General features: G+C 49.4%; 11 protein-coding genes and 2 long non-coding RNA genes across 17 annotated transcripts; 6 read left to right on the plus strand and 7 right to left on the minus strand.

Annotated features, from left to right (window-relative positions):
• The first annotated feature begins 20,149 nt into the window (after positions 1-20,149).
• On the plus strand, positions 20,150-41,184 carry LOC122388424 (mucin-2-like). Of its 3 annotated transcripts, none has more exons than XM_043379493.1 (4): positions 20,150-20,284; positions 37,358-38,050; positions 39,456-39,581; positions 39,931-41,184. In XM_043379493.1, exons 2-4 carry the CDS (start codon positions 37,369-37,371, stop codon positions 40,089-40,091), a joined length of 969 nt encoding a protein of 322 aa, XP_043235428.1. In that variant the 5' UTR covers positions 20,150-20,284; positions 37,358-37,368; the 3' UTR covers positions 40,092-41,184. The 3 variants fall into 3 exon arrangements, with proteins under 3 accessions (XP_043235428.1, XP_043235426.1, XP_043235427.1); XM_043379491.1 differs by lacking the exon at positions 20,150-20,284 and adding an exon at positions 32,038-32,459; XM_043379492.1 differs by lacking the exon at positions 20,150-20,284 and adding an exon at positions 32,038-32,284.
• Positions 41,185-41,369: 185 nt separating this feature from the next.
• LOC122388423 (DNA repair protein RAD51 homolog 3-like) lies at positions 41,370-73,557 on the minus strand. The gene is made up of 3 exons (XM_043379490.1): positions 73,201-73,557; positions 72,450-72,720; positions 41,370-42,763 (listed from the first exon to the last, which is right to left on the minus strand). The coding sequence occupies exons 1-3, from the start codon at positions 73,257-73,259 to the stop codon at positions 41,828-41,830; spliced, it is 1,266 nt and encodes a 421-aa protein (XP_043235425.1). The 5' UTR covers positions 73,260-73,557; the 3' UTR covers positions 41,370-41,827.
• Positions 43,320-56,605, plus strand: LOC122388422 (DNA ligase 1-like). Its single transcript, XM_043379488.1, has 2 exons — positions 43,320-43,447; positions 53,711-56,605. Exon 2 carries the CDS (start codon positions 53,719-53,721, stop codon positions 55,900-55,902), a length of 2,184 nt encoding a protein of 727 aa, XP_043235423.1. The 5' UTR covers positions 43,320-43,447; positions 53,711-53,718; the 3' UTR covers positions 55,903-56,605.
• Positions 73,558-75,747: 2,190 nt separating the features above from the next.
• Positions 75,748-81,161, plus strand: LOC122388413 (60S ribosomal protein L38-like). The gene is made up of 4 exons (XM_043379469.1): positions 75,748-75,782; positions 76,134-76,206; positions 77,906-78,089; positions 81,133-81,161. Exons 1-4 carry the CDS (start codon positions 75,748-75,750, stop codon positions 81,159-81,161), a joined length of 321 nt encoding a protein of 106 aa, XP_043235404.1.
• Positions 81,162-81,281: 120 nt separating this feature from the next.
• LOC122388426 (calcium-binding protein E63-1-like) lies at positions 81,282-150,977 on the minus strand. Of its 2 annotated transcripts, XM_043379496.1 has the most exons (7): positions 150,888-150,977; positions 110,347-110,553; positions 107,321-107,357; positions 104,864-105,010; positions 103,410-103,558; positions 102,980-103,091; positions 81,282-82,434 (listed from the first exon to the last, which is right to left on the minus strand). In XM_043379496.1, exons 2-7 carry the CDS (start codon positions 110,434-110,436, stop codon positions 82,412-82,414), a joined length of 558 nt encoding a protein of 185 aa, XP_043235431.1. In that variant the 5' UTR covers positions 110,437-110,553; positions 150,888-150,977; the 3' UTR covers positions 81,282-82,411. The 2 variants fall into 2 exon arrangements, with proteins under 2 accessions (XP_043235431.1, XP_043235432.1); XM_043379497.1 differs by lacking the exon at positions 107,321-107,357.
• LOC122388425 (probable malonyl-CoA-acyl carrier protein transacylase, mitochondrial) lies at positions 82,822-86,611 on the minus strand. 2 transcript variants are annotated; one of them, XM_043379494.1, is made up of 2 exons: positions 86,395-86,611; positions 82,822-84,428 (listed from the first exon to the last, which is right to left on the minus strand). In XM_043379494.1, the coding sequence occupies exon 2, from the start codon at positions 84,203-84,205 to the stop codon at positions 83,030-83,032; it is 1,176 nt and encodes a 391-aa protein (XP_043235429.1). In that variant the 5' UTR covers positions 84,206-84,428; positions 86,395-86,611; the 3' UTR covers positions 82,822-83,029. The 2 variants fall into 2 exon arrangements, with proteins under 2 accessions (XP_043235429.1, XP_043235430.1); XM_043379495.1 differs by having other exon boundaries at positions 86,516-86,594.
• Positions 115,399-120,167, plus strand: LOC122388427. Its single transcript, XR_006257787.1, has 2 exons — positions 115,399-115,677; positions 119,307-120,167. It is a non-coding gene; the product is annotated as an uncharacterized LOC122388427 (long non-coding RNA).
• A 7,159-nt stretch (positions 150,978-158,136) lies between the features above and the next one.
• LOC122388414 (dentin sialophosphoprotein-like) lies at positions 158,137-166,982 on the minus strand. Its single transcript, XM_043379470.1, has 3 exons — positions 166,960-166,982; positions 161,112-162,030; positions 158,137-160,604 (listed from the first exon to the last, which is right to left on the minus strand). Exons 1-3 carry the CDS (start codon positions 166,975-166,977, stop codon positions 158,137-158,139), a joined length of 3,405 nt encoding a protein of 1,134 aa, XP_043235405.1. The 5' UTR covers positions 166,978-166,982.
• Positions 166,983-174,211: 7,229 nt separating this feature from the next.
• LOC122388429 (dentin sialophosphoprotein-like) lies at positions 174,212-180,912 on the minus strand. The gene is made up of 2 exons (XM_043379498.1): positions 180,898-180,912; positions 174,212-178,352 (listed from the first exon to the last, which is right to left on the minus strand). Exons 1-2 carry the CDS (start codon positions 180,904-180,906, stop codon positions 174,369-174,371), a joined length of 3,993 nt encoding a protein of 1,330 aa, XP_043235433.1. The 5' UTR covers positions 180,907-180,912; the 3' UTR covers positions 174,212-174,368.
• A 22,224-nt stretch (positions 180,913-203,136) lies between these two features.
• Positions 203,137-205,600, minus strand: LOC122388430. The gene is made up of 2 exons (XR_006257788.1): positions 204,861-205,600; positions 203,137-203,641 (listed from the first exon to the last, which is right to left on the minus strand). It is a non-coding gene; the product is annotated as an uncharacterized LOC122388430 (long non-coding RNA).
• A 7,296-nt stretch (positions 205,601-212,896) lies between these two features.
• Positions 212,897-214,421, plus strand: LOC122388431 (cilia- and flagella-associated protein 36-like). The gene has a single exon (XM_043379499.1). The coding sequence runs from the start codon at positions 213,236-213,238 to the stop codon at positions 214,175-214,177; it is 942 nt and encodes a 313-aa protein (XP_043235434.1). The 5' UTR covers positions 212,897-213,235; the 3' UTR covers positions 214,178-214,421.
• Positions 214,422-234,461: 20,040 nt separating this feature from the next.
• On the plus strand, positions 234,462-244,519 carry LOC122388432 (uncharacterized protein K02A2.6-like). The gene is made up of 2 exons (XM_043379500.1): positions 234,462-237,225; positions 242,893-244,519. Exons 1-2 carry the CDS (start codon positions 234,603-234,605, stop codon positions 244,398-244,400), a joined length of 4,131 nt encoding a protein of 1,376 aa, XP_043235435.1. The 5' UTR covers positions 234,462-234,602; the 3' UTR covers positions 244,401-244,519.
• An 8,129-nt stretch (positions 244,520-252,648) lies between these two features.
• LOC122388433 (protein RFT1 homolog) lies at positions 252,649-259,127 on the minus strand. The gene is made up of 9 exons (XM_043379501.1): positions 259,106-259,127; positions 258,303-258,388; positions 257,860-257,976; positions 257,188-257,377; positions 256,637-256,864; positions 255,721-255,971; positions 255,343-255,471; positions 254,694-254,830; positions 252,649-253,492 (listed from the first exon to the last, which is right to left on the minus strand). The coding sequence occupies exons 4-9, from the start codon at positions 257,257-257,259 to the stop codon at positions 253,356-253,358; spliced, it is 954 nt and encodes a 317-aa protein (XP_043235436.1). The 5' UTR covers positions 257,260-257,377; positions 257,860-257,976; positions 258,303-258,388; positions 259,106-259,127; the 3' UTR covers positions 252,649-253,355.
• Positions 259,128-278,574: the final 19,447 nt, after the last annotated feature.

A 278,574-nucleotide genomic window follows, 5' to 3' on the forward strand; every position in this document is an offset into this window, starting at 1 on the left:
GCGTCTGTTCCCAGTTCCCATCGATTATTATTGACGCGCGAATCATAATAGCCATGTGTTCATGGAGGATTGCAAGATGTTAATACATACATCATACAAAGCCAGTGGGGCGTAGAGAAATGGCCGTAGAGAAATGGGGCAGCTAAGTGGGCCGGAGGCCAGGCCCCCATAGGTCATAGGGGCCAAATCGATGGGCCCAAATGTCCCGTCGGTTGTGTTTTCATTTTTAAACTAATCTATATAATCCATGATAAAAAGAAGTGTGCCAACTGCCAACATAAACTGTGCAAAAGGGCTTTTTGAGGACGCTATGGGCCCTGGAAGGTCACTGTGAGTCCTTAGGGGCTAGGGCCTGCTCGTGGAAATTGGAGGTCGATTTCCCCATTTGATCGATTTTCAGTTGCTCAGATAGGACTTTAAACCATGAGCACAATCGTCTTGGTCCCAACGTAGAGCTCTTATGCCTGAGTTTGTCCTTAGATGTCTGCGTGCCCGCAGGACTCATCTGAGACCGGGATGGTGTCCTTAGAAGTCTTGAGTGCCCCCACTCAAAACCCACACGGCTCAGGTCTAAGAGGGCCCTCCGAAGTTTGTTTGGGACAATCAGAGGACGACATGGAATGGAGCCCTCATGCCAACGTTGAAACCCCATTAAAGCCATTTTGAATGCTGCGAGACCGCATAGGTCCTCATGGAGCCCAATCTGATCATGTGCCGTACTTTTTTATATTTCCGGATTTGGTAGGTACCACGTAGCTACATCGTGTACTGTACATGTACAGTGTACCTATACCGTACAATGTACAGTGATACCAGTGATGGTAACTATACGTTTCCGACTTCGTATCCGCTTGGTCCGCTATTGGGACTCATCCCACGGTGGTAAAGGTAGCAAAGCGATTTGAATACGGGTCATTGAAAGTGATCGGGTGAGCACTGAGCTGAATATGGAGCATGGACGGCGGGAGGCCCCCGCTTGCTCTGTGCACAACTGCACGCCACACGGGAAAAGATTGGAGTAGATAGGTATAGTTTAAAAAAAAAAATCGCGGCGCCGCGGTTTTTTCCCCTAGTACCTAATACCTAGAAATATCCAGGGACGGATATCGGTCCCTCCAAGAGTGTGCCGGTTAAAACCATTGAACCAATGATGCTTACCCGTAAATTTAGTCTCGGAAAATAGGAAATACTGAACTCAAACCACTCACTGGCACTCGGGTCCGGGGTCAGGCTGTGATGCTATGGTGCTGTGCTACGTTGCAGTCTCCGACTCGAGCGCTGGTGTTGCCGCTCTGTGTACAGTTCCAGTCAGCGGAGCTCGTTGGTTCAGATGCAATGTGCCTGATCTTAGATCTATATGCAATGACGTGCCATATATAGTTGCATAGCTATTTTCGGCGCTCATTTGAGGTATTTCAGCATTCAATTTGGTTTGACAGTGACAATTTACTTTGACTTTGGCAGTGACAGTGTAAATTTGCTTTGACCAAGCGCAACCAGCCGCTGATACTCAATGCGTCTATCGGCATCTTATAAACATGCATAATAAAGTGTTTTATTAAAGCTTCCTAACATTTTTTATCTTTTAACCCGCGCACCGACGGGGGTCTACGCCAACTTTGCACCGACGGGGGGGGGCGAATGACCGCCCCCCCCCTGAGATCTCGAGAACGAAGCATGATAGCGACAAACGGTAAACGGCATCGGATACGCACGGACAAGGTCTACAATTTTTACTAAGGTCATTTTCAGGTCAGGTCAAAGATGACGTCACAGGGGGTCGAAAAAGTCAAAATGGCGGCGCTAGATATGGAGAGAGTTTTTCTCGAATAACTTTCGAATTAGTCAAGATAGGAACAAAGTAAGGGCATCATCGTGATTCTCTCGTCGATCCGCATCGAATGATATATATATATTGACCTTGAAAGGTCAAGGTCAAAGGTTGACCTCAGGTCACGTGACCTCGAGGTCATCATGTATATCATTCGATGCGTCTTGACGAGCTGAACACAATGAGACCATCCGCGCGGCTGTATCTTGTTCCTGTACGGAGTTATTGGCAAAAAACCTTTGGTGACCTTTGATGACGTCACATGACCTTACAGTTGCCCAACAGCAAAACAGACCTCAAGGTAGTGAAGGTTGATCGTATATGAAGTCATGTATGGTATATGGGGCCATTCCGACCCGTTTTAGTGGTAAAAACAGGGAGTTGATTTTTCCCCCATTGACTTATAATGGGGAGGTCGCGAAATTGACCTGACCTTAGGTCACCGACATCAAAATTCCGAGATAAACAAATTGTAGCTACTAATGACCTAATAACATCCTGCGACTTTCAAAGGTCTCCGACATCTACTGTAGCTCTGGCACGGTGACAAAGTTGCAAAAAAGTGACTTGAGGTTGGGTCATTCAAAGTGACCTGGTGACCTGACCTTAAAAGTTAGGAGGTTCAAACTTGCACACCATGTGTAAAATTAATGAGAGAATAGTCGTACCAAATTTCGCGGCGCTACGCGCCGCGGTTTTCTCGCTATCCGCGAAAAACCTCAGGGGGGGGGGGCGGATATCCGCCCCCCCGTCGGTGCGCGGGTTAATAGCGAGAATCTACAGAGTAACCAATGAGAGCTCATGCGGCTGGTAAAAAAGAGCATAGGCGCGGGAGCCGGGGGGGGGGCAGTGGGGGGCAGCTTGCCCCCCCCCCCAACTCTGGGGCCGTGGGGGCGGTGCCCCCACAGCTTTGAGACGGAATACCACACTTTTTTGCAAATGTTTTCTTTTTTATTAGGTATGCTATTAGGTTTTCTTTTTTGTTGAAAAAGCCGAGGGGTGAAAAATAAGTGACCTAAAACCGGTGAGAAAACTAGATTTGGGGGTAGGGTAGACCGGGGCAAGTCGCCCCGCCGAGGTAAAACGCCTCACCGATATTTCTCGGAACTGGCAAGGTTCTGGAGAAACACATCTCTTCTATAAAACGTGCACTATATGATCATTATATGAGCAGACTGGAAAGAAATTGTGATGACTCTTTAGGAAGATATAGCCAAAAATGTGTTTTTGGAGTGATTTTTATGTTTTGTTGTCAGGTTATGCATCATGGCGTTCTTTTATGGTCCACATCAGGTTAACGACTTTTATGTATTTTGAACAACTTTATCTAACGCTTATAATGCCTGCTTGGTTCGTGTTAAATTATGCCTTGCTGGAGTGCAAGGCGTTGTTCTCTGACCGAACTACGTGATGGGGTAAAACGCCCCAGTAGGTCGCGGGGCAAAACGCCCCATGGGGCGTTTTACCTCATGTGTTGTTCGGACTACCCACTTCCTAATGTTCGGTAGCTGGCTAACAGTAAGTTTCTATGCATTTATATGTACTTTTCTCAGCAACTGGATGGCAAAGGAAGTATTTTGTTAACATTTCCGTTGCAATAATTTATTATTTGGCCTTATGAGGCAGGTGAACAACCTGCTCATACAATAGTGTTTTAGCTGAACACCTGATAGGGTGGAAGGAGCTAACTTCAGTGCCGTGCTTCCCAAGAGCAGCGATTGGGTTTTATTGCATTGTTTGCTTGTTCAAGTTCAGATCAGCTAGCGATTGTACAATATCAAGCTTTTACGGCCAAACATCATAATTCAAGGAACAATATTTCGGCTGCTATAATAGTCGTTGATTGTTTTCGTTTCGAAACGAAAATTCGAAACGAAAACAATAAACGAATAGCAACCGAAAAAACGTACCTTCACTTAGTACTTGTAATTTGTAGATATGTGTATGGTATAACGTAGGTATGTGTAGGTGTATTACACTGCAAATTTAACGTTGGAGATGCTCTCAGGGAATGATAATCGGAAACTCTGCCAGACCTCACCGCTTTTAATCACTGCGCACACGAGTGGCGCGGCGCGCACGCATCCCCTTTCCTGTTGACGATGAAGGTCGCATTGAGCACGGCTCACGGGGAACAGAGAATCACGGCGACGTCAAGCTGCCGGTGCAATGTTTACCTATCTTTAGCAGGTGTTTGTAACCGTCACTCTGTTGTTATCCACGAAATATGCTCTTTAACCCGCGAGTTGCTGGGGGGGGGGGGGCGTTAAACGCACCAACTTTTTTCGCCGGGCCATAGCATAAAAACGGCGCAGGCGCGCCAAATTTTGGGTACCTGTAAGAAATTGATTAAAGTTTATTGTGACAAAGTTTAAAAAATCGGTCGGAAAATTCTTTGAGATATCGAGGTTTAAGTGACGTCATGATTTCTGAGTTTTCGACCAAAAACGGCATATGTTCAAAAAAGCATATAAAATAACAGAATAGACATACAGACATGCCGTAAACGTCATTAGACTGCCAATACCATGAAAAATGAAATGGCAATCTCCGATTATTGATTATCGTTCCGCATTTTCCAAAATCTTGAACTGAATCTTGGCAATTTCTTGTGACTACTTCACGACCATGATACATGCATTTCTTAAATTGAACTTTTTGAGCCAAACACGTACGTCGTACACATATGATAAAATGAATGTCACCATCGTGTTCTACGCCCCAAATTACCCATAAAACATGTGTCACAGGCTGCGAATATCAGTTTTGATTTTCGGGGATATGTGCCTACCCGGTTGACCTGACCTTGACCCTGACCTATGCTTGACTGACCCCTACATGGAGCTGACACTCTTGTAGGCCTTATATGATGGATTGTGCACCGTTTTGACAGAGTTTATGACGAGAGGCGCCCATTGCGAAGTCCTGAAGTCCATGCTACTGAAAGCCCGATTTCAGGTGTTTGACCTGACCTTGACCCGACCTGTGACCTCAAAATTCAACTTTAAAGTACTCATCTGAAGCGTCTCGTCGCGTTCTTTCGTTTGCCGCCTCGTGCGTTTCGCTGCGCCTATTGGTTCTTGAGTTATCGGCTGGGGGCGTTTAACGCCCCCTCCCCCCCCCCCAGCAAACGGTGGATGGCGAAATACCCCAGCAACTGCCGGGTTAATAAGCGTGACTCAACTAAAGCTCAGGATCTTTCAAGCCATCGTACTTCTAGAAACAATAATATGAACACCATAAAGCGGGCGCTAAACTGCTCAATGCAGTACAATTTTATTCGTTTATTTTTTTTTTACAAACAAATGCATATTTGTCGAGCCGCGATTCTAAATGTGACATTTGCATTCATATGTTTAATGTTGTTGAGCGCTTGTGCGAGGAACATTAGTAAAAACAGTTTTAGTATCATATGACCTTTCCTCGTAAAATATAAATTAGCAAAAAGGATATATTTATATTGATATTTCGATCACAGGTCTTCGTCGGAATTGTTAACAAAAGACATAATAAAAATATATTTCCTGTATTCCTGAAGGTCTGTGATCGAAATATCAATATCAATATATCCTTTTTGCTAATTTATATTTTACGAGGAAAGGTCATATGATACTAAAACCACTTGCATTCATAGCTTTCCCAAGCAAACACATGCGTAATCCTTCTACGACGCGATGGAAAACCGCGACTGCTGTTCATCGCCAAGTTCTTGGTATTTACACGTGCGGATAATTGTTGTATCAAACGCAGTTTGACTTATACATATGCTGACCCAGAGTGTCCTGAATTGATACATTTTCAGTTGCGCATTTTATCTAGTAACTACAAAGGCGGATACATTTCAAGTACGGCCGATTGCGACAGTCACACTTCTTTTGTGTGACCATACGAGCAAATGCAGCATTGTGGTTTCGTTGGGACAAACTATGACGCACTTATGCCTCCTATGACGGTAATAAGAGGAAGTTGTTACATAAAGCGCTGAAACTCTTTTAACATACTTTACCACTGGCCTTAGGTAGCGCAGTGAGCGCAGCACAGCCTGCATCCGAGCATCTACTGAGAAAGTGATGAGCGGCACCCCTACTCTACCCGAGCGAGGGTGGTCACTTGGCCAGTCATGTGCAGAAAAAGATATCAACACTTCAAGCGGAGGTCTAAGCAAAACTACATATTTTGCTGCTACTTTCCTCGTTGTTTAGCGAAATCCACGAATGTAGATGCATTGGATTGGTTTGTAAAATCCATTCAACCACTGTGAAAGTCGCCGTCTTGCTTGTCCGGGCAGACGCCAACTCTGACACATGTTGGCCTGTTTTTACATAGAATGTAGTGCACTGGGTCAAGGATACGATTTGAGTGGTGTGATTTTTCAATAGAGCTTCCATGACAGGCTAGATGTACTCCGGTGACGACCGCAGACGCCAAGACCGACATATACTTTTATAGGTAGGTTAAGTTGACTTGTACAATGTACATAGTACCGCTAACTATAACAAGTTGCCAATTAGGTATTATTCCCAGTCCACTGTTTCCGACTTTATGTTCAGTCCAAATACGTTCAGAGGTAAGCGGAGCGATGCAACAGATGCAAGTAATTATTTGTTTCAGACATTTATTTTTTAAACATTTGGACTTTTACAACTGGATCAGAAATGCAACATTTGCAGTGTTCCATGTAGACGAGCCATTGCTGCCGTCGCCATTTTAATGACGCCACCATTAGTGACGTCAGAATACCGCCGTCGCGACACAACCACCAATAGTGTCACAGCGCGGCCCCCGGTGACGTCAAACCCCAACCACCAATGACATCACGGCGCGGCCATCAGTGACGTCACGCGGCGACGGCCGCCTGGCAGACGAACTGCTCCTGGCAGCGGTCGAAGCAGCACTTGAAGCCGAACCGGCAGCTGGCGTCACTGGCGCAGTTGGGCAGCCGGTTCACCGCGGACCCCGTCTGGCACACGTCCGGCACCCGCGGGCACTGGCCGCCTGAGGGGGAGATGGGGGGGGGGGGCGTCAGCGGACCCCGTCTGGCACAGTCCGGCACCCGCGGGCACTGGCCACCTGAGGGGGAGATGGGAGGGGGGAGGGCGTCAGCGGACCCCGTCTGGCACACGTCCGGCACCCGCGGGCACTGGCCGCCTGAGGGGGGAGACGGGGGCGTCAGTGGGCACTGGCCACCTGAGGGGTAGATGGGGATGTTAGTGAGCACTGGCCACGTGCGGGGAAAAGGGGCGTCAGACCCCTGCGGGGGAGAACGGGGCGTCAGTTGCAGATCCGGCAAGAAGGGAAGCAACGAGAGGGGGAATATGTTTTCTAATGCGAGTAAATTAGTGGCAGGTAGCTCCTCTGTAAATACACTACACAGACGGAGAGATTATCATAGAAAAGCGAATGAACCGCCACATATGAGCTTTTAGGGGTGACAAACAAAAACAAGACCATCAACTAAATGAGAAATGCTCATTTCTGCTTACATTTCATTGACTCACTCCAATTCATGAAAGCATGCAGTGCGTTCGAGGAGGTTGACGCTCTCGGAAATTTTACGGAGGTAAGTGACGCAATATACATCGGTATTCCAATTCAACCCGACGTTTTGCGACCTCTAGTTTACGAAACACATCGCTGAGCGACATTGCCGGCCGCAGTTCCGCTGAAGTCGGGAGGAAGGGCCGTACCGGCGGGGGAGGTATAGGTATATTGGCACGGTGAAAAATGTACCCATTATCTGTTCAGCGATTCCCGGCGGTGGCGCCGGGCCAGGGAAGGCCGGCGGCCGCGGAGGTCGCCGCTCCTCCTCCGTCGAGGACCGGGGACGGCCGGTAAACAACGCCGTTTTCCGAACGCCGACCGTTTCCCTCGTTCTCAGCCCGCGGTTATCCTCGTCGGGCCTGGGAACGATCGGCTGCCTGTCGCGACCAGGCTCAGGGTTCGGCTGAGATTTCACTCAGGCATGAACGAGCTGCATGTTGACAAATAGTCTTAATTAGGCGTGCTTAGTAACTGGACTTGTCGAACCACAGAGTTGGTGACTGATTAGGCGAGATTTCCGCGCTGGTCATGTTGCGACTGTGAAGCACAGTGCTGTTTACTGGCAACGGGCTGTTGCAGGGATGTTGCTATAGCTTTACACTGAGCACGTTCTACCGCCGCGCCAGCTAACTATGCCCACTGGACCGGAGACTGTAACTGCTCATGGAACACATTTTCCTCTCCTATATCACAGATCACCACATGCCGAACGGCTGACGCCAAACGGAGACGGAACGCGTCACGAAGAAAGTGGGATACTGCAGCAACAATAGCAGTGCACAGGGAGAGAGCAAATAAGTAGCTATGTACTACACGTCAGCGATGTTGCTACACCAATACACATGCACATTGCACGTCGAAGGAAAGACACACTGTGTAATTGTACAGACATTGTTAGCTGCCCCACTGACATACATACATCCGTTAAATGCTGAACGTGATCTGGAACGACAGCCTGGCTGTTCTGTAGGTAAACCTGCAACGATCCGGTGCAAATGTGGGACGGCGGTGAAAAATACCTACCTTTCCCTCCAGAGCAGTAGAATAAGTCCGTGTAACGGCATCATGGCTCGTCAGCAGCCTCTATAACGGCAACAGAAGCACCCAGCTCTATATAACGGCTACCTTTGTGACGACTTCAATGGCATCCTTCTCTATAACGGCTGCCTCTTTAGTCTATAAACATTAAACACTACAACAGCTACCACCTCCACACAGCAACAGAAACAGCTACCCACCTGTGTATCGGCAGCAGAAGTAGTTGCCGGTCGGGTCTAGACACCAGTTGAGGCAGACCACTGCCGGAGGCGACAAGTGCGCCCCGCTGTACCCCACCTGCAGTCCGACCAGCGGCGCCGACAGCTGAACGAAGCTGCCCTGTGGGCTGTGGAAGCTGCCCTGCGGGCCGTGGAAGCCGCCCTGAGCGCTGTGGAAGCCGCCTTGAGGGCCGTGGAAGCTGCCCACGCTGGAGAACGAGCCCACGCTGACGCCGCCGGAGACTGGCAGAGAGCTGAAGAAGGAGGTGCGCCGGCCGGCCTCCTGGGCGCGGACCGGTACCGGCGCCGGCGCGGGGAGGAACGGCGGCGGCCGCCCGGCGCCCTGGGACAGACCCGCTGGGGAGAGCGGGATCAGTCCAGTGGCGGAGACCGTCGGAGGGCCGGAGGGGATGATCTGAGGGGCGGGAGGGTTAATTTCAGCGTCCTCAGAGATTATCTCAGGGTCTGACGGGTTGATGCCGGGGTCTTCAGGAGTGAACTCAGTAGCTGCAGGGTTGACCTCGGCGGCAGCCAGGTCGGCCGATAGGGTCGGCAGCAGACAGCCGCTGAGACGGCCTGCGGACGTCAGGCCGAGACAGAGCGCTAGCACCAGCAGCATCTGGGGGCCGCGGGGGGGGGGGGAGGGAGCCGTCAAACACTAACCAGCAGCAGCATCAGGGGCCGGGAGGCCGAGGTCAAACACTGACCGGCACGCCAGCAGCAGTAGCTGCAGAAAGAAGCGCATCAACATCTGAGGACTGGGGTCGACCCCTCAAATACTGGCCGGTACGCGAGAGAGGCCGACAACGGAGCTCCTCCGCCGTATCAGTTAGTTACACTGCACCGTCCTTAGATCTCAATTCTTATCATTATACTATAGACACGACAAGGTGTCAAGGCATATCAGCAATAGGTACGAAGCCTATCCCTATCAGGAATAATCTATCTTCCTGGGTATTGCACTTGATCCATAATTCATGATCGGGACATTTATCCTTGAAAGAATTAGACGATAAGTTTTTTCATGCATACGCTTTTGCGTCAATTTGAGGAAACAAAACTCGGTGCGATTAGAAAAGATGTAAATCTCTCCTGATCGGTCACTTACCTCTGTGCTGATCTAATATCCTGCCGTCTGGGAGTGTTTCCAATGCTCCTCCTCGCCGCGAACTGCTCTGAATGCTGCCGCGCCTGCACCTCCACACAAAACTCCGTACCACCGCCGAGCCCTGGCTATTTATCTGGGCCGTGGGGCATCCTCGGGGCCCTGGGGCCCTCTGCGGGACACGGGAGGGACGCAGGTCCGACCCTAGCCGCGGGCACGGGACGGGCACAACACAGAGAGGTGAGTGACCCGTGGGATAGTACGCAGAGCCGGACGATACATCGACAGCCCTCGGGCGAGAGGACAAATCAACACGGACTGTACACCGTTCAACTGGACTTCCCGAAACCCTGGCGAGGGCGGCAGACTTTAGAGGCAGAACAACGGCTCAATAGAACGGGTGTGAATCTCGTTCATCGGGTATTTGTGTAGCATTGTATTTTTTAAGCAAAAAAGCTTATAAATGCATCGCAACAAACGGTTGTAAATGATATTTATTTACCCATATTCACCACCATCGTGGGCTTCGACTTTCGAGGTGGTCGGTGCGACTGCTGTTTCCCGCGCAAGTGGCTTACGTGGAGAAGAGCAGTGCCAAACCTACTGAAAAGTGTCATTTTTATATCTATCTCAGGTAATATACGAATACTGCATGGGGGAGCGGGCAATAGCAAAAAATATTGCCCGATGTGACGTCACTGTCGCCCGAGGGTGAAGACCGAAACAAGTGCTATTGCCCGAGGCGAAGCCGAGGGCAATAGCACTTGTGGAGGCCTTCACCCGAGGGCGACAGTGACGTTACAGAGGGCAATATTTTTGCTATTGCCCGCTCCCCCATGCAGTAGGGGAAGTTGGGGGAACGCCGAATACTTTTTTTCTGACGCCCGTAGCACGCAAGGTAGACAACATAAGCTATTCTTGTTGGCGTCATTCGAGAGGCCAGTCTTTTGCCTTTCAAACATACCAGGCGCATTTGATGAATTCGCATACCGTTAAGCGCACAAACTAAAAATATCAAAGAAGTGACTTTTTCGGCGTTGCCCCGGACTGCGGGGAAAGCCGAAAATGGGAGAAATGATCTACGGGGAATGCCGACATTGATGTTTTGCCACTTTATCTCAAACTTTATCCAGAATTTATCAAAGCTGACACACGTTTTAAGAGCTTGAGGACGCTTGGTGCACACTGGAAGTTATAATTGTGTGATATAATAAGAAAATGCCAGGTAAATAATTCCTTATAGGTAACAGGCCGTTGTGTCGGTTGAAAGTGTAATTTGTGTGACTAGAAATTCGCGTTGCTATTCTACAGCAGTAAAGTCCACGTAGCGTGCTTTAACGTGCGTAATTGCACCTTTTCGGCATTACCCCAGCCAGCCATACTTTCATTTGCAGGCCCATAACTTTTCAACGTGCCGTATAAATTTCCAATAGGCAGCACACTTATGCAAAGACATGCTGAAGATTACTTGACCGAATTGGCCAGACAAACGGTAGCATAATGAGTAAGAAATGCAGCTTCAAAGGCGCATGTAGTACAAGGAACGCGTACCTTGAAAACGCTCTTGTCGCCCTCACAGCCGAAGTATTCCGAATGACGACTCGTAACAAACATGCGATAATTGTAGTCACTTAAGCTTCAGAGCATCACTGACAGGTGGCATCCATGTCTTACGGTTTTCGAAATATCTCGAATTTCGGCTTTGCCCCAACTCCGGCATTGCCCCAACTTCCCCTATTCGTTTTATTACATGGCCAACTCTCGAAATCTTTACTTAGTACCTACTCATTCATCCCGTAATAAAAAATATCCAAACACAAATATCATGGTACAATTGAATGTATTGGATATACAATCATAGCCACGTCACATGTCTACGGCACACACTTAGTTGTTTTCTGTTTTCTGTTTCACGCCGTAGGTACTTGAGAGTGTGGAGACTCTTCGATTTGTAGCGTTCGCCGTCCTTGCGTTTTACAGTAATGAAGAACTCCTTCACAGCGTTGTCCAGGACATCGTTGCTGTGCATGCAGCTTTCAACAGATATGCCTTTTACTTGTAAGAACTCAATGAAGACGTCTTCTGCTGATTTAATCACCTTTTTAGTGCCCTGAGCCCTGCGCGATGAAAATAGCTCATCCAATTCATGCGGCTCCAACAAATTAAATCGGGGCATTTGAACGGACATGTTCAAATGACGGCCCAGTTCTAGATGACTTGACTAGCCAATCACGAAATCAAACTGAACAGTCTGAGAAAACGACGATAAAATTACGACATTTGAATTTTTGTTCAAACACCACTGCGCGAGCAACTTACTATTGACCGTTGACATGGCAACCGCTTCTCACCTTCAGAAAGGTCAGTAACCTGACACTGAAAGGTCAGTAACCTGATGCCGGGCAATAGTAAAAATATCTCATGCCAAATTAACCCTATTTGTGGCAGGGGGGGGGGTTGTTTTTATCCACCCCTCAGGTTTTTCGGGAATATCTCCGAAACCGCTGAAGCTACGATGCTGAAATTTTCTGACTTTTCCTAAAACTAAATTGGGCACATTCCCTGAAAATTTCAAGTTCATAACTTTACCAGGGGCGGCTCCAGAGCACTGGGAATTGGGGGGTCCTATTCGTGAAGCGAGTCATTTGGGCGAAGATCACGATGCTGCACCAGTTTTACGAACAGTGAATGAAAGGTATCATGTGATAACATATACAAAGTTATTGTGCATCCTCTTTTGACACGTTTTTGCTATAATAGGCGGATCCAGGCGTCCAAAAAGGGGGGGGGGTTATTTTTACCTCCCAACATAGGTGCCCTGACACCGCCTATGCATGACCAATACAATTTTAGTCGTTCTCTCATAAGAAAATTGTAACATAACAAGACCATTGCCACCCTTCTTAGAAACAGTACCAACAAAAACCTTATTTACTATACTTTTTGTGTACCCCTAATCTCAATGATCTGTATCCGCCTATGATTTTTGAAAATGCATATTTTTAGGATCCATGTGAATTCCTGGTTCATTCTCTATCGATCGGCAAAAGTTGCGTTAAGATTGGTTCAGAAACCTGGCCGTGATAAACAGTCTAAAATGTATCTGCAATTTGCCCGTTTTTACCCCCCTCTACCCCCTATTGACATTTTTAATTTTATTTTTTTAGAAATGTAGATCTCGTTGAGCGAAATCGAATGCCGTTTGAATTTTGAAAATCGGCCGGTTAGATCTCGAGATATCAAGGGGGGGGGGTGTCGTAAACAGCCCCCCCCCCCCGCCACTAATATGGGGTAGCCAGGAGCCTGCCACTAATAGGGTTAACACAGGAGCCATGTAATAAATCATCATGTTTTGCTTTAGTTTCGGGCTACACTGAGGCAAAAATTATTGCAAAACATGGCTGCCCCACGGGATTTTTGCCACCCGTCCCGTGGGGCAAAAATTATTGAAAAACATGGTTATTTGATTTTTGCCTCACTGTAGCCCGTAACTAAAACGAAACATAACAAAACTAACGGCAACAAAATGAATCCACCATGGTTAACCCAGCATCTTGAAGAAGAGCGGGAGCTTCCTTTATTTTCTCAGTTCCTTCTTTTCTCTTCTCATACCTACCGAGACAATCATCCAAGTGCATCAAAATCTGCTGAATTACTGATTGAAACGATTGAACTACCTGATGTAGAAAATCACTTATCGATCGGTCCCCCAGTTGACGACAAAAAAGCTTTGAAAAGCGTCACGGAGCCGCTTTGGGTTGGGCGATCATGAACGAGTATTTTACTTCAATCCACAGATAGGTACACAGACACTCACTCGTTTGCTGTAGTCGGCCCCTTGTTTATCAAAGCCTTTCTCCTTTCCAATTTATATGACATCATTTCAGCATAGTTAAAGCGCGATAAAAATTCTTATTAAAAATAATTAACAATTCAGCATCATGAGACCATATGTCCTGACTTTAAAGGGACCCTCCCACCTTCAAAAAAGTTTATGAATTGGCAAGAAAGTGATGTCGCTCGGTTCAGAAAGAGCGAAAACGAATATCTAGCAAATTTCACCGAAAAATATTCACCGGTTTTCAAGATATTAGACTTTTACTTTTGTTTACTTTTTTGGGATCTCCGCTGTTTCTAGCGACTTCATTTTGAAAGTGCGGCGTTTGCGGCAGATGTTACGCGCAAATAGCATATACCACCGCGTGCTACAAAACGTTTTAATCAAACATTTAAAAATCGCTAGATATCTGCGCTGACGTCACACATTCAGAGGGGTATTCCTATGCATTAGCCCCTCTGAATCAAAATGCTGCAATTTTGAAATTCAATATTTCGGATTTAAGGCATTTCTCGATGTTGTGAGTGCCGAAAACGGTAATTGTGAGCCAGGGACCCCATTTTGGCTATCTCAACTCAAATCTAATGTTAAGGTGGGAGGGTCCCTTTAAAAGATCGTGAGAGCCAAAGAACATTGTAAATCATCCGCATTGCACCTTGTGTTGCCTGTTGGTGAATGTTTTCACAGACAGTAATAGATTGGAGTCATTATGCGAAGACGCCATGCACATTGCGCAGCTTTCTATGAGTGTCTTGTCACTGGCTCAGCCTCTAGACTAGTCTTTCGCGGCAAACAATGGACACCGTTCATTTCTACAAACACAATAAAACATTTTTCGCTTTATCAAGATAGCATGTTAGCAGTTTTGCTTGTAATGATGTTCAAATGTTAACATATAGGAGACCAAATAATGACAAAATTACGTCGTTCTGTCCAAACACGAGCCTTCGCTTTAGTCCTCTGCACGAGATTCTCTATTTTTCAAAGTTTAACATCATCGGCAACAATGGAGCACACGGAAAGGCGTGCTCCAGGCGAAAGGCGTTCCGTGTGCTGGGCACACGGAAAGGCGCCCACAGTTGGCGAGTCGCTGACACAGTCACTCAAGGTCGGCACGCCTCTGCTCCATCCATCATCGAGTCAGCGCAGATATGGTTACTTAGTCACCAATTAGCTCAGCTAATCACAGACAGCGCAACGTTCAGCCTGGCACGAACACAAGGAAGATGCGCATGGATAAACAAAGCAATCTGGTTCGCTTGTGTGTTCAACTTGTATTCAATTATTGTCCTATGTGTCGAACTAATGAGATTAGCTCTACATACATTCGATAAAGCTGGCTGAAGTGGGCAGCATAAATGCAAATGCATCCATGTTTGCGACCAATGTTTTTATCATTGATAGGGACACCGGACATGTGCCTAAATCATAAATGTCATTTAGTTTCACTGCACGAGAACCATTAAATCGCCTGCTTTATAGCAATTTCTCTTTCATGAAGCGAGGTAGTGTGGACCAATTTGTGGACAATAGACCCACCAACAGAGGTGTGCCACTGTTAACCATTCATTACTACCCATATGTGTCCCTGCGCCTTATAAGGTCCCACGAATGTACCGTCATTGTGCTTGTACTCAGCAAACAACCCAGTTTGATATCAATAGTACTGCTCCTAGGAAATGCTGCGAGGTCGCGGTTCAGCACAGTCGACAGTTCTGGCGAATTATGCAGCCCGTATACCTACGCTTGGTCCTGTGCAATGTGCTGTGGAGGTAGGTTTAACAGTATCGATGGTAATCTAAGTGGCGATTTAATGTTGTAATTTTCACAAAAACGTTCTGGGCTTACCTAACGCGAGCTACTGTACATCACCCTTATTTTTCAGCCCGTTGTTATTTTGTATGAGGGCCAACAGTAGCGAAAAGGCAACTTTTTTGGATGTATAATTAAAAAAAAACATAATCTAGTTACGGGCAGAAGCTGATTAAAATATACGTAGCTTTAATCACTTGTCGAGTGCTGAAAAACATGCAGGTAGATAAGTATATTACAAACCGAAGCCACCGTACGCACTAGTCGCCTATTGGCAATGTTGTCGAATTCACTTTCGGTGTTTTGGCGAACATTAAATAATAATATTTTAGCAGCTATATAACGTTAAAACAATAAACCGTGGTCACCTTGGGCGGTCATCGTCTCTGTCAGAAAACAAAGCATGTAACTCACTATGTCACTTCCACCATACTTTGCGTTGCATTTCTTATTTTGATAGATGATAATTGTATTTAACAAGTAAATGTTTCCTCCTGCCTGGAACACAAAGCAGTGTCATAAATGGCGACACTGTCCATCTAATAAGGCACGTGCCGTCAGTCTGCCCTGCGATTACCGTTACCCGAACCTGTTCGCCGTCATCCGTTGAATACAGCCTTCGTCGGTAGCGCTGGGGCCAAAACGACAAGTCACCCAAGAATGGCTGTCGATTTTTTACGTCCGACCTTCTGTGTCATTATCGCGTCTCTGTTCAGGATTCGGTGAGATTTTCCCTGGTTCGGGAGGCGCTGCTTGCCTCACGAGCGTTGGTGACCTGAGAACAGTGGCGGCGCCACGAATTTTCGCCAGTGGGGGCAAGCTTCAGGTGACCCGACTGTTGTCTGATAACCCGATCTGCAAAATCCATGAGCTCCTTGCCACTAGATGTTGCCAATTAGAAATTATCATGGTTTCAGGTTTCATGCATACGTATTGAGCTTAAGCATTAACCCTCCCGGTCCCGGAACGGGGGGGGGGGGGGCGTTTTTCGCCTCCCCTGGCGAATATTTGCGATACCACATGAACGCTTAGGAGTCGACAGTAATCAGTAATCAATACCTAGTTCTCTTTTTTTACCGTAGTGCGAATATATGCGATTCTCTCACACACGATTGATACCAGAATAAGCCCTATTATAGGGCGACCCATATACATTTCCAGATAACCCGGATATACATACCTACCTATCACATTTTGTCATACCTCCCTGAGCTCAGTCTCAGTCTAAGGATTCCCAAAAGAGGGTGAACTCTTCTCTGGCCGATTTTGACAAGCTGCCTCTCAACCTCCTCGAGGTCAAGCTCGAGGGCAGCCTTCTGGTGAATGAAAATGAGTAGGAAAATGAGTGGGAGTAGGAGATATGCGACAGACGGTCTGAGAACGAACGTTCTGCTGATGCACTTGATACGGGAATCGTCAAAAACAGGCGTACTATTATAACCGCCTATCATGAATATTGCACCGGTCTTCTGTTCCCATTTCAACATCAGCCAAATTTTGTGGGGGCAAAAACATAGTCTTGCCCCCACGGCCTCCTGCCAGTGGGGGCAGTCTGCCCCCACTGCCCCCACGGTGGCGCCGCCCTTGCCTGAGAAGGATGACCGGGCGGCGTATGGCAGCGTCGCCTCCTCAGCCGAATGTGCTCTGGACTGCGTCAACTCTGCTCAGGCCTGTCTGGCCACGCTGCTCTGCCTTACTGACTTAACTCGAAATGGAGCTGGTTTAGTGAAGGCTAAAATAATGCATGGTGATGATGATGATAATGATGATGATAATTACGAAATCATGTCATGTGAGAAAAATACGTTATTACCCTAATGGGGTGTGATGAGATGAGGTAGAAAAAATGAATGAAGATTCCAAATGACGACGGCGATACTACGTCACAATTTCCCGCGACTGACCCTGAGCCTGAGACCGAATGCGTCCAGCTATCCGCCTTAGTCATCACTTTCCCTCCCAAATTATCGCAGCTCGACGAACCGTTTACCTTACGATCGGCCGGACAGAGACGTTCTCCAAACTCGGCTGTGCGCCCAGCGCAGAATTCGACCACAGCCTATCACCTCTAATAAAGCGACCATTTGCCACCAAAATCACCGTGGGAACTCTGAAATTGTCCTAACCGCAGCCACTTACCTTCACGCATAGTGCCGCTCATGAGGCTCAGTTGGTTCCCCGGTGATGGGTTAAGCACTGCGGCATATACGATCACTTAGGCCTGAACACCACTAGCTGGAACTCTCACGCGGCGTTCAAAGCGACAAAGCTGCCTCGTCTTCCCTTATGCCAAGTCTCGGAATCAAGCTGGCTCGAGGATGGTCAGGCCAAAAGTCAAAGAACTCACCCCTGAGCCAGACCGCCCCGGAGGCCACTCCTCCAGCGCGATTCAAAATCAACTAAAAATGTATGACATTGCACACAATCAATATATATCAAATACAAATTCGTTGAGACTCAAAATATCAAACTCGCTTTACTTTCCAACAATGTCATGAACGTCAAAGTAACAAAGGTTACGATTCGAACCTCAAAGTCGCGAAGTTGTTTACTCATGATTGCTCAAGCAAATCAATTATCAAATATCTTAGATCGACTGTACTCATGCTCGGTATCGTGTCTATTGGTTCCAACTAAGCCAATGTTCCCAAAACGGAATGCTCAGAACGTTTTATGATTGATGTAAGATTGGACTAGATATGAACTTTTGCGCACAACATGCAAATCATTATTCTGATAGGTCGTGCTATAAAACGTCCCACACAGAGCAGCTAACCAATTACTACAACTTTTGGTACCCACACTTCTGAATTTCGTAATCGCTACAACCACGCGACTCGACTCACGGCGCAGGGCTGCTCCCCTGTCGGTCTCCCAATCAGGGTCAATTACTGAGTCTCGGTATCAGGCTTCTGAGCCAGCCTCTGAGTCTGTCCACAGAGGTTGGTGAATGAACGGCGAAACAATCAGCAAACGCTGACCCGGGCGGTCCGTGATTACCCTCCCGTCCGTCCAATAAACCATTGTTTGGTTGGCGCGGTTTGTCAGGATGGTCAGAGGAGGATCATCACAATATCACATTTACGTCATGGTCCGGTAGTGATTTGGATCAGAATCAGAGGAGCACGAAAATCAGTGGAGGCAGTTCAGCGCAGAGACACATTTCTGTACTTACATCAGGGAAAACAGCTTCATAAATCGACATAACTATGCAAAAAAAAAAAGACCACAAACATATATCCAGAATGGAAAAGGTGTTACTTTGGCTCGGCAAATGCCTATCTGCGAGAACCGCCGCAGCTGCATGGCAGAGTTCAGAGGAGCAGAGTAAAGAGCACTAGGGCAGAGGAGCGTTCAGAGGGACACACCCGCCCTCCTGAGCTACAGAGCACAGAGCCCTTATATCTATTATTGAAACAACGTAGAAGCTAAAGGTAAAAATTGCAGACACGCAATGCGCAAGAATTTCAATCGTATCAGCAAGACGATATTAGTTATGAACCACCAAGTACTCAGCGAAGAGAGCACTAGCGCTTCTGCTGTGATGCCGCTACCACAGGTCACCTTTAGTATCATCATGAGAACGAGGGTAGTTTGGGCACGAGTCCCCATGTCACGGCACGAACCCCCTGTAACCTCGCCATGAGTCCCCTGTCACGGGAGAACCCCTGTCACGGCAGCAGCCCCTGTCCGCTCGCCACGAGTCCCCCTGTCACGGCACGAGCCCCTGTCACGGCACCACCAGCGCAGTGAAGTCGCCTGCGGGCAGTGAGTAACACCGCCTCCGCAGTGCACCGCCCCGGTCCAAACGGGTCAGGGACAACCCTCACAGGGTGACACACTGAGGTGCACAACTAACTCCAATTTATCAGCGTTATACCAAACTGAGTCGTGTCGTGATTTAGGGGCTCACCGTGCTTAATGATCTGGTCAGGATAAGCAGTTGTTTTGCAACAGTAGTTCATATTTAGAAAGTATAAGTCGCGTAGGATGTTGTTATGCAAATTAAACTGGGATAAAGACATCTATTAACACACGTCACAGCACTCTGTTGCGACAATATTCACCAGCATCATCTTATACCGTGTCATGTCGAGACGAAAAAAAAAAACAGATACCTATGCTTGCAGCGCTCTTCAACTAAAAAAAGGTATCCACCATAATATGAGTAAGTCGGTAAAGAAGACTAAGAAATGCATAGTCTCTGCCCCAGAGGAAGTCCCAGTCTCCTCTCGGAGTGGATGAATGTAGCCAAATATTGCTGCCTAGTGCCTCTCCTGCCTGTCCTGCCCGCGCCCGTAGCCGTCGGGAGCAGCTCGGAACTGGGCTCTCTGCAATCCTCCCCTACCAGTGTTATCTGCGCACTGAATCTCCGCCCCAGATCGATCACAAACGACCGTCTTGTCCCGGCGCCCCATACCACAGACGTGCGTTGGCCACCAATAACCGCCACTTGTCCGGGACACAGCCTCCCGGATCCGGATCCGGATCTCGGACCCCGCCCCGGGCCACGCCCGAGGCAACACGTGAAATGGAGCACTTCCGAGACAGGCATTCCGCTCCACACAGGACCTGGGGCACGCAGCGTGAGGTCATCACACATTAGATGACGTCACACCAGTCTGAACCCCATGGCGGGTGTGACGTCACCGAGGTCAATTTGACGTCACCGAGGAAGCCGCGGCGGCGGCAGCGGCGGCGGCGGGGGGCGGGCAGCGGCTGCGGCGGGTCTATAAGAGGAAGCGGCGCCGCGCCGGCCCGGGTATTGCCGTGTCAGTGCCCACGTGTCGTGTCGGTGTCAGTCGGTGCAGCGCGCGGTGACACTCGGCCGACACCAGGCGGAGCGCGCAGTGAGGTACAGCGACACTCAGCACTCACCGCAGCTACAGGAGCACTCTCCGGTGAGTGTCGGCGTACGGAGACACCGCGAGAGTCCCGGAGACTTTGTTCAGCTTTGTGTAGATCCCAATAATCCCTATTTTTTAGGGAAGCATGTTTCACGGATTCACTTCGTCAGCGTCTACAATTGCATTCTACAAATCCATCCATCATTTGTTATGTAAGGTCATGCAAGGTCATTCGAGGTCACTTATGAATAACCTGAACGTTTTCAAACAATAATTCATCATCTCATGTCTCTGAAGACACAATGGTTATGTTGTGGTGTGGGACCATTTTCCGAGACAATTCGTCAAAGAACAAAGCACGATTTCTGTGAAATCGGCATGACATCAAAGTTCATCTATTTTACTGGAACTTTTACATTTGGAACTATTGGATTCCAATCCTGGAAAACACACATGTTTTTGTTTGTTAAATTACAGCTCAACTAGAGTTCAAACCCGAAAGTGTCGTCTCAACCCCTTGTGACGTTAAATGATGCAGAGAGGCAAGTATGTAGGTATTGGTGATGCTGGGAATTAATCAAAAAGATAAAAAGAGAAACACTATGGTTTTGCCAATGCTACAAAATTGGTAATATTTTTGTTTTCTTGTCCAAGGCTTGCTTCCCCTGTCCATTTAGGTATGTGATGACATGAGCATGTAATTGCCGTTTGTTTTGACGGAATTGCTCAAGATGTGAAAATAAAGGAAAAATAAATTTTCCTTTGACGCCATCAAAACATGAAACACGTTTCTAACAATATTTAACCTTAGCTGAACTCACGAAATCACCACCAATGCGACCATTGCTGAGTAACCCTTGTAGTTTTCTTTTCTTTTCTTTTTAGCTAGACGTTGCAATAAAATTACTTCAGTTACCTATACCTGTTATTTTTCAAATACCTAAGGAAGACGATCGAGATCTGAAATAATGCAGCTTTGATACAAATGTCGATGTTTAATTTTTCTATAGAAAAATAGCTGAGCTAAAAATAGCTGAGAAAAATAGCTGAAATAGCTGAGCTAACCCGAAAGATGACACATGTCGACATCAATTTCGAAAATATCCACACACAAACCCACAACGCCCTTTAGCAAAACACGACACCGCTTTCCAAAAGCACACTCGTAGCGAATCGCGATCTCCAACTAAAGCTACTCGCGAAACGAGTCCAAACGGCTGTGTCAAAGTTATGATTACGTAGTGTCGCATCGGTTACTGGCGCGTGGCAGGGTTTGACGCGCGGCGGGCAGTGGCTTCCGGTGATCTCCGCGGCAGGAGAGTCACCGAACAGTCACCTTACATTGTCACCAGACTGTCAGCGGACTGCCATATTGCCCTGCTACCAAACAGTCACCTCACATTGTCACCATACTGCCACCGGACAATCAACTAACCCTGTCACCGGACGCATCGTCCAGTCACCGACCCGCCAACTCTGCCCCGATTCCTAAAATAACCGACTCACGGCCCGACATGAGGTAACGCGCGCCACAGTGAGCGGCTGAGGAGCTGTCACAAAGTCGGCTGAACAGCGGCGAACGGTGACGCGGCGCTCGTGGGACAGCACCCCCGGCAGAGTGGCGCCGCCGTGACTGGGACTGACGCAGGATGGGGGGACATTTCGGACGGTCACTGGCAGCACAGCAGAAGACATTGCAATCTAGTAAAGCTGCGTATCCGCGTTAGACAGCCGACACTGGAAAGTACGGTATGAAGTATTGTACAATGAATGATTTTGAATGATAATGACAAGTTTTATTGAGCCTTATACCCAGCAAGACCGACGAAATATCTAAGATCAAAAATCAAATCCAAGCTCCAAGATAGAAAAAAAAAAAATAGTCACTTCAGCACGTTTCAGCTGCTTGTGATTGTTCACCCATGAGTAGGTGGGATTCAGCTAGGACCATAGCTTATCTCCAAGAGGATTGAGCTCTATAAAATTCCACTTCACATGCCACCCTCGCATCTAGCGCAATACATATGGCACGGTTGGCCACGTTCAGGGACAATCGTGCAGCACTCTTTATCAGGGGCGAATAAACTGATACAAAAAGCAGGCCACAACGGTAACGACCTAAACATGATTTCCTTTCTGTCCTCGGGAGGGGGTGGATTTCGTGTTCGTGAGTCATGAGTTTGACCCGTGACCTCGGACCCCCCCCCCACACACACACACCGACACCACACACCATGGGCGTTAATAAACCGAGTCGGGCCCCGCATGCAGAAGCCTCCCACTCCACGGCCGGGCCTGGCGCCTGAGAGACCAAGTTAGACCGAAAACTCCGAGCTTTCAAAGAATATCGGACTTCTCCCTCTTTCCCTCACGTTAGGTACTCTGGATACATTTAAGAACTAACAAAAATGGTTAAGTATGGAATGTAGTATAACAGTCACTTTGCACGTGTTGGTGACTCGTTTGGCATTACGAGTATTTGGTAATTTTTGCTGGTGTAACTAATCCTTTCCGTTGCTCGTCTCTTCATCTTGTACAATTCGCAGTGACTGTGTATGGGAAAATATTGTCGCAGCGGTAAATTTGAGAGGCCGAACGGTCCAACTAACGGTCTGTCTGCCGAAGAAGTCCATATGTCTGGGATATGGTCCGCCAAGTTAAAAATACATCCGTCTCAACTCGGCAGTCTCGTATAACTATTCTATTTTCCCTCCTAAAAATGAGCGGTTCGCAGCGGGCAGATTCCTGCCAGGGCCGCTATCCATCCGCCTAGCCACGGAGCGGAGCGCAGTGGTCGCTTCTGCTCCAGAGCGGGCGTTTTCCCCAAGGAACCGCGCGTCGTTCCCATCACAAGGGACACTTTCCCGTGACGTGAGTGGACGCCGCGACAACACTTGAGCGGTGCCGATGGATCCTCGACGGGCGCCGAGTGAGAGGAACTCGGGCGATAGGGATCAGACCGGAGTCTCAGATAATAATGTGACGAGCCGCTCACCCAAACGTGGCTTATCATCAGATGAGTCATGTTCGACTTTCGCATATGGTTAAAGGCTACAGCGCATGTGAGACGAAGATAGCGCGAAATGCAAGCACTCTGCACGAATGAGGACATTTTTGAGGGCCGACATCAAAGCGCACTTTAATACACGATTCGTAAGTCACCGCAGCCTTCATTCGATGAAAATTAGACTAAAACGTCAGGTGATATCTCCAAAGCAAGATCAAAGATAACTGATTATTCAAAATTTGTGGTGTTCTCTCGACCGATAAGCTCAACATCACTGTCAGATGAAAGAAAAGCAGAGATGATATCACTGAAAAAATAATCAATACAAAAGAAAAGCAGGCACGAACAAGTCATCTGAAATATCGACAATAAAAATTGAGCTAAGCAAAGCAAGAGAGCAGGATGTGCGATGGAAATCTTGTGACACATCGGCTATCATGTGACACATGTTCGGCCACGAGAAGATTATAAAAGCGCTGTGACGTAGAAAAGGGACGGAGCGATAGAATGATTTCAAGAATGCATGGCTGATATTCCATGTCAGGGACTTATTTAGATGGTTAACATTATATCATTAGTGACATGATATCAGCTTAACATTAACGATTAGCTAAAAAGTATGTCATGGTGCACGTCTAGAGGATATGCGATACCGAAACGAATTCCATTGGCTTGCCTTTGTTTTTCTCACGCGTCCACACTTCAAATCAAGCTCTTAAAAGTCAATCTAATAGAATGACATTCGTCTGGGCGTTTGCTGTTTTCCTAGCCCATTGTCAAACGTTAAATATAAAATTGAAACAAACTTATTGTATATCAGCAGAAGCTGATACCATCTGATACTCTTTAGTGGCATCACTTTGCTGATACGTATCTATGTTATTTAGTGTGTCATATTGCAACATCTCCAAAATACCTCTCACACGACATGCCCAACATCTCACGAAATACCGTTAGGAAATGCCGCATTACAACGGCACATCACCTGACAGGTAAACGAGAGCGGTGACTGCAGAACACATAAAGGACAGTCTGTGGTACTGACGGACGAGACCCGTTATACCCGCTCATCAGTCACCACAGAGGAAACTGAGGCGTTTCTCCCTCCCCCTCGTTTCCCCGCCTGTCCATGGCCAAGGTCGTCTACACCGCTTCAGCTGCGCCTATATGGATATTTTCCGCACATAAACGGGATGTGAACCAATTAAAATAAGCGAGGCTGCATCGAAAATCGGAATTCAAACGCTTTCACCATAGGCAAGGTTTCGAAATTTAGGCACCTGGCCTGTGATGTATTGGACATTCATTCCAAACAAACTCAGTTCAGACAGTTCCTAGCCATCATAATTTCACGCACGTCTTGCCATTCTCCCGCGCAGCTATGATGCAGGAATGTGAACACGGGCCTGCAATGAACACCAAAGGCCTACCGATCTGGACCATGGTGTAGTTCGCCTCGACATGGTTCGCCGAGCATCCCAGGCGTCCACTTTAACTGGTGATGACCATGTATCAAGTGCAGCGTTCAATACACGGTGGGCGAAATGCGACCGGCCGTACCGTCCAATAAAAACTGCACCGGCATCCACCAGCTCCAGAGCGGTAGTGTAGAGGCGTTTTTGTGCGAATCGCTCGGAAAACTGCGCATATATCGGACACAGTGATGACAGATTGCTGTTGCGGATAGCGGAATCGAGCTAAAACAATGGACCAAAAATGCACAGAAGAACAGAACACACCGAACAATTTACATGTGGTTACAGAGACCTGCATCAGCTAAGTAGCAACTCGTGGGAAAATCACAGTGCAGAGCAGGCTAACCGCTGAAGATGATGTGAAATATGCCTGAAACAAATATTGATCGTATGGTTATGAGTTAGCAGTTTTTCTGCGTGTTGACAACTCACTAACCGATACGAGAACCGGGAACGGTGCCAAAGGTCTCACGTCTCAAAGCCTGGACATTTTTTTAGGGAGTGGGAGGCAATATCCATGCCTAACAGCTCCGGCTCAACTGTTTATAAACGGGTAAGGGGATCTGTTTTGCTGTCCTACCTGTCTTCCTAAAAAATAGCTTTATGTCACAGTTTGTCTGCTCGGTCGATTGGTGCCACATGTGGAACTGTCTGGACGATCCCTTGTCTGCTCCGTAGTCTAGCCTTCTCAGTGCTGTCTGGAACTGTCTGCTACTGTCTGGAACTGTTCGGTTATTCCGCGCTGTCTGGTCGCGGTCGACCGTTGACGACTGCCACCGGCCGCTGCGTAAGCTAGATTAGATTGATGGTGGAGAGAGGGTACGCGGGATGACAGGTTGATGACCGAGAAGGGATGGACGCCTCAGACAATGTGCTCCCTGGCGCAGGAAGTGGAAGTGGATGGGACTATCGCCATGGTCCGATGTGCCAGTCATGGACCGCTCTGTAACGCCACCGTCAATCACGCGTCCTCCTGATGTCGGCTACTTAGCGGTAGTTTCAAACACGCTCATGTTTTGCTGTGGGGATGGAGATGTGACAGCTCATTTAACGTCATTCCAAACTAGGCGTCGGCTTCTGTGTTACAACAGTTTCGTGATGTTCTTAAATCAAACGTCGCTCATCCTTGGCGCAGAGCTAGCCCAACAATTTTTTCGACCTTCAACCCACAACTTCCCTCTTTTCCATCTTCACTGCAAGTTGAGCCCACCTTAGTCCATGAGAGCAGGGGATTGGTGTGCTCTCACCAGTCACCCACGGGCCACGACCCAGCCCAGCGAGGACACGGTCCGCTCCCTGCAGAGCAGCGCTCCTCCTCTCCCCTCCACCCATCCTGGGCAGGTATTTCACAACTGGTGCCAGGTGCACCACCCCGGCTGAGGGCCTAAGGACCGCGCGGCTGTCCGCAATCACTGCTCTCCCACTGATCCAGTGCACGGCGCTAAATGCAGCCGGGTTGGCCAACCCTCGGCCAGTCCGCTGAGAAATAGGACGGTCAACTCAACCGAGGGGAGTCCCCGACTGTGCTGTAGGTATAATTACCGAACTGCCGCATGGCGTAGTCCGATGGTACGAGTCTTCAGACACCGCTTACTTGGTGTCTGTACCTACCATTTGGCTATACCGAAAGGCAGAACTTTGGCGAGAAACGCCTAAGTATATCCAGGGGTTGAGAATCGTTTTAAGTCATTCGCCGTGGCCTATGAGACCAGATTATTGGGCTACGAAACAGAACGTGCATATGGAAATTGATCACACTAATGGCACGCTGCACAGTTTTTAGATCATGTAATATCAGTTATTGATCGGTGCTGCGCCATTAGTACGGCACCTATCCTTTGAAGTATAAACGCAATTATCTCATTCACGCTCGCGAGTCTGATGTTGTGTTTGATGGTGTTAACTCATTATCATTCACGGTATCGTACGAACCTGCCAGTTAGCAGAACGTTATCACTCCATTGGCGCTAGGTGGAATATGTTGGGCTGGGCCCCCACTCCCGATATGATAAAACTCTTACATGCACTGTCCGTCTCTGGGTATGCCGTGCATAGCATGCCCATTGCTCACATAGGTATCCATCTCATCGCTGATAATTCAGTCGTGGGCCAGTAATACCATCGGAGTGACGGGCTTTGCGCTGTTTCGTGATTCGTAATGACTAGGCATTTTCCTTTTCATGTCCGTGCTTTGTAGTCGTGGAGCGTTAACTATTTGGTCAAGCCAAAAGATAATTTCTGCGATTTTCAAATGAGTTTCATTGGTCCGACGTTGATAAATGGATGCCGGAAATACTTCCGGAAGTAAAAATTGTGCACTGATAACGGTTACAGCGCGAACCGCCCTTCTGCCTAGGAAGTTTCCTGCTGTGTTTCATGCTGGTATATCCGTACCGTGATCTCAAACTTCGGTGTAAAATACGACAAAGTCGAGCTTGATGGCTACTGTTTGCGATAGCGCGGCGAGAATAAAGGCCTTTGAGCCATTGTTACACAGACGAAAGTGGGCGGTGTGCCGTCTGAGAGAAACATGGAATTAGGTGGCTTCTGTGCCAGCCAGCAGTGTAAAACATGGTAGTTACTAGTAATTGTTGCAATGCAAGCCTTTCTGACAGCGCCAGTGGCGCAGTGGTTTCACTAATTGAATCAGACAATCAGACAATCAGACAGGTTATCGGGGCATCTCCGCTCAGCTGAAAGGAGCCTGTTACAGCTGCGCCACTCGACTGCAGCTTCCCAAATCCCACCGCCGGGTCCTCTCACAACCGGACAAGGTTATCAGCATTTTGTCGGGGCACAAACAGTGTTTACCTGAGCGAGCCGTCAGCTGCCAGTAAACAAAGGCCATCCCCGCCTGCGGAGGGCCCGGCAGTCTGATGGTGGGACGGGTGGTGTGGTCAAAACACAAAACTCTGCCTCCCCTCCTCCCATAAGTAAATCCCCTCCCTTCCCTCCTGCTCTCCAACTCATCTCCCTCTCTTCCTCTTCTCTGCCAGTCGCGGCTCTGCAGATTAGTTTGCTAGAATGGGTAGAGTAGCAGCTGATTCGCCGTGCACATGCTCGGGTCTCGACGGGTTGGTCGGTATTTCACAAATCCCCGCCATCGGCCACCGGCACGGGACACGTGACGTGTTTTGTCGGTGACTTGGGCGGAGACCCCCTCATGGTGTGGACAGGGCAGTGCCGAAGCTGTGGTGACTGGACACCAAAGAGAGGCGTCCCGTGGCAAAACCGCGTCACCGGCAGCGCACGGCTAATGGTGAAAGTTCAGACGCGTCCTTGTCCACTCCCCCACTGAGCCTGCACTTTATGACGACGTATCTTTATGAAGTGTCTCGTCCTAATGTGTCCTATAAATAGTGTCAGGTTTGCGATCAATCTGTGCGCGCACCCGCATATCACAGGTGCTCTACCGGCTAATTGGTGTCTTAAATCAGAGCTTTCCTCAGCATGACACCAGATCACACAACTGAGCGCCTCCCGGCATTACGATAAGAGGCACATTCGCAATGGCTCCCTATCGGAGTTCCCCACACGAGTGGGTGACATATGAAGTGATTTGCGAGTCCCACGGGTTTCCAGCTCACCTTCTCACCAAATGAGCACATCGGACACCCCCGAATCTGCGGGTCACACCTCGGCTTGTGACCGCGACGCGCGCCACTTTCGCGCGCCATTTTACGTCACAGCGCGCCGCCGGCGTCACCCCATTCAGCGCGGCTCATTAGAGTCCACGGTGGCCCTGTATAACCTGTGAGCGACGATGAAGTCAGCACGGTGAATGTAACCCATCAAAGGGGCTTATGCTAAATCATGAAGCAGAGTAGCACCTTGCCGGATTATCATAATTCATCACGACTTCCGTAACTCTGGAAAGTTTCGGGTGATTGTGACGCAAGTGACGTGGGAAGTTTCTGTTGTGATCTGACGTGTTCAACCTGAATGACTGTTTAAGTGGTGCGAAGTTGGAGTGGCACAGGGCCGCATTTAACACCAAGTCGTGACAAGTCGACCACTCAGTGTGATCAATGAGCTCAGGCGACCTTCCTGCAGCCCAGTGCAGGCGGGAGAGGTGGCCAGTAGGGGTACCCATTTTTGGGTCAATTTTCCAAATTTTAGGTGGGGGTGGATTTTCCCATTATATGGTCTATTCTGATTCCATCTGTGCCAAAAATAGCGAAATCAAACGATTTCTAGGGGTCGCGAATTCAAAATGAAAATGCCAATTTTAGCGAAAAATTGACCAAAATAATGTTATTTTATTTTGAAGCAAGGTAGCCATGCGAACAGGTTGGGGTCAATTTTCCCATTATTTGGTCTATTCTGATTCCATCTGTGCCAAAAATAACGAAACCAAACGATTTCTAGGGGTCACGAATTCAAAATGAAAATGTCAATTTTAGCGGAAAATCGACCAAATTAGCATTATTTTATGTTGGAACAAGGTTACCATGTCAACAGTTTGGGGTCGATGTTATCATTTTTTGCTCCGTTCTGGATCTAGCAGTGACAGAATTAACGATATCAGACTACTTTTAGGGGTCGCGAGCTTGCATTGGAAGTTTTAATTTTACTTGGAAAAATGACTTCATTTTAACGACTATAAATATGCAAAGCCAATGTATTGCAGTGGTATTGATGACTGTTGGACACCGTGCAACACTACCTCAGTTGTATATTTGACGTGCAGCGGTAAAAGAAAGCACCAAATATATCATTCTGGTCAATGAACAGCATATGCTCATTGCTCATTTACACTCACTGTGGCTTAGACCGTCATTAGTACCTACCGACACAAGACCCGAGACCGTAACTCTTAGAAAGACTGGCTATGTAGTTAGAGGGCTAAAATTGCAGTGATCGAAACTTTCTCATTAGGGCCATTTAGTTTTCAATGAGTCGTCTTATTCAGCAAAAGAAATGACTGATCCCCAGGACATGGACAATGAACATTGACCTATCGATACAATCTGAGTGGGAGGGGCAATAAAAGCCGTTACGGATGTAACGATATAACTCGCATGCCGTATTTTAACCATGAAGTAGATAAGGGAGTTGCTAATGGCCTATTTATATCTACAAAAACATAAAACAGCACTAAGCTATGCCGGTATGCAATATGCATGACCTTTGCCAATTCGCTAGCCGACCTCCCCGAGGCCCGGAGTTGCAGAGACGGCAGAGGGAGGGGCGCAAGCTTTACACCACCGCGCCGTTGGGTGACCGCTGTGCTTGAGTGTAGCCTTGCCCCTCCCCCACAAACACCCACAACCATACACAGAATGCGACTGTGCATATGGAAAGACAGCTGGCGGAGAACATCACAGGAGGAGAGGAACAATGAACTTCATCCTCACCCCATTATGAAAGCAATATGTTTGCAATCTTGCTGATGACGGACAGCACTGGCCTGGCCGAACGCATGCACGACTGCTCGTGGCTCCAGTTCTGGGCATGTGCCACTACAAGCAGCTGTTAAAATGAGACGGGTGCAGATATCATGCCATGGAACTAGTGCCTGGTGATGGCCGCTGCCAGAAGTATCCTTGCAAGATAAAGTAACGGATCTTACGCTGCACTCTATGTACAGGCCCAGTCCAAACCCTCAGATGGTTCTGAACTGAAGTCGAATGGCATTGCCTAAAGCTGAGAATTAGGAAGGTGCCAAGTCTAAACGACTCAGCCAACTCCGAGGCAGAACCGTTTACTGACTCTTGGCATTGCCTGGGGGCCGACACAGTGGGTGGGCCACGAACCTTATGGTGGCGGACCTGATTCTTCTCTTCAGCCTTTGCACGCACACTCCTTTATATGATGCGTCCTGGTGCCACCATACGGCCCATGCAGGATGAAAATCTTCTGCTACATTAGGTTCTTCAGATTCAGACGCCAATTACCTGAGATCACAAGTGATCTGTGCCAGAAGCTGTGAAAGTTCTTCGTCACATACCTATCAACCGTGCACGTATCAGCGCATGGCTTAGTCCCCCCATGTCCAATAATTAATATGAACTCGTAAATGGTCGGATTGTATCGGAAACTCATGAACGCCAGAAATAAAATGGTACATGATTGGTGGGCATGGAAAGAATCGACTCTTTGGGATCAGAAGTTGATTTTTTTTTTGTAGAACACCCAATTTTATCCTACCCTGTCTATACCTATATTACATCGTAGCCGTGAGCGAACAGGACGGCGTTTCTTGTGGAAGTATAAGGTCGAAATGGTTTGATCGTTTTTGCATTACATGGTTTGAAATACATTCGGAGCCATGATCCGTCAGATGTATCCTGAGCTAATTTGCACAAACTTTAATTGTATGGACACAAAGAGCCTGTCGTGAACTGAGATATGGCAACTGAAACTTCACATTTTAGTGTGACCTCAAAGGTCATCAAAGGTCACTAATGCAACACAAAAAGAAAATATCAAAAATGATTGCACGCTGACCAGAATGACACCAGCAACAGGAGCAAAACATCCCGGCGCTTTTCACCAAATGTTCAATATCGACATTGTAATGATCGCTAGTAAAGCATTTAACCGTAACCACGTGATGGAGCACATCGATCTGGATGAAAAAGGAGCGTTCAATGACCCCTCTACCCGACTCTCGAAACAAAAAGTTTGCCTTCGTCATGGATGAGATAATAATGGATTGGTGTCTTCGCAGTTTTTGGCGACATTGAGCTCAGGCCTGCCATCTAGCGGGAGAATTATCGTAAGTTAGGAGCAAGCCGAGAGAACGCCGCTGATTAGCATTGTGACACACGGGAGTGTGGTGTAGTAGCAGGCTTGTTTTGCAATTTTTCAAAAGGTAATGTCTTTATATATGTCAGCAAAAGCGAAGAAATTAATAGATTTATGTGCAGGGTCAGTAATAAGATAAGCAGTTCCATGTTATTTCCTCATTAAATCGTGAAACAGGGAGTTATTGGAGACTTCGCCAGCACGTGTCGTTTTCGCTATTTTTCACATGAGTCTTTACTTGGCCTAAATCAAACAAATTGTCCGATCAAAGCACAAAACGAACGTAAGTACTATCTATAAGTCTAATGAAAAAGTTATAAACGGAATTGCTAACGTCATTGCCGCTCAATATGCCATTCAAGACGCTCTATGAAAAGGACCCAACCAGTGCTGCGTAGTCGATGAAATTTCAGTGACTTTGGCTCCAACTCCGATTCCTGTATCCAAATATCGACTCCGACTCCTTCGGGCAGAACTGTCGATTCAAACAGACAGAGGTAAAAAAAACTTCCTACTCGCTTACATTGTAGGCGACAGAAGCTGACAGGCACCAGACACATTTGGTGACAAAGTCACGAAAATGGTGAACACACTGCATCGCATTTGTTGACGGCGTTTTCGCACACTGCTAGCGAACAGACTAACCAGCCAATCCGCGGCGAGAATAACCCTGAGCGAACCAATCGGATGCTGGTGACACGAGGGGACAACGCTGAGCTGACGCCCCAGCCGCCAGGGAGCCTTCACTGTGGATTTTGTAGGCCCCAGGAGCCAACGCATCAAAGATTTTGAGCGGGCCTTTTCGGCGCACGTCTATGAGAGGTATGCTGTGATCATGAACACGTAGCAAAACAGGAGTGGACTCTCGCGAGTAGCGCGTGCTTGTCCAATTTTCAAACAAGTTTGAATGCTTTCAAGAAAGGGACTGGCGCCGTGATGAAAGCTGAGTTGTTGTATTGTGGTTATGAAAGGCAGGAAAATGGAAATAACACTGGAGGTAAGGAATCTTGGGGTGTCTAATTTTGCTGGTTTAGGTACTTGTAAGTTGGATCAACAACGCTAGCCCGGTGGGGATCAAAAGCAAGGCTGTGTGGATTTGTTGCCTGATTTTGAAACACTTGCCAAAGTTGTCAATGAATAGATGTTTTTACTGTTAATGTTGATACAAATTTCATTTAGATTTTAATCTTTTCAGCCCTAGAAGAGCAGGAATTTCAATTTTCATTAGCTGGTAAAAGTAGGTATACCAGTCCAAGGACTCCGAAAAAATGTCGTAGGTTGGTATGTAGGTTGTAAGCTGGGAGGTTGTAGGCTGGTAGGTTTTCTGTTTTGTGTTGGTATGTTGTAGGTAGGTTGTAGGTTAGTAGTTATGTAAGTTTGGTTCAGGCTGAATTGTTTTTCCTTCATTCCGACTTCTACTCTTTTACTCTTGCATAAAGTGTTTAAGAACTCTGAATGAAAGAAAAACATCATTACCTAACCTACTCTTACTTTCTACCCTACCACCATACCACCTATTACCTACCAGCCTACAGCCTTCTACCTTCTACCTACCTGTACCTACAAGCTACAACTTCCCTACCTTAAACCTGCCAACCGACAAGCTCCGAAGCATACAACCCACCTACCTAGCAACTACACCTATTTTATTTTGACTTATTGTATACTATTAACAAAAATCTTATGATTAGAATTTTGGTTCAACAATATTAGTGGCCTTGATGTGGAAAAGGAACGTTTTGCAACATGTTGCATAGGTAGGTATATTGTATTATACATAGGTAGGCACCTATTATTTGTTATGTCATAACAGGTGTGAAATCTCACCATATAGAACACAAATCTAAATGTATTATGGAAAAATGTAAAATAGAATGTAAGCAATTCTTAAATGCATCTGCACAAGATTAGTTACACATGTATTCAGTGTCCCAAAGTTGAGTTTTGGCTGGGGTGTCAGAGGGGCATATTATCCACCAAAAAGGGGTAGAAGGTGGAAACTGCTGGTTAGAATAGATACAAAAAGAGTGAGATAAGATCAATAGCCTTTATTTTTATCCATGAGTATCTATTATGATCATAAACCAACTCCAAGTATCCACACAACTCAGTCCACCACACCTGTCCACCTGTTTAAGTCCACCACACCTGAACTGCCTTTTGAGGTAACAAGGTGTTCTTGGCTGAGAGTGGTTAATTGCTCTTAGAAATTGGTGGTGAGAGTGGCAAATGAATCTCAGTATTTCCCACCCAAATCAACAAATTTTGGGACACTGTAATAATACATTATCCAGGTTTAGGACCACACTAACATTGGCGACACTAACATTAACACTGGCCTGATGAAGCCTAGATTTTTTCCCAATTTTATCACCCTTATAGTGCAACACTTATCCGGCCTCTGGGGGCAGGGGACACAAAGGGGGTTATAAAATTTTGTAGGTGACACAAAATAAGTTTTTTTGACCTCTGCAAACAGACTCCGACTCTGCAGCCCTGGTAAGTCTGTGGAGTCGATGACTTTTCGGTGACGTTCGACTCATACTCCGACTACAGCTTTTAAAAATCAACCGATTCCGAGTCGGAACAGAACCGCTGGCTCTGACTACAACTCCGCAGTCCTGGCCCAAGATAGCCGCCTAAAACAACTTTGATGTGTGATCTTCTTCGTACATTGTTAATGTTATTTTAAAGAAGGAGTGGAAAAGGGAGACGAAGCCTTCACAAACAAGGATCTCCTGTTGCGGATCAATCAGCTGCTGGAACAGAAAGGCATGAACACCACGCATCTCATTTCATCGTTTTCCTAACGACTCCAATGTAAGCACTGATCAATGCAGTGCGAGCATCGATTTGACATTTGTGTACCAAGTTTGAGTGTTTTCCGCCCAGCCCTTCTTGAGATATGGAAGCGGCACCCCGCACGTGCGCACGTGCAGTAGCACCCCCATAGTGACACATGGAAATGCATTGGCCACTGGGTGCTTAACTATTGACGAAATTTTACTCTAATGGGCCCAGCCATTGCGGAGTTACTTCATGTGGAACAATTTCGACACCCCTAAGTTGGCACGTGACACGTGCCGTAACATTAACTAAGATGAAGAAAATCGGGCGAAATTCGGAGAAGAAGGAATAAGCCTACCAAATATGTATGACAAATTGTCAAACTGCTGTACCATTGTGAGTAAATGGCCATATAAAAGCTCGTACAAGCCAATGGGACTGGGCGTTTCAATACACACTGTCTTACGCAGTTTATTTTCGTTATTACCTAAAGGCTGCTTGACGTTTTTGGCTTTCAAACATTTAAGACATTTTTTGTCGTCTCAGGTCCAGTTAGATTACCTCCAACTCGTGGGAATATGCACTTCGAGCCAACTAACACACCACACCCACGTGTGTCATAATGCTGAGAGATGGCGTTCACTCGGCTTGCTCCTAACTTACGATAATTCTCTCGCTAGATGGCAGGCCTGATCCCAATGTCGCGGATCCCAATGTTAATTTCCACGAGACACCAATCCAGTGTTATATCATCCATGCCTTCGTTGCGATTTACTATCAGCGTAAAATAAGCATATTTCTAGGTAAATACGCAAATTTCAATCTCAATTCGCGACCCCTAAACCACCTTTGATTTCAATATTTTTGGCACCATTGGAATCAGGAGCCGCGAAATAATGGGAAAAACCACCCCCACCCACAAATTTCCAAAATCGGGAAAAATGGGTACCCCTAGTGGCCAGGTTAAAGGCATATCTGGGATAGTGCGATTAACCAGCAGGCAGATTTATCTACCATCCCACAACAAAGGTGAATAGCTTATAAGTTATAAGTACACGGCACACCATGGGCGAAATGCACGTCTGGACTACTCAGTATCAGTCATGATTGATCATTCGCATAATGTAGAACGAAACAGTCACGATACTAAGCGATCGTCTATGGGCGGTACGTGAGCGATTGCACATGTGATGCATTTAGCTGTCAGTCCATTCAATGTTTCGGTTTAATCCCGTCTGTACTCGACAGTTATACGGATGAACAGCCGTGAGAAAGGTGACATAAAGCGATTTGTTTGCTCAACTGTTAGTGCCAGTGATCTTACACAGTGCCGGCAAAAGGAGGAGAACTCCTACTGCAACTGACCATGTTTGATCGAGTCCGAGATACCGTCAGCCTCTACCATCAGACTCGGCTCTGGGACATTCCAAACCGGTGACGAAACGTCATCTCGTGAGATTTATCTCTAATATCTTGCAAAACCAACACTTATATGCACATTGGAGGAATTATATCTAACCTTTGTCTCCGACCAGCAAAAAGTAGTTCCAGGAAGCCGCCCCGAGAATAGATTCCAAAGATTCCGGTGAGCGGCTGCCCACCCTACCCTCAGTAGACAGAGCGCTGCTCGAGCCCGGTCACCCTGGCCAGGCGGGCCCCGCCGGTGAGCGCCTGCTCAGATCACTGGAGCGCGGCGGGTGACCGGAGGGAGGCTCACATCGGGTCCATCGCAGGACCATCCGTCCGCCACACCCGAGGGAGAGGGCGGGGGATTAGATTGCACAACCGACCTGGCAATGCAATCGCTGCATGGACTGTGTCAGGAAGCTGTTTGGCAATAGATATGTATGTAACAGACGTTCAACATGACTTACGGGACACATATGAATTATTATTGGTCACTCATGTCGCGATTCAATGAATAGCAGCATGTAAAGTCGTAGACTGTAGACTTAAGCTGCAGTAGGGACTACCCAAGCAAACATCTCTCGGCCGCTGATCATGGACACCGGCTAGGGGTAACTTCGCAGAGGCTCGGCATCGCCGTCTGTCCCGGAAAGAACACCTCACCAGCAGCTCACACATGAGCCCGCCCGGAAATCTCAGCGGCGCCGCGGCCCAATCAGGAATGTTCCCTCCATTGTGTCTTTGTCCCTGGGCGGCAAACAACGGCCAACGACGGGCGTCACGCTCAGCGGTATCGAGCGGCTCAGACCAATCTCGGGCCAGCCTCTGAGGGGACGTCTGAACCGACACATGGATGGCAGCTGAAGGTCGGGGATGCTGAAACGCAGCGAGAGTCACGATATTGTTGAGTGCACCATTTGTTTTTAGTCTCATTGTTATCATCTTAGTTGATAACTGATGACATGATGCATCGACCTTTATCAGTTGCTGATCAGGGGCGGAGCTTTCAGCTTCCTATACAGTTCGTGGGGCGGCTGCCCTACCAACTTGATATTTTGCCCCACCAATAAGCGTTTTGCTTCACCAACTTTAACTGATTTCTAAGACTTAGTTGCTATGCAAATTAATCTTTTTCGCATTGAAGAGCTTTGAAATGTCTGTTTAATGCAAAACATTATATCTGTGATGATAGGAATTGATTTAGTACGACGTTTTATTCAACTTCATAATCGGACATTGTGGGTTTGACGACATTTTGCCCCACCAACTTCCTTGGGAAAGCTCCACCCACGTTGCTGATGCATTATTAAGAACTAGGAGCTAAGCAGTACGCTGATATCTTTTCGAAATGAAAACAGTTTTCCTGATGCTGAGGATGAAGCAAAGTATACCTAGACTATGGCTAAATGTCTTAGCTATACAAATACAATTACAAGTAACAGTTAAAAAGACGAAGAAAATCAATATTGCCGCGTGGCCGCAGGCACTTATTGCCAGCAAGATCACCAATTCACCACACAGTAACATATTCCGTTATGAAGGTCAACATGATCATTCGGTGTCAGAACGATGTTTTAGGGCCTTGCTCAGAATCTCTAATAAGGTCTTGGTCAGTGCATGGTACTGTGCTCTGTTCTGACAGCGGTGCAGTGTCATCCCACGCAGTAGGGTGTTCAGTTCTGACGGGCGCCTCTGTTCCAGCTCGCCCTGCCATGCGCCTGCTCTCCTGTTTATCGGTCTGTGTGCTGGCGCTGGTCGCCGCCGGGCCGGCGCTCGCGCTCACCCAGGGGAGCGGGTTCCGCTGGTTCTGGCGCGGCTCCTCGGGCGGCAGCACCACCCACAAGTTCTCCATCTCGTCGGGCACCGGCAGCACCACGGGCACCCACTCGATGGTGGTGGTCCGCGTCAAGGACAGCACCGGGCGCACCGTGGTGCTGGACCCGGCCAACCCGCACACCTCGCGCCGTGTGGTGCACGGCTTCTCCGGCAAGGGCGCCAACAAGGCCACCTTCACCGTCACCAAGACCATCGGCGGCATCTCCTCCAACGGCGAGATCGTCAAGCCGTCCAAGTACATGCAGCCGCCGCCGGTGACGCCGGTGGAGGCGCCGGCGGCGGCCCCGGAGCCGGCACGCTGGTTCCGGCCGCCCTCGGTGGACGCCACGCCGGCGCCCACCGAGCCGCCCACCACCACGACCACGGCGCGGCCGACACGGCTGGCGCAGCTGAGCCGGCTGATCGTGGGGCCGCCCACCGAGGAGCCGCCCACCGGCGGCTACCTGCCGCCCTCGGCGCCGCTGACCGAGGCGCCCTCCGCTGAGGGCTTCGTCCCCGAGCTGACCGGCGCGTCGGCCCCGGCGCCCACGCCCACGCCCGCCTCGCACGTCGCCAAAGGTGAGAGAAAGCGCAGCGTCGGACACGACTGAGATGCGCACCTCTCTAGATTTGATTAGAGGTATATTTTGGCAACACTTGTACGTGAGGAAACACTTTCTTCGGCCCAAATAGCAAACACGAATGTGATAACACACCAAACACCGAAATCAAGTTCGGATTTCTTTTCTTCTAAAATGTCTCGAAGCTGTAAAATCTGCCCAGCTATTGTTTAATCTAGATAAAGCCTCATTCTTTAGCACGACACCCAATTTAGCTTTACTCGTCCCAAAGTGTGAGAACATGGGACTGGCTTCTAATTTTGCCCTTCACATCGACAAGGGTCGGGATTTACCAAGGCTTCATCCCTGCTCCAACTTTGTATTTCACTAACAATATGGCATACATTGCCGTTAGTTGACAATTACCCCAACAACCCCGGCGTGGCTGGACTATGAAGGTCAGAATTTTCCCCTTTCTTACTTTATCTGGTTCCATTTTTGAAGGGAGAGATAATCTTCTCCAATTCCAAAGCAGCAGTTCATACCAGCACGTCGCAATAGGTGATAATATGCTTGCCCAGCGTTGCATATCGATATAAATTAGATCCTGTCAGACTAGTTCTTGCTAGGTCAGGTTCAAACTACATACATACATAATTCCACCTGTCAGTCTCTTGGTATATACCCTAGGACGTATCCGGTATTACCCCGGGTCGTGGGTAGCCCCCGGGATATACGTATGTCAGTCACCCGAGCATTGTTTACACATTGTGGCTCGTGCCTCGTCAGAGCTCGTCGAACCAGTAGTGCAGCGCGCGCCGGCGCAGCGCCTCAGGCTAGTCGACTAATTAGACACCTACCTGCCTGCCAGCGCGGCTTTCCTCTCCGAACCGGACACTTTTCACACTGGCAAACAATGGCGGGTAAAGCGGCGGCGCAGTTGATTAGAGAATGTCTCAGAGGTGGCTCATCGTCCAGGAAACAGGAAAACACCGGCTCGGTTCCCGGTGCTCGCTCCAGGCGGCGCCGGCCAGCCCGCTCACGCGAGGCGAACCCAGCGTCAGCGAAAACACCTCCGGACCAATCCCACGGCGCATCGGCCAGGAGCCAGCGGGCCAGAGCCGCTGGTAGCCAGCTAATTATCCGGACATACAGGAAAACTTTGAGGCAGATGAGCGGCTCGCAGCGGAAAATGACTGGAACAGTAAATTAAGGGCTTAAGAGCTAATCACAGATCGGTTGGATCTTCTTCCTCTCCAGATATTCCCGTATATTCTGAAACTGTGGGTACGCGGATATTCCCATAGACCACGTTGGTAAAATACCTAATGTAAAAAGTCACTCGGCAGCCCATGAATGTTGTCGAAAACCTGTGGGGCTGGAGATCCAGCACGTGACGACTGACCTCCCCTCCTCTCCGGCAGATATCCGCCGTAACCTGAGCGGGCGCGTGGACGGCAGCGTGTTCTTCGGCATCCTTCCGGTCATCAACGACCTGCAGCGGACACCGCAGGCCAAGACCGAGCCACCGCCCAAGGTCATCATATCACGTGAGTACGGCATAGTGGCAGCCAGTGGCAACAAGCTGCATTACGCTACAGCAGTGACGAGACGTTGAAGTTCGGTTGTAAGATTTTGTTGACACATTGGATAAATGGCATTGGCATTTCATCAATGCACTTATATTATTTCATCTTGGAAAGGGAGAGGAGTTTTTATCATAAATCACAGCATGCCTACATTGCCAGCTCATAGTCATCCTATGTCTAAGATCTTGCTGAAAAGTATCCCCAAAACTCATCACCTCTCCAGTCTCCACTAGCCCACGTCTCTCCGTTCGACATAGGTATTGGCCCGGAAAGTGTCTCCCCACTAATACCTAAACCCTCCATTCGGCAGGTCGGCCCGGCAAGTGCCCGTTCATCAACATGATGCGGTGTCCGGCGCCGTCGGTGCCGCAGTCGGGCCGCTGCAGTAACGACAGCCAGTGTCCGACGGAGCAGCGCTGCTGCTACAACCCGTGCGCCGCCAGCAGCCAGTGCCTGACGGCCGTGCTGTGACCGCGGCCCGGTCAGCGCGCATGCGCCGCGCCGCGCGCCAGGCAGTGGCGCTCGACACTGGCCGCCGAGGTTTGAGGACCCCAGCGGCTGAAGCCGGCCCGCGCCGCGCCGGCTGGGCTGCCGGGGACGCCGAAGGACCTGCTCTGGAAGGAGGTGGGGACGGAGGGGCCGGCCGGGCTGGGGAGGGGAACGCGTGATACCACAGCCCCGCCTCAGCGTCCCGCGTCACGGTGTCAGTTTGAGGTGTTACGGTGGTGTTGAACTTGCAGCCAGTGATAGGAAAGCGGCGCCGAGGACTCGAACTGAGGAGAAGCGGAGGGAGAGGTCCGGCGGTGATAGTCGAGAAGGGCAGCTGGCGCGGCCGTGCCTCTTCAGTGAGCGCGGGATAAACATGTGAAGGGCTACCCTGAGACCCAAAGCTCCTTCGGAACGGGCAGGATCCTTCCTCGGGTGCGCGAAATGTCTCGAAGAGAAGTACTTTGGAGTGAACCGCCTGCTGCCAACATCGTTGATTGCCATGTTAGGACCGCTGGCGGTGTGGCGGAGCGCTGGACTTATACTGCTGGAATAGAGTTCCCGAGAGTGGCTTGAAGCGACGAGCGTGGCCTTTCGTCCGGTGCGATCAATCCTTAGAGACATGTCGACATAGATATCTAATATATAAAATATATTAGATCTCTATGCATGTCGACTGCAGAATCGCTCCCAAATCAAAATTGTTGTGTAACGAAACCCCATGTTTGGGTTGAAGTCGGACTCGTGTTTAATGTCCACGTTTTTACGCTTGGAAGTTTTGCATTGAAGGTCGGAATGATATTTACTCTGATATCGGACAAATATCGTTCGCCCACGCACAAGACTAGTGTGCTGACGTCACTGCTTTAGCCCCGCCCGGATTTGTTGGGTCAATAATGTATCTACGAGCGCAACTCTTCGGCCCGCAGAGGGCCGAGTCAAACTGCCAATACACAGTGACCAATGATATGTTGTGCTTTTCATTCAGCTGTCAGTTGTAAGGTGCCTTTAGCGTTTTATCCTTGTTTACCTATATTTGTAGGAATATTGAATGTGTAGAATACATTGTGAAATGCGTTTCGACTTTATCTCTGGAGCGCCCCGAAGCTGGCGAACGGAACTTCAGTCGCCATCGAAGATGCCAGTGTTTAACGACCACGGCAAGATTATTGCACTAAACGAACACAAAATTTGCTTACAGAACACAGTTTTCGGGACATCACTCACAGCTACCATCATCATCACTGATCAGAGACGGAAGAGTACATTAAAAGTGTATATTTCCATCTAAACAAACGCACCAGAGGTAAGAAAAGCAGTCTGGGACTGCATGCGAAAGCGTGCCCGGGTCACAGCCCAGGTTACCTTAACTTCAAAAGAGTACGTACAACTGCACCGTGCACAACCCTTTCAATGAATGCAGGACGACATAAGTGCGGGTAAGAAACGATGTCCATTGTCCGTTAAAACTCGTTCGGTAAGAAAATGAGGAATTTAAAGGAGAAAAGTTAAAACGATGCTTACAACGAGACGCACACGAACATCGTGAGGTTATAAATACCGCTGCTACGGCAAAGACTAACATACGCTAAGGATTAAAACAGAAGACAAATACATAAAACAAAAAACCGCATGAAACCACCAGAAACGACTCACAAACTACCACAGCCTGAATCGGCCTATAGCTGTTACATACAAACCAGCTAACGGCATATTACGAATCAAATGAGCCTTTGGCGCTTACTAGCAGTACAGTCTGAAACGTCACCAGTCCTTGGCGTGACGTCAGTCGCCGTCACGTCACTCACTCGCTCCGTCACATGTCCCCCGACAGCATGACCCTCCTCTTCCACATGGCCTGTGCCCTCGCCCTGCGACTTGGCCTCGCTCTCAGCACCGCCGGCGCCGTCCTCTTCCTGCCCGGTGCCGGGGCCGTCCCCGTCCCCTCCGCTGGGGCCCTCTCCCTCTCCCTCCTGCTCGCTGTCCTCGCTCTGTCCGGCCGGCTCGTCGAAGTCGCCGCAGACGTCCCGCACGCCCACAGCGAGCACCTGGAAGGGCGCCGTGCCGTCAGCTCGCTCGGGGTGTTTGGTGAGCCGCGCCAGCCGGATGTCCCCGCAGGGCTCCAGCCAGAGCCGGAGGGCGGCGCAGTGGCGCCAGCCGGGCCCCAGCGCCGGCACCAGGCAGGCCGCTCCCCCACCGGCCGGCAGATGCGTGGTCGCCTGGTTGGTCAGCACCACGGCCAGGCCGCGGCGGGCGGCCAGCCGGCGCAGCTGGGCGGCCAGCCACTGCAGCTCCTGCGCGCGCCGCGGCACCGGCTCCCCGTACCGCCACGGCGCCGCCACAGAGTCGACGCAGACGAGCCGCAGCGGCCGGCGCTCCAGCAGCTCCGTCAGCACCGCGGGCAGCAGCAGCAGCTCGGCGGCGCTGCTCAGGCGCAGCACGTGCACGCGCCGCAGCGCCGACTCGGCGCTGAAGTCGGCGGCGGCGCGGCACGCGGCCGGGTCGGCGGCGGCGCTCCCGGCGCAGCGCACGTGGTCGGCGGCGGCGGCGGCCAGGCTGTGCAGTCGCTCCGTCACCGGGGAGTCCTCCGTGTCCACCAGCAGGGAGTCGGCGGAGAGGCCGCCCAGCTCAGCCGGCAGGGCGGCGTCCACACAGGCCTGCCGCGGCAAACACACTACAGATAGGGCCGGCGGGGAGAAATATGCACTACAGACAGGAGCGAAAGAGCCGGTAAACACTACACACCGGGCCGGGAGGGCGGGGAATACACCACAGCGTCCACACAGGCCTGCCGAAGGGAAATGCACTACATATAGGGGCTGAGAGAGCGGGGCGGGGGGGGGGGGGGGCGCAGCACTACAGATGGGGCCGGCAGAGAGGGGAAAACATTACAGAATATGCCGGGAAAACACTATTACATACTTACCACACTACTACACTACAGGCATGGCCGGGAGAGCAAGGAAACACTACAGACCGGACCGGGAGAGTGGAATCCGAATACACTACAGAAATTGCCTGTAGGGAGGCCTTCCGCGGGGAAAACACTGCAGACTAGGGCGGCAACACACTACAAACAAAGACAAAGGGGAGGGAAAATACACGACAGACCAGCCGGTGACACGGACATCGACAGTGCGATACGCAATCTGACCGGCCGAGTGCAAAGATCAGCAGATCTGTCGTTGATTTCTGATTCATGCCCTGTACGCTGTCATCAAAGATAGTCACTGATACAAAGACACGACATCTCTGCTCTCTGGGGCGGCATCAGGTGACTGGGCGCCGGTGACCCGGTCTGACCGATCCACGACACTCCGGCTGAGCACGACACAAAAACAGTGAGTACCTAGACGTAACTGAGCTGCTAGTTGCTGCAGAGCTGCACAATGTTCTCGCTATAGTTAGTGTAAATGTACGGAAACGCAAAAAGTGGTGCGTATTCTGAAAAAAAAATGGTGTGAGACCAATGACTGAGTGATCAAAATGATATAGATCAGAGAGGGCGAATGTCATTGGAAAACGGTCTAAGGTTGTTGTTGTTTTATTGGGGTTTGAGGCAACAACAACCTTATTGTAAAATAGGCGAGATATGAGAATTTTTCGCTTTACAGCATAATCAGTTTGAATCTGATGATACTGTAAAGCGAAAGCTTATTTTCATATTTGGCCTATTTTACAATAACAGTTTTAACCCGCGCCCTGCTGGGGGGGTGTTTGAACACCCCCCTTGTGGTTTTTCGGGAATATCTCAAAAACGGCGGCGCGGAGCGCCGCCGTTTTTGGTACACCTTATCATACATCAATTCTACACATGTTGTGAAAATTTCAGACCAAGGTCATTCAAGGTCAGGTCACCAGGTCACTTGAAGTGAACTCACCTCATAAAAAGTTTCAATGTCTGTCATAGCTACACCGAGTGACCGATCGCTTTGAAACTTTCAGCGATTGCTAAGAGCAATAGCATGTACAAAATGTATATCTCAGAATTTTGATATCGATGACCTAAGGTCAGGTCAATTTTGCGACCTCCCCATTATAAGTCAATGGGAGAAAATTGAAATGCACCTCTTTTGGACGAAAGACATTATAAACACTCCCAAACACCGAAGTACAAGTGGTTTAGACACACTGAACATGAAAATGGTGTCCGTGACCCTTGTTTGTGCCCTGAGGTCATCTTAGGTCACGAATGGTATCTAACAGTTTTTCGCAAAAAACTTTTGATAGAGGCATGCTAGAGCGATGAAAACGCCTTATATGTGTTCAGCTCGACTATACGGATCGACTGATATGCAACATGACCCTTTCCGGTCAGGTCATGACCTTGACCTGAGGTCAAATTTTCAAGTTGACCTTTCAAGGTCAAGTTATAGTTCGTTCGATGCGTCTTGACGAGAGGAACACGATGCCGGTAAAAGTAAGCTCGTAAAAGGCTTGGGTCAAAAGTTATTGCAGAAAAACTGTTTCCGAAAAAATCGGCTATTTTTGCAGTTTTTGCCTCCTGCAGGCAAAACCGTTGACGTTAGTGTGCCGGCTGCTTAGATGTAGGCAGCCGGATAAGTGTCACGTGAATATGTCACGTTCTGTGTTATTTGTGTTGTGTGTGATAGTGAGTGAAAAATACGATTAGCATCACGCCACATGGTGTCAGAAGTGGGATATCTTATTTGTAAATATTTTGTATTTTTTCACATAGACCTGAAATGATTAACTTTCGATTGGAACAAAATATCTGATATACTTTCATGCAATCACTGCTATGGCCAACTTGCCTCTGCCAGGTCCGTTAAAACTGAGACAAAACCACGATAATTTAGACACAACATGGAAGCTGTGGCATCGACAGTGGAAAAACTACTCCATTGCCACAGGTTTACAAGAGAAGCCAGATGAGGTACAGGTTGCCACATTCCTGACGTGCATCGGTCCGGAGGCTCTGCTGATATTGGATGGTCTGTGCACAAGTGAAGAAGAACAGGCATCCGTGTCTTCGGTCGTAGCAAAGTTCCAAGCCTACTGCGTGGTCAAACCAAACGAAACGTACGAACGGTACAAGTTTAACATACGAAAGCAAGAAAACCAGGAGAAGGTGGACGAATACGTTACAAGCCTGAGACAACTAGCAAAAACATGCAACTTTGGATCCCTGGAGGAAAGTCTAATCCGAGACCGGGTGATTATCGGTATACAAGACGACAACGTCAGACGAAGGCTTCTACAAGAAAATGAGTTGACATTGAACCAAGCGATGCAGACCATAAGAGCTCATGAGACAGCATCTGATCAGATGAAAGCGATGACTCAGAAGACTCAGCAAGAGACACAACCTTGCTTCACACCAAGTGCCGACCTTCATGCAGTACATGGTAGAGGAAGAGGTCAACAACGGAGAATAACTCCAACCATTGGATGGTGCAAATACTGTGGCACAAAACACACGTTCAAAAAAGAACAGTGCCCAGCCTGGGGAAAGACCTGTCAGATCTGTGGTCGCCTGAACCATGTCGCCGCAAAGTGTAGACGAGCCCGTGTAGAGATGTTGGACATGGCTGACTCATACGTACCGAATGGTATGGAGTGCGATGAACCAAGCTCTGCACAAGAAACACACCTTAACTCATTTGGTGTCGAGATTCAAACAGCAACTCAACAGGGAGAGCAAACTAATCTGTTAGAAGAGACGAGTCACATTCTGCATGTGAGCACCGGTGCAATGTCACAGCCACGGAGCGGCAAGATACATGCTCACTTGATGATAGGCAACAATCATATTGAGCGGTTTCAGCTCGACACTGGAGCCGGTGTCAATGTGATACCCCAGCACGTCTACAAGAAGGCATGCGATGACCCCCTCCTAAAGAAGCTTCAGCCATGTCAGATGTCGCTTGTCATGTACAATGGATCGACCAGTGCGGTGAAGGGGCGATGCAAACTGACGGTGACGAACCCCATGACGATGAAGGAGTATCAGGTGGAATTCTTTGTAGTACCACAAGACTATACTCCATTATTAGGGGTCAGTGCTGTACAGGACTTGGAACTCATCAATGTCAACCACGCCAACATCATGACCGTGCATCAAGCCAATAACGTGACCACGGGAGGAACCGCCGGAGAAAAAGAGGCACTCGTCGCCGAATACAAGGATGTTTTCACCGGGACAGGCCGATTCCGAGAGAAACTGAAGCTTGAAGTAGTTCCAGAGGCTAAACAGCATCAGGCGGCGACGAGGTCAGTTCCAGTGGCACTGGAAGACAGCCTCAAACAGGAGCTGGATCGTCTTACCAGTGAAGGCATCATCACACCTGTGGAAGTGCCCACTGACTGGGTGTCTGCCTTAGTCGTAGTGAAGAAGCCGAATGGCAGCCTTCGACTCTGCTTGGATTCCAAACCGCTGAACAAAGAGCTGAAAAGAAACAAGTATCCGATTCCGACAGTTGATGACCTGACGTGCCGACTGGAGAAGGCAAAGGTGTTCACTGTTTGCGACGCAAAAAACGGATATTGGCACGTCGAACTCGAAGAAGAAAGTAGCTTCTTGACTACATTTGGAACACCCTGGGGACGGTATAGATGGAACCGCCTACCATTTGGTATAGCCGTGGCATCAGAAGAATTTCAAAGAAGGCTAAACCAAGAGCTAGAAGGTCTAGATGGCATAAAGGCTATTGCCGACGACATTCTGATCTACGGGGAAGGCGACACATACGAAGAGGCTGTCACAGATCATGACAGGAAACTGAAAGCTCTACTAGAAAGATGTAGAGAAAGAGGTATAAGATTGAACATGAACAAGATGAAGCTGAAACAAAAACAAGTAGCCTACATGGGTCACCTATTCACGGATCGAGGTCTACAAGTTGACCCAGAGAAGACGCGTGCTATCCAATCCATGCCAGCCCCAAAAGATAAGAAAGGTGTGCAGAGGCTGCTGGGAATGGTCAACTATCTTCAAAAGTTTTCCCCAAACCTGTCGACAGTAGCAGCACCACTCCGTCAGCTTCTGAAGGATGATGCACCTTTCCTTTTTGACGACTGCATCCACGGCGAGGCTCTACGAGCCATAAAGAAGCTGATCGTCGAGGCACCTGTTCTGAAATACTTCAGTACCAAAGACGAGACTAGTCTCCAGGTGGACGCGTCTCAAGAGGGGCTTGGTGCGTGTCTAATGCAATGCGGTCAGCCAGTCGCCTATGCCTCTCGAACGCTCACCAACGCTGAGAGACACTATGCCCAAATCGAAAAAGAAATGCTCGCGATTGTCTACGGACTGAACAAGTTCGAACGGTACACCTTGGGAAGAGAGGTGACAATACAGTCGGACCACAAGCCATTGGAACAGATCCAGCTCAAAAGCCTCGCTGAAACACCGAAACGCTTGCAACGGATGATGCTAGCGGTGCAGAAATTCGACTTCCATATAGAGTACAAAAGGGGAGTTGACATGCATCTAGCCGATACACTTAGCAGAGCTCAGCTCCCGGATACGAACACGGAACATCTGGATGAAATATACTATGCTTCACTTGGAAGATGCCAAGAAGAAGCTAACATAGAACAACTGGAGATAGAAGACTACCTGCCGATATCTGACAAAACGGCTATTTTCCTGAGAACAGAGTCAGAAAACGACATGGAAGCATGCACACTCGCAGAACTCATCAGCAAAGGATGGCCAAAACATAAAAGTGATGTACCGATGGAAGCACGCAGGTATTTCGATCTCAGGAGCACGTTATCTGTCAACAAGGGAGTAATATTTAAAGGTGATCGAATTTTCGTACCTGTCAGCGCAAGGCGCTACATGCTGGAACGCGTGCACTTGTCGCATGCTGGAGTGCAAACGTGCATGCGTAGAGCAAGAGAAGCCCTGTACTGGCCAAACATGAACGAAGACATAAAAGACTATGTCTCCAAATGTACAGCATGTGCGGCTTATCAGCCAGCCCAACAGAAAGAGACACTCATATCCTACAAAGTACCAGCAAGACCATGGGAGAGGATCGGCTGTGACCTCATGGAGTTTGCAGGCTGGTCATATCTAGTCACTGTAGATTACTATTCCGACTTCATAGAATGCGACAGAGTGCACAACAAGACCACGAAAGAAATCATCAGACTGCTAAAAGGACATATGGCACGCTATGGTATTCCAATGGAGCTCGTCAGCGACAATGGCCCTCCCTTCAACTCAAGGGATTTCAGGGAGTTCGCTGAGATGTACGAATTCAAACACACGACGAGTTCTCCCGGATATCCACAGTCTAACGGAAAGGCTGAAAACGCGGTGAAGCAAATGAAGAGAATGATGACAAGAACATGCGAGACAAAATCAGATCCATATCTAGCATTGCTAGAAATGCGAAACCTACCGTCAGAAAATGTCGGCAGTTCCCCGGCGCAACGACTCATGGGACGGCGTACTCGAACTATGCTACCCATCCATGGAAAACTGCTCAATCCCGAAGTACCGCTTGGTGCAGAAAGGCGCCTTCAGGAAAGAAAAGAAAAGCAGCAGAAATATTATAACAGAACTGCAAAAGATCTCCCTCCCATGCAGACCAGCACGCCGGTGCTGATGGCACCGAGACCCGGCCAGCAAAAATGGAGACCCGCCGTAGTTGTAAGTCGAGACAGCAACCGATCCTATGCAGTCAAAACAGAGGATGGACGAGTGTACCGAAGAAATCGACGTCATCTGCGGAAGTACAGTCCCTGTCAGAACACAACGGACTCGACAAAGAGAAGAGAAACCAGCGACGGAAGCTTGTACCTAAGAGTGCCACCACGCCAAGAGGCAGCAGCACCACCTCAGGTTTCCCGGAGAGGACCGGAACCTCAGATCATTGGGAACCAGAGATCTCGGTCACCGTATATGCTGAGGAGTAGGTCACATCAGAAATGAAAAACGGAGGATGTGCCGGCTGCTTAGATGTAGGCAGCCGGATAAGTGTCACGTGAATATGTCACGTTCTGTGTTATTTGTGTTGTGTGTGATAGTGAGTGAAAAATACGATTAGCATCACGCCACAGTTAGGTCAAATCTGAGAGAATTACTCAGAAAGGGCGTTAATAGGGCTATCGAATGCACTTTTCCGCGGCGCTGTAGCTCTATTGGTTCCCGAGTTATGCGTTAGCTTCTTGGAAATTTTCGACATTCGACCTGAAAATCGGCGAAATTTTGCCTTCAATGATCTCTGGTGACCTGACCTTTGACCTGACCAAAAAATTGACCGAAGTGATTTCGTCATTATTTTTGACGCTCTTTCGAACGCCGCCTTCCGCGTATCGCTACGTGGCCCAGGAGCCGAGTTACAAGGGGGGGTGTTCAAACACCCCCCCCCCAGCAGGGCGTGGAAATCCAGGACCCCCAGCCGGGCGCGGGTTAAAAACGGAACAAATAGTGCATGGACGCGTTTCGATTATTAAATCTTCATCAGCATGACATAATCACAGATCTTGTTTTCTCTTGATCTTGTTTGTTTTCTTGTTTGATCTTTGTCTTTCTTGTTTGATTTCTTGTCAACAGATCTTGTTTTCTGTTGACATATCTTGTTTTCTCTGTGATTATGTCATGCTGATGAAGATTTAATAATCGAAACGCGTCCATGCACTATTTGTTCCGTGTTTTTCTACTTGTCTCTATCAATATACAATAACAGTTTTATATTTCTGCCATGCTATTGATTATTTTGGTAAATTCATATCTATTCATCATGGCAAAAAGCACCATCTCACATATTACCTTTGACCGTTTGTCAATGACATTTCCCGTTTCTGATATCTGCGAGAATCATTTCCTTAGCACGAAGAACTATAGCGATAGACGAGTCCTCGATAGACGAGAATTCTTAGTAGAAGTAATTGCCATCCCCATGCCGGTATTTAGTACTTCCACAAGGATGGCTCCGGCTCATATGATTTCATCCAACGAGAAACATGTCTCCCTACGACACCTGCAGAAGAACTCGCGGTCCCAAAAGTCCCCTTTCAGATCTTTGAGTTGTACACATACATTTTTCCTTAGCCAATGCTTTGCTTCTCCTTTCCATCCTGTCACCCATCCCTAACACCCAGTCCTTTGACACCGGTCGTCTCAGAGCGCTGCCCCTGGCGGCGGCGCCTTTACTTCTATTGGGAGCGGTCTGCGCGGTGGCGGGCAGCGGAGGCTGTGGGCGGCACCCAGCGCAATTGTACAGGGTGTCTCAAAAGTTCGCTTACAGGTACCAGCCATGCTTTTTTGTCAATAATTCTGAATCAACATGAAATTAACAGTCGAAATTTTGCATGGGCATTGGTAACAACCTTCCTCAAGCAGCTTCATTGTTTTCAAGCGCATTCGACCCTTCATGAGCTCACAAAAAGGGTTCACCTCTGACCATGGATCAGGCATGAAAATGGAGGTCGCATACTCGGGTCGGCTGAGAAACTCTCTGCTTCACGAGTAATGGGAATGGTTAGGTCGGAAATGACACATGGCAAAGTGTCGGCGAGGATGAGTACAACATGATGGTCATCTAATAAAAACGGTGGCTAAAATTTTTGAAGGACAAAACCATGCGAGACTAACAGCGCTTTGAACTACCCTTGTACCGCAGCAGACTCGTGCTCCGGAAAGCAGCTGAAAATGCAGTCCTAACTATTAAAAACTGACTAGAAGCTCACAGACAGAGGTTACCCAGTTTCAAAAATTGCAGGTCATCATAAAATAAAGACAAAATATCATTTAAAATTGTTTATAATATCTGGGGCATTCCACGTCAAATCAAACACCGAAATCCGTCATCCCCTTCGATTTTTCTGAAAATTTGTAGGCAGACTGGGCATGGTTCAAAACTGAGTTACGTATAATATTTTCGAAATTTAATAACGTATCGCCGAGATATAGGTCATCGAATATAGCCAAAAATGCCACACATCATTTTTTTAAATGCTTATAACTCTGCTTCCTTTTCTGGTATCAAAATGATATTAACAGGGTCTTGTAGGCAATTGATAAGGCTTTGATTTTTAATTATAAAATTAAATTGAAGTGACCTTGAAATGCATTTGACCTTGAATTAAAACAGAAAAATTTAAATAGGAAAAAACACGCCACCTTCGATTTGAGTAATTTTTACATATTATGTCCGTCACAATGTTCCTAACCATCTGTGAAAAAATTGGAGTGGGCCATTTATAACTTTCGCGGCAAACGCCGTTTTCATGCATCAACATCACGCAACCGCGCGTGACCTTGAAAGACAGAGTCAAGACATGCTTGCTTGTGTACACTTTCTGAAATGAATGATTGCTGATTAGTGATATCCCAAACTCTGCGAGAATGGAAATGCATAGTCATCGTAGTCAAGCATTCACGTTCCATTGTAAAAGTGTCTCAGGCAAACGGTATTTTGCGGTGAATTTTGAGCCGTGTGGAAATGCATCATGAAATAAATTCAACGAAAACATTATCACGCAACGATATCTTCACGTCCTTTGATCTTCACTATAAGAAAGAACATACATTTTTGAGTATGTATGGATTTCTATGTATGAATTTCTAGTCAATCCGATAATAAATATGGCAGTTAGAGTCCTGCTAAGAGTAACATGTCGCCGGCTGAGGCGGGATCGGCCGAAGCGGGAAACGCAGCAGTCACAATTTTGTGTTTACACGTTCATATTTCAATTGTTTACCAACCTATTTTCAGAATTCTTTCACCATAAGATTTCCTGTACATTTCTTAGTCTTCTCACAAAATTTGACGCGAATCGAACGTAATCAGCGGTAAGGAGCGCGATGTAAAGACGGAACCGTTCCGTTCCGTCCCGGCACAGTCTACAATTCAGGCGGCGCGTAGCGGTCGGCGCCGGCTGCCGAGTCGCCGCGTCGCCGCGGCGACAGGATGTTCACTTTACACCGCTATTACTAGAACAGTTGTGAACCGATTTTCTTATTGCTTGCACGATGAGATGTGCAATTCAATTCTGGCCAGGTAGCCATAAGTAATTTCGCATCAATATTATGAGATATTGGCGAAAAACAGGAGGGGTGGGGCGAAATTCACTCTTCCCCCTCCACTGCGCGTGCTAACATACGTTTGCATATGTGCCATTTTCTTCAAAACTTATGAATGGCCCACTCTAATTTTTTCACAGGTTGTTAAGAATATGGTAGGCAATAAAATATATGAAAATGAGCCAAATCGAAGGTGGCGTGTTTTTTGCTATTTCAATTTTTGTGCTTAAGAACAGAGTTAAGCAAATTTCAAGGTCATATATTTAAGTCGATGCAATTCTAAACAAATGCTTAAGAAATTACCTAAACAGTAAAGTTTATTTCATTCAAATCAAACAAGTACAACCAAAGTTATGGTCGTTCAAAAATATAAAGATGCAACATTTTGTAAAAATTTGATGCCCTATATTTAGAAGACCTGTGGTCAGAAAGTGCAAAAAACATCAATGTAATGTCCGGGGCGACACAGGAACTCGCTCACAAATTTATAATGAAATCGCTGATGGTAAGGGGCAAAACAGCCGATTTTTGTTCGATTTGACGTGGAATGCCCCATCTATAACGCTAAATTTTGAGGGAAAATAATGCGAAAATCGTCAATGCCGAGGACAAGTGACCCTCCAAAAGTGTCAATTAATGTAAAGTTTTATATAACGAAGTTTCAAGAGGCAGATCTGGAGCAAATAGCTTTCTTTTACACACAAAATTCGGACAAAACCGCACGATGGACAGGTTTTGGCCGTTTACAAAGCAGAACCTCTCCTGAGGAAAACACTCCGGAACTCAGCGAAGGTCTTGGCATTGGGAATGACGAGCGTTCGGGATTTGCAAATTTTGCAAAATGTGTCTAAGAAACAGATGGCCGACACATTCTGCTACGATATGCTGCGAAAAATTTGCCCCTGGCACTTCCCATTTGTTCAGGAATGGGGTTCTTTTGAAAAGGAAAATGGTGCTTGGGAGGTCGGCGCCAGTCATTCATGAAGGAGTTAGCGCCAGAGAAGACCTACAAAATACTCACGGATGGTGTCGATGCAAGCTATCGGCTTTCAGGGAGAAGCGGATGTTGCCGGGGAGCTCGTCAAACCTAAATCCGACGCAGAAACTGCGGGGGATTCCCCTACAAGAGCTTGAAAGCTGGTAACCTTTTATCAGCCTCCGGCAGCTGACGGAGTGACGAAAATCGGTATGGGCAAATATTTTTGGAGATACAGCAAAGGGTTTGGTTTCCAACCTTCCGAATCAGTTGTCAAAGCATGCATATTTGTCTAGTGTACACACGGACACCAAAACCTTATATTTTTGGCCGGTTCTTATATGCTTTATTGACATTGGAAATGTGTAAACGAGCTTTTGAGACACCCTGTACATACGGACTCGAGAGGCGCCCCGAGTGCTCCAGCACTTTTGCGCCAATCGAGGTGACACTGATTGTTTGTTTTGAATGAATGTGTTCAATATGTGAGTTGAGATGAGATGCTTTCCAATTTGCATAGTCCGAACTCCGAATGCAATCTACTGGCCACCGTAGCAGACGGTCAGCAGGCGTCGGCTGGCGAACGAAGGACAGATTTTACAATGTCGCTCCTGTGTATTACAGGCATCACGATGAGCTTCCCACCACCTGAAAGACTGCGGAATGGACAGCAGAAGGCGCCCAGACGCCTCCCTAACATGTGCAACGACTACAACCACAGGGGAGGGTGTAGCCGCTCCAATTGCCATGAGCTGCACTTGTGCACACATTTCCTTCAAAACAGATGCACAGCCGAGCGATGCAACAAGGCTCACGCCCTGGGGACGCCCAGAAACACCCTGCTGCTGGAGAGTGAGGGGTGGACAGGTCCGGGGGACCTGGAGTTGGCGCTGGACATCCTCCGCCGACTGGCTCGAGAACAGGCGGTCAGCATCTGCTTCAATTACAACCTGGGCAGCTGCTCTGTCCCCAACTGTGACCGGCTGCACGTCTACTACCGCCGCGTAGTGAATACCTGTCCGCTGGACGACTGCGGCCTCAGTCACGACCTGTACGACAAGCAAAACGCCGCCCTTCTGGCCAGTGCCGGTCTGACCGATACTCCTGTGCCAGAGCTCCTCAGGCGACTGCAGGAGCAGGTGCGCCACCCACCTCCCCAGCCGGGGCTCTGCGGAGCCTACGGCAAACAGGGCTGCCAGGGACACTGCCTGCAACTGCACTACTGCGAGGCGTTCCTCCACAGTCGCTGCAGGTTCGGAGACAGGTGCTCATGGAGTCACAGCCTGAAGGACCGGCACAACCAGCGGGTGCTGGCATTCTTTGGCTGGACAGAAGAGCAAGTGCTGGAGGAGCTGAGGAAGGATAGAAGCGGCAGATCAGCTTCTCGGCCAGCCGGAGCTCGAACTCCTACGGGACAAGAGGACCAGGAAAGGTCCGACCGACAGGGCCTCTGCGAGGGACCGCAGCAGGACCCCAGTGCCGAAACCCGCATCAAAAGGGTCGACACCGCTGGGAAGGATGTAAGCCATGTGAACGATTTACTTGAAAAATCGGGCAAACAACTACAGAGACATTACAAGATGTGTGAGCAGACAGCCAGAGTGCGCCCGCATGCAAAAGAAGACAACCTCTCGAGCCAGCAGTTGGAGGCGGAGAGACAGCAGTTGGAGGCGGAGAGACAGCAGTGGGGGCGAAAAGAGACGGAATGGAAGGAAAAGGAGAGAGAATGGAAGGAAAGGGAGATAGAATGGAAAAACAAGGAAGCGGAATGGAAAAACATGAAGGCAGACTGGCGCCAAAAGGAACACGAGTGTCTAGAAAAGGAAATAAAGACAATACGGGAGCGACAGCAGTGGCAGCAAAAGGTGACGGAGTGGGAGGAAAAGGAGACGGAATGGGAGGAAAAGGTGACGGAATGGGAGGAAAAGGTGACAGAGTGGGAGGAAAAGGAGAAGGAGTGGAAAAACAAGGATATCGAATGGCAGAACAAGGAGGCAGAATGGCAGCAAAAGGAAAACGATTGGCTAGAAAAGGAAAGAAGGGAAAAAGAAACACGCGAGACAGAGGAACGAGCGCGGAAAGAACCCGAAGACAAACTAAGAGACGAAAGTGAACGTGAGAGGCAAAAATATGGTCAGGAAAAGGGAGGTGACTTGAGAGCAACTATAGAAAAAGAATCGCGAGAAACAGAGTTAATGCAGAGTTATGCAAAACTTATTATCGATCATGAATGCAGCAAGAAGACCATGTATTCTCTTCAGCAAATGAACGCTGATTATGAACGGCAGATCGCCAGTATGCAGACTCTGGTGAAAGAGCTGAAGGATAAAGATGAAGAGCGAGCGATCAAAATAAAAACAGAAGAGGAAGACAAGAAAAAGAACATTGAAGAACTGACAAAACTCCGAGAACTTTTCCAGAGACAGAAAGGATACGTGGAATGCAGCGTCTGCCTTGGCACCTTCGTCGAGCCAGTAACCATGGAGTGTGCCCACACATTTTGTAAAACCTGCATAGAAAACACGCCGAGACCCGCCGGAGAAACGCTTGGTATCCCGCGCCCTCTAAATCCAAATGAAAATCGCCAGTGTCCGCTCTGCCGTACGGTGACAAACGTTCAGGTCCCCACTCTGGCTCTCAAAAACATCTCCAGCACCTTCTCTGGCGATCAGCAGCGGGGAGCGATGAGGAGGGATCAGCAGCGAAGAGCCGCCAGGGGGACCAGCGGGAGCCGCAGAAGGCGCCGGCGTCATGATGATCATCAACCCGCTCAGGGGGTCACCAGTAGCAGCGAGGTTCGTCCGAGGGCCAGGTGATCCAGAAGAAATAAAATGCATATAACACTCAAAAGCTGACGGTGACCTGACTTCAATCATGTATTTTGTTATCGAAATCGTTTGATAACATTCAGGGGGGTGTTACTTTTGCTTTTGAGATGGGGTGCACTTGGTGGTGGGGGCGACATTCAATGTGGATAGGGGTGTCTCCAACCTCCATAGATGGTACCTATCTCTCAATTTTGATAAAAATGCTTTGTTGGTATATTTCAGAATTCAGACTTGAGACTGATCACCATTTTTGTTCCTCTGACTTGGTTTGAACACAGTCTGATGTTGCAAGCTGGCTTTTGAAGCTAATTTATATAGGTATCGTTGTAAACGACTGACAAAACTTCCCTGCCAGCTTTAGCATCGGCGTCCAATCATTTTTTTTTCTGACAGTAGGTACGCAGAGCAATTAGCATGCTGCCGCGAACGCATTCACCTCACCTGTCGTCTCATCGAGCTCGGTAGAACACGATCCACAATCACAACTCAGTGAAAAATGGACCTCTTCGCAGTTGAAACCAATAGTCTGTCTTTATCACATTTCAACGTGCGTGATTACTTGACGTATGTGGGAATGAGTTCAGCCTTGTTTTAGTTTACAACATTGATAGCACAACACCGGAATAGCCAATGACGTATTTTCCAATATCAGACATATGCTCTATTTCTGAAATAAACATGAATATTTTTTGTATGTGCATTGTTAACCCGCGCCCCGTTGGGCTCTGCCGAGCAACGCGCCCTGTTGGGGGTGGGGCAATTTGCCCCCCCCCCCTAAGATCTCGAGAACCACGCAACCTAGCGACAAGCGGCAAACGGTGTTGGATAGCCCAATATCAGGGAACTACCTTGTGACCCAATTTTATTGGCCTAGGTCAAACCGATGACGTCCCAGGTCAGGTCAAAGGTCGAATTTTCACCGTTTACAGGCATTTCAAGAAATGCGTTGTGAAATCGAGTAAAATGCATTTCATTGAAAATCATCGATGGGGAAATGTTCTTCAAACACATATTTTGCTATTTGAGGTCACTGATACCAGGTCAGGTCACAGAGGTCAGGTCACTGAGGGTCACAATATGAAAATATCATGTGATGCATGTATTATGGTCCAATTTATATGTCAAATACGATTATGTGGGTCAGGCAGCCTTTCGGTCAGTTTAGATTATGCTCTGGTGAAGGTCAGGTCAAGGTCAGGTCAAGGTCAGGTCAAATTAGGTCAAATTTCAAAGTTAATATTTTTGCATAAAATGGGCATCGATTCGATGCAGCTCGTCACGAGGAGTTCAATGGTGGTCTTTGTGTTGCCCTACGTGTTCTAGAATCGCTAAAAATTGAGTTAAAAAAATTGACGTCATCATTTTTGAACCGTTTTTTTTTCGCTATAACTTGGCCAAAAAACGAGATATCGATCTGAAATTTGGAATGTATATAGAAGAGCGCAGGGACTATCACATATATTCCGGTTTTTCGAAATTCGGGAATTTTTTGGATTTTTTAGCTATTCTAAAAAAAATCAATCTTTTGAATTTTGGGGGGTCAAAAACCCAAAATTTTGAAAATCCGAGACAGCAATTTTGTAGCGCCGCTTTTTGTCTACTAGACCATATCAAGAACTTTGAAATTGCTTGGTAGCTGTAGATTTGGTGAGCGTTTCAAGATTGCATGTTTTTTTGCTCATTTTTGCTCGAACATGACCTCAGTTTGACCTCAATAGCTCCTGACCTAAGGTGACCTAAGACTTGAAATTTGGTGTGAAGGTGTCAAATTGATGCCCGGGAAGGTACTGAAAATTTGGCGGCGCAGCGCCGCCGTTTTCTTGCTATTCAGGAAAAACCACAGGGGAGGCCAAATTGCCCCCCCCCCCCAACGGGGCGAGGGTTAATTGTATGAACACTCAACAGCCCATATATTCCAATAGCACAGAGAAAGGTATTTACGAAATGACATTTAAATTTGTTTTCACGAATATCAGTCAATTGAATTTATAGCTACCTTGCATTTTACTTTTTATTCCCTTCTCTTAGTCGGGGTGCCCTTTTTATGCTCGGCGAGAAATACTTTTACTGGAATTTCCTTGTTTGCTGGGCGCCCTTCTACTGCTGGGGGCGCCCCTCTTCTGCTGGGGCATCCCTTTTCTGCTTGGGGCACCATCTTCTGCTGGGTCGCCTCTCTACTCCGCCCCTTGTTTTGATCGCTCGCGAGCGTCAGTGACCTGTGCCCGAGGCCCGTGCCAGCGACCGTGCGGATCGTGTCCGAGTGAGCCGTGGCCGTGGCAGCGCGGGCGTGGCAGGAACAGAGTGTCGTGGACGATTAGTAGCGATGGCTCCATCCGCCTCTGAGCTTACCGAGGCTATAGTCGAGGCCCTACAGAGCCCACAGATCAGAGAGGGGCTACTGGACGCGGTAATTAGGCCGGCCGTCGACGAGGCAGTGAAGAGAGCCGTCGCCGCAAACAACGAAGAAATAGCGCGGCTCGTCCAGCAGCAAGCCGAGCAGCAGGCCAAGATAGACGGCCTGGAGGCACAGGTGACGAAGCTGACGGCGCTCGTCACCGAGCAGGCCCAGTGCCTCAACGAGCTGGACCAGTACGGGCGGAAAGGATGCGTCATCGTGTCCGGCCTGCCGGAGCAAGCGAATGAGTCGGTCGGCGAAAAGATCGAGGAGCTCGGTCGCGTCGTGGGCGTTGGCCCTCACGGAGAGATCGACGTGGCTCACCGACTCGGCCGGCTGGCTCCCGGCCGGGCCCGCCCCATCATCGTACGGCTTCGCAGCTTCGAAAAGCGACAGGAGTTGTACGCAGCTAGACGCAAGCTGAGGTCGACGGGGCTGGTCCCAAGCGCTCTAATTACCAGCGCAGTGGCGTCTAAGATCTTCATCTCAGACAGCCTGACCAAAACCAACCCTTCATCTCAGACAGCCTGACCAAAACCAACCAGGACATCCTCTACCGGGGACGACAACTGAAAAAGGACGGCCGTCTCTGGGCCGTCTGGTCCGACGCCGGGAAACTCAAGGCAAAGGCACGTGACGGCGATCCCACCACCGTCATCCGCTCCTTCGCCGACCTGGCTCGTCTCGTGGGCGACGACCCTGTGCCGCCCCCTTCGTCGGCGGCCGCGGCCGCTGCGGCGGGAGGCTCTGGCAGCGGCGGCGCCGCGGCCGTCGGTGGGCGAGAGGATGCCGACGACGGCTTCACACTGGTAGACGCCGGTTCGAGGAGGCCCCGACGCGAAGCTTCAGTCCGTAAACGCGGGGGCGCCGCGCGCTAGAAGTGTTCTCGCGATGAACACTGGGCGGCGGCGGTGGCGCCCCCCCCCCCCATTCGCGGCTCCTGGGTGCGCCGCTGAGACGCTGCGGCCGCTCGGGTCATGTCGGGTCACTCCGGTCAGTCCCGCCGTGGCGACCGGGGTGTCGTGTTGCGTGCGTGTGCTGTGCGAGCGGCGACGAACTAACTGACCGTGGGCTGTCGCTGGATGGAAGTGATGCCGCGAAGGGTGACTCGAGTTGCTGACGAGGCTGTTACGCGTCTGGTGCGACCGCGGATGTGGTGACTGGGCGCTTCGCCGGCGCCCAGCTCTAGTTGCGTCTCGAACATGACCTCGGTCTAAGGACGGACACACGAGCGACTGAGGCGACTAGACGCACCTGAACTGAGGTAAACCCAGCGCCCTGATACTGCGCAGAGACAGTCCTGCGGCGCTAGGGGGGAAGGGAGGGGGGGGAGTCCGGCAGGGGAATCCGGTTAGGGTGTCCGGAGGGGGGGGGGAGAAGGACGCTAAGTGTGTAATGCATGTGTGTGCAACTCATGCATGTGTGTGCAACTCAGAACTGTGTGCAAACTAGCTAACTTAAGCCACTAATTGAATTAACAACAGACAACTGAACTCACCACGATGTTTCGTCATTATAATGCACAACGAGTTACCACTCAGTCCCGCCGCTGGTCCGCCGGCCGTCGTGCCGTCGGGTCGTCCCCTCGCTAGCGACACGTAGCCCACAGCAGCGCGCCCCCACAAACCCCTGCGGGCCCTGAGCTGTCTGTTGGGACGCAGCCATGCCGGCTTCGCCTCCTTCCCTGGGAGGTTTCAACCTACTGCCTGCTTGTGTTATGTATATAAATGCCTAACCTTTTATAAAATTGCTCTTATTTGCTCTACTTGCTTATGGTTAGCATCTAATACACAACAGTTTATGTTCACTGTTTATGTTCACAGTATTGTAGACTGTTTTGTTCACTGCTTATGTTCAGTCTCTCACCCACAACTGTTTACGTTCACTGTTCATGTTCACTGTTTTGTAGACCCTGTCACGTTCGGCTGCCGCGGCTTGTTTTTGACTTTTCACTTTCAATAATGGTCGACCAGTGCTTGGCGGGTCGGTGCCGGTCCGGCGAGCGCCGCGCTGACCCCTATACCTACCCTTCACAGTCCTTCAGCTTGCGCACACACAATCACACATTCTACTGTCCTTCAGCTGTACAGAACAACACACAAATCCTGACATCCCCAGAACACACACCTTACACTACAAAGACATCCTTAGCACATCCTTCTCAACACATCACAATTAAACAATGGGAGTTGCTTGCACTGTGCCCCATAACAAAACTACTTCTAATCATCAGCGGTATCGAGACAAATCCAGGACCAAACATCAAACAATTAAATTTATGTCACGTGAACATCAACAGTACGCCATCAAAAATAGACGAACTGTCGGCTTTTGTCAACCACAACAGCATCGACATTTTAATGACAAGTGAAACAAAACTAGACGACTCCGTGCATCCTAGTCTTTATGAATTACCCGATTTTCACACGCTTACCTGCACAATAGAAATAGAGACGGTGGAGGAACGGCGATATATGTGCGGGCAAACCTGGCTGTCAAGAGACTAGCAAATTTAGAGCTAGAAGAGGAGGACTGGGTCTGGGCAAAGGTTTCACTGAACGGAACATCCATAGTAGTTTGTAGTGTATATCTTCCACCAGGTCTCTCAGCCGAAAGACTGGACGAATTCAATTGTAGGTTCATCGAAAGTGTTTCTCTGGCCAATTCGCTTTCACCACTAGCAATATTTATACTCGGAGACTTTAACACTGGAAATATATTTTTAGAAAACAGTAGCCATTTAATCCGTCACAGTGGAATCACCTCTTTTGATACTAAGTTAAGTCACACACTAGATACGCTAGAACTCACTCAACTTATCTCATCACCAACAAGACGCACAGAAACAGTCGCAAACCTGAGAGACCTAGCAATAACCAACAACAAAGATATCGTTACAAGCTCTGGGATTCTGTCCTCATTTGGCAACATGGACCACTTCCCCATTTACCTGTCAACTAGCCTCACATCATCCACTTCACCTACACAATCTAGGACGATCTGGGACTACAGCAAACTCGACGCAGACAAATTGACCAGACTCATACAGACCACAGACTGGGACGAGTTACTTAACAATGACATAGACACCGCCACCAAAAAATTCACACAAGCAATCTTGGAAGCCGCCCGTGAGACAATTCCTATAAAAATTATTCACGTTAAACCCGGCGATAAACCCTGGATAACAAGACATTTGAAACATCACATGAAAAAACGAGACAAACTTTTTAAAATCGCAAAAGGAACGAACTCGAGCTGTGACTGGGAAGCCTGGCGACTTCAGAGAAATTTTGTTACCAAACTGAACAAAGACTGCAAAGACATACACACCAAACGACAAGTGAATCAGCTCCTCACACAAAAACACAATCCACACCAGTACCACAAAATTCTTAAACAAGCTATTCGACCAAGGCCAAGCACACAAATACCTCCACTAGAGACACACAATGGACAAGTAGCGACAGATGATGGCGAAAAAGCCACCATCCTTAATAGACACTTTGTCGCACAGACACAACTACACAACACACCTACGCTTCCACCTCCAAACACGAGAACCAGGCCTGTACCCGAACTAAACGAAATAACCGTAACCGAACAAGAGGTACTGTCAGCATTAAATTCTCTCGACCCACACAAATCTACTGGCCCTGATCAACTCCCCACGAAAATATTAAAAATGATAGCAATTCTCATAGCAGAACCATTAGCTAAATTATTTAATATGTCTCTCAGAACTTCAAAATTTCCTAATCTTTGGAAGGAAGCCAATGTCACACCAATTTTCAAACGTAAAGGATCGGCAGCTGACCCACAGAATTACAGACCCATTAGCCTTCTATGTTGCTGCTCTAAAATTCTAGAAAAAATCATATTCAAACATATTTACGACCACCTCATTGAAAATTCGCTTCTTTCTGACAATCAAAGCGGGTACAGGCCTCACCACAGCACGCAACTACAACTAGCCTACATGATTGACAGTCTCTACAAATCACTGGACAAAGGACGTCACAAGACTTTACTGCTGTTTACTTAGACGTGACAAAATATTTCGACAAGATTTGGCATAAAGGTCTCCTGTTCAAGTGCGAAAACGACTTCTCTATCACTGGCTCTCTTCTCGACTGGCTGAAATCATACCTAACTGACCGAAGACAGAAAGTAAGAATAGGGAACTCATACTCAACGACAATGACTTTAAACTCCGGATGCCCGCAAGGCTCAATTTTAGGTCCACTTCTTGCCCTCCTGTACCTTGACGGACTCCCTGGACAGCTGAAAAACACCGCCCTATTTTACGCTGACGACATATCATTATACGCATCATACACACCCGACAACATGACACAAGCACAACTTTCACTTCAAGAAGACCTTAACACAATTGAGCAGTACGCACAGCAATGGGCCATTACTTTTAGTTCATCAAAAACCATAACTCAGACATTCAGCACAAGAAATAACTATACTTCACCTCAACTTCAATTCAATGGGCAACTAATATCAAAAACGGACACTCATAAGCATCTGGGATTAACTCTATCAGAAGACCTGCGTTTCAAGACCCACGTTACCACAATCATTCAAAAAATAAACATCGCCCTCAGCCCCCTCTACCCAATTGCGAAATTCCTTCCACGACAGACACTAAACACCATATACAAGACCTACGTGCGACCATACTTCGACTATTGTGATTTGTGACTGCATTTACGACGGACACATCACTGCACACGACGAATTAAGACTGGAAAGACTACAAAACAGATCCGCTAGACTCGTGACGAACACACTACATCGGACATCCACAGACAAACTTAGAGACGAACTCGGTTGGGACAGTTTGAAGACGAGACGAAAAATCCACAGGCTTTTTCTATACAAAAAGATCATAGACAATACACCTCGCATACCAAACTACATTACAAACATGATCCCAGAGGAGAGAGGGCGCACGGCAGGACGAAATCTCAGAAATCAAAACCACCACACAGTCCCGCGAACTACAAAATCCTGCTACCAGAGATCCTTAATTCCCAAAACATCCCTGCACTGGAACCAATTGCCTACGCACATACGAAACTGCCAAGAGATGAAAAAATTCAAACAAAGCATTAAACTACTACTCGGCACACCACAGCCCCCACACTACAACGCACTAGGAACTAAGGTTGGGAACACTTTGCACACACAAATCAGACTGGGGATGTCCAAGTTAAACGCACACCAGTACTCTATACAAAAAGTAACAAGCCCCGAGTGCGCCTGTGGCTACACACAAGAAAACACAAAACACTTCATCCTTCACTGCCCACACTACGCACTGACGAGGTCCACACTATTTGCACAAGTATCCACACACCTCAACATTGATTTCAACAACCAATCAGACACCATGAAATTAGACACACTTCTACACGGACACAACACGACAAAGCAAAACGCACCTCAGGTTCTCCTTGCCTTTCAATCCTTCCTCAAAAACACCTCCAGACTGACATAGCCCCGTCTCGGTGGACTGGCGCCGGCCCGCTATCACCGCTTATCAATGTCAACTGTCGCGGCGGCCGACCTGACTCTCCGCGGCCCTGGATTGTACCATATTCATTTATTCTGTTTACGTTGCCAGGTGGTGGTGCCTCGATTTAAGCATCAGCTTTTGCACCACCACCTGGACTATTCGCCTATTTCCATTTTATGTCTAATAAATGTGTTTTGTTGTTGTTGTTGTTGTACTGCTGAAACGCCCGTCTTCTGCGGGGGCGCCCCTCTTCTGCAGGGGCATCCCTCCTTTGCTGGGGCGCCCCTCTTCTACTGGAGTCGACATTCTTCTGCTAGTGTCATACTTCTGTCGAGGGCGCTGGGCGCGACTCCTCTACTGGGGATGCTTCTCCTCTGCTAGAGCTTCCTTCTTCTGCTAGGGCGCTCCTCTTCTGCTGTAGGCGCCCCTTTTCTACGGGGCGCCCCTCTTCTGATGGGGCGGCGCCTTTTTTCTACTTAGACGCCTCTCTCCTGCTGAGATCACTTCTCTTCTGCTGGCGTCGTCCCTCTTTTGCTCGGCAAGACTTACTTATGCTGGGCGCTCCTCCTCTGCTCGTTGTCCTTTTTCTGCTGGAGTAACCATTCTCTTGCTGGATATATGTATGCCTTACTTTTGCTAGGGTAACCTCCTCTGCTCGTTGTCCCTTTTCTGCTGGAGTAACCATTCCCTTGCTGGATATATGCCCTACTTTTGCTAGGGTAGTCCCTCCTCTGCCGGGCGAGCCCAACTTTTGCTCAAGGAACTCGATCTTTTCTACTGAGGACGCCATCCTTGTGCTCGGCGAGCCCAAGTCCCAATTTCTGCTTGAGGTGTCCTATTTTTACTGGTTACGCTCCCCCCTTCTGCTGGTGGCATCCCTTTTTCGGGGGTTGTCCATCTTCCGCTGGAAGCGCTCATCTTCTGGTGGGGGACCCCTCTTCTGCTAGGGCGCCTCTCTTCTATTTGGAGAGCCCAACTTCTGCTCAAGGTGCCCGGCCATGTCTGTTGTGGGCATTCCTCTTTTGCAAGGGCCTGTGGATCCCCTTTTCTGCTGGGGGAGCCCATCTGCTGCTGGGGGCGCCCCTATTCTACCTTCACCCTCTTCTGCTAATGTCGTTCCTCTACTGCGCGAGCCAAATGTCTGCGGTCATGTCTATTAGGGACGCCCTTTCCTACTGGGGTCACCAACTTCTGCTGGGGCGCCCCTTTTATGCTCGGGTCGCCCTACTTCTGTTGAGGGGGCCCTACTGCTGCTTGACGGGCCCAGTTTTTGCTTAAGGTGCCACAATTATGTTGGGCCACCCTCGTCTTCTGGAGGCATCATGCTTTTGGTGGGGCGTCCCTCTTCTGCTGGGGGACGCCCCTATTCTGTGTGACACCCCTTTTCTGGTGGGACACCCCAATTTCTGTGGAGTCGCCCCTGTTCTATGTACTGGGGGCGCCCTTCTTCTACTGGGCGAGCCAAAGTTCTGCTCGAGGCGCCGCATTTCTACTGCAGGGGCGCCTCTCCTCTGCTAGGGCGCCAGTATTATGCTTAAAGGGACCCTCCCACCTTCAAAATAGTTAATGAATTGGCATGAAAGTGGTGTCGCTCGATTCAGAAAGAGCAAAAACGAATATCTACCAAATTTCACCGAAAAATATTCACCGGTTTTCAAGATATTCGACTTTTACTTTTGTTTACTTTTTTTGGATCTCCGCTGTTCCTAGCGACTTCATTTTGGAAGTGCGGCGTTCGCGGCAGATGTTGCGCGCAAATAGCATATACCACCACTGCTTTACAAAGATGTTAGTATACGGTTTTAAAATCGTTAGATCACCGCTGACGTCACAAATTCTAAGGGGGCATCTCAATGCATTAGCCCCTTAGAATCCGAAAACTGCAAGTTTGTTATTCCATATCTCCGAATTGAAGCATTTTTCGATGTTGTGAGTGCCCAAACCGCTATTTGCAGGCCATGGCCACCAATTTGGCTATCTCAAATCAAACTAATGTTAACCCTCGCCCGTAAACGGTGTTTTGCCACCTTCGCCCATGCAGGGGGGGGGGGGTTGGTGCGACCCCCCCCCTGGCGTTTGAAAACGGAGCGTCGTAGAGGTTAGCGGAAAAGACCAACGGATTGCTCGCAACGAGATCTCGCGATTGGTGGTATATTTTTTGGTCCTAGGTCAACATTTGACCTACTTATGACAGGTCAAAGGTCAAATTTTCGGAAAAATCTAACTTTTCAGATTTCCGCGCCGATTGCGGCAAAACGGTTAAGAGATATCGACTTGAAACCTTCACTATCGTGATCCTTGATCAATTCTCTATCGTTTGGTGTATATTTCGATGTCATAACTCTAAAAATGATGCGTTGGGAAAATCTGAAGTCTGCAAGGTCATTTGTGCATTGGGTCACGTCAGGCATGTGACGTCACTGACCTGACCCTGACCCAAAATGAACTACAAGAAACAACCGACGATGCCTGAAATGGATAGCAAATTCGAATTCAGGGCATCAAAATACCCCGAAAAGGCATACAAGTGCAAGAAGTCATTACAGGTCAACCGAGGTCACTGACCTTACCTTGACCTTTAGTAACCTTCAAAATGTCAACGGACATTGTGCCAATGTCAAATCAGCCAGTTGTGATTCTAAAACAATCCATCAGTGTGTCAGGTCAGTCGGCATTTATACCAATTTGAAGCAATCTCCAATTTAGCGTAAATCTGGCCGGAGGTTGTTCCCTTTATGACGTCATAACTCCGTGACCTGACATGACCTTGACAAAAAAAATCACCAAAAGTTGCGCAAAGGATGCCCCAAAGGGTACTGAAAATTTGAGCAGGCTATCTGAAACGGTTCGGCGTGTAGCTAAGAAAAACCTCAGGGGGGGTTGCACCCCCCCCCCCCTACATGGGCGAGGGTTAAGGTGGGATGATCACTTAAACGATCCTCACTTATTATGCTGGAACTTGGAGGTGCCCCACTTCAGCCTTGGGCGCTCCTCTTCTGCTAAGTACCGTTTTTTTTTTCGCTGGGGTGCCCCACTCAACCATTTGGGAGGAGGGGGCGGGGGGGGGGGGGAGCAGACGATACGACTGGGCGCTTCCCAAGCCCGTAAGCATCACGACGCCTGTCACGAGACGGAATGTAGCTGGGAAATCATCCTCGTCATCTGCTCAAGAGCTTACCCGTGTCGGGCAGCATGTGGGGCAACGCTTAGCCTATGGGGTGTACCTACTCGTATGTACTTTTCGGGTGCACGTCAGAATAGCTAGTGACATTTGAGCTAGTGACTTTTGAGCTAGTAGGTACAAAAGAGCTAGTGCCTTAAAACAGCTAGTAACAAAATCGCTAGCGTCAAAGTAGCTAGTGAAGCAAAGCAGGGCTGCGGAGTCGGAGTCGGAGTCGGTCGGAGTCGACAGTTTTGGCCGGAGTCGGAGTCGGAGTCGGAGTCGATATTGGAAACCCCAGCCGGAGTCGGAGTCGGAGTCACCGAAAATCTGTCGACTCCGCAGCCCTGCCAGGTGTGCGGAGTCGGAGTCGGGAGTTGGAGTCGATCGGAGTCGACATTTCTGCCCGGAGTCGGAGTTGGTTTTTGAAAGCCGGAGTCGGAGTCGGAGTCGGAGTCGCCGTAAATCCATCGACTCCGCAGCCCTGAAGCAAAGTAGCTAGTGCTTCAAAATGGCTATTGACTAAATCGCTAGCGTCGAAATAGCTAGTGAAGCAAAATAGCTAGTGATTCTCAAAATAGCTATTGGCAGGAAAACTTGAGTCAAATGAAAAAAAACATCCCTCTACTGAGACGTTAGGGAAGAAATCGCGGACGGCCCTATTGGCCGAAAAGTCAATTATACACGTACGGGGCCGTTAATGCCTTTAAAATTTCGAAGAATTTTAGGTATACTGTAAAAGTTTTGTCCAGGAGAATTGCATCAACGTATGGGAAAACATGACCAGAGACACCTACAACCATGTGAATATTGTATACCTAATTGGAATCTTGGATAATTGACTAAGAAGTGTTAGGTTGTGAAATTTTGAAAGTTCCGTAGAGCACCCATGAATCATTCGGTGCCAATTCGTCGCAAAAAAACTATGATTCGGTCGATACGTCGTTTGTCATAATTTGCTTCGTTTTCGGCAAAAATGGGGTAAGACTATTACATCCCCAGTAAGACAAAAATGAAGTAGCAGCTGAACTACGGCGCACCTCAGCTGATGTAATGTAGGTTGGCTCAAGCATGAATCACATACTCAGCTACCGCATCAGCACATAACGCGACACCAAAGACGTCTCAAAATGCTCCACGATAGCATCCGCCATTCATACACTAATTGCAGCAGTCATTTCTCATTTCGCCAGGTGCTAGCGCAGATTCAGAAAGTCCGTCGCATTCACTTCTGACCGCAAAACAGGCGGTATCACACCTCAAGCCGAACCATATGGACAGGTGTACTGGAATCGGGCACGTTCCAAATAGCTGACACTTTCTGCAGGTGTCTGCTGCTCCCTGTGGGAGCACAACAGTGCATTGTGTGAGCAGAGCACAGCTGCTATAAACAACAGCAGGGGCGTTCCACGACAAATCGACAAATAAAAAATTAAATTTGCACCCTCATATTTTATTCTTCGTTGAAAACTGGTGTAAGGGGTTGTGATGGGCGGGGAAGCCAGCTGTGGCAAGGATTTTTTTTCTTCGAACAACGGTTTCCGAGATAAAGCCTCGGGCAATTCCTGGATTTCGCGCTGCCGCCCTATGTTTGGCGGCCTATAACTCAGAAACTATTGGTTTTTTACGATAAAAACTTTATACGGTTCAACTCACAATCAACCAACAAACATTTTGGCTATCTCGGATTTTCAATTTTTGAAAATTTTGATCACGTGACCTTTTGTCCTATTTTTCGAATAGTGACCTTGATATTTTCCCCACTGAAAGTTGCAATTTTGTCTGATGACGATTAAAGCCTTATTGATTGTCATTCATATGCGATAATAAAAAAAGTGGTTATCGCCCTGCGTTGACCTCAGGTCAGGTCACTTTTATGACCTGTCCATTATTACGAGCGGGAGCGACAGCGAGATCTCGAGAATAAAGCAAGATAGCGACAAGCGGTAAACGGTAAAGGGTACACACGGATAAGGTCTATAATTTTTACTGAGGTCATTTTCAGGTCAGGTCAAAGATGACGTCACAGGAGCTAAAAGGAAGTCAAAATAGCGGCACTATACATATACCTATATGAAGTTTTTCTCAAATAACTTTCAAGGTATCCCAGCTAGGAACAAACTAATAGCACCATCGTGATCCTCTCGTCGATCCGCATCGAAACATATGTATGTTGACCTCGAAAGGTCGAAAGGTCAAAAGTTGACCTTAGATCACGTGACCTAAGGTCAACTTTTGACCTTTCGACCTTTCGAGGTCAACAAACATATCTTTCGATGCGGATCGACGAGAGGATCACGATGGTGCTATTAGTTTGTTCCTAGCTGGGATACCTTGAAAGTTATTCGAGAAAAACTTCATATATATGTATAGAGCCGCTATTTTGACTTTCTTTTAGCTCCTGTGACGTCATCTTTGACCTGACCTGAAAATGACCTCAGTAAAAACTATAGACCTAATCCGTGTGTACCCTTTACCGTTTACCGCCTGTCGCTATCTTGCTTTATTCTCGAGATCTCGCTGTCGCTCCCGCTCGTAATAATGGACAGGTCATAAAAATGATCTGACCTGAGGTCAACGCAGGGCGATAACCACTTTTTTATTATCGCATATGAATGACAATTGATAAGGCTTTAATCGTCATCAGACAAAATTGCAACTTTCAGTGGGGAAAATATCAAGGTCACTCTTCGAAAAATAGGACAAAAGGTCACGTAATCAAAATTTTCAAAAATTAAAAATCCGAGATAGCCAAAATGTTTGTTATTTGATTGTGAGTTGAACCATATAAAGTTTTTATCGTAAAAAGCCAATAGTTTCTGAGTTATAGGCCACCAAACATAGGGCTGCAGCGCGAACTCCAAGAATTGCCCGAGGCTATATCTCGGAAACCGTTATTCGAAGAAAAAAATCCTTGCCACAGCTGGCTTCCCCGCCCATCACAACCCATTAGACCAATTTTAAGCAAAAAATAAAATATGAGGGTGCAGGGCACTTGTCGATTTGTCGTGGAACGCCCCAGCAGTAACTTTGCGCGGTGTCCGTACACCGGCATTATGTGACTTTTTGGCGAAATGCTTGTGAATGGGCGAAAATACATGAGTGAGTACGAGACAAGTTTAACTCTTTATCACGAAAGCCTCCCTGTTTTACAGTTACAGTAAAAAAGTATAAAAACGTACGTAGAAAAAGAGAACGAACAAGGCAAAACATGTAAAATGTGCGGCATTTCCCAACTCTCACGCAGACATCGGCGCAACTCCGAAGTCCGTGGAAATTTTCACTTTTACCATAACTTCCTAATTCCTATGAGAACCAGGTCCTCCGATACGGGCCACAAAAGACAGATGTTTACTTCGTATAGTGTGTGTGTGTTTTTTTTTAAATAAATTTAGCTCGAATGTTTGAATGGACGGATTGACAGAGCCGGAGCCCACGCTAAGCAGAGCTTGTTGCGTACACCCCGACCCCTACCGTCCGATCGCGCAATTCCGGGTAACGGAGAATTTAGATGCCAAATTGTAACGTGCCCTTCAAAGCCGGACACGACCTGTCCCACTCAACTGACTTCAACTGGCTGCGGCTGCTTCCACCAACCGCAGACCATCCCCGTCAGGAGTCTCAAATATCGAGCGCCGGAGCGTCTCTAACCCGGGATCTCACTAACGGGACAGGCAACACAACAGACAAGCTTGGCAAGCTTTAATACACTTTAACATGCTGCTTTAACACACAGAAAAGCTTGCTGCTTCAAATGGGTCGAGCCAGGACATACGAAGCAAACACAACAGCTCAGCTTGATGCATACGAGTAGAGCGGGGCTGATCACTGTAGACTGTAGAGCCGCCTGCCTGTTACCTTGTAATTGTTTACATATCAAATACTAGTTAACGTGCTTGCATGGGACGCAATATCGGTAAGCGCAAACTGTTAAGCCGTAGACTGAATTCTGCGGGTAGGATAAGACGAGCTGAACAGCGAAACACACCTAACTAGGTAAACGGGTCCCACGACTTGTCACCCAGCCACCAATACAGCTATAATAATAACATAACAAGTGTCATAGGGAAAATAGCAAATGAGCTACGCAAATTAATTTGTAACCCATTTGTAGCAAAGCGCTGTCCATGTTGTAAAATGTTCATAATATTAAGATATGAGCATTTTACCGTCAGTGACCTCAGACCTGTCATCGCAACGCATTGTCAAGAAAATAGAACAAAGACGTAAGTTATTAGCAAGATACTACATCAGAGTCAGACACAGCGAGTCCACACTCCGGTCGGTGACGTCTCCCGTCGTCCCGCACCGCGGCGGCGACGGTCTTCCCGCCGCACCTCAGGTCTTCGTCGATACCCAAACACCGCCGCTTTTGGAAAAGCTCAGTATGTAGGTATGTCCCCTTTTTAGCACATGTATTCATGTTGTGCTATTCATGTTATTCACATGTTATTCATATGACAATTTCAGTCGCAGGCCAATCAAGGTCCGATTACAAGGCGAGGAAAAAACCACTGCAAGAAAGAGGTAAACGCTCGCTCTGGCTTCGCCGGCTGATCAATTATTTTGACACTGAGCGGTTGATGAGGGTGATCAGACGTAAAAAAAAAAAACGTTCGGATCGTGTTTCTAGTCATTCGTAAACTAAGGTCAGGTGAATTTGGTGACCTCTCCAAAGAGTGATATCAGGAAATGAAACTGCGCCTGTTTGAGACACTACATACAAAACAGACAAAATAGACCCACCGTTCCCTGTTTTCTATCCTGAGAGTTAGGACAGACAAATCCTTCTCCTCCACGCCTCTTTTCCCTGCTGCGGGCTGGACGGACCACTTCATCCTAAACGGGTAACTCAACCCCAGGAGTAGGCCCGTAGCCGGGTGCGGTGAGTGTCAGGGGATTGGTTGGCCTGTTAAAGTGATGGGCTCAGGCCTCAGCCCCGACAACTCTCCAGGGAGCCCACCCAGACCAATGTCTCCCCCTAATTCTTATGATCCTTCCGGCTCTGAAATGGTCTCGGGCTCTCGTTAGACCGAAAGGGCGCCCTAACCCACCACTCCAAAAAGGTCTTCTCAGAAGGCATTCTCCCGATGGATGCCAAATCGTAGACCTTAGATCAATTCGATAGCTTCAAAAGAGCTAAGCACCGAGTACCGAGCACTTTGGCGAGATGTGCCCTTTTTATTTGTTCACAAGTGATGTGTCGATGTGACCAGAATGTGACCAACACTATCAAAATTGGGAAAAATGGTATTTTATGTCTTCCAGTGACTGTGTTTTGACCTGAAATATGAAATGACCCGAAAGTCCTTTCTGCTAGTGTTTTATTACGAACTCTAGACCACCACTCACCGCAGGAAGCCGCATGACCGACTCGATAGTCGATGGGCCAGTCGAGTCGCTGCAGTCACTACTCACTCACAGTGCAAAGTGCCACCTACACCACTCACCTGCAAGCAGAGTTGCGTTTTTCCGCCGCCTGGCGGCGCCACCAGTTCAGTGATCCGTCCGAGCGGCAGACCGCCTCCGAGCAGCGCATCCAGCCGGCGGCTGAAGGTGACCACGTGACCGGCGGGTGGGCGGGGCCGGCCCTGGGTCAGGGCGGGCCGCCGGCCGGCTCTCTGCTGCAGGCCGGCCGCCTCAGAGGGGCTGAGGTGCGCCTCGGCAGCCAGCTGATCCGGGGTGAGTCGGAGAACGTCCCGCACCTGCACCAGACCTGCCCTGGGGGGGGGGGGGGGGGCGTCAGGGGACAGACTGAGGGCGGAGAGGGGTCAGGAGATAGCTGGGGCAGAAGGCAGACAAGGCTTGTATATACAGTGTGCAGGGGTCCTGGGCAGGAGGGGGGATATCACGATAGTCTGAGGGCCTGATGAGGAGTGAGGGACAGGTGCCGGTCTGTAAGGAGAAAAGTGAGATGAGATTCATCCGGTAAGGGTAATTCTGATGGTTTGAACCTAGACTTACTTCACTGTGACTTGCTATACCAATATGAATGACATGCCACCATCCATACAATGTTCAACAATTTAAGTTTCAGCATAAAATTGAAATATCCTATTCCAAAGAGCCACATTTGAAAAGCTATATCAGAATCAGGAATAGTCACGATTACAATTGAATTAATTTGGCTAGCAAAATCTCCCTTCATTTGGCAACTACATAAATTATTGCACACTGGGAGTTGGGACACATTTTACCAACCTGTGTAATTTCTGAATGGTGGAGTCAGGCTCTTGAAGGGTGTATATTTGGCGAGCCATCTATTAAACTCTTTGAGTTTAATCCTATCACAGCTACAAATCACCGCACATTAATTGAACCTCGGCTGAGAAGAATCGTTACCGAACTTCCATGACCCTCAATGCATGCCCTGTATCAGTATTATCGGTATTCATTTATTGTATTAGCGGAAAATAGGGCCTTGTATGCCTTAGGTATTATCCAGGGGGGTTCGCTCCCGCGCCTTCAGCACGGGAGCGAGGTTTATATAGCCTTGGTATTATCAATCACCGCACCGCCGCGTCGTCCACTCTCTTGTTCTTGTTGTTTACTTTTGCTTGCTTTTGGCGCCCGTGCGTTGAATTTGTAACTCGCGCGCAATCGAATTTACTTATATTTATATGTGATTTATATAAGCTTATGCTGAAAAATTGCTTATGACTTTTTGAATTGAACTATTTTCTATGATTCGAGACAGTGTTTAAGAATCAGCAAATATGTACGAAAAAGATTTACATTAAAAAAATATTTTCCAAGAATATTTGGCAACGGTGTAGCATCGTCCTTTCCCCGGTGTCGCTTTATTGTGGCGCATTGCAGGTCAGTGTTTACGTAATTATTTCAATGGTTATCTGTATATTTTTGTTGTCATTCCTAAGTTCTGTGAAGTTGTTAGCTGAACCTTTTCTTTAAATCATCATTAGGTATATTCTTCTATTCTACATTGGGTTTACGTCAACCTGTCCATTGTTTCCTGCGCCAGTTTAGTAACACAAGAGCACTTGTTATTGATGTGCCGAGTAAAACGCCTGCACGTCTGCAGTTGATGTTCAAGTAATGTTCATTTATTGGCGTGAGCATCACAACTTACCTGAAGTAAAATTATTTGTTGCACAATCCTAATTCTTTTCTGTCCTGATAAATTTTAGGTTGCTTGTACTGTGTTTAGTGAGAGATCTCTGAGGGGTGTTCACGGGCACCGCACACTGCTGCATGCGCTGTGTGCGGTGATCCAGCAGGCGTGGGGGTAGGGGATGGGTAGGCGGTTCTGACGTCACGGCTGCGTGTGGTGGACGGTCCGCTGTGGCCGGTCCCGACCGGCCACAGCGATCGCTGTGTGCGGTGACGGAAGGCTGACGGCTGAGGCTGTGTGCGGTCCGACCGCACACAGGGCCCGTGAACAGCCCTCTGGTTTATCTTGCTTACACTAGTGCTGTGTCATCAATGTCATTACTGTTAATTTGCCTCTTCATGCAATTTCTTCTGCATTTCAGGTGATACCTGTACAGCAGCAACAAAATGGTGAGTCTTTTTAGTGAGCTCTTTTTAATTGCTTTAGGATGGGTTCATTACATGCTTGCCTGTTTTGTCTGACTTGGTTGATTTATCATTGGATTGCATTTAATTTTAAACCAGCTTCATTCCTGTATTATTACCAAAATGTGTTCTTTTTATTACATTTTTTGGCGTTGATAATTTTGAAGGTAGTCATAAAGTAGTCCCACTAAGTAGGCCTGTCCCGTAGCTCAGTTGGTAGAGCATTGGACTCCCGGTTGTGAGAGCCCGGGTTTGAGACGCTCCGGCGCTCAATATTTGAGACTCCTGACGGGGATGGTCTGCGGTTGGTGGGAGCAGCCGCAGCCAGTTGAAGTCAGTTGAGTGGGACAGGCCATGTCCGGCTTTGAATGGCTTGTTAAACTGTGGCGTCTAAATCCTCCCATGACCCGGAATTGAGCAATTGGAATGTAGGGGTGGGGTTCTACGCAACAAGCTCTGCTTAGTGTGGGCTCGGTTTCTGTCAGTCCGACCATTCAAACTTTCGAGCTAAGTTTATAAAAAGTGGACTTCACACTAGATTTTGTAACCAAGGAGAGGTGCTAAACCTAGAGATGATTCTTTCTAACCAGAACAAATTGAATCTAACCTATTCTTACTGGACCAATTCAAACCTAACCTAACCTACAACCTATAACCTTAAACCTTTAAACCTACAAACCCACAACCTATAACCTTAAACATTTAAACCGACAAACCCACAACCTACATCTCTGGGTGTAGCACCTCTCCTTGGTTGCAAAAACAAGTGTGATGCCTGCTAATTGACTACCTGATTGATTAGGCTATCTAATCTAATGAAAAAATGGTGTGTGAACCACATGTGTAAGGTTCACATGGTTATAAATGTGCAAACAATCATCATGGCACTTGAATGCCAAATACTGCTTAAAAAAGGAACTTTGAAACAAATGTCAGTACTGATAGTCCTCACCAAGCCTACAGAGACATTGATTTTGTTGACTATGACTTGCCAATGACTTGGTGACTACAGTGTCCCAAAATGTGTTGATTTGGGTGGGAAACTACATCCAAATCCAAATCATTTTTCACTCTCATCTCTAATTTTTAAGATCAATTTTCCACTCCCAAGCACTCCCATCACTAAACAAAGTATACGCCTTGTGTGGCAACAAAATGCAAAAGTCTGTTTTGGGGGCAAAGATAAACTTTTGGGTTTTGTTGCCGAACGAGATGGATAATGAATACGGCAATGATGCCAACCCAAGGTGCGGAGTCTCGCGCGTCTTGCTGTTACGATTTGCAAATGACCGATAGCAGAGTATTCGCATTGTTCTCGTTTTTGTCGGAAAAAAAATACTTAGTTTGCAGAGGGCTGTACCTACCGATTTTTCTGAATATCCGATAATACGCAATAGGCGTATGATTTCATGGAGGATCACGCATAGTCAGGAGTAGCCTGAATGGTAGTGCAGACTTCACTCAAAGTACAATGTGTCCACAAAGATGTCTGGCAACGCTTCGTGTGATGCCTGCGCTGTTCCGATCGCCGCCACTTGACTGACCGTACGGTCGCCAGCCTGACCCCACCATCACCGGCCTAACCCGACTGTCACCAGGACCAGCCTGATCCCACTGTCACCCGCCGTCACCGGCCGCCTGACCCGCCCGTCTCCCGCCGTCACCCCACCAGTGCTGGAAATGAGGCCGCTTTCTGGTCCCGGCGTTTTATTCTCCTCGCGGGTTAACCCGCGCCCGGCTGGGGGTCCTGGATTTCCACGCCCTGCTGGGGGGGGGGGGGGGTGTTTGAACACCCCCCCTTCTAACTCGGCTCCTGGGCCACGTAGCGATATGCGGAAGGCGGCGTTCGAAAGAGCGTCAAAAATAATGAGGAAATTACTTCGGTCAATTTTTTGGTCGGGTCAAAGGTCAGGTCACCAGAGGTCATTGAAGGCAAAATTTCGCCGATTTCCGGGTCGAATGTCGAAAATTTCCAAGAAGCCAACGCATAACTCGGGAACCAATAGAGCTACAGCGCCGCGGAAAAGCGCATTCGATAGCCCTATTAACGCCCTTTTTGGAAATTTTCTCAGATTTGACCTAACGTCAACGGTTTTGCCTGCAGGGGGCAAAAACTGCAAAAATAGCCGATTTTTTCGAAAACAGTTTTTCTGCAATAACTTTTGACCCAAGCCTTGTACGAGCTTACTTTTACCGGCATCGTGTTCCTCTCGTCAAGACGCATCGAATGAACTATAACTTGACCTTGAAAGGTCAACTTGAAAATTTGACCTCAGGTCAAGGTCATGACCTGACCGGAAATGGTCATGTTGCATATCAGTCGATCCGTATCGTCGAGGTGAACACATCTAAGGCGTTTTCATCGCTCTAGCATGCCTCTATCAAAAGTTATGTGCGAAAAACTGTTAGATACCATTCGTGACCTAAGTTGACCTCAGGGCATAAACAGGGGTCACGGACACCATTTTCATGTTCAGTGTGTCTAAACCACTTGTAATTCAGTGTTTGGAAGTGTTTATAATGTCTTTCGTCCAAAAGAGGCGCATTTCAATTTTCTCCCATTGACTTATAATGGGGAGGTCGCAAAATTGACCTGACCTTAGGTCATCGATATCAAAATTCTGAGATATACATTTTGTACATGCTATTGCTCTAAGCAATCGCTGAAAGTTTCAAAGCGATCGGTCACTCGGTGTAGCTATGACAGACATTGCAACTTTTTATGAGGTGAGGTCACTTCAAGTGACCTGGTGACCTGACCTTGAATGACCTTGGTCTGAAATTTTCACAACATGTGTAGAATTGATGTATGATAAGGTGTACCAAAAACGGCGGCGCTCCGCGCCGCCGTTTTTGAGATATTCGCGAAAAACCACAAGGGGGGTGTTCAAACACCCCCCCCCCCCCAGCAGGGCGCGGGTTAATCCCGTCCAGCGTTTAGCCTTTCGGGACCCACTCAAGGTCGCGGTTGTTTTCGCCGCTCGCCCCAGTCGAGATGCAAAGTTAATAGTCACACGAAGCTTATTTAGGGCCAGCCAAACCAGTCTAGTCTGGAGCTACTGCTAAATGTATGCATATAGATGAAAGAAAAAGGTTTTGTAGAATCAATTAATTTCGAAGTCGTATATTCAGAAGCCCCAAATAAACTTCGCGCGACTATCAACTTTGCATCTCGAATGGGCCGAGCGGCGAAAACAACCGCGGCTCTGAGAGGGTCCCGAAAGGCTAAGCGCTAGACGGGGCTAACTCACCCGGAGAATAAAACGCCGGGACCAGAAAGCGGCCTCATTTCCAGCACTGCGCCCCACTGACCCGCCCGTCTCCCGCCGTCACCCCACTGACCCGCCCGTCTCCCGCCGCTCGCCCGCAGCCGCGTCAAATTAAGGAGATCAAGGACTTCCTGCTGACGTGCCGGCGGCCCGACGCCAAGTCGGTGCGCATCAAGAAGAACTCTGAGAATACCAAGTTCAAAGTGCGCTGCAGCCGCTTCCTCTACACGCTGGTCATCACCGACAAGGAGAAGGCCGAGAAGCTGAAGCAGAGCCTGCCGCCCGGTGAGTGACGCCGGCGGCTGGTGGTGCGTGCCCGAGAGGCCCTGTTTCAGCGTATGACACTACCTGACGCTAGTGGTATCGTGGTATTGGGTTTCTACTTTCTGCGGAAATATAAACAATCTCGGAGGCTGTAACATGGGAGTGTCCGAGTGGGTTGATGCGTACATGGACACCCGATACTACGATACCGGACCGGTAGCGTCATGCAGTGAAACAGGGCCTGATTGGCGCAGGTTTACGGGATCGCGGTAGAGCTGGTGTGCTGGCTGCTGAGCGTGCATTATCAACCTGATGTAAGAGCGTGTTTTATACTACATTGCATGCTTCGGTGGCAGTGAATGAGTGATCGTAGAGTCTTGGCTCATTTTTAGTTTGATAAAGAGTTTGTATAACTTTACTTGTGATGGCAGGTTCAGCTGCTAGTCTTTTTATGTTTGTTTACGATAAACCTGCTAGGTTCCTCGCGGCTAGTTCGTCCTCGCCCGCTAAAACGCTTCGCTTGACATTTTGCGTAGGTAAATAATGACATTCGTTATCGATGTTATAAATTGACGACAAGAAAACACCATGGAAATGGTGCTAATCTCATTCAAATGTGCAAGACGCTGGCCACGTGGTACTTTCGCCTTCGGACAAAATATTCAAAACCTAGTGAGCAGCAGCGGTATGCTGAAGGCTCTCTTAAAGTCTTAAAGTTTGAAGGCTCACTTAACCCGCGCCGGGCCGGGGGGGGGGGGGGGTGTTTGAACACCCCCCTTGCGGTTTTTCGCAGATATCTCAAAAACGGCGGCGCGTAGCGCCGCCGTTTTTGGCACACCTGTTCGTGCATCTTTTCCGCACATGTTGTGAAAATTTCAGACCCAGGTCACCTTAGGTCAGGTCACCAGGTCACGCCAAGTGACCTCACCTCAGAAAAAATAAGAATGTTCGTCATAGCTACACCGACTGAACGATTGCCTTGAAACTTTCAGCGATTGATTAGAGCAACACTATCTATAAAATGTATATCTCGGAATTTTGATATCGTTGACCTAAGGTCAGGTCAATTTTGCGGCCTCTCCATTATAAGTCAATGGGAGAAAATTGAAAAGCGCCTGTTTTGCACGAACGCTATTCTAGACACTCTCAAACATCGAGATGTAGGTAAAATAGACACACTGAACCAGAAAATGGCAACTGTGACCCCTCGTTATGTCCCCGAGGTCATCTCAGGTCACGAACAGAATCTAACAGTTTTTCGATGATAACTTCTGATAGAGGCGTGCTAGAGCGCTGAAAACGCCTTAGATGTGTTCGGCTCGACGTTGCGGATCGACTGATATGCAACATGACCTTTTCCGGTCAGGTCATGACCTTGACCTGAGGTCAAATTTTCAAGTTGACCTTTCAAGGTCAAATTATAGTTCATTCGACGCGTCTCGACGAGAGGAACACGATGCTGGCAAAAGTAATGTCATAGCTCTTTTGAGTCAAAAGTTATTGCCGAAAAAACGTTTTTCGTAAAAACGGCTATTTTTGGAGTTTTTGCCTTCTGGAGGCTAAACCGTTGACCTGAGGTCAAATCTGAGAACATTACTCAGAAAGGTCTGTAAAAGGGCTATCGAATGCGCTTTTTTGCGGCGCTGTAGCTCTATCGGTTCCCGAGATAGCCGTTGGCAGTTTCCAAAATGTTGAAATAGTGAACATTTGACCTTTGGTGACCTGGTGACCTGACCTTTGACCTGACCCAAAAAAATGACCGAAGTGTTTTCGTCCTTATTTTGGACGTTCTTTCGATTGCCGCTTACCGCGTGTCGCTACGTGGCCCAGGAGCCGAGTTAGAAGGGGGGGGGGTGTTCAAACACCCCCCCGCGGCCCGGCGCGGAATTTCAGAGCACCGGCCCGGCGCGGGTTAACCCGCGCACCGACGGGGGTCTGCGCCAACTTCGCACCGACGGGGGGGGCGGATGACCGCCCCCCCCCCCTGAGATCTCGAGAACGAAGCAAGATAGCGACAAGCGGTAAACGGCATCGGATACGCACGGCCAAGATCTACAATTTTTACTATGGTCATTTTCAGGTCAGGTCAAAGATGACGTCACAGGGGTCGAAAAAGTCAAAATGGCGGCGCTAGATATGGAGAGTTTTTCTCGAATAACTTTTGAATTAGTCAAGATAGGAATAAACTAAGGGCATCATCGTGATCCTCTCGTCAATCCGCATCGAATGATATGTATGTTGACCTCGAAAGGTCAAGGTCAAAGGTTGACCTCAGGTCACGTGACCTCGAGGTCATCATGTATATCATTCGATGCGTCTTGACGAGCTGAACACAATGAGACCATCCACGCGTCTGTATCTTGTTCCTGTACGGAATTATTGGCCAAAAACCTTTGGTGACCTTTGATGACGTCACATGACCTCACAGCTGCCCAACAGCAAAACAGACCTCAAGGTAGTGAAGGTTGATCGTATATGAAGTCATGTATGGTATATGGGGCCATTCCGACCCGTTTTAGTGGTAAAAACAGGGAGTTGATTTTCCCCCATTGACTTATAATGGGGAGGTTGCGAAATTGACCTGACCTTAGGTCACCGATATCAAAATTCCGAGATATACAAATTGTAGCTACTAATGACCTAATAATATCCTGCGACGTTCAAAGGCCTCCGACATCTACTGTAGCTCTGGTACGGTGACAAAGTTGCAAAAAAGTGACTTGAGGTTGGGTCATTCAAAGTGACCTGGTGACCTGACCTTAAAAGGTAGGAGGTTCAAACTTGCACACCATGTGTAAAATTGATGAGGTTATAGTCATACCAAATTTCGCGGCGCTACGCGCCGCGGTTTTCCCGCTATTCGCGAAAAACCTCAGGGGGGGGGGGGCGGATATCCGCCCCCCCCCCCGTCGGTGCGAGGGTTAAAGCGATATGGCTGGTGCATCGTTATTCGGCTGTTTCCCGGGTGGCCAGGTGCACTGCATGTTGCAAGTGCTTGTGTGTTCATACCTCACGATCATGCCCATTAGGCGTCTGTCTGACCTTTTGTTTCTCTTTGTTTCAGGTCTGTCCATGAAGGAGTTTGGCAAATAAACACACTGTGGATGTAATACACGCCTTTTGTACCGCGAACTCGGGCTGTGCGGGAGTGTTCGCCGGAGGTGGGGCGTTTGTTGAGCCACTTGCCAGGGCTCAACACAGGACATCACGGGACACGGACTGGCGGTATATATTGTCGAGTCTCGCTTTCCCACACATACTGCATCACACGGGGATGATGGGACGCTGTGGTCCGAACACGCCGTATCGGTGCCTGGCGCATCACCCAGCAGCTCCCACACCGGTTTCTTATGACACCATCTTACGGTACACCGGTGATGTTCCACAACATCCCACGGGGAACGCGACACATTGCGATCATGGTGATTGGCGGCGCTTGCACGCAAAATACCGTAACAGACCGTCAGTAGTTATGAGTAACAAAGCAACGGGATGTCCTACTCATTTTCTTAGGAAAATTTCGTTATACATTCTACACAATTGAATACTGGAAAATCCACATATTGATATACATACGAGGGCAGAGTTTTTCATTGCGAGATGTATGTTGGTAAAGCGAAACAGTAAATCTACATATTCAGCCGACTTGTCAAGGTTCTGCAGTCGAAAAATAATTGCGTAAATTACTGGCTCGAGGACGGTGCAGTAGCTCGCCCTGTTCTGTATGCGCCTGTTCACACGTTTCGTTTACAGTTTACCTATCTACTGCACAGTCGTGACACGTAAAGTTGCTGTGGAGACGCGTCATGATTGACCCGCGGCAGACACGGAGCACTACGCTACGCCTCGCCCGGCAGACCCTGGACACAACACGCCTCTAGAAAGACATCGCGTTTGTTCGACAATGCAGCGACTGAGCCACTAGCTGCGCTCCCGGCGGAGGCGCGGCGCCACTGCCACCTAGCGACACAAACAACAGTTACACTTTCCGGGCAGTCCGCCAGGGACGGTTTGTCGCCGCGCGAGAAACAATGGGAACTGGGTACTCTGGCCAGCTCGGTAAGAGGACTTCTCCGTCCCCCGTCGGCGCTGACCCAACCTCATAGTGACCTGAGACCTCAGCTGCGCGGGGCGGGGTCGACCGGCGACCCCAGGCCAGTCATAATGACCTCGGCGGCTCTGGCGGGGTCGACCGGCGACCCCAGGTCAGTCGTTATAACTCAGCTCTGGCTGGGTCGACCGGCGACCCCAGGCAAGTCATAATGACCTCGGCTCTGGCTGGGTCGACCGGCGACCTCACGATGACTTCTGGCGAGGTGGGCGGGACGCCATGTCCGGCGGTCTCAGATCAGCATCCTCAGGAACTCTGCCGGGGCAGACAGACACTCTTCAGAGCTGGGCAACGTTAGGTAGTGTGAAGACGAGCGGTACACACTCTCGCAAACTGTGAAGTCAGTGCGGTGTGTATAACAGATACTTCAGGTGACACCTGAACAGTATGCAGTCTGAAAGGGAAGTGAGAGAACAAGGTAACTACTGAAGACGGAAAGACAAACGAATGGAGACTTGCATGGACGGTGTTGAGAAGCAGTTTAGTTAACTGTCGTCCTTTCCACGATTTTATCGGTTCAGTTACTTGGGACTTGGGAGCGACATACCACCCGAGGTGTCGCTTCGGTTCACAGCAAGGTTCACTGCAGTCCTCACAGCCGGAAGCCGGTACCCGTGCGCTATACTCTATTATAAAAATCAGTCTGTTTGGAGCGCTTCTATTACAAGTCACACGTCACTATGCTCATCAAAATCAACAACAAAGCTCACCATCCGACCATTATCGCACGAGCGAATCACAACGCCTCTGGCGGCCGCCGTAGGAACTGGCACTGCCGCTACTTCAGCGCCCGTAGCGGCGGCAGTCAGAACTGGCACTACATCAGCGCCCCTGGCGGCCGCAGCCGCAACTACACCTCGACACTGGTGCACGAGTCCGCCGCTTTGGCGTTGACCTTCTTCAGTATTGCTGTGAGCGTGTCGCCGGGTCCGCATTCGTACGTATCGGGGAACGGCACCCCGGGCGAGCGTTCGTACAGCACGTGCATGGTCTGCTCCCACTTGACCGGCTTGGTGAGCTGTTCGACCAGCCGGCGGCGCACGTGCTCGGCCGACCGGTACTGGCGGCCGTCCACGTTACTGTACACGGGCACCCGCGGCGCCGAGATGCGGGTGTCGGCCAGCGCGGCACGCAGAGGCTCGGCCGCCGGCGCCATCAGAGGCGTGTGGAACGCGCCAGAGACCCGCAGCCGCGTGCACCGGCGCAGTCCGAACTCCGCCGCCCGCTCGGCGATAAAGTCCAGCGCCTCCACGTGCCCGGCCACCACCTTACACTGCGGGAACAGGAACGAGGCGACCGCGCACTGGGGCGCCTCCAGGCCGTGCTCCTCGCACCAGCGGCGAGCCAGCGAGCAGGCGAAGCCGAGCCGCGCGTCCGGCCGGCACAGCACCGTCATCATGCCCGACGGCGCCAGCTCCGAGGCCAGCTGCATAGCTTGGCCGCGCACGTGCGCCAGCCGCACGGCCGCCGAGAACGACAGCGCGCCAGAGAAGGTGAGCGCCGCCAGCTCGCCGACGCTGAAGCCGGCGGCGGCCATGCAGGAGTCGACGGCGCGCGGCCGCTCGTCTCTGAGCCGCTCGACGGCCGCCAGGGAGGTGACCAGCAGCGCCGGCTGGGCGTGCTCGGTGCGGTCCAGCCGCGGCGCCGGGCCGCGCCGGCACAGCTCCAGCAGGTCGTACCCGAGGATGTCGCTGGCCTCGGCGAACATGTCGGCCACGTGCGGGAAGGGCAGCAGACGGTCGGCCATGCCGATCCGCTGCGCGCCCTGGCCGGGGAACAGCAGCACGGAGGTGTGCCGCGGGTCCACCGCCGGCCGCGCCGAGCGGCGCGCCTGGCTCTGGCGGCCGCGCGAGCCCTCCGGGTACAGCGCCGCGTCGCTCCACTGCCGGTCGTCGGCCGGGTGCGTGGGCTCCAGCAGCGAGGGGAGCGGCTCCGGCGGCGGCGCGTCCCGACCGCCGCCGTCCCCGGAGAGACGGCGGCAGGGCGGCAGGCGGGCCCGCAGCCGGGTCAGCCGGCAGAGCGACATGACCACCCGGCGCGGGGCGGTCCGCGGCCGGCGGCGGCAGACCCTTCAGACGCCGAGGGAGGGGTAGTTGAAGCCACTGAGGCAGTAGCAGTTGAAGCCGCTGATGAACCTGGCAGGACTACCGAGTACCGACGACCCGCTGCAGCTGTGCCTGGTGTTTAGACCTAACGAGCCAGACGCAGCTCACTGGTCAGAGCATGGTGGCAGGCCAATGTATGTACTCCTGGGAACAAATGGGAAAATACAAATGAGGTTACTTGAGACAAGGGTATAAACAGTGATTCTAAGTTCTTGGTAGCTGTAAGAAAACTGCAAACACAAAGAAATCAACACATACATGTAACTTTTGAAAATAAAATGTAGAATTGCATGAAATGAGCAGCAGGCCCTGAGCAGTGTCAGTGTCAATTAGTGTAATTACACTTTGCAATTGGCATATTTTAATTTGACTCCATGCCTCCATGGTCATACAAGCATGGTGGTCAGAAGCTGCTTACAGTTTTGTCAATTGTCAATTGAAATTACATCACAATTATAAAACTTATAGGGTTAACAAAAGATAAAAAACTATTAAATTGATATTTGATTAACCAACACATCTGGCTTTTGTGGGGGAAATTGCAAGGAAGATGGGTGGTTCGGTGCCAATCTAAATTGCTTGCACAAAAAAGGTACCCATAACCCAATGTAACTTTCTATGGTACATTGAGTTATTCTGGTTTTAGCCTTTTAGGACTCATGAAGTCCATGTTTCAAAACAATGTATTGGCATTGCAGGTGAAAAAGACTCAACAGTTCCTATTTCCCATCTACTTCTCTTTCTGTCTTATAACAAAGCAGTAAGCCATCGACGTGTCCTTACAGGCTACAAGCACTTCAGTTGGGCAAACTAGACCTTTGGAATCAAAATATGGAGGCATCAAAAGATTGATTCCTTATGACCATATTTGGGCATAAATGCAGACCATCTCTAACTTACCAAACACTTAAAAATAAGAGAGTGTTTCAAGAAGGAGCATGCCTGATCTTGAACAGAAATGCTGGAAGCATCTCCTAAGCAAAATAATATTGCTCCTATCATAACAATTTGAATTCTATAGGTAGTTAAAGGCAATCAAGGAATTGATTCACTTTAAACAGATAATCATAATATTGATTCCTCATCAGCTGGCTAATCATTATTTTGATTCACAGGTAATGTTAAGAGATAGGCAACAATGACATGCAAGAATACATCATTTATCTTGCTATTATTCTCATTAAGTGGTATCCTCAGTACCACAACAGATACCTATAGCATTGTTGTACTTTACCTTCACTACATTTGATAACAATTCACAATTTTTAAACGTCAAGAATACAAAAACTGAAGCAACAGGTAAAAACCATATAATAAATATAAAAGCACTACAACAATGATAATTAGGGGTTTGAAAATTTCATTTTGCCATTTTACACAAATACTGATTGTTTAGTATGCGATTCATGTTACAAAAATAACATACAGTGTGATTTCCTCAAAACAGCTTTTACGTGATGGACAGTGCCTCTGTCTTTTTCCCATTCACAAGGCCAAAGGGACAATTTCTCAGTTTTGAGGTAACACTTTTTGCAAACCTACCACATTTTTCTACCTTTTTAAACAAAAATCTCACCGTCATGGGCTTTTTTTCAACCGTAACGATACATTTGAAGTCAAAAGTGTACCCAAATGAATCAAAAAATTGATTCTATGCCCATATTTGGTCATGGCTCCTCCCACCAGAATCAAATTATTGATGCCTCCATATTTTGATTCCAAAAGTCTAGTTTGCCCAACTGACTTGGTGGGCTCCTTTTAACCAGGCCTAACGGCTAACCTTAACCATGTTGGTAGACATGTGCAGTGGAACGGAGAGGGCGCCGGGGTACCGTGCCCCCCTTTGATTTTGGCATTTTAACATTAGCCCTATGGGCATTGCATTGAAAGAATGGGACCCAAAAGTCGGCAGTGCCCCCTTAATTGAAGGTGTTCTGCCGCTACACTTGGCAGCTCTCCAGCTCTGTGACAGCAGAAATACATAAGGGAAATTTGAAAAGTGACTTTAAAAGAAATTGGTGGCATTACGAAGTTACAATAAATCGTTTTGAAAATGAAAACCACTGATTTAGGAAGCATTGATAAAATACACTTGCAAAAATTGACATACCTATTGCTCCTTCCCTAAAGAGGAAAGAAATCAAATCACTATACAAGAGGAAAAGTGGTAAGTAGGCACTTGCGCTGTGGTTATTTAAAGATACCGATTGAATACCAGGAGGAATACCAACCAATACCAATACACAAGTCAATACAAAATACGGTTTGGTTTTATATAGCCTTGCAAAATACACCACGCAAAATACACACACCACGAGTTTCAGTGCCCTGCGTAGGAAGCGAATCACCTGCGCAATATATGCCGTAAACCTAAGAACTCTTATAACACTGCATAAATGGCATAAACCGCTGGTGCCATGAATATTTGCAACAAATGCAAACAAAATGCACTATTTAAAAAAGTGGGCACGATTGATTTACCCTTTCATTTCAAATATTATTGGCAAAATCACATAAAAGTCATTGCCATCCAGGGTTGTGCTTGACTCATGAGTCGAGTCAGAGATTTGACTCAACTCTGACTCAGATGAGTCAGGTTTGAGTCGAGTCGGATAAAATGTTGAGCTGTTGAGTTGAGTCAGAGTTGAGTCAGACAAAAAAAAATTAAGGTGTTGAGTTGAGTCAGAGTTGAGTCAGTAAAATAACTTTTGACATTGAGTTGAGTCAAAAACATTTAGGAACATGAGTCAGCTGACTCATCTTTCTAGGAACAATATTTTAGCTTTTCATTCCCCCCCCCCCGCTTAACAACTTAGGCCTGGCCCTGCTGCCGGATTTTTTTTTCATCCCCCCGCTCAACAACTTTTTATCTGAGTCAATGTTGAGTCAACACACTTGACTCAACAAGAAATTTGAGTCAAGTTTGAGTCAACTCATATTTTCATTGAGCCGCTTGAGTCATGAGTTGAGTCAAGGGAAAAAATCAGCTCCTTGTTTGAGTCAGAGTTGAGTCAGGGCTTCCTGAAGTTGAATGATGAGTCGAGTCGGCAATTTTTTTTTTTGAGTCGAGCACAACCCCAGTAAACATGCCGACGTCGGCCCGACGTCGACAGACGTCGGCCCGACGTCGGCAGACGTCGGGGTGACGTCGGCAACTCGGCATCGGCATGCCGACGTCGGCCCGACGTCGGTCCAACCTCGGCACGACGTCGGCTGGATTTCGGATATGCCCGCATGTACCGACGTCCAGCCGAGGTCCAGCCGACGTCGGGCCGACGTCGGACCGAGATCAATTGCTGAGGTCCAGCCGACGTCGGGCCGACGTCGGGGCGACGTCGGACCGACATCGGCCGCTGTTTTGACCGTTAAAATAATATAAAATGCATGTTTCATGTTTCATAAAGAGCTTCTGTATTCAAAATATCCTCAGGAAACTCAAATCTTCCTCCACGCCACCCCCTGATCCGGACTGGACGGGAAACTTTATCCCATTTGGGTTTGCCCGTAAGCCGAGCTCGCCCGTAGCCGGGTGCGGTGAGTGCTTGGGGGCTGCTCGGCCTATCCTTTGGTCAGGCTCAGCCCCGGCAACTCGCCAGGGCCGGGCCCAGTTCATATACGAGTTCATATACTTACCCCACTTCTCGTAGAAAGGCCAGTCGGCAAGTGTCACTTTGCCAAAGTGCCACTTATCAAAGGGACACTTTGGGAAACGTTGGTGCAGGTGTGTAAGAGTGGCTATATGAATCCATTGTGGGGTCGCCCTTTCCAATAAGTGTCACGTAACAGCAATGGGACGCAGGTAGGGGAGAGTGGGGAAAGATGCCCAGGGTTTTACTATGTCATATATTATTCGAAAATGACGATCGGAAAGCAAAAACTTGGAGTTTCAACGGAAGCCGACATCATTTTTCTTCAAAAGTATCACACTTTCGTGCCTGAAATATGATAACTTTTTTTTGCTATTAAGCATTTTCCTGAAGAAGTGAAAGGGGGCATCTTACCCCACATGGTGGGAAAGACGCCCCCTGGCGTTGGGGAAGATGCCCCCTGCACTATAAGTGGCATAAATGGGCACGTGAATCGCCTGAACGAATCAGTAGTCCCTTCGAGACTGCAGTAGACACCAAACGTCATCGTAAGGGCCCCCAAAAGTAGTCGTAAGGGACTTCAGAGGTCATCGTTAGGGCCATCATAGTCCAGCGCGGCCAAACAAGCCTCCGTGGTGGCGTTCGGAGACCACTGTGGGGCCCTTATAGGTCTTCATGATGCTTGAGGGCCCTCGAGCCCATCGTGGGGACCTCAGATGCCAGCGCGGCCCGTGGACCCAACGTGGGAGCCCTCAAAGGATGTCGTGAGGGGCCCTGGAGCCAATAATGGGGCCCACAGAGGCCGTCGTGAATGCTCTCAGAGTCAGATGCCGCCCAAAAAGTCGCTGTGTGTGCCGAGAGACCGGAATGGGGAGCACCCGACCGTATTGGACTCTCAATAATCCCAGATCGGCTTTTGTCTCTCATCACAAGTAGGTATGTAATAAATGATTTGACGGGCTGCTTGAAGGACAGCCTACGGATTTAGGGGGCGTCTTTCCCCATCAGGACAGGGGGCATCTTACCCCAAGGTACCGAAGCAACATTAAATCAGTACAATTTGTTATCCATAAAACTACACCCTGAAACAAACTGTTCGGGACACACTACACGCATGTTAACCCGGCAGTTGCTGGGGTATTTCGCCACCCACCGTTTGCTGGGGGGGGGCGTTAAACGCCCCCAGCCGATAACTCGAGAACCAATAGGCGCAGCGAAACGCACGAGGCGGCAAACGAAAGAACGCGACGAGACGCTTCAGATGAGTACTTTAAAGTTGAATTTTGAGGTCACAGGTCAGGTCAAGGTCAGGTCAAACACCTGAAATCGGGCTTTCAGTAGCATGGACTTCAGGACTTCGCAATGGGCGCCTCTCGTCATAAACTCTGTCAAAACGGTGCACAATCCATCATATGTGGCCTACAAGAGTGTCAGCTCCATATAGGGGTCAGTCAAGCATAGGTCAGGGTCAAGGTCAGGTCAACCGGGCAGGCACATATCCCCGAAAATCAAAACTGATATTCGCAGCCTGTGACATGTGTTTTATAGGTAATTTGGGGCGTAGAACACGATGGTGACATTCATTTTACCATATGTGTGCGTGTTTGGCTAAAAAAGTTCAATTTAAGAAATGCATGTATCATGGTCGTGAAGTAGTCACGAGAAATTGCCAAGATTCAGTTCAAGATTTTGGAAAATGCGGAACGATAATCAACAATCGAAGATAGCCATTTGATTGTTCATGGTATTGGCAGTCTAATGGCGTTTACGGCATGTCTGTATGTCTATTCTGTGATTTTATATGATTTTTTGAACATATGCCGTTTTTGGTCGAAAACTCAGAAATCATGACGTCACTAAAACCTCGATATCTAAAAAAATTTCCGACCGATTTTTTTGAAACTTTGTCACAATACACTTCAATCAATTCCCTACAGGTACCCAAAATTTGGCGCGCCTGCGGCGCGCCGTTTTTATGCTATGGCCCGGCGAAAAAAGTGGGGGCGTTTAACGCCCCCCCCCCCAGCAACTCGCGGGTTAATGTATCACACCTATAGCAAGGGACGCAAAAATTATCTACCTTCTTTGGTATTTACAATGTTTTGACACCAAAATATTTTTTGAAAGTAGCAAATAAAAAACATGCAAGCACCAGCCAGCCGTTACCCAGCTGACTTGAGCTTCGCAAATTTTGGTGCAGTTAACAAGGCAGGCTTCCGCTTTACGCTAAGAACATTAATTTTCAGGTTCGATTCTTTGTTTCGCCGCAAGAGGGTGTGGGGCGTCTTTCCCACCCTGGGCATCTTACCCCACTCTCCCCTACTCTATATGAACTGGACCCAGGGTGCTCGCCAAGAAGACCAATGTCTCCATCCTATCATCCTTCCGGCTCTGAAATGGTCTTGTCAGACCGAAAGGGCATAACCCAACAAAACAAACTAAATTCGCTATCTGGCTGCGTGGTGTAGTGGTTGGCGCACTAACCTCGCTTTCAAATGACACGGGTTTCGAATCCCATCGCCGGCTGATGCTTTTGGCGTGTTGTCCCAGTAAACATGCCGACGTCGGCGACTGGGGGGCTCGAATCCCGCCGCCGGTTGATATTTTTGGCGCGTTGTCCCAATAAACATGCCGACGTCGGTCCTGTCGGTCCAACGACAAACGATCTCGTCAACCTCGGCAAACGACCTCGGCGCGACGTCGGCTCGACGTCGGCTGGACTTCGGCTGGACGTCGGAACATGCGGGCATATCCGACGTCCAGCCGATGTCGGGCCGAGGTTGAACCGACGCTGGGCCGACGTCGGGCCGAGCCTCGGCCCGACGTCGGGCCGATGTCGGCATGTTTACTGGGACCCTGCTGCCATCAGCCATGAGCCATCTGAGTTCATCTGATTTTTTAGCCAGCATGTGACTGGATTGAGATACCGGGTCAAAAATGCACCAATGAACCGTCATAATTGCCTGCCAAAGCGAAATTTATGAACTATAAGCATGAACTTCATCCACCGGCTTCCTGTCCTGTTCTGAGGCCAGTTTTAATTAACCCGCGCCCTGCTGGGGTCCTGGATTTCCACGCCCTGCTGGGGGGGGGGGGGTGTTTGAACATCCCCCCTTCTAACTCGGCTCCTGGGTCACGTAGCGATACGCGGAAGGCGGCGTTCAAAAGAGCGTCAAAAATAATGAGGAAATCACTTCGGTCAATTTTTTGGTCAGGTCAAAGGTCAGGTCACCAGAGGTCATTGAAGGCAAAATTTCGCCGATTTCCAGGTCGAATGTCGACAATTTCCAAGAAGCCAACGCATAACTCGGGGACCAACAGAGCTACAGCGCCGCGGAAAAGCGCATTCGATAGCCCTATTAACGCCCTTTCTGAGTAATACTCTAAGATTTGACCTAACGTCAACGGTTTTGCCTGCAGGGGGCAAAAACTGCAAAAATAGCCGATTTTTTGGAAACAGTTTTTCTGCAATAACTTTTGACCCAAGCCTTGTACGAGCTTACTTTTACCGGCATCGTGTTCCTCTCGTCAAGACGCATCGAATGAACTATAACTTGACCTTGAAAGGTCAACTTGAAAATTTGACCTCAGGTCAAGGTCATGACCTGACCGGAAAGGGTCATGTTGAATATCAGTCGATCCGTATCGTCGAGCTGAACACATCTAAGGCGTTTTCGTCGCTCTAGCATGCCTCTATCAAAAGTTATTTGCGAAAAACTGTTAGATACCATTCGTGACCTAAGATGACCTCATGGTGTGTCAAAAGTGGAAATAGCCGGTGCGCCGTCTGGCAACCCGGCAGCCCGCCGCCATAGGGAAATTCATGCTTTTTGTCGCTTTTTCGCTCCTTATGAGTCACTTGATCTAATTAGAGTTTAACTAGGAACGAGGCGGGTCACTTGGACGTATTCGGGAGCCGAATACGGTGTTTTGGAGCCAATACCTGGGAAACCCTACCCGCCCAATGCGAGTTTTTAAGAGTCTGCATGCCCAAATTAACGTTGAGCGCGGCCGTTTTCGGTCGGTTTTTCGCGACCTTGTGGCGAAATCGCCTTATTTATTCAACCAGGGTGGGCTAATTCGCTTAACTAGGAATGAGGCGCTGAAGAGAATTATTCAAGGAATAGAGCTGTGCAAAAATATTTTTTGTATTGTTAAAACTGTATCCGCCCTCGAACGATAAATATTGTTGACCCATCAGAAACATATCCCCTGGAATGCGTTTGGACTTGGCTGGATCTAATATTAGCGAGTATCTGCCAATGCAGTTTCTTGGCTTACACAGTACGCACACAAGCATATATACTTCCTGCCCTTGGTCATTCCTCACTTGAATGAAAATTTTGCTATAATAACTATTCCAAGCAGTTAACAGGTTTAAGTGCAGTTCCAAGTCGGAACCGTTCAGCGCCGCCAGTCTCCCAGGCGGCGCGTAACGGGCGCCGCCGGCCGCCGCGCCGCCGCTCTGGCAGGGTGTTTGACTTCATATCTCTGTTGCTAGAAAAGTTGTGGACCGATTTACATGATTCTTGCATGAAAAGATCCGCCATTCAATTCTTAGCAGACAACGAAAATTTTACGTCAATTGCACGATCCGCTGCCCATATTGTGGTACTGCCATCTATTGACAAGGCTGGCGAACTAAAGCCGGGCGGCTATTTCCACTTTTGACACACCATGTCAGGGCATAAACAGGGGTCACGGACACCATTTCCATGTTCAGTGTGTCTAAACCACTTGTAATTCAGTGTTTGGGAGTGTTTATAATGTCTTTCGTCCAAAAGAGGCGCATTTCAATTTTCTCCCATTGACTTATAATGGGGAGGTCGCAAAATTGACCTGACCTTAGGTCATCGATATCAAAATTCTGAGATATACATTTTGTACATGCTATTGCTCTTAGCAATCGCTGAAAGTTTCAAAGCGATCGGTCACTCGGTGTAGTTATGACAGACATTGAAACTTTTTATGAGGTGAGGTCACTTCAAGTGACCTGGTGACCTGACCTTGAACGACCTTGGTCTGAAATTTTCACAACATGTGTAGAATTGATGTATGATAAGGTGTACCAAAAACGGCGGCGCGGATATTCGCGAAAAACCACAAGGGGGGGGGGTGTTCAAACACCCCCAGCAGGGCGCGGGTTAATAAAAACCAACAAAAACAAGCCAAAAATAGCCGGCCGCCGTTATCTTTATGCTAGCCTCACCTCTGGGCTCTGAGCGACATTTCTCTTTAACCTGAATCTGATCTGAACCTGAGACATGAATTATTGCCTGGTTGTGCATTCCTAAACTAAAGGCACACCTATCTATTATCCGACACGGCTGGACGTGGCAAACGTGGTGAGGTGACTGGTGGTAGAAAAAAATAATTCAAGAGCGACCTTTTTTTTTTGCCAAAGTTAGTTATACAAGAAATTGAGTATTGACCTCGATTGTTGGCTCTTTGACCTGATCTCAGAGAACCGGTTGACCTGACACCTGACACTGTGTATGTATGTCCTTATATACTGGCGATAGTTCAGCTTTGGTTTGCTTTATGGCTTAGCGTCTCTGAGCTGAAGTCGTTTCCGGTTTCTCATCGCGCTCCACTGGGGACATCCGCCCGTCGGAATGTTACCGGCACCCCCGTGGACAGAACAGCCGCTGTTGGTCACACAACAGCGGCCATACAACCGCTCCACAGTGGCCAAATAACCGCTCCACAGCGGCCATATAACCGCTCCACAGTGGCCAAATAACCGCTCCACAGCGGCCATATAACCGCTCCACAGTGGCCAAATAACCGCTCCACAGCGGCCATATAACCGCCCCAGAGCGGCCAGATAGCAGTTCCCAGAGTTCTTCGACTCTGTGTCCGGATGTCGGTCTTCGGGGGCCGCGTGGGTGTCACGGGTCACCATCCCGTACCGCCAGTTGCCACGTTCTCTGTGCACAGAGATAGGCGTGCCGTCGGTAAAAGCCGCCGTCAAACGCTCGCTTGCGGGATTCCACGAACCTGTGCTCAGTCGCCGGCGTTGTAGGTCGTAATAAAATGCTGGACTAATAGCGGAAGCATTCATGAACTTGTCGGTGCTTATACCCAACATTGTCTTTACACTAAGGTCTTTACGAGCTAATATGCTCAGAAGGAGCTTAGAGGCTCAGACGCTATGGTTGGCACTTTGCGATACCCTTTCCTCGCATTCAGCACTATAAAACAAGCCATTGTGCAAAAACGGCTGAATTTCAGTCACAGTGGGGAGCATTTCAATATAACCCTCGCCAGCCGAGGGGGGGGGGGTGCCGCCCCCCTCCCAATATAATTTTTCGCGATAGCTCCGAACACGCTGGCGATAGAGAACTGAAACTTAGCATACCTGACCTTTGATTCAAACCGGATCTTTTGATACCAACCGCATTTTCGGGTCAGGTCAGGTCACTGATCTATGACGTCATAAGTGAGCCTCTGCACGGTCTTCAGATGTCGCAAATTCGCAACGCCCTCACTGCCAGAGGAGCTTTGACAGGGAAATGAAACTTGCAGGATCTAATATCCATTACGAGTCTCACAACTTGTATACCTCGGATTTTTCCGTAAGGTCACATGAGGTCAGGTCATTTTCGTGAACTTACCATTATAAGTCAATCGGGAAAAATGAAAACTGTTATTCTGACGCCGGGAACGATCTCCAACTATCTCAAGCACACAGAATCGTGATTTGATGCACTCCTTGCAAGGTTACATGCGTCACTTTTGCAATGTTGACCTTGCGTGACGTCATTTATGACGTCATTAGTGTCATATCAGTTTTTCGTCAATAACCCCCGATCAAATTGAGCCAGCGAGTCGGGAAAGCCACCAATGGACTCAGGAAGACCTGCCGAATCGAATGATATGCAACATGACCTATTTCGACCAGCTTCGTGACCTGGGGCGCTGACCTGACCGTGACCTGAGGTCAACGCCCTAACTTGACCTCTCCCAAACAAAAAGCATATCTTTCGAGGTGCCTGAGCGAGGCAAACATAATGCTGCCAAAATCGCGGTTCTGTGGCCGTTTTTTGCTTTTATTTAGTTATTTAGTTAAAGTTATTTACCAAAAACGGAACAGTGTTTTGGGGCACTTGACCTGATCCAAGAGGTCACCGGTTGACCTAGGACCTTAAAATCGGGTAGCAATCTCTGCGTCTCGTAACGGCACACACGCTCGTTTTTTTCCGCGCCGCGCTAGCTCCACCAGGGGCGAAACGGCGAGGGGGGTCGTACTCACCCACCCCCTCGGCCGGCGCGTATGTACATTTAGAAACATTTAGCATGGAACATTTAGAAAACCAATAGGTCCGGCGAGGGATAACTATAAGTTGTAAAAAACAGCCCAATTCAGGATAACCCAGTCGCATTTCAGTCACAATGGGAAAGTCTGAGTGGGGTGCGACCCTCAGCCATGGTGGTGAGCCGGGCCATGAAACGGTTCGGCGCCAGTTTGTGGGACTATGCTCCAGCGCTCATTGGCAGAACTGTGATACGAGGTCAAAATGTAACGCGAGGTGTGAAACGGTTATCAGTCAAAAAGTCAAACAACAAAGCCTGGGAGGTTCGTTCCAACTAGGTGTAGACCTACTGAATGTGCATGTATGTACATAGTCATAGACCGCATCTGAAAGCATAAACTAGTTACACACCCGATTAGAAAAAAAGTGTCAATAGAATTCCAATGATGCTTGCAATACATACACCTAACAACAATCCTTACGTAACTTTAGCAGCTGAGTAGCATGGCTTTGCGGAAGCTGGACCACATTGACGGCACTGGACACCATAGAACATTCACAGTTCGCAGCGTAATCATTCGTGAAAAGCATGTTGATGTCCTCATCCGAAATACACCGTTGTGGCTCATTGAGGGCAGACGCTCTCCTGCCGGCAGGGCTGTACTCTGTGGTAATGACCCGCTCACTCAGCCACCTCCATACATCAGAACCGACACTTCCGTATTCGCGGCGGGCCCCGGCCGCTTTCATCGGGCGCCGAAGACCTCGCGGCGGCATACAATCGACCTTCCTCGCATTCCTCGTGTCAGTAAACGCTACGCAGCGCCTCGCGGCGTATAATGGTACGCAGCAGTACGATCGTACCCGTATTCATCGTAACACCGCTGATATAATAGCTACACTCAACACCGCTGATAAGGAGCAATCACCCGGAAATCGAGCAATTCTCGTCGAGTTCTCGCGGTGCTTTGGCGGCTTCTGTGGGTTCGATTGGAGGAATTCGGCCGGCGGCGGCCAAACTGGGTCGGCGGCAGTGAATCCTTTAGGCAGATCGGGGACGGTAAGGACATCCATCACGACCGTCCTTAGTCCGGACGATTGGGGTGCAGGAGTGGTTCCACATACGACCGGCCTTTGGATGTAACTGGGCGATCTGGGCCGGTCATATATGGGCGTGTCATTTCATTTACCCACGAATAACTGAAAGAGCTTTTCATACATCTAACCTACATTCATTTATTTTGTCAATACGTAGGTTGACATTAATTTTCATTTTTACTTTTTAATTATGGTAAAAGTGTTTAACGTTTTTGGTAATGGGCTAATTGAAAGAATATACATTATTTATTATCTCGACACAAGCGCAATACAAACTGTGACCTTACCAAAATGCCGGAATATCATAAAACTTAGTCATTCAATGAGTACACAGTCTTGGGCTTGGATCTTGGAAAGTTACTGCAGGAACAAGGACTGAGCGACATGCGTTGCTGCTGCGTTTCAATAATAGTTTGCGTCCATATTTGCGTATTTTGCATAACCACAGTCTACGCTCCACACTCTACAGACATGCTCGTGAAATCACAATGACATGACACACCGCTGTTCAAGGCGGGTGATGCAGTCAGTCCGTGAGACACTGCACAGTCCAGCGATCGGAGAGCGGCCCAGAGAGAGGAGTTTTCTGGGGCCTTCCGTCGCCTGTGGCCGGACGTTTGTGAACTGGGCTTTATTTGGGTCGCAACTGTAACCTTGTCAGAGTTGTCCGACATTGGACGGTTATATTCTCAAACTGGCCGTTTTCCCGCAAGTGCGGCCGGAGTCTGATCCTGAATAGTATATTTGTTGCTGCGTCCTCGTCATTTAAAAGAACATCGTTTAGCTTTAATGAAACACAGAAAGGTAATTGCAAAGCTTAAGAATCATTTAAAAAGTGAAATAGGTAGGTACTGTACTCGACAGGAACATTACTCTTGCTGGGTAGTAAGGCTTGCATACGGGAGAAAATTCACGTGCAGGCGACAATAACTACACATTGAGATGACCTAAGCAGGTGACATGACACCGTTATCCCTCCGGGTATGTTTCCGTCCCTAGATCTCAGTAGGAGCCGTGATCCAGTTAGTCTCGCCGCGCCGGCTGACTGCCAGCTTAGAATTCCCCCGCTAGATGGCAGTATGCGTTAGCGCCTTGAAGCTAGGCTGTACCGCAGCGCATCGAACTGGCTGTAGGAAGCGTAATAGCACTGGAGAGGTGTGCTAGTGTCTAACAAATGGCGACGTAACACAGTTGGCTCGGTCATTGCCACTCTCCATTCTGTAAGTCATTCGCCATTCTTTATTTTGCCATAACCAATCACGGTGATTTTGTAATGACACATCAGACGTTGGTGATTTATCCTACCTTCGTAGTTGATCCACCGCCTTTCTCTGCGTCTGTCATCTGTAATATAGCGTTCAACTCTGGGTAGTTAGTTTATTTTCCTTACCTTCATAGTTGATTCTCTCTGCCTTTATCTACTTTGGTTATTTGTGTTAGGGCAGCTTTGAAGCGCATGTATTTATTTCTCCACCTTTGTAGCTGGTTTTGCCGTCCCTGTCTACGTCTGCCATTCAGTGTGCAAGGGCGTTAAGCTCCCTTGTGTACGTATTTCCCCTAACTTCGTAGTTGCTTCTGCCGTCCTTGTCTGCGTCTGCCAATCACTACGAGGACGTTCAGCTTTGTAGTGTATTTCCTGTGGTGTATTTTCCCTACCTTCGTAGTTGATTCCGCCGTCCTTGTCGGCGTCCGCCCACTGAGAAAACAGTGTCCCGATTTTCGGGCTCAGAGACCAGTTTTCGGGCTAATGTACCATATTCAAAACAGACAGCACATTTCGAGAATACTTTCTGAGCTAGCGCCACATGGGCTCATACGATCCCTTAAATCCGTATCATTGATCGCAGAAACAGAGCTCAGTCAGTACCCATTATCGGTGTCAAGCTCTAAAACTAGTCTCACTATGATACCAGTTTTCAGCCTGATCCCCATTTTCGAGCTCACCTGATTCCAGTTTGAGGGCTCAAATTGTGTGGTGAAGCCAATATTAGGGCTCACGTCATCGCTTTTCGGGGCTTTGGTAAAAGCTGGATTGCGTCAGCTGGCTGGCCAGCTGGCGACGCACGAAAGGTATTTAATTTTAGATATACCTAAGCGCGGTAGTAGGATGGACATAAATATTTCAAATGGCTTTAAATGAAAAATTGATTGGTAATTATTCATTCTTTTATATCTAGCATTGATATGTAAGAAGCTCTGCTAGCGCCACCATACGGCGCCAGCTGGCAAAAAATCCAGTTAATACCAGAGCCCGCTTTTCGTCCGATGCAGCCCCTCCTCCCCCCTCCCCCGTGTCCAGCAGCTGCGAATAAGACGAAGCCGCGGACAAACTTTTTTTTTTGCTCGGCCAGCCTAGCGCCAGTCTCGAGCGGTGGGACAGTTAACCGGCAATTTTGGCCGGGATGCCAAAAGTTACGTTAAACCGGTTTATGTTAACCCGGGAGCAAATAACAACGTGGGAGCCTATCTTAGGTGTGGCAAAGCTAACGGATTACTTACTTGTTGCCGAGGTGCCCAAAGAAGGTACTGGAACCGAAAACACAACATTGGTTCATGTATTTATTAACATTCATACACACAGTCATACTTGTGCAAGGTGTCAGTGTTCGGTTGTGGGGTGTAATAGCCAGGGAAAAAGTTCTATGAACTGAAAAACCCGGCGCCTATGACTTCGCAACATGGTTGTGTATTCAACATGAACTGCAAGGAGTGCAGACGACATTGCCTGTGCTAACTTAACGTCTCACGGGCAGCGCCGCGCTCTGACACCTTGGTCCCAGAAGCGGCGGCGTTTCTGACCGCAAATCGCCGGAGAGCCGGTCGACGCCGTTGAGGGGACTGAGCAGGCCGCTGCCAGCTCCACCTTCACGTCCGCGCGGCGCAGCTCGGTGTGCGGCGGCGGCTCATCGCGCGGGCCGCACCCGTCCGTCCGCTGCACGAGCCGCTTTTCGATCCGACAGCGCAACACCGGCACGCCATTGTGCTGGCTGAGCGGCGGCAGCGGCACGTAGGCAACAAAACAGTAGAAATCGATGGGCCTGGATCGGCGTTGCCAGCAACGCCGGCAGCGGCGCGGCGGGAGGCGCCAGTGCCGCCGTCGGGGACGTGTGCCCTTCGCTGCGCTCATTCGAGTTGGCCGGCCGGCCGCGCGGCGTAGTCCTTTTGACACGGTGCGAGAAGAGCCGGATGAAGGTGGACTTTTTATTGGCGTTGCTGGTGCTCACGCCGCCGGCGTCCAGTTTGGGCGGCAAGTCCGAGTACCAGGAGTCGGACAAGTCCCGCGCGAACGCCGCCAGCCGGTCGTCGTCACTGCTGGCGGCGGCCCGCCGACGGCGCTGCCTCAGAATCGGACGAGTCGGTGGTACTGAGCACCTCGCGGGACGGGTAGCTGGGAGTGGGCCGGCCGCGGCCCCTGCCAGGCCGCGCCACCTTCACCGGCGCAGCCGCCTTCAAACTGCCCTTGCTGGGCGGCGGGTTGGTCGGCGGAGGCGGCAGCGGTGCCTCGACGTCAGTCCGAGTCGCTGTCACTGGGCGGCCGCCGCGGAGACGGCTTCTGTTTGACCCGCAGCCGGCCTGGGCCGGCTCGGCGCCCTCGGCCGGCGGCGCGCGCCGTTTCGAGCGTTTCACCTTTTCACTGTTACTCTCGCCTGGTCCTCAGCGTCGAGCGGCTCGGCGCTGTTCGGTTTCATGTGGCCCATGCTGCTGGGAAACTCGGGTGGGGACAGCTTTCTGACTGGAGTGCCGTCGAAGATGGAGGAGACGGGGGTGCTCGCAGAGTCCTTGCCCAATGCCCATGATAGAGCCGAGGCTCCACTGGACGCCCAGCTTAATCGGGCTATCGCCGCCCTCCTTCTATGGTGGATTCTTCGGCCCCCTACAGCCACTAGGGCCATCATATACTCCCAGATGGCGGCACCTAGGGGATGAGGGGGGGGGGGTGTCTGGGCCACTTGTCCACCTCGTGGCGTCGCCAGCGACGCCTGCGAGTCGGAGCAAATGATTATGGGGTCTTCCTCGAAGGACGGGTGCTTCAGGAGATGTTGCTTTGCCGTTTTGGGCGCCACCATCTCAGATCGGTAAATGGAGCAAATCCTCCCCGCCGCCTCCCGCAGTACCAATGTTGTACTGTCTGGGTGCTCGGTGAGGACCCCAGCGCCGCCTTCCTATTACTCCCCCGGTCGCAGACCCGTCGACCCAGGCCCACGTCGCACGCTGGGGGAGCGCTCCCAGTCACGCCTCCGCAGCACTCCTCCTCGCTGTCGCGGACGCCCCGATCGGCAGCAGGTCCAGGTGGACCGTGACGCCGTCTGTTGGCGTCTACGGGGGCAGTCTCGTGGATAAGCGCGCCTCGGCGGGCAGCGCCACTCCAGTGGTCCCACACCGCTCCCCCGCGCTCTCTCCAGCCGGTCACTGACTTCAGTCACGGTTGGGGGGGGGGCTTCCGCCACGACGCGGCGGGTCCTCCGACGGGAGGGAGAGCGCCTTCGCCAGTAGGCGCGATGCCAGCGCATCCCTCCTCATCTCTCCATCGGCACGACGCCCGCCTCGGCCCTCACGGCGAGTCTTGGAGCATGGAAATCGGGCAGCCAGTGATGACTCATGCCACCATCAGCATCTCCGCCTCCAGGACGCCAAGATGTGTGGCCGCAGCCGCAGGCAGCCACGCCGACCCCGCTGCCCGCATGCCCAAGTAGTCTCGAATCGCTGACACCTCTCCTGAAACAAGAGTGGTGTCGTAAACTTAAACCCCTTGCTGGAGCCCGCCAGCCGCGACAACACCGCCACACCAATTTTTGTGACCCCGGAACTTCCGTCCCGAGCCTTATTTCACGGCACGATGCTACAGTGCGCTACACGTATTGTGGTATTCAGCTTCCATGGAAACATCAACTAATTTGGACGCTCAAACATGGGAGTCAGGAGTGGTTAAGGCCCAGAGCGTTCTGTCTGGTTTATAAAACCTTGGCCAGCAGATGTAAACGTGCTTTTTGTATAAGTGGCTTAATTTTGACGCAAAAGGGCACTAACCTTCGGCGCAAATAATGCAGAAATTTCAGCGCAAATTGCAAAATAGCTTGCGCCGAACTTCGGCGCATGACGGCTTCACGGGCGTCCGGCGTACCATATGGATGTTTTCCAGTTTGGGCTGCAGGTTTTAGCTCTAGGTTTTAGACTGTAGGTTTTGGGTTGGGTTGGGCTGGGCTGGGCTGGGCTGGGCTGGGCTGGGCTGGGTTGGGCTGGGCTGGGCTGGTTGGGGTGGTTGGGTTGGGTTGGATTAGGTTAGGTAAGTTTAGGTTAGTTTAGTTTAGGATAGATATGAATACCTATTTTTTGTAAGTTGAATTATTTTTTTCATTTCGTAGCATCATATGCCTTCCATCTTTGAACTGCCATATTCAAGCACCAGAATAAGTATGGACTTGAACCTTTTCCAGTCTGGATGCCTGTATGGAAGTTGTGCAAAATCATGCAGTTGAAGGTATTGTAACCACAAATAAGAGCTCATGACTCAAGTCTCAACTTGTCCATAATTGGTTATCTTGATGTATACTTGTAGACCCTTCCTCTTACTTGGCACACAGGCATGGTGTCACAGTGTTCTAAAATTGGATTTCAATTGGGTGTCCCAATAAAAAAAATCTGAAGACAAAATGAGATAGATTTAGTCTTTCCGCAAAACTGCATAATGCCATTTTTACCTCAGATTTTGTCAGAACCTTCACAGGATCTGAAATGAAATGATGTAGAGTAGATGCATCAACTGTCAAGTCATGCGTAACCTGGCAGCTGGCTGTTGAATCAAACTTTTGACATATTTTTTTTAGCAAAGATGAAATAAAGCCACTTGTCATATTTTTAGGATGAAAACATTTTCCCCATCATGTGTGGTTATTCACCTAAAATTCTGAAACATGGAACACTCTCATACCAGCATTCCATCATGTCAACCAGCATTCCGCAGCATGTTAGCAGAAGCAGCAGCATGTTATAAGTATATGAAAGATCCAAATAGGTTGTAGGTTGGTAGGTATTGGTACTAAGTTTAACTTAATAGGTTAGTAGGCAAGGTTAGGATTAATTTTAGTTGAGCATCAAGATAACCATTAGGAACAAGTAACAAAATCCTTACCTACCCTTGAAAGCATTGCTTCAATCACATCATCACGAAGAACCAGACAAAATTTTTGCACATTCTTACACTATTTGACATCCTGAATCCAGATATGATGCTTTCATGTGGCGCAAATACAAGAAAAACGAATAATCAAACCCGTGCGTATTCGTATCAACGGCGCCACAATTGTAGATCAGACCTTTTCTGAACAAATGCCACCACAATTTTAATTGATAAGGCATGAGCATCAACATCTTGATTTTTTCTAAAAGATAGTGATAACTGATAACTAATAACTTACCATTCATTTTGAAATCACGGCGGTAGGTACACCAACACATGGCACTGAAAACAGCAAAAGACGGAATGGCGGAATGTCGTATGGAGCCCTAAAACGCAGCTCGAATTGAGCCCGAAAAGGAAGACGAACTGATGCCGCTTTCGGGGCTAATGTACTTTGAGCCCGAAAAGGGCGCCTAACTGATCCCGATTTTAAAATCATACAGATTTGAGCCCTGTTTTGGCACTCATATGAGCCCTTATTCAAAAATGTTCTCAAAGTGTTTTCTGAGTGTAGGTATGAGGGCGTTCAGCTCTGTAGTATGCTGTAGTGTATTCCCTGTAGGGTATTCCCCGTACCTTCGTAGTTGATTCTGCCGTCCTTGTCTGCGTCCGCCATCTGTATGAGGGCGTTCAGCTCCGCCTCTGTCATTCGCTCCTCGATGAGGTCCATGGCTCTCCTCAACTCGTCCTGGTGGCACGGGAAGAGTGGAGGGAGGGAGAGGGAGGGGCGGAAAGCTGATCGGCAGAGAAAAGATGCAGTATCTCCCAACAGCAAAAAGTGATTCGGACTCCCGATGATCAAACGTTTCGCCTAAAAGGCTACTATGTGATATTTGGCATAGAGGTTCAGGATAAATTTCAGGCTACAGTTATTGTAATTTAATACCTAAAGATGAAAGTCATTCGCTGTTAAGTTGTAGCTGGTGACGTAAAGCTCACCAGTGTGATGTAGCCGTTGCCGTCATTGTCAAACAGTCGAAATGTCACGTGATCTTTTCCCACTCACCAGCGTGATGTAGCCGTTGCCGTCCCTGTCAAACAGTCGAAATGCCGAGAACAGGTCGCTGGTCACGTGATCTGGCGCCTTGTCGGCGGAGAGACTCTGCATTTTCAGGAACCAGGAGATGAACTGACCCTCGCTGATGAGTCCTCCGTCTGCCGACACAGAGCGCGGGCCCGGGTGGGGAAGGGTTGGCGGTGATTGCGGTAGTGTGGCGGTGTTCATATTGTGCCACAGCGTGCGAGAATGTGTTTGATGCGGTTATCAATTCAACTTTTGCTAGATGTAAACGATGCAATGTAAAGTAGGGTAACTGTGGGGAAAACGCACCCCTGGGTTAAAGGCCTCCCCTAAAAAAAATCGTATTTCTTATCGACGGATAGGTGTTTTATCCTGTCTTTCAGAACAGTCAGCTGCTTGTTTACGTAGGTCTCTATTTCCGGTTCTGCGTCTTGAGGAGCAGCGTGGGTAGGTGCTGATGTTGGTTTTGGGTGTTGTTTTTGTTGTTTTTACAGAAGATTCCTAAGATTTTGATGCCCTCTTTATATCACAAAACTTGCTATTGTGCACATCACTAAAAACTGCGTTTTATTGCCATTCCGTTGAATTTATTATGCTGCGGCGTTAGTGGCGCGTTTTTTGTCAATATTTTGTTGACCGGAAATGGAGTGGATGGGGAAAGACGCCTACTCGATGCATGGGGCAAGACGCCCCCAGTTTTCTGAAAGGGGGGCGTTTTGCACGGTGGTGAGAGTGCAGGGTAGCGCCCTGTAGGTGGGTGCCGAAAAGGCCTCTCCCTGTCCTTTTTTGCTGATATATCCTAAAGGACTGCAGATATCGTCACCAAACTTTCAGGACTCCTCCGGGCATCCATTTTACACATTGCAACACAATTTTATTCCAAAGGCTATGATAGGTTGACCACAAATGACGTCAGAATGACGTCAAGTTCTGCCATGTTTATCATTTTCTGTTGATGGATGGGGTGGGGGCGCTTTGCACATGGGTGTGGGCGTATTACCCAGGGTATGGGGCAAAACGCCCTTTTGTAAGGGTATGCGAAAACCTTTTTGGGGGGTTAAATACCACACGCAGGTGTCTTTTCTTGGTCTCAAAGCGTAGTAAAAAGAATGAGCTACATGATGGTGCCCAAAGGTTTGAGTAATCTGTGTTGGGTTGAGTGTCAGAAGGTTTCGCGCTTAATGGGGGCGTTTTTGACCTATTCACCCTAAGTACGAGTATATCATCTTGCACTTGCATGATGCCATGTCACCATTGTTTCGACATGATGCAGTATGCAAACTTGCAGTGAAATGGTTCATAGAATATATTTCTAAGACATTTATTCTTGACACCTCTAGTTTGGAGGAAACCGCTGAAGTGTTTTTTAAAAGTAGTTCAAGCGCACTGAACCGCACCCACTCGCCGTGGTCGGTTGGGAGTTGGGACCAGTGACGTACCGTTTTCACCTGCTGACGTCATCAGCTCTCCGATGAGCGAGTCGTCCACCTGGATGTCCAGCTTATCGAGCAGCATGCGCTTCAGCTCCTCGGCCGTGATGCTGCCGTCCTTGTTGCGATCCGTCAGACGGAACACCATCTTCAGCTCTGACCGGACGGCGCACAGCGGGTCACGACGGACAGAGGTCACGGCGCACAGCGGGTCACAACGGGACAGATATCACGGCGCACAGCGGGTCAGTCGGAACACCATCTTCAGCTCTGGCCGGACGGTGGACAGCGGGTCACGACGGGACAGGGATCACGGCGCACAGCGGGTCAGACGGAACACCATCTTCAGCTCTGGCCGGACGGCGCACAGCGGGTCACGGTGGGACAGGAGAGGGGAGGGGGGTCACGGTGTACAGCGGGTCACGGTGGGACAGGAAAGGGGAGGGGGGTCACGGTGTACAGCGGGTCACGGTGGGACAGGAGAGGGGAGGGGGGTCACGGTGTACAGCGGGTCACGGTGGGACAGGAAAGGGGAGGGGGGTCACGGTGTACAGCGGGTCACGGTGGGACAGGAAAGGGGAGGGGGGTCACGGTGTACAGCGGGTCACGGTGGGACAGGAAAGGGGAGGGGGGTCACGGTGTACAGCGGGTCACGGTGGGACAGGAAAGGGGAGGGGGGTCACGGTGTACAGCGGGTCACGGTGGGACAGGAAAGGGGAGGGGGGTCACGGTGTACAGCGGGTCACGGTGGGACAGGAAAGGGGAGGGGGGTCACGGTGTACAGCGGGTCACGGTGGGACAGGAAAGGGGAGGGGGGTCACGGTGTACAGCGGGTCACGGTGGGACAGGAAAGGGGAGGGGGGTCACGGTGTACAGCGGGTCACGGTGGGACAGGAAAGGGGAGGGGGGGTCACGGTGTACAGCGGGTCACGGTGGGACAGGAAAGGGGAGGGGGGTCACGGTGTACAGCGGGTCACGGTGGGACAGGAGAGGGGAGGGGGGTCACGGTGTACAGCGGGTCACGGTGGGACAGGAAAGGGGAGGGGGGTCACGGTGTACAGCGGGTCACGGTGGGACAGGAAAGGGGAGGGGGGTCACGGTGTACAGCGGGTCACGGTGGGACAGGAAAGGGGAGGGGGGTCACGGTGTACAGCGGGTCACGGTGGGACAGGAAAGGGGAGGGGGGTCACGGTGTACAGCGGGTCACGGTGGGACAGGAAAGGGGAGGGGGGTCACGGTGTACAGCGGGTCACGGTGGGACAGGAGAGGGGAGGGGGGTCACGGTGTACAGCGGGTCACGGTGGGACAGGAAAGGGGAGGGGGGTCACGGTGTACAGCGGGTCACGGTGGGACAGGAAAGGGGAGGGGGGTCACGGTGTACAGCGGGTCACGGTGGGACAGGAAAGGGGAGGGGGGTCACGGTGTACAGCGGGTCACGGTGGGACAGGAAAGGGGAGGGGGGTCACGGTGTACAGCGGGTCACGGTGGGACAGGAAAGGGGAGGGGGGTCACGGTGTACAGCGGGTCACGGTGGGACAGGAAAGGGGAGGGGGGTCACGGTGTACAGCGGGTCACGGTGGGACAGATATCACGGCGCACAGCGGGTCACGACGGGACGGAGGGAGGGGACGGGGGGCACGGCGGGACAGGGAACACGGCGGAACAGGGGAGGGGGGGGGGGCACGGCGTAATAGGGGTCACGGTGGGACAGAGGGTTACAGCGGGACAGGGGCCACGGCAGAACAGGGATAACGACTCACGGCGGAACCGGGGGGAGGGGGATGATGTCGAACCGAAGGGAGTGGCGGCCGATCTCGGTTACAATTTAGGTACTAATAGTTCGAAAGCCACTAATGATTGTTATTGTAGCTTGAATAAATGTTAAATATCAACGACGGAAATAGCGCTGAATGTCTGACCACTTTGTATCTACATAACTGGTCAGGATAGTTGTGTGCAATGTGCAATAGTAGTTTAGGACTGTAAACTATGGGAATGAATACGGTTGGTAATAGTAGACATACTGGAAACTTGCTTTTCGTCCCTTTTTTCCATTTGTTTTCTAAAACGTAGAAACTATAATTAAAATGAGGAACGAAAACAGAACAATTGAAGTAACGACGATATCATGCAAATGAGCAGAAAAAATGCTACTTTTCGCACATTCTGACATACCAACAAATCGAGATGGTGTACTGTAAGGACAAAACACTGGGCATAAACAGCACTACGCCAGCCATATGGGACGTTGAAAGCGCAGCGGACACATTGGGCGGGCAATCGGAATAAAAGCAAAGAAACAAGCGAACACAAATCTTCAGTAATCAGTAATGCATGTTTTATCGCAGAATGCTAGAAAGCACATGATTAAATTGCTGCCTCGCCTAACTTTTTTTAGTCTACTAGCATTTACTAGAAATGATATCGTTCCTAGACTCTACGCTATAAACAGACACATGCAGTTACCTTTCAGCTCATTGTCCGACATTATATTGCTTCCTTCCTGAAATGATACCAGGTGACATGAATAAACGTGCCTCAGGCTCTAATAGGCCTAATAGCATTTGAGCAAAATGATGTAAATTGTATATAATCATGATGTAAAACTTTGATGTTATCCTCGACCTCGATATCATTTTAATAAATAGAGATGTAAAATATTTTATTTTTTATTACGTGTTCAACCTCCAATTGCAAAGGCTGCATAACTCTTATCAAATAAAGTCAAAAAATGGTATATTAGGTACTCGTAAAAATATGGTGTGGTGTGTGTTTCATGACCTGGAGTGCATGCAAAGGCGACTGCAGCCTCTTGTAATGTATGCACTTTGAGTGGAAGAAAATGTCCTGACGAGGAGCATACATATGTGTCAAAAATTGCTTGGAATAGTTCATGCAGTCTTTGGGGTAAAGGGCCATTGCCATAGGTATTTTTCTGTGCCCGATTGGCCCGAGTAGGCAGTGATTGAAAAACAACAAGCGGCGTGACATGACATTACATCACTAGTGAGCTAGCGATAAATGATGCGCTTTTAAGCTCGACGAGACGGGCAGTAGGTAAATCTATGTTTTGAAGAAGGTATGCCTACAAAGAAAGACATCGGATATTATTTGCTACGAAGCGTATTCTGGAATAAAGTCATTTATATTTAAAGCAAAAAAGAGTTAATGCATCAAAGTGAAATGCACCAGCTATCAAAACATGTCACTTCAACCGATCTCTTTCCGCTTCAGCATTTCGAAAACATCGGCATTCAATCATAAGGCTGAGCGGAGTTGTGTTGCGCTCTCTCTCTCTCTCTCTCTCTCTCTCTCTCTCTCTCTCCTCTCTCTCTCTCTCTCTCTCTCTCTCTCTCTCTCTCTCTCACTACTGACAGCAGTGGCAGCTCCCTCAGTTTGGTGAGTGTCCCAGTGTATCCGTGTCTGCTAGCGGGGGACCGCGAGAGGTCGTTACCCGAACTGATTCTCCGGAATGGTCCGAATAGGTCAGTGGAGAGCGACACAACGAACAGCGCGGTTCAAAGGACTCGAGAGACAACAGTACAACAGGTGCTCTCAGAGGACCACGGGTAGCGGTGAGGTTTTATCTGATATTCAGGAGCGACTGCTATAAGGGACGTCCCGGGTATTATACACAGAGGACGGACCGGGCGCTTCGAAGGACTCCGCGGTGTATCGGGGGACGGTCTGATTGTTTCTGAAAACGTTCCGGGTGTTTCAGAGGACAGTCCAGGTGTTTTAGATAATAACCTGGGTGGTTATTAACTAATGATAACCTGGGTTGTTAGGTTTCGGAGGATGGTTTGGGTGTTTTAGAGGACAGGCTGGGTGTTTTAGAGGACAGGCTGGATGTTTTGGAGGACTGTCATATCACTCCTGTGTTTCCGAAGGCACGGTCCGATGTGTTTCAGGCGGGGGCCGGCCCGGGGCGGCCTTGGCTCTGACAAACGCTGCATTAGGCCCATCGATTGTGGGGCTCCGCCTGGCTGGCCAGAACGGCCCGGGGCGACGGACGAAAAGTAGCATTGTGCTAGCGGTAGAGCGAGGGTGCGGTAATCTTGGCAGCAAAGTTGTTACATTCATTAGCATTTTGTCCAATATGGTTTGGGATATGACATTCCGAATTTGAAGTTTCTCGATTGCTCATAGCAAGCGGCGATGAGATGGATGTCGCGAAAGACCGAATAATTGACACATCGCAATTCAATAAATAAAATTACAAAACTATTTCATCGGACCCTCTCGGTCCGTTCCGTGGGGGTGAGGGTGGGGGGGGGGGGGAGGGTCCTGTTGACATGCTGTTTATGGTCGGCCCGCACGAGACTCGACCTTCCTGACGAAAAACACCAGTCTGCTGCTGGCTGAGCCGTGCCAGTCGCCAGCATCGATTCCACCCACTCAACAGCAGCCTCCTATGTTTTTGACAAACAACGAGCTGGAGCGGAAAATGTGAAAACAGCAACCGCTATATGCGTAGTTTTATTCTGAATTGAAGGCAAGTAGCTCAAAATATTCCCGACTCTTACATCTCAGTGAGGCATGCTATAACCGATGATTCAGGTGAAATATCTATAGAAAATATCAGAAATGGTACCTATCATTTCGAGATATTGTGTAGAGAGCCACGCTAATCATACTTATCACTGGTGATATATAGTAAGACAAGCTGTAACTGCATATAAACAATACGGTTTTAACGAATGCCTACTGTTGAAAATGATTTGTATGCAAATACCGTATATCGCACCGATTTGTATGGCGAGAAAACAAAACCATTTAATTTCGAACGCAAGAAAATATAGTATTTATCACAGTTGCTCGACACAGGCTTTGTTCTAAGCACAGGTTCTTTCGTAAAATTTTCAACAGCTCTGGTATGTTTTTCCATAGAAAAAAAAAACAATTCTAACGAGCATTGGTTTTTGTTATGGAACAAAAGCGTTCCTTTATTTATAGGTACTGATAACATTACTTTTATGCGACTGCTATTCATCAGGTAATGTTGCCTGTTGCCATCTATTAAAAAACTATATATGTAATTGGTGTGCTTTTACGATACCAATTCATTTTCTGAAGGGTTTTATCGGTTGTAGTCGTTCCATCTTAAGAACAAATATTTGATTAGTGGGATAATAAGACTATCGATCGAAATGCCCTATCGAACGTTTTCAGGGGTGGACAAATGTGCTGAGTTGGGGTAGCACGGGCGCAGCAAATCCGCCGCCGCCCTAGCGGTGACCTTGACCTCCGCCGTCTGTTGCGGCTCTAAAGCCAAGCCGGCGTGGAATTGGGAAAGCTCGTGCTACCCGAACTCGGCACAATTATCCACCCCTGAACGTTTTGCACATGGGAGTGGGACTCGTGCTCGCACCACCAATTTTGCTTGGTCATGAGAGTGCCTTACTGGTCGGTGGCGGGTGCCTTACCGGTCGGTGGCGGGTACCGTACCAGTAGGTGGCGGGTGCCTTACTGGTCGGTGGTGAGTGCCTTACCGGTCGGTGGTGAGTGCCGGCGGCGGTCGCCAGCCGGGGCAGCGCCGCCTTCTCAGAGCTGGTCGGTCGGTTCCCCATCCGGCTGGACATGACGTCACCGCCGGACCAGTGACGTCAGCGGCCGCAGACCAGTGACGTCACAGGAGCCAGCGCGTGGCCAGCGCGGAGCGCAGCGTGATGAGGTCTCCCTTCACCGCTCACAGAGCTCTGTAAATGAGACAGTAATAATGAGAGAGATAAATTGTTAATTACAACTGTGTTTTCCTTCTGAGAAGAAACTGAAGAAGGCTGCCATAACTGTATGAGAAAAGTAATGTGTACCAGGTGAGTCAACCTATTCCCTGGATGTATGGTTCTCTTGATCTGCATTTGAAGAAAAACAATGCATGTTGTGCGAGGTATTATATTTTATATCACGAGAGCAAATATTTTCATCAGGCTTTAATTACCCCGAGGCGACTGCTATTAACTCAACGGTATGGTGTAATTTCAATCTGCCAGAAAATGCTTTTATGCATAATCACAATTAGATGCATTGTACCTGTTTCGACACTGGAGACTTGCCTACTCTGGTTGATAATGCAGGGCTGCAACTGGCGCAATCATCCGAGCAACACCAGTAGGTATATGATAGACACAAGAAATCTCGAACGGGCCAAAATGTTTCCAGGCATTAGTTGCTGCTTAGTTACGGGGTAGAAAATGGCGGCAACAAACTACCGAAAATGATACCTACAGAGCACCTCTGCGCTGCGGGCTATTGGAGCCAGAAAAGTAATGGTAGCACTAGCATTAACACGAGTAAATGATGATATTGCCGGCATTAAGGAAACCAGAAATGATGGTAATTTAGGGTAACATCGGAGGTATCTTATTACTTTGCAATACGTTCGCTGAAGAGAAGAACAGCATTGCTGTTGCAATAGCGTGCCTGCTGGTAACAGCCTTCTGAGGCCATGAGTTATCTGAACCGTTCTTATCTTCTCATTTATCAGGGGAATAGTAAAAAATATTAATAAACATCAGCAAAATTACGATCATCAACTAATCCTACAGTCAAAAGCGCCCCTTTAGTTATGCTTATGTCCCTAAGCATTGCAGTAACGACATACACTGCTTGTTGTCTGGTGTACATACCTACCTGCCTGACACCCAATAATACACATACTGGCAGTGAATCCTCTGCTGTCTGACCGTCTGCCAGCAATATAAATCCACTTTACAGGGGGAGATAAGAGCAGTAGTTGGTGGTTGCGACGTCCCTGACCGACCCTTTATTCTCAGTGCCGTCACCCCAGCCAAATTTATCGTACGGCCCCACAGTCCCGGCGGCTCTTCCTCTGACTCCAGAGCGCCTCCCCCCTCTCCCCCGTGGTCAAACTTTTGCTACAGAAATGGAGACACAGAAAGAGAAAGAGAGAGAGAGAGAGAGAGAGAGAGAGAGAGAGAGAGAGAGAGAGATACAGGCAGAGGAAGAGACTGAGAGAGAGAGAGAGAGAGAGAGAGAGAGAGAGAGAGAGAGAGAGAGAGAGAGAGAGAGAGAGAGAGAGAGAGAGAGAGAGAGAGAGAGAGAGAGAGAGAGAGAGAGAGAGAGAGAGAGAGAGGAGAGAGAGAGAGAGAGAGAGAGAGAGAGAGAGAGAGAGAGAGAGAGAGAGAGAGAGAGAGAGAGAGAGAGAGAGAGAGAGAGAGAGAGAGAGAGAGAGAGAGAGAGAGACAGACAGAGAGACAGACAGACAGACAGACAGACAGACAGACAGACAGACAGACAGACAGACAGACAGACAGACAGACAGACAGACAGACAGTCTGTCACCGCTGTCAGTGTCAGTGTCAGCTCGGTTGTCCCTGTCACCAGTCTGAACTCGGACACCGAGAGAAGCTCGGACCTCCTGCACTGAGCTGACACTCCTGACACCATTTCTGCTGACCATGTGGCGTGACCCCCCACTCCCACCCCTCAGCGCGGGGAGGGGGGGGCGACCCCGTGTGGGCGGGGCAGCTGTCCACCCGGCTGCCGCGGAGTTGGCACACCGCCAGATCGGGGGGGGGGCGGAAGCAGGGTGGGGGGGGGGGGGGTGGGGGGTGGCCAGCGTCGTAGGATGTCCGTCCGGCCGCGAATCAGCTGATTTGGGTTTGGACACGCTAGTTGGGTCGCAGATACTAAAGCTGCCTGAAATAGATAAAACTGTAAATGCATCGGCAAATAAGTTAACCAAGAGTGTTTTTGGTCTTGCGGTCGACAAACTAATGTAATTTCGCTCGTACTCATCATAGCAGAAGTGTTACATTTATTTGAAACCATCTTTGGTTACCATGTGTCAGAAAGGTAAACTTTTAATGATTATATTTGCCAACGTTTCCCATTAGAGAGCAGCGAGCTCAATGGGATTGGCTTAATAGTCCCTGTTGCGTTATAACAGGCCATTTTTGATCTGTTCACGTACATTCCCTGCTGCCATCTGTTGAGCGATTGCGGAACCGACTCAAAATATCGAACATTTCTTGGTGATTAATACACACAATACGTCATCCCAGACAGCGCAGTGAGCCTGAACTGCAGTTGGTATGCATTGGCCTGGCCCGGTCTACAGCTCGACCTTGCCCGGTCAAACTCGGCCCAGCCGGCGATGCCGGGAGCACTCCCCAGCAGGCCACTCTGACTGCATCCCAGCGGCAATAACGCAGCCCGCCGGCCGCCGGGTATTCCGACAATGTGCCCCAATGTATCAGAGGGATTACAGAAACTGCAAACCGCGGGCAGACCATCTCAGATAAATGGGGCCGAGGGACATTGAACAGCAAAAGCAACGGGGAACCTTTGAGAGGAAAGATGCATTTTGACACGATATAAATGAATGAGTTGCAGCTTATAACAGAATGCAGCAATAGTTGGCAATGTAAACTGTAGTTGTAACTATGTATATTGTACATACATATACATAATAAGCAATTGGTCACGACTTCGTAACGCCAATTAGTAGGTTTCAACAAAATATATTAGCAATTTAAATTTCCTAAAATTGTTGTCGTAATGCCTAACAGCTAAGAATTTCGAAGGTGATGCAGATTGGCGCAAGATTGCCCTGACCTTCATCTGATAAACTGACTCGAAGTGGTTTGTGGATACCATATTTGCGTGTGCAGAAGAGATGCTTGATAAAGTGTGTCATTTTGTTTTTTGCTTTTAAATAAATTTGAAGACATTCGAAAAGGCGACAAGTATGCGACTTCCACACGGCCAGGACTAATCTTCATACCAAAAGTGACTTTCAAACCAGAAATCACATCTTCCTATTACCCACCCTTCTTTGCCGGATTCCCGACCGATCCTTTCCTCCTTTGTCGGCCTGACGGCGACACTGCGGTGATCTATATGTTTTCCACCTCGCCGGACGGGCGGCAGAAAGGGCCACTGAAAACAGGGACTGATGGCCGGCCGGCGGCGGCGGCGGCGGCGGCGCCGGGGTGACCCTGTTTGACCTCTCGGGGCCTGATGACCAACCTCGCCGTAATTGACAGCTGGGTGTGGGAGGAGACGGCCGGGGATGGGGCAGGATGGGGGGAGGAACGAGGTGTGATGACCGTGTCTGTCAGACAGGAGCTCCACCCCGTCTCTAACAAGGTCGACAGGATGTTATTGACTTTGCTGGCTGTACCGGGACGTGGTTTTCCCTACAAGTGACATGTGTTTACCTCGCTTCCACTTCTTGTATTTCTCTTGCTCTTGCATCTCATTCTCTCTCATTCTCTCTCTCTCTCTCTCTCTCTCTCTCTCCTCTCTCTCTCTCTCTCTCTCTCTCTCTCTCTCTCTCTCTCTCTCTCTCTCTCTCTCACTCTCTCTCTCTAATTATTGCTCTCTCTCTCCCTCTCCCTCTCTCTTTTTATTCGCTTCTCTCTCTCTCTCTCTCTCTCTCTCTCTCTCTCTCTCTCTCTCTCTCTCTCTCTCTCTCTCTCTCTCTCTCCGCCGTCTCTCAGCATTCCCACTCCGTTCTCCCGCGGCGTTTCCGGCCTGGAGCAATTCTCAGGAAGTGCTCTGCCACCCCCGGTTTCCGCCGCCACCTGTGCCATCTCTGTATCACTCTGCCCGGCGCTGAGTTTGAGTGTTCTCTGACTGCCTCAGACATAGTTCCGCTGGCCGTGTTTATTTGCTGTCCGCTGCCCCCCCCCCCCTCCCGTCCCTGCCGTGACCTTGTCCGCTCGACGGAGTCCGCGCGGCGGAGTTCCGCACGTCGGCCGCAGCTGACGTCTCGACGTTAATGTGGGGCCGCCAGCCGGCGCCGGTCAGCTATGAGAATCGCCAGAACGCAACGGCAGCGGCCTCTCCGTGAAACTGAGGCATTGGCGGCGCTCTGCAGACGCTGACGGCGCGCTGCAGATGTAACGCAGATGCGTTACATTTTTTTCATCTTTCATGCTGAACTGCAAGCTGTGCCACAAGCTGAAACACGGCCATCTGCGAGCGCCGCACAGACACGGTCAGCCGGCTAAATCGGCTGTGATACCCTCTCACCGTCCCAGCTGGCGTCCACACAGACGGCGCAGTAGGCTCTGACAAACAGGGGTCCTCTATAGATGACCACCCCACTTCATGAGAACCCGGATCTGAAGCCAACAAATAGCATACCGAAACGCGCCATTCTGCCAGCCTCGAGCCATTAATCAGTTAGCCTTTGGAAAACAAGACTCTGTCCCACGCTCGGCACCCCGCCAGAGAACAAGGAGAGGGGAGTGCAGACCGGCCCTGATTTGAACCAAAACAAGAAAGGGGAGCGGAGACCGACCCGGGTTGTACGAAAACAGGATGAAATGGAACTCGGTCGCCAACGACAAAATATAGGACATCTGGCCGGACCTGACTTCAAAACAAGGGGAGCAGAGGGCCAGGCCCGCCACCTGGCGCCTCAGGCGCCGTGAGCGCCGGCGGCGAATTCCACCCGGTCGCTGCGTGAAAGGGTGCGACTGCCATGGCCGGAGGGGAACCGAACTTTGTCAGCAAATCACGAACTTTCGAGGGCGGAGCCGAGTGCAGCTTCTGAGAATGGAGGACGGAGATTGGACAAGGTGATGCTGCCCGGCCCTCTGAAGTATGACGTCATCAGAAGTATAAGGTGATGAAACGGAACTGAAAAGCTCTCTCGGAGGAGGCATTCCGCGCTCTCTGGCTCTCTCTCGGACGACGGATCCCACGCCGCTCTTCGCTCTCGGCTCACATCCGACACCGTGGACAGCCCACGAGAGACCAGCGGCAGGCATCACGGCGCCGGCGGCGGCTCCGGCCGCCTGGCCGGGCGCTGGACGGTCACGACCATCATGTCAGCGACTCCATCTCAAGTAAGGTCACGCGGTGAACACGGGTGCGCACCTAGTCCCTAAATCCTCCAAGTAACCCCCCCCCCCTTTCGTCACTGCTATGTGAGCCACATTATATTCCCCTTTTAGGTGTCGTCCGCAATATTTTAGGCCATTCAGCTTAGGTATTTAAATTTATTCTTGGGACTTTCAGTCTAGGTAGCTTAATTTCACAATTCGATTTTGATCAATTATGTAACTGTGCGCGTAGTGCGACACGCGTGCCGACGTGGGCCCTCTTCAGTCGTCTGGCGCCCCGTTGTGATTTAAGCGGACGGAGGGGATTATGCACCGTGGGGAGTCGGGAAAGGGACGGGCGACTGTGTACCGCACCGCGCGGCTTGTGGGGCTCAGTTGATGGGCGGCCTGGGCCCAGAATGTTTCCTTTAAATTTGACTTGTAAAGGAATTTAAGGTGTTGCGTCGGAGTATGTAAATAAATGGGACTTGTAAATATTGAAATACGAGTGTGAGTAGTGCTGAAGGGGCAGGAATCGGAGGATGGAGCATAAAAGGCCATATGCTAACCCACAGTCAGGAAAGAGGTCGTTTCCAAGGTGTCCGGCCAGAGTAATTTACAACGATCAGTTCTCTTTATCTGTTGAGTTTACACAGTGCACAAAGCGATTATACACAACACATGCAGGGCCTCCCTAGCCTAACCGATACTGGAGCTTCTCCGGTTGACTCCTAAGTGCCCTTGCCAGTGGATTTCCTGGCACTCCATCCTCCCCAAATTATCCCACGGTCCAAACAATAGCGATTACACACAATACACACAGGACCTCCCTAGCCTAACCGATACTGGAGCTTCTCCGGTTGACTCCCTAAGTGCCCTTGCCAGTGGATTTCCTGGCACTCCATCCTCCCCAAATTATCCCACGGTCCAAACAATAGCGATTACACACAACACATACAGGACCTCCCTAGCCTAACCGATACTGGAGCTTCTCCGGTTGACTCCTAAGTGCCCTTGCCAGTGGATTTCCTGGCACTCCATCCTCCCCAAATTATTCCACGGTCCAAATGATAGCGATTATACACAACACATACGGGACCTCCCTAGCCCAAGCGATACTGGAGCTTCTCCGGTTGACTCCCAAGTGCCCTCGCCAGCGGATTTCCTGGCGCTCTACCCTATCCAGCGGTCCGAATATAAGGAGCACACATAGACCTTGCCGCACACGAAATATTTGTAACTTTACCCCACATGGACACTGGGGACACTGCAAGGGACGGAACCGGGGAGATAGATGATGCACGTCACGCCCCTGTGCGTGGAAAGTCCACCGACGCGGCCATGGGTTAGGAGGGAGATAAGAAGCGAGTGAAATGGAATTGAAGACTGTACACGTAGAGGAATCGGATTTCCTGAATGAAGCTCAGCTCGGATAGACCCCACTTAAATAGTAGGCCTCGCTTGGGTAAGCCCTGGATACGTGCAATAAGTCGCGAAGTGAAGAGAAAGGGTGAGAGCGAGTTGAGGATCGATTATTGAGGATGAGTGCAGAGCCGACAAAGGCTAATCCGTTCGGTTGCCGGTGCGGGCCCCATAAAGCCGTGGCTATACGGAGACGATGCAGGCAGCCCGGAGGGACCTAGTGACCCCGCCCGGTTTTTAAAAGATAGGTTAGGTCCGCTATCGGTCCATTGAGTGATCAGCGCAGGATGACATTCGATAAGTGACGTAGGTAGTTTCGGAGATGGTTAGGACCCCAGGCGTCCCAGCGAGGAGACGTATGCCGCCGGTTAAGTAATGTCCCGCGAAGAAACGTGTGATGCTGCAGGACGGGGGTGAACATTAAATACCAAAGCATGCGAGTCGGGTGATCGCGGTAAGTCGGTACTGGCCACCCCGCTGTCAGTCGATTTACTCCGGCCGTGCAGCGGTCATTTCGGTTAGGTCTGTGACGACAGCTTAACTACCAGCAACGAATAGATAGGGCTTCGGGCACCTATAACGCTGGTAGTCGTGGATCGTGTAAAGCCAACGGAGGCTTACCCGTTCGGTCGCCGGTGCTGTTCCAAAAGCCGTGGCTATACGGAGACGATGCAGGCAGCCCGGACGGACCTAGTTACCCAGCCCGGTTTCAAATTTTAGATAAGCCCATTGCGGGCCGTGGTACGCTTAGTTTTCGTTTTATTATAGGCAATTTGGCATAAACTGGTAGTCATGGATTCGTGTAAAGCCGACGAACGACTAACCCTTTTCGGTCGCCGGGGGCTGGCCCGAAAACCGCGGCTATACGGAGACGACGCAGGCAGCCCGGACGGACCTTAGTTACCCAGCCCCGGTCTCAAATTTCAAATAAGTCCCCCGCGGAAACCGGACTACACAGTGTCCTGCGAGCCGTAGTCTCGGAACCGCTGGCCGAAGACATTTATGTTTTTTTTTTGTGTAGGTAGTTCGACATGGTGATGGGACGGACCGCAATAAGTCACGTAACGCGAAGGTCGAGTGCCGAAATATATGGTGGGTCGTATCTCTAATTGTGTAGCGTGAGCATTATGAAGAGTTTGTCTGATGTACGGAACATTGTGGTTATGAAGGGATAACGGTTAAATGACATTTAAGGCCAATGACTCGATAACGACTTTGCGCGCGCCCTAGCACCACCGGGGGAAGTTAGGAAAAAGGGGAGGGACCGGAGATGGTCAACTCTGGTAAATTACGAGGTATAAGTGGACGAATGACATGGTTGTAAGGGGATGGATAAATGGACGAATGATTGATACATATATCTGGTGGGAGATGACCCTCAAGCTAGGAAGGGCGCTGTTGTTTGAGAGTGGGACTTTTTGTTAAATAGAGTTGATTTTCTATACCAATATGATCGAGGGTAATTGATTATCATTTATCATTATCTCCCATTCCCTAACCCTGGCCTATGTGTTTCCGATGATTGATCGCCCCGGAAAGATAGAGTCAGAGTCGGAACGGGTTCGCGAGGGGCTGGATACAGAGAAGGGCTTCTAGGAGCGCACCGACGGAGCTCTCTTGCTCTCTTGCTCTCTATCAATATCGAAAGACACTGCCCGGTTAGCCCCGCAACGCCGCGAAACCCCGCTACAGATTTGGCGTACCCAACGTGGGGTAGGATCAATCAAAGGAAACATGAAGTCGGTGGACGGACGTGCATTGCCGAACCCAAAGCTAAAATTTCAGAGGAAATGCGAGCGTGAGTGAGAAAACATATTATGTCTGAGCTAGATGCAGTGGGAGCTGGTCACTCAGTGCAGCGTTACTCGGGTTAAATTGATTTGATTGAAATCAGAAAGCGTGGATTGCTGGAGGGTGTATATATCATGAAGTGATAAGGGTAAATCGAGGATCAATTTTTAGTGACGGGCGAGCGGGCTTGGTATATATTTTTTTTTTTTTGGCTACAGGTATCGCTAACTAAAATTATGTGGCTCACATCTAGCGAACCCTAACCTTGAGTGAAATCCCGTGATCCAAAGTTAGAGTAATCACACCGAGGATGCCATTTTAACCCAATTTTTAAGAGATTGTACCCATCCTATACCAAAAAGGTGCAGTGACCTATGTGTGACCCGTGGACTTACCCGCCTCTGGAGAGAACTGACAGGAGACCGGCAACCGTCCACGAGCCGTTCTCCGTGACGGAAACCCCCGTTACAGAACAGGCAGTCATGTATGTTGCCGAACCCAATGAACGTACTAAAAATACGACTGAGCACGACGCTATGAAGAAATTGAATGTGCTGAAATGAAAATCAGGATTGAAGAAGGCAAAAGTCACCAATAGGACGCAGCATACTGAAATGAAGGTGACAGCGCAGATTGTAAATGATTGAGGCACGTTTTAGAAGCAGTATGGAAAGCTGAATTGCGATAAGAACAAGAAGGACAACACACAGCCGAGTGACGGCGAGAAAGAAGACATTGAAGTAGTATACCGATGGAAACGACGTTGATACTAAATGGCAATGGATACATGCAATCACAGAAAGGAAACGACAGCTGAGAAGAGTAAAATGCAAATGATTGAAGAACTGTAACATCACGAAGCCATTTGGAAGAGCAAACGTGCAGCACAGAGAAGAAGAGACGCCGACAGAAGAACAGAAAAAAGGTAGTCATCAACAGCGACTGCCTGACAGCCAGTGCCCAATGGAACTCAAAATGAAGGCAACGCCGGAAATAAATAACAACAGAAGACCGGAAGAAGGAGAAGGAGACACGAATAGAACCAAAACTACAATGTTGTTAGCAGTTACATCGCACGTCTGTGACGACAAAATCAGACGGCAACCGGAGTAATGGTGACGACAACTACAACCATGAAGCATCATTAGACACGACCATTCAGGGACACCTCAATGCTGCCTGTTTCAACCAAAATGGACAGCTGTAATGGACCGGGCCAGTCTGCGGGCCGATTTCTGGACCGCCCGCCGCACTGGCAGGCGGTGATCCGCCGTTCATCAATTGCAGGTGGCTCCCATTTCCCAAACTTCGAGACCGATCATGTGATCTGCAGCAGGCCGGAGCGATGTTCTCAACGTCACAGCCAAGTAATCATGGAGCAGGCTGCAGTGGAACCACACCTGCCGCCAGATGTGACAGCCAAACCATCATCGGCAGTCTACACCAGAGCGCAGCCTCTGCGGCCACCAGACCAGCAGAAACAGCTTGGAAGCCACGTTCAACCAGGCTCAGCCACAGACGACGAGTTCTGGGCCGATCATAGCCAGCCCTGACAGCTCACCAGGGCAGCTGCGTACGACATCGATGGTCGGCGAGGACTACGACTACAACTACGAGACTGGGGAAATCCGGAACTGGGACACGACTACAGCAGCAGCCGGCCGGTTCGAGACCAAATCGCGGACGACCGCCAGTCCGTCATCGCGGCCATCCCGGACCGGAGCTGTCGTGGCTCATGGAGCCACCATCAGGTGCCGTGCTCACTTCTTTGGCATACCACAATCTGCACCGGTATGTTATCGCTAATTTGATCTGAATTATAGTGACCAAATGTACCAATGTTATTTTTTTTTTGTATTGTCATGTGTTAATTATTTCAATGGTTTCATTCAATTTCCATTGTTTTGCGCGCAAATAATTTGATGTGTAGTTTGTGGTGTATTACGGGATAGTACGTGAATGTTTTTAATTCTGGAAATGTAAGGATGGCCTGAAATACTGTGCAATGACACAAAAACCCGCACTTCTTATGTCCCAATCATCCAAGCTCGTATTATGCCATCCTCCCCAACCGAACACTCCTGTTGAAATAGCTACCAATCCTTTAGAAGACGGCCACCCGCTCTCGTCACAGAAGTCACCAAGAAACACGACGAAACGGCACCAAATAGCACGGCAGAAGCGGGCTCTCAAACGTTTAGTCGCGGGGCGCGACTATAAAAAGAGGTCTGAAAATGTAACGCAGATGCGTTACATTTTTTTCATCTTTCATGCTGAACTGCAAGCTGTGCCACAAGCTGAAACACGGCCATCTGCGAGCGCCGCACAGACACGGTCAGCCGGCTAAATCGGCTGTGATACCCTCTCTCCGTCCCAGCTGGCGTCCACACAGACGGCGCAGTAGGCTCTGACAAACAGGGGTCCTCTATAGATGACCACCCCACTTCATGAGAACCCGGATCTGAAGCCAACAAATAGCATACCGAAACGCGCCATTCTGCCAGCCTCGAGCCATTAATCAGTTAGCCTTTGGAAAACAAGACTCTGTCCCACGCTCGGCACCCCGCCAGAGAACAAGGAGAGGGGAGTGCAGACCGGCCCTGATTTGAACCAAAACAAGAAAGGGGAGCGGAGACCGACCCGGGTTGTACGAAAACAGGATGAAATGGAACTCGGTCGCCAACGACAAAATATAGGACATCTGGCCGGACCTGACTTCAAAACAAGGGGAGCAGAGGGCCAGGCCCGCCACCTGGCGCCTCAGGCGCCGTGAGCGCCGGCGGCGAATTCCACCCGGTCGCTGCGTGAAAGGGTGCGACTGCCATGGCCGGAGGGGAACCGAACTTTGTCAGCAAATCACGAACTTTCGAGGGCGGAGCCGAGTGCAGCTTCTGAGAATGGAGGACGGAGATTGGACAAGGTGATGCTGCCCGGCCCTCTGAAGTATGACGTCATCAGAAGTATAAGGTGATGAAACGGAACTGAAAAGCTCTCTCGGACGACGCATTCCGCGCTCTCTGGCTCTCTCTCGGACGACGGATCCCACGCCGCTCTTCGCTCTCGGCTCACATCCGACACCGTGGACAGCCCACGAGAGACCAGCGGCAGGCATCACGGCGCCGGCGGCGGCTCCGGCCGCCTGGCCGGGCGCTGGACGGTCACGACCATCATGTCAGCGACTCCATCTCAAGTAAGGTCACGCGGTGAACACGGGTGCGCACCTAGTCCCTAAATCCTCCAAGTAACCCCCCCCCCCCCTTTCGTTACTGCTATGTGAGCCACATTATATTCCCCTTTTAGGTGTCGTCCGCAATATTTTAGGCCATTCAGCTTAGGTATTTAAATTTATTCTTGGGACTTTCAGTCTAGGTAGCTTAATTTCACAATTCGATTTTGATCAATTATGTAACTGTGCGCGTAGTGCGACACGCGTGCCGACGTGGGCCCTCTTCAGTCGTCTGGCGCCCCGTTGTGATTTAAGCGGACGGAGGGGATTATGCACCGTGGGGAGTCGGGAAAGGGACGGGCGACTGTGTACCGCACCGCGCGGCTTGTGGGGCTCAGTTGATGGGCGGCCTGGGCCCAGAATGTTTCCTTTAAATTTGACTTGTAAAGGAATTTAAGGTGTTGCGTCGGAGTATGTAAATAAATGGGACTTGTAAATATTGAAATACGAGTGTGAGTAGTGCTGAAGGGGCAGGAATCGGAGGATGGAGCATAAAAGGCCATATGCTAACCCACAGTCAGGAAAGAGGTCGTTTCCAAGGTGTCCGGCCAGAGTAATTTACAACGATCAGTTCTCTTTATCTGTTGAGTTTACACAGTGCACAAAGCGATTATACACAACACATGCAGGGCCTCCCTAGCCTAACCGATACTGGAGCTTCTCCGGTTGACTCCTAAGTGCCCTTGCCAGTGGATTTCCTGGCACTCCATCCTCCCCAAATTATCCCACGGTCCAAACAATAGCGATTACACACAATACACACAGGACCTCCCTAGCCTAACCGATACTGGAGCTTCTCCGGTTGACTCCCTAAGTGCCCTTGCCAGTGGATTTCCTGGCACTCCATCCTCCCCAAATTATCCCACGGTCCAAACAATAGCGATTACACACAACACATACAGGACCTCCCTAGCCTAACCGATACTGGAGCTTCTCCGGTTGACTCCTAAGTGCCCTTGCCAGTGGATTTCCTGGCACTCCATCCTCCCCAAATTATTCCACGGTCCAAATGATAGCGATTATACACAACACATACGGGACCTCCCTAGCCCAAGCGATACTGGAGCTTCTCCGGTTGACTCCCAAGTGCCCTCGCCAGCGGATTTCCTGGCGCTCTACCCTATCCAGCGGTCCGAATATAAGGAGCACACATAGACCTTGCCGCACACGAAATATTTGTAACTTTACCCCACATGGACACTGGGGACACTGCAAGGGACGGAACCGGGGAGATAGATGATGCACGTCACGCCCCTGTGCGTGGAAAGTCCACCGACGCGGCCATGGGTTAGGAGGGAGATAAGAAGCGAGTGAAATGGAATTGAAGACTGTACACGTAGAGGAATCGGATTTCCTGAATGAAGCTCAGCTCGGATAGACCCCACTTAAATAGTAGGCCTCGCTTGGGTAAGCCCTGGATACGTGCAATAAGTCGCGAAGTGAAGAGAAAGGGTGAGAGCGAGTTGAGGATCGATTATTGAGGATGAGTGCAGAGCCGACAAAGGCTAATCCGTTCGGTTGCCGGTGCGGGCCCCATAAAGCCGTGGCTATACGGAGACGATGCAGGCAGCCCGGAGGGACCTAGTGACCCCGCCCGGTTTTTAAAAGATAGGTTAGGTCCGCTATCGGTCCATTGAGTGATCAGCGCAGGATGACATTCGATAAGTGACGTAGGTAGTTTCGGAGATGGTTAGGACCCCAGGCGTCCCAGCGAGGAGACGTATGCCGCCGGTTAAGTAATGTCCCGCGAAGAAACGTGTGATGCTGCAGGACGGGGGTGAACATTAAATACCAAAGCATGCGAGTCGGGTGATCGCGGTAAGTCGGTACTGGCCACCCCGCTGTCAGTCGATTTACTCCGGCCGTGCAGCGGTCATTTCGGTTAGGTCTGTGACGACAGCTTAACTACCAGCAACGAATAGATAGGGCTTCGGGCACCTATAACGCTGGTAGTCGTGGATCGTGTAAAGCCAACGGAGGCTTACCCGTTCGGTCGCCGGTGCTGTTCCAAAAGCCGTGGCTATACGGAGACGATGCAGGCAGCCCGGACGGACCTAGTTACCCAGCCCGGTTTTCAAATTTTAGATACGTCCGCCGCGGAAAGCCCGGGCTACTGAGTGCCCTGCGAGCTCTAGCTCCGGAACCGTGGGCTGGAGTGTGTTAGAGAAGCGATGCGTTACATTTTTTTCATCTTTCATGCTGAACTGCAAGCTGTGCCACAAGCTGAAACACGGCCATCTGCGAGCGCCGCACAGACACGGTCAGCCGGCTAAATCGGCTGTGATACCCTCTCTCCGTCCCAGCTGGCGTCCACACAGACGGCGCAGTAGGCTCTGACAAACAGGGGTCCTCTATAGATGACCACCCCACTTCATGAGAACCCGGATCTGAAGCCAACAAATAGCATACCGAAACGCGCCATTCTGCCAGCCTCGAGCCATTAATCAGTTAGCCTTTGGAAAACAAGACTCTGTCCCACGCTCGGCACCCCGCCAGAGAACAAGGAGAGGGGAGTGCAGACCGGCCCTGATTTGAACCAAAACAAGAAAGGGGAGCGGAGACCGACCCGGGTTGTACGAAAACAGGATGAAATGGAACTCGGTCGCCAACGACAAAATATAGGACATCTGGCCGGACCTGACTTCAAAACAAGGGGAGCAGAGGGCCAGGCCCGCCACCTGGCGCCTCAGGCGCCGTGAGCGCCGGCGGCGAATTCCACCCGGTCGCTGCGTGAAAGGGTGCGACTGCCATGGCCGGAGGGGAACCGAACTTTGTCAGCAAATCACGAACTTTCGAGGGCGGAGCCGAGTGCAGCTTCTGAGAATGGAGGACGGAGATTGGACAAGGTGATGCTGCCCGGCCCTCTGAAGTATGACGTCATCAGAAGTATAAGGTGATGAAACGGAACTGAAAAGCTCTCTCGGACGACGCATTCCGCGCTCTCTGGCTCTCTCTCGGACGACGGATCCCACGCCGCTCTTCGCTCTCGGCTCACATCCGACACCGTGGACAGCCCACGAGAGACCAGCGGCAGGCATCACGGCGCCGGCGGCGGCTCCGGCCGCCTGGCCGGGCGCTGGACGGTCACGACCATCATGTCAGCGACTCCATCTCAAGTAAGGTCACGCGGTGAACACGGGTGCGCACCTAGTCCCTAAATCCTCCAAGTAACCCCCCCCCCCCCTTTCGTTACTGCTATGTGAGCCACATTATATTCCCCTTTTAGGTGTCGTCCGCAATATTTTAGGCCATTCAGCTTAGGTATTTAAATTTATTCTTGGGACTTTCAGTCTAGGTAGCTTAATTTCACAATTCGATTTTGATCAATTATGTAACTGTGCGCGTAGTGCGACACGCGTGCCGACGTGGGCCCTCTTCAGTCGTCTGGCGCCCCGTTGTGATTTAAGCGGACGGAGGGGATTATGCACCGTGGGGAGTCGGGAAAGGGACGGGCGACTGTGTACCGCACCGCGCGGCTTGTGGGGCTCAGTTGATGGGCGGCCTGGGCCCAGAATGTTTCCTTTAAATTTGACTTGTAAAGGAATTTAAGGTGTTGCGTCGGAGTATGTAAATAAATGGGACTTGTAAATATTGAAATACGAGTGTGAGTAGTGCTGAAGGGGCAGGAATCGGAGGATGGAGCATAAAAGGCCATATGCCAACTCACAGTCGGGAAAGAGGTCATTTCCAAGGTGTCTGGCCAGAGTAATTTACCACGATCAGTTGTCTTTATCTGTTTGATTTTACACAGCACACAAAGGGATTATACAGGGAGCACACACATAACTCTCAGGACCTCCCTACCTTACCCTATGCTGGGGAGTGCTCTGGCTGTTATCATCCTATTCCTACCGTATCACCGTCCTGTTTCCATAAACATTACGCGTCAGCGGAATTCCTGGCGCTCCATTTTATCCGACGGTCCGATTACAAGCAGCACGCACAGAACACGCAGGACCTCCTTACCTTACCTATGCTGGAGAGTGCTCTGGCTGTTATTATCCTATTCCTACCGTACCATTGTCCTGTTTCCATAACTATTACGCGTCAGCGGAATTCCTGGCGCTCCATTTTATCCGACGGTCCGATTACAAGCAGCACGCACAGAACACGCAGGACCTCCTTACCTTACTTATGCTGGAGAGTGCTCTGGCTGTTATTATCCTATTCCTACCGTACCATTGTCCTATTTCCATAAACATTACGCGTCAGCGGAATTCCTGGCGCTCCATTTTATCCGACGGTCCGATTACAAGCAGCACGCACAGAACACGCAGGACCTCCTTACCTTACCCTATGCTGGAGAGTGCTCTGGCTGTTATTATCCTATTCCTACCGTACCTTCATCCGGTTTCCATCAATACAATGCGTCAGCGGAATTCCTGGCGCTCTACCCTATCCAGCGGTCCGAATATAAGGAGCACACATAGACCTTGCCGCACACGAAATATTTGTAACTTTACCCCACATGGACACTGGGGACACTGCAAGGGACGGAACCGGGGAGATAGATGATGCACGTCACGCCCCTGTGCGTGGAAAGTCCACCGACGCGGCTACGGGTTAGGAGGGAGATGAGACGCGAGTGAAAGGGAGGAGTACTGTACAAATAGAAAAATCGGGTTTCCCGAATGACGCTAAACTCGGACAGACCCCACTAGATATTAGGCCTCGATTGAGTAAGCCCTGGATGCGTGCAATAAGTCGCGAAATTAAACGTGAGGATGAAGGCGAGTCGGGCACAGACCGCCGAGGAGGGTTTCAAGAAATGTTACCCGGTCAGCCTCGTGTCCTGGCTCGGAGGGGACGACGGGCTGTAGTCTGTCTAACCTCTGGCTAGCGGGACACGGGACCAGTGGCCCGATTGTTCCGGCCCAGGGTAGGCCTGGGTGATAATTAAGGTTACGTGGGCCGTCGCCTGGGATGTGTATCGGCGGGTGTGCCGCCGCGAGATGACGGTGTTCCGTCTCGGATTAACAGCCTCGGAGGCTGGGCAGATTTTAGGCTGCCGGGCTGGCCCGGAAGCCCTGAACTATGACTGGAGCGAGATGCGGTCATCAGTATCACGGATGGACCTTAGTTACCCAGCCCGGTTTCAAAAAGATAGGTAGGCCCGCTATCGGTCCCTCAAGTGGTCGGCGCGGGACGTCATTTGAAGAGCGACATAGATAGTTTCGGAGGTGGTTAGGACCCCGGGCGTCTTAGCGAGGGAATCGTATGCCGCCGGAAGAGTAATGCCCCGCGAAGGAACGTATAATGCCGCAAGACGGGGGTGAACATTAGATACCGAGCATTCGAGTCGGGTGATCGCAGTCAGACGGTGCTGGCCACCCGCAGTCAGTCGAGTAGCTCCGGCCATGCTCTGGTCCTTTCGAATAGGTCTGTGACGACAGCTTAACTACCAGCCACGGATAGATAGGGCCTTGGACACCTATGTGCTGGTAGTCGACGATGTGTGTTGAGTGCAGGATGTACCCGAGTGGACCTGCGTGCGTGGAAGACGCGTGGCGTCTTTGTAGTTAGCCGACGAGAGCTAGCCCTTTTTAGGTCGCCGGGTTGGCCCGGAAACCCTGAACTATGGCTGGTGCGAGATGCGGTCCTTAGTATCACGGACGGACTTTAGTTACCCAACCCGGCTTTCAAATTTTAGATACGTCCGCCGCGGAAAGCCCGGGCTACTGAGTGCCCTGCGAGCTCTAGCTCCGGAACCGTGGGCTGGAGTGTGTTAGAGAAGCTGACTGACCACTGGCAGCAGAAGGTAGGTCCACACGTGAGTGGCAGTAAGACAAGGGCTGCGTACGTTGTTGCAAAGGTTTACCGGCCCATGCTGTAAGTCCATTGTTCGCTCAACAACCTGCGTGCGTGTGTGTTTATTATTTGTGTGTAGGTAGTTCGGCATGGTCTTGGACCCGCTATAAGTCGCGTAATTCAAGGGCGGAGTGCCGAAATCTGTGGTGGTTCGTATATTCTATTCGTGTAGCGTGAGCATTATGAAGCGTTTGTCTGATGTACGGAGCATTGTGGTTATGAAGGGATAACGGTTAATGAAATTTAAGGCCAATGACTCAATAACGACTTGCGCACGCCTTAGCACCACCGGGGGAAGTTAGGCAAAGAGGGAGGGATCGGAGACGGCTAACTCTGATAATTATGAGGTATAACTGGACGTATGACAGAAGTGAGAAGGGATGCACGAGTGGAAGTATGATTGTTGTGTATATCCGGTGGGAGATAGCCCTCAGCTAGGAAGGGCGCTGTTGTTTGAGAGTGGGACTTTTTGTTAAATAGAGTTGATTTTCTATACCAATATGATCGAGGGTAATTGATTATCATTTATCATTATCTCCCATTCCCTAACCCTGGCCTATGTGTTTCCGATGATTGATCGCCCCGGAAAGATAGAGTCAGAGTCGGAACGGGTTCGCGAGGGGCTGGATACAGAGAAGGGCTTCTAGGAGCGCACCGACGGAGCTCTCTTGCTCTCTTGCTCTCTATCAATATCAGAACCCACTGCCCGGTTAGCCCCGCAACGCCGCGAAACCCCGCTACACAGACAAGAAAAAGCAGCTGCGATGTCCGGTAATGACAATGTCCAGCGGATGTCTTGTTATCTCCTACACGACGAGAGCAATCCATGATCACTTCTCAAAGTGGGGCACGATCAAAGAAGCACGTTGCACGTCTTTGCTGCTCCCTGAGGTCATTTTCGGGGTGACTGCTCGCAGCTCGGCGCCTTGGCAGATGTCCCAGCCATTCGAGTGGACGCGAGACATGCATTCAAGGAACAGGCCAACAAAGAAACATAGGGCAACAGACAGGTCAGCGCTAGCTGTTGTATGTATGTCAATGAAAAAGCTGTAATTAGCCTAATGTGTAGCGCTCATGGCGCGAGCACAACTAATCCGCTGCCGCCCTAGCGGTGACCTTGACATTCGCCGTCTGTTGCGGATCCAAAGCCAAGCCGGCGTGGAATTGGGAGAGCTCGGACACACTCAGATCAACAGAAATTGCCACCACAGAAGCTCTTTGTGAATGCACTGCTATTATACCCTCGTGTATCATTATTCACTGTCATCAGTGTGTTGTGTTTTTGTTTCCTATGCCTTGCGTTAGGCTGCTATTGGGATAAGACATTTCTAGGTTGAAATCAACTTCACGAAACATGCCGACACTCCGTGGTTTCAATGGTTGAAAACCTTGCGTGACTACACCATCCAATGATCGACTCAATGATTTGTCACAACCCGCAGTTCCCTAATTGTCAGCTTCACCTAAATTGAGTTCAATTTGGTATCCATGTAGGTAATTTTCTTTGAAACGGCTCTCGCTGTAAGACGCACACAATGATGTAGCGTAGTTGTAGATTATAAATTTGCCTTTCATTGTCACTATGTGGGAAAAAGTTAACTTGCATATTTGCTTGTGAACGAATGCGCATACTTTCAGCTCGCGCCAGTGCGGTCGCTTAGCCGTGCGTCTATGGTTGCTGAATTTGTCGCTAGATGGCAGCAGTGTACAGCGCCTGCAGGTATACTGTACCGCAGGACACGCCGCCAGCCGGCCGGCCGCGCGGCACGGCGGGGAGGGGCGGGGAGGGGCGCTCTGCCTGGTACGACGCTAGTCACCGCGCTGTTACATTTTGTAAGTCGCTGTGGTCAGAAGTCTGTGCGGCAGTCTGGTCCATCTGAACTACTGATACAGTTTGTCGATTTTTTAGAAGCGATGTGTAAATGAAGGAAACGTTTAACAGGTTTGTTAGGATTTGTTTTTAATGCGAATCGTCGGAAATCAACCTTGACCACTGACCAGGTGGAAGTGGTATTGCCTAGTAAATGTGATTGCCTGAGTTTCAGGCATATCAGGAATGAGTTGGTACGATTGAAAATGGTTATTAGAGCAATATTTTAACCTGCAATATCTGCTCTATAGTCGTGATCTAGAAGGTAATTATGTAACAGCAGCAAGATTGCTTGCAAAGAACATCCTAAGCTTCACATTGGAATTACGTATCAGAAACTGGAAACAGATTCGATTTCCATCCTTGTTTACGCTCCTTCGGGTCAGCAATGGCAATCCAAAGCGTTGAATGTAGCGGTGATTACGCTATTGCGCCCATTGACAGGTAATATCGTGCCCCTAGTGCTGACTAGGCGGTTAATAACACCTCTGACCTAGCTGTGGAGAGGGCCGACCTCCCAATGGGCAGACAATGGGTATTGATTTGCTGACAGCTGTTTCAAATTGGATCGTCCTACGAAGGATTCCTATTAGCAAGCTTAGTGTATATTACAACAGTCGTTTTCACGACCTTTATCTGGAACACATTTGGTTACATTCAGTGTGATTTGGTCAAATAAGGTTCAATAGTTGATTCTTAGCAGCATTCAGCTTGTATTGCACAATCCGCTTATACACCTGATTTATCAAAGAATCAGGCATATTTTTATATTAGAATATTGAAATGAGTTCATGATATGAAGATATTTGGTGTAAAAGAAGTAGTAAGATTTGATCAGGTTTGGTGCATTTGACATCGTGAAAACGCCTAATGCTTGGTACAGTGTCGGTAAATGTTATAATTTGTCATTTCCTCTTAATTAAATCTGCAGTTACGTGTCAACAGCGCCTGCAATTAGCCGGCCTTGGGTGTCGGGCCGCTCTGCGAGCTCCACTTGCATTCATTATGCGTGCGCCTCTCGGCCGCTGCCGCGGGCCGAGCCAACAGCTCTGGTTTGGCGGACCGCCAGCCGGCCAGCGCCGGCCCGCTTACTAAGCAGCCCGGCGAGCCCCCGCTCCCCCTGTGGGGCCCCCGCCCCCGCCCCCAGAGGACCCATCACGAGACCAGCGCCGTCAGAGCAAAGTGTTAATCGGGGCGCCGTGGCTGCCTGTGCCGACCGGCCGGCGGCGCAGTCACACATAGTGGCGGAGCGACAACACCGTCCCCGACCCGGCAGCGAACCGAAATCTGCATCTGAATGTCGGCCCTTTGTGTGACATTGTGCGGCTCTTTGTGACCGCAGTGTGTCGGAGGACACTAATTATACAGCCGGCACTTTGGAGAGCTACGTCAACTGCTCCCGAGCCGCAGACCCAGCTAAAGGCGGGGGCTTCTCACGACGACCAAGGGATTCCAAAAGGACGCGTGAATATTATTCTGCCAGTTTATGGCACTACATGGACGCATTGCATGCATAAAGGTTCTTTCTGAGAAAGTCAGGGTCGCAGCGATACCCAACAATTACTGCAGTTGGGATAAATGTCATAAGAGGAGACATCATGTCGAGCGTCGTAGGGATTCCGTCGCGTATGTATTGCGGTCATGGAGCTGGGATGACCTCACAAATTTGACCCTGGGGCTGCTTCCGCTGACACCCAAGGACGGGGAAGGGGACGCAGGGGACTGGAGAAGGGGCCGGTTGTCCGAGATTTCATACGAATCTGCCATGGAAGAACGAGTACCTATTCGCGAGAGCTTGTTTTCTTTTGTTATTTCGCATCTGTTTGATGGTGCGAAACGGCGCGTTCATTGACGCGCAATTGACACTGAAGTTTCATTGTTATGTACAATCAAAGCACATAATAAACTCACTCAAATAGGAAACGGTGGGGTCGAAACGAGTTGATTTGTCTTTACAGAAGCTGGTCACCAGTCGATGACATTTCTTAGTTTAAGCACGATTCACGAAGCAAATGTTCTATGCCTCTTTATTCATGTTTGGCTTTTCACTCCCTTCGCTCTTCGTACCCTCAGCCGGTCTGGTGAGTCATTGTTTGCAGAATATTTGTCACGATCTCAGTCACGGGCAGCTGGGTATGAACTGATTTAACCCTCGCCCGTAAACGGCGATCTGCCACCTTCGCCCATGCAGGGGGGGGGGGGTTGGTGCGACCCCCCCCTTGGCGTTTGAAAACGGAGCGTCGTAGAGCTTAGCGGAAAAGACCAACGGATTGCTCTCGCCGAGATCTCGCGATTGGTGGTATATTTTTTGGTCCTAGGTCAACATTTGACCTACTTTTGACCGGTCAAAGGTCACATTTTCGGAAAAATAGACTTTTTCAAATTTTCCGCGGCGATTACGGCAAAACGGTGGGAGATATCGACTTGAAACTTTCACTATCGTGTTCCTTGCTCAATTCTCTATCGTTTGGTATGTATTTCGTTTCCCTAGCTCTAAAAATGGCGCGTTGGGAGCGCCGGAAGTCGGCAAGGTCACAGTCGGCGGCAGAAATTCGAAAAATCAAAATTTAAATTTTTGAAATCTGATTGTATTTTTTGGATTTGAGATGTCCATTTGCTCCCTATAGAAGCTAATATTGCTGCATATTCCCATTGAGGTGACAAGAATTAGCAAAATAGTGGTTCGGGCGCTTTTCAAAAATAGTACCGGACGTTGTTCCTCTTGTGACGTCATAGCTCCGTGACCTGACCTGACCCGGTCAAGTTTCTTATACCATATGATAGCCAATACTTGCCCCAACATGCATGGGAAGTTTCATCACGATCCATAAACCGATGTCCGTACCACCGGCAGGAAACCTCGGGCGTTGGCAATCAGTTTGTGAAAATCCGGCCGGAGGCTGTTCCCTTTGTGACGTCATAACTCCGTGACCTGACATGACCCGGTCAATTTTTTTTTATCAAAAGATGCGCAAGGTTTGCCCCATAAGGTACCCAAAATTTGGCGGCGTTGCGCGCCGCCGTTTTTGCACTATTTCCGAAAAACCTCAGGGGGGGGGGTTGCACCAACCCCCCCCCCTACATGGGCGAGGGTTAACGTTTCTGACGATTTACACAGTAAAATGTAGACACCAGCAGGCTGAATATCTATTTAGCTTGATACAAGAATCAACCACTGCCTTACGGTAGGTGCTCTCTAAAATGTAAATATCAGCCTGATGCAGAATCGTAAGCATATGGGAATCCATATGAGCCCATTTTACCTCATTGCAACATGTCTACCAATATCACAGTGCATGTAAATGTCATAGGGAAACAAGTCTTCAGTTGTAAGAAAACGTTGTGAATAAGGTGGAGTGAGGCAAAGCATGATAGGTTTTTATTATAAAGCATTTGAAGTATAGCGTGTAAGATTCATAGAACACAGGAAAACGGGAAAAACTGGCATGTTTATTTTTGATTATAGGTAAAGCTACAAGTACCTATTGCGAATATTGCGATGGAAGTGGGTATTCTGTAGTTTACAAGCAGTTATTCATTACTGAATACATACATGTGCTCATTACAGAGTATAATGAGCTTAGAGCAAATTGAGTGCAAAATTGAAACATCAAGCTTACATCCGTTATGGTATTCTACTGTTCTGAATAATGAAATGACAGGTGTGAGCGTCCTTCCAGTCAGGATTTCGTCTGGAGCAAAAGCTGAGACGTCTGGGTGGCGTCTCAATAAAATAGCATTGTTATGTAACCACCTGTCCCCTCTCGGCAACAAACGCTGCTGAAATCAAACAGCGGTTTCCTCATCTGGAAACTATACCTAATTTATATTTTGTGAGCAGTGGAGAGTGCTGATTTAGTTATTTGAATTTGAAATTTGAAGCTTGGTAATTTGAAGCTTAAATGCTTTTCTTCTCTATCAGGGTGTGACTCCTGATTATCTCAGCAAGCGATGACCGAATCAGCATAGCGTAAAAGTGCTTGAAGAAAGTGCGAGACGTGCGAAAAGACGAAAGTGAAAGTTTATCGATGATTAGGTACCTCATAAATGACCAAGTCAGCAGGATTGCGTGCACCTCGCCAGCAAAGATTTCCTATTCTTTTTCCTGCTAACTCTATATGCACTTTTCTAGTAATTGTTCAATGATAGCTTACATTTCCTGCTATAGGAAAGTCGCTTATGACTCACCATCCACTAAGTAATTACATATGTAGCACAATGCCCTCTAAGCTAGTGTCTAACTTATGACAAATGACAAGGTCTGATCACGCATTCAGGAGCGCTTTATGTAACGGCCCGAGTCGTTTGATTTCACCAAGAGGAGTACTGAAGAGCATGCATGGAGTACATGCTCATGTATTCATAGGACAAATACCGGCATGTATAGGAGTACTGAAGAGCATGCGCTCTTATGGGAGGGATGATATGATAAAGGGCAATATGCAATGAAGTAACTGGGATCATTAGCAGGACCTTGAGCTAAATCCGATGCTAAACTTGGAACCGTATCAGTCAAGTGTGTCGGAAGCATTATAACATTCAACTCACATAAGAAGCAGGATGTCTAAGTCACATAATCCATTTGCATCTTTCTACGACACCAGAACCAGAAGGTTGGGTGGTTTGAAAGCTATTCACAAGATTTGACAAATCTATTCATAACGCCGAAGAGATGTAAATAAAATTATCTCTCACACCGTACAAGTGTGACCGTCTGACAGGCTATCACCAATGGCTGGGTGTATACCTAAGTTATTTGATCTTATCAAATGTTGTATTATATAGCGCGAACGTCACTGATACTACGGGCATAGATTACATAGGATTCTAGCGAGAAATTAGCAGGGTATTCGTAAACGGTCAGTGCGCAGGACGGTCAATCATTCAGATTCGACCAGTAATTGCCGATCATGTATCCAAGCGGTGTCCGTGATCACATTTCTGCTGGAAACTTACGGCATTCCTGGTTCCACAAGCACATGTCAGACACCGTCATTGCTTGACGGTTGATGTGTTTGTCACTGCTCTTAACCCTCGCACGACCAGGCCATTTCTCATAACACGAACGACCAGGGGGGTTGTTACGACCCCCCCCCCTGGCGTTTCGAAACGGAAGGTCGTAGAGCTTAGCGAAAAAAACCCAACGGATTGCTCTCAACGAGATCTCGCTATTGGTGGTATATTTTTTGGTCCTAGGTCAATATTTGACCTACTTATGACCGGTCAAAGGTCAAATTTTCCGAAAAAATCAAACTTTTTCAACTTTGCGCAACGATTGCGGCAAAACGGTGAGAGATATTAACTTCAAACCTTCAACAACGTATTCCCCACTCAATTCTGCATCATATATGGTGTTTTTGGTGTATTTACCCTATAAAAGTAAGAGGCCTATTGCTGATGAGTGATATGGTGTCACATCACCCTCCGGTGTTTGTCCCGATTCGTCGGCTGTTGACCACTGCTCCGCTATAAATACTGTAGGTAACGACTCAGAAAAGATATGTGGATATCCATTGCAATGTGGATAGCATCAGCAGAAAACCTCGGGACTCGGTACACACTTCGTGAAAATCCGGCCGGAGGCTGTACCTCTTATGACGTCATAACTCCGTGACCTGACCTGACCCGGTCAATTTTCTTGCACCACACGATAGCCAATGCTTGCCCCAACATGCATGGGAAGTTTCATCATGATCCATCAAACAATGTGGGTATCACCGGCAGAAAACCTAGGGATTCGGCGCACACGTTTGGTAACTGTCGGCCGGAGGCTGTACCTCTTATGACGTCATAACTCCGTGACCTGACATGACCCGATCAATTTTTTTCGGCAAAAGATGCGCAAAGGTTGCCCCAGAGGGTATTGAAAATTTCAGCCCGCTACGACAAGCCGTTTAGCGTGCACTTCGAAAAAACCTCAGGGGGGGGGGGGTTGATACAACCCCCCCCCCCCCTAGGCGTTCTAGGGTTAACCTGTCTAATGTCTCACGACCTGGCGTACATCCGGCAAAACATCTGTTCAGGCAGATCAAAGCTTAGTGTGCCTTATGAAATCACACATGTAAGCTTATTTCCCATCTATGTATGTAAGGTTAATCAAAATTAAAATAGATGCATTTCCGCGGTCAACAGCCCGATCCTCAAAGGTGGTGCGCAGTTTGCAATTCGTAAAATCCAAGTGGAACATCGCGGAAAGATTACAGCTCTGAGGTGAACGGCTGTTATTCTTCGCCAAGTTAAGCACATCATTGATCCAGCCTACGCATTAGTGGTGTCAATTTCAGAAAACGTATGTCCAAAGTCCGTCCAATGTCCAATGCTTACGTCGATTGTCCGTCCAAAAATGTCCAAGCTAGCCATTTGTCCAAAGATGTCCGACACCTACGCAATAATTTACACTCAACACTGTTATTTCATTTGCTTTTCATGTACCGCTACAAGCTCAATAGTGTTAATCATATCGAAAGCTGAGCTTTCTAATAGCCAATCAATGTTAAACACGACTACTTTTTAAAAATGTTGAGGTGTAGCAAGCGATTGTCCAAAGTTGTCCAAAGCCTGCGGCCATTGTCCAACCGAATTCCGAATTGGACATTGGACAAAATCGGAATTCCGAAGATTCAAGTTCCGATTGACACCACTACTACGCATGTATGTACATTGTCGTACACTGGTGCTGGAATTGGACAGGCGCTGCGATGAAGCGGGGTTCGTTTTACCAAAGGATGGGATGCAAGTCTTATAACGTGATGACTGGAACAAAAACGTTCAAGCCTGCTGTAGTGGTGCAGCCGGGAAACCAGGGGGGGTCCGTCCCTTTACCGGGCCGTAGGAGGAAAATTGCTACCAAATGCTGCCAATGTGACGTCACTGGGATGGTCGAAAGCTGATTGGTCGCTGAGATTCAGGCGATGCTGTCAATTCTGGCGCACCGGCGCAGTGTTTTCCAGCCGTTGCGTGTATTGTTATACGGAGTTTGAATATTGTTTATTTGATAATAATATCACTTTTTATGTGTTTGAAGATCGGAAAAGCATACACATAAGTGGCATTCACACACTTGTCGTCTCAGAGATCATGAAGAATGACCAGCTTCAGCAGTTCAGCTCAGGTATTCAATTAATTCAACTGTATAAGCATGAGTATCATAGGCAGATCAGCCACGTTTCAGTTCAACCCAGTTTCACATTTTTTTTTGTAATTTTTGGCTTTCAAAGGGAGCATGATAAACTCATATTAAGTTGTAAAATGCCTTGGCATTGTTGAAAACATAATGAGAAGGAGAATGGAGATGGAATAGTTGTAAATTGTTTCGGAAGTGGCTAGCTTCTATAAATATTAATGCTTTGTGAAAATAAAACTTATTTGTCAAATTAAATAGTATCAAATAACAAATCAATCTATGCTTACCTCCCAGACTGGAAAAAATACACACTGTCAGATGCGTCGGGGCCCAGGGGCTTTCGGGTCTCAAAATTCAGCGCAAGTGATTTCTCACCAAAATTTTGGCACATCTTTTGTGCAAAGTTGAAGCTCATTGTTACTTCTTTTCAATATTTTCTTTTCAATTGTTTATGTAAAATGTAAATGTTATGTAATTGACATTTGCTAACTAAACAAGCTCATCCTTGTCTAATGTCTATATATTGGTTTCTATTTATACCACCTGTGCTACTACTAATTTCTATTTGTTGAGACTATTTACCTAATGCATTTGCTTCATATGATTTTATACGCAGACGCACCTGTGCATGGAACAGTAATGCCAGACCCAAATTCAAAATATTAATGAAAAATTGTGTTATTTGCTTGTTTCACCTGAATTCAGAGTCAGGCCTGCAATCAATACATAAATATTAAATAGGTACATGTTTTGAGGCTTCATATCAGCACATAGAAAAGGCAATCGAAGAAAAGGCACCTTTGGGCATTGATTATTTTTGCTTGCCATCGCCTAGTCAATTTTTTCATGTTGCTTTGTGTTAATAAACTTGGTAATGTGTTTTGCAGGTCCGGGGCTGGTCCTCTGGCGTGCAGGACGGCGAGGAGTGGCTACCTGCACATAACAACACAATGACTGGCACCGAGCTGAGGGCATAAAATCACATCATATCGACTTCAGCATCTGTCTCCCAGCTTTGGAGACGTCGCCCGACTCCCGAGTCCCTGAGTGGCGAGCGCCAGTTTCCGAAAGGAAGTTGAGGAAGGCGAGCCGAAAGCACCCGCTGGGCTGCCGACACTCCTGCGCTGCCAGCAGGGCGTGCTGCGCAGTAAAGCCTCGCTGCGTGGTCTGTACGACATCCGACACCGGCACCCAGACGTGCAGTTTCTGATGACATCCCACCTCAACCAGGGCTGCCCCGAGAATCTGCTAGTGCTGACTGCCTGCTGCTGAGGCCGACCTGCCGACGACCTGCCGGACCTGTTGCCGCCCTGGTGAGCCTGAGCTGCCCTGGGACTTGCCGCCGCGTCTACGCTGCCGCCCTGGTGAAACTGCCGTCGCCCTGCCGAACCTGTCGCCGCCCTGGGCCCTGCTGCCACCCCGGTGGACCTGCCGCCGCGTCTACGCTTCCGCCCTGGTGAAACAGCCGTCCGTCGCCCTGCCGGACCTGTCGTCGCCCTGGTGAGCCTGCGACCGCCCTGGGACCTGCTGCCACCCCAGCGGGCCTGCCGCCGCGTCTACGCTGCCGCCCTGGTGAAACAGGTCCGTCGTCGCCCTTCCGGACCTGTCGCCGCCCTGGTAAACCTGCTGCCGACCTGTCGCACCTGCCACCGCCCTGGTGAATCTGCTGCCGACCTGCCTGACCTGTCGCTGCCATGGTGAACCTGTTACCGACTTGCCGGGCCTTTCTCGCCGCCTTGACAAGCTTGGGGAGCCTGTGCTGAGGTGCCACCGCTCTGTTTCACGTGTTATGTTGCCCGGTTCCTGGCTGTTGCGGAGTCAATCGGCACATTGTGTTTGGAGAGGCGACATCTTGTACAACTTTCCGACAGTTCGGAGCATTTTATTGTACCTACTCAAGTCGCAAGAGATTAGGCTTGTGCCTTATTTGTCCTCTACCAATCTGTCCAATATGGTTTTTTATAACTACGATTTATGGTATGACATAAACCGGTATATTGTGTACGCATTTGGTTCGTTCCAGTCAGAAGTTTGGAATGTGTACATATACTTGTGTTACGGTACAATTTCGGTTTGTGCAGTTCACACAACCTCTCTTAATTATGGGGCGAAATAGACGCAAAACCAGGGCTGCGGAGTCGGAGTCAGGGTCGACAGTTCTGACCGGACTCGGAGTCGATTTTGGAAACCGAGTCGGAGTCGGGGTCACCGAAAATCCATCGGCTCCGCCAGGGCTGCGGAGTCGATGGATTTTCGGCGACTCCGACTCCGACTCCGGCTTTAAAAAACCAGCTCCGACTCCGACTCCGACTCCGGGCAGAATTGTCGACTCCGACCGACTCCAACTCCCGACTCCGACTCCGCAGACCTAGCAGAGCTGCGGAGTCGACATATTTTCGGTGACTCCGACTCCGACTCCGGCTCGGGTTTCTAAAATCGACTCCGACTCCGACTCCGACTCCGCAGCCCTGGCCGCTCCGCAGATCTGGCAGGGCTGCGGAGTCGGAGTTAGAGTCGGTAGGAGTTGATTACCCAGCCCGGAGTCGGAGTCGGAGTTGGTTTTAGGAAGTCGCGGTTGGAGTCAGAGTCACCAGAAATCCATTGACTCCGAAGCCTCGCGCAAAACTATGGCGATTTTCATCTACGAGAGAGCCGCCGATGTGCTGGCCGGATATCCGGCGGAGCGCACGTTGGCTCGGTCTGATCCCAATAATGTCGCCAAATCTTTGGTTCGAGTAACAGCTGGTCCTGATTTGCTTCACTGAGGAAACATCACACCGTTCTGCCTTGCATCGGACATCAAAACTGCACTAAAATCCGCTGAAAACGTATTTAAACGTCCGTCCTCCATAATGGCTACGGTCGGCGGCCGGCGAGTTACCATCCCAGTGACGTCATTCGGGCCCGGTAGGGGGACGGTAAAAAAAAGCCTGATGACCATACCTGGTTATATGGCCTTGCGGGAAACGTTTATTTATCAGTTTAAACTAGACTGTTCACTTGTGTTTAAATGTGTCGCAGTGGCTTCTTTTAACCAGAGCGTTAATGTCAAACGTTGCTCAACATTTTACTGACAGCTCCACTTGGAATGTGTTCAATACAAAGAGCGCGGTTGGGCGAGTTAGGGGGATGGAAGGGGAGGGGAGTTCCGATGTCAGTTATCGACCGCCCTCGGCCCCAGCCCCAGAGGCTGACAGTCAATGCGGCTAACCACGGCAAATCGCGGCGAGCTATCTGTCCACAGTCCTGACTTCAACGAGCTCTCTCTCTCTCTCTCTCTCTCTCTCTCTCTCTCTCTCTCTCTCTCTCTCTCTCTCTCTCTCTCTCTCTCTCTCTCTCTCTCTCTCTCTCTCTCTCTCTCTCTATCTCTCTCTCTCTCTCTCTCTCTCTCTCTCTCTCTCTTTCTCTCTCTCTCTCTCTCTCTCTCTCTCTCTCTCTCTCTCTCTCTCTCTCTCTCTCTCTCTCTCTCTCCACAATCCACAGTTCTGAGTTCTGACTATAGAGAGCTCTCTATCCACAGTTCACAGTTTCGACTGCAGAGCTCTCTGTCCACAGTCCACAGTTCTGACCAAAGCGAGCTCTCTATCCACAGTTCACAATTCTGACTGCAGCGAGCTCTGTATCTACAGCATGCAGTTTTCCGCAGCTCACGGCACCCATTTCCGGAGCAGACACCCTCCGCGGCGACCTCGACCGGACGTCTCTCGCCCTCCTCCTTTGAGTTTGGACGGCAACTTTGGGCGCTGAGAGCGGCCGCCACCAGAGTTCTCCCCGACTTTTGGACCGGCGGCGCCGACCCTCCCCCCTCCCTTCCCCGCACTTCAGCTCAACAGTGCGGGGCTTCTCACACTGACCACGGGGAGGTCATTGACCAGTTCAGTGACAGGAAAGTTAACCCCTCCTGCAAATGAACCGGGCCATGTAGGAACTTTGTTTCCTGATGTAGGCAGCAATTACCTACCGTTATTTGCAACATCTGGCCGCGTAGACAAACAGGCCGGTGACTACAACCCCACAATGAGTCAATATTCCTGCAATAGCTCGGAGTTTCGCTGAAAGGATATACTAATCAGCGCAAAGACCGCAAATTTTATATATCGCACCGATTTTTTTTTTTGCGTTTTTGATGGAATTTTGCCTCCGTTTCTATTATGTCATTTCTGGTTGTTTTGCAATGTCGTCCGGTTTACGTCCAGTACGTGTCTGTGAGACTGCCAAGAGCAGCGGTTACGTATCGGAGACGTTCTACTGATGGGCACTGTTTGATCTTTATGGGATAATCGACCAGTGAACCGGGTTTATGGGTGGCACACCAGGGACACTTTGGTGCTGAACGGCAGCTAATAAAAACTTCAATGAGAGGAGTTCATATTGGATTATTTTACTTTAGACTCGACCCTTTGAGGGCCGAATTACACCCTCACAGCACAGCTGGGCTTATGTCCCGTCCATGTTCTTCTGTCAGCTACTGCATGTTAACACAATTATTTACCTCGTATAAAAGAAAGTCAGCCGCCGCTATATTGCTTTTATACCAATGCAGGGTGTTGGGAAAACTAGCACGGTGTTCACTCATTTGACCCGCGCACCGACGGGGGGGGGGCGGATATCCGCCCCCCCTGAGGTTTTTCGCGAATAGCGGGAAAACCGCGGCGCGTAGCGCCGCGAAATTTGGTATGACTATTCCCTTATCAATTTTACACATGGTGTGCAAGTTTGAACCTCCTACCTTTCAAGGTCAGGTCACCAGGTCACTTTGAATGACCCAACCTCAAGTCACTTTTTTGCAACTTTGTCACCGTGCCAGAGCTACAGTAGATGTCGGAGGCCTTTGAAAGTCGCAGGATGTTATTAGGTCATTAGTAGCTACAATTTGTATATCTCGGAATTTTGATATCGGTGACCTAAGGTCAGGTCAATTTCGCGACCTCCCCATTATAAGTCAATGGGGGAAAAATCAACTCCCTGTTTTTACCACTAAAACGGGTCGGAATGGCCCCATATACCATACATGACTTCATATACGATCAACCTTCACTACCTTGAGGTCTGTTTTGCTGTTGGGCAGCTGTGAGGTCATGTGACGTCATCAAAGGTCACCAAAGGTTTTTGGCCAATAACTCCGTACAGGAACAAGATACAGACGCGTGGATGGTCTCATTGTGTTCAGCTCGTCAAGACGCATCGAATGATATACATGATGACCTCGAGGTCACGTGACCTGAGGTCAACCTTTGACCTTGACCTTTCGAGGTCAACATATATATCATTCGATGCGGATTGACGAGAGGATCACGATGATGCCCTTAGTTTGTTCATATCTTGACTAATTCGAAAGTTATTCGAGAAAAACTCTCTCCATATCTAGCGCCGCCATTTTGACTTTTTCGACCCCTGTGACGTCATCTTTGACCTGACCTGAAAATGACCTTAGTAAAAATTGTAGATCTTGACCGTGCGTATCCGATGCCGTTTACCGCTTGTCGCTATCTTGCTTCGTTCTCGAGATCTCAGGGGGGGGCGGTCATCCGCCCCCCCCCCGTCGGTACTAAGTTGGCGCAGACCCCCGTCGGTGCGCGGGAAAACTAGCACGGTGTTCACTCATTTGATCAGGATCAACAGTGTGAACAGTGTTAACAGGATCAGTGTTAACCCTATTAGTGGCAGGCTCCTGGCTACCCCTATTAGTGGCAGGGGGGGGGGCTGTTTACGACCCCCCTTGATATCTCAAGATCTAACTGGCTGATTTTCAAAATTCAAACGGCATTCGATTTCGCTTAACCCGCGCCCCAGTGGCGGTCTCGGCCAACTTCGCCCTAGTGAGGGGGGGCATATGTTACCACCCACCTCTAACTAAAAAACTAAGAGGGCTAGAAAGACGCGGTAAAAAGCAGTCGATAGCTCTCAATACGTACGTTTGAAAGTATTTCGGTCATTTTTCACCTTAGAGCAATATTGGGGTCACCAGAGGTCATCAAAGGTCAAAATTTGCCAATTGTCATTATATTTTTCAGAAAACATGCCGCTATCTCAGGAACTATGGTAGCTAGAAAAACGCATGGAATAGCAATCAATAACTTTTGAACTCTTCTTTTGAAAAGGTCATTATCAATATTGTCCTCAGGTCAACGGTTTAGCCTCCAGAGGGCAAAAACTCCAAAAATAGCTTTTTTACGAAAAGAGTTTTTCGACAATTACTTTCGACTACAAAAAGCCACGACATTTCTATTGCCAGAATCGTGTTCCCCTCACCGAGACGCGTCGAATGAACTATAATTTGACCTTGAAAGGTCAACTTTAAAATTTGACCTCAGGTCAAGGTCATGACCTGACCGGAAAAGGTCATGTTGCATATCAGTCGATGCGTCTCAACAAGACAAACACAATGAGACCATCCCCAGCGTTTTATCTCTTTCCAATCGCGAGTTATTGGCAAAAAACTGTTTGTAGCCTCAAATGACCTCGGATGACCTTTCTAGAGACTATCAGCAAAAATGACACCTTGGTCATCACGAGTGGACTAAACCATTGTGATTTTGAAATATTTGGACTGTTCCTATGCGTACACACGGATCTAGAGGCATTTTCATTTTTCTCCATTGACTTGTAATGGAAAGGTCATGCCACTGACCTGACCTTAGGTCACGGATATAAAAAAATCCGAGATATACAAATTGTAGGCTCCCATAACAGCATGCAATCCACCAAGTTTAAAACCTTTCTGACAAACACTGCAGGCTGGACATGATTGCAAACTTTTTTAAAGACTTGGTCAGTTAACTTGACCTGTGACCTGACCTGACATGACCTGGGGTCAAAAATTTCACACATTGTCCAAAATTGATGTACCAAAAGCTACCCCAAGCGGTGCGGCGCTACGCGCCGCGGTTTTTTATTCACACACGAAAAACGCGACAGGGTGGTAACATATGCCCCCCCCCCCCACTGGGGCGAAGGTTAACGTGATCTACATTTCTAAAAAATAAAAATTAAACAATGTCAATAGGGGGGGGGTAGAGGGGGGGGGGGTAAAAACGGGCAAATTGCAGATACATTTAGACTGTTTATCACGGCCAGGTTTCTGAACCAATCTTAACGCAACTTTTGCCGATCGATAGAGCATGAACCAGGAATTCACATGGATCCTAAAAATATGCATTTTCAAAAATCATAGGTGGATACAGATCATTGAGATTGGGGGTACACAGAAAGTATAGTAAATAAGGTTTTTGTTGGTACTGTTTCTAAAAAGGGTGGTAATGGTCTTGTTATGTTACAATTTTCTTATGAGAGAACGACTAAAATTGTATTGGTCATGCATAGGCGGTGTCAGGGCACCTATGTTGGGAGGTAAAACATAACCCCCCTTTTTGGACGCCTGGATCCGCCTATTATAGCAAAAACGTCAAAAGAGGATGCACAATAACTTTGTATATGTTATCACATGATACCTTTCATTCACTGTTCGTAAAACTGGTGCAGCATCGTGATCTTCGCCCAAATGACTCGCTTCACGAATAGGACTAGAGTTGCAAAGTTTCCCTACCGCACTACCGGCATGCCGGTAATTTTTCACTACCGCAGGTTTTTTCGTGGTATCTGGCATGTCTTGCCGGTAGCATGCCGGTATTTTTGGTTTTGCACACACAAAAAATTATTAGCATACGATTCAAACTTTGGACACTAAGAGGTTATCAAATTGTAGCAACAGCAATCTTTGCCACTGCAAAATACATTTTGTGGTAGGAAACACATTACTAAGGGTAGGGGTACATATGGACCTCAGCATTTCACAGGTTTGGTTATAATTATAATTGTCAAGAACCTACTGTGGTCTATAAAAGGAAGAACACACATTCATGTTGCAAAAGCACGATCAATTAGTAAGTCTAATGGTAGGTAATAGGTATAATACAATAAAATAAATAAATGTTCATGACAATATTTCATAGGGGAAAAGGCAGAAGTAAAACACCACAAAACACATTGTTTGGAAACTGGCCTTGAGTCATGAGATGTGGTCTGAGATACGCCACAAAGAAGTTGACACTGAAAATCCATCTGAAAAGGCAGGTATTAGGTAGCCCTGAGCCTGACTTTGGTCCCAAAAATGAAATGCAAATTAATGAAACTGGCAGTTTGCCTTATCTCTACAAGAAAACACAATATGCAGACAAAATTAATACAAAGTTGAAGTGGTGCAAAATAATAAGAGCTTAGAGAACCAAGGATTGACTTTTAAGATCCTCTCTCCCCTAATGAAATGATGTGAGATGATGACGTAATTATTATTCATATGCCCTTTTGGTTGAATTACTGAGGGGAAATGAATTTTCTTGTAGTTAACCCGCGACCTGGTGGGGGGGCTATTTTTTGCCCCCCCTCCAGACTTTTCGATATATCTCCAGAACCGCTACGCCGATCGTCACCAAACTTTCAGTACCCTCCCGGACATCAATTTCACACATTGTGACCAAAAATTTTTCCCAAGGCTATGATAGGTTGGCCAGAAATGACGTCAGAGTGACGTCATGTTCTGCCGTTTTCGACCCAAAAAAGGGTTTCGCGGGAAGAGCTGTCAGGCCTATAGCTTTGCAAATACAGAAAAATGATAAAGACATAAAAGCTATAGATTGGACAGGGCTACAAAACTGCTATCTCGGATTTTTGAAATTTTTGGATTTTGACCCCCAAAAATCAAAAAATAGATTTTTTGGATATAATAATCGAAAAATCCAAAAAGTTTTTTGAATTTCGCAAAAACCGGAATATATGTGATAGTCCTTACTGCATTCCATCCACATACCAAATTTGAGATTGATACCTCTTTTTTTGGTGAAGTTATAGCGAAAAAAACTGTTCAAAATTGATGACATCAAATTTTCAAACTCAATTTTTAGCAATTCTAGACCCCGTAGCGCAAAACAAAGACCACCATTAGACTCCCCGTGACGAGCTGCATCGAATCGATACCCATTTTATGCAAAACTATCAACTTTAAAATTTGACCTTTTTTGGCCTGACCTTGACCTGACCTTGACCTGAACTTCACCAGAAAGTGACCTAAGCCGTACCTGATAGTCTTATAACCAACACCATTGAGTTGGAAATGAAAAATTGGCCATAAAACATGCATCACACAACCTTGTAAAGTTGGGCTCATGTGACCTGACCTGTGACCCTTGGTGACCTGACCTGTGACCTGACCTGGTATTGCCAGTGACCTCTAATAGCAACATATCTACTAGGCAACTGACGCCCTACCGCTGATTCTCGACAAAATGCGTTTTCCTCGGTGTTATAGCGCATTCCCTAGAAGACCCGTGAACGGTGAAACATTTCATCTTTGACCTGACCTGTGACGTCATTGGTGACCCCGAGGTCAATGAAATTTGGTTCCCTTCGACAAATTTGATAGGCCTTTCGAACGCCGTTTGAATTTTGCGGATCCGTCCAGTAGTTTCGGAGATACGAGGGGGGCAAAAAATAGCCCCCCCCCACCAGGTCGCGTTATAAACAGACCCCACCAGGGCGCGGGTTAATTGCACTCAAAATATTAATTTCGTTAGAAAAAATATCGTTGGATCATTTACATCAATAAAGTCATTCACAAGGCAGTGTGTTGCAGTCCAAAAACTTTTTTTTTGCAGCAGTTTTATCAGCTGGTTAAAAGCCTCTGTTATGGCGCATCTGTTTCGAAACCTTGTGTTTGGAGAGTATCGTGAGATTCGATGGGGGGGGGGGGCATCACACCGTTTTTATACATACCAGTAAAACGCCTTTTGGGCGAAGAACGAGCGAGCGAGATAGTGAGCCCTGCACGTGCGGAAGGGCGAGAGGGTACTTCCAACGGGCTTGTGCAAGCACCCTTCTAACCGGTCGCTAGCGGTGTACCAAAGTTGAACGCAATCGGCACGGCCGTTCCTGAGATCTGGAAGCGGCATCCTGCACGTGCGCACGTGCAAACGGGGTCCAAAATGACTTTTGCACGGCACCCTACTAACCGGTCCCCAACCGTGTACCAAATTTGAGCGCAATCGGCCCAGCCGTTCTCGAGATCTGGAAACGCCCCCTGCACGTGCGCACGTGCAGTAGCACCTATCCGCAACACATGGGAATGTATTGCCTGGTGGGTGCCTACCTGTATGCCAAGTTTCAGCGAAATCGCCCCAGTAATTACCGAGTTACTGAAATGGGAACAAATTTGGCACCTCTTATTGTTGTATTTTGCACGTGCAGTGGGGGTCACTCACATAGATGAAGAGTATCCGACCTTTGGTAGAAGGGATGCAGCTACTTTATAAAAATGACCGCAATACAATCGCTCGAGCCGCTGCTGAGATATGGGCCTCTCAAAATCATTACTTTTGCAAAACTGCTTGAACACCCTTGACTTTTCACGTGGCACGTGCCACGGCGGTCACTGAGATGTATCAAAGTAGTCAATTACGGGGTAGAAGGGATGGGGCTACCCAGCAAAAAAGACCGCAGGCCATTCGGTCCAGCGGTTGCTGAGATATAAGCCTCTCAAAAGCGTTACAGGCCGGGCCGGGCCGGGCCGGGCCGGGCCGGGCCGGGCCGCTCATACTGAGATTTTTCCGTTATATTGAAAAGACTTCGCTTCGCTCGCTGCGCTCGCTCGCTCGTAATTATTTGGTGACTGTTCTCAGGACAAGTGAGTTATTAACATATATTTTTACATGATTCGTATATTATTCACGAAGCAGCAAGCCATGGCGAATAGGGAAAAAACAGATGTTGATCTCGCTTCCTCAGTTAGGAACATGGCCGAATTGGAATCGGTAGGTAGTTTTTATGTTGTGGTCATCTATATTTTGAACATTTGGTTGATGCCTGAAACATTTTAGGAGAATGTGGAATAATAGAACACCTGTGACCTGTGAAATATAAATGTGATTACTGCTAACTGTCCAGTCTTCAGAAACACATTTCAGTAATTCAAGTTCTTTTTGTCCTTGCTTTTTGATGATAACTAGTTTAACCCGCGCCCTGATGGGGGGGGCCATTTTGGCCCCCCCCTGTGGTTTTTCTTAAATAGCGAGAAAACGGCGGCGCGCAGCGCCGCCAAATTTTAGGTACCTTACCGGACATCAATTTGACACCTTCACACAAAATTTCAAGTCACAGGTCACCTCAGGTCAGGAGTTATTGAGGTCAAACTGAGGTCATGTTCGAGTAAAAATGAGCAAAAAACATGACATCTTGAAACGCTCACCAATTCTACAGTTAACAAGCAATTTTAAAGTTCTTTATGTGGTTGTGTAGAGAAAAGACGGCGCTACAAAACTGCTATCTCAGATTTTCGAAATTTTTGGATTTTGACCCCCAAAAATCAAAAAAATTGATTTTTTTAGAAAAACTCAAAAAATTTCCAAAAATTTTTCGAATTTCGAAAAATCCGGAATATATGTGATAGTCCCTGCGCTCTTCGATATACATACCAAATTTTAGATCGATACCTCTTTTTTTGGCCAAGTTATAGCGAAAAAACTGTTAAAAATTGATGAGTCAAATTTTTGAACTCAATTTTTAGCAATTTTAGTCCTCGTAACGCAAAACGGAGACCACCATTGAACTCCCCGTGACGAGCTGCATCGAATCGATACCCATTTTATGCAAAAATATCAACTTTGAAATTTGACCTAATTTGACCTGACCTTGACCTGACCTTGACCTGACCTTGACCAAAACGTGACCTAAGCTGGCCCTTAAGTCTTTCTGACCCACATAATCGCATTTGTCATGTAAAATCGACCATAAAACATGTATCACACGACACTTTCATATTGTGACCCCCCAGTGACCTGACCTCTGTGACCTGACCTGGTATCAGTGACCTCAAAAAGCAAAATATGTGTTTGAAGAACATTTCCCCATCGATGATTTTCAATGAAATGCATTTTACACGATTTTACAACGCATTTCTTGAAATGCCTGTAAACGGTGAAAATTCGACCTTTGACCTGACCTGTGACGTCATTGGTTTGACCGAGGTCAATGAAATTGGGTCACAAGGTAGTTCCCCGTTGGGGCTATCCAACACCGTTTACCGCTTGTCGCTATGTTGCGTGGTTCTCGAGATCTGAGGGGGGGGCCAAAATGGCCCCCCCCATCAGACCGCGTTGCTCGGCAGACCCCATCTGGGCGCGGGTTAATGCTTTTTGTAGGCAATACCTCTTTGATTACAGGTTATATTTCAACAGTTATAGATGGAGTTGGGTTTCAAAATTGTGGGTATTTGTAGGGCCAACTCACAACTGAGTAAAAATCAGCCTGCTCGTAGTTGTGGTTGGACAATGGGTGGCTACTGGGTGGGATGGGTACCTACTGAAATTGTCAAAATGTGGCATCTCTTGTAGGGGTAAGCTGGAATCAACAATGCAGGTTTTTTAGTATGCCGGTAATTTGGTGGTGTTTTTGCTTGGGGCGTGGTAGCATGCCGGTATCCCAGAAAATTTTTGTGGGGCGGGGCGGTGCCGGTAGCAGCCTTTGGGGGAAACTTTGCAACTCTAAATAGGACCCCCAATTCCCAGTGCTCTGGAGCCGCCCCTGGTAAAATTATGAACTTGAAATTTTCAGGGAATGTGCCCAATTTAGTTTTAGGAAAAGTCAGAAAATTTCAGCATCATAGCTTCAGCGGTTTCGGAGATATTCCCGAAAAACCTGAGGGGTGGATGAAAACACCCCCCCCCCCTGCCACTAATAGTGTTAACAGGATCAGAGTCTGTTTCGACACACACAGCTGAATACCAATATCCGCTTAGTAGAGGCTGCAATTAGAGGCTACAAAAATCCTTGGCTGTTCAATAATAACTGCTGTTTGGCAGCTGTAGCATTTTAAGAGCAATTATCGGAAGCGAGCCCATACCGAAAATACCAGCTGGCACGCGGCCCACGCACTGTCTGAAGGCATAAATGTCGCTGGCTGACAGGGCAGCAGTCGTTCGACTGGACGGGAGACGCTTTGTGTGCTATCACCCCGGCAAATGGTGACACTTCTAAGGTCAATATTCACCAAAGGTCAGACCCACGGCCAGGTCAGCCGCTGTTCGTGACTGGGCTACGGCTTTGCAACGTGTATCTGTCGTTGCTACATATGTTTCCAGAGTTTTTCATGTTTGGATGCTTTTGTATCAACTCGTATCCATGAAATGGCTGGATGGCCAAGGATGCCTCCGGAGTGGAACGTTAGCATCTGCTGAAAAGATCTATGAATGAATACGTGAGGAAGCAAGTGAAAGAAAAGGGAGGGAGGAAACAAGAAGAATATGAGGAGATAGAGTGAAAGAGAGAAATAACGAGAGGGAGAGAGAGGGGAGGAGAGGAAAGATATACAGTAGAAGGGAAGAATATAAGATTGCAGCAATGTTTTAGTAAGCTATTCCACAGTCTGGTAAATACATGCAATTGGTAGTGTGATCATCGAATGATTACCTTTCATGTGATCATTTATCTTTTTGCTCACCTATGTAAGTACGTTAAATGCGTTCATTAGCAGGCAGCATAGAAACGTCATCAGTTCGCTATGATACGTGCGAAATGAGTATAATATCGCAATAAAGAGCATCAGCTCAGCCATTAACGAAAATAAATAATTACAGTTCTTCATAAGGGGATCATAACTAATGGCGAAACATTTCTATTCATTTCTCCATGAAGCGTTTCACAAATTTCGCTTCACTTGCAATTTTCATTTCATTTCATTTCAATGGTTGAAATCGCACTCCTGTCTGCTTTGCATGCTAAACTAATTGCTACGCTCTCACTTTTCTTCCATTTTCACCCCTCCCTTGCTATGCGCCCCCTCCCCCTCCCACGGTCCTCCCGCCCCCGTCCGGTGACCGCGGCCGTTCGGCCCTCATCGTCGGTCCACGCCAACCCCCATCACCGGCTAACACCCTTCATTTCTGCAGCGCACCATTACCGACGGCCGCGGCCCGGCCCGGGCCGTGCGCGCCGGCTGACCCACTGACCTTGGCCCGCCGTCGACGGTCACTGCGGCGCTCCGTCGGCACCGGCGCGGCGCTCCGCCGACCTCCGTCGGCGCCGTCACAGCCACGACTGTGGACCGACGGCGGAGCGCGGCAGATGGAACGGCCCGCGGAGCCCAGCAGCTGAGAGCGGGGGATGGGGACGGTCCCACGAACAGCTGAGCGGGGGATGGGATGGTCCCACGAACAGCTGAGGGGGGATGGGACGGCCCTCTGTCAGCTGGGCGGGGATGGGACAGTCCTGTGGCACAGCAGCGGTGAAATTATACAAAACAGCCATCTTAGATTTTTGATTTTTTTTTTAGTTTTGACCACCAAAAATAAAAAAAAAAACATTTTATATATATAAGCCCAGAAATCAAAAAAGTTTTTTTGAGTTTCGATAAAACCGGATTATATGTGATTGCAACTACCGTCTACTATCTACATACCAAATTTCAGATCGATATCTCGTTTTTTGGCCAAGTAATAGCGAAAAAACTGTTCAAAAATGACGACGTCAAATTTTCAAACTAAATTTGTGGCAATTCTAGACATCGTAGAGCAAAACAAAGACTTCCATTAGACTCCCCGTGACAAGCTAAATCAAATTGATACCCATTTTATGCAAAAATATCAACTTTAAATTTGACCTAATTTGACCTGACCTTGACCTGACCTTCACCAAAACGTGACCTAGGCTAGCCCCAAAGGCTGCCTAACCCACATAATCGCATTCGTTATGTAAAATGGACAATAAAACATGTATCACACGACACTTTCATATTGTGACCCCCGGTGACCTGACCTCGCTGTGACCTGACCTGGTATCAGTGACCTCAAATAGCAAAGTATGTGTTTGACGAACAATGTGCCATCGATGGTTTTCAATAAATTCCCAATTTACTCGATTTCACAACACATGTCTTGAAATGCCTGTGAACGGTGAAAATCCGACCTTTGACCTGACCTGTGACGTCATCGGATTGACCTAGGTCAATGAAATTTGGTCACAAGGTAGTTTCCGTATGGGGCTATCGAACACCGTTTGAATTTTGAAAATCGGCCGGTAATTTTCCGAGATCTTAGGGGGGGGGGCGAAACGCCCCCCCCCCCACCCCTTTACGGACCTGGTAGGGTCCGCCGATAGCCCTACGGGGCGCGGGTTAAACCTTTAGTGGCGTAACAAAGACCCACTATCAGAAACTCTTGATTTCGCGGGCGATGATAAAGACTTAACCCTCGCCGGACCAATTGATTTTCTACATACGCGCCGGCCGAGGGGGGGGGGGGGCGGGTACGTCCCCCCTCGCCGTTTCGCCCCTGGTGGAGCCTAGTGCGTCGCAGAAAAAACGAGCATGTGCGCCGTTACGAGACGCAGAGATTGGTACCCGATTTTAAGGTCCGAGATCAACCGGTGACCTGTGAGGTCAGGTCAAGTGCCCCAAGGTACGGTTTAGTTTTTGGTGTATTACTACGCAAATACGGCCGCAGAGCCGCGATTTTGGAAGCATCGTGTTCGCCTCGCTCAGGCGCGTCGAATGATATACTTCTTGTTCGGGTCAGGTCAACTTAGGGTGTTGACCTCAGGTCAAGGTCAGGTCAGCACCCCCAGGTCACGAAGTTGGTCGAAAGAGGTCATGTCGCATATCATTCGATTCGGCAGGTCTTCCTGAGTCCATTGGTGGCTTTCCCGACTCGCTAGCTCAATTTGATCGGGAGTTATTGACGAAAAACTAATATGACCTTGATGACGTCATAAATGACGTCACGCAAGGTGAACATTGCAAAAGTAACACATCTACCCTTGCAAGATGTACATCAAATCACGATTCTGTGTGCTTGAGATAGTTGGAGATCGTTCCCGGCGCCAGAATAGCAGTTTTCATTTTTCCCCATTGACTTATAATGGAGAGTTCACGAAAATTACCTGACCTCATATGACCTTTAGGAAAAATCTGAGATACACAAGTTGTAAACTCATAATTGATACTAGATCCTGCAAGTTTCATTTCCCTGTGACATCTTTTCTGGCAGTGTGGGCGTTGCGAAGTTGCGACATCTGAAGACCGTGCAGAGGTTCACTTATAACGTCATAGGTCAGTGACCTGACCTGACTCAAAAATGCTGTTGGTGCCAAAAGATCCGGGTTGAATCAAAGGTCAGATATGCCAAGTTTCAGCTCTCTATCACCAGCGTGTTCGGAGCTATTGCGAAAAAACCCATAGGGGGGGGGGGGGCGGCACCCTCGGCCGGCGAGGGTTAATGCGTAACTAAATATTTTTCTGCCCAATTCAAAACATTTCCTCAATTTCCAACAGATTGACACCCAAAATATGCATATATTCCGAAATTGCCCCTGGCCATCCGTGAGACCGTTTCCAACCATAGTGCAGTGGCGGTCTCAGCCAACTTCGACCCAAGGCCGTATATAGGAGGTAGAATGGTTAGCCGTTTGTTTACATCGTTGACCTTGAAAGATGACGTCAGCGGGTGTCTACCAATCCTCGCCAATATTAATTTTCCGAGGATTTTATACTCTAATGCAGTTTGATATTAACCTTTAGGCTCCCTTAGACCCTAAAAAAGAAAATCTACTGCACAGCAAAGTCTTAAAAATCGACAAAACCTTGACGCCCCTTGACGTTATCTGTCTCCTGAGCCCTCCCTATGTGGCAGCATAGAACCGTAACCTTTGCCCTATTGGGGGGGGGGCATATGTTACCACCCACCTCTAACTCAAAAACTAAGAGGGCTAGAAAGACGCGGTAAAAAGCAGTCGATAGCTCTCAATGCGTACGTTTGAAAGTATTTCGGTCATTTTTCATCTTAGAGCAATATTGGAGTCACTGGAGGACGTCATCAAAGGTCAAAATTTGCCAAATGTCATTATATTTCTCAGAAAACATGCATTTATCTCAGGAACTATGATATAAGCTAGAAAACCGTATGGAAGAGCAATCGATAGCTTTCAAACTCTTCTTTTGATAAGATCATTATCAAAATTGTCCTCAAGTCAATGGTTTAGCCTCCAGAGAGCAAAAACTCCCAAAATACCGGGAGACACATAAACACATTTTACGAAATGTGTTTTTTAACTATAACTTTTGACTAAAAAAAAACACGACATTTCTATTGCCAGAATCGTGTTCCTCTCGCCGAGACGCGTCGAATGAATTATAATTTGACCTTGAAAGGTCAACTTGAAAAGTTGACCTCAGCTGAAGGTCAGTACCTGACCGGAAAAGGTCATGTTGCATATCATTCGTCATTCGATGCTCTGAACAAGACAAACACAATGAGGCCATCCCCAGCGTCCTATCTCTTTCCAATCGAGAATTATTGGCAAAAATATGTTTGTAGCCTCAAATGACCTCGGATGACCTTTCTAGAGGCTATCAACAAAAAAGAAGGCTTGGTTGTCACGGGTGGTCCAAATCATTGTGATTCTGAAATATTTGGACTGTTGCTATGCGTACACACGGATCTACAGGCATTTTCATTTTTCTCCATTGACTTATAATGGTAAGGTCACGCCACTGGCCTGACCCTAGGTCACAGGTATAAAAATCCGAGATATACAAATTATAGGCGCCCATAACATCATGCAATCCACCAAGTTTAAAGCCTTTCTGACAAACACTGCAGGCTGGACATGATTGCAAACTTTTTAGGCTTGGTAAGTTAACTTGACCTGATGACCTGACCTGACATGACTTGGGGTAAAAAATGCACACATTGTCCAAAATTGATATACAAAAAGCTACTCCAAGCGGTTTTTTATTTACACGCAAAAAAAAAAACGCGACAGGGTGGTAACATAGGTATCCCCCCCCCCCCCACTGGGGTGAAGGTTAATGCTGTAGAAACGCTTTTTGGACTTATACTTTCATTCATTGCATAACAAATGAGCAGATGAATATTTTCGAGTTGATAAGAAATTCCAAAATCCAAGCCGAGCTCATCCACACTTATGATGACAAACATTCACATTCGGTGAACCGTAAAATTGCGTTTCACCATAAAAAAGTGTTTTCTCTTCTCGGTGTCACTGTCAGCATCTCCTCTGGTCCGAGGTGTTCTGTTCTGTATTTTACGCTGCAGCCCACTCTGCCATCAACTGACGAGTCGGGGTCAGTCCCCCTCCCCCCCTCCCCCGTGACAGCTTATTTCTGCAGAGTGCCTCTCAGCATTTGTGGCACAGTGCAGGCCGCCGCCGCTCCGAGCGCCATCTATCTCCGACCTGCCCACGTCAGCTGACGACAATCAGCTGATTGGCGCAGCAGAAGCGTATTTCTGTTGGCCAAGGGCAAGGTTGACCGTGGATTGACATAGAGGTAAGTGCAGTGAGGGTCGAGGGATGCTACAGGCATGGGAGAAAGGAGTCCTATGGCCAACCGCTGTGACCAAGGGGAGAAGGGGCCGAGGATGTCTACACAACAATGCATTATACAAATTTGCAATGCTATTGATCAAATTTTCCCTGCTGCATTGTCTATGAACTTGTGCAAATTGTGCATGTCTGACGAGTGACGAGGGGGACCTACAGAACCCCTCGCGCAGTCTCTGCAATACATTCGAAATTACACGTATCGACACATTGTTTCACATTTGGTCTCAACAGGGAAAGGCTCATAGCTACTAAAGGTCATCCGACATCCGGAAATGACTTCAGAGTGACGTTGTGATCGGTCGATTTTCATTGAAATATTTTCCTAGTACGCCAATCGTTTTCAAGAGCACAGTCTCGAAGAACGCTAGCATCGCGTTCTTGGTGTGGACGTTATGTGTAAGAGAAGAAATGTAAAATGTTATTGCAACGGCAAATATAAGCCTAATAGGACGTGTGCTAATGGCCTTTACAGTATGCAATTATGCATGCCTTTCAATTTCTGTGAACTTTTGTGATGTAGTCTGAACTAGCTTTGAACTGAAACATGCAAAGTATAGGCCTGGTACCCGCAGGGTAGCAACATGCTTTCAGCCTACATTTATGGGTGTGCCTAAGCGCCAAAAGTAGAGTCCAGAAACGAGCTTGGATGACTTGTTGAGCAACAGCTAGAGCCTAAACGTTGATACGGCTAAATGCTGGTAGGCTTTTACCTAGACCTGGCTTTTAATGTCATCACTCATATGTGATCTCGATTCTCGAATAAAATGAAATGATATTTAAGGAGGTTAAAATGATCTCACGCATGTCAAGGTGTTTTTATTTTAGGCAAAATAAATCTATGAAACAGTAAAACTCACGTGAGAGCTTTGAACTCACGGAAATAGTTTAACTGTTTTATATATTTATTTTGCCTAAAACAAAAACACTTTGACATGCGTGAAATCATTTTAAACCTCCTTATATTAATCATAATCATGTCATCCATCCTCGCCCACATATAAATGATATTTCATTGGACAGGTTCTTGAGGGCTATCAAACGTCGGAGCAGAATTTGAAAATCGGGTCAGTAGTTTCGGACATAGGAAGGAGGCTGAAGTCTCCCTCTCCGACACTCGCAAGTCGCAATGAATGGAATATACCCTGGGCCTGATAGACGCTACCCGTGCATGGATAATGAACAAAGTACCTACATCAAACGATCCATATAGCGAACAGCCGCTGCCAACGACTCTATGTGCCTGATTTTTAAGGTGCAATGTGAGGAAGATTCCGCTTGTCAGTTGTCTTCCTGCTAGAGCGTCAAGCTCATGCACCATGAGAAAGGAAGGAAATGGAGTATACTGAGGATCTGTTCACATGGGTCGATTGGCTGGACATTTTGACTGTCCAGTGTGATTATTGTGATACCTAAATGGAAGGAAAATAGGCGCGATAAAACACGGCTTACACTTCCTTTTACGGTTAATTTACATAGGAAAAAAGTGTCGAGGATGAATCGATGGCGATTATGTTGCTGACAGGACAGATAAAGTGAATGTAACTTCCGAAGTGTTTTCATTTGACCTAACATGTGAATTTCTACGTGCCAATCCAAAACACAAGCCACTGAAACTACACAGATTGACAAAGCATTGCTTTAGTCTTCCTATCATTACTTACCATACTTTCTGGATTGAGACATATATATTCAACGTGCTAACTGCATATTGTCCAGAGGAACAAGTTTATTACAAACTGAGAAAAGGCCGTTTTTTACCTCTAATGTAAAAATCTGAGATCTGGCTTATAACAAGCATCGTGTTCCTGTGCAGGTAGAACGGTGTGCGTCTGGAGCCAAAAATGGCGTGTCGTAAGATTCGACCGTCCATTAGACGTACACAGTTTATCTATGAAGTACCGCTGTGATAAGTGCTCTTCCGAGTTTGTATTTGAAGAGCTAAAACTCTATACCTTTATCTTTTTATGCAGGAGCAGCTATCCGAGGCATCTATTTTGGGCGCATGCACAGTAAGCTGCAGTGGATGGTTGCAGCTGAGCGTTGGTATTTGTTCTTTGCACTCATACTTTCCTCAGCGGAAAAAGTTGAAAAGTAATTAAACATGATTATATATTTATTCACATATTCATTGTTCCGGTAAAACAAGCTCAAATGGGACGCATGATCCAGCAATGGCGCCTTTGAGAAACATCCACGTTTTTGACAGTTCCTCATCTCAGAAGTCATTCCTTATCACCCTTGACATGAGCACAAACGACCTCGTCTGTCAGTACACGTGTCCACAATCAACAACAATCAACGTATTTGAATAACTGCAACATCAGCATGAAAGGTTTCTAGGAGATAGCCAGATGGCCAAGGCCCTAAATACACAGATGGTGATCTTATCAGCAGATATAAGGACTATCAACCACTCACATATTACCTGAAACAACAGATATGATCCAGGCTCAATGATGGCTGGATGGGCTCATAGAATTAATCAGATAACAATTAGGAAAGAGTAAGTGCTTCCAAGGCGCACATTTTTTATGGAAATTGCGAAGATAGATCCATGAGTGACATTGATCTGATATGTTGCGCGGCTAAATATCTGTCGCCAAGTTATAGTCTGCGGACGGCAATCATTGCAAGCGCAGTGCACTCAGTGTCATAGTGCCGCAAGTATTGCGCATGTCTTCAGGCATATTCGCGACAGATCTTAGCTCAGTCTTTACGGCCTCACAAAACTATATCGTTTGGCTTAATTGCAAAGGTCGACACATCCTGAGCTTTTCATGCTTCAAGAAACAAGTGTTGCATTTGGCTGCCGCACTGCGGCTGTGACTGTTGCCATTGCCGTTTGTCTTCTTGGCTTTTTCAAATGGCACTGTAGCTATCATCTTGAATACTGTAGTCGGTCCTGTCATCATAGACCACATCCACTGAATCATAGCTGACATCAGGGCTGCTGAAACCGTCGTCAAATCCGCTGACATCGCTGTATCCGTCCTGAGTGCCGTAGCTATCGTCGTATGTCTCATCTCGCCCAGCAAGAGCGCTCCTGCCGTACCGATCTCCGGCGCCGTAGCCGTCATCTCGTCTGTCGTAATCGTACTGATCGCCGAGTCGGTCACCGATGGAATACCTCGCGCTGCGCGGCTCGCTGCCGGTGTCATCGTACGCCGCGTCTGGGACGTCGTTACTCGAATCCGGCGCGTAGCTGTCCACCTGATCGACATAATCGTCAATTCGTCTGTCATCTTGAACGTCGGCACGATCATTTCGCGTATCATAACGATCATCATCGTAATAGCCGTCATCCTGGCGGTCATACCTGCCGTCATCACGGCCATCGTCGTACAGATCATCGCCGCGGTCGTCGTAGAGGTCGTCCCTGCGGCGGTCATCGTACCTGTCATCGACTCGATAATCGTAATCATCGCCTCTGTGATCATCGTAGCCGTCATCGCCACGAACATCGTAACTATCATCACCACGATCATCGAAGATATCGTCTCCACGGGCGTCGTATTGATCATCGTAAGTGTCATCACTTCGGTCGTCGTAGTTGCTTTTGCCTTGATCGTCGTACAAATCATCGTCCCTGCTATTATAATCATCGTCGCCTCTGTAATCATAACCATCATCGGTTCTGTCATCGTAGCGATCATCTTGATCATCGTAACTGTCATTACTTGTGTCGTAGCTGTCATCATTGCGATCATCGTAGGCATCGTCACTTCGATAATCGTCTCCTTGATAATCATAGTTGTCATCACTTCGATCGTCATAGCCATCATCGCCGCGATCATCGTAGCTGTCAATACCATGATCATCATATACATCATCGCTGCGATCGTCATAGATATCATCACTGCGATCATCGTAGATATCGTCTCCACGATCATCGTAGCTATCGCCGCCGCGATCATCGTAGGTATCGTCTCCGCGATCATCGTAGATATCGTCTCCGCGATCATCGTAACCATCATCACTGCCATCGTCGTAGACATCGTCTCGGCGATCATCGTAGCCGTTGTCCTCGCGATCATCGTAGATGTCGCCTGCGCGATCATCGTAGGTATCGTCTCCGCGATCGTCATAGCCATCATCACTGCGATCATCGTAGATATCGTCTCCGCGATCATCGTAGCCATCATCACTACGATCATCGTAGATATCGTCTCCGCGATCATCGTAGATACCATCTCCGCGATCATCGTAGGTATCGTCTCCTCGATCATCGTAGAAGTCGTCCCCGCGATCATCGTAGGTATCGTCTCCGAGATCGTCATAACCGTCATCAGTACGATCATCGTAGATATCGTCTCCACGATCATCATAGCTGTCGTCCCCGCGATCATCGTAGATATCGCCTCTGCTATCATCGTAGGTATCGTCTCCGCGATCATCATAACCATCATCACTGCGATCATCGTAGCTGTCGTCTCCGCGATCATCGTAGATATCGCCTCTGCTATCATCGTAGGTATCGTCTCCGCGATCATCATAACCATCATCACTGCGATCATCGTAGATATCGTCTCCGCGATCATCGTAGCTGTCGTCTCCGCGATCATCGTAGGTATCGTATCCGCGATCGTCATAACTATCATCAGAATGATCATCGTAGATATCGTCTCCGCTATCATCATAGCTGTCGTCTCCGCGATCATCGTAGATATCGCCTCTGCTATCATCGTAGGTATCATCTCCGCGATCATCATAACCATCATCACTGCGATCATCGTAGATATCGTCTCCGCGATCATCGTAGCTGTCGTCTCCGCGATCATCGTAGGTATCGTCTCCGCTATCATCGTAGGTATCGTATCCGCGATCGTCATAACCATCATCAGAATGATCATCGTAGATATCGTCTCCGCTATCATCATAGCTGTCGTCTCCGCGATCATCGTAGATATCGCCTCTGCTATCATCGTAGGTATCGTCTCCGCGATCATCATAACCATCATCACTGCGATCATCGTAGATATCGTCTCCGCGATCATCGTAGCTGTCGTCTCCGCGATCATTGTAGCTGTCGTCTCCGTGATAATCGTAGATATCATCTCCACGATCTTCGTACATATCGTCTCCGTGATCATCGTAGATGTCGTCACCACGATCGTCGTAAATATCGTCTCCTTGATCATCGTATTGATCGTCGTCATAATAGCCTCGGTTTCGTCCTGCGAAGGCTCCGTCCAAATCATCGTATCGTCCGTCGTCGTCGTAGCCATCTTGTTCGACGTAATCGTCTCGGCTGTCAAAACCGTCGTCGTTTGCGGGTAAGTCGAGGTCGGGGCGGCTCAGGACACCTGGCCCCGCCTCTCCTGTGTCACCTGCGGTGGCAAGTGCTGTGTCGGAGACAGTGTCGTCAATAGGCCGATTGTCACCCCTACGGCGTCCGGCGGGTCCCCTTCCTCTGCGGTTAAAGCGACGAGGACCCACAGCGGTCGGAGACCCAAAACCATCATCGTAGTCGTCGTCACGGTTCGGGAACCTTCTGCCACGGCCCCCGAGCCTTCTTCCACCGCCTCTGAACCTCCTTCCACCGTCTCCAGCCCCTCCTCCGCCGCTTCTAGCCATTCCTCCGTTACCTCCAGCCATTCCTCCACGGCCGGTTAACCTTCTGCTGGGGCCTCCGATCCTTGCCCCTCGGATCCCCAGCCTGACACGGCGCCGGGGTTTGACGCCATTCACCTCGCCGTCCAGGCTGTCGGCGTTTGCTCCCTGTCCACCGCCACTGAACCGACCGGTACCTCGCGGACGCGCGCTGCGCACCCCACCCAGCCTCGTCCGGTGGTGTTCCAAGGACCTGGAGAGCTCTATGGCGGCATCATCCGTACTTTTCTTGCCGGCTTTGCCGCGACTGCGGAAGGGGCTGCCCCTTCCTCTGTACGCGCGACCCCGGTACATGGAACCATCGTCGTCGCTGGGACGCTTACCGGAGCCATCTTCGCTCTTACCGATGGCGCGACCTCCAATGTCGTCGTCGTCGTCGCCTCTCCTGCCTGACTTGGAACGGTCGTCATCCTGGCCAGCAGAGTCGTCACCACTGCTGTCAGAGCTGGAGCTTTGACCCTTACGAGCACGCCTGTCGTCATCACCGACTCCGTTAATATCGTCATAGAGATCTTCGAAGAAGTCGTCGTCTCTCTCGTTGTAATTGTCTCCGCCTCGATCGTCATCTCCTCTTAGGTCATCATCTCCCCTTCCATCATCATCGCCCCTTCCATCGTCATCGCCCCTTCCATCGTCGTCATCCCTTCGATCGTCGTCTCCCCTTCGGTCGTCGCCTCCCCTCCCATCGTCGTCTCCTCTTAGATCGTCGTCTCCTCGTATATTATCATCTTCTCTTCGATTGTCATTTCCCGTTCGATCGTCGCCTCCCTTCCTGCCATCTCCCTGTCGATCATCGTCTCCTCCAACACGTTCACGGCGCTGCGGCTGGAGCTTCCTCTGCCGTCGCCTGCTGGGAGTAACGTCACCAAGATCCGTGACGCTGCCGAGATCCTCTTCCGATGGCGCCAGGCTCTCGGGGAAAGGCTCGGACAGTTCATTGATGTTATCCGATGACAGGGTATCCCTGGGAGGCGGCTGCCTCAGTCCGACGTCAATCATTTCCACCTCGGGGAGGACATCTTCTGGCAGCGTGAGCGCATTCTCCTCCTTGAAGCGGAGCTTGGCCGCCTTGTACTTGCCGGACGGCTTGCGGAAGATGTCACGCGCCTGCGCAGTGGCAACGAACAGCAGCAGTACTGCTACCTGAGGGAGAACGGGGAACAATCATTAAAAACAGTCACACAAATCATATTATGCAAGCAATGAGCGTAGGATGGGGGTTGGGTGAGAAATCATGACTTCCCTAATCCATTTCCAATCCTTTGCATCCTTGGCAATACCGTGGCGTTGGGCCTCGCGGTTCCCTTTACACACGAAAAAACGAGCGAGTGTGGCAAAAAAAAAACCACTCCCCTACCCGGACGAATGTCACTGAATATGGGAGATATCGTAGAAGCCAGATACCCACTCAGCGATTTCACTCCTAACCCAAACGAGAAATCCAAAGCTTTTCCCAGTGACTGTCAGAGAAATCGAAGCTTTTTGCTTGGGAAGTAAAAACAAATGGTCTGGTATCTCTCAATCATTTCTAGGACGATTCCCAAGCGCTCCTCAAGCGATCGCCAGGGACATGCCCCGCGTGATCCTCAAGCCTTCAATGACAGCACGTGGTGAAGAGCAGGGTCCCGACCGGGATATCCCAGAACTTCCCCAAGCGGCTGCTCGAAATATCCTGCGCCGTCCCCAGACCCAATATGATGCCACAGCACATTGAAAAGCACGAACCAAGTAACAGAGGAATTTCCGAGCGTCCTGACGTTTCTAAGAATCTTAAAAAGATGCCAAGAGAAAACCAGAGATTCCCTAGCCTCCACTGAAACCAACAGGTAGATAACTGGGGAAGACTCAGGATTTTCCAGTGCTCCCAAACCAGGAAGAGGAAAGCGCTAAAAAATCCCAATATTTCCCCAGCTGATCCCCAGGCGAAATGTTGAATGGGAAGTAAGCAGGAGTTGGAAAAGGCGAGAAAATTATCAAACCGGGCATGGTCAAAGAAAACCAAATAAAACATTGGAAGTCATAGCTAGAGCGTATTAGACACTGAAGTACTTTAATTACAATCATCATGTTTCTACCAATAGAGCTCATGAGAATTCATAACTTTCCCCAATTAGCTATTAACGTTTTCATTTTTGTCGCACATCTGAAAATGGTTGCTCGACCGAGCGAGAGCGACAAACAATTGAATATTCGCTGTCACATGTCATACATTGAACCAAATTTTGAATGGAGGGCCAGCCAGGAAAACGTTCCCAACAGGTCGGAGGAAATCAATAAACAGGAATCACACAAGTAAAAAACTTCACCAACGACATCTGGTTTTCCTTCCTTGTTATTTATGACTCGCCCGTATAGGCCTTTTTTACAGCGTTTAGTAACGAGGCAGTGGCGGATCCAGGGGGGGGGGCAAAATGGGCATTTGCCCCCCCCCCCCCAACGGCATAATTTTAACTTTACGCCTATGGACGATGCATGGAAAGAATCGATAAATTGTTATGGTTTGACCCCCCCCCAAACTCAGCTGGATCCGCCTCTGTAACGAGGGAGGGGGGAGGAGGGTCCGATGCATTCCCAGCATCCTCCAGCCAATCCAAATCAACCCTTGACTGAGTTAGAGATTTGCGGAGGAAATGACGGTATGACCTGTCGTCCACCTCTGACAGCTTCGTAACATGTTACGAAGGCACCAACACTACTTCGTAAATGTTCAAATGGTTGCTAAATTCGAATTCAGCTCCAAAAACTAGCCTTGAAACATGTAAAACTCGAAAAAGTGAGCCGAGGTCACCAAAGGTCAATGACCTGACCTGACCTTCAGGTGACCTTGACACCCACCCTAATGCATGGAAGCTACATCAAATCACATGTTTGAACGTTTGAAACCACGAAAAGCTTGCAAACGCGCGGCTAATGCGAGCCGACATACGCCGAATCGCGATTCCGGCCAAACATGATCTCGGAAAAGAGGTCACAGGTCAAAGGTCATTTGGGTCAGGGTCATGAACTTTTTTAGGGTGGGTGGAAAATTGATCAATGCATGGGTACTGAAAGTTTCGTCGCGATCGGCCGCTTTTTACGCGAGTTATTCGCGAAAAACCTTAGGAAGGTTACATCATCCAGGCCTCCCTGTGCCGGCGAGGGTTAAAGGTCTCCGGCAGGTTTTTTTTTTACAATAGCGTCTGATAGAGACATGCTAGAGCGGCGAAAACACGTCAGCTGTGTTCAGCTCGACGATACGGATCGACTGATATGCAACATCACCTTTTCCGGTTAGGTCATGAACTTGACCTGAGGTCAACTTTTCAAAATGACCCTTCAAGTTCAAATTATATCTCATTGACGAGTTTCGACGAGAAAATCACGATTCTGGCAAAAGTCAAATATTATGACACATGGCAGAGGGGCGTTAGAAGGGATATCGAATGCACTACTCCGCGGCGCTGTAGCTCTATTGGTTCCCGAGTTATGCACAGCAAAATGCTGAAATAGGCAAAATTTGACCTTTGATGACCTCTGGTGGCCTGACTTTTTACCTGACCTAAACAGTGATTGAACTATGTATTTCCTTCATTTTTTTTGACACTCCTTCGCATGCCACTTACTGCATGTCACTACGTGGCCCAGAAGCCGAGTAAGACTGGGGGCGTGACCCCCCCCCTCAGCACGACACGGAAAACTCAGACCACCAGCTCGGCGCGGGTCTAATTAAAGTGCTATAATAGTTTATTAGTTGAGCTTCCAGGTCGGGACAATAACCCGAACGTCGGGGAAATTTGGGGCTACTAGATCTTCTTCAAATCAGGCCTTTAGCAATCTTTAACCCGCGCGGGGCTGGGGGGGTAAAATTTACCCCCCCTCGCGAATTTTTGCGATATCTCAAAAACGGCGGCGCGCAGCGCCGCCAAACTTTCAGTACCTTTTCTTACATGAATTTGACACGTTCTCTGAAAATTTGAGCGAAATCCGTCGGAAAATTTTTGAGAAATTGACGTTTTAGTGACGTCATGTTCGCCATTTTCGCCTCAAAAACGGCAAAAGTTCAAACGCCGCTAACATCTTCATTTTTAAAGGAATCAAGACGTAACAAAAAGGTTATACGTAATTTTACTTTGTCTATCAAATGGCTATCTCGGTTTTTTGAAAATTTTGGATTTTGGCCTAATTTAAAAAAAAAAAACTGACTTTTTTGGGAAAATCATTATAAAATCAAAAATTTTGAGTCTATCAAAAAAACCGGAATATATTTCAGAGAAGTGGTCTATGTGCACCTACATACCAAATTTCAGAAGAATCGGTTCAAAAATGTGGGAGTTATTCAAAATTTTATGACGTCACGACACACAAATTTTTTTGAAAAATGACTTTTTTGGAAGTTCTAGACCTCGTACGGAAACAAAAATAGCACCATTCGATTTGCCGTGAAAAACTGCATCAGATAGACACCTTTTTAGGCCTTAACAACCAACTTCAAAATTTGACCTCACTTGACCTGACCTTGACCTGACCTCGACCTGAAATTCATCCAGAGGTGGTCCATATCACTTATTGAGTGTGCCTATTGAATTCTATGAGTAAAATGACCCATAAAACATGTGTCGCACATGCCCTTTTCTATATTTTGTTTTTTGGTGACCTGACCTAACCTGACCTGACCTTGACCTTGACCTCTGAATGATATTGTATGCAACGAATATTGTCTTGGTAGCCTAAGAACACGTTTTGGGCGATCAGTCTCAGTCCATGACTCCATATTTCGGCAACTACGGCGCAAGGCCGATACTGTAGAAACTTGCAATTTGTACCCTTGACCTGACCTTGACCTTGACCTCAAACTTTAAATTAAGTACATGTTTTTAGTAGTTCGTGATGAGAGCTTTCGATTGGCGTTTGAATTTTCCAAATCGGACCATTAGTTCGGGAGATAACAGGGGGGGGTAAAATTTACCCCCCCCCCAGCCCCGCGCGTTCGGCTGGAGACCCCAGCCCCGCGCGGGTTAATTGATAATTTTGCATTTGTTTTGATTTGCATTCGTTTTGATCAAAGATGGTAGGTACATTCATGGATTCGTAATACCTCGGGTCAGGTCAGGTCAGGTCAAGGCTTCCTGCGCTATCCATATAGCGTGCTAACGACGACCATCAGTCTCGCTCCATGCTGCATAGGCACCAAAACTAGTTGTCAAATGTTCAAATCGATGCTAAATTCGAAATCAGCTCCTAAACTACCCTAAAAATTGCAAACTTAAAAAATTCAACCAATGTAATATAAGGTTTATGACCTTGACCCAATTTTTACATGACCCTCATACCCACCACAATACATGGGTTATTTATAATTTCAGGTGCAAGCATTTCTATTGACAAAAAGCATGAAAACACGCGGATAATGTGCGCTGAAACACTCGAATCACCCTTCCTGTCAGACATCGTCTCGAGAAACAGACTCACACAGTTCATAATTCATTCGGGTCGTAATAATACGTTAAGGGTAGATGTACCTCGTATTTGTACGTATTTGTTTTCTCGGGGGTACAGAAAACTTCGGGGCTATATTCCTTTTTTATGTTCGCCAAAAAAAAGAAAAGAAAGAGGAGTCCGTCCCAATTCGAACCTTCTTTAAGTGAAAGGGCTCACCGGATGCCAACACCCTTCGTTGATCTAATCTAAAAAAATAAATCGATGCGCCTGGTTATGCAAGACACGATGCTGTCTAAATTGTGACTCTGCGGTCATTTCTGGCGAAGCTATTTACCAAAAACCGAACCCCTACCAAGCCGGTACTTGACTTAGCCTCACAGATCACTAGTTAACCCAAGACCGTAAAATCATTAACAAAAAAAAAAAATGTGTTCATGACCAAATCCAAAAGGAATTGCTTGATCCCCTGCAATTCATCCGCCATTCATTACCCACCGTCCACCAGTCCCCACGCACAGTCCCTCCTCTCATCTTCACTCGTTTCTCGCTCCTATCACCTCACGTCTATCTCTGCCACCCCTCCCTCCCTCCTCCACCCCTCTCTCCCTCTCCTCCCCTCCCCTCCCGCTCCCTCTGCCCGTCAGTGACACTCACCGCTCTCATGGTGGTCATCGGAGTACAACTGACTCCGATGACACGTCCACCGTCCAACTTATATCATTTCCTGTACCGTCCCGGCTCGGCGCTGTTTCCTCTACACCGGGCCGTGGTCTCCGTCCCCTCACCGCGCCATATGTGCGATCTTTGTGTATGTAATGTTGAGGAAAATAAATCGGTGAGCAGCATCACTGGAATCATATCGAACGCCTCTCAGTCGCGGCGCAGTTGGGCAGGTGGAACAAAGCTGTCGTGCCGTCTGTAGCGTTCAGGCCCCCAGCCGGCTGTATTGTTACTCGCTACAATCGAAGGCGATTGCGGATTCACCGGAAATGACCAGAGAAAAAACGAGACTTCTTTGCCTCGGTAAAGTATATGCATGAATCGACGAAAAAAATAAACCATGAGTGGTGTCCTCTGTGTCATATCAGGCGTAGGTTCATTTTACCCGCGCCAGTATTGGCCATTCTAGATCTTTTCATTATAGGAGGTTGGTGCATACCTGGCTCCTACTTTCGTGTTTGACCCTATTTGAACAGTGTTGCAAACAAAAGGAGTTCGCTGCTTTTCAGAGAAAGAGAGGGAAAAAGATTGAGGAGACGAGAGAAAGATAAATAGGGAGAGAGAATGAAAGAAAGAAAGAAAGAAAGAAAGAGAGAGAGAGAGAGAGAGAGAGAGAGAGAGAGAGAGAGAGAGAGAGAGAGAGAGCGCAATACAAACACGTTTTAGTGTCAGGGGATAACCCTGAAAGAAATGGTCTCAACCAGCAATAATGGTACATATGTTACAGAGCGCTTGAGAAATCCGTGAAGTTAAGTTTGCAAACTCCTTGACCCGTTAGTGAGTCTGCAAACTCCCTTGGGACTCCCTTGGGTGTTTGCAGACCTACTGATCGGCCAGGGAGTTTGAGAAATTCCAGAGCGATTGGGACAAATAAAAACAATTGTGTAGCATGTGGATGGGTGGTCCATGATCTTAGAACAAAGGCGGCTAGTTGTAACGCCTGTTTAACCATCGAACACTGACAAAAAGCTTGCAGATCATATGCACACCATAAATATATTGCAACTTTGATACGCCCTCAGTGCAAAGAAGTTTTTTTCAAAAAGCTCCCGAAGTGCGGAACCGGAGCCGGAGCTGGAGCCGGGGCCGTCGGAGCCGGCACATTTTGCCCGGAGCCGGAGCTGGAGCCGTGAAACAATATAGCCCGGAGCCGGAGCCGGAGCCGGAGCCGTCAAATAAACGGGCGACTCCGACTCATTTCTTTTTTTAAGAAGAAGAACAAGAAAAAAATAATTGACCTAGTACGGTTTGACGGTACAAGGCAGTTAAACATGTGGTACGTCATGGGCCATCACGTGAATGAAAAAGGCTGAATGTGTACTCGTATTCCCAATGTCTCAGAGTACACAATCAACCTCCTGCCTGCTCCTCCCTCCCCACGTCTACTGCATCCCAGAGCCTGACGACCGGTCATCAGGGGACGGCATTGTTTTGAAGCCGGTGCAGCGAACTCGCCTTTCTAATCCAATCACCCTTTTCCTTTCACCTGTATTCAATTGATCACTTATGGGACGTACTAAGTTGGAGTCGGAACCGGAGCCGGAGCCACCGGAGCCGGACCATTTTACTCGGAGCCGGAGCCGGAGCCGGAGCCGGAGCCGGAGCCGATTTTTTTCTCCGGAGCCGGAGCCGGAGCCGGAGCCGTCTGAAATTTGCACGGCTCCGCATCCCTGGAAAGCTCAAACATACAAGAAGTAAGTATGCCTAAGCCTAATGCCTAAGCCTCGTCAAAACCCCACTGTTGTGCGAACTCGTGCGCTGCGTCGCATTGACGCGGACGAATATCGCCGCGATCTGGCCGCCACTGATTGGTCCGCTGTGTTCGCCGCTGACACTGTCGCTGTTAAGTGGGAGCTGTTTTCTGATCGGCTCCGCCTCGTCATCGACCGACACGCCCCTTTTAGAGATGTTCGGCTCAGAAACCCGGTGGCTCCACCTGTATCTGACCAGACTCGTGACCTGATTATACGGAGAGGGGCAGCGCTGCGGGCCGGTGGGCACGCCTCAGCTGAGTACCGCCAGCTCAACCGTGAGGTGCGCTCTGCTATACGTGCGGACAACCGGCAGCACATATCCGATAGGATTCGCAGCGACGGCCCCAGCTCCCTCTGGCGACACATGCGTCACCTCATTACCGACGGGCGACCAAACCGGGGTGTGCTTCCAGCTGTCACCCCTGACGCCATTAACGATTATTTTGTCGGCGTCGGCCCGCGGGTAGCCGCGGAGGTGGCTGCGCTGGGTCCCGCCCGTGAGGTGCCGGTGCGGCTGCCGCGGGTGGGCGCCTGCGCTTTCACCCTTCAGCCCATCACGCTTAGTCATTTACATCTAGTCATTTTTAGTATGCGCAACTCTTCCGCTAGTGGCACTGATAGTCTTTGTATTCGTACTTTTAAGCTCTCTTTTAGCATCATCGGTCCTGTTTTATTGCACATCATTAACTCCAGCATCATTCTTAACGAGGTACCGTCATCCTGGAAGCACGCCCTGGTACATCCAATTCACAAGTCCGGGAACACCGACGATCCTTCAAACTTCCGTCCTATATCAATCCTTCCTGTCATCGCGAAGGTAGTGGAGAAGGTGGTGCAGCTCCAGCTGTACGACTACCTCGCATCCAACCATCTCCTCTCCCAATCCCAACACGGATTCAGGCCCCAACACTCTACCGAGACAGCCCTCATTAACGTCACCGACCGCGCGCTTCACGCAATGGATCAAAGTCAAATCTCGCTTCTCTGCCTCATCGATTTGAGTCGCTGCTTCGATGTCATCGATCATTCCAAATTACTATCCAAGCTGCAGCTTTACTGCATCGACACCTCCTGGTTCTCCAGCTACCTGTCCGGCCATACACAGAGCGTCAGCCTTTCTCCAACACTTATCTCCCAGTCTCGTCCAATTACCAAAGGCGTGTTCCAAGGTTCCTCTCTCGGCCCTCTTCTCTTCACGGTTTTTTCGAACGACCTCAGCCTGCATGCCGCCGGCGCCTGCGTCACGCAGTACGCCGACGACACGCAGGTTCTCGTCTCTGGCAGAAAAAACGCCTTTCCAGCCTTGATCGGTGACATGGAGGCGGCCCTTCAATCCCTGGACGCGTACTTTCGGTCCAATGGACTGAAAGTCAACGAGGCGAAATTTGAGCTCCTCCCTATCGGCACTCGGCAAAATCTACGAAACCTTCCCCCCTTCTCTGTAAAATTTCGGAGTACAGCTCTCCTTCCCGGCTACGAGGCGAAAAATCTTGGTATCACTTTCGACCGTCATCTTTCGTGGGATTCGCACGTATCACAGCTGTCTCGGAAGTGCGTAGGGATCCTGACCGCCATCTCTCACCTACGTCACTACCTACCCCCCGGATCCCTTCCTATCATCGTCTCAGCCCTAGTCTTCTCGCACATCCGCTATGGTTTGGCAGTGTACGGCAACGGTTCTGGCAGAAACATGGCAACCATTCAAAAAAATTTCAACTATGCAGCCCGCATCATTTCTGGAAAGCGTAAATTTGACCATATATCCGCCGTGCGAGAAGACCTGGGCTGGCTGTGTTCCCAAGACCTGGTCGTCCATCACACCCTCACACTGCTTCATAAGGTCCGTCAGACTGGGCAGCCCGAGTCTCTGGCTGCTCGGTTCTTCACGAACCGCGAACGGCCGAACCATGTGCGCAGCACTCGCAGTGACAACCTGCTGAGTCTCCCTGACATACGCGGCACGGCGGCGGGAAAGCGGCAGTTTACATACCGTGCCGCAGAGCTGTACAATGCTCTCCCCGCCGCCTTTACTGATCTGACCGTCACCGAGTTTAGAAACCAGCTGAAACGTCGACTGACGTCTGGTGCGGACGAAGTGTGATATGTATGTATATGTATGTGCATTGTGTTGTGCGCTTTTATCGTGATTTTTAAGCATTTTTTATGTCATAGCATGATGTTCTTTTACCCACTTCATCACCATCTTTTATTGACTCAGTGCCAAGAATAGCCTCTTTGACTTCGGTCATAGATAGGGGACGGCCACTACGAAGTAAATAAATAAATAAAATAAATAAAGTAATAGGCTTCCTAGCCCTCAAATCCTGAGTACCTTCCACTTTTGTATGGTTCATTTTAGTGATGTCAATTACAGAAAATCTTGATACCCATACCAAACCAAATACCAACAATGACCATGGAAGAATACCGAAACCGAATCAATTTTGTAAACTCAGGAAAATTCCAACTTTTTACCAAATTCAGAGCCTCTTTTTCATAAGGGACGATTCACAATGCAAACAAAATACCGAATGCATTGCCCTTGAAATACTAAACACCGTGTTGGTATCGGTTTGGTATCGAGTTCGTTTTTTGTCTTGTTGTTGTTTTTGTTCATAACTTTGCCAAAAAACGGTCGCAGAGACACGATTTTGCATCATCGTGTTTTCCATGCCGAGACGCGTCAAATGATCTGCTTTTTGTTTAGGTGAAAACAACTTAAGGTGTTTTCATAATAGATATGAAATGACCTGAAGATATGACCTGACTTCAGGTCAGGTCATATCGGGTCAGATTTTCCGGGTCGGGCCAAGTTCAGGTCAGAGCCTCTCAGGTCACGAATCTGGCCGAAGGAGGTCATGTTGCATATCATTTGATCTGGTAGGTCTTGCCGAGTCCATTGGCGGCTTTCCCTATTCGCTATCTCAATTTGATAGGATTTTTTACGAAAAACTCCTATGACCCTAGGACCCTAGTCCCTATGACCCTAGGACTTCTAGGTTCTGTAAGACTCATTTCCCTGTGAAAGTTTTTTTTTCTGGGTCTGAGGGCATTGCATATTTGCGACATTTTAGGACCGTACAGAGGTTCACTTATGCCGTCATACGTAGGTCAGTGACCTGACCTGAACTGAAAATGTGGTTGCTGTCACAAAACCTGACTTGAAGCATAGCTCAGGTGTGCCTAATTTCAGCTTTCTATTGTCAGCGTGATCCGAGCTATCGCGAGAAAAATTGGAGGGGGGGGGGGACGTCACCCGTACACTTCGGCCGGCAAAGGTTTATAAATTGTCGGAATCTGATGATGCTGGTGTAAAAGAGAATATCCCTTTCAAGCCGCAGCCGTGTTTTTACATTTGTTTATGTGTGTCATTCAGACAAGGCGCTTTGAGTTAAGCTTTTGCTTTTGCCCCTGTCTTATATTTTGTACAAGTTCAGCCCGTATTTTTGTTTAATAAACTTGGTTATGATGATGATGATGATGATGATGAAGATTGGACAATCTTATCATAAAATCATGTCATTTTTAATATGCAATCATTTCATTTTATCTTTAATGTCACTTGAGGACATTGAGGTTTTCGTTAATGATTTTGATAGTGATCAGTCAGTAGGCTAGTGACATATTTACTATTTTTGGCAAAAGTATCTAAAAAACGGAGCTCTTGCATTGTGGTACTTCACCTGGCCTCAGAGTTCACTGGTTGACCTAAAACCTTAACCCGCGCATGACTGGGGGGGGGGGCTCTACAGAGCCCCCCTCCCGTTTTTCGGCAAGGTCTTCTAAACCGTTTGACGGATCAACACGAAACTTGCGGTACCCTCAGCGGCATTAACTTGACACCTTGTGTTAAAATTTCCATTTTCTAGCTACCATAGTTTAGCCGACAATAACGTCAGAGTGACGTCATGTCGGCCGATTTTGATGCAAAATATTGAATTACGGCAAACGCTCTCAAGAGCTTAGTTTTAAAGCTAGATCCAATTTATTTGCATCAGTGGACTAGAAATACACGTAGCTATCAAACTGCTATCTCGAATTTTCGAAATTTTGAAAATTTAGAAGGCTATGGTTTTACAATTACAAAAACATATTTATATTTTTTCAAAAGGTTTTTGATTTTTCGCAAAAACCGGTATATGTGATAGAACACACACTGATAAACTACTCTAGCAAGTTTTAGCCTAATGTATTCAAAAATAGCCTAGTTATTAGCATTATTGTCAAAATTTTAAGATTAGGTATATTTTTCAAAACCTTTTTCAGTACGTTTTTGACATCGCACAGCAATATAAATGGCACCATCGTGCTCCTGAGCTCAAACTGCATCTGATAGGCATCTTTTTTGTTTAACAATTTCATTTTTAAAATTTGACCTTTTCTGACCTGAAAGTGACCTTACCTCCGGTAAATTAAGCTGAAAATGACCTCAAATGACACAAAAGATATTATTTTCGAAATCTTCGAGTAAAATGGAACATAAAACATGCGTCACGTGACCGATACATGATATGCAATTCTCGTGACCTAGGATGACCTGGCCTTAACCTGAAAAAAATTGAAGTAAAAGTTCGGTACCCTCAGGGTATCTAAGGCATATATCAAGGATTGTGTAAACCAAAAATGAGCCTGATCGCACTTGTCAGCCGGCGGCCAGAGCGTAAATTGTGAACAAGCAACAATGCCGATAATTTTTACTTTGACCTGACCTGTGACGTCATAGGTGATCTCGAGATCAATGACAATATATGGTTCCTCACGGCAGTTTTTCCAGGATTATCAGACGCCGTTTGAATTTTGACGATCGGCCCAGTAGTTTCGGAGATAGGAGGGGGGCTCTGGAGAGCCCCCCCCCCCCAGTCACTCGCGTTATGGAAAATACCCCAGTCATGCGCGGGTTAAAATCAGGTGCCAGTCGCTACATCTTTAGAGGCGGGACAGCGAGGGGAGGTGGTACCCCCCCCCCCCTCCGTCTCGGCTGGGGCGCATATGCAAAATCGATAAATCCGGTTAGGGTCAAGTGACCTGGTGGCCGGACCCTGAATTACCTTGATCTGTATTTATTTTCAGTAGGTGTGTACAAGATGTAAAATGAGGCATGCCAAAAAAAAAACATGCCTAGATGCCTGCTGATGATGTTTTTCTCGTCGCGATGCTCTGAATGAACTGGATGTGGTGCCCAATAGTTTCGGAGATAACCATGGGAGCTGAAAGACAACTCTTACCCCTCGCACAGTGGCTGTGGTACTGGTGCGTAACATGGCCATGGAGCTATAGGCTATTGCATCTAGAATATATAATTTATTGCACATAAAACGTCGTTAGAATAACAGCTGGGTGTTTACTATTTCGGTGCGTGTTTTTGTCTCCGTTTCTGATATCGTTAGATGGCCCGTAAACAAATATTTTCACAGTACATACACAGCGTTGTATATTTGCACAAATTCACAATGCAGTTACAATAATCCGGCGCCCATCCGATACAGATAAGACGCGGCATTCACTCAGCAGTGACGTCATAGAGCTGACGTCGTATATCGTCACACACGGGGTGAGAATTGGCACAGGAGCTAGAGTTCGGTGGGCGCACTAGGGCACCCAGTAGTCGTCGCTGGTGCCGGCGTCCAAGGACCCGCTACTGCCGCTGCTGTAGTCGTCCGTGTATCCGCCACTCAGACTGTCGTCATAGGAGTCACCGTAGCCGCCGTAGCTGCTGCCGACGCCGCGCAGCAGTCGCTGTGTCTGCACGTGGCCTGCCTGCTGGAACTCCTCCTCAGGCTGGGGAGCGCTCTCCACCTCCTCCACCTGGGAGGACAGGTCACCGGGACCGTCCTCCAGGCCGGCGCCGCCGCCCGCCGACTCTTCTGCCGAGCTCCGGAAGCCGTCGTCCATTCCGGAGTCGGAGCCATCGTGACTGTCGAACTGAGAGCCGCCGTACGCGCCATCGAACCCGTCATCACCGCCGTCAATCCGGTCACTGCTGCCGTCATAGAAGCCATCGTCCCCACCGTCGTCCAGACCATTGCTGCCATTATAATAGTCATCGCTGCCATTATCATCCTGAGTATCTTGTTCTTTATAGTAATCATCGTTGCCATTATCATCTTGGCTATCATATCCCTTGTAGTAGTCATCGCTGCCACTGTCGTCCTGGCTATCGTATCCCTTGTAGTAGTCATCGTTGCCAGTGTCGTCCTGGCTATCGTATCCCTTGTAGTAGTCATCGCTGCCACTGTCGTCCTGGCTATCGTATCCCTTGTAGTAGTCATCGTTTCCATTATCATCCTGACTATCGTATCCCTTGTAGTAGTCATCGTTGCCATTGTCATCCTGGCTATCGTATCCCTTGTCGTAGTCATCGTTGCCACTGTCATCCTGGCTATCGTATCCCTTGTCGTAGTCATCGTTTCCATTGTCATCCTGACTATCGTATCCCTTGTAGTAGTCATCGTTGCCGTTGTCATCTTGGCTATCGTATCCCTTGTAGTAGTCATCGTTTCCATTATCATCCTGGCTATCGTATCCCTTGTAGTAGTCATCGTTCCCGTTGTCATCTTGACTATCGTATCCCTTGTAGTAGTCATCGTTTCCATTATCATCCTGGCTATCGTATCCCTTGTAGTAGTCATCATTTCCGTTGTCATCTTGACTATCATATCCCTTGTAGTAGTCATCGTTGCCATTGTCATCCTGACTATCGTATCCCTTGCCGTAGTCATCGCTGCCATTGTCATCCTGGCTATCATATCCCTTGTAGTAGTCGTCGTTGCCATTGTCGTCCTGGCTATCGTATCCCTTGTAGTAGTCATCGTTGCTGTTGTCATCTTGGCTATCGTATGCCTTGTAGTAGTCATCGTTACCATTGTCATCCTGGTTATCATATCCCTTGTAGTAGTCATCGTTGCCGTTGTCGTCCTGGCTATCGTATCCCTTGTAATAGTCATCGTTGCTGTTGTCATCTTGGCTATCGTATCCCTTGTAGTAGTCATCGTTACCATTGTCATCCTGACTATCGTATCCCTTGTAGTAGTCGTCGTTCCCGTTGTCATCTTGGCTATCGTATCCCTTGTAGTAGTCATCGTTGCCGCTGTCATCTTGGCTATCGTATCCCTTGTAGTAGTCATCGTTTCCATTATCATCCTGACTATCGTATCCCTTGTAGTAGTCATCGTTGCCGTTGTCATCTTGGCTATCGTATCCCTTGTCGTAGTCATCGTTGCCGTTGTCATCTTGGCTATCGTATCCCTTGTAGTAGTTATCGTTACCGTTGTCATCTTGGCTATCGTATCCCTTGTCGTAGTCATCGTTGCCGTTATCATCTTGGCTATCGTATCCCTTGTAGTAGTCATCGTTTCCATTATCATCCTGACTATCGTATCCCTTGTAGTAGTCATCGTTGCTGTTGTCATCTTGGCTATCGTATCCCTTGTAGTAGTCATCGTTGCCGTTGTCATCTTGGCTATCGTATCCCTTGTCGTAGTCATCGTTGCCGTTATCATCTTGGCTATCGTATCCCTTGTAGTAGTCATGGTTTCCATTATCATCCTGACTATCGTATCCCTTGTAGTAGTCATCGTTGCCGTTGTCATCTTGGCTATCGTATCCCTTGTAGTAGTCATCGTTTCCATTATCGTCCTGGCTATCGTATCCCTTGTAGTAGTCGTCGTTGCCAGTGTCATCCTGGCTATCATATCCCTTGTAGTAGTCATCGTTGCCAGTGTCGTCCTGGCTATCGTATCCCTTGTAGTAGTCATCGTTACCGTTGTCATCTTGACTATCGTATCCCTTGTCGTAGTCATCGTTGCCGTTATCATCTTGGCTATCGTATCCCTTGTAGTAGTCATCGTTTCCATTATCATCCTGACTATCGTATCCCTTGTAGTAGTCATCGTTACCGTTGTCATCTTGGCTATCGTATCCCTTGTCGTAGTCATCGTTGCCGCTATCATCTTGGCTATCGTATCCCTTGTAGTAGTCATCGTTTCCATTATCATCCTGACTATCGTATCCCTTGTAGTAGTCATCGTTGCCGTTGTCATCTTGGCTATCGTATCCCTTGTAGTAGTCATCGTTGCCGTTGTCATCTTGACTATCGTATCCCTTGTAGTAGTCATCGTTTCCATTATCATCCTGACTATCGTATCCCTTGTAGTAGTCATCATTGCCATTGTCGTCCTGGTTATCGTATCCCTTGTAGTAGTCATCGTTGCCGTTATCATCTTGACTATCGTATCCCTTGTAGTAGTCATCGTTTCCATTATCATCCTGACTATCGTATCCCTTGTAGTAGTCATCATTGCCATTGTCGTCCTGGCTATCGTATCCCTTGTCGTAGTCGTCGTTGCCATTGTCATCCTGGCTATCATATCCCTTGTAGTAGTCATCATTGCCATTGTCGTCCTGGTTATCGTATCCCTTGTAGTAGTCATCGTTACCGTTGTCATCTTGGCTATCGTATCCCTTATAGTAGTCATCATTGCCATTGTCATCCTGACTGTCGTATCCCTTGTCGTAGTCATCGTTGCCACTGTCATCCTGGCTATCATATTCCTTGTAATAGTCATCGTTGCCATTGTCATCCTGGCTATCGTATCCTTTGTTGTAGTCATCGTTGCCAGTGTCATCTTTGCTGTCGTATCCCTTGTAGTAGTTATCGTTTCCGCTATCATCCTGGCTATCATATCCCTTGTAGTAGTCATCGTTTCCATTATCATCTTGACTATCGTATCCCTTGTAGTAATTATCACTGCCATTGTCGTCTTGATTCTTGTAGTAGTCATCGTTGCCATTGTCATCCTGGCTATCGTATCCCTTGTCGTAGTCATCGTTGCCAGTGTCATCTTTGCTGTCGTATCCCTTGTAGTAGTCATCGTTGCCATTATCATCTTGACTATCGTATCCCTTGTCATAGTCATTGTTGCCATTATCATCCTGGCTGTCGTAACCCTTGTAGTAATCATCGTTGCTGTAGTCATCCTGGCTATCGGATCCCTTGTAGTAGTCGTCGTTTCCATAGTCATCCTGGCTATCGGATCCCTTAGAGTAGTCATCGTTTCCATAATCGTCCTGGCTATCGTATCCCTTGTAATAGTCGTCGCTGCTGCTGTCGTCCTGTCCGTCGTAGCTGCTGCTACTATAGTCATCCTGTCCGTCGTAGCTGCTGCTACTATAGTCATCCTGTCCATCGTAGCCACCATTCTGGTCGCTGTCGTTGTCAGTCACATCATCCGTGCCGCTTGTGCTGTACTGCGAGTATTTGTAATCGTCGTCGTAGGATGTCTTCTGACTCCAGTCGCCGCCATCGTCGTACGAGCCGTAGTCGGCTCCGCTGTCGTCCTGAGAGCTCGAGTAGCCGTCGTCGGACGAGGTGCCCAGGTCGTCGCTCAGTGAGTTGGCCGAGCTGTCCCAGTCGGACGAGGACACGTCGTCCACCTTTCCCGGCGCCGAGTCGGCATCGTCCCAGCTGGATCCGGCCAGAGAGTCGTCGCTGCTGTCCAGTGCCTGACTGGCGTACCCGCGGAAGGCGGTCCGCGCCTGCGCGGAGGCCGCCAGCAGCAGCAGCAGGGCAGCGAGCTGCGGACGGAGGGGTCAGGGGTCAGACGTCAGAGGTCAGAGGTCAGTGGTCAGTGGTCAGTGGCCAGAGGTCAGAGGTCATAGGTCAGTGGTCAGTGGTCAGAGGTCAGGGGTCATAGGTCAGAGGTCAGAGGTCAGAGGTCAGAGTTCAGTGAGTAGCACAGCAGGGCAGCGAGCTGTGGACGAAGGAGGCAAAGGCTAGACCTCGACATGGTCAGTGCAGCAGGGTTGATCGAGCTGCGGAGATGGGAAAGACTAAGGTCGGAGCTGGAGGTCACGAATAAGTGTACTGACCGGTCAAGGCAGAAGACAGCGAGCTAAGGACACGAATATGAGGTAGGCTAGAACAAAAAAAAAAAAAAAAACAGACCCAGCACAAGGAGCAGCAGCAGAAAGTGAACAGTGGGCAACGGTGACATATAAGTGCATGTATGGCTAAACTTTTGAATTCATTTTAAAACGGATAAAAACGCAAGAAATTACCCAACGTTTCGCATTTATTGCTTAGTCATGGGTGTAAGAGTACGATTGTACCCTAATAATCGTATTCAAACACCCATGACTAAGCAATAAATGCGAAACGTTGGGTAAATTCTTGCGATTTTATCCGTTTTAAAATGAATTCAAAAGTTTATGACATACATGCACTTATATGTCACATCTGTCATTTGATAATCCTCAAGTAGTCAACGGGTTACCAATGACGTTCTGTGCGACTTGGAGTGGTTGAATGCCCCTAACCTTGCTAAGTACCATCGCATCAGTTTGGTGCACAGGGTCACTACGACTGGAAAGCCGGAAGCGATCGCACAAACCATCGGTGACACCCTGCGTCACTCGTACGAGACGCGCAGAGCTGCCGACCACGCGCTGCCGAGAATCCGCACGGAAGCCGGTCGCCGGCGGCTCTGTTATAGCGCAGTGCGTGAGTACGACTCTCTGCCGTTTGACGTCACCGTGCGAAACTTTCGGCGCCAGCTCAAAAAGCATCTATTGAAAGAACAGTGTGAGGCGCATGGTTAGCTCAGGTCGAGTGGTTGAGTGCTGCTTTTTATGCCTGGTCTTTTACTTGTGTTGTAAATGTTTGACGTGTGCCAATGAAAAACCATGCACCATGGATTTGTCATGAATATATTATCTGTATCTGTATCTGTAATGGACACACTCTCTTAGGGCTCCTCTGCTAGGGAGTAGTGAGCTCAGGCTTTTCCTCCGCTCCGAAGAAAAATCTAATAGTGTTTTTATGATGCTTGGCTGCCGTCAATAAGGCTGTTAGTCGCTACCATTTCTAGTCCTGAAACCTCATTTGTCTCCTGTATTTTGCTGAAATGCAGTTATCTCACGTTTGGAAATGTTGTTTGATTTTATTATCTTTAAATATCCATTCGTATACTTATATCCATTCGTATTGTTTCTATCCAGCCTGCCATTTAGTGCTTCAAGACGAACAGCGTTAAGCTTTTCAAGCTACCTACATACCTATCCTTTTAGAATTGAAATGATTTCTTCACGTTATTTGACAAATAGAACACTGATCATTTTTAAAGTTATTGATATTCCTTTCTCCAGAAGGATGCGGTGAGTGATTCCGGCTTCATGAAAAGCCGCCTCAGGGAAACAACTGGATAACTCACTAGAAATGCAAAACTAGGAACATTAAGCCATTTTTAACACAAACAAAACTGCATGGACAGCAAACGAAAAGCAACTTGCCTTTCATGAAGTGCTGGACAGGTAGGTAAATACCTAATAGGCAACGTGTAAAAATGAACCCTCTTCGAAAAGACTGAAAATTTCAAAAGCAAGTTTTTGTTTGTTTTCAGGACTCTTTGCAATTTGAATAACATGAAGTGTTGATATTATTTAAATTAAAAAAAATATTCATAGCCAATGCTTCAATTTGCATATATTGAAATAAGCAAGCAAGCACTGTGCATTGTAGGTACTGGTTTGTACTTTGTAAGCTTTGCTACATCTGAAGCATGTGTAAAATAATGTCCAATTGCAGCAGTTTACAGAACGTGCCAGAAAGTGGCTGTCCTACCGGGAAGTGGCCATCACCAGGTCTCCACCAGCGTCACCACTAAGCCGTTAGAGTCACCGTCTTCAGATATCTGCCACCACATCTCAGCCAGCGCCGCGCACCCGAGCCTGGCACCCTGGCTACCAGTGCCGCGCACACGAGCTTGTCACCCTGGCTACCAGCGCCGCACACCCAAGCCTGGCACCCTGGCTGCCAGCGCCGCACACCCATGCCTGGCACCCTGGCTACCAGCGGCCAGCGCCGCACGCCCAAGCCTGGCACCCTGGCTACCAGCGCCGCACTCCCGAGCCTGGTATCCTCGTCACCAGCACCCGCTCTGGCGCAGCGTCTCGCGCCTGCGGTCCCACCACCACCGTCCAGCAGTCTCTCTCCGCTCCCAGCCGGCTGGCGCGAGCCGTCCGCGGTGCCCCACCACGGCTCCGCGGTGCCCCGCCACGGCTCGGCGCTCCCGGCGGCTGGTGCCTGCAGCTGCCGACACTGTCCTGCGGGACAGACACTCACCGTTCTCATGGCTGCCCGCGGTCAGTGACTGATGAGGCCGCCGGTCAGCGCCGCCTTATATTGTTTCCTGGTCCGAGACCAGCCCGCCGACCGGACCTGCGGACCATTCTGACCACCGGCCGCGGTAAAATGCGGCAGCTCGGAGTCGGGACGCCGCTCGGCTCCGAACATTGGCGGAGTTTCCTCCGAGCATGGCCACTTTCCGCAGCTCTCCTCCTGTGGCCAGCGAGCCCCGCCGGTCGGCCTGCCCCTCTGTCTGTCTGTCTGTCTGTCTGTCTGTCTGTCTGTCTGTCTGTGTTTTCCTGAACTGCTGGGCGGCTGACCAGGAGCAGCGCTCTGACCTTGTGATGACCACTTTGGCACAGCGGTAGATATCACAGGTAAACCGTACACAGCAAATAGGATACTGGTGCACTTTTGTGTAGTCTAGGGCATTGTTAAATTGGCGAGGCAGCTTTCTCTTCGTGCTCGGAGCACAATACTCCACAATTGACGTGATAAGGTGTATCGTACCTGGCACACTCAATGGATTATCGGCACGGTGAATGGAACAAAAGACAGCTAAAGAGCACCAAGGTTAGCGAAAGCATCGCTTTCAGCATGAATATGTAGATAAATAGGCTGCATTTTCCAGAAAATAGATTCTCCTGTTGCATGAATACTTTGATATATCTTGTTGACTTCCCAAAACTATGTATTTTGAACATTATTTCATGTGATAATTATGTACGAACTACGAAGGGCCCCATTTGTTGTCGCCTTTTCCGCAATGATATTTATGTAAATTATGCTTCGTCGGGTACAAATGAAACGGTTGCGCTGTGAAAACCAATTCAGAATCACCTAACCTAAAACTATCCAGAATTCCATCAACCAAAACAAAAAGTATCAGCAGTCGATGAAAATACACTAGCTGATCATTCAGCCCCTTAGAACACTTGCAATGCTGATATGTTATTGTTCAGCATTAGCATTGGTGTTATCATGATCATTATTAACCCGCGCCCCGTTGAGGTCTGGCAGGTTCCACGTCCTGTTGGGGGGGGGGGCAAAGGGCCCCCCGTCGTATCTCAGGAACCCGGGAAAATTCTAGCCGGATCGGAAAGCCGGATCGGAAAAATTCAAACGGCATTTAACCCTCGCCCGCACATGGGGGGGGGGGGGGGGTTGCAACCCCCCCCCACGTAGTCTTTCTGCTCTGCACTCAACATTTTTAGAGCTAGAAAGCTGATTTTTCGTATAGCTGCTCCTCTATCCTTTCTTGATGTCCACTGAAAATTTCAAGTTTCTGTGATTTTTGGTTTCGGAGATATGACCTTGTTTTTCAGGTCATGTCATGACCCAAATGGCCAATTCTCAACATCTTGCGTTTGGCATGAGCCTTGTGAGCTTTTGACACCTTGATTTCGGCCTTGTTTGCCCAGTCTTACCTCTCACCTATCATGGAACATGTTGTTCGACGATGTACAGGTGTCAAGGTCAGGGTCAAGGTCAACCTAGGTCATCTAAGATAATTGCGTTTTAGGCAAGCTAACTTTACTTTTTGTGAAGTTTTTTTGGCTGCATTTTTGGTAAAAGCTTCTCAGATCATGATTTCATGTTATATGGACACAAAAACAATCGGTGCACACATCAGTATACACACAGACACACAGACATACAAACACATATAATTGACCTTGACCTAACTTGACCTGAAATGACCTCAGCAGCAAAAATCTGGTCGGGTAAAGTGACAAAGAGGTTCTAGCTGGCTTGGCACCAGAAAACAGCATCGTCATCGGTATATGATAAGCAGCGCACTTGATATCCAACGGTGACCCAAAACGGCAACATTTTTTAGTTTGACCTGACCTGGAAGGTCAATGACTGACCTGAGAAGGTAGAACTGGGTATCATTGGATTTGTCTCTTCCCAAAGAATCTTTTTGGTCTTTACCGCTATAAAGCTCTATCTCCAACAGGAACGAAATGGCGCGGGGGGGGCGGTGGCAACAACCCCCATGTGCATTCTAGGATGGGAAAATGGCATGTGCGGGCGAGGGTTAAAAGAGCTCATCGAGATGCACAAGAAAGGATATCGATGACCTTGATATTTGACCTGTGACGTCACCCTCAAACAAGGTCAAATCAGTATAATTTACAATGACGAGAAGTCTGTCATAAAAATGAAATCAAATTTGCAAAATGAGTCTGAATATGATGCATATGATAGATGTGGCATGTGGATAGGCACCTGAGTGGATGATGACCTGTGACGTCACAACAGAGGTCAGCCTCAACCAATCAGAAAACACTTTCGTGAATCGTAAGGAAAGGCATGCTAAATTGTTAATATTCGAGTATTTATGAAGACATGTCATATATATGTAACCACAGAAAACTTCTTGACCATTTGTCTTGAACCTATGACGTCACAGGAAGGTCAAATACTTTTTCATTCAGCAAAGAATCACGTGAAGGAAGCGTGACATCTGCAATTGGTGCCGTATACCAGCTGACTAGCCCGGCCACCTTTGTTTGTACATTGCTTTATGTATGGCATTCCTGGCACAACGCTCTGCGTTCGGAGCTAGTTTGTTTAGCTCGGTCTGCTACCGACGGGCTACTTTTGGCAGTAATTTGCTCGTGTGTTATTCCATATCGCTAAGGGTCGACTTAGGACCTGTGTCCTAAGTAACAATTATCAGGCTGAACGGCGGACAGTGTCTGTTTGCACCGTGCGTTTGACGTTGAGCAGCCATAAGTGCTGAAATGAACCACGCTAACATGTTGGCTCGTCTATTATCCAAGGAGCATCATGCCCATAGGTACCTACTTGATGCAAACAATATTCAGTAATACATATGCTGACCGCGGTCGTATGGTACAATGAAGGCTTTGGCTTTAGCCTTTAGAAGTCATTGACTTTGACCAATAAGAAAGTTTCGATTCGTCACGTCCGTCCGTCGTGACAGGGTAGCTTCAAACATTGAAAACTGGCACCCCCTTTTCTGTCGTGGATATGAAGGGCTAACCCGTTGGCAAATTAATAGCATGGGTGAGATAATAATGGATGGATGTGTTATCTCATCATGGATGTGTTATCTCATCCATGTTAATAGTCTTCATAAGCATCTGGTTGTGCCTCGAATAGCATTTATCCCTTGACGAGCACGCAAATTGGCAACTGATGGCGCTACGTGTATTTATGATAGCGGGAATGGAATAAGTATGTATGTGGAATCGACACATTTAGAAACCAGAATTTTTATACAAGCATAACGGAATATAATCTTGGTAGGTAAATACTGACCAGGCTCATCTTCGAATGCCGTCAGAGGTAAAACTGCTAGCCGGACATGAGTCATCAAAGCTAATGACAAGCACTGAAGGAGCTTAAACCTCAGCGGATGTGGTTTCCCCGTTTTCTATACACGTCCCAGCCGGGAGAAGGGGGCAGGTGCGACTGTTGTCACGTGTTCGCCCCTAATTGAGCTGGAGCTATCGCGGGAATAACACGAATGCCCATGACGTTACGAGACTCAGCGAGTAGTACACGATGTGGGCTCTCAGGTCGCACGCGACCTCCGAGCTCAGGTCATCGGTCCAATAACAGTGATCCTTTTTGTGCAACTATTTATTAGTTGTAACACGGCTCCGGTTTTGTTATAAACGTTTTCGTCATACTCATCTGCACCGTATAACTAACTTTTTTAGGTGGAAGGTCAACTAGGGTACTGCACCGAGGTCAAAGCCGATTCAGAGTCCAGAGTTAGGAAACAGGGAAATCATCGGGCGTGTTTTTTTTTTTGCCAAAAAGCTCATCTCATCATCTCATCATCCACGCCAAAAAAAAGACAAATAATGTAGACAACGATATAGGTATTAGGTATGTAATCCAGCATAACTGATATTGTCTCACATCAATAGCTATTTTGGCGTGACTGGTGTCGATGGTGGAAGACTTGAAAAAATGCTAGCATTCGGCGATTTTTCTGTGGAACTGGCCTCAAGTCACGAAGTTGGTCGCCAGGAAGCTGGTCGACTCTGTTGGAATTACTCATCTCGCAAATACTCAATCTGCGTATCAGCTGTAAACATTTCCCAACAATTCGGCCCTGCATCCTCCCGTTGTTCTTGAGATGAACTGAAGCGGCGACGTTGTAGTGGTCAGTTCAGTTGTATTTTGATGTTTTCACTTCCCAACACTGTCAAAAGCATTGGGGTTGTTAGTACCCGCATTAGACCGTGAAAAGTGATGTATTTCACCTGCAACACAACGCAGCAGTCGGATTGCGGATGTAGGCTTCGTGAAAACGATCAGGTACACCATAACGATTGAAAAACAAGCAAACATTTCCCTACACAGCATGAAGTGAACAAGTCTGAGGAAACAGACCTTCCAGGTGATTGCAAGGACAAGGTTCCCAACACATTCTGAAGTGCTGCTTGTTTGGAACATTACGTCATTTCCGAGTTTAGTACCTTAGTAAGAGTTCGTTCTTTTTCTGTTTGAGGCAGCGTTCAGCGACCAGCACCACGAACGCCACGGCCACGCCCATCGGCACCAGGCAGAACACCTGTTTGAGGTCGCACAGGCCCATGGCCCTGCCGTCGGCCCGCTCGGCGTGGCCGGTGGCCGGGCACATAAAGTCCTCCAGCCGTCCGGCGCCCTGCGAGTGGATGAGCCGCTGCAGCGCCCCGGAGGCCCGCAGCCGCAGCAGCATGCGGTCAAACAGGTCCGCGTGCGGAAAGTCCCGCCGGAACGCCAGGCCGCGGTAGGCCCTGGCCGTGACCCCCGGGTGGACGCAGAACGGGCAGCGAGCGCCGCCGTCCCGGCAGCCCAGCTGCTTGACCATGGTGCTTACGGTGGCGCCCACGACCAGCCGGTCCGACTCGGAGAAGACGCGCGTCGCCTCTGGGAGGGTGCTGGCCAGGCTGACCGGCTCCACTCCGGCGAGCGGCGAGAGCACGGCAATGGCCGGGTTCAGCGTGCCGTAGCGCCAGTCGCCGGCCGCCCGGAACTCGGCTGCGCTCGAGAACGGCAGCTGCGTCACTTCCACGGCCAGGAACGACAGCAGCACGGCCGAGTACGTCGTGTAGAGCACGAACGCCGCCGCCAGCCCGCTGAAGAGCACCAGGCGCGCCGGCGCGCCGCGCGGCGCCAGCTCGACGCCCTGCTGGCAGCTCATCCCGACCACTGCGAACAGGGCGTCTGTGGCGCGCCGGCGGCCGGCCGGCTGGGCCAGCAGCAGGGCGGCGACCAGCGCGGCCAGCAGCGCCAGCACGGCCGTCCAGGCGGCGCCGGTGAACGGGCGCAGCACGGTGCCGCGGCCCGCGCGCCGCGCGCCCGGCCGCCGCAGCGCCAGCCCGATGTGGGTCTGCTCCGCCGGCTGGCCGAGCCGCAGCTGCCGCTGGCGGCGCGGCGTGCCCACCAGCAGAGCGCCGGCCACGTCCGTCTGGCCGCGCGCCACGCTCCGCACCACGGCCGCCCAGGGCACCTCGCCGGCGGCCACCTGCAGCTGGTACGAGAAGCCCAGCGAGCGCTGCAGCGCCAGCAGCAGCTCGCCGGTCACGCCGCCCGTGATGGTGCCGTTCGAGTAGGCCACCTGGGCGCCGGGCGGCGGCGCGGCCCGCACCGCCACCCGGAGCGTCACCCCCGTCAGCGCGCCGCGGCTCCATACGCTGAAGTCGTCGTAGGGCCGCCGTCGGGGGCGGTACACGGCCGCGGCGCACCTGCCCACCGGCAGCTCCTCTCCGGGCCGGTTCCACATCTTGGCGTCGAAGAAGTTCACGCTGCCGGCCGGGTCACTCAGGGTAGCGGTGTGCAGGCCGGCGAACCGGCGCCGGAGGAAGTAGCCGCCGCCTGAACAGCCCAGGCAGAGCACGAGCACCCGGTTCCGGCGGCGCCGCCAGCCGTCCGTCAGCCGCAGCTCGGCGGAGCGTGTGACCACCAGGGTGTCGGCGCCGCTGGGGGAGGCCGTCCCGGCGGCGGCAGGGGAGGCCGACAGGGGTAGAGCGGTTCCGCGGCTGAACAGCGCCCGACGGGACAGAGAGGCCAGCAGCGCCCGGGTCTCGGAACCTGCGGAAAAACGGACCGGCGAAGATATGAGCCCGGTTTGTGGATAGGGCACGACAAAGGTGATAATATACTCGAACAATTCCAAATATTCTGAGCTGATCCAATCCCTCCTCTCATGCTATTTTTTCTAATCCAACCCCTCGCCTCTTCCTTTCAACTCTTGTCATTCCACCCATCCCTTCAGCTCTCTCAACTATCTGCACTTTTCTCTTCTACCCTTCCTCCTCCTCTCACCTGTGAGGTTGCCGTCTACTACGACCTCAACAGAGCTCCAGCCCTGATGTCGCACGAACGCAGCCACACAGTCAAACACCGCGCCAGCTGACTGACCTTTGGCCAGCTGACCGGTCAAGGCCAGCGCCAGGGCGGCGGCCAGCCACCGAGTCGTCATGGCCCCGCGCGCGGCCACTGCCGTTCCGCGCGGCGCCCGCGGGTATATGTACCCGTCTGACCCATCGGTCATTGGTACTCCGCGGCCATTCCTTATTGGTTTTATTTGGGCCGGCGCTGGGTATCATTGCGGGCATTCGTTGATGGGAAGTGCGTGTATGCAGTCCTGGTAATGCTAGGTTAACTCTTTAGTGCTACTATAATTGGATGTTCGACGGCTGTCTGCGCGCACTGTAGTCTGTGTTTGGTCAGTGAGGTTCCCAGTGAACGGGCAACGCCAGCCAGCCAGGTTTGCTCAATTTCATATCGTGCATTAGCAAACAGTGGACGCCCGCCGGTGCATTGCGTGGGTGCCGTAGGTTTTATGAGAGCAGGGGCGGATCCAAGGGGGGGGTCACATGGGTCATGGCCCCCCCCTTGAGGCCCGGGGGCCCAAAGACCTGCCAGGGGCACCACCGGCCTATCAGGGGTATCACAGTCCTGACAGGGGCACCACAGGACCGCCAGGGGCACCACAGGCCTAGCAGGGACACCACGGGCCTGGTGCCCCTGGGCCCTGACAGGACTGTAACGCCCTTGACAAGCCTGAAGTGTCCCCGGCAGGCACGTGGTGCCCCTGACAGGCCTGAGGCGCCCCTGCAAGGCTGGTGGTGCCCCTGGCAGGCCTGTGGTGTCCATGACAGGCCTGTGGTGCCCTTGCTAGGCCTCTGGTGCCCCTGACAGGCTTGTAATGCCCCTGGAAGGACTGTGGTGCCCCATGGGCCCTGACAAGCCTGAGGTGCCCCTGACAGGCCAGTGGTGCCCTTGCTAGGCCTGTGGTGCCCCCGGCAGGCCTCTGGTGCCCCTGACAGGCTTGCGGTGCCCTTGGAAGGACTGTGGTGTCCCTGGGCCCTGACAAGCCTAAGGTGCCCCTGACAGGCCCGTGGTGCCCTTGTTAGGCCTGTGGTGCCCCTGGCAGGCCTCTGGTGCCCTTGCTAGGCCGCTGGTGCCCCTGGCAGGCCTCTGGTGCCCTTGCTAAGCCGCTGGTACCACTGCGCCCGGAGAGGACTGGTGTCCCTGAAAAGTCTGAAGTGCCCCTCGGCAGGCCCAAGGTGCCCCTGCGAGGCCGGTGGTGCCCCTGGCAGACCTCTGGTGCCCCTGGCAGGTCTGTGGTGCCCCTGGCAGGTCTGTGGCGCCCCTGGCAGACCTGTGTTGACTGGTGCCCCTGCTAGGTCGCTGGTGCCCCTCACAGACCTGTGGTGCCCCTGGGCCTTGACAAGCCTGAGATGCCTGGCTATGACAGGCTCGTGGTGCCCCTGATAGACCAGTGGTGCCCTTGCTAGGCCTGTAGTGCCCCTGGCAGGCCTCTGGTGCCCCTGCTACCCCTGCGCCCGGAGAGGACTATGGTGCCCCTGAAAAGCCTGAAGTGCCTCTCGACAGGCCCGTGGTGCCCCTGGGCCCTGACAGGCCCAAGTTACCCCTGCGAGGTCGGTGGTGCTCCTGGCAGGCCTCTGGTGCCCCTGGCAGGTCTGTGGTGCCCCTGGCAGGCCTGTGTTGACTGGTGCCCCTGCTAGGCCGCTGGTGCCCCTCACAGGCCTGCGGTGCCCCTGGAAGGACTGTGGTGCCCCTGCCCCTAGGGGTGCTCATGGGCCCAACAGGCCCGTTGTGCCCCTGACAGGCCTGTCGTGTATACTTGCTAGACCTGTGGTGCCCCTGCTTCCTGGCAGGCCTGTGGTGCCCCTGGCGGGCCTGTGGCGCCCCTACAAGGCCGTAGGTGCCCCTGACAGGTTTGTGGTGTCCCTGGAAGGACTTTGGTGCCCCTGACAAGCCTGAAGTGTCAAGGACAGACCCTTTAGACGCCAGGGTCAAGTTCGTCGGACTGACAACGATTTGCTTACCTGATAACGTTCCTGGTAAGTACTCACTACTCAGCGTCCACAACATATATACACATAGCACATTCATATATACTTGCTTACAATTGGTAAATGTGGTTGTGGCTAAGAGTTAAGATACTGACTAAAAATAAAAAAAAAACAAAAAAAAAACTGAAAATGGGGGCACCACCAAAATGAAGTGGACGAAATCCGTTGAGTTTTTAATTTTGGGTATAGGTAGGGGCACCACTTCGATTCATGACCCTCCCCTTGGAGTTTTCCTGGATCCGCCCCTGTATGAGAGGTACCCAAAGTTGTCTTTTTCGATATCCAAGGTCAAAAGGTGCGGAGGACTGAACATTCATTGGTTCCTGTGCTAGACAAACTCTGTTTCCTGTTTTGTTTTTCTTTGTTAATATTTATGTTGTTTGCTGGGGCTCAAATCGATGCTGTTTGATGTCGTGCCGCGTCGACTGTGGTATAGTGCAGACGACCTTGAACGGAGTCCTTATTGTTCATTCAGGTAACAGTCGCTCTGGCTCCGCCCACGCGCACGTGGCCGCGTGACCGGCGTAGACCGCCGGTCGGCACTGGTGAGTGGTGGGGTGGGCTGGCTAAGCACCGCGAATGGGATAATGATTATACATTCGTTACGGAGCGAGCGAAGCGAGCGTAGTCTTTCCTTAGATTAACGGAAATTTCTGAGTATGAGCGGCCGGCCGGCCGGCCGGCCGGCCGTGGTCACGCTTTTGCGAGGCTTAACCCTCGCCGGACCTATTGGTTTTCTACATACGCGCCGGCCGAGGGGGGGGGGGCGGGTACGACCCCCCCTCGCCGTTTCGCCCCTGGTGGAGCTAGCGCGTCGCGGAAAAAACGAGCGTGTGCGCCGTTACGAGACGCAGAGATTGGTACCCGATTTTAAGGTCCTAGGTCAACCGGTGACCTCTGAGGTCAGGTCAAGTGCCCCAGGGTACGGTTCAGTTTTTGGTGAATAACTTCGCAATAAACGGCCGCAGAGCGCCGATTTTGGCAGCATCGTGTTCGCCTCGCTCAGGCGCGTCGAATGATATACTTTTTGTCCGGGTCAGGTCAACTTGGGGTGTTGACCTCAGGTCAAGGTCAGGCCAGCACCCCCAGGTCACGAAGTTGGTCGAAAGAGGTCATGTCGCATATCATTCGATTCGGCAGGCCTTCCTGAGTCCATTGGTGCCTTTCCCGACTCGCTAGCTCAATTTGATCAAGAGTTATTGACGAAAAACTAATTTGACCTTGATGACGTCATAAATGACGTCACGCAAGGTCAACATTGCAAAAGTGACGCATCTAACCTTGCAAGAAGTGCATCAAATCACGATTCTGTGTGCTTGAGATAGTTGGAGATCGTTCCCGGCGCCAGAATAGCAGTTTGAATTTTCCCCCATTGACTTATAATGGTGAGGTCACGAAAATGACCTGACCTCATATGACCTTTAGGAAAAATCCGAGATATACAAGTTGTGGGACTCATAATGGATACTAGATCCTGCAAGTTCCATTTCCCTGTGACATCTCCTCTGGCAGTGAGGGCGTTGCGAAGTTGCGACATCTGAAGACCGTGCAGAGGTTCACTTATGACGTCATAGGTCAGTGACCTGACCTGACCCAAAAATGCGGTTGGTGTCAAAAGATCCGGCTTGGATCAAAGGTCAGGTATGCCAAGTTTCAGCTCTCTATCGCCAGCGTGTTCGGAGCTATCGCGAAAAAACCCTATGGGGGGGGGGGCGGCACCCGCCCCCCCCCCCCTCGGCCGGCGAGGGTTATATCTCAGCAACCACTTGACCGATTTACATGCAGTTATTTTTGTAGGGTAGCTTCATTCCTTCTATTAAGTATTGCACTATTCCCGATGCATGTGGGTGACCCCTTATGCACGTGCCACGTGCAAAACCAAGAGGTGTCACTTTTGTAATTGTTGCAATATCTCGATAACTACTGGGCCGATTGCGCTGAGAGTTGGCATGTAGGTAGGCACTCACTAGGCAATGCATATCCATGTGCCAGAGTTGGGGTGCTGCTGCACGTGCGCACGTGCAGGGGTCGTTTCCAGATCTCGAGAACGGCTGGACCGATTGCGCTCAAATTTGGTACACGGTTACGGAGCAGTTAGTAGGGTGCCGTGCACAAGTCAGTTGGGACCCATTTTGCACGTGCGCACGTGCAGGGTGCCGCTTCCAGATCTCGAGAACGGCTGGGCCGATTGTGCTCAAATTTGGCACATCGCTAGAGACCGGTTAGTAAGGTGCCGTGCACAAGTCAGTTGGAGGTACCCCCTCGCAATTTTGCACGTGCAAGGCCCACCCTCTCGCTCGCTCCGTTAGTCGCCACAAAAGGCGTTATACTGGTGATACAGCCAGGGGCGCGGGAACTACTTTCCGACTGGGGGGGCACACCATAATAGAGATCAACCTAGGGTACCCCCAAATCTAGTTTTCTCACCGGTTTTAGGCCACTTATTTTTCACCCCTCGGCTTTTTCAACAAAAAAGAAAACATTTGCAAAAAAAGTGTGGTATTCCGTCTCAAAGCTGTGGGGGCACCGCCCCCACGGCCCCAGAGTTGGGGGGGCAAGCTGCCCCCACTGCCCCCCCGGCTCCCGCGCCTATGGATACAGCAATAATAATGACGCCTCAAAGTTTAGAGACATTGGTCTCAAACGGGCACGTGGTTTTGAGGTGACAGCTGGGGCCCAAATTTATTGCTTTCGGACCTTGTACCACAGTGTATATAAATACAGTGGCGGCAAATGCGCTTGGTCACGTGGCCAAATCTGCACGTGCGGTTGTGACGAGGGCACTTCCCGAAACTCTGGTGCCAACGGCCTCGCGGCGCCCATAGAGAATACATGGGACCTTTTCTTTTCAGACCTATCGTGTCTAAACCAAGCCATTTAGTGCAAGGATACGACTGGTTTGAGATTCAGTAGTCTTTTGGCTACAAGTTGGCATAAGAAACGTATTTTTATCGGCAAAATTCGCGAAGTACCAGGTGGTTTTCCGATACCCTGCACGCCTCCTTACCCCCGGCGGCCGACCGGAGGAGTCAGTAGCGCTCCACTCACGACTTTTGGCGATAGCTCAAAACACCTTACAGTTAGAGGGCTGCTATTTGGCACACCTTATCTTTGCTTCCATACGCATCTTTGGAAACCAATTGCATTTCCGTCTCAGGTCAGGTCACTGACTTATGACGTCACACGTGAACCTCTGCAATAGTCCCAAAATACCGAAACTTCGCAACGCCCTCGGTGCCAGAGGAGCTGTCACAGCGAGATGATACTTACAGGACCTAGTATCCTCTAGGAGTCTCAAAACTTGTATATCTCAGATTTCTCCTAGAGGTCACATGAGGTCAGGCCGATCGCGCGACGTCACCATTACAAGTCAATGGGGAAAATATGGAAACTGCAATTTTGACGCCGAGAATGATCTAAACCTAGCTCAAGCACATGGAATCGCAATTTCATGCAATTCTTGCAATGTCCAATGCTTCACTTTTGCATCTTTAACCTCGCGTGACGTCATTCATGACGTCACAAATGTCACAAGTTTTTTCGTCAATAACTCATGATAAAATTGAGCTGGCAAGTCGGAAAAGTCGCCAATAGACTCGGGAAGACCTACCGAATCGAATGATATGCGATATAACCTCCTCCGACCAAGTTCGTGACCTGAGTGCCTCTGACCTGGCTTTGATCCGATGTGAACACCTTATGTTGACCCCACCCAAACAAAAGTGTACCATTTTGACGCACCGGAGCATGACAAACATGATGGTACTAAAATAGCGACTCTGCGCCGTTTTTTTTTTTGACAAAGTTATTTTTCAAAACCCGAAATCGTATTTTGGCCCTCGGGGCACTTGACCTGACCCTCAGAGGGCATCAGTTGACCTGAGACTTTTAAACCGTGCATCAATCGCTGCGTCCCCGGTCCCGTAACGGCACACATGCTCGTTTTTCCCGCGAGGCTAGCTCAATTATAAGGCGAGGGAGTCGTACCCGCCCACTCTCGCGGCTGGGGCGTAGGTATGTAAAAAAAAAAAACTAAGAAGTCTGGTGATGATTGATGCAAGATTCTTACAGATAATGGTAGATGAAGGTAGGGCATCAGTTATTAAAGATAGGTAAAAAACAAATTTGCAGCCCTCAGTAGCATTGATTTATGCATTAAGAGTTATAGAACCATAGGCGGCGGAACGGGGAGGGCACCGGGGCACCGTGCCCCCTATAATTTTGGCATTTTAACATTAGCCCTATGGGCGTTGCATGGAAAGAATCGGACCGAAAGTCGGCAGTGCCCCCCCCCCCCTTAATTGAAGGTGTTTCGCCGCTACTGTATAGAACAACTGTAAGCTGCAGGCTCAGCTTTTCAGTTTCTACCTATGCCTGCAAACACAATAAAATCAACGGAAGAGTAATAATAGATTAATTGCATTTTATTGATGCTATTCATGTATCAATGGTTGAACTATGTCACCGATGATTCAATATTATTTGCACGGTATCATTTACCACCACACGCCTAAATATTTAGTATCTAAAATAATGCAGTAAAATAAGCTGCGCCACGTCTGTCGACAAAATCTGGTGCCAACTCAAGGTCACACGGAAAATGTGGTCACGTGACCAATGTCCGGCAGCTGCCTTGTACGAGAATAAGTTCATCTCATCAAGCAATTAAATCTCGGAATGTTTTTTTTTTTTGTAAGCACTGTACTGATGTAACCGTGCTCCATTAATTTAGGTCGTCTTTCACCTTGTAAACATGAAACGCAGTAATAATTACCAGAGTTATTTGAATCCTTTTCGAGGCATTTCAGCCTTCCAGAAGTTCCATCTTTATGATATGGACAAAATACGGTGTTTGTCCGTGCTCTGCGAAGTGGTTTGGCCGTCGCCGTTTTCCCGGATCTCACACCGTGCGGTATAACTGCAGTGGATGGTCGCCGACCGGAGAGGCACACAGGCCCGGCGGGCCACACTGTAAACCCGGTGATTGGAGGGGAACGGTATAATAGACTCAGAGCGACAAGGAAGCTCCGAGCGACTCGATAAAAATGGGTTTTCCTTCTCTTTGTTGCCAGTGCGCACTTATTGCCTCTGTTGATAAGTTACCTGGAAATGGATACAAATATACAGAGAGCATCCGGGCAAATGTCCGACATTCAGACAAAGTCGTCCAATTAGCATACTGCTGGATTAGCAATCACCGCATCGCACCGGTCTGGTTCAACTGAACTCGGGCGATGCTCAGCCTGTCTATGAATGGCTAGGAAAATAATGCCGCCGTGGACAAATGAATAGGTTCGACCGCGTAAAAAGGACTGTTATCGATAAACTAATCTACGACGGCGTGTTCTGACCGGTTATTAGCTGGCTTTAATTGCTGTAGAACCGCTCTGTTAGACAGCAGTTTATGAGCCCCAAGGTTAAGGCCGCGGCACACCCTGGTCGGCAATCATAACCGAATCCGAGATCTGAGTCACAGTTTGGCGTAGGCTTCCGTTTTATCAGTGGTAGATATCTCAATATCGCCGTTATCGGTATAAAGTAAACAGAGATGTTCACTTTTTTTTAAAACGTTTATTTACATCATTTGACACATACACACACATTCATCATATCAACAGAGACAGGATAGTTATTAAAAGTGAACACATGATGATGATTTTTGGGCCCGTCTGGCCAGACCGGGACGACACTCAAGCTACATAGTGCCATCCCGGCCCCGGGGAGAGCTGGGGGATACCTCCCCGGCCGGGGAGAGCTGTGGGATACCTCCCCGGCGCTCCAGACGGGCGTCCTGCCCCCGCCCGCGCTGCCCTACTTCTTCTTCATATGAAAATGGAAAATAAAACAGTACACAGTACACACGCATTCGTAGGGGCAGCGCCCCTGACCACCGACCGCCCGAGCGCACGGTAGGCGATCGGGCCGGTCTAGCCTCGCGAAACCTCAAAGACACTTTTTTCCGAAAATTGGAAAACAACGCATACTAGTCGACAGAAAATTCATCAAAGATTACGATTAGCGCATTTGCATGGCTCAGGAGATATTTTTTCGTGGACAAAAGTATCGAGGCGATGGACAGCCGACAGGTGGCGCTACTATGCCTGTTAGACATGTCGAAATGCTTTGATGTGATCCCGCATGACCGTCTGCTCATCAAGCTACAGCAGTATAATGTGGACACACGCTGGTTCGACAGCTATCTGGCAGACCACTACCAACAGGTTGTCATTTGCTCGCCCGAGAGAGGTCGCACGCTCTCCCAGCCGTTGTTAAACCCCATTGGAACCTACCAGGGGTCCGCCTTGGGGCCCCTCTTGTATACCATCTACGCGGCAGACATGCCCCTGTACCTGGACGCAGACGTCGCGCACGACAGGTGCTTAGTGCAATATGCCGACGATGTACAGATGGCGGTGTTTGGGAGTCCCCGAGATAGTGGCGCGATGGTCCGCAACCTAGAGTTAGATCTGGCAGCTCTATCACTTTGGTTTCGGAAAAATGGACTTAAGGTGAATGCGAACAAAACCCAGCTCATTGTCATGGGCACTGGACCGAACCTCCGTGCGATGCCCGAGATGCAGGTGGAGTTCATGGGCGCCACTATTACGGAATCGAGCACGGTCAAAAACCTAGGCGTGATTTTCGACCGGAGTATGACGTTCTCGGCGCATGTCAGCGATGTGGTGCGGCGCTGTACTGGCTTACTCAGTGGACTGAGCCACAGCAGACACGCCCTCCCCCAAAACACGCTCATCACCATTGTACAGTCGCTCGTGCTATCCGCCATACGATACTGTATTAGTGTGTACGGTGTATGCGGCATCACCCAGACAGCTCGGCTGCAGAAGCTGCTGAACTTTGGCGCACGTGTCATCTCGGGACGTCGGAAATACGACCATATTAGTGACGTACTGAGGGACCTGAGGTGGATGTCAGCCGCCAACATGTACAGGTACCACTCGATGACCCTGTTGAAGCAGATGCTGTCCACCGGCCAGCCAGAGCAACTGCACGGCAGTCTGGTGACACGCGGTGATATTCACCACCGTGACACCAGGCAGGCCGGCCAGCTCCACAGGCCCGCGATACGCTCTGAGTCTGGCCGCCGGCGGTTTCTGTTCGCCGCCGTCGCGGAGTATAATACCCTGCCGCAATGTCTCCGAGATATGGGACCGCGGCAGTTTAGAGCAAACCTCCGAGATCACCTGATAACAAACCAGTATAGCAGCGGTTAGCTGGCTGTCGGACGCAGACTGAAAGGAATGTTATGTGAGTGCGTGTGTTTTTATCATCTCTCTCGTCATCATGACATGTCAATCATAATAGCCATGAGTCCATGGAACGATTGCGCAATGTGAATACAATACAATACAATACAATACAATCGTTAAAGACAGCGTTCCTTAACACTTCATAAGGGGGATAATCACAGCCGATGTTTACGCTCTTTGAATATTTTGCGGAACGATGAAATTGCTAGGTGTTGAGCATCCATTTTGCATGGAAAGTGAAATTTAGATGTTTAGATGATTCCGCCATAGAAAGCAAGTAGACAAAATCAGTTCAAAATGTCTTATAATTAGGTAAACTTTTTATATTTTTTTCTACCACTGAACATTACGTTCACTGAATTAACCAAGCCCAGCAAAAAAAGTTTTACGAGGATGAACTGAAAATCATGCTGTATCGCATGCACTAAGACACTATCTATTAGGGGAGCCAGTGAAAATTTGCAGCCACTTGCAGCCCTGGCATCCAGACACTTTTTTCTTCTAAGGGTTGGCCGTGGCTTGGTGCACTTGAGCACAAGTGGTAAATGCCCCAAAGGGTGTTTTCGCGATAGCTCAAAACACCCAGGCAATGGAGAGCTGCAATCTGGCATACCTGACCTTTGATGCACGATGCATCTTGTGACACCAACCGTACTTTCAAGTCAGGTCAGGTCACTGACCTATGACGTCATAAATGAAGCTCTGCACGATCCTCAGATGTCGCAACCTTGCAACGCTCTCAGTGCCAGGGTAACTTTCACAGGGAGGTGAGACTTGCAGGACTTATTGTCCTTCAGAGGTCTTACAACTTGCATATCTCAGATTTTTCCTAAATGCCACATAAAGTCAGGTGGGTCACGTGACCTCACCTATAAGTCAATGGGGAAATATTAAAACTGTTATTTTGGCGCCAGGAATGATATTCAATTGTCTCAAGTACATGGAATCGTTACTTCATGCACTCCTTGCAAGATCTGATGCTGCATTTTTGCATTGTTGACCTTGCATGACGTCATTTATGACGTCACTAGGGTCATATGAGGTTTTCGTCAATAACTCCCGATCAAATTGAGCTAGAGAGTCGACAAGGTCACCAATGGACTCCGGAAGACCTGCCGAGTCGAATGATATGCGATATGACCTCCTTCGACCAACTTCGTGATTTGAAGACCTCTGACCTGACCTTGACTCGAGGTCAAGGTCAGGTTGACCTTACGGTGGCCTCACCTGAACAAAAGTATACCATTCGACGCGCCTGAGCAAGTCGAACACGACGATATCAAAATAGTGGTTCTGCGGCCATTTTTTGCGAAGTTATTTACCAAAAACCAAACCCGCTGCTTGGGTCACGTTATGGAATGGGGCCTTGCCGGGCGAGATTTACGCTGTGTCATGATATGTATAAATTGGTAGGGCATAATCGTTTGAATAAAAAATTGGTTTGGAAGCAATTTTCTATGGAAGTACACACCATTTCAATGTTCTGCCCAGCTCATATCGTCATAAATTTCGACCTACCCTCAAAAGTATTCATGCGTTATTCGAGCAGCAATAAGGCAAATTGCAAGCTCGCCACAGAGCACAAATCCTATAAGAGATAGTCCTTATTTAAAACATATGCTCATTGGATATTCAAGAAGGTTGCTCCTAAATATTGTGGTTCTAGCTTCAAAAACATGGATGTTATGAATGCCGATAGGTTTCGCGAGGCTACACCGGCCGGATCGCCCACTGTGGAGCGGGGCGCCGGGGCGCAGACCGCCCTTCCGGCGCCCCGGCCGAGCGGCCGGCGGGCCGGCCCCGCACAACATGCTAGGGCCGGCCACAGGTTAGCCTGGATGGGTTGGGGGCGGGGGCAGTACATGCCGGTATCCTCCTGTCTCTTACAGAACACCACCGAGTAACGAAAAAAGGTCACGTCCCAGCACATTCAGCACACGCCGTCCCACAACCACCTACACAACTCCCAGATACGTCGATCAGCCAAGCCGCCTCAAGAAATCCAATGTGCTCCACTTTTTGTTAAAATTATTTATTTGTCCATTAAGATTTGCCTGATACCTTTCACTTTCCATGTCACACTTAAGGATAGCTGTTAATAATGTTAAAGAAAGTTCTTTTCTTAAATGGATCATCTGTATCCCGACACTTGTAACATGATTCATGACTACATTATTATCTCCTCCCAAGATAACTAACTTGACGTTTACCTTTTCTGCTAGCCTACCAAGTTGATTACGAAATAGCAATGCTTTTAAACTATAATTCCAAAACCTCAGTACTTGTGGGCAGTACCAATACTTATGTTCGATGTTTTCGCGGTCAATGCAGTACTCACAAGCATTTGTGTCGGCAATATTCATTTTTTCGAGAAGGCTATTTGTTGCCGCTATTCGTGTAATAATTTTATATCTAGTTGACCTGTATTGTACTGGATATGTCTTCAATGACTGGTATACATCTGTCCAATTGATTTCACCTAACCTATATCCCCATGCCCCTTCCCATATATTAGGAACTGATTTTGTTTTGCTTTCAACGAATATTCTTCTGATGTGAGACGTTCCTTCGCCTTTTGCTATGATGCACGAAACGACGGGGTCTAGAATGGGTGTTTCTAATTTGCTCCTGTTCCGATCCGCTTTCCACTCCGCTGGCAAACTTCTCATTAATGCCGTATAGTTTAAACATGTCCCTTGTATATTATATGTTTCTTTAATTCATCATAACCGAGAATTGATCCATCTTGTTTCAACAGATCGTTGAAGGTCCTGATTCCCTTATCGTACCATTGTTTAACCCAAGTGTTTTTAAAATTGGTTAGGTCTGAGAAAAACAGTTGACTGGCGCTAATTTGGGCCGTATCTAGTTATTAAATCTCCTTGAAATCAGCTAGGGCTAAGAAAACGTCTCTCCAAAAACGGTTGCCAATATTAGTAGCCTTGGCTCTCAGAGCGCGGTAACCCATCAGCCAGAAATCAAAATTATCTCCCGTTATTCTCCTTGCCATGGTATTCCATATTCCACTTTTAGTAATATACCTTCTAATCCATGTTATCTTCAAGGCTTTCATATATGTATCTATATCTATCATACCTACCCCACCTCGAAGCGGGTCTTTGAGCAGCGTTTTGCGCTTTATTTTCTCGCCTTTTCCGTGCCAGATAAACCTGAACAACATGGTCGTCAGCTCATTAATAATAGCCTGTGAGGGATTTGGCATTGTCAGGAATATATAGCTTATCTTTGACACAAGCAATGCTTTGACAATCGTTACTTTTCCTTCCAACGATATGTTTAGTAAGGACGCGTTGATGTTCACTTTATACCGTTTACCTAATCTAGCGAAGATAAGAAGTGTTCGTAAATTATCTTACTAGTGAATTGCTGTGCTTTACTACACGTAAAAACCACACACACTTTGTAGCGCTAAACACTCACACACAAATTCCGCCCTGGCTGCCGACATCGAAACCGATGACGTCATTAGATGACGATGACGTTGCTCTCCATTGCCTGACAGCTTCAAACCGGTCACGAGTGCCCATATGACACAGCTCGTGCTAACGCAGCCGACTCCTGCCGGCCCTCGTATGCCCCTTAGCGACCTCGTGTCTCAGGCAGACAGACAGACATACGGACAGCGTCTGTATGCCTGATAGACAGACAGACGTATATGAAGGCAGACTGGCGACACACGCCACACGCGGCCGCTACGAACAGCTGACATTCTCAGGAAGGTCCGGAACCGGCCGGTGCAGGCGCCCGCCCGAGTTCCGGGCGGGGCCGCTACTACAACGAGTGCGGGTCCAAAGAAAGACGTGAAACCGGCTGCATAAAATAGAACTGAACAGGAGACAGGAAAAGGTACCGATAGGTGCAGCCTCGATTTGCGAGCAAGCGTAGCCGACTAAAAGAGCCCTGGTTAATGGTCATTGATCTATTGATCGAGTTTAGTTTAGTTTTGCTTTTTGTTTTGTTTTGTTTTGTTTTGTTTTGTTTTGTTTTGTTTTGTTTTGTTTTGTTTTGTTTTGTTTTGTTTTGTTTTGTTTTGTTTTGTTTTGTTCTGTTTTGTTTTTAAGAAAATCTGCATTTTGGTGACATTGATAATCTTTCACATTTACCTACCTGGTAACAAAACTTAAAAGGTAGCCATGGAGTTTTCAGTGAAGTGTCCATGCTGTGATCAAAACAAATACAAACAAAATTATTTCGGAAAAACGGTCGCATGAAAATGATGGGCTTTAGAAATGTACAGGAGGAAGCATTCAATTTTATAAAAAAATCATCATGCTGCAAAATGAATAGCTTAGCTCACGCACCTGCGCCAGCTTGGCACCTACGGGAGGGGGGGGGGGTGGATCCCCCGCCAAGATCTCGAAGATGATGCAAGTTAGAGACGACAGATAAACGGCATGGGATACAGACAGACAGGGTCTGAAATTTTGCTAAAGTAATTTTAAGCTCAGGTCAAAATGACGTCACAGACGTCACAGCCCGGTCAAAATAGTAAAAAGTGGCGCAAGAGTTCAATGTTTTTTTGCGCTTAAGTTTTGAGCAAATCAAACCAGAAAAAAAAAACTTAAAGTGTCATCGAGATCCACTCGTCAGTCCGCATCGAGATACCATATATGGCGCTAATGTTTATATGCATGTGTTGACCTCGAACGGTCAGCGTTAAGTCGACCTTAGGTCACGTGACGATGCATGTACTTCGATGCGTCTTGGCGAGCTGATAAAAGTGAGACCATTTTTGCGGCTGTACTTCTTTGCTGTTATAAGTTATAAGCAAAAAAGAATCGGTAAGATATTGGCTTCCTTCCTTCAGGAAATCGCAAAATTTCACGAATGATCGTCATCAATATCAATATTGACCCGAGCCAAATGACAAAACTGCTTTGAAAATATTCAAACTCTCAGTTGAGGAAAGCTCTCTTTTTGCGTTTTTCTAAATTGATGTTGTCCTGGTGATGGACATAATTGGGTGTCGCTGTCGATCCCCACCCAACCATGGCAAAATTGGCTGTCGTGTCCCCTCCTCACCAGCCGGCCACGGGTCAGGAGCACGGCGTCCTTCAGAGCGGTCGGGGGCCGAGCTTCCGCCGCCTCCTGCACGGTGACGGGGCATCCAGGCATTTTACCAGGCATAATGTGGGACCGATTCCCTTTTTCCATATCATGATAAAGAGAGTACACGTTCAAGCTTTGTTACATAGAAATAGCCGTCACTTTCCCCACGTGTCGGCACCGTCCACCGACCCGGCGGGTCGGCGGACCGGTCCTTCATTGTGCAACCACCCTGCATATAACGCACAGGCACTGGCGAATCAGAATCAGAACCACAGTTGGAATACAAGTCTCGGCCCGCTCAGTCTTCTCTCCATCCGCGCCTCCGCGACAATGGTGGCAGCGGCGGTCGAGGGGACTTGTGCCCCTCACCACGGACCCCAGCCTCTACATCTGCACTGACATCGCAGACTGGTTAGTCCGTGCTCCGTGACAGTGTATCGCCCCTACGTCACGTCATCGACTAGGGAGCTGACCATCCTGGACTCGTCATCGTCCGACATCACCGTCTCCAGTGAGTAGCTCTGCCCGGCAATACCATCTGCCCTGCGGTAACGTCATCAGCTGCCCTGGACTCGCTACGGAGCCCGCCGACAGCGCACGGCTCATCAGCCCGCGCCGTCCTCCTCAGCATCATCGAGTGATGGACACCACCTCGCTGAAAGACTCAAGCTCGGAGGAGAGAAGATAAAACAAAAACTTCAACGCTAAATTCAAGAGAAATTGGCACCGAAATCAAGAAAATTCACCCATTATGAACTTTTGCTGTATTTTCGTCAAAAAGTGACAGTGAAATTGTGCTGTGAAATTTGTTTTAACTTCGATGTGTTTCAAAAACCGTACTGTTTCATTATCCGTTTTCGTCAGTGTTCTGTCGTTTGTTGTGCTTCATTGTGGTTGCTCACCCCAAAATTTACGGAGAAATTGCAAATGCGCTTAATTTTTGCCTGCATTTTGCAGTGTCACTTTGACACTTATAAGCATAAAAAGAGCATATTCTGAAGTCGGTATGAACATTCAAATACGTTAATCGTGGTCAATTCACTGAAATTATATTGTATTGATATTCGGCCAGAGATGCCGAGGGCCATGGAGATGCCCAGGGACGGTCCCCGCCAAGAGTGCGGAGGGATCGCCCGGTAGTAGGTGTAATTGTCACGAAACTTACTTATCTGTTCATACCATTTTGTGATACGCTCATATGGAAATTTCTTTCTCCGTCAGCTAAACGTTTCCTCTCTTTGTTATGATCGCTTCGGTTCCCTACGCTTCCCTGGGGGAGGGAAGATAATGTGGGACCGATTCCCTTTTTCCATATCATGATAAAGAGAGTACACGTTCAAGCTTTGTTACATAGAAATAGCCGTCACTTTCCCCACGTGTCGGCACCGTCCACCGACCCGGCGGGTCGGCGGACCGGTCCTTCATTGTGCAACCACCCTGCATATAACGCACAGGCACTGGCGAATCAGAATCAGAACCACAGTTGGAATACAAGTCTCGGCCCGCCACCATTGTCGCGGAGGCGCGGAAGGTGAGACGACTGAGCGGGCCGAGACTTGTATTCCAACTGTGGTTCTGATTCTGATTCGCCAGTGCCTGTGCGTTATATGCAGGGTGGTTGCACAATGAAGGACCGGTCCGCCGACCCGCCGGGTCGGTGGACGGTGCCGACACGTGGGGAAAGTGACGGCTATTTCTATGTAACAAAGCTTGAACGTGTACTCTCTTTATCATGATATGGAAGAAGGGAATCGGTCCCACATTATCTTCCCTCCCCCAGGGAAGCGTAGGGAACCGAAGCGATCATAACAAAGAGAGGAAACGTTTAGCTGACGGAGAAAGAAATTTCCATATGAGCGTATCACAAAATGGTATGAACAGATAAGTAAGTTTCGTGACAATTACACCTACTACCGGGCGATCCCTCCGCACTCTTGGCGGGGACCGTCCCTGGGCATCTCCATGGCCCTCGGCATCTCTGGCCGAATATCAACACAATATAAATTCAGTGAATTGACGACGATTAACGTATTTGAATGTTCATACCTTTGAGAACAGGCTCTTTTTACGTTTACTAGTGTCAAAATGACACGGCAAAGTGCAGGCAAAATTTAAATGCACTTGCAACTTCTCCGTAAATTTTGGGGTGAGCAACCACAATGAAGTGCAACAAACGACAGAACACTGACGAAAACGGATAATGAAACAGTACGGTTTTTGAAACACATCGAAGTTAAAATAAATTTCACAGCACAATTTCACTGTCACTTTTTTGACGAAAATACAGCAAAAGTTCATAATGGGTGAATTTGCTTGATTTCGGTGCCAATTTGTCTTGAATTTAGCGTTGAAGTTTTTGTTTTATTTTCTCTCCTCCGAGCTTGAGTCCTTCAGCAAGGTGGTGTCCATCACTCGATGATGCTGAGGAGGACGGCGCGGGCTGATGAGCCGTGCGCTGTCGGCGGGCTCCGTAATAGTCCAGGGTAGCTGATGACCTTGCCGCAGGGCAGATAGTCTTGCTGGGCAGAGCTACTCACTGGAGACGGTGCTGCTGGACGATGACGTCTGACGAGTCCAGGATGGTCAGCTCCCTAGTCGATGACGTGACGTAGGGGCGATACACCGTCACGGAGCACGGACTAACCAGTCTGCGATGTCAGTGCAGATGTAGAGGCTGGGGTCCGTGGTGAGGGGCACAAGTCCCCTCGACCGCCGCTGCCACCATTGTGTCGGCCGGTGGAATCGCCGACTTACTGGAGGTTCGGTGTGCCGATGCGTCCCCAAAGCCGGTCTCGAGCACTCGATTCGCCAGTGCCTGTGCGTTATATGCAGGGTGGTTGCACAATGAAGGACCGGTCCGCCGACCCGCCGGGTCGGTGGACGGTGCCGACACGTGGGGAAAGTGACGGCTATTTCTATGTAACAAAGCTTGAACGTGTACTCTCTTTATCATGATATGGAAGAAGGGAATCGGTCCCACATTATCTTCCCTCCCCCAGGGAAGCGTAGGGAACCGAAGCGATCATAACAAAGAGAGGAAACGTTTAGCTGACGGAGAAAGAAATTTCCATATGAGCGTATCACAAAATGGTATGAACAGATAAGTAAGTTTCGTGACAATTACACCTACTACCGGGCGATCCCTCCGCACTCTTGGCGGGGACCGTCCCTGGGCATCTCCATGGCCCTCGGCATCTCTGGCCGAATATCAATACAATATAATTTCAGTGAATTGACCACGATTAACGTATTTGAATGTTCATACCGACTTCAGAATATGCTCTTTTTATGCTTATTAGTGTCAAAGTGACACTGCAAAATGCAGGCAAAAATTAAGCGCATTTGCAATTTCTCCGTAAATTTTGGGGTGAGCAACCACAATGAAGCACAACAAACGACAGAACACTGACGAAAACGGATAATGAAACAGTACGGTTTTTGAAACACATCGAAGTTAAAACAAATTTCACAGCACAATTTCACTGTCACTTTTTGACGAAAATACAGCAAAAGTTCATAATGGGTGAATTTTCTTGATTTCGGTGCCAATTTGTCTTGAATTTAGCGTTGAAGTTTTTGTTTTATCTTCTCTCCTCCGAGCTTGAGTCCTTCAGCGAGGTGGTGTCCATCACTCGATGATGCTGAGGAGGACGGCGCGGGCTGATGAGCCGTGCGCTGTCAGCGGGCTCCGTAGTAGTCCAGGGCAGCTGATGACGTTGCCGCAGGGCAGATGGTATTGCCGGGCAGAGCTACTCACTGGAGACGGTGCTGCTGGACGATGACGAGTCCAGGATGGTCAGCTCCCTAGTCGATGACGCGACGTAGGGGCGATACACTGTCACGGAGCACGGACTAACCAGTCTGCGATGTCAGTGCAGATGTAGAGGCTGGGGTCCGTGGTGAGGGGCACAAGTCCCCTCGACCGCCGCTGCCACCATTGTCGCGGAGGCGCGGAAGGAGAGACGACTGAGCGGGCCGAGACTTGTATTGCAACTGTAATTCTGATTCTGATTCGCCAGTGCCTGTGCGTTATATGCAGGGTGGTTGCACAATGAAGGACCGGTCCGCCGACCCGCCGGGTCGGTGGACGGTGCCGACACGTGGGGAAAGTGACGGCTATTTCTATGTAACAAAGCTTGAACGTGTACTCTCTTTATCATGATATGGAAGAAGGGAATCGGTCCCACAATAATGAAAGTAGTCGAGCGTATCGTACAAACTCAGCTGACTGAGTATTTGCACGCGCATGGCTTACTTACTGCAACACAGCATGGGTACAGAAAACTCCACTCAACCGAGACAGCTCTCAGCGTCATCACTGACCGCATCCTACATGCTATGGACAATGCCGAAATTTCCATTTTGGTTCTTCTAGATCTTTCAAAATGTTTTGATGTCGTGCCTCACCAAAAACTCCTAGATAAACTTAGCCTGTACGGGATAGACACGGAATGGTTTAACAACTATTTGACGGGTCACGTGCAGCAGGTTACCGTACGAGGTGCTGACGGTTCCAGCATAACGTCCCGACCCAGAGAAAACAAAATCGGAGTTTTTCAAGGTGGGAGCCTTAGTTGTGTGTTATTCATGCTGTTCGCCAATGACCTGAGCCTACATTTGCCCGATGGCGTCACCATTGTTCAAATTGCAGATGACACGCAAATTTTGTTCACCGGTAAGAAACGGGATCTGGCTACTATCATCTCACTCATGGAGACTGCCCTCGATAACGCTTACCAGTGGTTTTGTCACAACGGAATGAAAGTAAACACTGCCAAAACGCAGATGTTAGTTTTGGGCACCCCAGCTATGTTAAGGGGCCTCCCAACTGTCACCGTTAACTTCTGCGGCTCTGTGGTGGGCGATGCCGGGACTGTGAAAAACTTAGGAATTCAACTCGACCGTCATCTGAGTTACCAGGCACACATTGACGCCATGACTTCAAAATGCACCGGTATACTCATCGCCCTCGCCCACGCACGTCACGTGATGCCATCCAGCACACTGAGGTTTGTAGTGCAGGCCCTGGTTCTTTCCATTGTGCGGTACTGCATGAGTGTGTACGGGACGTGTGGTGTGACACAGATGACTCGCGTACAGAAAATCATCAACTTTTGTGCGCGGGTCGTCAGCGGTCGCAGACGCAGTGACCACATCTCCGATGTCATCGAGCGGTTCGGCTGGCTGCGAGCTGATGAGTTAGCCGAGTACCACACCATCTGCGCAGCCCAGCGAGCTATCACCACGAGAACTCCTGAATATATCAGTCAAACCATCGGTCCATTAGCCCGCGACCTACATGACCACAACACAAGGCACGCCGGCAGATTGACACAACCACGACCCCGAACCGAGACGGGGAGGCGCCGACTGTGTATCAGGGGGGTCTCGATGTTCAACGACATGAACTTGGATCCGTATTTGCCATCGTTCCGTCGAGAGGCAAAAAACGCGATTCTTACCAGACGTCACTGAGGTGGTATTGGTGTGAATGTCGTGTGCGTGATTTGTGTGTGCTATGATGATGCCATACCATGTCTACTTACCCTATGTTTTATCGGTTTTATCTGCTTTACGTGTCAGGTGAAAAGCCACTTTTTGCTGTGGACCCTCGATGAATACATATCTGAATCTGAATCTGAATCCTTCCGAGGCGTCACACAGCTCCTGCCGATTGCATGGTGGTGACACCTGGGTAGGTCAATACCTGAACCAGGGCGACACCTAGTCCTATTCTGGCGAAATGCGAGCCGAGGGTCTCACTGATGCCTCGTCCACCGTAACACCACCCGCTTTCCATCCAAAATGCATCACCAGACCAGGGGCGGATCCAAGGGGGGGGGTCACATGGGTCATGGCCCCCCCTTGAGGCCCGGGGGCCCAAAGACCTGCCAGGGGCACCACCGGCCTATCAGGGGTATCACAGTCCTGACAGGGGCACCACAGGACCGCCAGGGGCACCACAGGCCTAGCAGGGACACCACGGGCCTGGTGCCCCTGGGCCCTGACAGGACTGTAACGCCCCTGACAAGCCTGAAGTGTCTCCGGTAGGCACGTGGTGCCCCTGACAGGCCTGAGGCGCCCCTGCAAGGGCGGTGGTGCCCCTGGCAGGCCTGTGGTGTCCATGGCAGGCCTGTGGTGCCCTTGCTAGGCCTCTGGTGCCCCTGACAGGCTTGTAATGCCCCTGGAAGGACTGTGGTGCCCCTGGGCCCTGACAAGCCTGAGGTGCCCCTGACAGGCCAGTGGTGCCCTTGCTAGGCCTGTGGTGCCCCTGGCAGGCCTCTGGTGCCCCTGACAGGCTTGCGGTGCCCTTGGAAGGACTGTGGTGTCCCTGGGCCCTGACAAGCCTGAGGTGCCCCTGACAGGTCCGTGGTGCCCTTGTTAGGCCTGTGGTGCCCCTGGCAGGCCTCTGGTGCCCTTGCTAGGCCGCTGGTGCCCCTGGCAGGCCTCTGGTGCCCTTGCTAGGCCGCTGGTACCCCTGCGCCCGGAGAGGACTGGTGCCCCTGAAAAGTCTGAAGTGCCCCTCGGCAGGCCCGTGGTGCCCCTGACAGGCCCAAGGTGCCCCTGCGAGGCCGGTGGTGCCCCTGGCAGACCTCTGGTGCCCCTGGCAGGTCTGTGGCGCCCCTGGCAGACCTGTGTTGACTGGTGCCCCTGCTAGGTCGCTGGTGCCCCTCACAGACCTGTGGTGCCCCTGGGCCTTGACAAGCCTGAGATGCCTGGCTATGACAGGCTCGTGGTGCCCCTGATAGACCAGTGGTGCCCTTGCTAGGCCTGTAGTGCCCCTGGCAGGCCTCTGGTGCCCCTGCTACCCCTGCGCCCGGAGAGGACTATGGTGCCCCTGAAAAGCCTGAAGTGCCTCTCGACAGGCCCGTGGTGCCCCTGGCCCCTGACAGGCCCAAGTTACCCCTGCGAGGTCGATGGTGCTCCTGGCAGACCTCTGGTGCCCCTTGCAGGTCTGTGGTGCCCCTGGCAGGCCTGTGTTGACTGGTGCCCCTGCTAGGCCGCTGGTGCCCCTCACAGGCCTGCGGTGCCCCTGGAAGGACTGTGGTGCCCCTGCCCCTAGGGGTGCTCATGGGCCCAACAGGTCCGTTGTGCCCCTGACAGGCCTGTCGTGTATACTTGCTAGACCTGTGGTGCCCCTACTTCCTGGCAGGCCTGTGGTGCCCCTGGCGGGCCTGTGGCGCCCCTACAAGGCCGTAGGTGCCACTGAAAGGTTTGTGGTGTCCCTGGAAGGACTTTGGTGCCCCTGACAAGCCTGAAGTGTCAAGGACAGACCCTTTAGACGCCAGGGTCAAGTTCGTCGGACTGACAACGATTTGCTTACCTGATAACGTTCCTGGTAAGTACTCACTACTCAGCGTCCACAACATATACACATAGCATCTATGCACATAGCACATTCATATATACTTGCTTACAATTGGTAAATGTGGTTGTGGCTAAGAGTTAACCCGCGCCCTGGTGGGGTCTGTTTATAACGCGACCTGGTGGGGGGGGGGCTATTTTTTGCCCCCCCTCGTATCTCCGAAACTACTGGACGGATCCGAAAAATTCAAACGGCGTTCGAAAGGCCTGTCAAATTTGTCGGGGGAAACCAAATTTTATTGACCTCGGGGTCACCGATGACGTCACAGGTCAGGTCAAAGATGAAATGTTTCACCGTTCACGGGTCTTCTAGGGAATGCGCTATAACACCGAGGAAAACGCATTTTGTCGGGAATCAGCGATAGGGCGTCAGTTGCCTAGTAGATATGTTGCTGTTAGAGGTCACTGGTCATACCAGGTCAGGTCACAGGTCAGGTCACCAAAGGTCACCAAGGGTCACCACATGAACCCAACTTTACTAAGGTTATGCGATGCATGTTTTATGGCCAGTTTTTCATTTCCAACTCAATGGTGTTGGTTATAAGACCATCAGGTACGGTTTAGGTCACTTTCTGGTGGAGGTCAGGTCAAGGTCAGGTCAAAAAAGGTCAAATTTCAAAGTTGATATTTTTGTATAAAATGGGTATTGATTCGATGCAGCTCGTCAAGGGGAGTCTAATGGTGGTCTTTGTTTTGCGCTACGAGGTCTAGAATTGCTGAAAATCGAGTTTGAAAATTTGACGTCATCAATTTTGAACAGTTTTTTCGCTATAACTTGGCCAAAAAAAGAGGTATCGATCTCAAATTTGGTATGTAGATAGAAGGCGGTAAGGACTATCACATATATTCCGTTTTTTTTTTCGAAAATCAAAAAACTTTTTGGATTTTTTGGCTATTATATTCAAAAAATCTATTTTTTGATTTTTGGGGGTCAAAATCCAAAAATTTCAAAAATCCGAGATAGCAGTTTTGTAGCCCTGTCCATTCTACAGCTTTTATGTCTTTATCATTTTTCTGTATTTGCAAAGCTATAGGCCTGACAGCTCTTCCCGCGAAACCCTTTTTTGGGTCGAAAACGGCAGAACATGACGTCACTCTGACGTCATTTCCGGCCAACCTATCATAGCCTTTGGAAAAAATTTTGGTCACAATGTGTAAAATTGATGTCCGGGAGGGTACTGAAAGTTTGGTGACGATCGGCGCAGTGGTTCTGGAGATATATTGAAAAGTCTGGAGGGGGGGCAAAAAATAGCCCCCCCCCCCCACCAGGGCGCGGGTTAAGATACTGACTAAAAATAAAAAATAAAAAGAAAAAAACTGAAAATGGGGGCACCACCAAAATGAAGTGGACGAAATCCGTTGAGTTTTTAATTTTGGGTACAGGTAGGGGCACCACTTCGATTCATGACCCTCCCTTGGAGTTTTCCTGGATCCGCCCCTGCACCAGACTGGTATACAGTACCATCTTACTCCGTTTTCGAGCACAGTGCTGCAACTGCCCCTTACAACCCTAAAGCGATGGATTCATCTTGGCTCACGTCCTGGGCTCTTACCTGCGTCACGAGACGTACCGCGCTTGTTTGTTTTGTTGGGTTAGGCCCTTTCGGTCTGACAAGACCATTGCAGAGCCGGAAGGATGATAGGAATTAGGGGGAGACATTGGTCTGGGCAGGCACCCTAGTGAGTCGCCGGGGCTGAGCCCGTCCAGAGGACAGGCCACCCAGCCCAAAGGCACTCACTGCACCCGGCTACGGGGTGCGCTCCCTCGGGAGCAGCGGTGCCGCTCCAAGGGAGCAGCCCGCATGAGATAAAGTTGCCTGTCCAGCCCGGAGGGAGGTTGCGGCGTGGAGGAGAAGGATTTCAGTATCCTGAGGATAGAAGCACGGAACGGTGAGTACCGCGCTGCGTCATTTTCAGTTTTGTTGTCACGCTACCTGGTCCTTCCTTCTCCGCGAGGCACCGGCATATCCTTATCCCTCGCTTTGGTGCAATCGTATCTCAGCCCTTCGCTTTGGTGTTGTACTCGCATGATCTTGTTTGCAGCCTGATCCATTCCCGTGCTAAGGGCATTTTGCTCAGGTATATATACTCCGTTGCGACCCCCCCCCCCCCCCATCTCCTACAGTCTGAGGTCAGGGTAATCTCGCCCCCCCCCCCTCCTCCCCCACCTGGTTCACCGCCTAGTCTGTACCCCACCCACGCCCTCCCTCCAGCTCTATACCGGCAGCCTGTCCTCAGGAATGTATTGAGCGTTTCCGGGGTGACGGCTGATATCAGTCGTCACGCTGCATTAACAATCGCCCCCCAGGGACAGTGTCGAATGCCACTCATTCCGGGAGCTGAGGTCAGTCCGGTCAGCTCGGTCATTCCATCATTTCCCGGAGGCTACCGGATTTTGCCACGGTCAACGCTCGAGACACGTCTGGTAACAGAGAACGTGGTAAATTGTGGTGACAAAATCATTGCCGGAAAGGAAACTGTGACCAAGGATACCACACTATTTGTCCCGACTATTTTAGGCAAGGGATCAACCATATTCAATAGGCTCAAAAGAGAAAGACTAACGGGATGATATGTAGTTAAACCAATTATTGCGGCGCTGCGCAAATCTCTTCCATATCTTGATAGACATCAACTGCGAATATCCATTCCATCCCCATCCGTGAGCGAATCAAATATATTTGGGTAAAAAACATACCATATCAGCTCGCATTGATTTCAATCGGAATGGATTTTTGCCGTAAAATGAAGTTTGAAGATACCAATCATTAGCAGCATGCATTTTTGGTTAACCACGCCCACCAACCAGAGGTCGGAACACCCCCTTCCCCGCAGCCCAAATAATTTGAGCACAATTTCGATTTCGCGTCCAATGTCACTGTCATGAGCTGCGCCCTACACGATCGCGTGATGAGGAGGGCGGGGTAGCGGTGGGGGGGGGGGGGGTCAGGATGGGGAGGGGAGGGGCACCCGTGGCCTGTTGACCGGCGTCCAAGGCGACACCCCTCTGTGCTCGGAGGTCGATAAGTCGGTCAAATCGTCCGTCGATCGCCGCGAGGGCTGCGGCGCCCCAGGACGGCGTTTACCGCGCGCGGAGAACTAATGGCCGGCGACGGCAGGCTCACCATCGAGGGATTATTGGCTGTCGAGTGTCGGTGGTGTAGGTCCTTTGTCCGAGCACGTCGCCAGACACGGAGATTAGTGATATCCGACATAGGAAATCCAATAGCCGGAATCTGGCGTTTGGCATGCCACAGCGCTTATGCTTAGCTCTGTACATCAATGGTTGAGCGCATCAGGTGGGTGGTAGAAAATATCTTAAAGCGCGATGAACCCTTTGGATCAAGTACCTATCCACATCCTTTAGCCGTACCTATGTATTTTGAGCAGCCAAAAGAAAAAAAGTTCGATGGCACCAGCAAAGCCTTATGCATTTGCTGTGCCTGGCCTGTGGTTATGTCACTTGCTGCGTATTTCGCATCTCCGCTTTCCACCTGGCTACACTACATATACAGATCTTTAGGTTAGAGACATCTTTTCAAGTGTTGTCTATAAGAGCATGGAAATACGATTATTCATCTGGGCACAGGGCATGGATAGGGCAGAAGCGTGCAGTACTAGGCATCTTTCGCAGCTATTCACCTCAATGAATTGCTCCTAGGTGATCAATGAGTCAGGTTAATTGGGTGATCGAGAGACAGTCTCCGGCAGCTTACGAATAGTTCGATGGAAACCCACCCACTGCAGCTAAAAAACACATCAGCTGTACGGTGAGTGAAGACAAAGACTCGTAACATTAGCGGCTGTTCCGGCGTTGCCCTTCTATGACCATGAATTGTGCAGCAGCTGATTCTGTTTACCCGTCCGGTCGTCATGGCGACGGTCGCATTCCAACAGGGCGCCGCCGCTGTACGACCAATGTCTACCGCCCCTGTATCGTGGCCTGAGGCATTCCTGGTCGACAAAGACGAGTGGAGGTGCGGCGCCGCGGTCGTGTCATACTGGCGGTGACCGGCGGGTGCGACAGAGGTGCCGCCGACCGCGGCACTGCGGCAGAGGACGGCAGACGCAGCTGGAGCCGGGGGCGGCAGACGATCACGACTGACGCAGAAGAGGTCTTCCGTCAGAGTCAAGGTGAGGAGGCAAGAGGAAACAAAAAACAAATGACGTAGAGTGACAAAACAGACCGACGACCTCCGGAAAACGCTTGTGGAGTTCAAGGAAGTCGTCCCACTCTAGAGCGATACCCAAGACCGGACGCAGACGAAGATCAGGATGTCGAAGAAGGACAACAGCTCCGACGACATGTCGTGGGTGTTCGACTCGCTGGTTGACTTCCTGCGCGGTCCCATCTGGAACATTCCCATGATCAACTTCATTGAGCAGAAGTCGATGATCTTCGAGCCAGGCGGTGAGAACCAGCGCGAGTACCGGCGCATACACGACGAGTACAAGAACCTGGTGGACTTCATGCTGGGCACCTACATGGAGGACATCGGCATCACGCCGGCGCAGTTCGAGTCGGCCTGCTGCAAGTCGTCCAACCGGATCAAGTCCCAGTTCCACCAGATGCTGTTCGAGCAGCTGTGGGCCGCGGACGACTTCGACATGTTCCAGCGTATGATGATCCGCACCAACATCGAGCTGCAGCTGCAGGCGCTGGAGCTGATCCAGCAGCGCTGCGGCCTGCTGCCCGCCAGCTTCCAGGCCGAGACCACCCAGGTCAGCGACGAGGAGAAGCGCGTGCTGGAGGAGGTGATGCGCCGCTCGGTGCTCGAACACCAGCAGCAGGAGGCGCGCATGGACCAGGAGACCCGGCAGCTGGAGCGGACGCTGGCAGAGACGGACGGAGAGAGGCGCCGCCTGGAGGCCGAGCGCAGCCGCGAGCAGCAGCTCATCCAGGAGACGCTCAAGCTGTCCGTCAGCGAGCAGCCGTCGGCCGGCGCCACCCCCATCCCGCCCGAGGCCAAGATCAGCGCCGAGGAGGTGGCCAAGCGGCAGGCCTACCTGCGCCAGCAGCGCGACAAGCTGCTCGCCATGAAGCGCACCGAGCGCCAGAAGCTGCTGGACAGCTCCGAGAAGCGGGAGGCCACCAAGCGGCCCAAGTCGTCGCGCGCGGCGCGCTCCGCCTTCGCCGGCAAGGTGGACGCCAAGACGCTGGAGATGCGGAAGCACCTGGCGGACGCCCTCCGGCGAGAGGTGGTCGACAAGAAGTAGCGGCGCGCGCGGCGGTGCTCGCTGCACGGTCGGGATGAGGAGGTGCCCGGATGAGGGAGAGTGTTTGCATCCTTGGGATGAATGGCTCGGCGCGCTTTGTGGATCGGTGTGTCTCAATGGTCACTGCTGCTTCACTCGGATGGCGAGCTCGTTGTTTTATGCCTAGGAGTTATTGACATAACATAAGTAAAGGTGCTTTGTAGTGCTTCTATGCAGACACGTAATAATAATTATCACATGCGCAGTATTTGTATCATGCTTTTTGGGGGGACGGGTAACGGGCGGATCGCGCTTAAGCTGTAAAACGTGTATTACGTGCATAGTTTTTGGCGTAGATTCTCCAATAACCTGTCAGTGTTCGATAACTATTTAACAAATAGCTGAGTATTTTAGGCCTGAAAATTGGCGGATATTTATCGAATTTCGACTCATTCATGAAGCGCGTTAAAAACGGAAGCTGAAGTCATCCAGCTAGCGCAGCTGACATTGTATGAATACTAGGGACGGGAGAAATTCTCGCACTTCCATGGTACTAACTATTACGCAAATGTCCCTCTGGAAAGGTAGCTCATGTTGGGATTCTCAATAGAAAATCACAATTCTAAAGAAAAGTGATTTTTGCTTTTGAAAATTCCCAACTCCCAACCTTCGGATATTCCACTCATGATACCTATTTGAATATAAGAAAGTCTTGAACCCTTCGGTAGAACAGTTTGGAAAAAGATATACGTGACTATGCAACGATACATCCTTCCCATTTACTTTTTTCAAGCATGGCGAATTCAGCCCCGACAATCGTAGGCATTTATGAGGAGCAAAGATAACAACAAGATTTGTTAATCGTCTCTTTGATAAGGCTGAAATACACTCTGTCGGCAGTCAGGAAATCGCATGCGAGAAAATAGGTGCAGCTATGCAATGCTATCAATACAGCAATCACGCTCACAGCAATCGCTTGAATTTATGCAAGACGCACGTGAGCCTTTTAAGTCAGCCTCAAAGTCTAAAGGCTAACTAATCAGGCGTTTTTTTAATATTTATTTTCTTTTTAACCCTCGCCGGCACAGGGGAGGGGGGGGGGTTGGTGCACCCCCTAAGGTTTCGCGAATAACTCGCGTAAAAAGCGGCCGATCGCGACGAAACTTTCAGTACCCTCGCATTGATCAATTTTACACCTAACCTTAAAGGGACCCTCCCACCTTAACATTAGTTTTGAGTTGAGATAGCCAAGTTTGCGGCCAGGCTCAGAAACCACCATTTATCCTGGTCGCAAACCCCGCAGCTTTATGGTGTTCAAGAAATTTCTTCCCTTTACTTGCAGGGTGGGACCAGCGTGGTCCCTATCTCTTAACCATTACGGGAATCTGATGACGTCATCAGGCTTTTGAACGTCCGTTAAATGTTTGACTAAAACGTTTTGTAGCACGCGGTGGTATATGCTGCTTTGCGCGCAACAAATGCCGCACTTTCAAATAAAGTCGCTAGGAACAGCGGAGATCCCGAAAAGTAAACAAAAGTAAAAGTCTAATATCTTGAAAACCGGTGAATATTTTTTCGATGAAATTTGGTAGATATTCGTTTTTGCTCTTTCTGAACCGAGCGACATCACTTTCATGCCAATTCATTAACTTTTTTGAAGGTGGGAGGGTCCCTTTAAACCCTCGCCGGACCTATTGGTTTTCTACATACGTGCCGGCCGAGGGGGGGGAGGGCGGGTACGACCCTCCCCTCGCCGTTTCGCCCCTGGTGGAGCTAGCGCGTCGCGGAAAAAAAACGAGCGTGTGCGCCTTTACGAGACGCAGAGATTGGGACCCGATTTTAAGGTCATAGGTCAACCGGTGACCTCTGAGGTCAGGTCAAGTGCCCCAAGGTACGGTTCAGTTTTTGGTGAATAACTTCGCAAAAATGGCCGCAGAGCCACGATTTTGGCAGCATCGTGTTCGCCTCGCTCAGGCGCGTCGAATGATATACTTTTTGTTCGGGTCAGGTCAACTTAGGGTGTTGACCTCAGGTCAAGGTCAGGTCAGCACCCCCAGGTCACGAAGTTGGTCAAAAGAGGTCATTTCGCATATCATTTGATTCGGCAGGTCTTCCTGAGTCCATTGGTGGCTTTCCCGACTCGCTAGCTCAATTTGATCGAGAGTTATTGACGAAAAACTAATATGACCTTGATGACGTCATAAATGACGTCACGCAAGGTCAACATTGCAAAAGTGACGCATCTAACCTTCCAAGGAGTGCATCAAATCACGATTCTGTGTGCTTGAGATAGTTGGAAATCGTTCCCGGCGCCAGAATAGCAGTTTTCATTTTTCCCCATTGACTTATAATGGTGAGGTCACGAAAATGACCTGACCTCATATGACCTTTAGGAAAAATCCGAGATATACAAGTTGTGAAGCTCATAATGGATACTAGATCCTGCAAGTTTCATTTCTCTGTGACATCTTCTCTGGCAGTGAGGGCGTTGCGAAGTTGCGACATCTGAAGACCGTGCAGAGGTTCACTTATGACGTCATAGGTCAGTGACCTGACCTGACCCAAAAATTCGGTTGGTGTCAAAAGATCTGGCTTGAATCAAAGGTCAGATATGCTAAGTTTCAGCTCTCTATCGCCAGCGTATTCGGAGCTATCGCGAACAAAACCCTATGGGGGGCGGCACCCGCCCCCCCCCCTCGGCCGGCGAGGGTTAAAATTTCATGACCCTGACTTAAATGACCTTTGACCTGTGACCTCTTTTCCGAGACCATGTTTGGCCGGAATCGCGATTCCGCGTATGTCGGCTCGCATTTGCCGCGCGTTTGCAAGCTTTTCGTGGTTTCAAACGTTCAAACATGTGAGCCTGATGATGCTCCTATGCATTAGGGTGGGTGTCAAGGTCGCCTGAAGGTCAGGTCAGGTCATTGATCCCTTTGGTGACCTCGGTTCACTTTTTCGAGTTTTACATGTTTCTTTGCCAGTTTTTGGAGCTGAATTTGAATTTAGCAACCATTTGAACATTTATGAAGTAGTTTTGGTGCCTTCGTAACATGTTACGAAGCTGTCAGAGGCGGATGACAGGTACTACGAATACCCGTCACGACCCCTACCGGTTGACCTGACCTGACCTCGGCTGACCTGGTCTAAACGCTTAACGACATCATCTGTGATCAAAACTAACACGATATTCGTGATCAGCACCCCGGAAAACCCCTTAGCAGCCACACTTTACGACTTATAACAGGTCCCGATATTTCCGATTTTTGGGTCATTGACCTGACCTGGAAGGTCAACCGATGACCTAGAACCTTAAAATTGGGTATCATTGGCTTCCTCTCGTGACGGGCAACACGCTAGTTTTTTCCGCGAAGCTCTAGCTCCATCAGGGGCCAAACGCGAGGGTGGGGTCGTGCCACCCCCCCCCCCCCACCCCCCCCCCTTGTGCCGTCGAATGTCTCAAAACGGCCTGTGCCGGCGGGAGTTAATCTAGAAAACAGTTGAACCAATTACGCACAACGTTGTTTGAATAGTGCCAGCACGAGTCAAAAGCGATATATCTATGCATGTGGGTGTTAACCCGCGCATGACTGGGGGGGGGGGGCTCTACAGAGCCCCCTCCCGTTTTGGGCAATATCTTCTTAACCCGCGCCCCACTGGGGGGGGGCTATTTATAGCCCCCCCCCCCCTCCCGTTTTCCTGCAATAACTTCCAAACCGCTTGACGTATCGGCGCCAAACTTTCAGTACCTTCGGCTGCATCAATTTGACACCTTGTGTCAAAATTTGAACTTCGTACCTACCATAGGTCGGCCGGAAATGACGTCACAGTGACGTCATGTTCGGCCGATTTCGACGCAAAACATTGAACCACGGCAATCGCTCCCAAGAGCTCAGTTTTTAAGCTAGATCCAATTTCTTTGCATGAGAGGACTTAGAATAGACTGCGCTATCAAACTGCAATCCCGGATTTTCGAAATTTTGAAAATTTCGAAAATTTTATATAATAAAATTCAAAATTTATATTTTTACATTTTTTTCAAAAACTTTTTGACTTTTCGAAAAAACCGGAATATTTGTGATAGAACGCATTATTATGACTAACTCTAGCAAGTTTTAGCTAAATATCTTCAAAAATGGCCAAGTTATACGCATTATTGCAAAAAATTAACAATTATTAATTTTTCAAATCAATTTTCAGCACGAATTTGACATCGTACGCCAATATAAGTAGCACCATCGTGTTCCTGAGCTCAAACTGCATCCAATAGACACCTTTTTTGTTGAAAACTTTTAACTTCAAAATTTGACCTTTTTTGACCTGAAAGTGACCTGACCTGAGCTAAATTTGACTCAAAACGACCTCGAATGACACAGACGACATCAAATTCGAAATGTTCGGCCTAAATGGACCATAAAACATGTGTCACGTGACCGACGGATGATATAATATTTTCGTGACCTGTGATGACCTGACCTTGACCTGAAAATCAAAGTACAAGTTTGGTACCCTCAGAGTATCTAGAGCATCTGTTCACGAGTGTGTGAACCAAAAATGAGCCTGATCTGACTTTTAAGACGGCGGCCAGAGCCCAAAACGTGAAGAAGCCAAAATGCTAATAATTTTTACTTTGACCTGACCTGTGACGTCATCGGTGACCTCGTGGTCAATGAAATTAGGTTTCGCTCGACAGTTTTTTCGGGGCTATCAGACGCCGTTTGAATTTTGACGATCGGCCCAGTAGTTTCGGAGTTAGGAGGGGGGGCTATGAATAGCCCCCCCCCCCCCCAGTAGGGCGTGTTATACGCAGACCCCAGTGGGGCGCGGGTTAACCATTTAACGTATCAACACGAAACTTACGATAACTTCAGCACCATCAATTTGACACCTTGTAATAACAACTTCATAAAAAATAATAGCTTTTTAGCTGTCATAGGCCGGCCGAAAATGACGTCAGAGTGACGTGATGTCGGCCGATTTTTATACTAAGCATTGAACTATACGGCAATCGCTCTCAAGAGCTCATTATTTTTCTTTTTTAACACGCGCACCGACGGGGGTCTGGGCCAACTTCGTACCGACGGGGGGAGGGGGGGGCGGATGACCGCCTCCCCTCTGAGATCTCGAGAACGAAGCAAGATAGCGACAAGCAGTAAACGGCATGGGATACGCACGGACAAAGTCTACAATTTTTACAAAGGTCATTTTCAGGTCAGGTCAAAGATGACGCCACAGGGGTCAAAAAAGTCAAAATGGGGGCGCTAGATACGGAGAGTTTTTTTTTTTCTTGAATTAATTTCGAACTAGTCAAGATAAAAACAATCTAAGGGCATCATCGTGATCCTCTCGTCAATCTGCATCGAATGATATATATATGTTGACCTCGAAAGGTCAAGGTCAAAGGTTGACCTCAGGTCACGTGACCTCGAGGTCATCATGTGTATCATTCGATGCGTCTTGACGAGCTGAACACAATGAGACCATCCGCGCGGCTGCATCTTGTTCCTGTACGGAGTTATTGGCAAAAAAACCTTTGGTGACCTTTGATGACGTCACATGACCTTACAGCTGCCCAACAGCAAAACAGACCTCAAGGTAGTGAAGGTTGATCGTATATGAAGTCATGTATGATATATGGGGCCGTTCCGACCCGTTTTAGTGGTAAAAACAGGGAGTTGATTTTTCCCCCATTGACTTATAATGGGGAGGTCGCGAAATTGACCTGACCTTAGGTCACCGATATCAAAATTCCGAGATATGCAAATTGTAGCTACAAAGGATCTAATAACATCCTGCGACTTTCAAAGGCCTCCGACATCTACTGTAGCTCTGACACGGTGACAAAGTTGCAAAAGTGACTTGAGGTTGGGTCATTCAATGTGACCTGGTGACCTGAACTTAAAAGTTAGTAGGTTCAAACTTGCACACCATGTGTAAAATTGATGAGAGAATAGTCGTACCAAATTTCGCGGCGCCACGCGCCGCGTTTTTCCCGCTATCCGCGAAAAACCTCAGGGGGGCGGATATCCGCCCCCCCCCCAGTCGGTGCGCGTGTTAACCCTCGCCGGACCTATTGGTTTTCTACATACGCGCCGGCCGAGGGGGGGGGGGGGCGGGTACGACCCCCCCCTCGCCGTTTCGCCCCTGGTGGAGCTAGCGCGTCGCGGAAAAAACGAGCGTGTGCGCCGTTACGAGACGCAGAGATTGGTACCCGATTTTAAGGTCCTAGGTCAACCGGTGACCTCTGAGGTCAGGTCAAGTGCCCCAAGGTACGGTTCAGTTTTTGGTGAATAACTTCGCAAAAAACGGCCGCAGAGCGCCGATTTTCTCAGCATCGTGTTCGCCTCGCTCAGGCGCGTCGAATGATATACTTTTTGTCCGGGTCAGGTCAACTTGGGGTGTTGACCTCAGGTCAAGGTCAGGTCAGCACCCCCAGGTCACGAAGTTGGTCGAAAGAGGTCATGTCGCATATCATTCGATTCGGCAGGCCTTCCTGAGTCCATTGGTGCCTTCCCCGACTCGCTAGCTCAATTTGATCAAGAGTTATTGACGAAAAACTAATTTGACCTTGATGACGTCATAAATGACGTCACGCAAGGTCAACATTGCAAAAGTGACGCATCTCACCTTGCAAGGAGTGCATCAAATCACGATTCTGTGTGCTTGAGATAGTTGGAGATCGTTCCCGGCGCCAGAATAGCAGTTTTCATTTTTCCCCATTGACTTATAATGGTGAGGTCACGAAAATGACCTGACCTCATATGACCTTTAGGAAAAATCCGAGATATACAAGTTGTGGGACTCATAATGGATACTAGATCCTGCAAGTTTCATTTCCCTGTGACATCTCCTCTGGCAGTGAGGGCGTTGCGAAGTTGCGACATCTGAAGACCGTGCAGAGGTTCACTTATGACGTCATAGGTCAGTGACCTGACCTGACCCAAAAATGCGGTTGGTGTCAAAAGATGCGGCTTGGATCAAAGGTCAGGTATGCCAAGTTTCAGCTCTCTATCGCCAGCGTGTTCGGAGCTATCGCGAAAAAACCCTATGGGGGGGGGCGGCACCCGCCCCCCCCCCCCTCGGCCGGCGAGGGTTAAAGCTAGATCTAATTTCTTTACATGAATGGACTTAGAATACACGGGACTGTCAAACTGCTTACTAGGACTTCTCAAATTTTGAAAATTTTGAAAAATATACAAATATACAATTACAAAAAAAAACTTTTTTTTAATTTTGAAACAATTCAGTCCATGAAGGTAAATGAAGGTAAATATACCTAATAGTTGGAAATAAATGTCGGAAATAAATACTCAACAAATGTACCTGATAACCCTAGAACGCCTGGGGGGTTGTATCAACCCCCCCCCCCTGAGGTTTTTTCGAAGTGCACGCTAAACGGCTTGTCGTAGCGGGCTGAAATTTTCAATACCCTCTGGGGCAACCTTTGCGCATCTTTTGCCGAAAAAAATTGATCGGGTCATGTCAGGTCACAGAGTTATGACGTCATAAGAGGTACAGCCTCCGGCCGACAGTTACCAAACGTGTGCGCCGAATCCCTAGGTTTTCTGCCGGTGATACCCACATTGTTTGATGGATCATGATGAAACTTCCCATGCATGTTGGGGCAAGCATTGGCTATCGTGTGGTGCAAGAAAATTGACCGGGTCAGGTCAGGTCACGGAGTTATGACGTCATAAGAGGTACAGCCTCCGGCCGGATTTTCACGAAGTGTGTACCGAGTCCCGAGGTTTTCTGCTGATGCTATCCACATTGCAGTGGATATCCACATATCTTTTCTGAGTCGTTACCTACAGTATTTATAGCGGAGCAGTGGTCAACAGCCGACGAATCGGGACAAACACCGGAGGGTGATGTGACACCATATCACTCATCAGCAATAGGCCTCTTACTTTTATAGGGTAAATACACCAAAAACACCATATATGATGCAGAATTGAGTGGGGAATACGTTGTTGAAGGTTTGAAGTTAATATCTCTTACCGTTTTGCCGCAATCGTTGCGCAAAGTTGAAAAAGTTTGATTTTTTCGGAAAATTTGACCTTTGACCGGTCATAAGTAGGTCAAATGTTGACCTAGGACCAAAAAATATACCACCAATCGCGAGATCTCGTTGAGAGCAATCCGTTGGTTTTTTCCGCTAAGCTCTACGACCTTCCGTTTCGAAACGCCAGGGGGGGTCGTAACAACCCCCCCCCCCCCCTGGTCGTTCGTGTTATGAGAAATGGCCTGGTCGTGCGAGGGATAATTCGGCAGTTTTATATTTTTTCATAAGATGAGACAACAGTTGAACTGTGCTTTGACGTACGGTTGATTCGCGAAAAAAAAATACACATATACACGTTATTTGTTTGCTTTGTTTTGTTGGGTTGGACTCTTACGTTCTCACGGGACCACTTCAGGGCCGGAGTCGCGGTCACTGCAGCAGGCTCGGGCGTGCTCCTATATGACTCCTGATACTGATTTTCGTTGTTATGCCTGCATAGATAAAGAGAGCATACCTCCACAAGTTCTGATAAACAGTCATTTTTGTTGCTATGTTCATCTCCCACAATTGTAACATCACGGGTATTGATTGAGCATTATCATGCACTACGCATCGTATAGCTTCGTACGTTGCCTGGGCTCGGCAGGGTCACTCGGTATCATGACCAATGACTCATGACCATTGACCGTGGAGACGCAAACACTCGCGACTTATCGCGAGGTATCGTATCACAAGACGAGCACAGCTAATCTCACTGTCACCACGTCACAACGTCTCCGTTTTGAGCGGCGCGTCCAGCTGCTCCATGGACTGCAGTTGGAGCAGCGCCTCCCGGTCCTCGACGTGCCGGCGGCGGCAGCGCTGCACGCAGAGTCGCCGGAGCAGGCAGCCGACGGCGACCAGCATGTAGAAGACGGCAACACAGATCAGAGCCACCCAGAGGCGCGACAGACAGCCCAACAGTACCGAGCCCGGGCACGGCATCGTCGCGGGGGGTGGGGGGCAGACCCTCGGCGGGGGGGGGGGGGCGGACCCTCGGCGGGAGGGGGACCCTTGGCAGGGCCGAACTCTCGGCGGCTGGCGAGGTCAGTCCTTCGGCAGTCGAAGGGGCTGCCACGTCCGTTGGTTTGTTGCAATTGACCTGTTGCAGTCACTGTCCCCAGGCGTTATCTTCAAACCATTACTTATTCGTCCCTTGTCGCCTTCACTCTGGATTCTTACGCTGCTCTTTTGCCGGTTTTCATTTACATTCCATTATTTTTTCAGCAGCTTTTTAGGAGACATAGGTATGCCACTGAGGGAATGCTAATTGCGTCCACCCATTAGGGTATGTTTTAGAAAGTGCTACTTTCCGTATCCACTTTTCGTATCACTGACGACTTTGTCGCACCACACTCCAATCTTTCGTCTGTATTCCTCTCGTTATTTTCACCCTTTCGTTATATACAATTTTCATCGTTTCACCAGTGCTGTTTGCACCACCGCTTCACTAAGAATTATCACGCTGTTCTTTTCATGTTTTGTTCTCTTCTTTCCACATTCGTCACAATTTACGCTGCCTCGCTCATACGCCCTTTTCGCATTCACCCTTCACACAATCCACGCCCTTTTCGTCGCCCCATCCACGATCTTCATCTCACCGCCTGCAACTCTGTCCCCGTGTCACGGGCAAACTGTGCGACCTTGACGTCCCACCAGTACCGAGGACGATAGCTCCGACACCTCGACCTTTGCACCCTCCACCGACAGGAGTTGCGTCCACCCGGAGAGCGGAATTCAGAGGCAAACAAACGCCTCGAGCGCGGCGGCGAGCGGTCTTCCAGTCCGGCACGCCGTTGGTGGCAGTTGCAAACCTGGGCCGAGTTTAAATCACACTGTTGACGCACACTGCGACGCTGTCCTGACTCCTGACCGCAGTGCACGAGCTCGTGTGCGGCACAGCAGTGGTCGGCCCGTCTGACAGACACTCAGTCGCGCGTCTCAGATAACGGGATAAGAGGGGGCAGGGGACAACGGTCGCCGCTTTCTGCGCAGACCTCGGCACTCCAAACTGACGCAGAAAGGCGGCGAGTGGGACAGACGGAGGGTCGGGAGGGCTTTCTCACGAACATAACGACTAAATGCAGCTAGTGGCCACGGACTCAGTAAGCCAATGGTCATATTAACGCTCTACAAATTGGCCGACACAGATACAGGCACCGGATGGACGGGTGGTAACGGGCGCATGGACGGAGCCAGACGTGTTATGTGGTAAGGTAAACACGGGGAGGTGACCGAGCCGAACCAGCTGTATGGGTGTGACTACTGGCTCATTTGTGGCGTCCCGTTTGATGTTATGCATAAACATTTGTGTACATTTACCTCAAATCTGTGAAAGATCAACAGCTATACGCATGTGGAAGGCATGCAGCATTGGAAGCAGACAGTGTTCTCCATGGGCCGAGACAGCCCAATCTTTTGTCGGGCTGGGCCATGGGTCGGGCTGGGCTACGGGCTGGGCTGGGCCCTCAGATAGGAAGGATCGATGGGCTGTGGACGGACTTGGCCAATAACTTTTACATGGACTCAGGGGTTCGCCACTAAGACAAAAAAAAGAACATAACTATATAGCATATTACTGTGCAAGGCTAAAACAAAGTTTATAAAGCGTGCATGTGCAACGTACAAAAAGGGCATATATGTGCAAGCTTGTATGCTTCGTTTGGATGGTACAATACATATATGTGTGATGTCAACAAATTGTCAATCCATCTATTTTTGACGGGCTGGGCCGGGCAGTTAGCCCAACAATCAACATGTTTAGGCCGGGCTGGACTGGGATTTTGCGGCCCGTGGCGAACACTGGAAACAAATTGGAAACAAACGACATGCGAATGTGCCAGTGTCTGAGTTTAGCGTTTTAAACATACTGATATCCTTATCGACTGCGTATCAGAGGCCAGAGAGACCGTTCAGTCGTTGAAGCTACAACACGCAACTTTTTCTTTGGTTTCCTGACTTAATGTGGAGTGACCTGACTTTGGAGACTTAGCTCTAAAATTTTGGCATGTCCAGAAAAGAGTTATGATAAGATGAGTAACAAGTTATTGATCGGAGAGGGGAGGGAGTAACAAGAACTGTCTTTCGCCCGCAAAGTTGTTTAGCAGAGGTATTCGGTCGTGATACAGCTGAGATCGATTTGTCATAGTTTTTTTTTGTCTTGAACGAAAAGCAGCATAAATTTCTCGGGGCTGGGGGGGGATCTGATCTGACTTCCACCAGGATCCACCTGGATCCACCCATAGCGGATCTCGTAAATGGAAGGAAATGTTTACTACAGCGGAGTGGTTCGCTAGCGCCACCTCTGAGCAACATGCCACGCCCTATAGCGCCTCTAGCGGACAGCTGTGAGGTTTGGCTGAGTCTTCCTTTTCACAGGTATATAGGGCCTTCCTTTCACATCACATACATACCTACATCATACATGCTTTTCTCAGGCCAGTGGATCCCGACGGAACTATACTCTGTTCCGTTTCAAGTTTGCAGCCGAAGTGCCCTGCTGAAAGCAGTGCGTGATTTCTGTATATACAGCTCTTACATTTTAAGACGCAAATTCTTGAGCGGAGGAGCGATCTGCCGAAGAAACTCCAACTGCAAGCTTGATATGGAACAGACGATAGGCACGAGCATTTAATTTTATACAACATTTATACGTGTTTGCCTCCGTTCCTTCGTTTCCATTATTAGAATAGTCAAAAATCCTTCTCCTCGACATATCAGACCTCTTGTGTCCGGGCTGGACGGTCGCCTTTATCCCACATCGGTAGCTCTATCCCAGGAGCGGGCCCGACACCGTTCTGAAATTTCCATTCTCAGGACAGTCGAATCCCTCTCCTCCACGCCTCAACCCATGGCCCCCTTAACCCCCTGTTCTGGGCTGGATGGACAACTTTGTCCCATGCGGAAAGCTCCCCTATAGCTGTATAGGGGAGCTTTCGGGCGTGCTCCTATATGTAGGAGCACGCCCGAAGGAGCATGCGCCCGAAGGAGCACGCTCCTATACCGGCCCATAAGCACTTGCTACCGGCCCATAAGCATATTATCGGCCATTTCTAAAATTTTCGAAAAAATTGTATACAGGCAAATTTACGGACACATTACAGAACACGACCTTTTGACAGATAAACAAAGTGGCTACCGCAAAAAACATGGCACCGAACTTCAACTTCATTACTTAACACACAACCTATATAAAGCTTTAGATACCGGACAAGACTTCACGGCAATATACCTAGACATCTCGAAATATTTTGACAAGATCTGGCATAAAGGATTACTATATAAATGCGAAAATGAATTCGGAATTTCAGGAACACTTCTCCACTGGCTAAAATCTTACCTTAGTAACAGATTACAACGAGTACAAATTCGAAATTCCTTTTCTCAACAACGCAAAATTAACGCAGGATGCCCCCAGGGATCGGTACTTGGACCTCTTCTAGCACTAATTTATCTAAACGATCTATCAAAACGCACATACAACGACATTTTATTATTCGCAGACGACACCTCTTTATATGCCTCCCACTCACCAGACACACTACAAAACACCCAAACGACCTTACAAAGAGACTTAGACGAAATTTACAAATACGGACAAGACTGGGCCATTTCATTCAATTCAGCAAAAACTAGTCAACAAACATTCTCACTTAAAAAGTCACACCGACAGCCGACACTTCACTTTGCTGACACTCCTATACCGAAAGATGAGACTCATAAACACCTTGGACTGACGTTTTCTCACGATCTCCGATTCCACGAACATGTAAACGAAATTATAAGCAAAATAAACAAAAATACCAGCCCATTATATTCAATTGCAAAATATCTTCCTCGACATATCCTAGAACAAATTTACAAAACGTACATTTTACCTCTTTTTGACTATTGTGACACTGTGTACGACGGACATATCACTTTAAGAGACATTTCTAGACTGGAGACGTTACAAAACAGAATAGCGAGACTGACGACTGGGACCCTGTTTAGAACACCATCTGACAAACTACGCACTGAACTAGGATGGGACAAATTGACAACCAGAAGACAAACACATCGATTGACACTCTATCACAAATTAAGTAGACCTGATAACCACAATATTCCAAATCATATCTCAACTATCATCCCACGTACACGACAATATGACATAAACATGACACTTCGAAACGCTAGACACCACACTTTAGCTCAAACCCGGACAACAACACATCAACGCTCCTTCTTTACTCTCACAGGAAAACAATGGAATACACTGCCAGAGACCACAAAGCAATTGCCCCTCTCAGACTTCAACAAGTGGATCAAAAAACATTATTCGGCATCCAAACCACCCACATATTATTCACACGGTAGCAAAAATCTAAACATTCTTCACACCAGACTAAGGACTAACATGACACAGTTAAATTCTCATTTATACAAAATTCAGAAAACTGACTCTCCAGCTTGTCTGTGCGGTTTCCCTCAAGAAAGCACAGCACACTTTATCTTCTCATGCCCATTATACACACGACAAAGAGACGAAATGAACCAACATATATCCCGAAGCCTACAATCCAACTTTACACTTCAACCTAAAACCATCCAACTGGAAATCCTCCTGCACGGCTCAGGCCTCGACGGTGTCGGCGGTCGGGCGGTGGCACGCCACTTCCAAAAATTTATACAAGATACTCACAGATTCTCATGCGCTCTCTAACTTCATCCAGGGACCTGGCCGGGCGCGGCCTCCTGGCGGGGCGTGCGGGGGCGGTGGCTGCGGGCGGTGGCCGGCGACGGGGCGGCGGTCGGGCGAACTTCTGACTGAGCGTATGTTCGAAGTATGAGAGATGATGAATGTGTTCAGGAGTGTACGTATATATGTATGTATGTGTATGTATGTAAGTATGCATGTATGTGTGTCTGCGCTAGTATTATACCTACATATTTCCGGTGCACTGCATCACGAGAGTTGGCACCGAGACTTAAGCCCTTTGGCTTTTGTGCCTCCTCTTATTTTACTATATATTATGCGTTTAATTTGTATTACCAATAAACAGTTGGATGGATGGATATGGTAATCGTTTTTAACCCGCGCCCTGGTGGGGGGGGGGCTATTTTTGCCCCCCTCCAGACTTTTCGATATATCTCCAGAACCGCTGCGCCGATTGTCACCAAACTTTCAGTAGCCTCTCGGACATCAATTTTACACATTATGACCAACAATTTTTCCAAAAGCTATGATAGGTTGGCCGGAAATGACGTCAGAGTGACGTCATGTTCTGCCGTTTTCGACCCAAAAAAGCTTTTCGCGAGAAGAGCTGTCAGGCCTATAGCTTTGGAAATACAGAAAAACGATAAAACATAAAAGCTGTAGAATTGACAGGGCTACAAAACTGCTATCTCGGATTTTTGAAATTGTTGGATTTTGACCCCCAAAAATAAAAAAAATATTTTTTAATATAATAGCCGAAAAATCCAAAAAGTTTTTAGAATTTCGCAAAAACCGGAACATATGTTATGGTCCTTACCGCCTTCTATCTACATACCAAATTTGAGATTGATACCTCTTTTTTTGGCGAAGTTATAGCGAAAAAACTGTTCAAAATTGATGACGTCAAATTTTCAAACTCAATTTTTAGCAGTTCTAGACCCCGTAGCGCAAAACAAAGACCACCATTAGATTCCCTGTGACGAGTTGCATCGAATCAATACCCATTTTATGCAAAACTATCAACTTTAAAATTTGACCTTTCTTGACCTGACCTTGACCTGACCTTCACCAGAAAGTGACCTAAGCCGTACCTGATAGTCTTATAACCAATACCACTGAGTTGGAAATGAAAAATTGGCCATAAAACATGCATCGCACAACCTTAGTACCTAAAGTTAGGTTCATGTGACCTGACCTGTGACCCTTGGTGACCTGACCTGTGACCTGACCTGGTATTGTCAGTGACCTCTTATAGCAACATATGTACTAGGCAACTGACGCCCTATCGCTGATTCTCGACAAAATGCGTTTTCTTCGGTGTTATAGCGCATTCCTTAGATGACCCGTGAACGGTGAAACATGTCATCTTTGACCTGACCTGTGACGTCATCGGTGACCCCGAGGTCAATGAAATTTGTTTTCCTTCAACAAATTTGACAGGCCTTTCGAACGCCGTTTGAATTTTGCGGATCCGTCAAGTAGTTTCGGAGATACGAGGGGGGGGGGGGCAAAAAATAGCCCCCCCCCACACCAGGTCGTGTTATAAACAGACCCCACCAGGGCGCGGGTTAACCCGCGCACCGACGGGGGTCTGCGCCAACTTCGCACCGACGGGGGGGGCAGATGACCGCCCCCCCCTGAGATCTCGAGAACGAAGCAAGATAGCGTCAAGCGGTAAACGGCATCGGATACGCACGGCCAAGATCTACAAGTTTTACTGAGGTCATTTTCAGGTCAGGTCAAAGATGACGTTACAGGGGTCGAAAAAGTCAAAATGGCGGCGCTAGATATGGAGAGAGTTTTTCTCGAATAACTTTCGAATTATTCAAGATAGGAACAAACTAAGGGCATCATCGTGATCCTCTCGTCAATCCGCATCGAATGATATATATGTTGACCTCGAAAGGTCAAGGTCAAAGGTTGACCTCAGGTCACGTGACCTCGAGGTCATCATGTATACTAGGGTTGTTCAAAAAAACCGAATTTTGGAAAAGTATATGGGCTCATGGCTCATGTGGTGCGGTATTCTTTTCTGAGTCCAATGATGCCCTTTTTTCTGAAAAGTATAAACTGTTAGGGGCTCCTCAAACGGCTTAAAGAGGACCATGTTACGCCCGCCGACCGGCCGGTGTCCATAAGGGCGAGAATTCCACGCCGCGCACGGGCGGCAGCGCCTTATCGGCACCGCGCGGCACGACATCTGCCGGGCGGCCGGCCGGGCGGTGGGAAGTTTTAAGTGCGTGGTCTTTATCACGCGATCGGGGTGCGCTATCCCATGTTTTCGGGGCGGAAAGTTTCAGTGCAGCATCGGTGCGTCTGCCGCGGTGGTCTGTGTCGATGGTACAGAAAATAACTCAAACAGAGCTAAGAAAAGACTGAATGATTCTGGGTAGTTGCCTCGAAACAATCCGTTTCAATAATACAGCTGCCTTCTTAACGTACTGTATCACTTTTTAATTCTTCAAAAAGCAAGCTCTGAAGTCTGAGCAATAACAGACTTCTTTGCATTGCTGTTGACAATTCAAGCTGCTTTTGCGGACGGTGGCTCGCAGCCCCAATATGCTGCCGCGTAACTCTATTCCAACGACGAAACGGCAACTTAGCGAGAATCGAAAATTTAGCGAAGTAGGTATAACAGGAGCTGGCAAGGCTCCTGCATTGGTCTATCCGTCATGAGTGACACACCGGGGTAATGTGTTACGTCAGGGCAGAGCTGTGTCCTATGCCGGGTCTGGATTCGGGTCTTGATCGGCATCGGTGGGCACGGCCGCCCTGGCCGGACTGCCGGCGTCGCTTATGCTCGAAGGATTGGATAAACGGCGCTTGATTTATATGAGTAGGTACTCCGGCTAATGTCTCTACTCATGTCTCACTTCGTCACACTGTCAGGGTGGCCACCCTGTCATTCCCAGACATGTTATGTTTTCTTTCGACCTGCTAATCTAAGTTAAACCCTGCCTGGCGTCGATTCTGTTGCCCCAGCATCTGATATCAACGTATCTGAATAATGACATTGGTGACGTCAAAGCCGTCAAAGCCACCTCCAAACTTGGGCCGATGACTGTCGGGTCTCCTCTAAATTATGTCCTTGTGCATACTGCATTGCCAGCCCCTGCTGTACGTATATCGTGAATTTTCGATTCTCGCGAAGTTGCCGTTTCGCCGTTGGAATAAAGTTGGGCGGCAGCATATTGGGGGTGCGAGCTACCGTCCAAAACTAACGTAAATTGTCAACAGCAATGCAAAGAGGTGTGTTATTGCTCAGAGTTTGCTTTTTGAAGAATTAACCCTATTAGTGGCAGGCTCCTGGCTACCCCCTATTAGTGGCAGGGGGGGCTGTTTACGACCCCCCCCCCCTTGATATCTCGAGATCTAACGGGCCGATTTTCAAAATTCAAACGGCATTCGATTTCGCTCAACGTGATCTACATTTCTAAAAAATAAAAATTAAAAAATGTCAATAGGGGGGGGTAGAGGGGGGTAAAAACGGGCAAATTGCAGATACATTTTAGATTGTTTATCACGGCCAGGTTTCTGAACCAATCTTAACGCAACTTTTGCCGATCGATAGAGAAAGAACCAGGAATTCACATGGATCCCAAAAATATGCATTTTCAAAAATCATAGGCGGATACAGATCATTGAGATTGGGGGTACACAAAAAGTATAGTAAATAAGGTTTTTGTTGGTACTGTTTCTAAAAATGGTGGTAATGGTCTTGTTATGTTACAATTTTCTTATGAGAGAACGACTACAATTGTATTGGTCATGCATAGGCGGTGTCAGGGCACCTATGTTGGGAGGTAAAACATAACCCCCCTTTTTAGACGCCTGGATCCGCCTATTATAGCAAAAACGTGTCAAAAGAGGATGCAGAATAACTGTATATGTTATCACATGATACCTTTCATTCACTGTTCGTAAAACTGGTGCAGCATCGTGATCTTCGCCCAAATGACTCGCTTCACGAATAGGACCCCCAATTCCCAGTGCTCTGGAGCCGCCCCTGGTAAAGTTATGAACTTGAAATTTTCAGGGAATGTGCCCAATTTAGTTTTAGGAAAAGTCAGAAAATTTCAGCATCGTAGCTTCAGCGGTTTCGGAGATATTCCCGAAAAACCTGAGGGGTCGATAAAAACAACCCCCCCCCCCCCCTGCCACTAATAGGGTTAACAAGTGATACGGTACGTTAAGAAGGCAGCTGTATTCTTAAAAAGGATTGCTTCGAGGCAACTACCCAGAATCACTCACTCTTTTCTAGCTCTGTTTGACTTATTTTCTGTACCATCGACACAGACCACCCGGTGGCAGACGCACCGATGCTGCACTGAAACTTTCCGCCCCGAAAACATGGGATAGCGCACCCCAACCGCGTGATAAAAAAGACCACGCACTTAAAACTTCCCACCGCCCGGCCGGCCGCCCGGCAGATGTCGTGGCGCGCGGTGCCGATAAGGCGCTGCCGCCCGTGCGCGGCGTGGAATTCTCGCCCTTATGGACACCGGCCGGTCGGCGGGCGTAACATGGTCCTCTTTAAGCCGTTTGAGGAGCCCCTAACAGTTAATACTTTTCAGAAAAAAAAGGCATCATTGGACTCAGAAAAGAATACCGCACCACATGAGCCATGAGCCCGTATACTTTTCCAAAATTCGGTTTTTTTGAACAACCCTAATGTATACCATTCGATGCGTCTTGACGAGCTGAACACAATGAGACCATCCACGCAGAGGTCGATAAAATGCTTGGAGTTGCTCCAACGAACATCTTAGTCCCACCACTGTCTCCAACTTAGCCCTCGCCTGGCGGGGGGGGGGGAGCAGCCTCCCTAAGTTTTTTTCGCGAATAGCGTAAAAGTTGGTGTCGCGTAGCGCCGCAAAATTTGGCACAACGTCTGGGAATGAGCCTTTTGCTACCTATCCTGAAAATTCACTGCCATCCGCCGCGTCGGCACACCGGTATCTCCTCACCTTCTCCCCACACGGCCTCGACTCCCCAACTCACACCATCACACTGATCACACTACTGCATACGGTGACCGGTCGCACGGTGGATCTGAATGCCTACGTTTGCGCGCCAAAGTCTGAAACAACTAACGATTATCATCAGCTTAGAGATGTTGAAATTTAGCATTTTAAAGCTTCTAATTCAAAAGTTTATATCTGTGCTTTAACGCACTTGTCCGTATTGATTGAGAAAAGAGCGGACTTTTTATCGTATTACCTAATGCGAAGTAACGCAATCGAAGTGTGATTTCGGTCCACTGTGCGTTTTCAGGCGCGCTCGATAAAACGCCCAGGCCTGGAGAAAGTTTGAAGGGTGATTTTCTGATCCTCCTTACCACAAAATGACCCTAAGCGAAAAAATGCCCGCAGGGCGCTGCCAACGCGTGCCAGCGGCCCTGCTAGTAAGGGCGAAAATCAATGTATGTGTATGCGGAGCACACCCTTAGCGCTATGATGGCTCCTTGGAGACACCTGGAGAAACCTGTCCCGGCAGAAGGGTCAGGTCCGTCGCAGACGGCGCGGCACGGCGAGAGCTCAGCGGGTGGCCTAGCCGGAAAGAGGATAAAAATAGCCGACTGGCCCGACCCAGCGAGGGGTGACCGAAGGGTGACCAGGAGTGAATGAGGGAACATACACGCGGTACTTACCGAGCAGCCGATAACAGCACCGGACGATTAGAAAGTCATAAGTCAATGCTGTATTTTAGGCGTAAGGAAGCATCCATGTAGACGGGCGGACTGTCTCCAGCTCTTCGAAGCATTGCTAATATCTTGCTCCAACGGGCGTTGGCACGTTGGAAGTTTTATCGACCACTGCCACGCGTCTGTATCTTGTTCCTGTACGGGGTTATTGGCCAAAAACCTTTGGTGACCTTTGATGACGTCACATGACCTCACAGCTGCCCAACAGCAAAACAGACCTCAAGGTAGTGAAGGTTGATCGTATATTTCCTTGATGATGTCCCATGTCTTTTTCCCATCTCTTTTATATTTGTCTAGCTCATTTTGATAATAAGACCTTTTTACCTTCCTAATGATCTTAGTAAGCAAATTTTTACATTCCTTGTATTTTGCAAAGTTTTCTTTGCTCCTATTTTTCAGGTAACATTTGTACAGCATGTCCTTTCTATTTACAGATGCTAGCAATGCTGATGTCATCCATGGTTGTTTCTTAGTCGTTTTCCTGTTGTAGGGCTTTGGAGGAAAGTACTCTTTTATGTTATTTTGAACATTGGTTATGAGCTCAGCACAAGCTTCATCCACATCCTGTTGCTCCTCAAACCCTTCTAATTTGCGTTCTAGGAATGACACAAATCTGACAGCCCTGGCAGTTGTGATCCATGGCATTTTTGTACCTTTGGGTTTGGAATTACTTTGAGTAATATTAATGGTTGTTAAGTTAATGATTGGAAAATGATCACTAATATCATTATTAGTTAGGACTCCTGAGAAAACATCACAGTCTGTGTAGTGTTCGCTATGGCAGTTGTTTAGTGCTTTTCACATGACCTCACGTGACTCCGCCATTTTGTGTAAAATACAGTTTACGTTCCACCTGGCCATTGTATACTACAGATATCAGTTCGGATTCCATAACACTACATTTTGGCGACTAAGCACGAGATAAGTGCGGACTCTAGTGGAATCGCGTGTCGCGAGTATCCGAGTAACTTTTTTTTTCTGTGTTTCGGCCCGCGGTACGGCCATGAGCGGCGACAGTGGACCGCCCCTACCCGCGCCGTTTTTGCCCCATCCCGGGACGCCGGCCGTCCCGTGGAGGAACTGGGAACAAAAATTCGAACTTTATCTGTTGGCCAGGTGCGGCACGAGCCCCCTGCCCCCCGAGCAGCGGCGCGCTCTGCTTCTGTGCGCAATCGGTGACGAGGCGTACCGGGTGTTCGACACCCTGCCGCCGGTTGCGAAACGTGACGGCGAGGACGACTACGATGTGACCCTCCGCCAGCTCCGGGAGTTCTACACTCCCAGGACCAACGTCATCGTGGAACGATTCCGGTTCCGACAGCGAGCCCAGGCCCCCACAGAGTCCACAGCAGACTTCGTTGCTGCTCTGCGCGGCCTGGCTCGCACCTGCCAGTTCGGCCAAATGGAGTCAGAACTCATCCGAGACGTGGTGGTGGAGAAGACCCCCCACCAGCGCCTGAGGAAGCGACTTCTTCAGGACAGGGACCTCACTCTGGACAAGGTCCTGAGCGTCGCAGAGACCTATGAGGACTCCCTGCGGGAGGCTGCAGCCATCTCCCAACCAGTTGCAGCCCCACCTGTCTCATCCGTGGCAAAAGTTACGAGGAAGCCACAACAGAAGCGACAGCAGCAGCAGCAGCAGAGCGTCAGCAGCGACTTCTGCACCAACTGTGGACGTGATGATCACGCACCCAGGGATGCTGCCTGTCCAGCCCGCAGAGTGACCTGCCACTCCTGCGGAAAGAAGGGCCACTTCGCCAGCTGGTGCAGAGGCGGCAGTGGAGCAACCCCAGCAAGGCCAGCTCAACGACAGCACCACAAGGCAGTGAAGGAGCTGAACGTGCTCTCCTGTGCTGCCACCACTGGGTCACGCCTCACCTGTACCGTCCAGGTGACTGCAGGTGACGTCACACAGGAGGTACCCCTCCAGGTGGACACGGGTGCCACCTGCTCACTCCTGAGTGTGAACCGTGCCAAGGAGCTGTTCAGAGGCGTGGCGTTCAGCCCCTCCAGCTCACGGCTCTACGGATTCGGCCAGCAGCCACTCTCAGTCCTGGGAACGCTGCCTACCACGGTGACCTACAATAATCAGGCTGTGCCAACCAACTTCTACCTGGTGGACACCAAGAAGACGGAGGCCATCATGGGTATGGACCTGCTGCAGGCCCTGGGAGTCACCCTCCACCCAGCCTCGCACAGCGTCTACACGGTGGCAGGCTCAGCCCCGTCAGAGCTACCTGCCATCGAGGGCTACGTCCACCGAATCAAGCTGAAGCCGGACGCAGTACCAACTGCCTACAAGCTGCGCCGGCTGCCCCTCTCCGTGCGAGAGGAGGTCTCAGCAGAGCTGAACAGTCTGCTGGAAGCAGGCATCATCGAGAGGATCGACTCCTCTCAGTGGATCAGCCCGCTGACCGTCTCAAGGAAGAAGGACGGCAGGATCAGGGTCTGTGTAGACCTGCGTGGGCCGAACAGCCAAATCGTCCCAGAGGTTCACCCACTGCCCACGATCGACGAGCTGGAGTCCCAGCTCTGTGGCACCCTCTACAGCAGGATCGACTTGAAGTCGGCCTACCACCAGCTGCGTCTGCACGAGGACTCGCGTGACATCACCGCCTTCCTCACGCCAGACGGCCTGATGCGCTACACCAGGGTCCCGTTCGGCCTGGTGTCTAGCGGCAGCGCGTTCCAGAAGCTGCTCAGTCATCTACTGCAGGGTATCGACGGCTGTGGACACTATCTGGATGACATCCTGGTCACCGGCCGTGATCAGTCCGAGCACGACAGGCGCCTCCGCACCGTGCTGGACCGCCTCAAGCAGGCAAATGTCACCATCAACACAGAGAAGTCCTCCTTCAGCCAGCCAGAGGTGGAGTTCTGCGGTCATCAGCTCTCCAGACACGGAGTGGTACCTCTCCTGTCTACCACCAAGGCCGTGGCCGAGGCCCCGCCTCCCACCAACGTAAAGGAGCTGCGCAGTCTCCTGGGCTCAACCGGCTGGTTCAGCAGGTTCGTGCCTCAGTACTCGGCTGTGGTGAGACCCCTCGCCATCATGCTGAAGAAGGACGCCACGTTCCAGTGGACCAAGGAGGCCAACGACGCCTTCAACGAGGTGAAACGGCTCATCTCAGCCAGGCCGGTGATGAAGCCCTTCAGCGCCCGCCTCCGGACGATCGTGACGACCGACGCCAGCGACCGCGGCGCCGGTGCCATGCTCACTCAGATCCAGCCGGACGGCGAGGAGCGGCCAGTGGCGTACTGGTCCCGCTCCTTCACCGACGCCGAGTCGCGGTACTCCGTCTCCGAGAAGGAAGCCCTCAGCGCGGTCAATGCTGTCGAGCATTGGCGGACGTACCTGTGGGGCCGTTCATTCACCCTGCGGACGGACCACTCTGCGCTCACCACTCTGCTAACGCCGAAGACGTCCAACCGCGCCGGCGCGCGCATCGCCAGGTGGCAGTCCCGCCTGCTGCCGTACTCGTACACAGTGGAGTACCGGCCCGGGCGCAGCATCCCAGTGGCTGACGCCCTGTCGCGCCTGCCGCTGCCGGACACCGGCGCCGCCGAGACGGACGGCGACGAGATCGTCGCCCTGCTCACCGATGACGTCAGTGACGTCATCACTGATGACTGTAGTGCACCGCCGCACGTTCTCCGACGCGGCGCGGCACTACCGCCGCTGGCGACTGGCAAGCGCTCCGACGCGGGGCGGCGCCACCGTCGACCTCAACGTGGCGCTGCTGTCGCAGCTGACGCGAGGCGCAGGTTCAGCGATATCCGCCAGATGGCTCTGCTCCACTTGTTCATTTTCTATGTCCGATTTATTCATGTTTTAGAAATGTATGTTCGTGTGTATGTATCATAATGTTCATCGTCGTGTGGGCATTCACGCACTCTTCTAGAAAGTATCTCTCGCTCTGATATACGTTTTCTCACTGCTTTGTACTGTCCTTAACTTTGCCAAAACGAACTATGGTTTCATCGCTGTGTTCACTACATAGCTTGCTCATGCTGTTTCAAATACATCGCTATCCTTGGCCGATCTAAGTGTTTGGGGGAGACGGCTCCACATCAGGGAACTTCCCAGCCCGTCGTTGTGTGGAATCCCAAGTTGCGAATCCCAAACACTGGAACGGCTTCATCCGGCTTAGAGCACGACTCGCCACGGCACCAGCCACAAATGGTGACCCCGACGTGATTGGTAGCTCAAGAAGTCATCGTCTCCGCCTCGGCAAGAAGAGGTCATCTTTGACCTGGCCTCCCCATCGCCTCGGCAAGAATGGGTAATCTTCACCCGGCTTCCGCTGCCGCGAACAGTGAATAGTGCGCTGGTGACGTGGCCTAGCCTCAGCGCAACGAGCGCCAACGCAGTGCAGCGCAGCGAGCGCCAACGCAGTGCAGCGCAGCGAGCGCCAACGCAGTGCAGCGCAGCGAGCGCCAACGTAGTGCAGCGCAGCGAGCGCCAGCACAGTGAGCGCGGCGAGCGCCTAGTGATTACCGACAGTCTTTCAGTGTGCCTCTAGTGTTAGTGTTTGCTGTATATAGTGACTATGCCGTCACCCATCGAGCCGGAGAGTGCCGCCCAGGACGCGCCGACGCGGCCATTCGCGTCGTTCCGGCTGCCGGCCTACGCACCTGAAGAAGCCGAGCTCTGGCTGGTGCAGGTCGAGTGTGCCTTCGCCGTCGCCGGCATCACGGATGACCACGACAAGTTCCGGCTGCTGGTGGCCAACCTGCCTGTGCATGTCGCTTCACAAGTTCGAGACGTGATAACAGCCGAGACCGGCTCGTTCTCGGAACTAAAAGGGGCCCTGAGCACGCGCCTGGCCCAGTCGCGCGCCTCACGCCTCGAGGCACTCCTCCGCGACCACCAGCTGGGCGACAGGAAGCCCACGCAGCTGTTGCGCAGCATGCAGCACATGCTGGGCAGCGCGGGCCACGACCTCGGCCTTCTCAGGACGCTGTTCCTGCAGCGCCTGCCGCCGACGACCCGCGCCGCCCTCGCGCTGCTGCCGGAGGACACTGGTATTGACGACCTGGCCAGCGCGGCCGACCGATTCCAGGAGGCCTCTGGCGGTGCCGCCGTGACTGCTGTCTGCACGCCGACGGCCGGCGTCGCTGCCGCCTGTGGCCCGCCGGCCGGCCCTGGGGTCACGCTCGCCCCGCCGGCCAGCGCAGTGACCGCCGCCGGACCGCTCGCCGCCTGCGGGTGCGGTAACTCCGGCATGGCCGCTGCCGTCACCGCCCTCACCGCTGCGGTAGCACGCATCGAGGCCGTGTTCCAGCGGGGCGGTGCCGACGCTCCTCGGCGTGGCCGCTCCCGCTCCCGTCCGCGCCGACCCGCACCTGCCTCGTCTGGCAGTTCTCAACCGGCATCGGTGACACCTGATGAAGGGTACTGCTGGTACCACCAGAAGTACGGCGCGGAGGCCCACCGCTGCAGACCGCCGTGCTCCTGGTCGGGAAACTAGCCCGCCTGTCCGCGCTAGCGCCAGCGGAGACGGGCCGGCCGACACTGGCGCCCCTCTTCTACGTCACCGACCTTGCCCGGAACTGGCGGTTCCTCGTCGACACCGGCGCACAGGTGAGTGTCGTCCCACCACGAGTCGTGGCCGACGGCACCACTGTGCAGCCGCCCGACGCGCCTCGACTGGAAGCAGCCAACGGCACAGAGATCAAGCTCCATGGCGTTATTTCGACTTCGGTGCGTTTCGGAACAGTGGACTACCCATGGACATTCATGGTCGCCGACGTATCGATGCCGATCTTGGGAGCGGACTTCCTCGCCCATCATTGTCTGCTGGTGGACATGCGCCGTCAGCTCCTCCAGGCTGAACACGGCACGACGTGCGCCGTGGGCACCCGAGCCGACATCGGCTCCGTCGGTGTGCGCATGTGCGCGGCGCCCACTCTCGCAGACTTGTTTAGAGAGTTCCCTCGAGTGACGGCCACATCTGCGCAACTCCTGCCCGTGCGCCATAACGTCACTCACCACATCGTGACACGTGGACCTCCTCGTGTGGGGCACCCTCGGCGTTTGCCGCCCGACCGCCTCCGCATCGCCCGTCAGGAGTTCGACAAGTTGATCAGCCTCGGGGTCGCCCGCCCATCCAAGAGCAGCTGGGCGTCGCCCCTCCACATGGAGCCCAAGAAGGAGCCCGGACAGTGGCGCCCGTGCGGCGACTACCGCGCCCTGAACGCCGCCACCGTCCCGGACCGGTATCCCATACCGTTCCTGCAGGACTTCTCCGCGAACCTGCACGGCTGTACCATCTTCTCGAAGATCGACCTCGTCCGCGCGTACCATCAGATCCCGGTCGAACCCGCTGACATCCCGAAGACGGCCATCGTCACACCGTTCGGGCTATTCGAGATGCAGCGGATGAGCTTCGGTCTTCGCAACGCCAGTCAGACATTCCAGCGCTTTATAGACGAGGTGATGCGCGGGCTGACGTGCTGCTACGTGTACATCGACGACATCCTCATCGCCAGCACGTCCGTCGAGCAGCACCGCCGTCACCTCCGTCAGGTACTGGAACGTCTCGACCAGTTCGGCGTCACGATCAACCCAACGAAGTGCGTGCTGGGCGTCAACCGTATCAGCTTCCTCGGTCACGATGTGTCCCCGGACGGCATCGCCCCGCTGCCGGAGAAGGTCGCCGCAGTCCAGGAGTTTCCGCAGCCGACCACGCAACGCCAGCTGCGTAGGTTCATCGGCCTAGTGACCTACTATCACCGGTTCCTGCCTGGTGCTGCCGGCCTCCTCCGACCGCTTCACCACCTGCTGGACCAGAAACGCAAACGCGCGGCGCCGGTGGAGTGGACGCCAACCGCTGAGGACGCCTTCCAACGCGTGAAGGCTGCCCTGGCTCAGGCCACGCAGCTCGCGCACCCCACTCCCGGCGCAGCGCTGAGTCTGCAGGTCGATGCCTCTGACACCGGCGTCGGCGCTGTCCTGCAGCAACACTCGCACGGGACCTGGACGCCGCTGGCTTTCTTCTCGAAGTCACTCCAACCAGCAGAGACACGCTACAGCACCTTCGGCCGCGAACTGCTCGGGGCGTATCTGGCGGTCAAGCACTTCCGGCACACTCTGGAAGGCCGCCAGTTCGCCATCTTCACCGACCACAAGGCCCTCGTGTCGGCAGTCTCGTCCGGGTCAGCCAGCTACTCGCCGAGGGAGATCCGGCACCTGGACTTCATCTCCCAGTTCACCACCGACATCAGGCACGTGCCTGGGAAAGAAAACGCAGCTGCGGACGCTCTGAGTCGAACAGTGGCGATGCTCTCAGCACCGTGCCCGCCAGTCGACGACTTCGACGAGCTCGCAGCCTGCCAGCAAGAGGACGAAGAGCTGGCGCGCTTCCGCTCGACAGAGCACGGGCTCAAACTCAGAGACGCCCGGCTCCCCAGCGGCCGCACGCTGGTCATCGACGAGTCCCAGGGTGTACCGCGGCCGTGGATCCCGGCACCACTCCGGCGCGCCTACTTCCGGCACGTGCACGATCTGGCCCACCCGGGAGTGCGCGCCACCGTCGACCTGGTCACGCGGCGGTTCGTGTGGCCGTCGGTGAAGAAGGACGCCGCACTCTGGGCGCGCACCTGCGTCCCGTGCCAGCGCACCAAAGTCCACCGGCACACGACAGCGCCGCCCGCCTCGTTCCCGCCACCTGCCGACAGGTTTCGACAAGTGCACGCCGACCTGGTCGGCCCGCTGCCGCCGTCTGAGGGCTACTCGTATCTTCTGACGGTGGTGGACCGGTACAGCCGCTGGCCGGAGGCGATCCCGCTGCGTGGCATCTCGGCGCGAGAGGTCGCCCGGGCGCTGATCTCCGGCTGGATCTCTCGGTTCGGCGTCCCGGACGAGATCATCACCGACCGGGGCAGCCAATTCGAGTCGGCGCTCTGGGCTGAGCTGTCCACTCTCCTGGGCTGCGCGCGGCGCCGGACCACCGCGTACCACCCCCAGGCCAACGGGATGGTGGAGCGCCTGCACCGGCAGCTTAAGGCCGCGCTGCGCGCCGCCGCGCCCGCCCGCTGGACGGAGGCTCTTCCTTTGGCGCTGCTCGGAATCCGCTCGGCGCTCAAACAAGACCTGGGCTGCAGCACTGCCGAGCTGGTGTACGGAGCACCTCTACGCCTACCTGGTGAACTCATCACCCCGTCCGCCACCGCGCCTCCTACGCCGGAATCATTCGCCGCCGAGCTTCAGCGCACCATGGCGGCACTGCGCCCGACGGCACCACGACCAGCACCAAGCGCGCCGTCGTACGTGCCGCGCGCGCTGGACCACGCCTCGCACGTGTTCGTGCGCCACGACGCAGTGAAGCCGCCGCTTGCCCCGCGTTATGACGGACCATACAAGGTGCTACACAGATCGGCGAAGACGGTCACTGTGGACCGAGGCGGTCGTTCAGACGTTATCTCCATCGACCGAGTCAAACCGGCGCACTTGGAACGGCCCCCGCCTGCTCCAACTCCGACAGCATCGCCGTCTGCGGTCCAAGACACGGCGCGTTCCGCCGACTCGGCAACACCGGCCTCCGGCCCAGAGCTCCTCCTGCCAGTGCCTCGCGCACCGAGGCCGCCGCTTCCGCCACCGCGTGGCGACCTGCCGCTACAGCCGCCGCCTCCGCCCGCGCCCCCACCGCCGTGCCTACGGACGACCCGCTCCGGCCGTGCTGTACGGCCACCAACGCGTTTTCTTAACGTCACGTTCGCAGTGCCGTCTCTAGGGGGAGGGTGATGTAGTGCACCGCCGCACGTTCTCCGACGCGGCGCGGCACTACCGCCGCTGGCGACTGGCAAGCGCTCCGACGCGGGGCGGCGCCACCGTCGACCTCAACGTGGCGCTGCTGTCGCAGCTGACGCGAGGCGCAGGTTCAGCGATATCCGCCAGATGGCTCTGCTCCACTTGTTCATTTTCTATGTCCGATTTATTCATGTTTTAGAAATGTATGTTCGTGTGTATGTATCATAATGTTCATCGTCGTGTGGGCATTCACGCACTCTTCTAGAAAGTATCTCTCGCTCTGATATACGTTTTCTCACTGCTTTGTACTGTCCTTAACTTTGCCAAAACGAACTATGGTTTCATCGCTGTGTTCACTACATAGCTTGCTCATGCTGTTTCAAATACATCGCTATCCTTGGCCGATCTAAGTGTTTGGGGGAGACGGCTCCACATCAGGGAACTTCCCAGCCCGTCGTTGTGTGGAATCCCAAGTTGCGAATCCCAAACACTGGAACGGCTTCATCCGGCTTAGAGCACGACTCGCCACGGCACCAGCCACATGACGACGTATGCGCCGCGTCGGCCGCCGATCCAGTCATGGAGCAGCTGCGGTCTGTCATCCGCACCGGCTGGCCCGACGCCGCGCGCCACTGCACGCCGGAGACGCGCGACTACTTCGCCGTGCGGCACGAGCTGCAAGTCCGCCAGGACGGAGTCGTGCTGCGCGGCCCGGACCGCGCCGTCGTCCCGGCCGCGCTCCGCTCAAAGTACCTCCAACTGGCGCACCGAGCGCACGACGGTGTCGTGCGAACAAAGCAGCTCCTGCGCGACCTTGCCTGGTGGCCTGGAATGTCGAAGGACGCCGCTGCACTGGTCGCCGACTGCCCGTCCTGCCACGCAAAGGACGCCGTGCTGACGCAGCAGGCGCGCCCCGCGCCGCTGCAACCGGTCGAGCTTCCAGACCGGCCCTGGTCTAAGCTCGGACTGGACATCGTGGGCCCGATCCCCGGCGCCCCACCGTCTGCAAAGTACGCCATTACTATGACGGATTACCATAGTAAGTGGCCAGAGGTCGCTCTGACGTCATCCATCGAGACTGATGACGTCATCCAGTTCCTGAGCCAGGCCTGGTCCAGAGAGGGACTGTCTGACGAGCTGGTGACAGACAACGGACCCCAGTTCACCAGCGACAAGTTCCGACAGTATCTGGCCCAGCGCGGTATCAGACACCACACGTCTGCCGTCTACTGGCCGCGCGGAAACGGAGCAGTGGAGCGGCTCAACCGAGAGGTGAAGGTGTGGCTCAAGGAGGCCACACAGCTGCAGTCGCGGACGGCCGCCAGCTTCAGCGGACACGTGCGACAGCGCCTCGCTCTGTACCGAGCGACCCCGCACTGCACCACCGGCCAGTCACCCTCGGCGCTCCTGCACGGCCGGCGCATGCGTCTGCACCTGCCGGTCACCACAGAGACTCCGCCGCGCGACAGCTCGCTACAGCACCGAGTCGCTACCCAGCAGCAGCGCAACAGCCGCGGGTACGACTCGCGACAGGCTGCCCGGCCGTCAGATCTCCAGCCTGGCGACACGGTGCGCGTGCGGCGACAGGGGCACGTGCCCAAGAACCAGAGTCGGTTCTCCAGCCCGCGCCGAATCGCCAGACAGCTCGGCCCGGCGACCTTCATCCTGTCCGACGGGACAAAGAGGAACGCTGCACACCTCGCCCGCATCCCAGACGCGGCGCCGACCGGCTCAGCACCTCCGAGCACCGACGGGCCGGAACCGCCGCCGCCGCCGCCGGCCGACCCGGCTCCTCCGAGCTCCGGCGAGCCCCAGCCGCCATCGCCGCAGCCGACAGCGTCCACCGTGCCACCTACAGCGCCGACAGAGAGCGCCCGCCCGTCAGATGTCGCTGACGTTGCGCTGCCGGCCGCCACCGGCGCTGCTCGTGACCGGTCCCCCGGTGGGCCGCGCCCGCCTCAGAGGGCGCCCGTCGGCGGCACCCCGCGCCGTGAGTTGCCGGCCTCCTCCCGAGGACGCCGCCGATTCTTGCCGCGCCGATTTACGTGATCGGCGAGAAGTGTAACTTCAAGGGCCGGCGGGTGTAGTGTTCGCTATGGCAGTTGTTTAGTGCTTTTCACATGACCTCACGTGACTCCGCCATTTTGTGTAAAATACAGTTTACGTTCCACCTGGCCATTGTATACAACAGATATGTTCGGGTTCCATAACACTACAGTCTGAGCTGGTGTAGATGTTATCCAGGAGTGACTCTGTCTCAGTAGTGATTCTAGTAGGCTTACTGATAGTTGGGATCAACTTGTTTGAGATAAGTTTATCTATAAATTGATTGACCTGGCTAGCTTTATTAAAGTTTAATAGATTTTCATTGAAGTCCCCACCTAGAAAAATTGTCTTGTTTTCTGCTGTAATTTTTTCTAACAATTGCTCCAGGGCATCAACAAATTCTTGAGAGCTTACATTTGGTGCTCTATAGGCTGACCCTACTAGAATATTCTTTTCTGGTGATATTATTTCAATGAAAGTTGCTTCCAGTTTACCACTCTCTCACCTGGTTCTCTCACCTGGTAGGGTTCTCCTTGCCTATCAGCCATAAGGATATGGTAGTAGACATGATGGGAACCCATGATCAAAGGACACGCCAGTTCACCAACAAACATTGCCCGTCGTCTGTCGCTGTGGTTTAACTGGATTTGATGTGTCCACTGGTAACATGTCTGTGTAGAACAATCACTGATTTCCTGATAATAAATGCTTTTAACAAGTCGTTGAAGTGAGTTGAGTGAGTTGGAACTCACTCAGCAAACTTGTACAGGTCATCATGTATCGCTCGAGACAATGCAGTTTTGAAGGTGCTCAGGCTTCCTGCGGCTACTACATTATCAGGCAGTCCGTTCCAGAGGGCTACGCTTCTGTGTGAAAAACATCGCTTGCGCACATCTGAGACCGCTCGTGTTACATGGATTTTGAAGCGATGCCCTCTAGTGCCACTATGAGGAGGCCGAGTGAACATATCCTCAGGCTTAATACAGCTAAGATCATGGAATATTTTCCAATATTGGATTAGATCAGCTCTCAAGAGCCTACCTTGCACTGAGTACAAGTTCAGTTCACTCAGCCTCTCTCCATAGGACAATCCCTCGAGACCTCTGATATTCCTAGTCCACATGCGCTGTACCCGTTCAAGTTTCCTGAGATCCTCTTTGTACCCGGTGTTCCATAAACATGACGCATATTCTATCAACGGTCTGACATGTGTTGTAAGCAAAAACATCATAAATTCAGGTGTTCGGCACACAGTTGACTTTAACCCATTAATGCCGCTTGGGTCATATATGACCCAAAAGCAACATCTTAACATTTTTTCTAAATGGAGGAAAGTGGCACTATGAGGAACTTGTGCGTGTGTTTTGTTGGATTTGTGGGTTCAGCGACGAGCGTCGGAGCCGCATAAAACTCGTGTGAGCTCGTCCACTGAAGTTTCTGGAGCCAAAGACGACGGGACTGCACAGCCGCCGGTCACTGGCAATGGCGCGCCGTCCCAAAAAGTAATATTATGTTATGTTTGCACTTTACTATCTATTGAATGATCGTCCACCTGGCATCTAAATTTGTCTGAAAAAGACATGATGTATATTTTTGCGCTTCTTGTCGCCATCGGATAACTTTTTTTCCTCGATAAATATCCTTGGGTCATAAATGACCCAGCCGGCAATAGTGTTGTCAATTTTCTCGTATGTTGAATGCAAGGGAAGCAATTGATGATTATACGATTATTTATTTCTGGGCGTTGTGATCAGATCACAGTGGCGGATCCAAAGGAGGGGGTCATATGGGTCACTCATGACCTCCCCTGGGACCCGGGGGCACCACCGACCTATCAGGGGCACCACAGGCCTAGTGTTGCGATGTTGGGATATCATGAGCGGACCGGTTGTCCGGGGCCGTGACGCGGGGCGGGCCGGCGACTCGGCCGGCCGAGGGGCACCACGGGCCTGTCAGGGGTACCACAGGCTTGTTAGGGGCACCACAGGCCTGCAGGAGCACCATCGGCCTAGCAAGAGCACCACAGGTCTGTCAGGGGGCACCACAGTCCTTCCAGGGGCACCAGCCAGAGACCTGTCAGGGGCACCATCGACCTCACAGGGGCACCACCAGCCTCGCACGTGCACCTTGGGCTTGTAAAGGGCTCCACGGGCCTGTCGGTAGCACTTCAGGCTTGTCAGGGGCACCACAGTCCTGCCAGGACCCAGGGGCACCAGCGGCCTAGCAGGAGCACCACAGGCCCGTCAGGGGCACCACAGGCCTGCCAGGGGCACCACAAACCTAGCAATGGCACCACAGACCTGTCAGGGGCTCCACAAGCCTGTCAGGGGCACCTCAGGCTTGCCAGGGCCCAGGGGCGCCACAGTCCTTCCAGAGACACCACAGGCCCGTCAGGCCTATGGTGTCCCCTCTGGAGCACCAGAGGCCTAACAGGGGCACCACAGGCCTGCCAGCGGCACCAACGGCCTCGTCAATGAGACGTTGCAAAGCATTGCAATGCAGTGCCTCTTAATATTGTTTGGCTGAGACCGCTATACAGTATACACAATAAGGTATCTAGCTAAATCGGTTTTCGTGATAACTCCTTATTTGTGACTATGCCAATGCCGGTTGGGTCATTTATGACCCATACTTATAACTTGAGAACCGATGGAGCAAATTTTTTAAGCTTGCACAGTTTTCTTACTGGGACCCATGTGGCTAACATCTGTTAAGGACAACTAAAGAATCAAAAAATAAAAATTCCGGCATTAATGGGTTAAGAAGCTCTGACAAAGTCCAAATGCTTTGTGCGAAACAGAAGATACATGTTCATGAAATTTGAGCCTGTCGTCTACCAGCAAGCCTAGGTCGCCATGAGCCTTGTGGGTCGGTAAAGGGCTGCCATCCAAAAAGTACTCTGGAGGAGCCTGCTCTCTAGAATTACGAGTGAAGCGCAACACAGCACATTTGTCTCTGTTTAAAGTCAACCCCCAAGACTCGGATGTACGGTGCAGTGTGCAAATATCTGTTTGAATGGATTGAGCAGCACCAGGACAAGCATCTGACATAGGTGGATTAACACATGCATATAGCTTCAAGTCATCAGCGAAGATCTTATAACTAGAAGTTAAATTCGAGCCGATATGGTTTATATATATAAGAAATAACAATGGACCAAGCACAGAACCTTGAGGGACCCCGCTTTTAACTGGTCTGTAGCTACTGAGCTGACCTTTTACAGCAACCTGCATTTCCCGTCCTTCCAAGAAACTGGCGATCCACTTTAAGAGTTTCCCATCAATACCAATAGATTTCAGCTTGTCAAGCAGGATTTTATGACAGACTTTGTCAAAGGCCTTACTGTAGTCAAACAAGATGAGGTCCACTGTCTTCCCTGAGTCAACCAATCTGTAGATTTCCTCATATACCAGAAGCAATTGCTCAACCGTTGATCTTCCCCGTCTAAAACCAAACTGGTGGTGGGACAATATGTTGTGTTCACTCAGGTAGTCCATCAGATGATCAGCAATCAAGTGCTCGAGAGTTTTACAGCATATAGGAGTAAGACTCACAGGTCTATAGTTAAGCGGGACAAATCTGTGACCTTTCTTGAAAATGGGTATTACCACTGACCTTTTCCATGCCTTGGGAACCAAACCCTCGCCCAGGGAGCGCTTGAAGATTACGCTCAGAGGGCGGGCTAGCTGTTTAGCACAATTTTTCAACACCAGAGGGTGAATACCATCAGGCCCCATGGCAGTACTAGAATCAAGTGATAACAGCCTTGCTTCAACACCTTCAACAGACACATTTACAGGGTCAATGTGTTCATCATGTACCTGATGTGGCTCTTGACGTGTTGGGACAACTTTGCAAAACACGGATGAAAAGGACGAGGCTAAACATTCGGCCATGGCTAATGGGTCAGAGCAGAGCTCTCCACTTGGGAGCCTAAGAGGGCCCACCGATGAAGGATTAGATTTTTTACTGCTAATGTATGAATGGAGGAGCTTAGGGTTTTCCTTGAACCTGTCAATGAGGCCATTCTCATACTGCGCACGTGACTTGACTTCAAAACACCTCAAATCCTTATTAATAGTAGCAAATGATGAAAAGGCCTCCATTGCTGCTGAAGACTTGCGCCCACTGCGCAGTCTCGCCCTTTTATATTTTGCCCACGCCTTTTGTTTAACTCTGATCAGGCTGGGAGGCGGAATTGTTCGCCATGGTGGCTTGTCTTTTGCTTGTACTTTCTTACGAGGAATGCATTCTTTGATACTGGTTTGGACGATACTTGCAAACTTATCAAAAGAACTACAAGCATTTAGATGAGTAAGTTCAAACCTCCAGTCAACCTCAGAAAACATGGCATTCAGTCTGAGATAGTTACCTCTGTGCCAAGCAAAATTTTCCTGGCCAACAGCAGCTCTATCAGCATGATCCCCTTCAAACACATAATCAAAGAGCACTGGGCAGTGGTCGCAAGTTGGCAGCGGTTCAACAGCGTCAACCCTCCCCACCCTGTCCTTCTCCGTTGTCAATAGAAGGTCCAAAGTATTTCCTGAACTGGGGAATGTCGGCACTGACACCCACTGCACCAAGCCGCAGGATGTAAAAACATCCAAGAACATGGAATCCAAAGGAGGCATATGATTCGATGAGATTATCTGTGATGTCCATTCTATGTTAGGAAGGTTAAAATCCCCTAGTATAATCATTTCCTTTCCAGAAATGACTTCCTGCAGCACGCATGCAAGTTCATCATTTTCTGCAGCTGAGTACGAAGGTGGCCGATAGACCACGAGAAAATAAACATCATACTTGGCCAGACGGAATAATAAAGCATTTGACATTGGATAACTGACCTTATCAATTAGTATATCTTCATGTACAAAAGCACAAACTCCATGTTTGTGTACATGGCCTTTGACATCACTTCTTATCAAATTGAAATGAGGAACCTTAACAAAAGAACTGGCTACAGCTGATGTTAAATGGGACTCTGTAATACACAATACCATAATATTATTTTTCTCAATAAAGTTTATTACAGAGTCCATTTTAGTGCTCAAACCTTTAACATTTACTGTGCAGCACTTCAAAACAAAATGTCGTGACACAGGTGTCAGGCCACTCAGTTTACCTGAGCATTCCCTGATGGGGATGTGGGAGTGGCAGGGGCTGGTGCTCTGTGGTGTGAGTCACCCTCACCACCACTAAGCACTGCAGTTGGGGCATCAAGGGCCTGAGAGGGAGCAGCAGGAGTTGAAACCTCAGTCACTGTGTCAGCAGCCACATCAGTACTAGCTCCAAGTGATTGGTTCGGAGCAGGTGGGGGGGCTGAAGGTGCTGAAGGCACTGTGGTGTTGTGAGAAGGCCTGAACACCCTTGTGGCATCTCTCCGACCCTGGCCCTCCCGCCTTTGTTTTAGCTCCATTCTCTGTGTGAATGTCAGATCCTTTCTGATGAAGATGTGGTCATATTGAGACCCCTTGAGATTCTTGGATTTCTCCTGAACTAGCTCCCTATGCTCTACATTTAGGACCTTTGCCCGCCATAGCCCTGCATTATTTGGGATCTTGACCACTTCAGATAGAGTTACTCTGGTGCCCATCATGGTAGATGTCACATCTCCAAACTCAGCTATCACCCCAGCTGGGGAGTTGGACTCTAGGCCCCTGATGACCAGTGAAAGTCGACGTTTTTCTCTTTCCCGCAACTCCCTGATTTCTTGTCTTACCACAGTTCTATACTCTGGATGAATGTCTGTGTCCTGTGTGCGCCTCTGTGCACTTGAGCCCTCCCCGTCTGAGCCCCCATGCTGCTGCTCACCCTGCTGAGGCCGAGACCCGGGCTGTGAGACAACCCCAGCATAGCTGAGTGAACCCTGAGAGATAGCACCCTCCAGCTTTGCCGTGAGTTTGGCCATCTCAGCAGTAAGGCCTTTGACAGTCATGTAAAGCTGTTTAATACTTTCATTTTCACCTCCCCTTTTTTTGCGAGCAGCTGCCTCAGTCCATGTGCCTGGTCCAGGGTTCACACGACACCCAGTGCAGACAAACAACACAGAGTTCTCCTCCCGCAGGGAGGAGATCAAAGCGATGGCATTTTCAGGCAGACCTGTGCACATTTCAGACGGACAGAACCAGTCACTGCATCTGTCACATCCTATAGCAGAATCACCAACCACCCTATCACACATGCCACAGACACTCGAACTGGCATCCTTGGGAGCCTCCCCCGCTGGTGTACATGCATTTTGAAGAGGTTTGGCAGCACCAGGTCCCTCGCTCCGGGCCACCTCAGCATTCACGGGTTGAGTGCCATCAGTCCCCTGAGACGGGCCAGCAATGCTTTGGCCGTCACCTGCAGTTGCTCCACCCCTGCCTCGCCCACCACGACCACCACGAACACGACCCCGAGCCATGACTCAGACACGGTGCGTATAAAAGGACCCGGGCAATGGCAGGCAATGCGGAAGAGAAGCAGAGGCATGCAGAAGGTAGGGACAAGGAGGCTGCTCGGTCTCGGTATGCCCCACCGGTGAGTTGATGTGCAGTGCAGATGAAGCAGGCGCATGCAGGTTGCCAGGCCGTGCAGTCCAAGTTGCAGTCCAGTCACGTGCGTCCTGGACTTAATCTGGACTTAATCCAAATGACTTTCCAGCTGGACCTACTGGCGCTGACCACACGCCACATTGACTACACTGACATGAGCACAAGTCAAAGCAGCATTGTTGAGTCAACAATGACAAAAATATGATCAACCAAATTGAAATATCTCATACAGAGATCATTCCTGAGTCTGTACGGGATTTCTGTTAGCACATATAATCCAGTTCCTCCCCCAGTTCTGCCTTCTCTATTTGTTCCCACAAATGTATATTCTGCTATAGCAGGAGCAGCCTTGCTGTCATTCAACCATGTTTCTGATACAAGAATACAAGTCACTTTATTTTCAAGACCATTTAAGAGGCTTAAAATAGCATCAATGTTCCTGGTTAGGCTACGTGCGTTAACATGTAGAAGGTCAAGAAAAGCTTTCGAATGGTATGACTCAGACTTTTTAGCTTGATTTACAGATTGCAAGGTATGGTATGAACATTGCTCAAGTGAAACATACCTCTCAAAGTCAACTCCATTTTCAGCAAGCTCTCTACTGAGAGGATTGAACTTACAGTGGCTAGTATAGCTCATCCAGCAACAAATCCAGCACAGTGGCTTTGGATAAAGCTGGGTGAGTATACAGCTAAAAGAAGAAAGAAAGAGGTGATACCGGTGGGGGAGTCAAGATCATGCCCATAGTATTTACATTTGACAAAACTGTTGAATAAAGTTGTATATACTATTTCATTGCAATAAGAAAATAAAACGTATTCGGAATTTTATCCAATTTTCAATACCTCCGCAGTGACCCCTGGCTGCAACCACACACTCACGCCATCTCAACACCACTATAGTAATCATGAGTTACGTCTTACGTAAGCGTATATATCTTTCCCGAGCGAAAAAAACAAACATTCCAGTTTTTTGGCGCTTTTGTTTCAATTGTGGTGGTTCTGTTAGAAGGCCCATACAGATGGTGTTTGCGCAAAATTTCTAACGGAAAATCACCGACTATTTAGTGTCGACAGCTGCATATTAACTTTTTGAACACGCCTCCATCACTGCTTGTTTATTGGCTGTCTGTGGTATTGGGCTGTGTGGCTGTAGGTATATACCGTGTGTTGCTGGGTGATTGTGATAATATTTTGATGATTAACCTTTTTATTCAGCGGTAGAGAATTCTGAAAATCCCAGGGGGTGCTACAAACCCCTAATTATCCACCCCTGTTTTATTTTAAGTTCCATCCAGTACCAGTATGAGTGTTTATGGCAATGGAAGGTCAGGTAGGTGAAACATTTCATTATTGTAATTTTAATCTTTTGAGACCTGAGTTTCAACATTCTCTTGAGAGCCTGAGAGCATTCATGCCAAGGTTTCTGAGTCTGTTTCATGATAAAGAGACAATATTTATAATGGAGTCAACTTGTGGGTCAAGTCAGCAGAACTTGATAAATGAGTATGACATCACCTCTACACCTGTCGCCTCCTGTATTGTAGTGATGGCAGGTTCAATGCTGAGTCTCAGAATAATAGCCAGCGAGCGTATACTGTTGTTTTGTATTTCTATGCCCGATCGGCCCTAATGTGTAATGTCTTGCATTTCTAAATATTGAACTGTAATGAATGAGACGCTGTAATGAGGTACTGTAATGAAAAGACTGCCTCAGACTGCAAGGTTCTATTTAACCAAATATGACTGCATGTCTGCTACAGAATGAAACACTGACAAACACTGACACTGACATCAGGCACTGACAAAGTGAATGCACAAGAACGATAAGGACTTCTGGACTTCAGAGCAAGAGATACACCCTACGCTCAGGAACGCCGCTGTCACCACACATAGCATACAGCACCCGGTCGTGCCCATCATTAGCCTACAAGCCCCACCAGACGCTAACCGGCCACGATTTTACCGCCCTCTACGAAAAGCAGTCATCTCACTTTGCAAGCGACCTCTACAACGATAGAGGAATCGACAACTGGCAATCCGGCCTGATCGCGTCTCTCCGGTCTTACCACTTTGGCTATGCAGTGGTGGTAAACGGTAATGGGCTTCCGCGATTACCATAAGCTCCAGGGAGGTGCCATCCCTTCACCTCCCCTGCCGTCCCCTGCATCGCCATCGTTCATCACAAATGGCTATAATTAGGATCTGAATGCCAAAATTCATCGGTAGGAAGTTGCTTTCAAGCACTGTCCAGCTCTCAAATGGCCGATAGCCTCAACGCCCCCTGCAGTCGCACCAGTCTTAAAATTAATAGATCCACTCTACTGACAGGCACGGTGTATATTCAACCCAAAATGCACATAAATATCACAACAAAACAACCCCTATTCCCTGCGTGACCATGTGAGTAGCACTCCCCGCTAGCTGCGCTTCAGTTTATCCCCGACCCGCTCCTTGACCGCCTGGAGGAGGCGGGGCTCGCTGTACACTGCCGCGGCCACCACGGCGGCCCCACAGAGCGCGCCCACAGCCACATGGGCGGCGGCGGAGCTGGGGTATAGTCTCTCTTGAAAGTATCGCGACTCCGAAGGAAGGCGCCACCTGTCCCAGCCGCGGTTGAGCGGAAAGGTTTGAGAGCCGCCGCGCTGGTAGCACTGACCGAAGCCTGACACGCGGAGGCAGCCGGCGCAGCGGGCCGAGGGAAGTGGTTGCGGACTGCGGAGGGATGGGGGGGGGGGGTGGCAGTCGCCATCCGGTTACTTGTGATGGTAGCTAAGCATGTGGTCAACGGAGGCCACCCTACTCGCAGAGGATTTGTTGAGATTTGTTTCATTGCAAAGTTAGCAATTTGACTCGTCATCGGCACGACTGTCACATTTTTTTTTTTTGGGGGGGGGTAAAATCCGGAAACTCGTGCGCATATACCTAAAAAATCATCTGTTGCACCCGCTAACAGAATGCATCCGTGCTTGCACATGCACTCGTAAGCGGATTCAAAAACAAGAATTATCTCTCTAGCCAGTTCGCCAATTCGCTGTCTAGCCATTTAGTCTTATATTTGAAGTTCTCTCTTTTTAATGAGCCGGTTAACGAACGGCGACAAAAAAGAAAAAATAATGCTGTTCAGCCATGTTCTTTTTAAAAACTTATTTGATGCCAGGCTTCCTCCCCCCCCCCCACACCCCGCATGACCTGTTTACGTCATTCAGAAGGCCTCATTACAGTAAGGGTTATGTATAGGCGGATCCAACCCAAAGTTTTGGGAGGGGCAAACCATCACAATTTATTGTCTCTTTTCATGCACTGCCATAGACGTAATGTTAAAAATGATGTCCTTTGTGGAGGGCAATTGCCCTATTTGCCCTCCCCTGGATCCGCCACTGGGGTTATGGCGGAACTTCGCTTCGTTGTGATTTTACGCGTCACGCACACTGAGTGATTGGCGCCCAGAAAGGCACACCAATGAGCGTCCGGCTGGTGAGCCCAAGAGGCACCGGTATCCGCCTGGGGCGGTGGACGGGGTCAAGGGAGAGCGATACGAGCATGACCTTTGGCCGGCCTCCGCCTGTTTTGACCCAGTTGTCAGCCGCTGGGGCCTGCGTCATATAGCAATTTTCCTTCTACCGCTGGCGTGAAATCGTGTTACAGCGTACTTTTTATGATACAGGCCATGACCTCCCTACTGGGGTCCTCAAACTGAATGGAATAGTTCGCTGAGCCGCCGCAGCCCAGGACGCGATACTTTCAAGAGAGACTATACAGCCAGCTCTCGGAGCCGGCTGCCAGCAGGCCGGCGGTCACCAGCGCGGCAGCCACGGCGGGCGGCGGGCGGAGACCGAGCAGCGGCGGCACGGACACCGCCGGCTCCAGCGGCAGACCGGCCACGAACCGGTAACTGGCGACACACGGGGCGGGGACAGGGTGAGAGTAATCGGACTGTAATCGCCACGCCCCGCGTGGATTGTCCATGAAGGTAATACATACAATACATACATACGAGAGAGGTACGGGACACTGTATCGGGCATCAGCGACACACGGGGTGGGGACAGGGTGAAAGGGGTACGGGACACTGCATCAAGCGCCAGCAACACACTGGACGGGGCGAGCGGGCAGCAGCAGCAGAAAATGGGACGAAGACATGATGGTTGAGAGTGGCACGGGACACTGTATCGGGAACCAGCAGCATACGGGGAGGGCACGGGATGAGAATTGAGAGGGGTACAGGACACTATTGGGGACAGCAGACATTCGTATCAGTCGATGGACGGGTGAAGTAACGAGATCCAAGTATATCGAGATCGGCGAATAAAGCGTGATATTGACTATCCATGACAGATTGGATAATGATGTAAATAATTAGACCAATTAGGACAAATCAAATCTATTCAAAAACACAAAAACTCACCAAACGTATATCCTGGTCAGCATATTGACGCAGTTGGCGAGGATCAATCCAACCCCGCCGAATAGCCTAGTAAAGATCCCTGTCGAGATGACGAATATCACAGATAGCAGCACCATCTTCCGGTTATACCTGAAACACCGGAAAACGCCACAACACCTGTCAAAGCGCCCGATAGTAACGTTCCTAGCTTCACTTTATCGACACGACTGGCCAGCCTTTCCACTTCGCCTTTAGCCGCAAAAGGCAGTCTAACAACAAAAACCAACATGAGAACGTCATTTCCTAATCCGCTCAGCCTCTACCGACTAATTTACCTCACTCCTTACTAAGCCCCGACCATTTCCCGACTGCCTTCCATAAACCCTCCACGGCACTTACCCATTGATCTGTTCCTGGCGCATCACTGCGAACGTGTAGCACTCCAGCACTCCGTTCACCGCCAGTAGGAGCACGTAGGCGCACTGGGCGCGCAGCAGACTGACGGCCGGACCGGCGGTCAGCAGGGCGCCTCCGTACAGCCGCAGCAGCAGGTGGGAGTAGCTCCAGCCGAACGTGACGGCAACCAGACAGAGCAGGCTCATGGCGCGCAGCAGGTCGTGCAGAACCCGGCCCCCCGCGGCAGACACCGGCTGGAGGAAGAGGGGGTAGGGTCAGACTCATAGCGCGGAGTAGGTCGTGTAGCACCCGGCCCGCCACCGCAGACACCGGCTGGAGGGGGAGGGAGCTGTCAGGCACCAGCTGGAGGAGAGGTGCCAAACTGTCCCCTTCCAGTGACTGGCGAGAAGGGGAGAGATGGCCAGAAGGATAGAAGCTGGGCAACAAAACAAACCGAATGACAAAAAAAGACACCAAGATGAAGATCACAACGACTGGCAGTAAGGACTTATAGCGGAGATGAAGAGTAGCTACGAGTATAATTGGCTAATATCAGAGGAGTGTGTGCTTACTTGTGGAGAGGTATTACTGATCAGTGAAGAGAGATGGCAGCACGGGTCACATCGCCACCGTCGCGACAGGAAATGTTAGAGGCAGACGCGGTTGCTGGGAAAACGTGGCAGCACAACTTTGGCTCTATTTCTGAGGATACTCGAACCAGCGCTGCCGTGAGCTGTCTGTAACACAGGTAGGTCTTAATACCGTTTGACTGCAGTCTAAGAGGCCTTAGACCTAAAGTTCTAGCTAAATGAAACGAAGAATGCGACGACTTGGCCAAAAGAAACCACTATGACCGCGAAAACGCTTGACTACATTTGAAACCCCGCCCCTTTACAAATATGTAGTTCACTGGCCTCACCTGTCCCGGCACCAGTCTGGGTCCCAGCTCGCTCGCCGACTTCACCGGTAGACAGTTATCCGGTGAGCGGACGTGCCAGAGCAGGGTGCCGTAATAGATGACCACGAGGAGAGCGGAGCTGACCGCGTGGCCCACACAGTAGGCCCAGATGGCGTGGGACGGGTACAGGGCGATCAGCCAGGCTTTGAGCGCCACCCGACTGCACAGAGTGACCATGTCGGCTACCACCTTGGGAGAGAGGGAGAGCGGGTGGGTGAGAGAGTGGTGAGAGGAGATGGGGAGGGGCGAGAAGACGATAAGAGAGTCAGAGATAATCCACATATGCCAGCAAGGTAGGGAGAATACAGTACATTAACGCGGTGTGAACGATCGACGATCCGCAAACGACTGTCGCAGCAGGCGATTTGAGCTTCGGATATAATTTCACTGATATAGCAGAGTCATCGAGCATATAGCAGTCGAGCAGAGTCATCGGGGAACCGACGCGCCTCAAATATTTTCCCCTGACACCCTGTTCCTCTCCTCTGCGTCACCCCACCGCCGTCATTCACCTTCAATTTGACAAAGAGCATGGCCTGCGCCAGGATGACCAGCGGCTGGGCGGCCGTCTCCAGTACAACCATGGCCGCGGTGACCCACACGCCCAGACGGTACTCTGAGGTCACCTCGGGCGCCGGCTGGCTGAGCGCGTGCAGCCAGAGGCCGGCCAGCGCCGCCGACACCGCCGCTGACACGGGCACGCTAACAGGGGAGCGGGGCGTCAGTCAGAGGCAATTACAACACTGCTCTTTTATAATACACTCAATTCACTGGCAATAAAACATTACATACTTATGTGCCTATGACGATCCCCACATCTGAAGAAATAAACGTCATTTATCGAGGCAATGACCATTTAAAACCACTACTACTCAACAGAACTGTGCCGATTAGCTGCTACCCATTGACTGCCTCCACAGTCCACATTCCACAACAACACCTGTTTTTGAAGTAGGTACCTATATCGACAGTTCCCAGCAAGCACATCCTAAGTGTCAAATTTTTGAAATTGAGATTTCTATACCATTCGACTCAGCTCGTCGAGCTGAGTCGAATGGTATGAAAATCACAGTTTCGAAAATTTAACACTTGGGATGTTCTTGCTGGGAACTGCCGATATGCAGCTTCTCCCAACAGCTGTGACCATTTCGAGTTAAACTGATGTCCGGACCGGAACGATGTACCTGAGCCACACCAAGTTGATGGCCTGGCGCCACGTGCTGCTCTCTGTCACGCCCAGCGCCGCCCGACGGAAAGCCTCCACACTGACAAAGGTGTCAGTCGAGTAGAGTAGAGCCAGCCTGGGAAGCAGACTAGGGCTTCAGAACTTTGAACAGAATTGATTTACCTACTTTAAAACTACACTTAAATAAAGAACTGAATGTCAGTCAAAAGGAACAGGTAATTCGGTACATGCTTATGAAGATAACCGTATATTACTTCATTTTATACAATAACTAGAAAATAAGAGCAAACTCTGTTCAACTAGAAACATACGAAAAATTAGCATTTTTCTTATGGAGTACACACTACAGTTCTGGTGAGAAAATAGCATATGTTCTACTTAGGAACTCAGACATTGGATGCATCACTGATGCATGATAGGAAAAAAGTAAAGGGTGCATACCTGACATTGATGATGCCCAGGACATCAGATGTAATATACCGGAGAATGACTGCATTTGTGATGAATGTGAACACTCGGTAGGTTATCTGAAAGACATTTGATAGGTAGGTAGGTATAGCTTCAGCATCAATATGTGCAACACAGACCATGCTATTCTGGGCCCTGTTTCACCGGTGATAGCAGCACGCTGCTATCACACGTGTCAAATTGGGTTTCCATGGAAACATCAGCAAACCATGACACCGTCAATCTGTGTGATGTCATCAAATATTGCTGCCAACAGCTTCACGGCCGTGCGATCAAACACATCGCATTCAACGAAACAGCAACTCTGTTCCAAACGCAGCTCACGGATTACACGAAACGTCATTAGTGTGACCTCATCACATTACGTCAGCTCGCGCAATTTGATAGTAGCGTGCTGCTATCAACGGTGAAACAGGGCCCTGGTCTCTGCAGCATACAGGTAGGTACTTCATTGGTGGAAAATCCCAGGGGGTGCTTCAAACCCCTAATTATCCACCCCTGTTTTTTATTTTAAGTTCCATCCAGTACCAGTATGAGTGTTTATGGCTTGGAAGGTAGGTGAAACATTTCATTATTGTAATTTTAATCTTTTGAGACCTGAATTTCAACATTCTCTTGAGAGCCTGAGAGCATTCATGCCAAGGTTTCTGAGTCTGTTTCATGATAAAGAGACAATATTTATAATGGAGTCAACTTGTGGGTCTCTACCGCTGAATGAAAAGGTTAATCATCAAAATATTATCACAATCACCCAGCAACACACGGTATATACCTACAGCCACACAGCCCAATACCACAGACAGCCAATAAACAAGCAGTGATGAAGGCGTGTTCAAAAAGTTAATATGCAGCTGTCGACACTAAATAGTCGGTGATTTTCCGTTAGAAATTTTGCGCAAACACCATCTGTATAGGCCTTCGAACAGAACCACCACAATTGAAACAAAAGCGCCAAAAAACTGGAATGTTTGTTTTTTTCGCTCGGGAAAGATATATACGCCTTACGTAACTATACGTTCATTCACAAATGTATCAATGGTGGCACGTGGGCTGGTTCAGGTACTATCTATAGATGGCCTTGGGTACTATGTCGATGTGATGTGTTGTCATATTCGTGTATTACTCATGATTATTCATGTTTTGTACTCAGTTGAAAACGTGATGTCTTTCATTGATGTGTGGTCCCTTGATGATATGATTGTCAGTCGTGAGTAAGCTTATATAGGTTTCAGTCAGTTTCAGTCAGTGGCCTCTGAATGAATATGTGCTATTCATCCCAGCAATGAGCTTTGAGTGATTTAAAGGTAGGTAGGAGGTCCGAGCTGCAAGCTGCAGTAATAGGTACTTTATGACATCTCTGCTGGTCTACTTAATTGCTGGGTGGGTAGGATTATTGGATTGTTTCGGGGATACCATGAGGGATTCATCAGCAATATCTGGCAGTCATAGGTCGCATCTCCTCAGACTCCATCTCGGACCAATTGCACACCTTTGAACCTGGAAGGGGTTTTAGCAGCATTTTCAATTGTAGAGCTGCTGCACTTAAGTTCTTTGTAAGAACTGTTAGTTTTCATTTCATTTGTATTGTGTTTTGCCGCCCAGTCTCCATTGTTATAACAGCCTTTTTGCCAGGCCAGGTACTTGTGGAAGTACTTCACTCTTTCCAGTCACACACACATTCATTCTACCCTCATCCATGCAGCTCCAATAGCTAAAGAGCAGAGCTGACGGATGAGTGCCTGGGCGGCACTGGTGTATGTCCAATGGGAGGACTTACTGCCAACTGCTCTCTTCCAGGTGTGTGAATTTTATCCAGGTCAAGATGTCAGAGTGTGCTGTCTATGTTGAATCTGGATATTTCCAGTTGCCATTGCTGATCTCAGTAGCCTGTGGGTATATCTTTCAGAAAGTGGATCAGGGATAATCACTCAGTAACCTCTGAGGTTTTACGCTCTGCTGCTTTGGCCTGTTTCCTTGTCTGTCGTGGATTGTCTACCACATAGTCTTGCAGGTTGTGAATGTTTCTGTCTGTTTTGTTGTGTTTGTTTGTTTGTCCATGTCTTTGCATTTCTTGGTTTGTGCGTGACGTGTTTGCATAGTCCTGCCTGGGGTGCACTTTGTCTGCATTGGATAGTGCCTGCATGATCTCTTCCTGAGTTTGTGTTGGTTCTACTTTAGTGTATTTTCTATCATGCGAGATTCTAGCATAGATGTTTCCGTTGCGCGTGTGGTAGTTCGCAATCAGTTGGTCACTGCGGAGTTTTCCCAGCACCCTGATCTGAGCTGCTCTTTTTGAAGTCAGGTTTTCATGGACTACCATGTTAGTTTCTTTGTTCTCCAAATTTTGTCCAAATCTAGCCTGATAGACAGCCTCTCGATCTGCTAGATCCTGAAATTTTACTAGCACCCTGTTTCTGTTTCGCAGACGATGGCATGCAGCTAGCTTGCCTTGGAGCTTGACTTTGAGTTGCTTTTCTATAGCAGCTGTTGTAGCTTTTTGGAGATCAGAGGAAGTTTCCTCTCTATCATTGGGTGGACTTTGAATGCCTCCTCCAGACAGTATAAGAGAGGATTTCCTTGAGTACTGTTCATTTTCATCTACCTTGAGATCAAGTTGATTTACTCTTTCCTTCAGTTCTGTGTTCTCCTTTTTTAGTTGATCCACTTCTTTTCTAAGAATTTCAGTTTCTTTCCTGACTGCCTTGGCTACGATCTCATTTATTTTGTCAATATCGTCCATTTTGACCTTGACTTCCCCCCGATCAAATTTTAGCTTAACCTAGACTTCTATTCCATACAGTATCTAATGTCAGCCTGTATGCTATGAAATATCTAAGAAGCTAGCCTGGTTTTGATATAATCTATAGAAGATTACCTACTATCTCCCTATAATTGTGTTGGTTGATCCCTATCTCTCAGTGTTACTCCCTGATTCTAGTGCGCCAAGATCGCCTCCACTCGGCACGTCCGCACTCCACGCGATCTCGACGCCGACTCTGAAGTCATGTATGGTATATGGGGCCATTCCGACCCGTTTTAGTGGTAAAAACAGGGAGTTGATTTTTCCCCCATTGACTTATACCTAATGGGGAGGTCGCGAAATTGACCTGACCTTAGGTCACCGATATCAAAATTCCGAGATATACAAATTGTAGCTACTAATGACCTAATAATATCCTGCGACTTTCAAAGGCCTCCGACATCTACTGTAGCTCTGGCACGGTGACAAAGTTGCAAAAAAGTGACTTGAGGTTGGGTCATTCAAAGTGACCTGATGACCTGACCTTAAAAGGTAGGAGGTTCAAACTTGCACACCATGTGTACAATTGATGAGGTTATAGTCATACCAAATTTCATACCAAAGTCATACGCCGCGGTTTTCCCGCTATTCGCGAAAAACCTCAGGGGGGGGGGGGCGGATATCCGCCCCCCCCCGTCGGTGCGAGGGTTAACTATCCCTATCATATATTTGCTTTCAAAGTCAATGTGCTAAGCGGCAGGTGACGAATATGCTGCAAATCCAGATCTTCTTTAACCCTCGCCGGACCTATTGGTTTTCTACATACGCGCCGGCCGACGGTGGGGGGGGGGGGATACGACCCCCCTCGCCGTTTCGCCCCTGGTAGAGCTAGCGCGTCGCGGAAAAAAAGCGAACGTATGCGCCGTTACGAGACGCAGAAATTGGTACCCGATTTTAAGGTCCTAGGTCAACCGGTGACCGCTGAGGTCAGGTCAAGTGCCCCAAGGCATGGTTCAGTTTTTGGTGAATAATTTCGCAAACAAACGGCCGCAGAGCCGCGATTTTGGCAGCATCGTGTTCGCCTCGCTCAGGCGCGTCGAATGATATACTTTTTGTTCGGGTCAGGTCAACTTAGGGTGTTGACCTCAGGTCAAGGTCAGGTCAGCACCCCCAGGTCACGAAGTAGGTCGAAAGAGGTCAAGTCGCATATCATTCGATTCGGCAGGTCTTCCTGAGTCCATTGGTGGCTTTTTCGACTCGCTAGCTCAATTTGATCGGGAGTTATTGACGAAAAAAGAATATGACCTTGATGACGTCATAAATGAAGTCACGCAAGGTCAACATTGCAAAAGTGACGCATCTAATCTAACCTTGCAAAAAGTGCATCAAATCACGATTCTGTGTGCTTGAGATAGTTGGAGATCGTTCCCGGCGCCAGAATAGCAGTTTTCATTTTTCCCCATTGACCCCTCGCCCCGTTGGGGGGCCATTTTGCCCCCCCCCCCCCTGTGGTTTTTCCTGAATAGCAAAAAAACGGCGGCGCGCAGCGCCGCCAAATTTTCATTACCTTCCCGGGCATCAATTTGCCACCTTCACACTAAATTTCAAGTCTTAGGTCACCTTAGGTCAGGAGTTATTGAGGTCAAACTGAGGTCATGTTCGAGCAAAAATGAGCAAAAAGCATGCAATCTTGAAACGCTCACCAAATCTACAGTTATCAAGCAATTTCAAAGTTCTTTACATGGTCTAGTAGACAAAAAGCGGCGCTACAAAACTGCCATCTCGGATTTTCAAAATTTTGGGTTTTTGACCAAAAAAAAAATCAAAAAATTGATTTTTTTAGAAAAACTAAAAAAAAATCCAAAATTTTCCCGAACTTCAAAAAAACGGAATATATGTGATAGTCCCTGCTCTCTTCTATATACATACCAAATTTCAGATCGATATCTCGTTTTTTGGCCAAGTTATAGCGAAAAAACTGTTCCAAAATGATGACGTCAAATTTTTTAACTCAATTGTTAGCGATTCTAGACCTCCGAGTACGGCAAAACAAAGACCACCATTGAACTCCCCGTGACGAGCTGCATCGATTCAATACCCATTCTATGCAAAAATATCATCTTTGAAATTTGACCTAATTTAACCTGACCTTGACCTGATCTTGACCTGACTTTGACCAAAACGTGACCTAAGCTGGCCCCAAAGGATGCCTGACCCACATAATCGCATTTGTCATGTAAAATGGACCATAAAACATGTATCACACGCAGGCATCGGTAAAATCCTTTTTGAAAGGATTGCATTCCCAATCCACATTCCTAGTGCCGAAGTGGATTGCATTCCTACCCGCAATCCCCTTTTTTCACTTGGATTGTGATCAAATCCGCAATCCTTTTTTGCAATCCTGTTGTATTATTATGTGCACTCGTGGATCTGGGGAAGGGAGGGGGGCATAGGGCCGTGCCTCCATCCCCAAATCACCCATTTCTAGTACCTAGTCTTGCTAGTAATTCCTATCTAAGGCACAGGTATTTTATGGGAAATATTTTTTGCCTCAAACACCCCCACATTTAAACCTGTGCCCAACCGGTGTTTTATCTATATTATGATTATTATCTATTATGATCTATATCTGTATAATGATCTATATTATGATCTATATCTATAATTTTGCCCTTCCTATTTAGTTCATCAGCGTATATTATTTTGAGTGTTTAAATTAAAAGCGTTTAAATCATTTCAAGTTTCGATGTAAAACCATTGATAGCAAAGTACATTAAGCCGATGAAGCCGATCTCACAATCTTCAATCGCAGCAAACCATTTCAAAGCACTTATCAAACACAATCCGGATTGGATTGCAAAAATTGGAAGTATGATGCAATCCAATCCGCAATCAAATCCTGTTTTTTGGAATGGATTTCAAATCCAGGTGCAATCCACCAAAAAGGAATGCAATCAGGATTTTGCAATCCTGCAATCACAATCCTACCGATGCCTGATCACACGACACTTTCGTGTTGTGACCCCCAGTGACCTGACCTCTGTGAACTGACCTGGTATCAGTGACCTCAACTAGCAAAATATGCGTTTGAAGAACATTTCTCCATCGATGATTTTCAATGAAATGCATTTTACTCGATTTTACAACGCATTTCTTGAAATGCCTGTAAACGGTGAAAATTGGACATTTGACCTGACCTGTGACGTCATCGGTTTGACCTAGGTCAATAAAATTGGGTCACAAGGTAGTTCCCTGATAGGGCTATCCAATACTCTTTGCCGCTTGTCGCTAGGTTGCGTGGTTCTCGAGATCTTAGGGGGGGGCCAAAATGCCCCCCCCCCCCAACTGACCATGACCTGATCATGACCACCCCTCCCCCCTTGTGGTTTTTCGGGAATATCTCAAAAACGGCGGCGCGGAGCGCCGCCGTTTTTGGTACACCTTATCATACATCAATTCTACACATATTGTGAAAATTTCAGACCAAGGTCATTCAAGGTCAGGTCACCAGGTCACTTGAAGTGACCTCACCTCATAAAAAGTTTCAATGTCTGTCATAGCTACACCGAGTGACCGATCGCTTTGAAACTTTCAGCGATTGCTAAGAGCAATAGCATGTACAAAATGTATATCTCAGAATTTTGATATCGATGACCTAAGGTCAGGTCAATTTTGCGACCTCTCCATTATAAGTCAATGGGAGAAAATTGAAATGCGCCTCTTTTGGACGAAAGACATTATAGACACTCCCAAACACTGAATTACAAGTGGTTTAGACACACTGAACATGAAAATGGTGTCCGTGACCCCTGTTTATGCCCTGAGGTCATCTTAGGTCACGAATGTTATCTAACTGTTTTTCGCAAATAACTTTTGATAGAGGCATGCTAGAGCGATGAAAACGCATTAGATGTGTTCAGCTCGACGATACGAATCGACTGATATGCAACATGACCCTTTCCGGTCAGGTCATGACCTTGACCTGAGGTCAAATTTTCAAGTTGACCTTTCAAGGTCAACTTATAGTTCATTCGATGCGTCTTGACGAGAGGAACACGATGCCGGTAAAAGTAAGCTCGTACAAGGCTTTGATCAAAAGTTATTGCAGAAAAACTGTTTCCGAAAAAATCGGCTATTTTTGCAGTTTTTGCCCCCTGCAGGTAAAACCGTTGACGTTAGGTCAAATCTGAGAGAATTATTCAGAAAGGGCGGTAATAGGGCTGTCGAATGCGCTTTTCTGCGGCGCTGTAGCTCTATTGGTTCCCGAGTTATGCGTTGGCTTCTTGGAAATTGTCGACATTCGACCTGGAAATCGGCGAAATTTTGCCTTCAATGACCTCTGGTGACCTGACCTTTGATCTGACCAAAAAATTGACCGAAGTGATTTACTCATTATTTTTAACGCTCTTTCGAACGCCGCCTTCCGCGTATCGCTAAGTGGCCCAGGAGCCGAGTTAGAAGGGGGGGGTGTTCAAACACCCCCCCCCCCCCCAGCAGGGCGTGGAAATCCAGGACCCCCAGCCGGGCGCGGGTTAACTCTCTCACATCCAATTTATTACAAAGAACGAGAAAATCAAGCATTCAAAGGTGTGCCTTTCCGGTGTGTGTAAACGTTTATTTGCATCCGTCCTGCACCATAGGTCTTGCATTGGTGGAGTAAAAAAAAAAAAAAAACACGAAAAAAGCGCATTTATTTAAAAATGGGTAACATATAGCCGTCCGCTGACGCAAATGGAGCGAGGGCCTTGCTGATTGATTCCAGAATATGTGAGATAATACCGCGTGAAGAAGATGAAGCATCCTAGCTACGGTATCACTGGCGGATCCAGACTTGCGTTTTGGGGGGGGCCAACTCGTGCAAGGAGCCAAACCTAGGGTACCCCCAAATCCTGTTTTCTCATCGGATTTAGGCCATTTATTTTTCGTCACAGCCCTGAAACGATAATTTTTTTAAACTAAAAAAAAAATAGAGAGAGAAATGGTAGCCCACTCAACCCGAAAACTACTTTGAAAACACTTCAAATTGCTTTTGTCGACCACCGCTCCGGGTCGGTGCTTGGCGCAGCCTTCGCGGGCTGGGAGGTGTCGGTTGAACCTCTCTGCCGTTCGGCCCCTGATCAAGCTAGAGCTCGCGGAAAAAAACGAGTGTGTTGCCTGTGAGTGACGAGAGGAAGCCGATGATACCCGATTTTAAGGTCCTTGGTCATTGGTTGACCTTCCAGGGCGGTGTTTCACGGTCGCGCTGCCAGCCGCTCCAGCGCATTCCGCGAGCTAAGGTCAACCTTCGGTAGTGTTGTAGGTATAGGCTAGTTGATGTCTCCATGGAAACCAAAAGTGCCAACAGCGCTGGCAGCGTGCCGTGAAACACCGCCCAGGTCAGGTCACAGACTCAAAAGACGGGAAAATCAGGGCCTGTCAGAACCTCCTAAAGTAAGGCTGTAATAGATTTTTTTTGTGCTGATCACGAATTTCATGTTAGTTTGGATCATAGATGATGTCTTCATGCCTTTAGGCCATGTCGGGGCAGGCCAGGTCAGGTCAACCAGGTCAACCAGTACTTATGGGCGTCCGTGTAGCAGGTGTCCGACTACCACTGGCAGCTACGTAACATGATACGAAGGCATCAAAACTACTTCGTAAATGTTCAAATGGTTGCTAAATGCTAAATTCAAAATCAGCTAAACGAAACTATCCTAGAAACATGTTAAACTCGGAAAAGTGCACCGAGGTCATCAAAGGTCAATGACCTGACTTGACCCTAAGGTGACATTGACACCTACCACAATGGTTGGGACCAACATCATTTCACATGTTTGAGCGTTTTAAACCACGAAAAGACTGTAAACGAGCGGATAATGTGAGCCGACATACGCGGAATCGCGATTCCGGCCAAACATGGCCTCAAACATGGCCAAACATATGGTGCGTTCGGAGAGGCACATTCCACGTGGAATCCGTGGAATACTCCATGCGCGCGGAACATTCCCGGAGATTGGCCGTTCAGAGAGATACGCCTCCGAACGCGGCACGGGGAATATTCCAGGGGACGGTGAATATTCCATGCTCTCCGAACGCACGGATAGTCTCGAGAAATAGGCCACAGGTCAAAGGTCACTTGGGTCAGGGTCATGAAATTTTCAGACTTTGTCAACATGAGGGTGCTAGAGTTTCGTCGCGATCAGATTCATGATAACTTACACGATAACTTCACGCGTCGATCGAGAGGTAAAGTATGCAATAAGAACTTCTTGGGTGAAGACGAGACCAACACTCAAGCTCACATATTTTTAATGATACGGTAGTTTCTACCTACTACGCTACTTTCTCACATTCATATTTCTTAAGTGTTTTTGGGGGCCAAAATACATGTTGCCCCCTTTCAGGCTTGGGGGCATGACCCCGTGGCCCCCCTGGATCCGCTAGGCCGAAACTAACTAGGACGTTTTCAAACGGTCTGATATTTCAGGTCATGGTTTGCAAACGGCCGGTGTTTTCAGGCTGTTTCATATGCCCTGACTGGGCCAGGCCGTTTGCAAACGGACAATTTTCATACGGCCTGTAACATATATTCATATTTCACCATCTGTCGCAGCATCAAATGCTGATGTGGTGCACTCAAAAGCCGGAATTGGTCCTTGGATGCCGTAAGGACCCTTTTAAGAAATAAGTGACCCGACTGACCCCTTAGAGATTGGCCTGAGCTCTGACCGAAATAAGTCTTTTACCGTTTCACGGGAAGGGACAAAAAGGTCCCTGATATGCTTCTTGTACAATTACCAAACAAAACAAGCTTTTCAACGCCAACTCAGTGAGTGTTCCTAAAAAAAAATTATTGCGCATATTCCGTGAATGAAAAATTGCCGGGTCATGTCAGGTCAGGCTGCCAGAGCAAGTTTGTTAACTTGACAGTTCAATCGATATGTATGCAATAAGACCTTCTCGGGTGACGACAAGACATGACGACACTTTATGAAGGAAGCTAGTAAACCAGGTAGTTTCTCCATAGGCGCGGGAACCGGGGCAGTGGGGACAGCTTGCCCACCCCCCAACTATGGGGCCGTGGGGGCGGTGCCCCCACAACTTTCAGACGGAATACCCCATTTTTGCAAATGTTTTCTTTTTTGTTGAAAAAAGCCAAGGGATGAAAAATAAGTGGCCCAAAACCGGTGAGAAAACTAGATTCGGGGGACCCTAGGTTGATCTCTGTTATGGTGTGCCCCCCCCCCCCCCCCAGTCTGAAAGTAGTTCCCGCACCCCTGAGTTTCTCTAGGCTATTGAATCACGCCGGTGATTCTAACTTTTAGGTATCTACTACGCAACCTTCTCACATTAATTTTTCTTCAAGCGTTTTGGGAGGGGGGGCCAAAAGATATGTTGGCCCCCCTTTCAGGCTTTTGGGGGGCCATGGCCCCGGTGGCCCCCTCCCTGAATCCACCAGTGGGGGGCGGTGCCACCACAACTTTCAGACGGAATACCGCCCTTTTTGCAAATGTTTTCTTTTTTTGTTGAAAAAGCCAAGAGATGAAAAATAAGTGGCCTAAAACCGGTGAGAAACTAGATTTGGGGGGACCCTAGGTTGATCTCTATTATGGTGTGCCCCCCCCCCCCCAGTCTGAAAGTAGTTCCCGCACCCCTGACTTTCTCTACGCTATTGAATCACGCTGCTGATTCTAGTAGGTATCTACTACGCAACCATCTCACATTAATTTTTCTTCAAGCGTTTTGGGGGGGGGCCAAAAGATATGTTGGCCCCCCCTTTCAGGCTTTTGGGGGGGGGCCATGGCCCCGGTGGCCCCCCCCCCCTGGATCCGCCAGTGTACGGTATACATGTTAGACGCAAGAAAATATTATAATGCATCGTGCTGAGCAGGGTCCAGTGATGTGCTCTCAGCTATAAGACCAAATACTGCAGTCTGCATGCTTGCAGAATGCAATCTGAAGGGGTCGACCCAGCATTTCAGTGTTATATTCACACAAGGCCTCCACCACAAGTCCAAGAAACGCCTGCCACAGTCCATACGCAGCCTTTCACCGTTCATCATTTTCAGTCACAGTAGCTGAGCTGAAGTCTACTGGACCAGCTCTAGCCATGGTGTAGAGCCGGCTTACAGACCTTCACCTTCAAACAAGCGTCGTAGCAGCACTTGTCGGCGTGGCCGCAGGAGAAGTCGCTGCTACACGTCTCCGGTGCAGGTGGAGGGTGGTGGAATTTCAGCCGCGGGCAGGCCGGGCGGGGCGGCGGGCAGTAGCCTGGGTGACCTCCTGGGAGAGGAGAACACAGGTCAGACGAGGGCTGTTCGGGCCCGTGCAGCATAGATCTGTGCTGCGTGCGTCATACTCGGGTGACGTCAGTCGCCTGGGGACTGTTCACGGGCCCTGTGTGCAGTCGGACCGTACCGTACACAGCCTCCAAGCTCCGCCCACTGCGTCCCTACGTCAGCCTTCCGTCACCGCACACAGCGACCGCTGTGGCCGGTCGGGACTGGCCACAGCGGACCGCCCGCCGCACGCAGCCGTGACGTCAGAACTCAGAATCGCCTACCCATCCCCTACCCCCACGCCTGATGCACACACCGCACACACCGCACTCAGCAGTTTGCGGTGCCCGTGAACACCACTCTGGCTCCGCCCACTGCACTGTCCGCCGGCACGCCGCGGCCGAGCGTCGCTGCAGCATATTTTGTGCGCGGCGAAACCGTGGCGCAGATGGACTGGTAGTTTTCGTTCAATAACTGGGTAAAATGAATTCAAATGTGGCTAACCCACACCGGGCCGCGAGTTACCGAAGTGTGGAACTGTACGTCGACGTGCCGGCCGGATGACGTCACACCACGGCCAGTGCCGGCGCGGTGGCAGAATTGTAGGCCATTTTGAGTCTTTCGACGGCACAAGGGTGGGTGGTACGACACCCCCTCGCGTTTAGCCCCTGATGGAGCTAGAGCTTCGCAAAAAAAACGAGCGTGTTGCCCGTGACAAGAGCAAGCTAATGATAATCAATTTTAAGGTCCCAGGTCATCGGTTGACATTCCAGGTCAGGTCAATGACCCAAAAATCGGGAATATCGGGACATGTTAGAAAGTCGTAAAGTGTGGCTGCTAAGGGGATTTCCGGGGTGCTTATCACGAATGTCGTGTTAGTTTTGATCACAGATGATGTCGTTAAGCGTTTAGACCAGGTCGGGTCAGGTCAGGTCAGGTCAACCGGTAGGGGTCGTGACGGGTATTCGTAGTACCTGTCATACGCCTCTGACAGCTTCGTAACATGTTAGGAAGGCACCGAAACTACTTCGTTAATGTTCAAATGGTTGCTAAATTCGAATTCAGCTCCAAAAACTAGCTTAGAAACATGTATAACTCGAAAAAAGTGAGCCGAGGTCACCAAAGGTAGGTGATCTGACCTGACCTTCAGGTGACCTTGAAACCCACCCTAATGCATGGAAGCAACATCAAATCACATGTTTGAACGTTTTGAAACCACGAAAAGCTTGCAAACGCGCGGCTAATGCGAGCCGACATACGCGAAATCGCGATTCCGGCCAAACATGGTCTCGAAAAAGAGGTCACAGGTCTAAGGTCATTGGGGTCATGGTCATGAAATTTTCAGGGTAGGTGTCAAATAGAGCAATGCGAAGGTACTGAAAGTTTTGTCGCGATCAGCCGCTTTTTACGCGAGTTATTTGCGAAAAACCTTAGGGGGTTGCATCAACCCCCTCCCCTCTAACTATGCCGGCGAGGGTTAACCCGCGCCGGGCCGGTGCTGAGATTCCGCGCCGGGACGGAATCTCAAGCCCAGGAGGATCGTGGCCAATCGTAGCCCAGGAGCCGTCTAACTCGGCTCCTGGGCCACGTAGCGACACGCGGTAAGCGGCAATCAAAAGAACGTCCAAAATAAGGACGAAAACACTTCAGTCATCTTTTTGGTCAGGTCAAAGGTCAGGTCACCAGAGGTCACCAAAGGTAAAATGTTGACTATTTCAACATTTTGGAAACTGCCAACGGCTATCTCGGGAGCCGATAGAGCTACAGCGCCGCGGAAAAGCGCATTCGATAGCCCTTTTACAGACCTTTCTGAGTAATGTTCTCAGATTCGACCTCAAGTCAACGGTTTAGCCTCCAGAGGGCAAAAACTCCAAAAATAGCCGTTTTACGAAAAGCGGTTTTTTGGCAATAACTTTTGACTAAAAAAGCCATGACATTACTTTTGCCAGCATCGTGTTCCTCTCGTCGAGACGCGTCGAATGAACTATAACCCTCGCCCGCACATGCCATTTTCCCATCCTAGAACGCACATGGGGGGGGGGGGTGGTTGCCACCCCCCCCCCCCGCGCCATTTCGTTCCTGTTGGAGATAGAGCTTAGCGGTAAAGACCAAAAAGATTCTTTGGGAAGAGACGAATCCAATGATATCCAGTTTTACCTTCTCAGGTCAGTCATTGACCTTCCAGGTCAGGTCAAACTAAAAAATATTGCTGTTTTGGGTCACCGTTGGATATCAAGTGCGTTGTTTATCAAATACCGATGACGATGCTGTTTTCTGGTGCCAAGCTAGCTAGAACCTCTTTGCCACACTACCCAACCAGAACTTTGCTGCTGAGGTCATTTCAGGTCAAGTTAGGTCAAGGTCAATTATATGTGTTTGTATGTCTGTGTGTGTCTGTGAGTATACTGATGTGTGCACCGATTGTTTTTGGGTCCATATTACATGAAATCATGATCTGAGAAGCTTTTACCAAAAATGCAGTCAAAAAACTTCACAAAAAGTAAATTCAGCTTGCCTAAAACGCAATTATCTTAGATGACCTAGGTTGACCTTGACCCTGACCTTGACCCCTGTACATCGTCGAACAACATGTTCCATGATAGGTGGGAGGTAAGACTGGCAAAAAAGGCCGAAATCAGGGTGTCAAAAGCTCACAAGGCCCATGGCAAGCGCAAGATGTTGAGAATTGGCCATTTGGGTCATGACATGACCTGAAAAACATGGTCATATCTCCGAAACCAAAAATCACAGAAACTTGAAATTTTCAGTGGGCATCAAGAAAGGATAGAGGAGCAGCTATACGAAAAATCAGCCTACTAGCTCTAAAAATGTTGAGTGCAGAGCAGAAAGACTACCTGGGGGGGGGGGGGTGGCAACCACCCCCCCATGTGCGGGCGAGGGATAATTTGACCTTGAAAGGTCAACTTGAAAATTTGACCTCAGGTCAAGGTCATGACCTGACCGGGAAAGGTCATGTTGCATACCTATCAGTCGATCCGCAACGTCGAGCCGAACACATCTAAGGCGTTTTCAGCGCTCTAGCACGCCTCTATCAGAAGTTACTATATTAGCGAAAAACTGATAGATTCTGTTCGTGACCTGAGATGACCTCGGGAACATAACGAGGGGTCACAGTTGCCATTTTCCGGTTCAGTGTGTCAATTGTACCTACATCTCGATGTTTGAGAGTGTCTAGAATAGCGTTCGTGCAATAATGTTGCTCTAATAAATCGCTGAAATTTTCAAGGCAATCGATCAATCGGTGTAGCTATAACGAGCATTCCTATTTTTCTGAGGTGAGGTCACTTGGCGTGACCTGGTGACCTGACCTAAGGCAACCTGTGTCTGAAATTTTCACATGTGCGGAAAAGATGCACGAACAGGTGTGCCAAAAACGGCAGGGGGGGTTTTCAAACACCCCCCCCCCCGGCCCGGCGCGGGTTAATATAATAGCCGAAAAATCCAATAAATGTTTTGAATTTCGAAAAAACGGAACATGTTTGATGGTCCCAACCGCTTTCTATCCGCATACCAATTTTGAGATCGATGCCTCTTTTATTAGCCAAGTTATAGCGAAAACAAAACTGTTCAAAATTGATGACGTCAAATATTCAAAATCATTTTTTAGCAATTCTAGACCACGTAGCGCAAAACAAAGACCATCATTAGACACCCCGTGACTAACTGCATCGAATTAATGCCCATTTTATGCAAAACTATCAACTTTGAAATTTGATCTAATTTGACCTGACATTGACCTGACCTTGATCTGACCTTCACCAGAACACAATCTAAACTGACCCCAAAGGCTGCCTGACCCACATAATCGCGCATTGGGCATATACAATGGACCATAAAACATGCATCACATGATATTTCTATATTGTGACCCTCAGTGACCTGACCTCTGTGGCCTGAACTGGTATTGTAACCTGAAATAGCAAAATATGTGTTTGACGAACCTTTCCCCATCGATAATTTTTAATGAAATGCATTTTACTCGATTTTACAACGCATTTCATGAAATGCCCGTAAACGGTGAAAACTCGACGTTTGACCTGACCTGTGACGTTATCGATTTGACCTAGGTCAATGAAATTTGGTCACAAGGTAGTTTCCTGTTGGGGCTATCCAACACCGTTTGCTGCTTGTCGCTTTGTTGCGTGGTTCTCGAGACATTATAGGTGGGAGGGGGGCAAATTGCCCCCCCCCCCCAACAGGGCGCGTTGCTCGCAGACCCCAACGGTGCGCGGGCACAGGGGGTTTGATGGAAGCCCCTAAGTTTTTTTCGCGAATAACTCGCGTAAAAAGCGGCCGATCGCGACGACACTTTCAGTAACCTCGCATTGGTCATTTTTACACCTACCCTGAATATTTAATGACCCTGACCCAAATTACCTTTGACCTGTGACCTGTTTTCCGAGACCAGGTTTGGCCGGAATCGCGATTCGGCGTATGTCGGCTCACACTAGCCTCGCGTTTGCAAGCTTTTCGTGGTTTCAAACGTTCAAACATGTGATTTGGTGCTGCTCCCATGCATTAACCCGCGCATGACTGGGGGGGCGGGGGGGGGGGCGGGGCTCTACAGAGCCCCCCTCATGTTTTTCAGCAATATCTTCTAAACCGTTTGACGGATCAACACGAAACTTGCGGTACCCTCAGAGACATCAATTTGACACCTTGTGTTAAAATTTTAAATTTAAGTGAGTGAGCAGTGAGCAGAAAGCTTAGCAGTGAGCAGAAAACTAAAGTAGTCCAATTTTACCTCCAGACAGGATCTATCATCGGAACAAAGCGCAAATATCGCTCCGTATTCGGACCAAAAACACCCCATCAGCTAGAGCTATCTCTACACTCACTCATAATTTCATCGCGACAGGCGCAACCTCAGATCAGCCAAGAAAAGGAAGAACCCCAATCGTTTCTAACGATACCATTGAAAAGGTCAAAGAAATCGTAGAGAAGACACCAACAGTCTCTATCCGCCGCCTGGCCCAGCAGGTGAACCTATCAAGGTCTACTACTCAAAGGATACTAAGGAAGAAACTAGAACTTCGTCCTTATAAGATTCTCAATGTCCGAGCACTCTCAATAGAAGCTCGAACGAAGCGTAAAGCCTTCAGCGAATGGTTCATTGTGAAGTGCGCCGACTGTCCCACGTTCCCGCAGAACATCTGGTGGTCGGACGAAGCTCATGTGTACCTACATGGAGACGGGAACCGACATAATATGAGGATCTGCAGAGACAATCCCCTCCCGAAGGCATCCACCATGAGCATCCACTGCACTCGCCGAAGGTGACGATCTGGTGTGCGCTGAGCGCACAAGGAATCGTCGGCCCGATATTCTTCGAGGATGATAGTGGTAGTAATGCGCTGACAAACAACCAAGAGAGGTTGTACCAGAGGGTACTCCAGCGGTTTTTCAGCTCTCTGCAGCGCCGCTGTGCTGACACCATAAACCAGCAATGGTTTCAGCAAGATGGTGCTCCTGCGCACACCGCCCTAACCCGGCCGGGCCCGGGGGATAATCCCAACCACCGCAGCCCGGGGGGGGGGCGTTTTTCGCCCCCCCCCCCCCTGTCTAACTCCGTAAATAAGGGAGCACGGAAACAAAAGCGATACCAAACGAAAGGTCCTTACGAGACGATTCTAAGGCACATAAAATTTTTGACCTCAGGTCAATTTTCAAGGTCAGAGGTCAAGGTCAAAGGCAAAAACCGGCACATGTGTAGTGATCTCAAAGTAAGCCTTCTAGAGGACGGCAGGATGCATCAAACCGGTAAAATTGGGTGGCAAACGAAAGGAGAGAATCTGAGGATTCCGAAAATGTGCTCAAAATCAAAGGTCAAGGTCAAGGTCACGCCCAAAGTTGACCTCAAACTTTGCACTTTTTCGTACATCTTGCGTGCTAACTTCCAAAATGTTTTGAAATGTTTTGAGGCTTATCAGTTCCCTATTTGTGGTTCATCTTACGATACAAGGCTGCTCAAAGGTCAAGGTCACAGAAGAGTATCCTTGGTAGAGGCTATTTCACTGATTCAAGTTAGTAAAAATAAGGAAGGCAATTTTGCCATCCGAAAGCTCTAAATGAAGGCTTAGAAGAAAATAGATGCCAGATTCGTGATCAGCGGGTACAAATGCATCATAAACGACCCTTCATGTGTCAAGGTCAACCAAAGGTCATTCGAGGTCACATGAGGTCAACATAAAATCTGACCTTTTCCAAGCAAAATATATAACATTCGACGCGGCTTGACAAGGCGAATGCGATGGTACCACTGCCGTAGCTCTACGACCATTTTTGTCGAAGTTATTTGCGAAAAACTAAAACCACATTTCGGGGTCGTTGACCTGACCTCTGACCTCAGGTCACCCAAACTATTTTTCTATTTTTCTCTAGGTCAAACGCTACACAGCCGTGCTCGTAATTTGTCTTTACTCTAAAACTCTATTTCTAGCAGCTATTTGAAGTTCGCGTCTGTGACGCCGAAGTTTGCCGTGCAGGGGTCTAGCAAAATCGGTCTTGTGACGTCATCAAGGGGGCTAGGCCCAAATTTTTTACTTCAGAAGATGTCAAATTGATGAGAGAAAAGGTACTGAAAGTTTTGCTTTCCTATCCCTAGGCGTTCGGGAGCTATCGCAAATATTCGCCAGGGGGCGAAAAACGCCCCCCCCCCCGGGCCCGCGAGGGCTAAAGACCCCGCAGTGTCTACGGGAGTTCATGGGAGATCGGGTAATTTCTAAGGGCGCCGCCATCGCATGGCCTCCCCAGTCACCTGATCTTACGCCCCCTGATTTCTTCCTGTGGGGACACATCAAGGAGGTCGTCTTCAAGGATAGTCCAAAGGACTTGGGTGAGCTCAAGAAAGCAGTCTGAGTAGCCATCGGCGGCATCACACGGGAGACCTGCGCCAAAGTGGCGGACGAAGCCAAGCGCCGTCTGATCCTGTGCGCGGCCCGAAACGGTGGTCATGTCGAAAAACAGTAAAGATGGGGACAAGGAAGTGAAACATTGGTTAATTTTTATATCGCAATAAAATTTAAGAGTCTGGCGTTCAAAATGAAGCATTTTTCATTTATGTTGCTTTATTTTTTTTCGGAGTTATACCAAAAATAAATAATGACCTTACTTTTGGGACACCCTGCATGCTACCACTGGAGCCCCGCGAAGGTAAGGGTGGGGTCCCTTGAGCAGGTTTGGCCTCCCCTTTTCAAGATCCTGGATACGTCACTGATTTGGGTCATGACATGACCTGAAAAACAAGGTTGTATCTCCGAAACAAAAAAAAACACAGAAACTTGAAATTTTCGGTGGACGGTGAGAAAGGATAGGGAAGCAGCTGTACGAAAAATCAGGCTTCTAGCTTTAAAAATATTGAGTGCAGAACAGAAAAAATACCTGGGGGGGGGGGGGGGGGCAATCCCCCATGTGCGGGCGAGGGTTAAGCGCACATTTGTGCCCGACGCAAGGAAACTGATCTTAATGATTGCTGAAGCTCTTCCTTTCACGGCCAACAAGACGCAAGCCAGATGCAAGCCAGATGCTGTGAGAACCCGTTCTTCTTCTGGTCATACAAAAGCTTATCTAGGAAGTGGGAATAGCCCAGACCTCAATTCGATCAAAAATATCCAAGCGACTTTTCAGAACGTCAAAAAAACTGCAAGAAGCGACCATCATCGATTGCCTCACTGGACAGCTCCAGGGGGTGTGGGTAAGGCTTTGACCAACAGTGCTTCACATGCTGATGACAATGCTGCCGGAACGCTTTTGTCGGTGTATCGTAGCTAGATAATTGGATGTAGTAAAAGACGAAATATTTGTGTCACCGCCGTTTTTTCCATTGCTAGAAGACGACCAAGCATGTTCGCGTAATTACTTTCCACCCTGTACATATACCCCAGCCATGCGCGGGTTCAAGACGTCCTCAGCAGGCCTTACCTGCCGATCCGGAATTGTCGCAGCAGTAAAACTGGTGGAACTTATTCTTGCACCAGTAAGTACAGCTAGAGGAGCCGTGATCCGAGCCTTGAGGGGGATGGTGACCTTTGCTGGAGCTCCCCTTACGACCGGCGGAGACTGCGGCCACGAGCACCAGTACCACGACGACAGCCGAGAGACGCATCTTGTCACGATCTGCGACTGAACTCACACAGACAACTGAAAACAGATATGAAGCTCACCAGCATTGTTCAAAGCCTCCGAAGTGAGCTTTTCTTTGTCATACCAGCTGTGACAGCTTTACCTCTGAACGTGAAATGAGTAGAAAAAATGGCTGAGGCTCCAATACTCACATTACTCATGTCAAACCTGTTAACGTTGTCTTTCAGTGACCACAAATAATGAGACAGTGTATGTTGTGCTGGACTCCTTCCCCATCACCTGCATATAGCTCACCGTGTTTTAGCAGGCGGCGGTCGGTGACCAACAGGAGGCAGAACTATCGCGTCTGCTCAGCTCTGACCGGTCCGCCGGGAGGTCTCCGTCTGCACTGACCGCCCTACATGCACCCTTCATATACCCTCCTACTGTCCGTAGGGTCATCGAACTAACTGGCGACGAAAGCGACGAAATGACTGACATAGGCCCTCAACCGGGTTCCGTTACAGAGCTGGGCCTATGTTTTATAATGACGACCTGCGGCAGTATTGAGCCTTTCTGAGCCCTGTAAACAGCAAACTGCATATAGGCACCTGCAGATGGCTATAAATATTTACGGCGGGGTTTACCTGCTATTCGCGATTGATTGACTATCATGGTGAAATTAATGATATGAATAAAAGAAAATATGTCCAATAAATATGGCTGTATAATATGTATGCAATATGGCTGTATAAATATGTATAATAAATAAATATGCTGTAGAATAAATAAATATGGCTGTAAAAGAGATTTGGTTAGATTTGGTCGAGTTCGGTGCATTTGCGAGATAGCCCGTCCTGCAAACGGCTCTTCCCTTAGTATGTATAGTATAAGTGACTAAGTTTGTGTTTCTGTGACGCATGAACGAAGGGGTCAGGTCAAAAAGTTCAAAGTTCAAAGTTCATGTATTGGGGAGCGTCCGCATGATGGGTATTCTGCACCCAGGTCACACATAGTGCCAAAAGAATGTAAGATAGTGCGGACGATGTATGAGACAGGCCACAGCGTAAGATCAGTGGGACACGAGAGAGGCATCACGGACAGTCGCGGCGCTTCCAGGCTGAGTGGCGGCACGATATAGCGGAACTGTCGCTGTCTGGAT

Source organism: Amphibalanus amphitrite, unplaced genomic scaffold, assembly GCF_019059575.1.
Source record: "Amphibalanus amphitrite isolate SeventyFive unplaced genomic scaffold, NRLGWU_Aamphi_draft 000322F_arrow, whole genome shotgun sequence".
In the NCBI taxonomy this organism is placed as follows: Eukaryota; Metazoa; Arthropoda; class Thecostraca; order Balanomorpha; family Balanidae; genus Amphibalanus; species Amphibalanus amphitrite.

What these genes read in the sequence shown, in the direction of transcription:
- LOC122388424 (XM_043379491.1), top strand. Translation starts at nt 32,399, where the DNA reads ATGAAAGCTGAGTTGTTGTATTGTGGTTATGAAAGGCAGGAAAATGGA. An exon ending in AAATGGAAATAACACTGGAG is followed by an intron (nt 32,460 to 37,357) that starts GTAAGGAATCTT and finishes CCTCTGTTCCAG; the next exon opens with CTCGCCCTGCCATGCGCCTG. An exon ending in GCCCAAGGTCATCATATCAC is followed by an intron (nt 39,582 to 39,930) that starts GTGAGTACGGCA and finishes TCCATTCGGCAG; the next exon opens with GTCGGCCCGGCAAGTGCCCG.
- LOC122388422 (XM_043379488.1), top strand. Translation starts at nt 53,719, where the DNA reads ATGAGCTTCCCACCACCTGAAAGACTGCGGAATGGACAGCAGAAGGCG.
- LOC122388423 (XM_043379490.1), bottom strand. Translation starts at nt 73,259, where the DNA reads ATGGCTCGCCAAATATACACCCTTCAAGAGCCTGACTCCACCATTCAG. An exon ending in ACCATTCAGAAATTACACAG is followed by an intron (nt 72,721 to 73,200) that starts GTTGGTAAAATG and finishes CCCCCCCCCCAG; the next exon opens with GGCAGGTCTGGTGCAGGTGC. An exon ending in AAACGCAACTCTGCTTGCAG is followed by an intron (nt 42,764 to 72,449) that starts GTGAGTGGTGTA and finishes TTGCCGCGGCAG; the next exon opens with GCCTGTGTGGACGCCGCCCT.
- LOC122388413 (XM_043379469.1), top strand. Translation starts at nt 75,748, where the DNA reads ATGGATAATGAATACGGCAATGATGCCAACCCAAG. An exon ending in GGCAATGATGCCAACCCAAG is followed by an intron (nt 75,783 to 76,133) that starts GTGCGGAGTCTC and finishes GACTGTCACCAG; the next exon opens with GACCAGCCTGATCCCACTGT. An exon ending in GAAGCAGAGCCTGCCGCCCG is followed by an intron (nt 78,090 to 81,132) that starts GTGAGTGACGCC and finishes TCTTTGTTTCAG; the next exon opens with GTCTGTCCATGAAGGAGTTT.
- LOC122388425 (XM_043379494.1), bottom strand. Translation starts at nt 84,205, where the DNA reads ATGTCGCTCTGCCGGCTGACCCGGCTGCGGGCCCGCCTGCCGCCCTGC.
- LOC122388426 (XM_043379496.1), bottom strand. Translation starts at nt 110,436, where the DNA reads ATGTCCAGCCGGATGGGGAACCGACCGACCAGCTCTGAGAAGGCGGCG. An exon ending in CCGGCACTCACCACCGACCG is followed by an intron (nt 107,358 to 110,346) that starts GTAAGGCACTCA and finishes GTATCATTTCAG; the next exon opens with GAAGGAAGCAATATAATGTC. An exon ending in GTCGGACAATGAGCTGAAAG is followed by an intron (nt 105,011 to 107,320) that starts GTAACTGCATGT and finishes CCGTCCGGTCAG; the next exon opens with AGCTGAAGATGGTGTTCCGT.
- LOC122388414 (XM_043379470.1), bottom strand. An exon ending in CGGCAAAGCCGGCAAGAAAA is followed by an intron (nt 160,605 to 161,111) that starts GTACGGATGATG and finishes TTGCCACCGCAG; the next exon opens with GTGACACAGGAGAGGCGGGG.
- LOC122388431 (XM_043379499.1), top strand. Translation starts at nt 213,236, where the DNA reads ATGTCGAAGAAGGACAACAGCTCCGACGACATGTCGTGGGTGTTCGAC.
- LOC122388432 (XM_043379500.1), top strand. Translation starts at nt 234,603, where the DNA reads ATGAGCGGCGACAGTGGACCGCCCCTACCCGCGCCGTTTTTGCCCCAT. An exon ending in CGTCAGTGACGTCATCACTG is followed by an intron (nt 237,226 to 242,892) that starts ATGACTGTAGTG and finishes GGCACCAGCCAC; the next exon opens with ATGACGACGTATGCGCCGCG.
- LOC122388433 (XM_043379501.1), bottom strand. Translation starts at nt 257,259, where the DNA reads ATGGTTGTACTGGAGACGGCCGCCCAGCCGCTGGTCATCCTGGCGCAG. An exon ending in CGCCAGGAACAGATCAATGG is followed by an intron (nt 255,472 to 255,720) that starts GTAAGTGCCGTG and finishes CCGGTGTTTCAG; the next exon opens with GTATAACCGGAAGATGGTGC. An exon ending in CGGCTCCGAGAGCTGGCTGT is followed by an intron (nt 253,493 to 254,693) that starts ATAGTCTCTCTT and finishes AAGAGAGACTAT; the next exon opens with ACCCCAGCTCCGCCGCCGCC.